This window comes from Poeciliopsis prolifica, unplaced genomic scaffold, assembly GCF_027474105.1.
Source record: "Poeciliopsis prolifica strain line A6 unplaced genomic scaffold, Auburn_PproV2 SCAFFOLD010, whole genome shotgun sequence".
In the NCBI taxonomy this organism is placed as follows: domain Eukaryota; kingdom Metazoa; phylum Chordata; class Actinopteri; order Cyprinodontiformes; family Poeciliidae; genus Poeciliopsis; species Poeciliopsis prolifica.
In genome coordinates this window covers 10,040,296-10,284,088 of record NW_026562385.1, presented here as the reverse complement: position 1 = coordinate 10,284,088, position 243,793 = coordinate 10,040,296, and the positions used below count along the sequence as shown (strand labels likewise).

General features: G+C 42.0%; 10 protein-coding genes across 27 annotated transcripts in view; 5 read left to right on the top strand and 5 right to left on the bottom strand.

The window, feature by feature from the left end:
• Window positions 1-3,973: 3,973 nt before the first annotated feature.
• Window positions 3,974-5,978, top strand: pde6hb (phosphodiesterase 6H, cGMP-specific, cone, gamma, paralog b). The gene is made up of 3 exons (XM_055035552.1): window positions 3,974-4,073; window positions 4,863-5,007; window positions 5,116-5,978. Exons 2-3 carry the CDS (start codon window positions 4,865-4,867, stop codon window positions 5,231-5,233), a joined length of 261 nt encoding a protein of 86 aa, XP_054891527.1. The 5' UTR covers window positions 3,974-4,073; window positions 4,863-4,864; the 3' UTR covers window positions 5,234-5,978.
• A 1,459-nt stretch (window positions 5,979-7,437) lies between these two features.
• Window positions 7,438-13,905, top strand: LOC129363400 (retinoic acid-induced protein 3). Of its 2 annotated transcripts, XM_055035518.1 has the most exons (4): window positions 7,438-7,873; window positions 8,963-10,132; window positions 12,844-12,899; window positions 12,990-13,905. In XM_055035518.1, the coding sequence occupies exons 2-4, from the start codon at window positions 9,028-9,030 to the stop codon at window positions 13,077-13,079; spliced, it is 1,251 nt and encodes a 416-aa protein (XP_054891493.1). In that variant the 5' UTR covers window positions 7,438-7,873; window positions 8,963-9,027; the 3' UTR covers window positions 13,080-13,905. The 2 variants fall into 2 exon arrangements, with proteins under 2 accessions (XP_054891493.1, XP_054891492.1); XM_055035517.1 differs by lacking the exon at window positions 7,438-7,873 and having other exon boundaries at window positions 8,944-10,132.
• A 1,642-nt stretch (window positions 13,906-15,547) lies between these two features.
• rbfox2 (RNA binding fox-1 homolog 2) lies at window positions 15,548-81,405 on the bottom strand. Of its 12 annotated transcripts, none has more exons than XM_055035505.1 (13): window positions 80,302-81,403; window positions 66,159-66,209; window positions 46,435-46,629; window positions 41,855-42,028; window positions 41,415-41,468; window positions 40,194-40,286; window positions 26,273-26,360; window positions 25,162-25,218; window positions 24,927-25,080; window positions 22,967-23,009; window positions 19,888-19,994; window positions 19,727-19,802; window positions 15,548-18,754 (listed from the first exon to the last, which is right to left on the bottom strand). In XM_055035505.1, the coding sequence occupies exons 1-13, from the start codon at window positions 80,545-80,547 to the stop codon at window positions 18,710-18,712; spliced, it is 1,383 nt and encodes a 460-aa protein (XP_054891480.1). In that variant the 5' UTR covers window positions 80,548-81,403; the 3' UTR covers window positions 15,548-18,709. The 12 variants fall into 12 exon arrangements, with proteins under 12 accessions (XP_054891480.1, XP_054891481.1, XP_054891475.1 ...); XM_055035506.1 differs by having other exon boundaries at window positions 25,162-25,215; XM_055035500.1 differs by having other exon boundaries at window positions 24,927-25,215; window positions 80,302-81,404.
• Window positions 81,406-86,936: 5,531 nt separating this feature from the next.
• On the top strand, window positions 86,937-95,991 carry zgc:65811 (uncharacterized protein LOC393524 homolog). Of its 3 annotated transcripts, none has more exons than XM_055035531.1 (9): window positions 86,937-87,027; window positions 87,230-87,372; window positions 89,031-89,136; window positions 89,229-89,326; window positions 90,187-90,261; window positions 90,336-90,437; window positions 90,538-90,633; window positions 92,954-93,037; window positions 94,961-95,991. In XM_055035531.1, exons 2-9 carry the CDS (start codon window positions 87,307-87,309, stop codon window positions 95,048-95,050), a joined length of 717 nt encoding a protein of 238 aa, XP_054891506.1. In that variant the 5' UTR covers window positions 86,937-87,027; window positions 87,230-87,306; the 3' UTR covers window positions 95,051-95,991. The 3 variants fall into 3 exon arrangements, with proteins under 3 accessions (XP_054891506.1, XP_054891504.1, XP_054891505.1); XM_055035529.1 differs by having other exon boundaries at window positions 93,347-95,991; XM_055035530.1 differs by having other exon boundaries at window positions 86,989-87,090; window positions 93,347-95,991.
• Window positions 95,992-97,035: 1,044 nt separating this feature from the next.
• On the top strand, window positions 97,036-102,414 carry LOC129363412 (CD9 antigen-like). Its single transcript, XM_055035533.1, has 8 exons — window positions 97,036-97,216; window positions 98,164-98,281; window positions 98,370-98,467; window positions 99,366-99,440; window positions 99,533-99,634; window positions 99,911-99,991; window positions 100,538-100,624; window positions 100,730-102,414. Exons 1-8 carry the CDS (start codon window positions 97,115-97,117, stop codon window positions 100,796-100,798), a joined length of 732 nt encoding a protein of 243 aa, XP_054891508.1. The 5' UTR covers window positions 97,036-97,114; the 3' UTR covers window positions 100,799-102,414.
• Window positions 102,415-102,449: 35 nt separating this feature from the next.
• Window positions 102,450-114,511, bottom strand: LOC129363380 (uncharacterized). Its single transcript, XM_055035466.1, has 13 exons — window positions 114,243-114,511; window positions 113,696-113,830; window positions 111,022-111,140; window positions 110,643-110,817; window positions 110,438-110,556; window positions 108,625-110,095; window positions 107,389-107,495; window positions 106,261-106,322; window positions 105,688-105,779; window positions 104,695-104,875; window positions 104,350-104,497; window positions 103,195-103,264; window positions 102,450-102,483 (listed from the first exon to the last, which is right to left on the bottom strand). The coding sequence occupies exons 1-13, from the start codon at window positions 114,412-114,414 to the stop codon at window positions 102,470-102,472; spliced, it is 2,865 nt and encodes a 954-aa protein (XP_054891441.1). The 5' UTR covers window positions 114,415-114,511; the 3' UTR covers window positions 102,450-102,469.
• An 8,923-nt stretch (window positions 114,512-123,434) lies between these two features.
• LOC129363420 (epithelial membrane protein 2-like) lies at window positions 123,435-127,781 on the top strand. Its single transcript, XM_055035544.1, has 5 exons — window positions 123,435-123,599; window positions 124,953-125,037; window positions 125,818-125,920; window positions 126,445-126,585; window positions 126,712-127,781. The coding sequence occupies exons 2-5, from the start codon at window positions 124,963-124,965 to the stop codon at window positions 126,867-126,869; spliced, it is 477 nt and encodes a 158-aa protein (XP_054891519.1). The 5' UTR covers window positions 123,435-123,599; window positions 124,953-124,962; the 3' UTR covers window positions 126,870-127,781.
• A 101-nt stretch (window positions 127,782-127,882) lies between these two features.
• On the bottom strand, window positions 127,883-136,079 carry LOC129363402 (germ cell-specific gene 1-like protein). Of its 2 annotated transcripts, XM_055035520.1 has the most exons (6): window positions 135,632-136,079; window positions 134,005-134,311; window positions 131,096-131,143; window positions 130,845-131,009; window positions 130,643-130,754; window positions 127,883-129,279 (listed from the first exon to the last, which is right to left on the bottom strand). In XM_055035520.1, the coding sequence occupies exons 2-6, from the start codon at window positions 134,297-134,299 to the stop codon at window positions 128,823-128,825; spliced, it is 1,077 nt and encodes a 358-aa protein (XP_054891495.1). In that variant the 5' UTR covers window positions 134,300-134,311; window positions 135,632-136,079; the 3' UTR covers window positions 127,883-128,822. The 2 variants fall into 2 exon arrangements, with proteins under 2 accessions (XP_054891495.1, XP_054891496.1); XM_055035521.1 differs by lacking the exon at window positions 135,632-136,079 and having other exon boundaries at window positions 134,005-134,553.
• A 1,614-nt stretch (window positions 136,080-137,693) lies between these two features.
• On the bottom strand, window positions 137,694-156,100 carry tcf20 (transcription factor 20). Of its 2 annotated transcripts, none has more exons than XM_055035451.1 (6): window positions 155,531-156,100; window positions 144,858-152,729; window positions 143,288-143,381; window positions 143,143-143,192; window positions 142,935-143,032; window positions 137,694-139,214 (listed from the first exon to the last, which is right to left on the bottom strand). In XM_055035451.1, exons 2-5 carry the CDS (start codon window positions 151,752-151,754, stop codon window positions 142,973-142,975), a joined length of 7,101 nt encoding a protein of 2,366 aa, XP_054891426.1. In that variant the 5' UTR covers window positions 151,755-152,729; window positions 155,531-156,100; the 3' UTR covers window positions 137,694-139,214; window positions 142,935-142,972. The 2 variants fall into 2 exon arrangements, with proteins under 2 accessions (XP_054891426.1, XP_054891425.1); XM_055035450.1 differs by having other exon boundaries at window positions 143,129-143,192; window positions 155,531-156,099.
• Window positions 156,101-167,642: 11,542 nt separating this feature from the next.
• The window catches only part of LOC129363377 (glutamate receptor ionotropic, NMDA 2B-like), a 159,217-nt gene continuing 83,066 nt past the window's right edge, over window positions 167,643-243,793 (bottom strand). For both annotated transcript variants that reach the window (XM_055035460.1, XM_055035459.1), the window contains exons 5-17: window positions 237,388-237,531; window positions 235,099-235,369; window positions 226,515-226,707; window positions 209,153-209,267; window positions 202,575-202,783; window positions 202,017-202,188; window positions 197,217-197,370; window positions 195,462-195,587; window positions 191,230-191,459; window positions 190,964-191,124; window positions 189,977-190,164; window positions 183,491-183,729; window positions 167,643-177,283 (exon numbers count right to left, since the gene is read on the bottom strand). In XM_055035460.1, the coding sequence (XP_054891435.1) occupies window positions 175,022-177,283; window positions 183,491-183,729; window positions 189,977-190,164; window positions 190,964-191,124; window positions 191,230-191,459; window positions 195,462-195,587; window positions 197,217-197,370; window positions 202,017-202,188; window positions 202,575-202,783; window positions 209,153-209,267; window positions 226,515-226,707; window positions 235,099-235,369; window positions 237,388-237,531 (4,464 nt within the window). In that variant the 3' untranslated portion in view covers window positions 167,643-175,021. The remainder of the gene's footprint in view (window positions 177,284-183,490; window positions 183,730-189,976; window positions 190,165-190,963; window positions 191,125-191,229; window positions 191,460-195,461; window positions 195,588-197,216; window positions 197,371-202,016; window positions 202,189-202,574; window positions 202,784-209,152; window positions 209,268-226,514; window positions 226,708-235,098; window positions 235,370-237,387; window positions 237,532-243,793) is intronic.

The following is a 243,793-nucleotide window of genomic DNA, read 5'->3' as shown; positions in this document are numbered from 1 at the left end:
ATTATTTAGCATTCTTTGGTATTTTGGTGCCATAATTTAACCCAATACCCAAATCCTACAGGCTAATAGTGGACTTACATGCCTGTTAATCAATAAACCAGAGCAAAACAGATATGTGGCCTCATTCATCAAAGTATTTAACCGTCCATTCATTTGTTTGCCTCTTTGATTTGAATATGTATCTTACATATATTTTAAATCTACCTACCCTGGCAGCACAGATGGAAATTAGCCACTAAATTTGGTACAATGCATCTCTTCTTGGTTCCCTGGCAGAAAAAAAAAAGAACAAAGATACTTTAAAACCGGCTCGTTTGTACGACCAACTATAGAAACGTGTGATAAGTTCAGCCGCTGTGTGTCCTGGTCAGAGGTGAGTGCTGCCGTCTTTAGAAACGTCTCTGCTGACTTTGGAAAGTGTTGCATTTTGAAAGTGGGCTGCGGTCGCGCTCCCTCAAGTAGAATGCACGACTTTGCTCTGGTTCACCAACATCTGAGTCCGAACTGAGCAAACCAGACAGTCTGAACTCTCTGCCTCCATTCATTCAGAGCAGACATGTTCCCAAAGACATGACCACATGACTAAATTTAGAGGAGGCTTTGGGTCATACAAACATATGCACTGATGCAATAGTTGCACGTTGATTGTGATGTTAAGGGGATAAAAAACTTACTTTGTAATTTTGACAGTTTAATTTCTTGACTATGGATAGTCAGGAGGACTATCTATAGTCATCATTTTGGACGATGCTGAAATGAGATCATCGTTTCAACACAAACATTGCCTTTTTAACTGCAGATGCCAACTTCTCCACTCACATTTAGACTGAGGGATTATTGGATTTAAAAAATTATGCGGAATAATACAGTTTTTTTTTTTTTGCCTTCTAATGTGTTAAAACCAACAAAACCCCGACTGCAGTTGAGCCCACAGCAACGTACGTTGGTTTATTCAAATCGTGACATTTTTCTTTCAAAGGGCATCTATCAGCACGCAGATATGCAGCCTCATGACACGCGTTGTCTTTAAAGTGCCCCCCTGCAGTGCATGGCGGGCGCTTTAGTCGAGGTAAAACCCATGAAAATTATAAGGTGCCATACTCGACTCATATTTATGTAAATCTGACAGGTTGGCTCATGCGACACGCGAAGCCAAACGTGGCAAAACCTCACAGCGGGTGCAGAGCGCCAGACTTGCATAATATTGTTGCTCCACTTCAACGTTTTAATACTGTCTCCTTTCCTTAATCGAATTAGTAGGAGACGTATTAAGACGTTTGCAGCAGGAGTCGCTAAAGTTGACACACTGACCTGTTAGAAGAAGACGGGGCCACTGGACGTCTTTACAGCAACTTTTAAACATGCTTGTGTGACTCAGTAGGTACGAAACAGAAGTAATTGAACTGCTGTCTGGACTCAAGTTTAAAAGTCTTTGCAAAGTTCCAGACGTTTCCAAACCAAGGCTGGAATACCATCAATTACAAAGATATGAAGAGGTTTATCAAGAAAAGTCGATTGTTCATAAGAACAAGTAAATCAAAACAGCCTTTATGAAAGTGGCCAACACCTCTACGTTCAGCCTCGATGGTGATAAAGTGGCTTAGCTCTGGTCGTGTCCTCCTTCTGAGTTCAGCACCAGCGCCGAGTGCCGGTCAGACCTCACCGGACCAGCGCAGGATATGATTAACCCCAATTCCACTCCAGTTTACAGAATGCAGATCAGCCCCGACAGGTCGTTACAGCATCCTTGTAAAACAACAGTCAGAGCAAACAGACGTTTATAAAATAGAGGCCAACAAAGGTTTTCATAGCAGTTGTTTAAACATCAAATCTCAATTATTTTATTGAGATTACGTGTGAAGAACTAACACAAAGCAACGGATGATTGTGAAGTAGGAGGAAATTTATACAAGATCTCCTCGTTTTTCACAAGTAGAGATCTGAAAGTTTGAATTTAGCTCTTCTGAGTCTTAGTCAAATCCTTTGCACATGTCTACCAGCTTTGCAAAGCTAGAGACTGAGATGTTTGCCCATTTTTCTTCATAAAGCTGCCAAAGCTTAAGGAGGCCATCTTTGACCATCAGAGTAAGAGTCTTGATTGACTCTCAGTTGGATTATGACTGAGACATGTTAGCATATGAAAATATGCTTTGATCCAAGCTGTCCTGTCAGGTGAATATTTGACCAAATCTAAAAATCTTCAGGTTCTCCTGACAGAACATTGGACTCATGAGTAAATAAAGGCAAGACATAATCTACCGACACGAAGCAGTTGAGTTTTAACAGCACACAATCAGAAATTACCTCTAACTTTTAATATATAAATATATATTTTACCTGTTTAAAAGAATGCATTTTGAAAAACAGTCAAGGTAGTATCCATACACAGAACTGAATTAGATTAAAGTAAACTAAATAAAAACTTACTATGTGTATTGTATTGGTGTTTCTAAATAATTATGGCATCCTACTAGTGGTTTTACCATTTATCAAAAAGGTTATGATTATCAGACGATTGTAAAAATCAGATAACTTCTTCTCCACTGAACACAAAGATCAGTTCTAAACTCTTCTGCAGTCGATGTTCTACGCTGAACCAAAACAAATAAGTAATCGTGTCATCTGCATAATGGTTGACTTTTGTTTCTGTTGCACACAAATAGACAACAAAGGAGCCAACACCAAAAATTCAAAGATGTTTCAGTTTCTAGGCAAGAAGTTTGACATCTTAAAATATTAAACCTCAACCCAAGTCAGGTTTTAAGCTGCATGATACAACAAGTGTTGCTTCCATGTGTGTGGGGCAGGCTTTCATAAACATGGGCAAATAACGCAGTCTACAGATAGTTTTTTATTTATTTATTGAAAGTTTTTATCTCTACTGGTGTTGATGGCTTATTTTATGCATTCATGTTGAACATAAAGTTTATTTTGCACACACGCTGTCCATGCAATCATCCAAGGTTGGGTTATTTTACAAAGTACAATCCCCGTCTCTGAAGCTTCACGTGATGCACCTGACAAAGAAATGAAAAGAAATTGCTACAAAATCACACCACACTTTTCAGAACCCCGTGTTATTTTTCCTGCACCGCTTTGATTTGGTTTGCCACTTAAAATGCCCAAAATACAGGTAAAACACTGGAGGTTTTGATGGGAATGTGAAAAATATTCTATTGTCAAAGTGAGTTTATGAATGTTGCTCATAAAGAGCAACAGAATTTGGCCAAAGCAGAACAATTAAACAGAATTAAGACTAAAATGAAAGAGGCAATTAACAAAAAAAGTAGATAAAATACCAAATCTATTTGGGTCTCATGTTCTGCTCCGTAATCTTTGTTTTCAGAACAAAAGTTCAGAAAACTTCTGAAAGGCACTGCAGGTTAAAGTGAGGCGCACTTATCAGAGTTGGTAAAACGTCTAGAAACGTCTCGCAAGTCCTAAGCCTCAGAATCAGATCAGGTCAGTCAATAATCGTTTCCAATCAAAACATTTAAATGTTTATCCAAAGATGAGACTTATGGAGCATCATTTATTTATTTATTTTTTAAGGATTCCTATTGAATTTTGTTGAAATTCCCAAGTTTTGATCCTGTTTTTCTCTGCCTGGTTGCTCCACAGTTGAACCCGCAGCCCAGCGCCTCGCATGTGTGAGCGCCGGCTCACATGGACGAGGAACGCGAGGGGTAGATTGTCTCCTCAGCAGGCGTGCGGGGGGTTTAGAGGAGTAAGCCGGATAAAAACCTTTCCAGGTTGATCTCTGACATTGTTTTCCAAGCGGCCAGCACTTCTTCTCCATGCAGGACGTCAGGGAGGGGCCTGGCCGGGCGAAGTCATGCAAACAAGGGCAGGGAGTGGGGGCGGACGGGGGCTGGAGGAGTAGAAGAAGATGCTGGGTTGCTCGAGAAATTTGGCTGACCTCTACCAGCGACCATGTGACTGGTAAGCAGAGGATGTGGGGATTAGGGCCGGAGGTATAAAAGCACAAAGCGGGCGATGCGTCTCAACGAAGTCGAGGAGAAAAACGAAGAAGCGGTGAACCAGAGTCTCCGTGGGACGCCTGCAAGCAACAGGTAGGAGCAGACGGGACTGACGCTCGCTTCGTTTCCCAGACTGATGTAGATCTGGAAAGAAAAATGTCCCAAAGTAGTCGGGGGGAAATGGCGACGGCAAAACTATGAAGCAAAGAGATGGAGCTAGGTTTACGGTTTTAACATTTGTCGCTTGAGAATCTTAAAAGTTTTGAACTACAGTGCCAGAGAAAAGAGAAAGAAAAGGAAGCTGCGTTTGGCTCAAAGTGACGCAGATTGACTTGAGCAGCGGCAGATGGCTGGTGGTTTGTCCCCACATCACTGAGCTTCCTTAACGAGATCTCTGCAGTATTCTGACGGAGATTCTCCACCGCTGTTTACTGATGCAGGTGGTGCTTCTGTTTGAGTTGAGTAACAAAATGAAACGGGGGGATGTTTTCACTCCCTAAAGTCTCAGCAGGCAGATAAAGGGGGTTAGAAAGTATCTGACGTTCTTTGTAGGTTCTAAGTGTCAAACTTCCTAAATGACGAAACGTCACACTGATGCCAAAGTTAGAAAACCGAAACGGGTTTTGGGTTCTGCAGGCAGGAGGTCGAGCTTGAAGAGCTAATAAGAAGGCTTGAGGTCATGAATGTGTGTTGCTTTCTGTTTTCACACTGAGAAGGACAATTAGTGGTTTGAGGATTGCACCTGGATTAGAGCTAATCCACCAGGTTAACCTAATCTGTAAAATCGGGCCTGATTGGCATTAAGAGTTTGATGGAAACAGGATTACAGCCGGGACAGCAGAAGCCAGAGGCTTAAAATGTCTCGGCTTTTGTCTTCCTCAGAAATGAACGCCAGTCCACCAGCAGGAAGTGCCCTGTCCCCCGGCGGAGCCGCGGGCCCCACCACTCCCAAGAAGGGCCCACCCAAGTTCAAGCAGAGGCAGACTCGCACGTTCAAGAGCAAGGCTCCCAAACCAGGCCAGAAGGGGTAAAGAAAAATTATTATTATTTTTTTATATCTAAAATGCATTTTTTTTAATCGGAAAAGAGACTCGTGAAAACAAATCTGACGCTTCACCTTTCTCGCCTTCGGCAGCTTCGGCGACGACATCCCAGGCATGGAGGGCCTCGGCACCGACATCACAGTGGTGTGCCCATGGGAGGCCTTCGGCGACATGGAGCTCAGCGACTTGGCCAAATACGGCATCATCTAAGCCTCCTGCCTTCCTGCCCCTCTGCCCCGTCCGCCTCTCTCCACCCGGCCGCCTCTCCGCCTCGGCTCGGCAGGCCGCCATAAGGCCGCCGGCCAACCCCCCTAACGCCCTCTCGTCTGACTACCTCATACTTTATTCCACTAAGTGGATTTTATTATTTTTATATCATTATTAATATATGATACTGTTTACAGTATATGTACTTGAAATGAGAAGACGAGAAAACCCCCCCAAGAACCTTTTCCCGTCCCAAAAGCCACATAGAGCAGTTTAAATCTCCCGCCTCTCTTCTCTCCTCCTTCGGCCTCCCCGCCCCTCCACACCCACGGCAACGGATGCAAGCCAAACGCGAGCTCGACACTAGCCCGTATTTAATGCTTCTAGCTCTGTGTTAAAATGTAAATAACGTCTGCTCGGAGTGAACCTTTGTACCTTCCTTTTGTACTTTCCTCCTCTTTCCCGTGGCGTGGCGTGCGAGTGCGTGCGTGTTCGCTTTGCTCCAACTGACCGAGGTTACCTTCAGCACCAAGGAGAGCGTGCAACATGCTGGAAGGGCCGACGCCACAGCGCACTTGGAGAATTAACTCCACCTCCCTTTCTTCCTGCCGCTGTCTGAACCCAGCTCCCTCTCAGAGAAAATAAAGACAGAATGTGCGTGTTTTGGGGGTTTTTTTCCCCTGTGTTCAGAAAATGTACTGTGAACTGGTTGTGTACTGATAGCTGCCAGTAAAGTGTATATTTTCAGCATCTGTGTCGGTCTCTGCTGTCGCTAAAGCCGATCTACTGAAAACATTGGGTACTAAGTTTCCAGGCCTTGTGTGAAACTGTATCTACCTGTGAAATCATCACTTAACTGTGGTTAACCACAAATACTCAGACGTGATTTCTATCAGGCCTCGAGAAACAAACAAGAATGATAACAGAACCTGTCCAATTACACGAGAAGGCTTCAAACATCTTAAAAGGAATCAAATATTCCCCTGATCTAAAGAAATTCAAGAAGAGATGAAGAAAACAGTCATTGAAATCTGTCATCTTAATCATCCTTTGGACATTTGTGAAGCTATTCTGTTCACTGATCTATGTGTCTTTTGGGGGAAAAAAAACTGAAAGCATTTCACGAGAAAAGAAAATTGTGCCGACAGCCAAACACGGCAGTGGCAGTGTGATGGGAGACTTGCAGTATTTGATGGAGCTATGATTTCTGCTCTTCCTACGGGAAAATGTCAGGACATCAATTTGTGACCTCATAAGCCAATGAAAACTTGGGTTCTGGAGAACAGCCAGTGATCCAAACCACACCAACCTCAAAAACAAGAAAAAAACTAAAACTTTGAAGTGACCGAATGAGTCTGGGGTTAAAGATGCACTCGCAACCAAAAACAACCAATCAAAGCCAGGCAAAGGGTCTCGGCTCCATCAATCAACCTAATGTACCTGCTGCTCAGTGTGCTAATGGCGGAGAAACAACTTACCAGAAGTTCAGACATTAGACCCAACTCGCTTGGATTCCTTGAGTTAGCTTTTTTTGACGATCCGAAACATTTAAGTGCTTTGGAGCGCATGACGTAAACATGCGTGGAGGCATGAATAACTCAATGATGCTCAGAGAACTGGAGCAAGACGCAGCGTTATCTGTGAACAGCTCATTTACAGAACATGAGCTGCATCTCACCGCTTTCCTCCTGCTGAAATCACCTGAACGGGCTGTTTTTGTAATGCACTAAATGACAGTCTTTGATCATAATGACCTGGTACAGTTCACGTTGCCCTGCAGAAGCTAGTCATTACGGCAGCCATGAGTAGGCGGATGTGGCCAGCGGCACCACTCGGTTACGCTGAGGCATTTAAAGGCAGCAGAGTTTGTGAAGGATCCATCGGTTCGCGGCTGACCGTCCGACAATGACATTCCCGTCAAGCAGCAGACGCTTCCCAGCTTGCCTAAGAGCTTTTCTGGCATTAGAGCTAAAGGGTGGCTTCGAACAGAGTTCAACACACCCTGAACGAACGAGCGCTGCGCTTGTCCAGGCATGAGCTGCGGTGTTTTGCAAGGACTCACGAGAGACAAAAGTCTAAAGGTGTTCTCTAGTCTTGCCGCAACTCTCCCCCAAGGCTAACGAACTGATTTCCAATGTTGTTGCCGTGATTCACCAGTAGCTCAGGCAACGGCCGTGTCCCGGTGACACTTGGGGGGGGGGGGGGGTGAGTCAGTCGGACTCGCCTTAAAGCCGTTCCTCACGACTCTGTGATTTTCACCCCTCCTGTGTTTGAACACTCAAGCCCAGACTCTCTGGTTAATCCGGATCGAGCGCCAGCGCCATCAGCAAATGGGATGCAAATTCTGATGGAGGTACGGAGGTGTGACTCCTGCAGCCGTCGCCGCTTCCAGGCGTGCGAGCCCCACCTGGACTCTGAGGGTGGGACCCGAGCGGGGCAGGTCAGAGAGGAAGGAACGAGTCTGGGTGCAGGTTTCTGTTTTCTGTTGCTGCGAAGGCAAAACAATCCAGCCTTCGAACGCATGACCTCACCACCTCCGTTTTACCTGGCGCTGGCAGTGACAGGAGCACATAGGGCAAGATAGGAGCTGCATGGCGACACACTGAGAAAACTCTACACCAAAGATTTTGAGAGGTCAAAAGGGTAAGTGTATTTTATTAGAAATTTGTCCAGACTTAAGCAGAAATCTTTTCCTACAATTTTAATACAAAACGCTTAAGGAGAGTTTTAGAATTTGACCGGAACGAGATGAAAGCATGGATCCATGAACATGTTGGTTTTTTGGGGGTTTTTTTTCTGCATACTAAGACATGCTTAAACTCTCAGCTACTCGACTACAACACCCAACAAATCACTGATAAAACTCCAGGGTTTCCTCAGAATTCAGTCAGAAGACCGAAACAGGGACCCAGTCAAGCTAAAATGTAAGATTTGGGCCGGATTAAATCTGCTTATGGGTCATTTCAGAATCTCCGACAGGCAAACAAAGGTTTCACTTTACAGGCTGAAGGAAGTGGTACTCACCTATCAGGACTGCTCATCTCTGACTGCTCTCCATTGTGACATGCAACAGAATATAAATCTCATGCGTGACAGACCGAATCGCATCAGACTTGATGGGTCAGCAATAAGATCTGAACAGGGGATCTTAAAAAGAGAAAAAGAGCATGAAAGGCAGGATCTGCGGATGAAACCTTCAGTTTATAACTGATTCTTACCACAGAATGTGCTCGGCTATGAAATTCAAGCGATGATAGAAGTGAAATATAGCGGGAGAATGGTATGGGCCCGAGAACTGAGGCTTGAGGCACTCCGGCCAAAAACTGCACCCAGGATGAGACACTCGCAGAGGTTCACCGATATGTAAAATCTGACACAATTCAGATGTCGTTCTTCAGATTAGAGAAGTGTGTTCCACAGTGTGAACAGAACTTTTGTGGAAGAAAGAAGGAAGAGCAGCTGAAGCAACAGGATCTTTTGGGTTCTGTACCGTTGGGATCTTTTGGAGGCTTTATTTTTTACTTCTGTCTCAATCTTGGCTCCGTACTGCATTTGTGATCTTGCAGCTCTAGTCTGGGCTCACTCACTGCTCTGCTTTGTCCTGGCATGTTCGCACACTCCCCGTTCCTGCACTGTGACTGAGAAACCTCTTTCTCCTCTGCTGTGCTGCAGACTCTGTTAACTCATGGTTTGGTATTGGACTCCGTGGTCTGATGTGCTTTTCTGTTGCAGGAACGAACCGCCACATCGAGAGAGAATTGATCAAGAAAGGCCGACTGTGGATTACTAAAACCATCATGGCTGTTTCTTATACGACGCATACGTCTCTCTTCCCACTTGTCTTCCTCGTCTGTGCCCCACTCGCATGCCAGTCCCAAAACACCACAATAAGCTCCATAACCACTCCCTCAAACATTACCTACCTGATGGGTGTGCGAGGCTGTGGAACCGGACTGAATCCAGAGTACAGGTACCTGTGTGACCGCCGGGCGGCATGGGGCATAGTCCTGGAGACCCTTGCCTCTGCAGGCTTCCTGTTGAGTATAGGTCTCTTTTTGGGCCTGCTGCTCTGGGCCTTGTGCACCTGCGTGTCTTCTCGGCACGGCCGCAGCGGCACAGTTGGGGGCTCAATACTCTCCGTGTCCATGTTCCTCCTGGCCACAGCTGGCATCTTCGCCATCACCTTCTCCTTCATCATCGGCCTCACCCCCCAGACCTGCCCCACCAGGGTCTTCCTCTTCGGGGTGCTCTTCGCGCTGGCCTTCTCCTGCCTGCTGGCTCGCTGCCTCGCAATGCTGGGCTTCGCTGCCGCTCGAGGCTGGGGGGAACCGGGCGTGGCCCTGGGGCTCTTTGCCGTCCAGGTCATCATCTCCACAGAGTGGCTTATCATCGTCCTGGTGCGGGACCAGAAACCCTGCCAGTACAGCCAAAAGGAGTTTGCCATGCTGCAGATCTACGTGCTGTGCCTCTTGCTGATCAGTCTGATTCTGTCCATGCAAATTCTGTGCCGCTCCTGCTTCACGTACAGCTACAGCTACACGGGACCCACCAACCAGCAGTGGAGGGCTCAGGCCGCGACCCTCTGCGTCACCCTGCTGCTCTCAGCCTGCATCTGGGTGGTGTGGATCGCCATGCTGACCAGGGGGAACCCCGAGGTGGACCGCCGGCCGGTCTGGGACGACCCGGTGCTGAGCATCGCCTTGGTCGCAAACGGCTGGGTGTTGGTGATCGGGCACGGCCTGTCCCAGGTCGCCTTCTTCTGCAGGGGGGAGGCCACAGCGCAGGAAGTTCCTCTAAACTTTGTAGGCTGGACCAGCCCCAGCGCCGACATCCCCGGACTGGGAAGCCAGAAGGAAGGAAAGGAAAACGGAAGCTTCGAGACGGACGGCGAGAACAAGAGAGGTGAGATGGAGACATGGTTAGAGTTGGTCTCTGCTCTCACTCTGTTCAGAAACCTGTTTGAAAATCTGATGTTACTGATGTAGCACAAACTAAACTTATTACATTTAGCAGATTAGGAAATGTATTAAATCTACCCGGATCCGTGCTGCATTCGTTATCCTGCAGCTTTAGTCTGGGCTCGCTCACCTCAGCAGTTTTTTTTTTTTTTTTTTTTTTTTTAGATGACCAATTACACATGAATTAAACACTGGCAATAAAGCAAAACACCATTTCAAGAAAATCCCCATTAGACTCACACATTTCTCCACCGTTTAGCAATGCGTCTTAATTCAATTAAACAATATCATCAAACAGTTTAAAGGCTCAAATAAACTGTTTGCCTTTAACAGTTTAGCACTTGCTGAGATGCTTGAGAATCTGTTATTGTCCAGGCAAAAAAACAACAACAACAAAAAAAAAATATTCAAACTTAACTCCAGGGCAGAGATTTCATGTCGGTGAAGCATATGAGACAGATGGCGTCTAGCTGAAGAAAAAGTGCACAGTATATTTTGCTGTAGAACAGAGGAGCTTAAAGTATAATATCTATTTACTAATTTATGGTCATATTAATGATTTAAACAAAAAAAAAGTTTATTTTAAAACACACAGACGTTTTCACACCCTTCAAACTTTGTCTCATTTCAATGACCAACTTCAGTGTATTTCACTGTGATGTACACAAATTATCACATGAATATGAAATGGAACATAATTTGAAACCTGTTTGAAAGGTTTCAAATTAAAGGTGTGTTCGGCCCCTCTTGACTGTGACGCCCAAAATAAAATCGAGTGCAAACAGTACAAACATCACACAAAATCCCAACGTTGCACATGAGGGCTTCAGATTCAAAGTGAGGAAAACGGTAAAAAGTTAAAAGGGTGTAATACTTTTTTTTTTTTTTTTTTTTTTTAATGTTTTACATTTTATATTCTTCTGTCTTGGCGTCTCAAGTATCAACAGATCTAACTGTCCAAGTTAGAGAAAACATATGGAACTGGTTCCTGATTGGATTTTCTTGTGTGAGTTGAATTAGAGAATCCCAAAAGTTTTCATTTGAAAAACGTAACATTTGAAACCAAATCTAGGCTGTTTTCTGACAATTTCTATATTTAACAAAGTCAACTTGCATGCTACAAAACCCCTAAGATCTGCTAATGGGCCCGTTTCCCCATATTCACACTCCTGACTTAAATAAGTGGGTCACTAACAGGCTTCTGTGGAAATCAATGTCAGGCGAAGGAGATGATATAGTCATTTAAATCAGTGGTACTGAACCGTGGAAAACGCAGAACGCCGACCCCGGCTGCAGATTGAAAGCTCAGGTCGCTGCACATTCACAACAAAGTTTTCTTAATTCGAGATATTTTATGTCTGCAGTCTCTGGGGGCCAGAACATAATTCGTTTACCTTCAGAGGTAGAACATGAACAAAGTTATTTTCTGGCCTGCAGGGAAGTTCTCACAAGGTCCTACATCAGTGTAGTAACCGAGCCCGCTTCAAACGTCTAACTTTGCAGTGATTCCCAACCCTTGTCCTCAAGCCAACATTGCTCTGCATGTTTCAGATGTTTCGCTGCCTTAACACACCCGAGTCGGACGACTGCAGATCAAGAAAAGCCTGTTAATCAGATGTGCTGAAGCAGAGAAGCACCTGAAACGTGCAGAGGCTGGGTTAGAGGTCGGGCTATGATGTCATCATCATTTGCCAATAATTGGTGTCAAATATTAGTCAACTGTGCAGAAATCTAAAGGATCAAAAAAAGCAAATTAATAGATTTAAAAAAAAAAATTAAATGCAAAACAACTATATAAATAAATATATAAATATTTTGGGGCCTGAGCACACAGCCCTGATGAACTTCTGCTAAAGTCTGACTCTGTGTAAACCTGAGGCAATGGGGTGATGACCATTTATTCTCTACAATGAGGATGAAAATCTGCAGAATGGAGATGTTTACCTTTTTTTTTTTTTTTAAGAAACTCCACAAACTTTTCCATACGAGCTCAAAATTTCTGATATTCTTGATTCTACATATTTTATTCCATTTACTTAAATGTTTTCCACCGGCGTTTTGATGATTTATCTCAGGCGATGAGCTCATAGTTTTGAAAGTCAGAAGGCCTCACTGCCATCACCTTAATCATCAGCTCTTTCCACAGATTCTCTCTCAAACTGTGTCAAAACTCTGGTTTGGAACAGACGGTCTGGGTCAACAGTCTCTTCTGACTGGTCCAAAAAAAAGTGAATCTATGTCCAGACCTGGTCAAATCAGTTCTCAGTCTTTTCCCTTCCAGATTCAGAGAGAATCTCCTCCCTGTGCTGAGCTGCTGCTGTGAATGATCATCATCCTCCTGCGAATGCAAATAGCCCCTTCTGTGGTTTCATTTATGGCGTTGGCTCGGATTTATAATATCCGGAACATATTACATAGGAAAATATCTGCCATGAAAAAGCAAAGAGCTTTTTTGTACTGGGAGACGCTGAATCTGAGTGTATGCGAGTGTTTATGGGCAATGTCTTCCTTGAGGAAACTGATTTTTCTGCTGATAAAAACTGCAAAGATTGAGCCTGGGCAGGTGAATGTGCCATCATTCTGCTCAGGTCGCACTGTGTACTGTGAACGCTGACCTGATTCTTCCCAAACTGCATCATGTCTCTCCCCCTTCAGGCAGGAGAGCTGAGCCAGCGCTGCGATCCCCCTACGAGTCAGGCTTCTCCATGACGGTAAAAAAAAAAAAAAACAACCCACTGAGACTTTCTACCTCAGCAATGCAATAAAACTTAATGAACACACCGCTTACCCGTGTCTTTCAGGAGATTGACCCCAACAAGGACTACACCATCCCTCGCCCTCAGACCACCAACTTCAATGAACCCTATGATGAATACTACGGAGAAGAATAAAGAGGCATCACGGCTCACCAGTGCACACGCAGGAAATCCGCCGCAAGACCAAAAGGACACGGACGTTTGAATGTGCGAATGTAAATATTGTTGGTGCTTTGTTTCATAAGATGAAATGCTTCCGTGAGTGAAATGGGAATCGGCTGTCTGACACGCCGAGCTCGGACGGAGAGCAGAGGGAGTGAGTCTCTGTGGTTATGTGCGGTCATGGTCTGTTCTGATCATAGATGTATATAAAAGCCCCTTTGTCACCCCGAGGTGACAAAGGAGGCGTGAAACCATCGCAACGAAAGTGCCAAGAGCTGCCGAGGAGAGCGGGTCATCAGAGAGGACAAAGGTCAGCGGATGAGATGAAAACGTTAGGTGGGACCTGAAAGACGAGGCGAGACGAGACAAAAAGGACGTCAGGACGGGACTGAGTGTGCTATCGGCAAGTTGCTTCCTCTCGTTGAGATTCAGTTCTGCTGTTCTGTGGTTGTTCCTGCACAAGGTAGCTCAAGTAGACGTGCACAGATTGCATTTTTAAAAAGCCTGACCTGTTGATACATCTTTTTCTTTCCTTTTTTTTTTGACTGAAAGTTGCCAAAGTCACTAACTTGACAACGGTGGGGTGGCTACTGTTTACTGGTGGATGAGATCGGTTTCACGTACGCCGTCCGTTTGGCAGATTCCCAAAATTCAGAAAATTGGGGAAGATTTCAGAGCTAAGTCCTGGAATTAATATTACACAGACGGATGTCTATCAATGAGTTGCAATTTCTATAGAAACTGGAGTAAACTGGAGTAAACAAAGGTGTATCAAACATTTTGTCAATAAAAAGTTCTTTTACAGAGGCTCAGTTTCTTGCACCATGATCTATCCAGACAGGCTCAAATGCAATCATCGAGAAGGTAATTCAGTTCAAGAAGTGAAAGCCGCTTAATGTCACTGAAACAGGCAGATTGACCTTACAGCTACTGAAAACAATTGAGTATTTCTCAGAAAATAACAAAGCACTGTAGTGTCACAGTTTGACCGCCAGATGGCGACATACGGGCATTCTAAGGAACAGGAGCTGCCATTAAGAGTGCAGTTATCACGTTCCCTGTCTCTTCCCTTCCAACTAAAGCAGCACACAGGATGATTTAAATTCAATAATCGCATTTTTTCCCTCCCCCTCCACTGAGAACCAATTTATGCCTAACCTCAACAAACCCAAATCCCTCTTCTTTATCAGGACGCTCTTCAATCTACTCTTCCAATTACCCCAACTTCCAATTATTCAGAAAGACACGTGCCATCAAATTGGCAATTGGCCTCTCGTGCATTAGAGCAATTAGCGAGTATGAGCTTTTTCCTGTCGCATCCAGCCCATTTGCTCCACATGCAATTAAAGCTGGCTCCAGCGGATTGTTTCCCCCTTGGCATCCACGAGGAAAAGTGTGGAGCCGCTTATCGCTCAGAGGATTTCGGGTCCCGGGGAGAACAAGGCCTCTGCAATCCATCAGTCATCTCGGCTGAAGCCAAAGACCTCCACCTCGTTTTCTGACAGAGAACCCAGAGACTAGACTCGAGTCAAAGTAGCACTAATCCAAGTGAAACTGGAGTAAACAAAGGTGTCATATTTTTGAACTGGGCAGACAAAATAGAATGAGGAATTTATGTAAACGTGAAACATAATCACAAAATAATTGCCAAATACTTCAGTTGTGATACTCCATATCAATATTACCCGGGCAAAAGTAAAAAAGTATAATAAAATGCAGCGTCGTAAAACTATCCCGAAAAAGTCCCTCCAGTAATTGGAGCCACTTGCTGCTCGCCTTTCGATGCTTTTTGGAAAGTTCCTGGCGCAGTTAAAAGCTTTCGAATCAGGTTACAGTTCCCTAAAAGCAAAACAAAAAATACTAGAAGTACAAGATTAAGTCAAATCATTCTTCCGTGACAAAACATGGCGTATTGTCCTGATATGAATTTAAGACTTTCTAACGTTACACCAACAACTGAAATGACCTGAAACATTCCTTTACGGTTTATTATGTTCCGGCCATCACAAAAATCTACGGATGCACCGATTGCTGTGTTCTGGCCGATCGTGATTTTGAACAAGTCTGACCTAGAGATATTAAGATTTTTTTTTTTTGTTTCCCCCTCTGAAAAGTTAAAGTTACTATAGTTACCTGAGCATATGCAGACACAACCTGGTGCTCTGTCAGTCAAATTTCTTGAGTCTCGGCAAAGCAAAGGGGGTCAGCGGTTAATTTTCAGACCTTTGTTGAGGGAGGTGAGATCGGCTTGACATACAAACATCGGGCCGGTCGACCAAAATGAAGGAAATCTGTGCCGAACACTCTGTAAAAATCGCAACATAGATTGACGTTTGCGATTGTGATGTGACGAGGTGCGACAAAAAAAAAACGGACTATTTCTGCAAGGCGACGCGAGAGACGAGCAAACCTGCAGGCGAGAGAAGACATGAAGACCAGCATAAAAACCAAACAGTTTATTATATACATTCAATAATAATGAAGAGAATAAACAAAAGGCAGACAAAAGGCTGGCAAAAATAAAACATCATGAGAAAATACACTTATTTACTTTCACTTATTTAAAAAAAATCACTTGGATAAATGAGCTTTTAAGAGCATGTGACATAGAAAAGAAACCTTCACATGCAATTCAAACCCATTTATTAACTGCTGTACAGACTCCCACTGAGCTGGCTGGCTGGATAGGAGAACTTTTGCTTCCTTCGCATCAATCCGTTTCATTTGTTTTTTGTTTTTTTTGACACTTTCCAAATACAATTTGCCCCAATTATCAGATATGAGAACAAGCAAACATCTCATGCACCCGTCGGCTGGGGATCTGGGGCGGGGGGATCCCTCCGCGTGCCAGAATCCGACCTCGGATGAGTCGGAGCCGAATTGAACTATTCATCCAAAACGACCGGACGTTCACCAGGACGACAGAGGCCCAGGCGAGAGATCCTCCCCGCCAGAGTAACGCGGAGCGCTCCTGTCGCCTCCCGTTGAGCCTCAAACACTTTCAGCCCGGACTTTCCGTAACGTTCCTCGTCAGTCACGTCGCGGCGCATCACGTCGCAAAAGCCCTCCCCACTTCGTGAGCCGTAAACACTCCCATCCTCCTCCAGCACTAGGATTTGAATTCATGCACAAATAATAATAATAATAATAAAAAAAAAAAAACAGAACAAAAAAAAAAAAAAACAAGACTGACACCTTTCCTCTCTCGCAAGAGCATGCATAGCAACACTTCTGATAATACTTGTAAGGAACAGAAAGTCAAAAAAAAATAAAATAAAGAGGTAATGCTCGTCAAGGAATACTCGTTGGACCTACTGCACACGGATTTCACAATCATACGAGAAAAACAGAAAACACGGCACATCACGCGTCGCGTTGGTACCAATCCTCCTCTGGAAGGCCGGCAGCGTCACATCCCCTGCGCTCCTTTTGACGCGTCTGCAGCGTGGAAACTACGTGCGACGTCGCCTCGTCGACGTGATGCCGCCACGCGCTTTGCGTGTGATATTTTGACTCGTACCCAACGTGGAAGAGTTGCGTACTTTATACGTTTGGGCGTCGAAGGGATGCGGCATGTTCAAACGTGGACGATCCTCCTGACGGTCCGCGTGCCGGCGCCGTCATTCTGTCAGCTGATGATCGACGGGCGCCGCTTCTCGCCGTCGCATCGTTCACGAAACGCGGACGGCATTGGACCCATTTCTACCTGCTCCGATTTCCTCCGTCTGCACATCTAACGCTGTGTTTGTGTTTGTTTTCCAACCCCCCACCCCTCCAAAAAAAAAACAAAACAACAAAAACAAAAACACCTCAATAAATTAAGGGTGAGAAGCAAATTCAAATCACGTCCACTGCAAATCTTTCAACGCTTTTGTCGTTTTTGCCTTGATGACGTTTCTCCCCTCACGAGGTACAGCTGCGAACCGCTGGGTAAAATATTGCAAAAGTAAAAGTCTTTAAAAAAACAACAGAAAAATAACAGAAGAAATACATCAGAACCAAAACAAACAAACAAACAAAAAAAGAAATTAGATGTGCTGTCTTTAAAAAAAAAGAAAGAAAGAAATCTTTGGAAAGGCAAATGATAGTGAGATTCGTAGAGGGAAGTGGTAAGTCAGTCGTTTGCATGACGCCTTCAGTCACCAGGAGTAAAAACCACAACATGATGAATTTTAAACTAAACTAGTTGATGAAATCCTATCTTTTTTCTCTGCTGTTTTTCCTACTTCATTATATTACTGTGATCTCTACATGCTGCTGGATTGGAACTGCAGTGTAAACAAAAAAAACAAAAAACAAAAAAACAACAACAACAAAAAAGAAAAAAAGAATGGAGGAAAGAAAAAAGAAGGAACAGAACTGAATTGTTTCCCTCGTAGCTGCTCCCGCTTTTCCTTTCTGTCCTGTCGCGTTCATGTCCGTCCAATCCGCTCGCTGCAGCTGGAATGTCTTGACGGTTTGGGACACAAACATGTACAGGGTCCGTTGTTTTTTGTTTTCTTCTCTTTTTTTCCTTTTTGACTGATTTGAAAGAAGCAAAAGTAAAGTATCAAGAGCGAGTGAGGCGCCGAACTTTCACAACGAACTGGAATCTACGTCCGCCGGAGAAAATAGTTACGTCCGCTCGAGTTGTAAACCAAACAACTGAGGTAATGCAGAAAAAAAACACATCTTTCCTTGTCACGTTCAAACGCATCGGAGGACTGATTATCTCGTCTTCTTGAGTTTTCTAGAGTATACTGGGTTGAAATGACAAAGATGAAGGCAGTGGGATATAGTTCGAAGCAGTGGTTTCCATCATTGAAATGAAGAAAAGAAAAATCCTATATCCTGAATCAAGTACTTGGTTTCATCCATTAGTTTTTTTTTTCTCCTCTCATTATTGTTTCAACTATTCAGCCGGAAAAGATGATTGCAGCAGATCTACGCTGTGCGTAGCTATAAATGTAGTGTTTAAAAACAGAGAGTACCTTTGCACATTAACGCTGTGGCAGTTCGGAGTCGCAGTTCAGTCCAACGTCGGGAGAGAGAAACGTTACGCTTGGTGCTGAATGGAGCTGCGGGTTTAAGTGGGTCGAGTTACAGGGCAGCTCGTGTGGAGAGACAAAAAAAAAAAAAAAAAAAAAAAAAGATTCGTAGTGTTTCAGAGGTCCCTCTCCGCCTGGGTCCCGTAGTTTTTTTTCTTTCTTAAAATGATCCCAAACGCTGCTCTGAAGTTCAAACCAGCGGCAGGCTCCAGCTTCATACGTGGGGGACCCTCGTCATAGCAGGTTTTTCTGATTTTTTTGTTGCGTTTTTGTTTTCCTGTCTTTTACCCCCCACTGGTTTCATGTCGGCGACAGAAAAAAAAAAATTACAGGCAGTTTGGTTTTGGTGATGTGGCAAAGACCACAAAAAAACCCAAAAAAAAAACAAAAAAAAAAGAGAGAGAAAAAAACAAAACTGGCAAAAAAAAAAAGTGAGAAGTGAGCTGTCACTATTATAGTCTGCCTGCAGATAAAATGGAGGGGAGGCTCCTGCCAAAAACACGGAGCTTCAGAGGGAGTTTTGGAGAGAAGTGGAATTCCTTGGATGGGATTGGGGTTTTTTTGTTTTTTGTGGCTTTAGTAAGGAGCAAACCTACTGTATCCCGCCCGGTATAAACTAGCCTGGAAGACAGAGGACAGACAAAAACAACAAAATTAGACCCTTATAGAAATGTCTACGTTTATTTGAATCTTTACAGGTTCCTGAAAATGGTCTTTTTCAAAGTTGCAGAGTTGTTACATGACTCGTTTAGAGTTTATTGTGGTAACGGGCTATTTTATAGTTTATAAAACAGACTATATTTATGTTTGAAATAATCTTGAGTTCTAGTTTAGTTCCAGCAGTAAAACCATATGAATGGCCAAAACTAATTTCAAAATGGTCTTCTGTTGTTTCATTTTTGAATAATATTATGTTGCTACAACCCTAGAGAACCAATTTACATGCTCTATGACGGCCTTAGTTGTTGCATTCATGATCCTGTCTTCTCTGCTGTCCATGTTTCATTTTGTTCCTGTGTGTCTCTTTGAAAAAAGACACGAGCAGAGAAAACGAGACATCCTTCATACACTTCAAAGTAAGAGCATGAATATAAACATCTAACTGTTTGAAGAAATCCTGACAGTAGATGAACAAAACCTGGACACAAATATCAAACTTTACTCAGCTGAAAGCTTACGAAACAACCAAGTAAACTGGCACTTTTGAATGAATCCTGAAAAATTTACTTTTGTTTTCAAAAATAGTAAAAGCTTGACGTAAAAATTTAGCTTAGCTATTAGCGTGTTAGCAGAAGTGCGCCCTCCACACCTGTCATCTATTAGTTAGGTATTGATCAACATTCCAGAGGATGTGCAGTGAAGCTGCTGTTTACAGCACAACCGTGCTAACCATGCTAATTGCTAACCTAAGAAGAAAATCTTATGTTATTTGTAGGACTGTCGGCTCACAGAGAACCACTCACAGCAGGACGGGAAACAAGAAAACCTTCTTAAAGAGCAATTTGTATTGGCAAATCCAAACTTTACAAAAGCTGGGTGCCAGAAAGTGGCAATAAATCTCAGATTTTCTCATTTTAGAGACGTGACTCTTACCATGGCTCCCACTCCGTAGGCAGCAGCAGCTGGAGTTAACGCGTGGTACGGATCTGTAGTGTATACCCGCCCATAACTAAATAATCAATGATAAAACAAAAGGTCAGAACGTTAACAATTTTCTATCTTCATCTGAGGATAAGCCAGTCATTCGGCCTCACCTGTCACTGTAGGCGGCAGCAGCGGCTGTTGCTCCGGTCACGGCAGCAGGCTGGGCGTAGCGATATGCGGCGGCAGCGGCGGCGGCGGCAGCGGCAGGATAGCCTCCCTGGAGACACACACACACATGCACACACACAACTAACTGGCATGGCTCCGAGGAGGAAACAGCTACTGTGAACAGGTGATATTATTTGCAAAAAAAAAGAAAAGAATTTTATCACATAAAAGCCTCATGGTATCCTAAAAATAACTAATATACATCTAAACTTAGGAAAGAAAAAAAACAACGAGCACAATGTGTCAGTGTGAGACAGAGGAAGAGACAGAGGACACTGGAGTGTCAGGATTACTGTATTACCACTAAAGGGAAGGAGGGAAAAGAGGTGGAAGACAGAATGTCCTGCTCAGGGAACAAAACTTAAACTCTGTGCGGAGGAGAAAAAGGACTCAAATGATTAAGAGAAAAATAATCTAATGGTGGCTCAACATGATGCTGATGATGATAATGAGGATCAGATTCATGTTACAAACTGTTCTGTCAGAGGGATTCAGGACAAATAAAGAGACAAAAGAAAAGATGAGAACAAAGTGAGGACACACTCACACAGGCCCAGACAGACAAAATCATCCCTCTGCACCGAGACTCCATGCATGACCCAGAATTACAATTCAGAGTTCAACAAGAAAAAAACAAAACAAAACAAACAACAACAGCAAACACCCCCACTGCATTTGAACCTGAGGTGAATGTGAGATCAGCAAAGCCGAAAAGAAACACCAGATCGTTCTCTAAGGCTCCTGTAGGGCAAAAAGCAGCAGCAGCAAGGGCAGGAGAGGGAGGGTGGGGTTATTAATGGGGGGGAGCGGGGCTCTCAAGGCGGGTGGAGGGAACAGGAGGAAGGGGGTGACAGCAATGTAGTAGGGCCGCATGCACCAGCTGATCAGCGCATGCTTGGCTTATTATCCTGGGAGGGGGTCAAGTCAGGCAGAACGCATGCTCTCCGCTTCAACCTGGAGGCAGAAGGCTTAAAGAGAATCTTGCTAGCTAAAATCGCTAAACCAAACCACAGAGCTCTAAATGGTTAAGTGGGAGTGGGGGGAAAAAACAAGAAAAAAATAATAAAATCGATGGCTGAGCTGTGTTTGTAACACGGTTATAATTGTTTTGGGGGAAGAAAAAAGAAAACAGTCAGCAGTTCTTGGTCACAGTTGTTGAACAGAGGCTGCAGTTTTGGATGCAGCATGAAAGGCGCCGGGAAAGCCCACGAGGAGTTAAATCAGGCAAATACTTGAGACCCAACTCTAAAAAAATGCTTGTATTTTAACCGTTTTAAACAACAAATGTGTATTATTATGCATTAACGCGCACAGCGGAAGCCGTCTTAGCACCGCCGCAGAAGCTACCATCTACAGTTTTCCTTATTTCCACTCTTGGGGGTTCGGCCAATCAGCGTTCAAGAAAATAAGTGCAGCTCCTGGATTTGGCTGCTTCGCAAATTCTTTTGTCAAGTAGCGTCATTGCAGATTTCAGATAAAGACCAATTTAGTCCGATACTCATATTTCGTCTGATATCGGACCGATTTCCAATATGAATATTGGATCAGGACGCTCCTGGCTCAAAGGTGCTGAAATGCTTTAGAAGAAGACTGAGGTGACAAAAATTGCACGTCAACAGTTTAGCTTGGGTTCGACCCGTTAGCACCGGTTCGGGCGTGTCCAAAGTGTGGCCCAGGGACCATTTGTGGCCCTTGAAATTACGTTGCTTGACCTCTTTATCGCAAGTCAAGAATAGTACAAATTTGGCCAACAAAATGAAACGGTTGAACCAAAAAATTTGGAAATTTCCCGTTTTTCCTTTTAATAAGGCAACAGTTGAAAGTCCTTTAATATTTTGGAACTTTAAGGCTATACTGCCTTCCTAAAAAATTTATTTATTGTTGAACAATTAGATTAAATTTTTTAAAAATAAATAAAATGAAATAAGTTGCCAGTTTGGACACCAATTATAATAAAACTAGTGATTTTTGTCCAAATAATTTTTTGTAATATGGATTTTTTTTTACTTTTACCATTGATTAAAAGGAACTCAAATAAAAATATTTGCAGTAAAATGTATGTGACAAAAACTGAGACCAGCACTGTAACTCTAATGCAGGTATGAAAAAAAACTACGACTGTAAATGAAGGGGAAAAAAAAAAAAAATCACGTTTTTGCCAATGGGAAGATCGAATAATTGCAATTTTATTTCCTGAACAGCCAACAGGTTCTCTTTTGAACAGCTTGTGACAAAGACTACAAGCAATATACATATATTTATATATATTTTTTTAGTAGTAGTAGAAGTTTAGTGAACAAACAAAAAGTTCCCCTTTTTCCACAAGTGGAAAGATTCAGTGAGTTAGTAGAAGAAAAATAAAAACAAGTAAAGCAAAACTCCAAAGCCTTTTTCTCAACAACTAAAAGACGACATGTTCCAGATCAGATCAGAGGATGATTCGTAAGATCAGAGGAGGTAGTAAAGTCAAACAATGCACACTGGAGGTTCGATGGTGAGGTGACCCTACCTGAGGCAATCTGGGACTAAGGACTGAGTCCTGTAACACTAGTCTATAGAGAGAACAGAAACAGCCGTTGTCAACCTGGATACGCACACACTCACACACACACACACTGATGCACACCGCAGCATCCGCCCACAAAGCAGCCTTTGTAGTGGTGTTTCAGATCCTCCTTACTATGATTAAGATGGTCTCTTTTTTTATTCTTAATCAGCTTGTTATTTTTAAACCCAGACAGATCTGTGTGCGTGTGTATGTGTTTGTCACTATTCTTTTTTACTGCAGATACCAAAAGCCCTCCAGCATGAAGTACCTTGCAAATTACTGACGCGTTTGAGCAGTTTCACCATCATACAGGCAGCTCTGTGCGGCGCACGGCTGAATGCACATGCAGAATCACCCCGAGAGGGAAAAGGAAAAGGAAAAAAAACAAAACGAAACGAAAACAACAGAGCAGACAGAAGGCCGTGAAGGCAGGGACAGAGATGACGTGTTGTTTCGGAAGTGAGTTTACTTACATATAAGTCTGCAGCTCCGTAAAACCCATCCTGATACACCACGCTGAGAGCAGGGGGAACGAGGAGGGGGGGGCGGACATGGCAGATGTACAGAGAGGACGAGGGAAGCGGAGTGGGAAGGTACAGGAGGGGAGGGTGTGGCGGAGTGGAGGGAGGGGCGCAAACGGAGTGGTGCACAGTCCCCAAAAAACCCCCCAAGGTGGATGAGGATCACAACACAGCATAAACAAAGAGAGGGAACAGAGAGGAGAAAAAACAGAGAAAAAAAAAGTGTTATTTCACACCCATGCAGCATGCAGAGGAAATACAACTTCCATTTAAGCTCCATGAGTGCAGCTGGAAACAATTGTACGTTTCACTCCTAGGGCAGGGCCGGCCCAAACATTGTTAGGGCCCTAAACGGGTTTTCATTTGAGGGCCCCATCAATGCCAACATGTCAACACCAAATAATTTAATATTCCTAAGCTACTCTATGTCTGTAACATACCTGTTATCATTAGCATAATGCCAGTGTTATCATGGCTATTAAAGCTGCAGCATGTAACTTTAATTTTTTTTTTAAACTTATTTGTTGATGTTATATCTTACCGTCACAGCATAATGATAAGAGATGATCTGAAAAAAAAAAATCTAGCTCCTCTACCTTCTTCCAGCACTAATCATAAAAATAACCAATCTGAGCCAAGAGGAGGGTCTTCGCACTTTCAATCATGTTTGCGCTCAAGTCAAATCAAAGTTCATTTCTGAAGCACATTTACGACTTGCTCAGATTTTTTTCCCACAGATTATATGTCTCGTGTGATTCTGTCACACTATGACAGTTTTTATATTTAATGAATATGAAAAAAAAACATGCTTGAGTAAAAGTTTCGTACTGCCGCTTTAATTTTAACCATGCAGGAGTAGCAACCAAAAAAAAAAAAAAAAAACATTGGCTTTTGAGATGCAGAGTAGTATTAAAGCATTCCACACTATTTTAATTATTTTTAAAGTAACATCAGCTCATAAATACCAAATTTACAGTAAGTTAACAAGTTTGATATTATCATATTTTCCCAACAGTAGCAGCAGCATCCAATAAACAGAAGAGATTCATGTAATTTATTTTTGGTACACCAACTATGCAACAATACAGACATTTTTCTATGCAGTTTATATTGTTGAATATTACTTTGAATGCATGTATGTTATCATGCTGGCTTGGTGTTATTTTGGCCCCTGTGGTAGTGTGGGGACTTAACTCACATCTGCCTGGGGCCAGCTCTGCTCCCGGGGCCAATATGTCAAGTTTAAGAATCTAAAATGTGATGGTAAAGAGCGACTGTTCCCCTGCGAGGAGAAATGCAATAAACTGCCTCTCTGATTGGGTCGTTTTATAGAGAATTACGCCTGGAGGTGGAGCCGGCGTGGAGAGGGTATTTCCTGCATCCTTCAATTTCCATATTCCCGAGTTTAATCATATCACAGCAAGTAGCAGCTAGGCCGTAAATCATTCAAATCTGCTTTGATCGCAGTGGAAATGCAGCAGCGGACCATCCCCCTACCCCCCACCGATTAGTCCTGTCATCACAGCACAACGACATGCACGGTACACAGAAAACAGACCCAGGCAAAACTGGTTCGTCTGTAGCTAAACCTGTGTACAAGGTGACTGCGTTTTGCATTATGTGTGTGCTTATGCAAATCTGCTGTCGGAGGGCGTCTGTTTATTCAAATCAACCCGCAGTGGTGTGGCGCAATCCAATCAGAGCGGAGCGCCGCGTTTCGGCTGCTTGCGAACAGACTGAAAAGAAGCTGAGGGTGACCACCGACTGAGCGTTTGAGTCAGACAGAGACCCGGGCGAGCAGATTTGTTCAAGCACCATACAAAGCTGACTAAGATTTTATTTCTGATGTCCCATGTTACTGCGCATATGACGTCAACAGCTGCTGTTGACTAAACAGGAAGATTTTCATTACCCAGGGTAGGCAGGGATGGCGGGCTGAGGCACGGCCGCCCTGACGGCGCTGTAAACGGGCCGGCCTCGGCCTCTGAGGTGAGCGCCGCGGAACGCCGCCGCCGCCGTCGTGGCTGCCGCTGCCGCCGCTGCGGTTGGGTAGGGAAACCCAGGGACTGGAAGGACATGACATGGGTTTGTTGAGATGAAGGTGAGAATGTCGCTGCGATCGTTTGGCAGACGGAGGACGCCCTTACCTGCGTAGATCTCTGGCCCATACACCGCTCCCACCATGGGACTTAGCTTCCACCCTGCTGATTGGTAACAGAGACAGGCAAAGGCAAGCAATAAAAGAAGCACTTTAAAAAACCTTTACATTCAATATATAGAAAATGTTTTCACTTTACAATTCGCCTAAGTACTCCAATGCACCACTTTTACTTTGCACTGTTTGTTTGGTGTTTATTACTGGAAACAGTGATTCACCACGGCTCTATTCCACCTGTGGTTAGCATACTCCCACATGTTAACATAGCAGATGTTACTAGCACCGTGGCTAATGTAGCAACAAGTGGTAAACTACTAAATTCTAACTCAGCAAAACCTGTTAACTGCTGTTAGCCAATAGGAAGGTTGCTAATGCTAGCTAGCATACTATCTACATTCAACACAAAATGTAGTGCTAGCTATTATAATAAAAATGATGTTAGTAGCATATTAGCTAATGGTGGCATATTACCTGATGATAGTATGCTAAATTTTACCATACTATCATTATGCTAGTGTTTAGCGCTAGTGATAGCGAGAAGGTCACTGTTAGCATGCTAGCTAGATAATTACCAATTGTTGCATAATGCTAAATTCCAGCACTGTAGAGAACATTAGCTACTATTAGCTAACATGCTATTAGAAATAAGTTATATATTGTGATTTAACCAGTTAATTGTGCTATTTTCTTCCATGTTGCTCTACTGACTCTTCAGTTTTAAAAATACCTCTAAAAAAAATTAAGAAGTGATCGGCTACAGTCGGCTGATGTGCTTTGATTTCAGTTTCTTCAGAGTATGACTTTTCTATACCCTATTTCTGCTCTTATATTTTTACAACTTTGTGCTCTTTGCCAAAGACTTCTGCTTACAGCATTTTCTGAAGAAATGCCTTTTAATATACAGTTTATGATGCAGTTTTTTTTTTTTCGATGAGAGCTTAACCCACTGCACAAATCGTTTTAATAAGATAGCATGTGTACGAGCGTGATTAAACATTTTGAAGGAAGCAGAGAGGACAAAGTGGAAATTTCAGTCCTACTGCCTCTCTCCCTTTGGGTTTTTTAGGTTCGGTGTTGGCGTGCGTCACTGCGGTTGTTACCATAGGGCAGCGTGCTGAGAGCCTCTCCATTAGGGTAAGGGCTGACGATTTTCTTGTTAGTCATCACCCTGGCGGTGGCATTATTCACCTGTGGGGGGAGGGGCGGAGGAGCAGACAGTCAAGCGCACAGACAACAGAGGAAGAGAAAATTAGCACACAAACTCAAAATTTAGGCCAAGGCTGATGTGTAGCTTGCTTATAACACTGTGGAGATAATTAACGTGCATATTGCTGATTATGATGCCTCCCTCTGACAATTTTATTTGCTGTCCTATTAAAAATGATTATATAGAGCATTTAGAGTGCAGGTTGATTTTCTTGTGTAAACATCTACTTTTCATGTTTAGCGATTTCACTCTGACGTTTGTTTTGAACCTTAATGATGCCATGAGGAACGTTTCTAAGGAAAACATTACAATATTTCTACTTAAACGGGAGGAATATCACAACTTGAGCAATATGGAGACACAATTTGTTTTTGTGAGTAGGCTGTTTGGAAATCTGACGGTTTTTGCCATCGGTGAAATCACCAAACCTATGATGGTTCCAGCAAACAGCAACAATTTTCTCGGTAGAAGTTTTACTGATGGAAGAAAACTCAAAGTTAGATATACGTGGAATCAGAGTAATCTGTGAAAGTATAAGAAGCTTCTGGAAAAGAAGCTGCATTCAATACAACTCTGCATTATGGCTGCTTAAAAAAAGAGAGAAAGAGTATGACTTTCAGCAGAAATGCTAAACATTGTATAGCTTATTTTCTCCTAATGTTTAGAGTTTTTAGCTTCTGTCAGCCATGGACAATTCTGGTTCTGCAAATGTTTATAATGTTTGTAAAACTAAGAGTTAAAAGATATGTATTCCATAAGAAACTAACAGAGGCTGAGGTATACAGACAGCGATGCTAATCAAGCTACTAGTTCTATACCCTAAAAAAACAAAAAAAAGCTAAAGACTCTGTGGTTCATTTTTGTCTCTTCCTCTAATTTGTAATTTTTATATGTGTAATTCTAGGCTAGAAAAAAAATGCTGCTAGTTATGGTTCTTAAATACAAGCTAGTTGTAATTTGTGTAAGTAGGTCAAAACATAAAAACTATAAACTGGGAATAGATCACATTACCTTTCAAATATAATGGCCCAAGTCATTTTGTGACCAAAAAAAAAAAAAAAAAAGTGGCAAAATATGACTTGGGCCTTTTTTTTTTAAGAAGGCGACGATAAAACATACATGCAGTTCAAAGAGCTGTAGAACATAATAAGCCAGTAATACTCTATTCTCTAACGTTTTAGATCCTGAACTGGACCTCATTGTTATCTAGTCTTCAGCATAAGCAATAAAAATAAATGAAATCTGCTTTATTACAGAATGAGAGCATTAGCGGTCAGGGGTTTGGTCCATAACCAATCTTTTTTTTTTTTTTTTTAAATTTGCCCACCTAGCAACATTAAAAGGTCAAGTTAAACACTGGCAAAGGCACTAAAAGTGAAGCCCTGTGTTTCAGACAACAGAAGAGTACTCCTGCCGTTTGGCTGGTTTAACATGAGACTTATGAGGTCGCCATTAAATTATCAAAAGAAACTTGAAATCTCTAGATGTCTGAGATCATGTCTGAGCAGGATTTTAGGAGTTATAATCTACCTCTGAAGACATTAAAACGTCACAGATGTGCAGTGAAACTACGCATCACCAGTGACGACTTGACTCTGTGTCTGTGTTTGAGGGTAAAAGTGGATGGAGGTTGTTAAGGTGATTTTCAGTCATGCAACATAAAGCAAGCTGTGCAGTGGAGTTTCTTTCAGTGGTTGGCTCTGGAGGGATGTGTGAGGTTGCGCAGCGAAGGAAACCCAGCTGTTTATATTTCAGCATGCGCAGACGAACAAAATGGGGCTCTTATTGATGGTGGTGTGTATGTTCTGTGCATGCTTCCTGCTTCTTTTTATAAGGTTTTCTATCAAAGATGGCTGATGATCTTTCTGGGCTTCAAAGGCTCACACTTTGGTCCCCTTGATGTTTCCTCGTCTTCCCTTTGATGAGCTTTAAGAGAGGGAGGCTGTGGCTCTCCATAATAAGCCGTCCTATCTAAGAGTGCGCTGCCCAAGTTGCGTCTTTAACTGCTTGGGAAGCCAAAGATTAACGACCTTTTGGCATAACTCAAAGAGAGGGTGTGCTAGCATGCAGTAAATGGAGGAGACAGATGGGGTTGAGGAATGAGCGCGTTGGAGCACACGCGCACACACCACTCTCCCATTCAGAGGGGGAACAAGTAAAGCCTCGGCTGCCGTTTGCACTGCCTCGCCTGGTGAGTCACGTTCTTCATGTGCAGAGCTTCATTCAGATGGAAATTAAGTTTGCCTCGTTTTTCCCCTCAAAGCAGTTGTCAAGGTCAGGGGCGAATAACTCAATTAGCCTAGCCTGGCTAGCTTGTCTCACACAGCGGTCCAGATGTTGCAGAATGGAAAGGGGAATCAAGAAATCCCTTCGAATGGGTTCGGACCACTTGTTTGGTCTATATGTGATCAGATGGCGCTACCAGTTCAGTTTAGTGGAGGAAAAATGGTGGGTCTGTATACGGCGCCTTGCAAAAGTATTCGCACCCTATTACACTCATTTTGTGACATTGCGACAACTACTATTTGTGATGTATTGTATCTGGATTTTATGTGACAGACCAACGGAACATAGTAAAACAAAAATGATGAATGGATATTAAAATTTCAGAAAAAAAAATCATCTGGAAAGTGTTGTGTACATTTGTATTCAGTCCATTTAAGGTGATACTCCTGAATAAAACCCACTGCAGCCAATTGTATGGAAGTAAATGGGGAGCAATGATGTTTGCCAAAATATATTTTTTTAAAGTAAACTAAAATAAAAAGCCGATTCAAAACAAAAACCCTGAAACTAAAGAAAAATAAAATCGGAAACTGAAAAAAAAAAACTTTGAATCTGAAAAGAAAACTCAAACTTCTATTTTTCAATACAAATTTTTTTTTCCACTTTGAATTTTTTTTTTCAACTTGAATTTTGTTTTTCAGTTTTAATTTTTAACTAATTTTATGGCACCACTGTAGCTCCGTACAATGGCTTTCAGACATCACCTTCTTTGACCGCAGTCCATCTGTTTGTGCTTTAATTTTAGAATAAATGCAGCAGCTGTTCAGTTAAAACTGACAAGACAGACTTTATACTTTATTGAAACTGATTAAATGACACTGTAGCTCCTACTGCACACATTTCTTCAAAGAGTTGTGGATGCTGATGGCTGTGGGTGGGAAATGTCCTTTACTTTTTCAGCTTGCTGAGCTTTTATTAGTCACTGGATCTGACGCCGTTGGTCTAAGAATGCACAGACTGCAGTTTTCTATCGGATCACCAATGTTTTATAAACCTGAACAGGTTATCAGACGTAATAAAAACAACTAAAACCAGTAAAATATACTTTGAAAACAATGTATAGTTTTTGCATCGTGATCTTGCGCTCCTTTGAGTTGGTCCATCACATAAAATCCCAGTGAAATGTATTGACGTTTGTGACTGAAGCAAAATCCAGTGACGTGTGAATACTGTCCCAAGGCACTGCATATGTACACGATGATAAGTGCATTTAGGTCATGCATAATCAATGAAATGGGATATGAACACATGCAAATCAACAGAGATCAATATGGAAGGCAAAGTGTTAATGATTTCAAAGACATTTATCCTTTCTCATCCCACTTTTGCCCTCCCAGTCCAGCCTGGCCGATAAATCCGGACAAAAAAAACAAACAAACAAAAAAAAAAAACAAATCACATTTCCATATGAAACCAAACTTGTGGGGTTTACGTACCTAAAAGAATAAATGCAGTTTTAAATAAAATACAAAAAGAGAGGGAGAGAAAGAGGGGGGTGCAAAAAACATTTGTTTGACAAAATTAATAATCATCTAAACAAAAAAAATTACACACAGCCATATACGGGCGCATCACATGACCCAGAGTGAGTTACAAACTAAATCAACCAAAAAAAAGGAAAAAAGAACAAAAAAATTATTCTTAGCCAATCAGCAAGCTTCGGATGCAGAATAGAGACCAATCAAAACAATCGGAGCACTCCCACGTCAAACACATAAGAGACAAAGATGAGACGGGAACGTTAGGGGTGAGGGATGCAGGTGAGAGGTAAAGAGACAGAGCCAGTCCGTATTCAGAAACAGGGAAACATAAAGATAAAAAAAAGAGGGAAAATAAGTTTACACAAGCAACACAAGAAAAAAAATTAAAATCAATAAATCACTGTTGAAAACGTATATATACCAAAGTGCATCATTCAAATAAAGCAATTACATTTGGTGACCATTCTCCTGAAAAAATCTCATCGTATGTGGTGGGTTGAGAAACAGAGCACCAAAGGATGGAGGGAAGAGAGAGACAGCGAGATACAGAGGGAGAGATAAAGGTAGCAGAGCTAGAAAGAAAGAGAGACAAAGATAAAGAGAGAGAGAGCAATTCTCATTCCCAAAAAAGGAGGAAAGTAAAAAAAACAAACAAACATGACACACTTTGCCAAGCATTAAAATTTTGTGTCACAAACTTAGGACCAGTACACTGTAACTACTACTACGACTACTAATACACAGACAATCCACTACAAGAAAACCAAACCAAAAAGAAAAGAAAATGGCAGCATAAGAAAGACCCAAAACAGCAAAGGTAAACCCCATATCGGTTTAGAGATGCATATGGTTAGAAAAAAAAGCAAAAACAAAACAATTTGCTTGATCGGGTGAGTGACCAGAAGTCAGTTGCACCAGCTCTTCATCCTCTGAATATTTTTTCAGGTTTAATAATCTGAGTTGCTTTAAATTAGTCCATTTTGGATCAAACCAAAAGGGAAGGTGTAACAACAAGAGAACCCAAGTAAAACCTGCTTTGTGACACGCTGTAAAGCTGTTGTCAGAATGTGAGCTAATCTAGCAAAGTTGTTGTAAGCTAACATAATGAGCCCTACGTTATAAGAACACCAAGCTACAAAAGTGCTAAAAATGCTGTGACCACTTTAAAATATTTGTGTGAAAGCATTTTCAGTAGCAGGTGCAAAAAAGAAACTGACATACAATGTGAATGATTTTTTTAAGCGATGCGAGAATACAGCATCTAGCTAACGCTAAAGTTGGGAAGCACCAAAACAATCAGTCTGAAATTAAATTCAGTTTGGTACTTGGTATAAAATAAAAACAATGCCAAAAAACATAATAATGACAGCTAAGCATGGAGAGAGTAGCACATCTGGCTAACCAGTAGCCACTAATGATGCTAACGTTAGCCTGGGTGCTTAATCAGAGGGCTATTTAAGAAGTTTTTTCACAAGTCTGAACAACTTTTGACCATATTTACTTCAAATGTTCTAATATGTAATAAACAACTTTACACTTCGTAAGCCTTTGCTATATGTGACTTTACACTTTTGAACAAACAACAACAAAAAAAAGCTTATGCCATTAATGCTTTTTTTGCATGAGAACCGATTCAGAACAAGACAGCCAAATATTTTTACATTTATAGATATGGACACAAATATCTCCTGGGATATTATTTACAAATTTTGAACAAAAAACTGTCGTCTGTAAAGGTTTTTAGCTTAATACTATTTAAAGCAATAAAAGGTCATTTACATTTTGTCTGAAAGTTTCGACAATCAATATTCAAAGATATTTGATGTAACTAAGCTCACTGTGAAAACAACTTTGCATTTGATAAAGCTGCTTCAGTTTGTTGATGAGTGTCTGGAACTAAAGCTCCTCTTAGTCTGCCGTCGGGCAAAACAGTGGATGACTTAGAAATGACTGGCAGCTAAAGAAAATTAATCTTTAGTGGAGCAACCCAGTAAAAAAAAAAAAAAAAAAAAAAAAGGTATGAACAAATTTATGAAAAACTGGTGCAACTCGCCCCAGATTAGGAGCATTCTAATTTAAATGTTCATACAAAGTGAAATTAAAATGATTAAAATTTACAGTGCCTCGCAAAAGTAGTCAGAACAAATGAAATATTCCACAAAATGCAACCTTAAAAACACGTTTTTTGGTCTTAATTTGCTGACTGTATTGTCAACATTTTTGCCATCATGTCTTTGCCACATACTCTTCATTTCATAACTTCACTCATTTTCCGACTACTGCACATGAAATCTAACACAAGCACAATAAAGTTTACGGTTCTCTTGCAAACCCCCCCCAAAAAAAACAAAAGTTCAAGAGGTTTGAATTCTTTTACCAGGCACTGTAGCTATTAAAAATTGTTCCTCTCGGTGAGATTTGTTGTACATTTATAAACTTCTACAAAAATATAATAGCAACAATAATAAAAAAAAAAAAGTCAGGCAGGGGCGTTACGGCCTCGTCTGCCAACGCGGTGCGCCAAGCGCCGCATCCGGCCTCATTTAAGGACATATGAGGAAAGCCTTTCCTTTATCAGCAGTGTGTCTAGAATCTCAAAGTCTCAACGGCTCCAATTGTGAAACGTTTGAAATATCTTTGCCCATAGCAAACAGGTCAGTTCAATATATATAAATATATATTTTAAAAAAAAAAGGAAGAAAAAAGGAAATAAGAGCAGCCTTATTTGCCCTGCAGCTTTGCATTCGCTGAAAGAAACTGTGGGCAGCAACAGGGAGCAAAGCTTCAGATCCTTTCTGATGGGGTTTCATTATACGAGAAGATGAATGCTGCACATATCGAGTCCAATGGAGAATTAATGTGTCATTGCATAGAAGGAGGTGATTACATTCAGTCATTCCCAGTGAGGTGTTAATGACGTAGTGTGAACAGGGTATTACACTTAGTTAAACATGTCATGTCCACCTGTCTGTGTGTATCTATATATATGTATATATATAGATATAGATATGTGTTGTGTTTATTCTTAAAGGGGCCAGACACAATAAAATAAAAAAAAAATCAAAAAACAAATAAATCACACGTGGCGATGTCATGGCGCTCACTCTAACTGCACTAGCCTGGAAAGATTACTGTCAAATGCCTCTTTTCAAGGGATCAGTTCAGTGATAGATGTTTGTACACAACTTACCGTTGCCGAGGAAACAGCGAGTGGTTACCGTGGAGACTGACAACAACACACAGAAGTCGTCAGGGAAACAGAAAAAATATAATAAATAAAGGAACAAATCATCCTAGGAATAAAAGAAACCTAGTTGTCCCCCTGATTGCCAACATTTGAAATAAAAAACAAACAAACAAACAAACAAAATTGAGAAGAAAACCTGACGGCAGCAGTGTCAGATTAGAGCAGACTGAGGGAGAGGAGGAGAGAGGAGAGAAAAGGAAGAGGGGAAGGTGGGGGGAAGGATGCTAACTCTCAACGCTCAAACCACCAGTCTGACCAGTAGCAGATCTGGTTCACTGGAGAAGGCCGTGTGGTAAATAACAGCCTAAACCACCTTTAAGACTGAGGCGCCATGCAAACGTATTCACACCCTTTCAGCTTTCATGGATTTTATGTGGCGAATAAACCAATAAAAAGTAGTGCACTTTTGTTGAGTGAAAGGAAAACGACACAGGATGTTAAAAACGTTTTTCACAAACACCTTCAAACTCTTTCACCCATATCTTTAAATCCAGTCCAGGGTTAGATTTCAGGGTGTCTGCGCTTCCTTCAAAAGTCCTAAATTCATGAAGCTAAAATCAAGGCCTTAAAAAGTCTTAAAGTTTTTAAAGAGAAGGTAAGTTGGCCTTAAATTTGTTAACCACAGGTCTTAAGTTTTGTCGTGGTTATGACACGACAAAATTATGTCACGGGAAACAAAAGTCCCAGTGACATGACTCTACACCAACAGCCTGAGCTGCCATGGCATGGCAAATGTCTAAAAAGAAGCTACAAACACTGGCTCCATACTTCGCCAGACTACTTCCAAATGGTTTTAGGGATTCTGGTTAACACTTGAACTTTCTTATAGTTGCTCCATTTCTAAATCAGGTATCCCTGGAGTACAACTTGTGGTCATTGCTCTGTATGTTTTTTTTTTTTTTTGAAGATGAAACAACCCCAAAAAAGCATGTTAAGTGAATTGTTTCAGCACAATTAGCCTCATGCTAATTCTTCAAATAAAATAAAATCTTGCTTTGAAATAGCAGTCATCCATGTAATCATTTTCCAGCCACTACTCTTTTTTTTTTGTGTGTGTAAATTTATAATGAATCCAAAGCTTTATAAAACACTATTTAGTGAAGCATGTTATTATTGATTGCAAGTTGAATCATTGTAAGTTTACAATCATTCAATAAGCAGCCCTAATATTAACCATCTTGGATCATAAAAAGTACGCTTATTGTTCCACTTCACAATTGTGCACTAGTTGTTGCCCCCGCCCTCAAATATGCATTTAGGTGGTTCGCAAGGTGTGAATATCTTTCATAAGGCGTTGTAAATTTGCAGCTGATTAAAACAAATGTTGTCCACCACAAAACAAGAACAGCCAAATTAGTTTGCCACTGTCAGTTTTAAGTGAGAGCACTTTTAGTTGGACGAGGAAACGATTCTCATTCTAGCCGTGAAGCTACGGCCCAAAGGGGAAAGTGTGTGTTGGGACACGGGGCTAAATTTACCGTCTTTTATCAGTCACCGTGAAGGCAGTTAAAAAAATATATATAAAAGAAGCTAAAAATAAAATATGGAAGTTGAGTTTGGCAAAGATAAGAGGAGAAAATTAATTTGAAAAGCTACATGTTAATGTCAGATCAAATTAAAATAAAAAAAGACAAACAAGACTGGCAAGAAGATCACAGAGGTTTATGTGAAAGAGACAGAATGAGTCAAAACAGAAAAAAGAGAGAAAGAGGGTTGAAGAGGACAAAGGTCGCACTCTTTTTTTCAAACTTTTCAACAATTTTACACATGTACAAATAATACAAAAATAAGTTCACACTTCAGTCATTTATCATTCCAGGACGAGGAGAAGAAAAAAAAAAAGTCATGCGGGAACAAAAATTTTGACTGGTCAGATTCAGATGGAGCTCATCTGCCAAACTGGGACAAAAGCAAGAGGTGCAGCGTACAAAAACACTCGGTCAAATTTTATTTAACGCGTCCCGTTCAGGAGTTTGGAATGCTTTGGGTTGGACCGGGTCCGCAGGGTCAGGCATGCACAATCGCTTCCAATCCACTTTCACCACAAGCATCCATGCAGTGAGGACCGACGGCTCGTATTCACTGACGCCCCGCAGCACAACCATCAGCTCGCATGCAGCACGACTTCTGCACGCACACAGAACTCAGCCTTTCCACCCTTTACTTCTATGATATCCGACTAAAACTCTGCGCCGCGGAGAAACCGTCACTTTCCTCAACACTCCGACAACAACAGATCGCCCACAAACAACTCGGCTTGGAACAGGAGCCGGTCACGTTCTCTCCTCTGGTAGTTACTTTTTTTCTATTTTTTTTTTCTCCTTCAATAATTTCCAAAACGAAACTGCTATTTTGGTTACTTACTGTCTAATAAGTGGTACAAAAACAAGTTCAACTACAATTACATTAAACTGATTGATACCTACAATATGTAGTGATTGCAGATTTCAGGCCGATGAGCGATCTTTAAAAAGAGCCTCAACATTTCAGATAGTTTTCTTTGTTTTTGTCTGAAATGTTGCTAAATATAGCAATGAAACTGATAAGTTGGCATCTGTGGGGTGACTTCTGTTAACAATGCGCATGTAGATGTGACTTGGTGGCTGGTTTTCAGATCTATGCAGAACTCCCAAAATTAAGAAAATCAAAGCCAATTTATTGGCGCACCCATAATGCAGAATGAAACACTAACGCAGCACCGCTTAGTAAAATATCTGGGTTTCCTTGAGCAAAAATGAATCATTTAAATGACCCAGCTGGATTCTCTACAGCTGGCCCACCTGGGAAAATCTTATTAATAATAACAATGCTGAACACTGGAGTTCCTCAGGGCTGTGTGATTGGTCCACTGCTGACCAGGTTATCATACTGACAGCACTAAAACTCTCCTGCTGATCCACATTAGAGGAGAACCTGACTGCTAAATCAGCGAATGATACCACAGAAGTGACGGAACCGATAAATCAATGTCCAGACACAAGGTTGTTTTATATATATTGGCAGCAGTTTTTGAACACAGATCAGCACTAAAATGATTCCTTTTATATTCTTGCACCTTTGTTATATGTTTTATTCAATTCCCATGATAATACTTTTCCGCTCCAAATTGTTCGTGATTTCAGAGAAACTCTCAAATGTATTTGTCTGCCGTTAGTCGAATTGATAATCTCACCAAGGATATATTTTCTCTACGATAACATAAGTGGTTCAGTAAAGCCCATACCTAGAGACGATGCTGTGAGGCCACATAAGAGTGAAATATGAGGAAAATCTGAAAAAATCATATATTCATAATTATCTTAGACAAGAAAAGAAAAGTAATGTGACTATCAATGGCTTATCCTTAGGTATACACATGATAACAGAAACAGCCATGGATGGGATGAGAGGAATGAACCGTGTTTGAGTGCATCCTATGAGACACTGAACCATGCTTTGTGTCTGTGTGTCTATATATATATATATATAAATAAAATTTCTGATGAGTATGATGTGATGGCAGAAAAGCAGGTAGTGAACTGTAGTTGGGCCACTTACATGGACACATTGGAAGCATACAGGAAACTGACTTCTTCAAAGCGCAGAGTTTTACCCCAGACAGAGAAAAGCACGTTATAACTTTGAACACAGCAAATCCATTTCTACTCTCATTTTCGTCGAGGCTACACATGCACAAAATGGGAAGCCACGACAAAAGCGCTTAGGCGACATCCACTGACATGCACCGAGTGATCGAGTGCGGCACTCCTTTCTAAGTCGTCAGGTTTGTTCAGCCTCTCTAAAAGGGTCTGAGGTCGTCTGGAGGCAACTGCGGTCATGCTGACTGAACAAAGGCACTGATAAAGACGCCTCATTGCTAAAACTAATCCGCCAGAACAAAACAAACATGCAAGGAAAACATCTGCGTCGACACTACGGGTTCCATTAGCGCACGGCTAGCCATGTTAAAACATGAACCATGCACACCAAGGCTTCTTCTGCTAACCGCATGCCAGTGGATAAATAGGACACAGAACTGGCAAAAGGCCACATATAGATACAGGGGCGCCATATAGGGAGGGAAAGTTATGACAATTCTAAGGGCCCCTGACCAACAGGGGGCCCTCCACAATTTTTCAAATATTTTTTGTTCATAGAAATAACAAAAAATGGGGCCCTTTCAATTACAAAATTAATTGTATTGTGTTTTCTAACTGTTTTTAGCAGTGAAAATGAAATGTAACCCCTCCCAGACCAAAAAGCAGACGTCTATATTTGCCCTTAACCCCCTGGATCTTCACAAAATGGTTCGTTGCAGCTTGGAACTTGACTGTGACGGTGTTCAGCAGCGATCAGTAGAAAACAAGAACGAGTGGCTGTTACTATGCTGCTAAGAAAAATAATAAAGTCATGTTTTCAAAAAATAGAGACAGAGAGAGAAAAAGGTAAAAGTGTCAATTTGTAACCCAGTTTTTCTCTGAGAGGTTGTGAGATTATCAACCATTTAGCATAGTTAGCTTGGCTGCAGACTGTTTGCCTCCATTTCTCTAGCATTAATGAATTCAGGAAAGAAATGACCAACATATTCATATATTGAACTTGTCCCTCGTACCTTTTCCTACTTAACAAAAGATGATTAAAAATTAATCTTTGTCATGGGGCCCAAGATTCCTGGCGGCGCCCCTGTATAGATATCACCATACAGTGTCTTGCAAAAGGATTCATACTGATTTATCTTTGCAAACTTTTTTTTAATTTTACGTCTTCAAATTTGAAAACATCAGATTTAAGTGAACGGGTGATTATTAAAAGGCATTTGATGTCATGTCAGCTCTAAACATTTTAAATGATGCTGAAAACTATTAAATTGAAAAATATAGAAAATGTCGGTTTAGAATTTTCCTTTGTTTTCATAAAAAAAAAAAACACATTTTTGCAAGCTTTTTTTTTTTTTTTTAGAAAATGTAATATTTTTCTTTATTCTAAATCCAAATGAGAAATAATTTTTTAAGGGGTGCACCGATCAGGCCTGAATCCCCAAATTTTGGACTGATATTTACTCAGGAAATCTATCTCATGAACCTCTGCAACGGTTTGAAAATCAACTACTATTCCCTATTTAAGAAAAACAAAAAAATGGTATCGGCATAAAATCTGAAAACTACAATGGGTGCAGTCATAATTTTTTGCCATATTTTATAGCAGTTATTTGTAAAATTTGCAAGGTACCCTTTTTGGGTTTTTTTAGATCAAGGAATAATTTTTACAACTAAAAAAGCAACAAAGGATCCTTTGGACTGAACTAAAGTTGCTGAGGTCACGCAACACTTTGCGTTGACCTTTCACATAGACTCAGAATAAGACACGGCGAATAGGTCCGAGTCCAATTGCAAGACACCGTAACTTGAGGCCTGCATTTCAGAGCTTCTGAACTGCAAGACAAATATCCCACTTGTTCCGTCCAAAACGCGCTTCAATTGTGACCGAATCTAAGTGAGAGGAAACGGAAAACAGAAAACGTCCGCAGTTTCTCTTCTCCCTCATGCTGCCGATCGCCCGGCAACGCTACAGACCATCACCATGGGACGCATGCGACGGGGCGACTGAGACACAAACACGCACACACTCTTTTCTTTTTTTGCAGATTTCATGCAGAACCCCACGGGTCAAACAAAAACAGTCCAACATGGGTGAGACTGATGCAGGTTGAAGTGGCTCCGGTGGCATCCGCTCTGCTTGCTGATTGGCTGAAGATGGAGAGGGAGGGGGCGGGGGAGAGGATAGATGGCGAGAGGAGGGGAGGGAATCATGTTGCACCGCAGGATGCAGGTGGCTGCCTCTCTTTCTCAACTGTACTGCAGCAGGAGTTTAAAAAAAAAAAAAGAAAAGAAAAAAAAAGCACCCAGCCTCATCCATCATGCAGGAAGTGAGTCGCACACGCCCACAAGGAGAGAGGGGTGTGAGTGTGTGTGTTTGGGGGGGCGAGGGGGTCCCCGTTGTAAGCCCATGCAGAAATCCCAGCTTAAAGTGGATCAAGTAAGATGGGCTGGGAAAAAAATCTCCTGATTAGGAAACCAAAATCTGCATTCAAACACTCAGCACATGCTTCAGTAAAACAGAAAACACGTAATTGTATCCAAACAAACCTAAAACGAAAAAAATAATAAACAACACACCCATTATAGCCACTGGAAAAGAAACCAGCGTTGCGTAACAGTGAGCATGCGAACGCCAGCATGCTGCTGCTACAATTACCCATTAGCACCAGAAAGAGAGAGAGAGACAGAGAGAGAGAGAGAGGTGAACCCAATGCCACGGAGGAGAAACAAAAGAGCATCCGACTGCAATCTGCCATGCATCATACTTTCACTTTCACCGGGCTCCTCTCTCATGCCCTCCGGTGGCAGCTACACAAACATCATTCCAGCTGCTGTATGGAAAACCGGAACCTCAGCGTGGCTAACGAGGGGAGCGTCGTCGGGAAAACGAAGCCAAGGAGGCCGACAGGTTGACGTGAAAACAAGGCATGCTTTTGCTCTCGTTCTTGCACCCCCACCCCAAAAAAAAAAAAAAAAAAAAAAAAAAAGAATTCCAGCACATTTAATTAAAAAAAAAAGAAAGAAAAAAAAGGGAAGGTGAGGTCTCTTTGGATTTCAAACAAACAGGAAACAGATTGCAGAGGGCTGGGGGAAGTAGGATACCAGTGGGCTGCATCAGAGCATGTCACATAAGGGATGATGGGATGGAGACAGAGAGGCAGAACTGATGGAGGAGCGGAGAGAGAAGATGAAGGAGAGAGAGAAAGAAAAAGAGGAAATTACCTCAATTTTACGGCCCTCCACCAGCGTGCCGTGGAGCTTTTCTCTGGCTTTCTCCGCGTCGGCGCTGTTTTCAAATGTCACAAAGCCGAAACCCTGCGGCACACAGCCAGGTTAGTGAGGATGAGGAAGGGAGAGGAAGGGCGACGGCAGAACGGACCGGGTCCGTTTTTCACTGCTGAAAAACCCCCATTTTATTGCCGTTTTTTTCTCTTTTCTGTTGTTTTACGGCTAAAGGGTCTCAAGGTTTAAAGCGCCCAAACTTTTTGTAACATGAGCCAAAATTGTCAACGAAAGAGAAGCAACACAATCATCTCAAATTTAAATCAAGAATCGATTTGAAAAAACATATTCCGAATGCCATCTCAACACCGTTATACTAAAGCCTGTGATTATAACTGCAACTTTTGCTTGCACACTTTTTCCTTCCACCAAACTTTCCTTCAGCGTTTGGCAACGCCTTCTTAAATCTGCCAACTCAGCAGTTTTTCTCGTGATTGTGTAGGCCATAACTTCATATTTTCCTCTCTGAAATGGATTATTGAAAAACATAACATCTGTTGACAATATCTTCAGTTTGAAGATATAGATGTAAACCAGGGGTGTCAAACTCCAGTCCTCGAGGGCCGGTGTCCTGCAATTTTTAGATGTGCCTCTGCTGCACCACACCTGAATAGAATAATTAGGTGATTAGCAAGGCTCTGGAGAACTGATCTACAGAAGGAGGACGTACTTAGCCATTTCATTCCTGTGTTTTGTACCTGTGGCACATCGAATAACTGCAGGGCAGTGGCCCTCGAAGACTGGAGTTTGACACTCCTGATGTAGATGCTCCACAAAGCACAATCAAACAGAAAGAAGCAGCTTTATTTTATCTGCGCACGTGTACACAGAGACTTTTTGACCGGAGTTCAAAGGTCAGGCAAAGGAACTATCGCTCGATGAGTCTCTCATTATTCTTGCAGCAGCAGTTTATTGTCGCCTTTCTGTTTTAAATAAAAGCAGGCAGATGATGCAACACATTTATTAAAAAAATTTTTGTGTGAATACTGCTGAAGTGTGTGTGGTTTTTTTTTTGTATTTATTTTTTTTAAATCATACAGTGAGAATCTCGGGAGAAAATCAAGTCTGTCAATCAGAGCTCCGGCTGCTTTTTGGCATCGCGTTCACATCAGAATTGATCTCACTCAAACAAAGACAAATCAGAAAAAAGAAACGACTCACCTTTGACCCCCTCTCATTGAAAATAATCTCTACATCCAGAATCTTCCCAAATTGCTGCAAAAACACCAGAAGGCAGAGTTCAGCAAATATAATTGAGCATAATTACACAGCAAAGCCTCTTTGAAGCCTGTTTGGAAGCAGGTGGCTTTCAGCGAGCGTACACTAGGGGTCACTATTACACCAAAGAAAATCTTCAGCATTAAACTTTTGTTTATCTGTTACTTGCTCTGTCCCATTTGCCTCCCCAGGATTTGCGACTCACACTAACACACTGACACAGTTAGAAGCTTGGCCCCTGGATGCATTAGCAGGACCCCCGTGGTCGCCTTCCCCCTTGACCCACTTTGAATCTTTTGCCCACTCAGAAAGCGGTCGTTTCGCCAGAGCGCTCCACCACGCGTCTAGACTGATTTATTGATCTTGTCCGGAGCGGTCCGTACCCCAAACATCTGCCTGAGGTCCGGGTCCCGGAAGCGGAAGGGGATGTTGGAGACGTGGAGGCGCTTGGGGGTCCCCTTGGCCTCCGCGGAGTCTCCCGTTGAGCCGCCCGCTCCCGTGCCTCCTGCAGAACATTGCGCACCCGCCTCGCCCTGAGACGTCTCCTCTGTCTTTCCCTGAAGAGGAATGAGACAGCGTTTTTTTATTTATTTATTTATTTTTTTAAATTGAGATTTAACTTGGAAAATTAACAAAAAGCAGAGAATGAAAGTGAAGTAGAAGGAAACCTTTACACAAACATGGAAATTCATTCCAAAATAGCTAGAATTGAGAAAGACTGGATGGACAGTGTCTGCAAACTCCAAACATTTCTGTCTTAAAGAAGCGGTATTACGTGTTCTCTAGCTACATAGCGTCATTTTACAGCACAATCAAGTAACTACATTAATTCAGTTGTTACAAAAATGCTGTGTTTAACAAAAATGGCTTAAAAAGAAATTTGACTTCCTAATTTAACATCTTGAAATTGGGCATTTGTCTCTTTAAAAAATCCTGCTCTTTCTGAAACTCTGCATTCAGGAAGTTATCACAACATGGCTGTTCAATTAACCCATTAAAGTCTTTTTTTGAAGCGTTTCACTGAGACTTATCTCCTATAACGAGCTCAGCTGATGCATAATTCCACCAGGTGTTTGCTAATTGCAGCTGGCTAGTCTGAAGGAGCTGAGTGGTGGAGTCGTGGAAGTTCGGAGCCTCGGAAAGTGCAGCTCTTGGGGAGGAGCTTCGTCCTTGAAGGCGGAGCTCGGTCCACCCAGGTGTTTTGCACAGGCAATCCTGAGGCAATCCTGATGGTTGCCTCAGGAGATTAAAGGATTTCTCAAACATGCATAAAAGAATCAAAGCAACACTCCAGGTGTGTTTTTGACGAGGGAATAAAGTCATACCATGACGTAAAGCTCAAAAGAGTCAATTTTATGCAAAACTGCCCCTTTAAGCACCTTTTTTTCTTTCTTTTTTTTTTTTTGGGTATTTGTCAGCCTCTAACAGGCATTTTACATTCTAAATAATCTTTTAACTTTATTAACTTGTTTCTTTTTACTTGAATCTGATCAGAGAAGCTAAATTAGTTAAATATTAGTGTGATGGTAAGAAAGGTCTGGGTCCCAAAATGACGACAAAGTATATTTCAATTCCAGTGGGCCATTTTTATTGAGATGCAAATTAAAACCTAAATTTTCCCCCCTAAACCTAATCCCTCTTTTTTATTCTTCCATTACAAATTGAGAGAGAACCATCTCATTTCCTGTCATTAAATTTTATAGGTGAATGAGGAATAGTTTTTCATCCAAATCTGCCAGTACCATTAATGCAATGATAGCTTTCTATGTCGGGCGAAACACGAACATTTTGTTCTCGCCCTGAACAAAGAGCCTTCTGCCACATGCTTCTCACATCCTCGACATGCCTGGTGGTGAAAATAAGTGGGACTTTCTTTCAGAAAAGGCCTTTCTTTATGGCACTTGTGCATAAAAAGAAAGATAATTAGCCGTTGTGTCGACAGTGAATCCCAGCAGCTCCTCCAGTGTCAACTCTGATACCTGCTGTCCTCACCCAGCTGACGGTGCTGTAATCTTTCCTTTGTGTCTTCAGTTGTTCTTTGGGCTTCATGATGATATTTGTAACAGGGCTGCACCGACCGTCTTCTGGCCGATCAGACTCGATATTTAAAGAGTCTGATTTTTTGTTTTGTTTTTGTTAAAAGTCTCTCAGTCAATTAGTTGATAACGGTGGGATGACGATTGTTCAGGTTTGTCACGGTAGAGCAAAAGGAAGACAGTGATTGATTTTCAGACTTTTGTGGCGGGAGGCAATATTGGTGGAAAATGTAGGTTTCTCATGTAAATATTCCGAAATCGCAGATTTCCCAAATTTTTTCTTACATTCTTTGAAATAAATGAGTTTTTTTTTTTTTTTAATAAGACGTAAAGGAAAATCTAAACCATGCCTTTTGGCTAATCGATCTGCCGATTTATTGCTGCACCTCTAGTCTCTGTAATGTTCTGAAACAAGACCTCTGATGCCTACAGACGTATTCAATTTCATATTCAGAACTACTTTATTGATCCCAAAGGGAAATGGCACGCAGGTCGATTTTATTACCTACATTTGGTGACTTCTGGCAGCAACTGACTGTACTGGATTTAATTTAGGGGCAACCGAGTAAAAGCGGTTGGATATGAATGCTCACCATTCACTATATAAAAATTTGAATGAATAAAAAAAAAAACAAAGAAGATGTGGAAACCTTTATAAATGAAATATATACTGGAGGTTTCTGACTGTAGTTCAGACGATGTGGAAAAACTCAGCAGAGTTCTGCATTTCTCTGAAGATCTCGTCCGACATGTCGAGAAACCGATAATCTTCACACCGCTGAGCATGAAAGCAGCGTTTATTTATGTAGTAAACAATTCTGACGCTGAAGCGCAGCACAAAGCGGAGCTGCTTTAGATCTTTATCTGTGCGTGTGTGTGTGCGTGTGTGTGCGTGTGTGTGTGCGCGTGTGCGTGTGTGTGTGTGCGCGTGTGTGTGTGTGCGCGTGTGTGTGCGTGTGTGTGCGTGCGTACGGGGTGAAAAGCAGTGTGCTGTGCTCCATAAACAAATTTCACAGAGCTCAAATTCAAAAGAAAAACGAATAAAAAAAGACAGCGAATGAATGCTGGCATCATGCAAACTGTGCATTTCTCAAATAAAAAGTGGTAGACAGCTTGACTTATTAAAATAGAAAAAATGATAATAACAATGACTTGAGAAAAATGGCTCGGCAGCGAAGCAGCACATCTGAGTTATTTGCTGATGTCGGCACATTAACCCTCCTGTTGTCCTCGGCTTATGTCGACCGAGGACAAGCCCTTAAAAAATATGTTTTTCAATTGCAGCTGCATACAGAAACTTTAATCTAACAGTCCTGCATCAGAACTATGGTGTGCACAACTCAGGGGGAAGTTTAGGCTCAAGCAATCCAAATGTGAACTTTACAAAAGAAATAAAATAACCAAACCCAGCCTCAGGTCAGACTGACCGGAAGACTAAGGAAATCACAGCTGGACAGGCAAACAGTATGGAATGGCATCATTGATCTCCGTAAAACTGATATCTTTTCAAATTTCCCCCCCTCCTGTTGCCCTCGGGTTGACATGACCCGAGGACAAGCCCTTATAAAACATTTTTTTAATTGCAACTGCATACAGAAACTTGAAATCTAACAGTCCTGAATCAGACCTACAGTGTTCACAACTCAGATGGAATTTTCTGCTGCAGCAATTCAAATGTGAACTTGACGAAAAAATAAGAACAACCTCCTCTTGTCTTCGGGTCAAAATGACCCGAAGACAAGAGGAGTTAATATGATGCTGAAACGCTGCTGATGTAACCTGAACCTGTTTCGCCATATTACTGTCATCTGCTGTCGGCTTCCTAAAAGCTAATTTATACCATTAAAGCCAAACTCGGCTCCAGCTGATGGGAAGGGTTATTAGATTTGAGCTTCTTTGGCAATAAAAATAAAACCCTCATTGCATGCCGCTGTAAGTAATTCGACTGTAATGCCATGAAATTTAATTCTCATTCATTTAACCTACACAGATTTTGGATAAAGTAACAAGCCCTGAACAAACAACTACCTATCCGATGGTGAAACACGGTGGCGGCGGCATCGTGCTGTGGGGGACGCTGAACATCCAGCCAGAGCGCCAACAGATCGAAGTGTATTCATGCACTAGAATGGCCCAGTCAAAGTCCAGATTTAAATCCAGCAGTTTAAAAAATCAAATATCCTTCCAGTCAAATACTCTAGACACTTTTTGACAAAACGTACTAAGGGATACTAAATTACATCCAAAATTTAAAAAAAAAAATAAAATATTATGAAAATGTCTTGGACTTTTTTTGTCACCCATGAAACAACTAGATTATTTTAGAAGTCAATTATTCTGACGACTGATCGATTAATCGGATGAAGAAATTGGCAAATTTGACAGATTTTTTATTTGGTCACTCCAGTCTTTTCAAGACAATATTAGAAACTGATTAAAAGATGAGCAATCTATTCCTTTTTTAAACAATAAAATGAACAATTTATTGCCTAAAATTCAAAAACATAGCATTCCTTTAGTGAATTCGAACTCAGTGAAGCTAAAACAGTGCTACTTGAGGAGTTCTGTGTAAAACATGTTTACAGACAAAAGTGCATTTATCTTAAATGCAAAATGTATATGTACGTATATTTGTACAGCTTTGGGTTAATTCATGCTCTGATCAAGTTTTTTCAGCCTACTCTTGTTAGTAATTAATCGATTACTATATTAGTTGACGATTATTTGAATAACCAATTAATCATGATTCAGCCGATGAATTGTCTCCGCCCTAATCTATATAATATACGAGTTTCAATGTCTCAAACTAGTGACAAAAGGTATTCAGCTCTTTCAAGGTGATAATAGTTTTGGGGGATGTACTTGTAAGGGGATTATGAAAACATTTCCTGTCCAATCTCACATATTATTAACGAAGGAGTCCTTACGTTGTTGTTGGCTGCAGTCGTGGCTCCATTAGCACCCGGTCCGACCTCCACTGCACTCTGGCCCGCGGCGGCAAATATGGCTCCCGGACCAAACTCCGTCCCCGGTAGGCCGTTTTGAGGAGGGGGTGGTGGGGGGAAGGTCGTAAAGGGCGGGGCTACTAAACCCTCCTGTCCTCCGGTTGAGTCCTGGGAGCCCTGAAGGATTAGGGAAGAGGGTGAGCGGGTAAGGAGGGAGATTGAGAGAAATTAACAATTATTCTCCGTTCACAGAGTATCGGCAAAAAGAGGAGGGGTAAAATTCTTGGCATCAAATTTCACACTCGCTCTCCGTCCCTTCCCTTTATTCCCTGTGAATATTCCCCTCCCCCACCCTGACTCTATACCTCCATATCTCTGACAGGCCTGTGTTTTCAGTCAGCCAACCATGAAATATTTACAGCAAACCCATCTATTATTAAGAGTCGTAAAATTTGATATAGTTTGAAATACAAAGATGTTTTCGGGGTGGATGGAGGTGAGGAGGGGGATAAAAAAAAAAAATCAAATGTATATCATAAAATACAGCGACGCATTAAGTGACGGTTTCAAAGCCGGCGCTGTGCTCTTGTGTCTGCGTTTTCCCGCTTGACTTTTAAAGCAGAAAATAACACTGCGGGCTAAATATACGTGTATCCTGTCAGCAGAGCTGGATCTGTATCTGCAGCTGGATGAGCTGCAGATTACAACAAAACCAATTTGCCAGCGTGTGGTGACTCTGCACCGCTGCTAGACGAAATCATTTTTCACACCCAAGGGCATCTCGGACCAAGCTGTATGAGAGACAGCTTTACAGGAAAGAAAGAAAAGGAAATGTTAATAGAGAACAAAACGAAGAGGGGAAAAAAGCATTTTAAACCAGAACCCCCCCAACCCCCCAAAAAAAATCTCTCTCTCTCTCTTATATATATATACATACACACATACATACATACATACATACATACATACATACATACATACATACATACATACATACATACATACATACATACATATATTTTTTCTTAAGAGTTAAGAGTCAACTTCGGGTTACACAATCATACCAGTAAAGAGCAACTTTAGGAGCAAACAGCCTTCACAGTACTCAGATATGAATTTTGATTATGAATTATGAATAAAATTTAAGACTCGCATCATGATAGAAATGTGCAAAAATAAAATTGCAAATAAATGAAAGGGACAAGTAGGAGAGCCAACAGCGAACACCAACATTGTCCAGCCAACTGGCGATCAATTTGCACTTACCCTGTGTAGATGTAAAATATCTAGCTAACTAGTTAGCTAGCCTAGCTTGCTAGCTAGCGAGAATATATTAGCCGCTGCTTACAGGTAGCAACAATTGCTGTGAGAGCAGAAAAGAAGTCTGAGCGTGACTCAAACTTTTGTGTGAAAAATCAAAGCTACATAGAATATACAAGATTAAGAAATCACAACAAAAACATAAGACCTGTGATTAACACAGATAAAAGTTCAACAATCTCTTTTACAACAGTGTCCTGACATTGCATGTAAGAGCACCTTTTTTTCTGCCACGAATTCAAGATATTTTGGGCTTCAGATTTAGATACATGAATCTAAATCTGAACATTTTATGGATGTTCAGAGACGGTGCATATTCCTAGAGGAATGCGTTTATATCGCACTCTACGTTATAAATAGAATCTTTGCTAACTAATCATAATAGTATATATACTATTCCCGAAGAGCCCGTGGTGATGTCGCGTGAACCAGCGACTGGCCCTCTGCCACGGGTTGTATCTGGGCTGGCTGACGCCCGGAGACACTGCGTCTCCAGACAGCCGTTTTAATTAGCCGGAGTAACTAAGATGCCGCAACGCGACTGGCCGGGCTCTCCCTCTAATCCTATAGCCTGACAGCTCGGCGCTCTGCTGCAGTGACGGGCGCTCTGGCAGTAAGCAGGCATCCAAGGCCAAAAGGCCCATCTGCAGCACAGACGGCTTCTGGGGCCTGAGCCCGACAGATAGGGGATGTCGCACAATCCGGACGAGCGCGAGATGGGAAGCGCCGGGGGGAGAAAAAAACCTGTGCTGCTGCATCTTATTGTACGTGTTTATTGTCACCAACCGATGGAAATGGAAACAATAAATCTGTTCAAAGAGATAAATACAAAAGTGATTCGCTGCCTGGGCTTCTGTGATTCCCTGGATGAGCGCACTTGTTAAGACATGCGAGCTCGTGAGCGTGCGGTAGCCTGTCTGAAGCCACCCAAAAGGGCGCGTCTTACAGGCACAGCCTCGCTCGGGGCTTCATTGCATACAGCACACAAAGTGCCGGGCAGAAGGAAGGAAAACAGGATGAATGAAATATTGAGTGGTGAAAAAAAGAAAAAAAAAGAGGAGGCTGAGTGCAGGGAGAGAAGACTTTATTGACCGCGATGCTGCAATCTAGACTCTGATTATCCACTTGCATCATGAGGCTGATTTAACAGCGTGGGGTTCATTTTCTACACCGCCTTAAAGAAGCATCAACACCCCTTTAACTTTTTCTCCCGCATTTTCTTCCCTCAGTCGTATTTTGTTGGCATTTTATGCCAAAATAGTTCAAATTAAGTCAAACTGGATGGAGAATGCCTCATTTTTTTTAAACTCTTGCAAAATGTGGTTCAGAACCACACTTTGACTGGGTCATCGTAACATGACTATATTTTGAATCAAATCATTTTGTTGGAGCTCTGGCTGTCCCGTTGGAGGGTCTCAAGTCTAATGGCCACTCTTACAGAAAGGCCAAATCTTAGGATTGCATAACTAATAGTAAGATTTTACCCTTGATTAAAATTGCTACAGTGTTGCGGAGTTAACTGAACCATGTGCCGTTATCTAAAGCAAAAAACACATAGCAATTATTATATCTGCTAATATTGCAGTTACGATCAGTGGTGGGTGCTCTTCTGCCAACACGGAGCTAACTTTCGGTATTGTCAACTTTCAAAAACAATCGACGCACTTAGAGTTCCCTAAATGAATTTTTCCGGAATAAGTTTTGGTTCTCGACCACTAACAATTCTTCAACTAGATAGACAAGCTCTTGTTTTGAAGTGGGAGAAGTCTGTTCCACTTCCTTTCTTTTTTCACCAATAATTTTACACCTAAAAAAAACAGTAGAGAACAACATGTAAACATTAATACAACATCTATTTGATTTGAAGTTAGCGCTTTAGCATTAGCTCAATTAGTGTAGCACTTTAGTGTTAGTGTAATTAAAGTTTAGAATTGGCGCTTTAACTAAGCTAACAGTGCCCGCCTCTGGCTACAATAATGTTGCAAACGACGTTAATTCCGACTATTTCATTTAAGACAAATGTAGAAAATCCTTAAGATTTTTTCAATAGTTTTGGGAGATTTATTTGAAAACAAAAACACACAATACTAGAGGACTAAACCAAAATATGAGAGTTGTGGAGCTGGAGATGAGATTGCTTCTTGGTGTTTTGCTCTTTATAGAGGAACATATTAAATCACAATGAGCTGATATTAGCCGCCTGAAAATCTTTACTGCAGTAACGAGCTGTGCTCCTTCAGTTTCCATGCCATGACTTTCCAAACAGCCGACTGTGTTGCTTCTGGCCAACAGAAATCAGACTGATTGTAGTGCGGCGGCCAGGAACAATCCGTTCCCTACAAATCCTTCTCTAGAATCTTCTTTTAAAAAGACTTTAGATGCAGAAATTGTTCGACTGAATATTGAAGAGCGTTTGAAACAGTGGCATGCCGTCGTAACCTGCAACTAACCCATACCTACTTGACACGTTCTCCCTCTAGGGGTATGGATCTCGGCAGCTCCTCCAGAGTTACCTGGGGATTCAATTACATACCGTTTTACCAAACAGGGATGGAAATTTATCGTTTATTGTGATAAATTCCATATTGTGATAACGATGATTGATCGTTGTCTCAATAAATTCCAAAGAATTACTTCTTTTTTTTCTTTTTAAATGGTCCGTTTCGTGTTTTGCTTTTTAAAAATTTTTCTACGATGTTTGTTCAGTGAGAGCATGTGCAGGGTAGTGATACTAATCACAATTTTTTATGCGATTGATGTATTAAAGATACAAATGGGAATGTTGAGCTGCATTTGTGTTTATGTGACTATGATGCAGTCACAGCTACTACCTAAAAGAAAGTAGTAATAAAAACAATTCTTATTATCACAATAATTGCGCAAAAAATGGCGTCAATAATTGCGCAAAATATGGCAATAAAATGGTAAGTTCATGTTGCCCATTTATTTAAGAATCAAAGTAAAGACGGCTGGATACAAATGCATTAAAAAAAGCATATTCTTGGTTTCACTTCATAATTATAGTTAAACAAAACTTTGTGTTGGTTTAATTGTAGAAATTTCAGAGAAAATGTAACACCAGAAATCTCTGTTGGCACCGTATCGTTGAGTCGCAGATTGTTTTTTTTATGCTAAAATATCTTAATCCCTCAACACCCAAAAATATAAACAAGCCTGATGATGTCATAATAATAATAACAATAATAATGAGACAGACTGAAATCAGCACAGCAGTTGCTGACTAAGGAGCTGCTCGCTTCCACATGGCACGATCATATGGTCCAACAGAGAGGGGGAGAAAATGGAAACAAGAAAAAAAGAAGTATGATGGGAATCATAAAAGTGAGGCCTAAGAGTGGGGCCATATAGGAAATGATGAGGAATTCCTTTTTGGAGTTATAGCTGGCCTGAAAACATCAACAACAAAAACGTTCCACTGTGAATTCTGACACTCTGAGATGTGATTTAAGCAGACGGCACGAAAATCAAGCTGAGCCGATGTGACAGAGAAGATCGCGTTGTCAGGCGAAAGGTTGTTTTCTGGCAACATGACACGGGCATAACAAAAAGTTTAAAAAAACCCAAAAAGAAACATTAAAAAAAAAAAATCAGAGGGGAAAGCGCATTCATTGAAGCACTCCAGTCATGCACACACAGAAATGCGCAGCAGCTGAGCTACCTGTGACACCATATGGCTTTCCGTACACACAGAGCGAGGCGAGGTGGGGGCGGGAGGCCTTCTCGCCTCCAACTCCAGCCTCCTAAAGCGCAGACAGAACTGTCAGCCATGTAGTGAAGCTGCTGAAGCTCATCAATCACAGTAATACATGATAATTAGACTAGTGGAACCGACTGCCGTCTGCAGAGAGAAAGCCGCTCTACTTATAGGTTCGGGTCCTGCGAACCGTCTCGTTTCTTTCTCTGCGGTTCCAGTAAGCGGCGTTTACCTCCATCGCCCATCTTCCTAACAAAACCCCCACTCCCCCCCTCCCCTCCCAGCCACCTCGACTCCCTTTGCTTGACGAAACCCAGGCGGTAATTTCTCCTGTAAACCACCAGCAGACACCATGACAGCTCACAGCTCTGTCTGCACCGCGATGTCCATCAAAGGACAGGCCACAGCCTATGACCTTATATGGTCGGGTACGTGTGGGCCTTTCCTCCCCACCATTTGTTCCATTCAAAATGAGCCAACTTTATTAATCAGATGTGTCTGTCAGTGTTTGGAAAAGCCATACATACCCTCTGAGGTATGTTGTGATTGAACCACAAACCACAGTGTATTGGGACAGACCAACGTCATGGAGTGAATATTTGTCAAAAGGAAGGAAAAGGTATGATTTTTAAAAAATTTGCTTTACACATAAAATAAATAAATACAAATTAGACAAGTGTGGTGTGCATTTACATCCACCTCTGATCTCATCTGAGCAGAAAGAAAGAGAGAAAGAATGAAAGGATGAAAGAATGAATTTGACAAAAGAAAGAAAGAAATCAAGAAAGAAACAGACAGGAAGAAAATACACTGAGTGAAAAAACAAGATCAAAAAGAAATAGAAAGAAAAGAACAAACAATTGAACAAATGAACCAAACTCAAGAACAAATGCAAAAGGAAAAAAATAATAAAAGGATTAACGAAAGAACAAATAAACAAGCAAACAAATGAAACAACAAACGAAAGGAAAAAAAGAAAGAAAATGGTCAAAAATCCGATCTGTATGCAGTGAGCAAATCTACGTCACTTGAAATATAATCATCCATTAAATCTTGAATCCAAGCGACTATTGCACACGTTGATGCTGCAATGACTAAATGACAAGAATCCAATTGGAAAACTTGAAGTCATGTTTACGTCTCATCTGATGATCATATCCTGTGGAGGATAAGGAAACATTTCATTCTCTGGATGTGCCAAACTGGTGGGCACCGAAAAAGAACTGCAGATTTTAAAATCTTCTCTTTTCCACTTCCTAACTTTTTCTTTTTATGTTAGTCTGCCATAAATCCAAATAAAGCACATTAAACTTTGTGGTAGTTTCCCAAAAAAATCCCATATTTTATGTCGTTTTACAGCAGCATGGCACAGATGGTATAATAAAGAATAAAATAAAACTTTCCTTACAATACACTGAACAATGAAAAGCCAAAAACGCAGAGTCAGGGTTCTGAGCCGCTTTACAGTACTTTTAGTCGCACACAGCGGCCCCCGCAGACCCGCATTTGTTCTCATTAAAACTGCTCATTTCAAGTCTTGTATTCTCCCACTGGCGACAACTAATAACTTCCTGGGACCCCCCCAGGAGTCCCGCAGATTCACATGGTCTCACACACAGGCTTCACAAAAGCCTCTGGGACTTTTTTTTTTTCTTTCTTTTTTTTAATTTAAGATTTCGTCAGAGCTCGAAAACCCGGCTGAAAGAAGCGCAAAGCTTACGTGTGAATCGGAGACGCTCTGCCGTGGCGTGTGAGACCGGAACCTCGTGACTCAAACAAGCCGGGCGCCATCGCTCGGCGCCCGGTTTGTCGGCCTGCTGAGCTCTGCGACACGCGGCTCATCGGTTATTGACAATTCTGATCATCGTCAGCGTCTGGGTCGTTATCATAATCAGAGGGACGGGGCTTTTCTTTATGCCACCCTGGGCAACGAAGCCTGAAAATTCAAGCTTGTGCCGATATTTAGATGATCCTGTTTCTGTCTTTACCTGTTACAGCTGAGTGTTTTTGTTAAATAGAATAATGTATTGAACAATTAGTCTAAGATATTCTAAAGTATAAAAAGGAAAGCTTAATATAAATTATTGGTAGATAAATTGAGAGTGGTCAGGCTTTATATATGAAGCTACCAAATTGTTTGGATGGACAGAAACGAGGTTGTCCAAATAAAAGAATAAGGTTAATATTAATTGATATATCAATTAGAGATGCGGCAATAAATCGACTCCAGTTTCCTTAACTTTGGCCAATACTTGTGTCAGAAACCAATCTTGTACACCAATCTTATTTGCCGCTACAAAGGTCTGAAAATGCGCAGTTATCAACTTAGCGACTTTGTAGCTTTTATTTAGTGACTTTTCAGACTTAAAAAAAAAAAGCAAACAGCATCAGTCAAAATTGGAATGGTTTCCACTTATATAATTTATTGATTTGTTTTTCCCTCTTTTCTCTTTCCTTTCTTTCTGCCAAAAACTAGACGACAAAAGACTTCAGTCTGGCGCTTCAGTCTAAACTAGGCCCTTTTTTGATGGACAATTGTGTCTACATACACTTAAAAATGCATTTCATTTGTTGATTCTGGTTTGTTTGTTTATTTCGGATATTGAGGACGTCTTCCAGTTCCAGTGTTAAATGCTAATCAGAATTTAAGTAAGTTAATTGAGCTTTGGGAATGTGTTATTGCATCATTATGCCATTACCATTATATTCCACAAAAATAGTCTCAAAACGACAATATTGTTTATCGCAGTAGCATCTGGGACAATTCATTATTTCAGAAAATCCGTCATTGTGACAGGCCTATAAACAACACATAAGTATTTAAAAATTATGAATTTATGTAGGGGTTAGGAGGGAGACAGCATGGAGCTGCAGATCAGGGTATGTCCTAAGTCATGAACGTCACTACCCATGAATGTATTGTAATTTACATTAGTAGAAGAAAGTTTTCTGCAGCAGATACCAACACTGGCTCCAGCCCGGCTGGCCCTGGTCGCTCCTTTCAGATGTTCCAGACGTGCTGCTGGGCCGTTCGGACACACCTCCGTGTTCCACATCAACGCGCGGTGCGAGGCGAGGTGACACGTGGAGGGACTTTCACACTTCACCTCCGACTGCACACAGTCGGAGGTGAGGTTAAGCCAGAGGTGGAGAGGTTTCACACACTACATTAGGCCAGCGGTGCAGACAGCTCTGCTTTAACTGGGACTTCCAGGGTCAGGCGGTACGAATACCATTAATCTCATCCTGTGACTCTGTCCGGTGTGGTAGGTAGATGATTTGGCTCGGCATTAAGTGCTCCTGATTAAATCTCTGACTAAACTGATTTGTCACTTTGACAAATGTGCAGAACAGCTGGCTCAGAAATCTAAATTTCCATGAGAGGGGTTATATTTCTTTATGTATTTTCTCATTTTCAAAAAGAAAAAGGCATGAGCTCAGAATGGAGGTATTTGGTCTACTTGTGATTTCTTCTTTTTTTTTTTTTTTAAAGCTCGGCACGTCCACGTTTAGATGGTCGCTGCCAATATATGGACATCCAGGGTCAGCCTTCAGAGCGGTGCTGTCTAATTCATGTGCTACCTGCAGTTTGTGTTTGCTGGCATCAGCCTGATATGTGCCGACAGCGGGGCAGGTAACCATTACAGCCCAGCAGGGACGGACGGCAGCACAAAGTTACATCCGCCGGTCTGATGAGACCAGAGAATGGCCGTGCATCCTTCATGTGAAGGATGCACATGACACAAAAGATAAATATGTGTGTGGAAGATACTTTCACAGCGGTCGGGCTTGAAATGTCTGAATGTTGTGTCACTTCAGTGTCAATTAGGAAAGACCAGCACAATGTTTTCAATATTTGCCAAAAGAAAGGAAGACACATGATTTTTAACCTGTTCCACAAATAAATCAATACAAAATAAATCCGGTGTGAATTTAAATGAACTCCTGGTTAATATTAATTAGTCAAAAGTTAATGTAACTTATATTCATTCTTACGTCTGAGAAGAAAGATGGAGAGAGCGAAAGAAAGAAGACAGAAAAAGAGAACGAAAGGAAGAAAAAGAGAGGGAGAGAGGATGGAAAGAGCACAGGAAGAAAAAAAGGTGGGACAGATGGACAGACGAATGGGTGGATGATAATGGAAGGAAAACAATGAATAAATTAAAGGACAGATTGACGACAAAGAAATTATGCATAAACACCACTGACGGACAGTAGGACAGACAGACAGAAGGATGGATGATGGATAAAGGGATAGATGTGTAGATGAACTGATGACAAACAGAAGTATGAATAGATACAAAAATGGCCGAATGGACAATCCTTGGACAATGCAATGAATTGGGAACAAAGTCTGGAAAGAAATATCATTTCACTCTCTGTCATCTTTGCATACTAATGCAGACAGGGAAAATACTTTTTCCAGACAAAGCAGGATACCAGAGTGAAGTCTGAAGGCTTCAACCTTTCTCATAAAAAGCAGTGAATCATGAAATGTTCTTTTATTTATTTATATTATTTATTTATTTATTTTATTAACGCAACTGGTAAAACTGCGACTTCAATCTTCCGCAGATAAGATTACTTCACGGTTACTTCTGTTCTCTAAATAACTCTGGTCGTCTCCAAACCTTCTGGAGACGAGCTGCCAAAAATAGAGGGAGAAAATTTGCAGAGAAGCGGCGTGGCTGGTGGAGTGTCACCTTCACAGTGCATTCCCACGCGGAGCTACCCACTCTACCCCTCATTATGAGGGCCATCCTCCATTTGCCGTCATTCTCGTCGGAGATGAATAATGTGTTTAGCTTAAAGCTGCACATGCTCGCAGGGATGTCGAAAAAACAAAACTGGAGAAACAAACAAGGGCAAAAGAAAATAGAGAGAAGAAAACTCTTCTGCAAGAGAGGCGTTTAAATTGCGAGGATAGACCAGTATCCTCGCAATTAGGATAGAGCGAGGATATCCTAATTCCTCGCATTAGTGTGCTGATGAATGTATAAAAATGCATCAGTGGTGTGTAAGGATGAAGAGGTGCTTGTTCAATACTTATGCAACACTCTATGTTTAGTATAGCTTTACAACTGAACGTCGACCTCCAACTGCAGGATCGCTGTGGAGCCGACGAGGCACTCGAGTCTGAACAAAAGTTCCAACAAAAACACACGCCGGCTCACACCGACTGACGTGATGTCAAGATTCAAATCCTTTTCCTGTCAGCTAATGCAACACAGCTGGGGTACACGAGCGACACCGCCACCCTTTGGTGTGGAAGCTGTTACTGTAGGAGCATTCACTGTCAACGGGACTTAGGAATGTCGGCAGGCTTTAGAAACCCTTAAGATTTAAGGTATGATCCAAAGTCCGCGAGGTACATCGATGTTTCCGGGTCACAAAAGCATTATTTGTGGGAAAATTAAAGTTTGTTACGTTTGGGTACGCAGATTAAGGTTCCACAAATCACAACTTGAGTTGTAAAGAAACTGTAATCAGTTTTAACTTTTGGTTTGTGTCATGGGTTTATGCTACATGTGTAACTCTAAGATGGTCCTGAAGTCTAAACAACAACTTGAATATGCGCCCTGGTTGTGGTTTTACTAATGAGTGAAAGATTTCATCAATTTTAAATGGTTTTTAATATTGAATAATGGTGCAGTTTTCTGATCTGTCACCCAGCTTTCAAAGTCTGCCGATTACGATCCCGGCCGATAAAGAGTTATTTTGTCTTAAATGTCGCTAAATATAGTGACAAAGTCATGAAGTTGGCAACATTTGGGGGATTTTTGTTAAATGCACATGTGCAGACCCGACCTGGTCTGTAGACCCCTGGATAAGATTGGTCACTTATTCAAATATCTGAAGATTGCAACCCCCTAAAAATAAAGGAAATTAAGTGATAATATCAAATAATCCAGAAGAAGATTGATTGGTGTACACATTTTTAGATTCTGGACTAAAGATGATCAAATACAACATAGACATACGCCAAACTGTGAAATAATCCTGCAGCTATTGTTGCTGGGAAGCTCAAAAGCAGACATCGACTTCAGCTCCGTTGGCATGTAAACTATCATCACAATAAGAGTCTCAATCACGCAGTTAAGCCAACAATTATTCATATTACCGGCTGATTTAGAACAAGCTTTTTTTCCGTTTCAACTTGGGCTTTGAAAAGTTTATTTTTGTTAAAGAAATTCTCTAGCCAGGATTGGCTGGGTCACTTCAATATGTTACAACAACTTCCATCGGATGAAATGTGTCGGTAATATTAAAAGATTACGTCAGACTTAGACTTTGCCAGGGTTACAGCATGAGTGGTTTTGGGTTTAACTGTCAAGCCAGTACATTTCCCTCTGGGTTTCTAGATAGCTGCTTGCCTTTCCCTCACTAGAGGAAGACACAAGTTGACAGCTCCAAGACAACACTTTGGGAAACAACTTTAAGATTGGAGAAAAATATCCTGGTGCTTTCACATGGCTAGATCTTGTCACAGCCTTAGCAAAACTCTTGTTTCACCAGCTCGCACGCAGTGTGACGTTTCTTTCTGTAGATTGAATTATTAATGACCAATGAGGGCAGGAAAGGCACAAAAAAGAGGAATCAGCTACTTTCCTGTAGCTGATTTGGCTGAAAATCGGGCTTAAATCAAAGATCGGTGTAAATGTTAGGGTAAAGTTCTTTAATAGTGGTTTTTCTGTGCACAGAAACAGCGCGCCTCAGTACCTGCCTCTCTCGATCCAGTGGACAGATGAAGTTTAAGCTGGTCGGACAGCTTGGATGACGACGGTAAAAAAAAAGAAAAATGCTGGACAAAACCTTCGCCTCTCCCCGACATGATGTGGCGCACACAAACACGAGCGTGCAAAACACAACGTGACACTGTGTGCAGTCAGCACAGAGAAAGCCTGCAGTACCCAAATGTAAACGTGCGTGTCAACACATGCGGTTTTCAGCTGTCGCTACCTCACGTCTGTGCGCATTCCCCTCTTCTACCATCTCCATGCGATCCCAACAGCCGCCCGCCCTCGGGCCCAGAGGAAACCACGAGTGGAGAGCGGGACGTGCTACAACAGGGCCAGAACACAGCTCTCATCCTCAGGCTGTCTCTCAGCTAAAGTAGCACAGACACACCCACCATATGCTGAGAACACCCCCAGTACGCAACATCGACTGCATTACAATCTGGTATTTTGAGTCGGTTTCAGTGCAATACAGTGTTTTTACCCCTGGCAGCTCAATGCAGATATGCAGTTCTTGCCCTCGTTTCGCCTCCACTGCAGTGACCCAGCACAAAAATGATTTATATTACAATAAAACCAGAAAAGACCAAACAAAAACAAGAACTTGGAACGCGTAATGAACAGGACGTGGGCAATTTTCACCTTGCTGAGAGGTGACACTCAAAAGTCCAATATTTTTCCAGTCACTGAATGCACCACACCAGCTGCTCGCATCACTCTTTAAGGTGGGACGCCATTTCTCAGGCAAGACGACTTCTTTTAAAATACGTTCTGGGGCCCTCAAAGCAGACAGCAAGAAACTTTATGTCTCAACATGCTACGACATGTTGGGGGTTCACTCTGGTTTTCAAGAGAATGAGAAAGATTGTGAGCAGCTCATAGGAAATCTGACTTAACTACAAAGCTGGTCAGTTTTATCCTTTTGATGCATCACAGAAGATGCTAGATTTGTTGTTTTTTGCATTACATACACAGAACACAGCTTCTTAATTTTAGCTAGCTATACTATGTCTGCCAACCGTGCTAATGGCTAAAATAAGTTGCTACAAACACGGTTAAGAAGATGTTTTAGCAATGCTAGGTGCAGTGCTACATGACATTGGCATTGGCAAAGCAGCCAATTCAGGAGTGTCGTTCAGTTTCCTTGGAGCTGATTAGCTGTATCTCCAAGAGCAGAGAAAGAAAGACTATATGTGGTAGCTTCTATGTTAGTGCTAAGATGGTTTCCACTCTGTGTGTTTAAAGTATATTTGGTGTTTTAAGAATTCAAATAAACATTTCTAAGTGTCTTTAGATGGAGGTTGTAAGTATTTTCAGAGTTAAGCTAATGGTCCTTGATCCTTGGGATCCACTGTGACCATTAATTCATTATTCTAAAGGTAAATTAGTCGCTGCTTTACTGTGACAAAGCATTCCAACATAAACGACCACTCAGCAAGAAAGCTATAAAAACATTTTGTTCCATTCAGATTTCTGCCAAAGTGATAGTTCTTAAAGAGAAATCTTAAACAGTTAAAACCTTCATAGGCAGGTCAATGCTTTACAAAAAAAAGTGTCACAAATTGGCTGCAAAATTCTGAACACTGCATCCTGAACTATAGCAAAACAAGCAAAGCAATCAGCAATAATCGGTTGCAGGGTGTTATACAAGGAGAGAACAGCAGAGCTGCAGGGACAAGCCCTGCTGTTGGTCTGAAACTCTGCCAACTATCTGACAGAGGCCTCACCTGGGCCAAGACACAGCAAAGCAGAGCGGGGCAGTACCATAAACAGTATAGCCAATTAGCTCAACACGAAGCCAAACCAAACTCAAGAGGAAATAACCGTTAGTGTCTCTGCCGCTCAGCCTTGCATCGACGGACACGTGCGCGAGGTAGTTTACAAAAACATGCTCTGCCGAAGGAGTGAACTTACCGGGAGCAGAGCTGGGTAGTACAGCCCCATCATCGTCTGATCTACAGGAACAACCGCTGACCAGTTCTCCACTATCCCGGCGCTTCCTCCCTCTCCTTCCCTTTGTGTCTCTTCTCCTCCTCCTCGTATTCCTCCACCTCTCCTGCGCCTGTGCCCCAGGACCATGAGCTGAAGATGGCTTCAGTCCACGTCTGTCTCACACGTTTAAATTCTCCCTAGTTCACTCTCCACCTCCCCTGCTCCCCCTTCGTCTTAAACCGGCGTCCCTTCTTCCCACTTCTCCGGCGCGCAAGCTCCGTCTGCCTGTCACTCTCAACCTCTCTTCTCCTCGTCTCGGCGGCCCGGCCGCTCTGATCCCCCTTGGGCCTTTCCGTCTCTCTCCTCCTGCCAGCCTGAGTCTCTTCTCTCCTCCTCTCTCCCTCTCCTCTTCGCTCCGAGGCTGTCATTCACATGCTCGCGTTACACGTCTTGCTGCTTCCCCCTTTTGCCTCCCTCTTGTTCCCGCCCCTCTTTTTTAAAAACTTTCCCTCCCTTTCCGTCTCAGTGCCTCCTATCCATCAAAGCATCCATCCCTGCATGCAGCCACCTAAACCCCCCGTCTCCGGATGGAGTCAGAACGCTGTTGTTGGTGCCTCTTCAAGCCTCTGCGGGGAGAAGAAACGGGAAAGGAAGAAGATGTCTTCCATCCACGCAGTGGCTGCCTGAGAGAACGGAATGCGACCCCCACTGCATTGCAGCTTTTTTTTTTTTGATGATGATGATGATGATTTATTTATTGCATGGCAGGCTGTCAGCTGCAAAAAAGCAGTGGTAGGTAGGCCAGAAGAGTAGCTAAGCTGCGTGGGTAGGCTCCTAGATCACCCTCTCTCTTCCTCTCTCCTGCAGCTGTCCAACTGAGCTCCAATTCCAGAACCTGGAGCTTCCAAGCTGAACGTGAATCTGTATTTCGCTGCATTGCGCCTTTATTTCACCCCCTTCTGGCTCTGTTCAGCCACTTTCCAGCGCTGCATTGTTAGGAGGTGCTTAATTTGCAGAGATGGGAGTGCAGTTCCTTGCGCTGCACTTTCATATGGGAGGGACTGAATTCTGCGGAGAGAGAAAAAAGAAAAAGAAAAAAAAAGCCCTGATGCCAAGCATTCAGGCATCTGCTGAGTCTGGCTAGAAACTGAGTCCGGAGGGATGAAAGGGAAGGGAAAGATACGTGGCGCGTGAGATGTAGAGGGGTTAATTTTTATTTTTTAAAAGTTAGCTGGCCTAGAGTGAGGATCCAGTGGATGAGAGCGAGCGATAACGGGATAGGGAGATAAGTGGATAAAGGGCTGGGTGGAGAAAAAGAGCGAGGGATGACGAGATTAGGGCTGTAAGTGAGAAGGATGAGAGGATGAACGGGGGGATGATCCTGGGATTAAGTCCACAGGCTGGACGCAGCAATAAACACATGCGTACAGTGTACATACAGATGTGCTTTGATTGGATTCAGGCTGGTGCACCTTGGCTGGCAAAACAAAGGCTGCAACCACCAGCCAATCAGAGCGAAGAACGCAAACAGTTCCCCATTACGGCTTTGGACTTTGTCCAAATATTTCAGATTCTCAAACCAATTAGGCTAAAAAGACAAAAAGTTAGTAGACACAAGGTGAAATTTTCTGATTAAGATTTAATAAAGATAAGGGGAAACGAGTTATTTGGACCAACTTGGTTCTGTGTGTAGAAGGAAGTGTCCGGACATTGGTGTGAGACCTTAGGCTAAAGCAGACTTGGGTTATGCAGTCAGACAACGATCAAAAAGCACACCTCAGAGTCAACTTCAAGAAAAACAAAACAAAGGTTTCTATGTGCCCCAGTCAAAGTCCGAGCTTAAATAAGAGCGAGACACTGTGATATGACCTTAAACCGACTTTGAAAATCCTCCAATACGGTTGGCATAAAATAATTCAGCAAAGAAAAGAGGGCCCAAATTCCTCCACAGTGCAAGTTACTACAAACATTTGAAAGCAGTTGCTTTTGCAACAGAAGCACAACCAGCTATCAGGTTCAGGGAGTATTTGTTTTATTATTACTCTTTTTAGCATTGGATCAGGTGAGTCTGGATAGTTTTGGTCCATTGAAAGCAGCCTTTTTTTAATGTATGCAGATTATCTTTAAAATTTGTCTTACAGGTGTCTAAAGCGAAAAATAGGGATTCGTGATGTAGCTGGACATTGGTGGAACAGTACGTTTTTGTTTGTTTTTTTACGTAGAGGTATTGGTCTGGTAAGTAAAAGTTGGTCGATATTAATAACTGATGTTTATTTCCGTTTTGTTACCGTTTAGGTCATGTGATAGTGATGCATCATGGGATAGCGGGGTGTTTAACTGAAGCTGAGAAGTGTGATTGTTTCCTCAGGGTAGGGAGATGTGTGTATATCAGCACATATTGGTTATCGACGGCAATACTAACATCGGGTATCGGCCAAGATTTTCACATCAAAACAAATCTCGAAGGGGGAAAATTTTGTGCACATAAACCTTACGACGTTGACCATTCTGGGGTCAAATCAACATACTTTTTGAAGCACTGCAACAGTAATGACTTCAAATCATAAAACATTGCAATGAGCCGCCTAAGTGAATGCATAACACGCAGAGAGGCAAGCAGCAGGGACCCACAGAAGCTTGTCACCGTTTAACACTGTGATATTGACACAGGCAGACCTGCAGGCAGTTCAAACAAGCATACATATTATAGGACAGGAGCTCGACGAAGACAAATGTACTGCCGCCGCCGCGCAAGAGGCCCAATCTTCCCAAGCTAGGCTCGGCTAACTCCATTTGCATGATAACCGGCAGCCAGCGTGCTCGGGGGTAGAATATATTAACAGGAGTTCCTTTCTAAATCATTTATAGCGCAATTCCAGAAGTGTGCGTTGGTTCTCAATGTTAAATGTGTCTAACGGAGTTCTGCATGCGCCTCGGATCGGCCGGGCTCGTCAGGCTGGGTGCTCGTTTCTTTAAGCAGATGAAGCTCCAGGTGCTTTGTTGGTGCGTTTTTAGCACTTTGCAACAAACCAAAAATGTGCTTTTGAGGTTTTATGTGACCAACATAATGTGTTTAATTATGAAGTGGAGGGAGAATGAGTCATGGTTTTTAAGGGTTTTTGGCAAAAAAATAAATAAAAGTCTGGAAAAATGTGGTGTGTGTTTTTATTCTGTGCCCTTCTGAGCTTGGACTTTGCAGAGCCTCGTTTTGAATCTGAAAGTCTCCTGGGGTTTGGCTCGATTAGATTGACACGTCTTTAGGTCAATTTGCAACTTTTTGGTTTTGGTCCAAGTCTGAATCAGTCAGACTTTTTGAAGGTTGTGACAAAAGTCGACTGGTTTCTTGCCAAATAGTGAGGTAAATGTGTTTACCTACATATTTTTATCTAATTATCTAAAGTTGCTACATTAAACACCGCAAGCACTTGCAAATGCAATTTTGTTAGCATATCGTCTCTCTCTCCCCTTTAATTAATGCATAATAAGCAGGTATTAATGATTTATAAAGTATTCATAGATCAATTCTCTATATACCAAGTATCAGCCATCTGCATGGCGAGTCTTTTTGTAAAGCGGTACCGTCTCATTTGCATTCCTATCAATTCTGAAAAAAAGCATTCCCACAGCCTGATGCTGCCACCACCATATTTGAGCAAAGGGATGGCGAGTTCATGCCACTGGTTGGACTTTATTTTATTTAGGGGAGTCAGCGTTAAGGAATTTTATTTCTAAACAATAAAAACCCACATTTTGGTTATAAAGTGACACAATATCAAAAGATTGAACAGCTTTGTAAAGCTCTACTTTAAATAACTCGCTTCTGTGTCTCTTCCAGCTCTGTCTCGTCGCCGTCCTTTTGTTCTCAACGCAACGTCAACTGAGCGTCCAACTAAAAATAACTGAACTGTTGGTCAGCGGGGAGAGGAACAAGGAATCTAAATAAAAATCAGCTTCTAAACCTCATGCTCCGACGCATTTTAGAACTGTATTTCTAAAAACAAAAATGAAAAGAAGAGGAAAAGAGAAGAGGATACTAAAGACAGAGCTGAGGTTTGGGAGGATCTTCCATCTTGTGTGGAGAAGGGGGATGTGGGGGGTGAGGGGGAGACGTACAGGCACACAGACCAATATCCCCCTCCTGTGGCACTGCCAGAGAGCTGCACATCCCAAACACAGACTGCAGACACACACACACAGACATGAGCACAAATACTCACATATTGCAGCACTCAAAACCACATTAGAATACCTAAACACACACACACACACACGCATCAGAGTCCTGAGACGGTTTGAGCCGCTGAGTGTGTGCTGCTGCTGGAAGGCAGATAACAAAATACTCGACTCCTCTTCCTCTCCTCTGCACACATAAGGCAGTGATTACCGAGAGCAATGCGCGTGGAGAGAAACAGAGAGGAAAAAAAACGAGTGAGAGGATGAGAGAGGAGCCGAGGAGTGAAAGGACGGGAACATCCGTGTGAAAAGCCCCCACCCCCGCCGCCTCCACCAGCACGAGTACGGAGCGCGGCTCCGAGCCGGCGATGGGATAATTTCACCCCACTTTCCAAGGTTCGAGTGTTTGAAAGGGAAGCTTAGTCATAAGCTGCTCCGCTTTCCATTCAGAGTTCGATGCTGGTTCCTAGTCGCAAACACCGTCGACGTAACGAGGCGCGTCTCCGATCTGGCAGGCGGGACAAACGAGGCGGGACGGCAGGGAGGAACGAAGACGTTTACTGATTTTCCAAAATGAAATTACTGAGTGAAATAAGACAAGGATAAGAGGCCAAAGTATTTTTTACACAGGACTTTAAACATGTGCTTTGTGAAAGTTTTAGATGTTAAAACTGACTATATGATTATGTAGAAATAAGATGAGGAAATAAAACATCCAGTTCATGATTTTATACATTTCCTGGAGACTTACAAACGTGTGGCTCAAGATCCGAAATCAAAATTTTCTGCTACAGAACAAAATTTATGTTTCCAGTAGTTATGGCAATTTGTAGTAAGAAAGTAGCACCAGATCATCACACCACCATGTTTGCCTGTCAATATGGGGATTTTTTGCTATTAGATTTACATCAAATATAACAGGATAAACACCTTCCTTGCAGTCTAGGGAATATTTTCCACAAAGAGCTTTTTAATGGCGGCTTGAATAAAATTTACGACCAAAAAAATATAAATACAGGAGGATGATTGGGGGATCCCGCTGTATGACAATCAATCGTAGCAAAAACGGCGACGTTTCTGGGGTCTGATTGTAGCGGCGTCTGATTGTAGCGGCGTCGTGCTTCCCGAACTGCATACGACTCGCTACAGTCTTAAATCCCAAAGAGCCTGGTTTTATTTATTCTTTTTATTTTTCTGCACAAAATGCACTTCGCTTCGTGCGAGTTGTCAACTGAAGTGGCAGCAGCGAAACCGAACGTCATCCAGCCAATAGACGATCAATTTGGGCTTATTCGTGGTAGATGGAAAAAAAACCTAGCAAGGGTAAATTGTCTGACAAAGTCCCACGAGAGAAAATAAACTACAAGATTAAATAATCCCGCTGCGACAAAATTTACAATCAGTCATCAACTTAGATTTTTTTAAATAAATTTTACGGGGCTTCATTTTAGCAAACAAATGTAATGTTGCTCTCCAGGTTGGGCCCTTTTTTTTATCCAATAATAGAATTCGTTTGATGATCTGAGCTGGGGGAAAAAAAAACAAAAACTGAATAAATCTGTTAACATACAAATACTTTTTTTTTTTTTTATAGTACCCCCCGAGTATAAACAGAGATGCACACATTTTTTCCAGCAACCTCGAGCATCCAATGACGAAGCAGTAAAAGCAAAACTGCAGTAGACGTGACGTCTGTTCTGCCTTTTTTTTTTTTTTCTTTTTCACAGCTTTCAAAGCAGCCGGATGATGAAACCGACAGCGCTCGACTGAGTCAAGGATTCTCGAAGTTTATTGTTGCTGAGATTTGCAAGCAAATAATCATCTCTTACCTGACTGTGAGGTGCGTATCCATGGAAACCGGGGTTTAAAGGCTCATTGTTCTGAAAAGAGACAACAGGAGGGATGAGAGCGGCGTTAAGTTGCTAGGCTTCTGCAAATGAGTGGAAAGCAGCGCGATGGAGCAAAACTTGAAATGTTCGCAAAAAATATATCTTTACCTGCACATTGTCCCATTTTTTTGGAGTAATCAACAACGGTCAGGGGAAATTCTGGCTCAATATTTGACCAGTTTTAATGAGGTCACCCAATTCTGATAAACAGAGTCCTTTAAAGTCAACAATTAAATAAACTATGCAGAGAAACAAACAAAAACGCTTAAACTCCAATTTCAAACAGCATCTTTCAATAAGGCCTTTCAATTCTAAATGATTCCAAACACACAACTATTCTGGTTTTGAAATGGGTAAACATCAAGTTTAAGGAAACTGATACATTTAAAAGCTAGCTAGCTTGCCTTCAATTGGTCAGCTAGGTAGAGAGAAGTTTGCGGTTTCCCTGCAACTGGCTGAAGGACATTCGTCCAAATGTTTCTGGAGGTCTATGCTTATGTTTGAGTGTGTATGCATTACTTTAGGAATAAATTGAAAAGTGTGCACCTTGTTCTTATTTTTAGTAAACATCAAGCTTGGCCGCTGTGAAATTATTCCACCCTAAAAAGGAACAAGAGGTTCTTTAAAACACTAAAAATTTATGTTAAGCACCATTCACACCCAAACTGAGTATCCAGCTCTGTACAGCAAGTCAACTTTCCCAAGAACCGTGATCCAGCCGATCCAACCAATCAGAAGCCACCGGCAGCGCTGGGTTCCCCGAAGACCCCCACACCCCGACTCAGAAACCCACTGTTGTGGTTAATTGCTCTATAATTACTTTTAATTAGATTATTTCTGTCTCTCTTGCTCTTTTTATTTTCCTACTCCGTGCCGTTTCTGACTCGGCCAGAGGATCCATTGTTTGCCTTGGCGCTACAGTCGGTTCGTTGGGGTCGGGGGTTTGGGTCTGGAACAATGGGGAAAGTTAACTAAATGATGATATTTTGACAGCGGTGAGAAGGAGAGGGAGGGTGAGAGAGAGATGACTCTGGGCCTACTGGTGCGTCTTGCAGAGAAAACACGACCGCCTGGTGAGTTTCATGTCTCTGCGCTCGCAGAGGAGCCGAGGCGCGAGTCTGGCTGAGCAAAGAGGAGGAGGGTGAGAGGGGAAGGCCTGGAAGGGTAACAGAAAGAAACACGGAACGTGTCTGAGAATAACTACACACCCCAGCGTTGGGTAAATTTAATCAGGAAATATTTGAAATCCATGAGCTTGCAGGCTGCGCTAACCAAAAAAAAAAAAAAAAAAAAACAACAGCAGATTCAGACTCCAAGGACTGTCAACAGAGTTAACCTCCTTGCCCCGACCTCGAGCTGCCCGCTGCGGGAATCACTTCCTAATTGCTTTCAGCCAGCCAATCAAGGCCAAGTGTATGAGAAGGAGGGCCGTGATGACACAAAGTTTATATAAACAGACGGAGAAAAGGCTATTAATCCAGAAGAGCTCTCTGTAAAACTGGGACTGGCAGAGACAGAGAGACTAATGGGAAACACAGATGTACAGACAGAGCTGGGTAGAGGAATTTGTACAGCACTGAGGCCCGCCGAGTCAAAGCTTTGTTTAACCCACGTTCGCTCCAATTAAACCTGAAAGTCTTTAAGGTTAGTTTTTTTTTAACCATCTTTGAACATGTAAAGATACACTTTTGACCATTCTTCTTCGTAAAAATAGCTGAAGTTCAGACGAGATGGCGAGTGTTGCAGATCTCATGGTGTTTCATAACAGACAGTCCGGTAGACTTGGTTCAACTGGGTCATTACAGACTTGTCGACACGGTATCAACTTCGCAGGCCACTCAGGTCTTTTGGTTCTGGTCCATCTCCAGAACCAGAACCAAACATGGAGAAGCTTGCTCAAACATTGACATCCTTAGAATCCAGGCTAGGAACCCATTTGTTTTAGAGATTCATTAGATTCAGAATAACTGGAACATTGATCAGTACATGTGATGTTTATTTGTTTGACGAGTTTGATGATGGAATTGAACAAAATGCAGCATCTATTGCTTGTTTCATAGTTGGTTACTGAGTGATACCTTACGGTGTAGAACACTTTGAACTGCCTCGTTGCTGAAATGTGCTACACAAACAAACTTGACTTTACCAAAATTTGAAACATTTGTTGCTTTTTCACCTGCTGCGGTTCACTTTCACACTGCCCCGTGTCAAATGTCCGATATTAGAAGTTGTAGGATTTCTCTTTTGTCTTTGGCAGAAAACCAAAAAGCAATTTCTCTTGCTAGTGCCAGATACACTCATGTTCGCTTTGGCTGCATTTACCCAAAATGCCCTGCACTGCAGTCTGTTTCCTGTTTGTAGCGTTCACATATGCATTCGAACTGCACCAGAGTACATTTGTACTTCGGTTTGTAGTGTTCAAGTGAAAGCTAAGTAGTGTCGTTGTAAATGCACCATTAGTTTCCATTGCAAATAAGTAGAAGGAGCGCATCCCTTCTACTTATTGGGAGTGGCTCCTTGTGTGAAGAGTAAAAAGTACCTGAATGTATATCTCACCAGATTTTTATTTCTCTACATTTCACAATTTTGGGCTACTTTCACAAAATCTCGACTAAATACTTTGGTCTGACAAAAAATTTTAGAAGGTTCAATTGTGCTGAATTCCACAGGGCACTGTAATGCTAACGCGTGGACCAATAAAGACGTGTGTGGACGTTGTGTGCTTGATGAAAGCCAAAGGAGAGTAGAAACAAGATGGTGTTGATAAAATGAGCCGCATTTGAAGGAAACAAACGAAAAAATAAACAAAAACTAACATTTGTTATACGAGCTGTAAACTCAGACAGTCAGAGAAGCGGGAGTTGGGGCCCGTCCTCCCTTTTCCCCGCCTGAAACAGCTCTCTCTTTGTCTTTTCCCTCCACTTCCCGTTTCATCTGGAACCAATTTCCCCCTCGTGCCTCGTCCCCAGGGGGAAAGCTCTCCTTCACAGGCTTGCATTGAGCTGAGGACGAACCGCTGGTGACGCAAGGCGCCGAGAACCTCGGATCTACGAATCCCGAGGCACGTTTTCCAGAGACACTCAAACATCTGCAGCGCTTCTTCTGCATTTACCCCCAATTAACTCCTTGCCGCTAACCAAAAGGCCCTGAATGCGTTTCCCTCGGTCAACGTGAGGGGGTTCGTTTGACGCACTGCTGATGAGAAGCGAGAGGAAACCTCGCCGCGCCGCAGAAAACGCCGGCCGAAACAATCCCAAACCATCAAATTGCAGAGTCTCTGGAGGCTCCACGGTGGAAAAAAGGAAAGAAAAAGGCAAAAAGAAGGGAGGGGTTTATGGAGGAAAGAAAAACACAAGGAGGGAGAGAAGGAGGGGTGGATGAGTTTAGCAACATCTGGAATCAATCTGCTGGTAGAAGAGGGGGGAGCAACAGAGGGAGGACGGCTGAGAACGAAAGAAAGGAGCAGATGAAAACAGACGAAGGAATGTGGGTGAAAAGACGGCCAAAGTAAAGAAAGGGGAGTAAAATATTACAACAAAAAAAAGAGCGAAACAGAGACAATGAGTCACAAGTAAAAAATGTCATGTGACTTATATTTTCTTAAAGGATGGGGGAAGGGGCCAGGGGTCTGTACTTGATCTCTGCCTTCTTTATTCACGTACACACACAGACAAACACACACACACATTATGCCTTTGATTCAAAGACTTTGAAGTATATTAAATAAGCACAGGCATTTTTTTTAGGATGGTAAAAAAAAAAAAAGCCTAAACTCTCATTTCTACAAACCATATGGCTTTAAACAATTTTTTTCCCTCGAACTTTTCGAAGGCGTTGGTTTCAGACTCCACTGGCAGAGATCAGAAGAAGGCACAGACAACCAGTCACACGCTTATGAACACGGCCGCCCACTCTCTTGGTCGGTCCCCGTCTCGACTCGACGCGAGGGCAAACCTGAAAGAGGACGCCTGGCTTTATTTATTTTCTTTATCTCCCGCCAGCTATTTTAGGAGGGAGAGAACGAAAAAAAAAAGTTCTCTGGGAGTAGCTGGAGCAAACTGCAAGCAGCGGGGTTGGACATGGAGGGAAGAAGGGAAGCGGGGGGAGAAAAAGGGAGCAGCGGTGGTGAAGGAAGGCGGAATGACATGAGGTCAACAGATGGTGAGAGAGAGGGAGGAGAGCGGGGTGGCGGAGGCAGGAGGGTGTAATTAGGCAGGCTGCTGCAGGCATCCGGAGGTACCAAACAGAACAGCCCACGGAGCGGAGCGAGACTCTTGCCACCCGAGGCTGCCTTCGTGGTGTTAGGAACGACGCCGGATCTAAGGAAGCCCCACCTGCTGCCGCTAACAGATACTCAGAGAAAAGACTCGAGTTTTCATTTGAGGCCAAGCTAAAACGTGCCGTCCATGTTGTTTCATGCATTCTGGAGTTTTTAACCCTTCAAGGAGGACTTCTTAGTGGTACAAAAACAAAGGCTGGTCATCATAATATGCAATATGCAGGAGAGTTAAGGGGCAGCAACCAAGAAAAGAAACAAAAGGAGAGCATTTCTGCTGAACAATCGAAGAAAATTAATTGAAAATGTGAGGATATTTATGAGTTTGAAACGTCAAAAAATTTGCTTGAAAACACTACAAGCTTTTACTGTAAATCTCAGAAATCTTCCAGAGTAAGATTTCTTAAAGTAAACTATTGTATGAAGCCTAAAATATCGTTCAGTAAGCCATGTTGGTACATTTCCAGTGACGGACGTTAACCTTAGACAGTAGCCTCGTAACAGGACTTTGATCCACTACCAAGTATCATCCCAAGCTAAGAACAAAAACAACACTGCCTCAGTCAACACCATGGTGCGGGGTTTCCCCCAATATATTATAAGCCTTGCGGGCCACCAGGCTAAGCATTGTTTATTTTAGATAGCATTTTTTTATATACCAGAGACCCTAAGAATAGATTAAGCTTGGCTTATAGTTGACATATTGAACTTGGGCACAAGGGATTGTGCACCAATTGCATCGACCCTGCACTTACCTCTGACTCTGTAACTTTTAGCATTTTTTTAACACAAAAACATTGCCAAGTGTGGACTGGTGGACTGCCCTAGCGCCCCTACCGACAGGCTTAGCAGGTTTTCTGGGGGGAAAAGTCTGTGGAGATCAACAAAAATGCAAGTGTTGTCTTTGGAGATATCAATGAGATTGCATCAGGCTAACTCAGAAACTTCTGAAATTTCTATTTCACAAACCTTCTTCAAGGTAAGCTTAAAATTGCCCGTTCTCTTTCCCATCAACTGAATTCGAACGAGAATTGCTATCAAAATTACGCTTCTGTGTAGATCTAACAGGAAAAGTTCAATCCCTGAACCCAGATGTTACAAACTTCAGCAAACGCAAAAGAAGAGAGTTTCAGATTTTAAGCTGCGTTTTTTTTTTTTTTCAAAAATAGTCTATGATATGCTTTCCCAACTCTCAACTATTGAGAGTTGGGAAAGCTGTATCTGAGAAATAGATCCCACCGGGAGTGCTCGGGCTAGATGTCAATCATACAACAAGAAATCTCAGTGACTCCACCTGACTACATATCATCAGACACATCATCCAAAGTCAACAAGCTACAACTGCAGAGAATCTTCCTCTACTGTACCCATCCAGAATAAGATTGAATTAGCATTAGTCCTAAAAGGAAATAAAGGCCAAATTTTTAAATTAATGCAATTTTGTTTTCTGGCAAAAGGAAGAATCTTGTAGAGTCGGTACGTCCATTGAGGCAATTTCATTCACCCTACGATATACATACACCATTTCACCAATGCTCAAAGCTATATGAAATCAAGGCATAGCCAGGTTTTAAAAAGTTTCAGCACGGTTTAACAAGCTACTTTTCTTGTTTTAAAGTCAAGCAATTAGGTCACGAGGTACAGCTTTTTGACTTGAAAAAACAATGGCATAAACAAGCCCAAAAGAACTAAAGTCTTCAAGTACTTGAGGATTATTTTCATGCCTCGGACCGGCCTTGAGAAAACAAAATGTATTCACAGAAGGAGACAGTCAGAGCCTCTCAGGTTGCTTTCTTTGAAGCTTCAGTTAATGCGTTTTCTAAGAGAGTGGGAGTCCTAGACATGACTGAACAACAGGATGTAGCTTTAGGGCACTTGCAGGATGGACTTATTGATGACTGTTTACTTCTCCGCTGCCTGTGTGGCCTGCGAAGAGCAGATCTTTGAACGCATCTGCAAACCGGTTCTCGTGAAAGCAGACTGCCTGTTTCTACAGGTATTGAATAAAAATGGAGCGCGACAGAAATCCGAGCCATTTTCATTTACATTCATTTATTTGTCTTTTTAATAAATAAAACTGAATGAAACCCATGTCGTGTCAGTCAAGTGTGAGTTTTGTTGCATAGTAACTAAAAGCAGATTTCCAGCAGAATATTTAAGAATGAAGTGTCAGTCTTGTTGAGCTGTCAATGAATAGCCCATTTTGCGCCATCAATAAACACTGCTCTCTAGTTCATCGAACAGTTTCCCACACATAACACAGTGACCTCCCACCTCTTCTCGGTGCTCACTTTGTCTCACCATTTGTCTCTTTTGCTCCAACAAAATAACAGGAAAAAAACTCAAGCTGTGTTTTTAAGGATAAGTTCATCTATTTCTGCAGCTCATTCCAGCTGTGCGAGAGAGCAACACTTTCAGGTGCTAACAGGAAGGATTAACAAATAGCAACATTGTTGTTTCCTTGTACTTTTACGTCTTTAATCTCAGTTATGTAAATTCATACAAGTCAGTGTGAAGGTAATTGTCTACGTTCTCTGGTTTTAGTAATGCTAGCTGTGCTATCAGCACTAATTATCCGAAATGAGATGCCCGTTTTAACTGGACACTCAAGACAAAAATGTCAACTCGATTATTTCGTCTTTATAGTAAACCCAGGAATCAGGCTAATAACTTTTTCAGCATTTATACTGGACGTGGCTTGTTTCCACCGTAGCCCATACTCTAATAGACTCTAGAGGAAAGCATAGAGCACCTATGGCAACCGGTGCAGAAAATTTGGCCAGCGTTGTTGCTGAAAAGAGATCATTGATCATGATGCCTGATGCGTGCACACACGCACGCAGCAGGCATAAATCAAGGCCATGAACAGCTCAAATCCACAAATATTTAAGATCCCCCTCTAAAAATGTGTAGAACTGCCAAGTTTAATAGTTCAAGGACCAAACACACCTAAAGACAACAGCTGGGCATTTATCATATTGTTTTTTGCAGGGCTATAATTGCTCTTACCCACAGTTCCCAACATACAGTTAGCTAAAAAAAGAAGTCATAGTCCATGTACTTGCTTTCAATGTTATCAGAACTGAACTACAAAATATGATAAAGCTTTAAATCCAAATAGCCTACTCCTTTTAAGTTGTATTAGTACGCACAGTGGAAACCAAAGATGCAAAAGTTTGCATCGATAGTCTTCCTTAGCACTGCTCTTGGAGAACAGCCAATCAGAACCAAGGAAAATAGATGGCATTACTAGATTGGATACAGACATACAAACGCCAGCCAATAGCATGCCAGGTAGCATTGCACTTCATGATTTCAACTTGCCAAGCAGCATTTTCTTTTTGATATTTTAGATGTGGTCTAGAAAATGAAATCTTTTCCACAGAAAACTATGCAAATCTGTGAACTCGTGACTAAATCCCTGTGAAAGTTGTGTAGTTTTTAAAACTGTATAGTTTTTAGCTGGAACCAGAACCAGCTAAAATTGGCATCCTGGCAGAGAAAAGCTTCAAAACAGCAGCAGTAATTCATGAAGCTCAGATTCTGGAGCATATCCAAAGTTTAAAGGTGCGTGGCAGCTTAAATCTTAAAGTTGCACTCTGAGGTTTTCACCGGTGTATTTTTGTATTTTATGTACTTCTCACAATCTCCTCTGATTAAAGGTGTTTTTGCATGACAGATTATGCATCAGTCGTGACACTCGGGCTGCAAAGACAAAGCAGCGGCAGTGCATCACAGATGACCCCCATGTAAGGGAAACACTAAATTGACATTTGGCTGTGTGGGTGGTTGGAGATGGGAGCACATGTGACAGTTTGGGGGCAGCCTTGGGGAGAAATGAGGGGGGGCAGGCTGTGACATGATGACCATAAAGGGAGGCTGAACTTGCAAGCGGCACGATAAGGATCATAACAGAGCGTTGTTTTACAGGAGCGAACGCAGACATGCTGAGCTATTCTTGTATTCATGCAAACTCTCCCTTTTCTCCTCCCTCTTTTTTTTTTTTAGATCTAATTCTTCCTCCACACTTTGGCAATACAACTGCTGCACTTATGTAAACAAAGCAGCAGCAAAGTGAGCTGAACGAAGAGAAGGGGAGAGAAAGAGAGACGATATGAGTTGAGCAACTTTTGTCTGGGCGAAATTTTTTTAGCTTATCGCTGCCGGTTCAAAAGTCAAGGGTGACTCCACTTCGCCGCGGCTCAAAGTTTAACAGCAATCATTAAACGGCGGCGGGGAACTTGAAGTCGGGCGGTGGCGGGACTGGATTTGACCTCCTGCAAGTCAAAACAGCACACTTTTAGCACACAATTAGCACAGCTACCACACCTCCAGTTGAACCCGGGGGTATGTTGAGCTTATGCTCCTCTAAGCGAAAAGGAAAAGCCAAAGAAAAAAAATAAATCAGCAGATTACCTTCCAATCGTTTCTAATAAAGTGGACAGACCTCTATTATTTTTAAGAGTTTTAATGTTCATTAAGAAAGGAAGAAAAAGTGTCTCAAATAGGAAGTTTTAGATCTTTTTTGAAGTGCCTACAAAAACAGACAGTAAATTGTCAATAATCTGCTCTAATTTTGATGTGGATTATGCAGCAGCAAACCAAATTAATGGAACACAATGAGGCACTGGGGTTAATTTATTGTTTAGTTTTTTAGAGGGAGAGAATCATGTAACAGAACTTCAAATTGTTCTAAAAACAAAATTGCGTAATTGTTCCTCCAATTCACACATGTAGTTCAGATACCAAGATGGCTGACTGGACATCCAGTGCAATAATCACCAGTGGTACACTTTACTTTATCAATAAAAACGTGGTGGCAGTTCCCCTTATTTTTACTGTTGGTTTTGTGTTTTCTTTTTCTCGTGATGTTAGAAAAGCTAAGGCGCTTTGGTCACCTTAGCTGGTTGTTGCTAAGCACTATATATATATATATATATATATATATATATATATATAATATATATATATATAATATATATATATATATATATATATATATATATATATATATAATATATATATATCAGGGAAGAACTGGAGAGGGCCTGGAAGGTGAAGACCACAGTGGTGCCTGTGGTCATCGGGGCCCTCGGGGCAGTAACCCCCAAACTGGAGCAATGGCTACCACAGATCCCAGGAACAACATCAGATATCTCAGTCCAGAAATATGCAGTCCTTGGCACAGCCAAGATACTGCAGGACCGTCAAGCTCCCAGGCCTCTGGTAGAGGACCCGAACTCAGAGGATAAGAACCACCCGCGGTGGGTCAGAAGGGAATTTATGTTTAAAAAAAATCAATAAAGCAATCACAGTTCTAACCATAGGGTGTTGAAATGTCCAATGAATTTTATTCACTTCCAATTTTTTTATTTTTTGCTTTTTTGTCAAGAAACATTGCAATGAAACTACTATGTATGATTTTTGTAGATTTTTTAACTGTTGGAATAAATACTAGCTTCATAGTTAATAAACTAACTACAAAGCTAATATACTGCATAGTTAGAGGTGCACAACATTAAAATGTGCAATCACAAAGGATCCTTTTGATGCAATTTTGAACATTTCGGTATCAGTCCGATAAATAACACCGATATTGAGGATCTTTCGCCCCATCTTATTGCCGTTTCTGCATGCATTTCAGAGGGAGTTGGTCATGTAGCATTTGTGCGGTCTTGTGGCAGCCATAGTGATGCAGCGCAGCATAGTGCTGAGTTTTTAACTGAAGCAAAGAAGCATATCGGCCCAAATTTCCTAGATCGGTGCATCCATAATATATATTTTATCACATCCAGTCATTCTAAACCCCATGGTATCAAATGTTTGGTCAGGCATCTGGAGGCTGTAGATGGGGATAATATTGCCTGTTTAGGCCTGAATTACTCAAACTTGTTGCTCTGGACTGGAGGTTAGGCTACTTTCAAAGGCAAAGCCTCCAAACAAAAATCATGATGCAAAACCTTCACATTCAAAACTTTACATTGCTTCATTTTTTAACCAAATGTTCTTTATTACACCTTTCAAAAGGGCTGTGTACATCTGTAATATTTTCACAAGAAATTGCTGTGATTAGGCCTGTCACAATAACAAATGCTGCTGGACGATACATTGTCCCGGAAGTAATTGCGACAAACGATAATTATTGTTGTTTTGAGACCAGTATCGAGTAATATTATTATGCTAATGGAAAAATAATAGTAATGCAAGAACACATTCTCAGAGATCAATAAACTTGAAAATGTAATGAAAACTTCATACTGGAGCAGGAAGACATTTTAATTATCCAAAATAAATTAGCAACAAATAAAATGAACGAACAAGTTTCTGTAAGCAAAATCATACTTGAGGAAAAAAAGGGCAAGTTACTTATTGACATCCACTTTTGGTAGAAGATAAAAATGGAAATCTGAGCTGGTTTTACTTTATCATGCAATTACTTGATCTACTGTTTCTGTTCTGACGGGCCGAGCCTCAACGATGTAGCGCTAAGGTAACTAAAACGTTCAGCTAATAGTAGGAAAGCTTCCATCCTGTGGGTCAAGTGCAGATTTTCCATGCCTGGCACTTAAACCGAAAAACTAAAGACTCCTTTATGGGCTAAAGTTTTGCTCAAAAAGCTACTTAAAAAAAAAAAAAAAAAACTGACATTCCACTCTCAACATCAAAAAGCTATAATATTCAACATTTTGCATTCCAAGCCCAGAGCGTAAATCCTAAACTGCACGCCGAGTAACCTTTAGCATTCGCTACCTAATATTACTCTGTCCAGCCCTCCGCTTCTTGCTTTGGCCCGTCACAGCGATCAGTCCGGCTAATGCCCTCGCCTAAATAAGCTTTGATCTCGTTAGCGCGACACAAAGCCTCTTTACTGCCAGCGATAGGACAAATCGGCTCTCTGGATCGGAGAGAGTGCGGCGCGCGTAGAGAGGGAGAGTTGGATGGGGGGTGGGGAGAACTGTAGTCCGTCCGCAGCACCGCCTCAAGGGTAAACATCAATACGGCCATCATGGAGCTGGATGGACTGAGAAATGGAAAGATAATCAAAAATGGAGGGGGAGGGGAGGAGGGGATAGCTCCACCTCATTGGTGGACTGAAAGGCCGCAAATCAGGAGTCAATTAGCAATCTGGAAATAAGCCTGAAGGGGGGAAGAGAGGGAGACAAATCAGAGGACACGCAGGAGGAAGAGGGGGGAACAAATGGAGGAGGCTGGATTCTCATTTATTATTACAGGCAGACTGGAAGGTCAGCAGTCTCAGTGGAGATCCTGCGGTGATCATCCACCTCGAGCTCGTCACCTCCGTATTGACTAGGATTGTGTGTCTCTAAAGTTTGTTGTTTTTTTTTTTTATCCTCTGTAAAGTGCTTCTCATTTTTATCTCCGGTTTTTCTTCTTTCTCCAGGCCTTTATTTGGTCCACCGATTCCCAAACACATCCCCGCGACTCTCCTTTCCCCTCCATATTTGGTGCATTTCGATCGCACACAACACTTTCCCTCTTCCTCTCAGCCCCCCCCCCGCCCCCCAACCCCGCGCCTCAGACTTTCATCCGTCTCTGAAACTTTATCCATCTACAGATCGTTCCGACCTTCGTCTGCGCAGGTTGTTCCATCATTCCATCATTCCTCCACTCATTCATTCTCCTTTGCTCTGCCTCAATGCGGTCCCAGTCTGATGTGACCAGAAACGCACAGATTCCCGTTTCAGACTGCTACCGATTTTTTTCGCCGTCCAACTGGCCGGCACCGACTCTTTTTGTTTTATTATTCTGAACACAATAACCCAGAAAAGTGAAAATATCTGAGCTTCAGGTTCAGTAATAGATGTGAATGAAATGAAATATTGAAAAAAATAAAAAAATTTGGGCTATATGGCTTACTAAAGTCAAACAAGTGCATTGAAGAACATCTTATCTTCTTGTAGTTCTCAGCTTTGATTCATTAAATTACTAAGAAAAAAATCTGATTTGTCATTTAGCCACCCATTGATCGAGGCAAAATTGACCGATTTGTTATGTGATCGGTGCATCTCTACATTGACGAGTTGGTTGTTTTGGGGGTTTTTTTTGTTGACATATTGGCTCAATTTAGATTTAGAATAAAACATATGTAAAATGTTGCAGAAGCTTTCAATAAGAGTAATTTAACCTTTATCTTTTTCTTCTCTTCATAAGAGAAAAATAAGACAAGGAGGCATTAAATGTTGAATTCATCAGGCTTTTTGTTCAGGTATCCAGTCTCTAATCAGCTGGCTAACTTCATTTTCCTTTTGGCCGATCACTGATCGGCCGATATTTATATGCAAATTCAAACTGATCTCCCAGTCGCCCCGCCGTTGCGCATCAAGCAAGTCTGCTGCCAAATTTAGCGACTTTTCCGACAAAGAAAATGGGAATTTTAGAGATCTGTGATCGGCCAGAAAACTGCCATCGGTTGGCTTCTCCAATCTTCTACATGTCATCTCTAGATTTTGGTTAATTTGACGTCTTTATTCTAATAAAAATCAAGAAAAAAAAATTATATATATATATATATATATATATATATATATATTTTCCATGCAACTGTGTGACATCTACTTTTCCAAACCTACGAATGTTTCCAGGCAGCCATATTTGTTAAGGCCAAGAATGTCACTGTTTCTCTCAAACAGCTGGCCAGCAGTGCGCAGCAGTGTAAACTCTCCAAATTCATCTGCACTCTTATTCAAAACCTCGCTTGCTGCTCTCGTGCTAAGGAACTTCTTCGGATTCGCTCACGAGGAGGTGACCTCTGACCTTCCGCTACTCTCGGCTTCGTTCCTTCGGCTCTAAAAACACAGCCCGTCCCCGTGACTACTGGATTAGAGCAAGAATGTCATGCGTAAAAATAAAATAGAAAGCATTTGAAAAAATTTGAAAATACATACGCCGCATTAGGCATTAGTACTGAATCGCAATAGATCCAGATCGAGCGAGCGAGAAGCGCATCCCAAAGCCCCCCTAGCTCACCACAGCCACAGATTATTCCAGCGAGGCGGCTGGCGCTCTGCTGTCTCAGCTGTGGAGTCATGCAAGCAGGGAAGACCCGTGTTAAGGAGACCCCCGGACCCCCCCCCCTCCACCACCCTGGAGCCCCGTTTCGCTCCTTCAAGCCTCCAGCAAAAAGACTCTGCTCTTTGTCTTTCGCTCGGGTTGACCCCTCCCCCAATCCTGTCTGTCTCTCCCTCTCTCTTAACACCTAGCCACGTTAAAGCAGGAGGTGATGGTGGGGCATCGGGGTGGGGACAGGGGAGGACCAAGTGATTAACTGCATTCCTATCAGGACCATCAGTCCAGGTGTTTATTGTCTTTGTGAGCAGAAAGAAAAATGTATGTACAGTGCCTTGCAACACGTGACAAAGCCTTGGGTGACTGTGAGGCAGGCATGATGAATGGCTCTGATCTTTGCTGGGCTGCTGTCTGTCATAGCAATGGAGCCTGGATCATATTACCTTTGTCTGGGTTTGCTCCCTCACTGGGCTCAGGATCTCAACAAAGAACATCTTAGCTGCTGCTCGCTAAAATGTGTCGCTTTCACACTTTCATTCTGCTGAAAGTGGGTTTTGTTGAATGATCACATTATTGATGAGACAGACTTGGCCTTTTTGAGGTACATATATATATATATATATATATATATATATATATATATATATATATATATATATTATATATATATATATATATATATAGTGTTGCTCAATAGATATTGCACAAAATTACAACAACAAAAAAAATTCATATAATAAAAAAAAATAGCTACAGATGTGAGTCTTTGTATTTACATACCTGTCCGACCTCACCGGAGCCGTCTATCCTCGGTCTCTTGCATTCCGCCCCGGTCAGGTCAGTCAGGGCAGCGGCGGTCTGAGCGTCCGGCTCCGGGTCTCCTCGCTTCATCCCCCGGACGACCGCGGCTCCGGCGGCCGCGTTCGGATGCGCTCCGCCGGCCGCCGTCTCGAGGTCCCGCTCGCGCTCCATCATTCCCCGGTTAACGGGCAGCATTATGGACGCAACGTCGGTCGACATTAACATTGGACGGGGGTGGGGGGACAGTCACTGATGAAGAGTCTGCTCCTCTTTTTGTCCTCCTGCTTCCTTTCCCCTTTTTATTCCTTTGTTTTCTCCTCCACAGCTTGATGTTCACGGAGAGCCTCGGACGGATAATATTGAACAGATTTTCATCAATATGGAAAAGCTCGCTCTGTTTATTGTCTAACTTGGCGTTGGTTATTACAGACAGACCATAATGGCCACATTAAAATCTTGTCCAAACAACAACAGAAAGACCAGCCTTTCTCATCGGAGAGGGGGTTAAAAGTGAAATGACGCCAGAAACTGTGACCTGTTTTAATAAAGATCACACGTCCGACTCTCGGCTGCCTGACAAGCTAATTAGCTAGCTACCGTTAGCTAGCTCGCTAGCATTACATTCCGCTAGCTCTCCCTATAAATGTGTCTCTAAGAGCACACTGTCGCTGCCAAGAATGGAAAACGTTGGAAATTAGCTGAGCGTAATACTACTCCGTATGCGCCGCCACTCGCTCCTCTCTGCTCTCCCCCTCCGCTGGATGTGCTTCTGCACTGAACTCCTCCGCGGGTCCTCTGAGCCTTCCCTGTCGCCTTTCGCAGGCTCCTTGTCCGCTCCCTCGCCGTGTTCTGCCGCGGACGGGGTCTTGGCGTGGCCGACCTGGCTCCCGACGGTTCACGGTCTCCTCTTGGTCTGAGTCCCCGGGGCTCGGAGAAACGCGGAGGGGCGAGACGCGGCGGTCCGCCGACCTGGGATCAGATTTCTCCGCCGACGCCGGGATAAGAGAGCGCGTACTGGCAGGAGAGACGGGCTGGTCTGAGGTCTGCGTTTTGTTTGTTCTTTCCCCCGAGTCTCCCTTCTCCTCCTTTTCCCCCTAAGCCTCCACCTCCCCTCCCACAGCTCCCTCCTCCTCCATGGTTGGTAGAAATTGTTATAGGGGGAAATATATATATTTTTTTTACATGAAACCCACAAAAACATGTTTAAAATAGAATAAGTAACATATTATATAATTTTTACATGCATCTATAAATAAGCTATCATTTTATATCGACAATAATATTGCTGTGGTTGAAGTATTATAAACTAGTCAATGTTTACTTTTTATTCTATTTAAGTAACATTAGAAATATACCTGAAATCACCTTTTTTTTCCCATCTACTCAAATTTAAAGTTTTTGACATAAATAAATAATTTATACATATTTTTTTCCACCACAGTCCATTTTGAAGTGAATATTTCATATGTGCTCGAATAAGAATATCAACCATGAATACGCACGTAAATTAGCCGCTGTGTCTGCTTTTTCAGACACAATTTGAAATCTTTCATATTTCCAGTTAATCCGACTGGTTCAGTGCTCCTTCAAATGTCGTATGCTTTTATTGTATGTTTAATTTTTCTAAGCTTATTATAAATAAATAAATGAACCACACAGGCCCCTTCTCTTTACCTTCAATTGTATTATTTACTTATTTTTTTTTGTGTATGTGTACTTAAGGTAACTTCAATCATATATACAATAAATAAAAAGCAAATAAGCCAGATTGATCAGTGACTTTTACTTCCACAGGATTAGTATACGTTTTAGACGTTTTTAATGTTCGTGCGCCCCCTGGTGGTGGTAAAATGACAATCTACCGAAATAAAACGATTTTACCCGAAAGGCTTTTCTGCCTTAGTCTGGCCATAAAGCCATTGATCCTGCCCGGGGAAAATAAAACAACTCTTGCCTTTTGTTTGACCACAGATAGTATTGTTCAGCCTTCAAACCGTTGATTTTATTGTGTTTTAGCCACTTTCTAATTCATTTAATTGCGTTCTTAAGGTCATTATTCACTTGTCGGACTCATTTGCACCCAGGTTTTTCACTCCCTGATTGTTGCTTTGAGTTGCTTCAATATGCACAGCTATGTGTTTATTTTTGAACAATAGCTTCTTCCTCGCCGAGTGATGTTTAAGGCCACAATCAGGACTTTTGAAAATGCGGATAGTAACTCTCCTAGCAGACTCAGTTGGTAGGATCTTCTCAAAGTTTTTTGAATTTGTTTTAGGGTCGATATTCACATTGTGCAACTAAACACATTAATACATCCCTTAATTTGTTATGGTAAAGTGAAAATGCACAAAAATCAAGGTAAACATTCAAGTAGGAATCTAAACAGAATCATGCCAGCTAAAGTTGCTAAGTTGACTACAGTAAAAATCAGCGCAAGCTTCAGGTGCACGAGTGTCTGAAATTGTTTTCAGGTCATTGGAGTAAAAATCTGGCTAAATTCATCAGCTTGAACCATTAGCAACACGACTAACGGTTGTATTCTTCACACTCTATATTAAAACCTCTCACATTTATGCTTATATCTATGAAAAGCAGTTGATCCTCTCAGTCATTTTGCCTCCTGTGATGTCATCAACTAAAGTAAACACCAAGCAAAGCAAAACGGGTTATTATTTCCTAAGTGCAATTTTTAAATAATACATTTTTGTTCAACCCAGCAGTGGAAATCTATAGCTCATCGCCCCGCTGTTTTTTTTTTTAATTTTTTTTATCACAACCATACATGTCTTAGCGAAAAACAAGGCAGCACTGCAGAGAATCTTTGAAAGAAAAATAAAACAGATAATTGTTATCTGTCATACTACTGTACATGAATTAAATTAATCTCTGATATTCGTTATGTGTTTGTCACAAACAACAGAACAAAGGAAAATAAACCAGGAAGAAAAAAATCTATAGACACAGTAAGGTGTCTTTAAATCAGTGGTTTTTTTTTTTTTTTATTGCAGACACTGTATAAACTAGAATCACTCTACAGGTCTTTATATAGGTATAGTGCATTTAATATGTAAATGTGTATAAATATTTAGAGACTAAAAGGATTTCTCACCAAATCCTTTACATTGCCTGAGATGTTTTTAACACATTTGCGCCCCTAGTGGAAGTAAAATCACAACATTCAAAAAGAAACTTCATTTTAGTTCTGGCAGTGCAACTTTGTGCCATTTGTCTTGCCAATATGTGCAACGTGGTTAGAAATAATGCTAAACAATGATAGACTGCTATGTTTGCACATGACAAATTACTTGACTCCAAAAGGCTAGCTGGTGAATCATTTGCCTTTCAGAAATCGCATCATTTTCTTGACATCTTTGTTTTGTTTAGTTGCCATTTAAATTTGATTTAATAAAGAGAACCAGTGAGTCCTTTTCACACAAGTGTGGAAGCCAAACAGAAGTGTGAAGAATCCCGTGTGGGGTCTCATTGTCTGAGTTTACTTGTCTTGCTTCACTGGCTTTTTCTGTCCGCCAGAAGTTGCATCTAGCAACAGGGTTGACAGATTCACCGGAAACTGCAGAAGTAATCGTTCTTTTGGAATCTCATTGTAAAAAAAACAACAACAACAAAAAAACACTTTGAAAAAGTTTTGTCAATTCAGTTATTACAGCTGAAATCTAGCGATCAGGCCCGAAATTAGAGTGAACCTCCAGAGCCTTGGAAGCAAGGCTGAAAAAAAAAAATTGAAAATAAGCACCCATTTTGAGTTTCCCAATTTTGATGGTCGCGTTTGACAGAATGTGATGTTTTGCTCTTGCTTCACAGCGTGACTCTCACATCGCCAGTCTGTCGCAAAGCAGAAATCCAGCCCTACTCTGAGATAAACTCCTTTCCTAAATTTACCTGTCGGATCGCAGTGAGTTCAAGCTTTTTTAACGTGTGAAGTTCCAGCTCTTCAACGTGACAGCCTGTATACATAGAAGAAACAGAGACTTCAGGGCCTCTTTTCTTTCCTCTGCAAGTCGCTCAGTCTGCCTCCTCCTCTAACCTGCTACCTGCTCCTCGTGCCACCCACTGAACCTGCAATGATGGATGGCTGAGGGGTCACATAACTCCACGCTGCAGCCACTTTTCCCTGACAAGGCCGGTGAGAGGCAGACGAAGCCATTACTCTCTCAGACCTCACAGGCTGAGAAACGGCACCGCTTCCTAAAAGATCCGTCACAAGGAGGAACGTCTGTTTCATGTGGTTGTGATGTATATTCACGCCCTGTGTGATGCGGCGCCTTGCAAATGTGTGTTTGATGGCTGCTCTTTTTCCACATTCTGTCATATGATAGCCGCTTACTTCAGTGTGTTTTAGACAGATTTTACACGTGACAAATGCAATGCTGTGTGGAGGACCATATGTTACACAATTAAAAATAAAAGCGGAGAAACGTCTGAAAACATCTTTCGTAAAGCAGCACTGGCAAGGGAAAGAAAACAGAAAAGAGATGAATGGGTTTGCTTTTTATGTTTTACAAATAAATATGCTTTTGTGTGCCACGTCCCACCCGAGTCAATAGTTTGAGCGACAAATTTCTGCACATCTGAGCACTCAAGTTGTTTCTGTACGTTCTGGTTTGGAAAAAATAACTTGCACTCTGCCAGCTTCATATGCTCAATTCTATCGAGGTCTGGACTTTGACTGGGCCATTGTAACATGCCAGTAAAACTTTAAACCGGCCGATTTATTATAGCTGTGGTTCCAAATGTTCACATATTTCCTCACTGGAAGATATAAAACCTTGCCCATGGCTTTATTCTTGCACAGCCTTTCATTGGTTTTCTTATGATTATTGTTGAAGAAAAGCCTCACTGCACCATGACGCTGCCACCGTCGTGTTATGCAACAGGTATGGTGTGCCTAGGTCTTCAGAGCATGTCCATCACCTCTGAAACAAACTCCCTGAAAACCCAAGATGTGTACAAACTGCTGTGTTTTGAATTCAAAATATATACATATCTTTTTTTTGAGCAGCTTAAGATTAAACAATCTGACCAATAAACATTTGGTTCTTTCATGCTTTGCATTCACTTTTCGCCTTGTGTATGAATGGAGCTATGCAAATAAGGGGGAATGTGTAGTGTTGCTTGACTGACTCAAACACTTTTCAGGTTTTTGATCTTGGCTGACATTTATTAGGATGCATTATTTATTGCTGTACAAGTGAGATTAATGTGAATTGTGGCAAACGGGCTTCGTGTCAACAATGGCTTTCGTCTTGCTTCCATGAAAGGAAAGGTTTGTGACGTGCTCAGCTGGTAGTTATCCAGTCGCTTGGATTCCCCCACATGAGCTCAGGTTCTCCACAGATCCTGCAGTTACCCACAGGCCTCTTTGGCTGCTTCTGATGAATTAAAACTCAGCCGGGGGTCTGCCAGCTTTTTTCTTCCTTCCGCCTCACAGTTATCCTCTACTTTGTGCACATATTGTAAAATGGCATTTAAAATGCACTGCAACAACAACAGCAAAAAAATGAAAATTCAAATGTTTTCTGCATGAAATAGTTTTACATTTGTTGTGGAAATCTCATGAGAATTGTTTCAGAGCTTTTTTTAAATTTAATTTAATTTTTTTTAATTTTTTTAATGTTTCCTAAAATGAAACATTTTAGGGTTAGGGCAGGGGTAGGGTTAGAGATTAGGGTAAGGGTAGAGGTAGGGTTCACCATTACTTGGTGAATTAATTCCCAGGTTTTTTCTAGTTCTCTGTTCACACAAGTTCTGTTAGTACGATGCAATTCACAACAAAGCCTCATTGGAGCTGCTATTTTTGGATTTTCTATAAATTTGACAATAGACAATCAGGTTTTAAAGATTATGTTTAAGTATGTTGGTCATTTACCACTGCTGTTGTGTTGTTTTTTTAAACAGTCTTATCTGACAAAAGCTTTGTTTTCAAGATCAGTTAAATATAATACCAATAGCAATATAATCAGTCGCATAAGACTACATGCCCAGTTTCTCTTCTAAGCCGATCTGTTCAGCTGAACTTTTTTGTGTCTTTTCAGATCTTGTTACACATTAATTTACTGACTGGATCCAAGTGGTTTTGGTTTTCTTTCCCAGTTTGGATTTCTTTCACTCAGAGATCAGCCTTATTTATCATTATGAATCATTTCTCTGCTGCTCTTCCTTCATTTGAGGTAATGGCGTGAAAGTGTAATCTTGGGTTGTATGAATGGGGGAGGTGAGAGATGGCAAAGTTGATTCCTTTTCATTTCGTTTCTTCTCTGTTGCCTTTGGAGCTTAAGAGCAAAATTAAAACGTGCTTCTGCATTTTCAAGCATTTCAAGGGTGATAACAACAACGACGTCGTTTTGTACCAAATCCTTAGACCCCAGTAATAATTTAACACCAGAGAAGTTGAAAGTCTATTGTCTTCTTGCAGTAACAATGTAAACAAAGGCGTCGTGACGCAGTCTTATTTCCTTAAGTTTCCTTTCCCCCCCTTTGATATCTTTCTCTGTGGGCAGCAACTCCCCTTCCTCCTGCTCATTGGGGCTTCGGGTCATCGGTCATCCCTTTCGACCAATCAGAGAACTGGAAGAGGCCAAGGAGGCGGGGCTTGCCGCACGTTGAGGTAAAGAAAATTTACACGCAGTTCAATCGGATGCTGTAGCGACAGGCGCGTGCTGCTTAATCAAATCCCAGCTGAAAAAGGTATTTAAATCCTTTGAAGCTATTTTTCTTGTATCCGTGTTTTCCGGAACGACAACTGTGCTGGTAGTTCATATTTTCCCTGTTAAATATTTAACGTTAAAAAAATATTTATACATTTATGACGACGTTTGCTGACTTTGAGTCGCACAGACATGGACTTAACGCGGTTGTTTTTTTTCCTCTATCTTCTCCACCCGAACAGGCTCGTGCTGCCGGAGGAGCTCCATCGTTCCCATTTGTTTCTCCTTAGACTTCAGAAGTGCGCAGTTTGACATCATCATGGCTGTCGACGGATGTGGACTCGTGTGCAAATACATTCTCATCCTTTTCAACATCGTCTTTGCTGTAAGTGAATTTAATTTCAAAGCTACCACTAAAAAGGTGGCGTATTAAGTAAGGTGTGAGTAATTCGGAGCCACGCGGAGCGGAAGTGGGCGCTCCTGTAAAGCCCGCAGGTCTCAGCTACGTTTCTGATGTTTCGTTTCTCTAGAAATGACTATGCTCTCTTTCGAGTGTTGCCTTCAAGTATTAGAAAGGGCTCATCCCCAGCCTGTACTTGGGTCCAATTTTCCCGTTTGGTTGCCTTTAAGGGTGTTTACATGCTGATTTTTCTTCAGTTGGTTTATCAGATCCAGATCGGTCCCTGCCACACCGAGAACAGAAACTTATCTTACCACAAGTAACTGCTTGTGGTAAGATAAGAATAATTACGAGTGGAAGTTTTTGTATTTTACAGTTTGCTTGTGTGAAGATGCAATCTTTCCACAAACAGTCATTTATCTGTCCTTTTATGATTTTTTTTCCCCTGTTCTTGTATTTTGTGTGCGATTCAAAACAACTTTTATTATTAACATTAATAACTAATACTGCAGTAACGACGTATCTGGCAGTCTCTTCTTTCTGCAAAAGTCAGTGTATATGCATTATCACAGACCAGTTAACCTAACAAATATGGGGTTCCATTTATGTCCAAAAATTCGTATGCATCACCTACATTTAGATGCAACATTGACATATCCATAAAGCACTAAGTCCATAGACATCTACTAAAGACAAATAGCAACATCATAGACCAACAACCTCTACACATGACTTCTACTTATTTTTGACATAAATGGAAACCCATAAATCTACATCTTTTTGGACTGCAAGTAGAAATGTTGAGTATTTGGAGAGAACCTTTGTGGATGCAAAGAGACAAAATCCTAGACTGGGATCCCAACCTGAGGCTCTATGCACTGTGTACCTTCTCAAATAAATCAAAGACAGTAGCTGTGCTCAAAATAAAAGTTGCTTTTGTTTTTCCAAATTAAAAGCTGTGTGTTTAAATTTGCTCCAGACCATATTTAGGTTATTCATACTGAAAGGAATTAGATTTATGTCACTTGAGGGCTGGGCGATTATGGCTTGGCGATCAGGATATATTGAGCAGTTCCTCTTGGTGATGATAAATGGACAATAACACTAACCCCCCTCTAATGGACTTTAAAACTACAGGGTCTCCAAATAAATTAGGAAAATGTGTATTTTTAGTTTTTAAGGGTTATTGAATGAATAAACACAACTCAACAAGCTTAGAAGTATAAAATAACTTTCCTGTAAACACAACCACCACCGTGTCAACATTTGAAATTTCCTCCATTTACTGTTCATGGGCTGGAGTAGCATGACCACAGACTGTACACATAATGTCCCTTTAATGTTTTAAAGGGTAGTCTACCTATTATAACCAGCCAAAAATGACTTCTCATTTGTTTTAAACACCAAAATACAGACATGGGCTTCCTACAAAAGCCCATGTTCCTGAGCATCTATCTATGTTTGTGATATCGCACAGATTGATACCACACTGACAGTTGTCATTTAGTTTTTGTAGGGCTCTACTTTGTGTGGAGAGTTTTGCAGCTGCGGCTGCTTTTTGTTATTCTTCATGCAACCGCAGGTACATTTGCTCGGATGGTGTTACCACTTGTGACCTGGTTTCGCTTCCTCTTTCATGGCAGGTGGTTGGGTTGGCGTTTTTGGGCCTCGGCTTGTGGCTCAGATTCGGTGAGAACACCAGAGGGATCTTTGATATCGACGCGCTCAACTCCAGCGCTTTCGTCATAGGTTTGTTGCAAACGCAAAAGCCGTTGGTAGGATAGCAGGTTGGTTTCAGATTACGTCTTATGGCAAACTGTTCCTGTTTTCGGCTCCGTCAGGTGTGACCGTACTGATCATTCTTGGTGCAATCATGCTGATTGTGGTGGTATTCGGAGACTACGGCGCCTGCAATGAGAAAAAATGTGCCCTGCAAGTGGTAAGGCAATGCACACACAAACACACACGTCTGTAAAAATACACAGACGTGTACTTTTATCTGGTTGTAACCAAACCTGTCGCAATAAGCAGCTGTTTGCATGATAAATTCAATGGATCTTGGCTATTAATATCAGGGCAATCTTGTTCACAAAGACATAATCCATTTTATTAATGGTTATGGTTCTGTGCGGGTTTATTTCTGCTTTATATGTATTTTATTGGTGACTGTGTTTTCTTTTCTGTCTTTAAAATCTCATCCAGGTCCAGTGTTAAATTAGAAAAATTAAAGTTTATTGTTCCTCAAGTTGGCAAACCTGCATTATGATGCCATAATTAATGCACTCCTTGAAAATAGTCTTAAAACAATTATATTACAATTTATTGCACTAACACTGGAACAATACAGCATCCAGCAACACATTAAATAATGTCTGTAGTCGTAGCTCAGAGGTGATGGCGATGAATCAAAACGCCAGAGAATGATAAAAAAAAACATTTTTTTTTTGAAAAAGCATTTTGTCACGTTTTTTTTTTTTCAAAAGGTGTTATGCAAATTAAGTATTATCACTTAGGTAGTGTTTGGATTTTTGTCATTAAATTACACTGCGCATAAAAACAAAAAGTTATAATGAAATGTGTGGCTTATTTCTGGAATGCTGTCTTTTAGACATGCAGTCCTTTTGGCTCCGACTTAAAGAGAAAACAATGTTTCCAACGTTATTCTGTAGCTTCTTTCGAAACAATCCAAAAAGCTGATTTTATTGCAAATGAACTGAACTCTTTTCAATCCCGTTTTGTTGTTTTGCTGCAGAATGACTCACAGTAACTCCATTAATCTACGTCTTCTTGTCCCTCCAGTTCTCCATCCTGCTCTTCTTTCTGGCTGTGGCTGAGTTCGTCATCGGAGGACTTGCTTATTCCAACAGCGACATGGTAAAAGCCACAGCCATCTGTCCCAAACCAAAACATCCTGATTGTAATTGTGTTTTTGGGTTTTCCTTCCCAAGGTTGGAGAGAAACTAGGAGAGTTTTATATTACTTTATATTCCCTCTATGTGAAAAGCCCAGATCCAGCAATTGGTGTCACACTCACATTCATCCACAACTCGGTATGTGTGCACCATTTTCTTGCTTTAACATAAAAAACTTGTGCATTGATATGTTCATTTTTCTTAGTGCTCTTACTGACTTCCACTTCCTGTGCTTCAGCTGCACTGCTGTGGGATGACTGGAGTCTCACTGGTTGAGATAGTGAAGCAGACCTGTCCTAAACCAGGCGGTTTTATGGAGCACATCGTAATGCCTGTAAGTGGCTTTCTTACCGTAGGAATTTTTTTATGATTATGATCACCTTTTGTCCGGTGAAACACGGTGCATGAATCTACTTCAACACAGATGAGAGGAGCTTATCAAAGGCTCACCTCCACTGGAATAGTGTAGCTTCAAACGTGTTTGTCTATTGCCACGGCCCAGTCAAAGTCCATGTCTAAATTCTACTGAGAGTGTGTGGTGAGATCCAATCAGACTGAGATTGCGATATTTGGTTTCTAGAAATGCAAAGCTGATAGAGGATTACACCAAAAGATCTGAAGCAGGAGTTGCAGTGAAAATTATTCTCTAGCCAGCATTGGGTCTGGCACATAAAATCCTAATGAAATACATCTGGACAAAATGTGAAAAGTTTACATTCAAATGCCTTCCAAGGGACTGCATCACTCTGACTATAGATATAGACTGTAGCTTGTTTAAACGGAGTAGTAGTGTTTTTGTATTTGCTGTCGCAAGAAAATGAGGAAGTAAAGCTAGGAGAAACAAGATTTGTCATTTTGTAATCTGAGGAAACAGGAAGTTTGTAATGACAAATGAAATTCGCAGACATGCTGTTCATCTGAAAAAAAAGAAAGAAAACATTTATTGGCCCTTTCACCACCACAGGAAGCGTCTTGCACTTGACACTGATCGGCTGAGGCTTTAAGTGTGAAATGATGGCAAACATAGATGTTAGTTTCTGGGTTGTTCTAGGATGCTTTGCACCACAAGTACCAAAGTCATTTTTGTTTTGGGCCAAATCAAGATCACGAAGGCTCTTAAAGGGCCAGTTGTGCAAGAAAGTTCACCAACTGCTAAAATATTCTTAAAATTAAATAATATTATTGAACATCTTTTCAGTCCCTCCAGGATTTAATGACTCTTTTTGTGGGTTTTTATTTTGAAATAAAAAGTGTTTGTGGTTCTTATTTATGACAGTAAATTAAACTTTTTATTACTCAGTGTTTAGATCATGGACTATAATCTGACATGAAGGCTGAGGCATCTGTTTATTCCGAGCCCCCAGGAGGCTTTGCGTGATTTATGGGCGCGACTGCCATTTGTTTACATGTTAGCAACTCGCTAACCGGTTTTCCACAGAGGTTTTAGGCTATAAAATATGTAGGAAGTCCAAATATCACAGTTTACAATATTGTTTTACCGCTACCTACAGCTAATGCGGGGAGGGATGGCGACTTGAAGAAACAGCCGCATATAACTCACACTAGCAGAGTTAGCTACTTCACAGACTCAGTGGATGCAGATGCGGGTTTTCTTCCCTTCGCTTTCTGTCCACACAATGAAACGAGGAGACATGAAGCATTTTGGGTTCTCTGTTCAAATTTTGAATTTCTAGCCAAATTCTTTTTGTTTCCTGGTGGGCGATGAAAACCACCGCTTTTGTTTTGGGAGCACGTTCAAGACACACTCGCTGCAGCCACAACCTAAACTTGTTAATCACACATTAGCAGATGAATGTGTGATTCTGTTCGTTTCTAGTCCAGCGGGGAGATTCTCCAGATCACGGTCTGGAGAGCAGCAGCTGCAGTCGTTTCTCCGCGACACTCTGCAACAAAAAACCTCCAGCTTCTGGTTGTGATGGACTAAATAAACGCAGACATTTTATTTTGTCTTATGAAAAATGTTGCTGGCCCAAACATAGTGATAAAGACTCAGATTATGAACTTTTTTTTTTTTTTTAAATGCAAGCAAAAAATCAAATTCACATCACACCAGGCTGATGTTATGTAGTTCTGGTGTTTTCCACTGTCGGTGCAGAACGGCAGCTCAGATCTCCGAACAGCTTCTCGTCTCTATTATCAGCGCCGCTAATTGACGGTCATTCCGTTACAAAACGTAATCATTGTGTTCCTGTTGCTCCCCGTGATTAAACTCACAATTACCATCCTCTGTACTGAGCAGCTCTCTAACAGCAGACAGTGTGTCCATAAACAAGTTGAACTAAATATTGTATTGTAACCAAAAAGAGAGATTTAACTTCTATCATGAATATAGATTAGCAAAAAAAAAAAAACCCTAAACATTACAGTGAAATACTGCTACTTCTCTACTAAGGTATATTTGGTATTTGAAGCATTAAAACAGGAAGTTATAAATGAGCTTTTAGCCATTCCTTCAAGTGTTCACAGGTTTTAGCTGTTCATAGGTGGCTGTGGTCCCTGATTCAGAGCTGAGATGCTTGTAGAGGTGGAAGTCGTGGAAAACCAGCTGGTTTCCTGCTGGTGGATTCGCTCTGTAAACTCTGGGTCGGGTGTTAGACCCTCAGGCGCTCACAGTGTCCTCTGTCCTCCTCCAGAACTGTCCCATTACCATCGTCACGGTCTTCGACAGCCGGGCGCCGCTGGTGATGGGCGTCTTCGTCGGAACTGGAGCTCTTCTGGTAGGAAACCTCTGCATAGTTGTGTTTGCTTCAAAGCAGTCTAAAAAGATCCAATTCAAATGTTCACACTAACAAAACGTCTCGTTCCGTAATCCCTTCCTAATTTGACGCTTTAGTGAAGTGAAACCTAGATTATGATTGTAGATCTGAAGGTGCAGATTTAATTAAATAAGGACAGCCCTAAACAAGTTTGTGTTTTGCTCACGTTTTTTAAGTTTGACCATCTTTCTCTCCTCCCCCTCCCACCTTTTTGTTTGTCATTTTATTTCATTTTCTGTCCATCATTTCTTCCATCGTTGCTTCCAAAAGATCGTAGCGCTGATTTGCAGCGGAGTGCTCAGTTCACAGATCCGCCAGGCCTCCTCATCTCCTCAGTACATTATCCTGAGCTCCAGCACCCCCTCCCCGGTTGCCCCTCAGCCGTACCCCCAGCATGTCACCGCCTCCAACAACTCCTTCCCCGACCAGGACCCCGTCGTCTTCACGTCCCTCTCTGTGGTCAACATCCCTGTGGCTCAGGCTTAGGAAGCTTCTCGACAGATTCCGTTCTCGGTTTTTGTGTTGTTCCACAGCATCTTGACCTGACAAACCCGTTTGCTTCACTCGGCATGATCACGCTTGAGCTTCATACCTTTCAGAAGGAAAAAAAAAATCCCCTCCTCATATCTAATCTGCACTTTTGGGAAGATCATTCTCCAAGAAATTGGGACAAGCAACTGTTCAGACGCAATCGGCGGGTTTCTATGGGTCAGAAGTTTACATACACCCAGCATGGACTTGAATCTCATGACAAATTAAGACTTTAAAACTGATGGTAAGACTGTGACAGGATGTGCATAACACTGACATGCCAGTGTCATAAATATGACGCCTGTCATGAACATGAATTAGTCTTTATAGAAATGTTGACGACTGTTATCATGAAGTGTCATTTTTAATGCAAAGTTGGCACTTTTAATGGACTTTCAAAGCAACTTTGCATTGAAAGTGTCATTATTTACTGAATGACACTTCATGACAACAGTCATCAACATTCATAAAGACTAATTCATGTTCATGACAGGCGTCATATTTATGACAGTGGCATGTCATGCACTGTCCCATCACATAAAGTGTTACTGAACTAGCTAATGTTATTTTTCAGGAATGGCTACAACATAGAACTTCTGTATTGTTTCAAAACAATGACTGATCAATTGCAACTTGTTTGAATTATAAGAGATATTTCAGGATCAAAATTACTTAAGCTTTGTCCATTAAGTATGAGAGGGCAAAAGGTCAACATTAAGATACTGTTGAACGTTTGTGAAGTAAAAAGATACATTTTGTGCCAGGAGATCTGAGCCATTTCTGATGAGAAAAGTTGTCAAAATATTCAGATCGATTCACTGCTACGTTCATGGCTGTGACGACAGACTGGATGTAAACTTCTGACCAGAACCGGGTTTGTCACGTGAAAACGAATGATTTCTGTTCCACTAATTGGAGTGACACTCACCGTTAATTCTCCAGCTCAACCTTGTTCTCACTTTCTCCACTCTTAACAGACGTTGATGCAACAGGGTTGGATTTTTGTCCTTCAAATGTTTCATTCGACAAACTCATTATCTGATTTCACGAATGCTTTTTTTCTATGTGTGTGTGTGTGTGTGCCGTGGGGTTTGTGTGTCAATCTTCCGGGTGGCTGATTTAAATTTGTGAGAACATGGTAGAGGTGTTTTTAAGCATGATTGTTGGAGCCTGGCACAAAGTCCATCCTGAACGATCAGATCTCCGTTAGCCGCTTTGAATGTTCGCCGACCTGGGGACCGATCCGTTACCCCATTCGGCGTTTAGGTTGGACGTTACTGCCAGGTGTGCACGGGGGTGGTCTCTCTCCCCTTCGCTGTTCTTTACTTCCCTCCTTCTTTGTCTGCATGACAGATCACTGCCCTGGTCTGCGCCACTATCCTCCTGCAACAGCTCAAGAAAGTGCAACAGAACATCACCGCTTACTATTCGTCAGTGTATTAAGTCGTCTTCAGTGACCATCGCTGGAAAGTCAGCCAGCAGATCAGTGTTTACAGCCTTTTCCAATGTGTGTGTGTGTGTACGTGTGTGAACTACTGACTGCAGTTCCAGTTGGGCGGCTGCTGAAAACGTTGTCGTATACCACTAGACGAACCAACTTGAGAAACACAGGTACACCAGACCAGCAGACACCTGAGCGAAAATGAATCCGACAACGCCAAACACAACTCGATGATTTACCTGCAAACGTTAGTAGCCAAACCGCACTGAGCCTTTTTTAACAAACAGAACCGCATGCAGCCTCGATACGCGTTAGCTCTCTTCTTTTCTGTTCTGTGATTACAACTTTTTCTGCGTTTTAGTGAGATAGCTTTGGCTCGCTCGTTGTTGGAACACTGGTGAACATCACTGTCAGCAATGTGAAAAGGAGAAAAAAGGGATAATGAGGAGCTTTGATTGTATTTAGGTCCAATTATAGATTTGAAACCTTTAAGCACATCTTTTGTTTTCGTTTGTTTCTTTCCATGTCTGATCACGCTTGAAATTGTATTAGATTTGTTCACTTTTTTAAACATTTTCATATATATTTGCAGATTTTAAGGTAAAGAAAAACTTTTTTTGTTGTTTCTAACTACTTTTCATTTTGTTCTTTAAGAGCCACGGCAGTAGCCAGGAAGTTGAGTACCAAATAATAATAAAAAAAAAACCTTACAACGTTTAAATGGAGTCTTTTAAAGCTGTAATTTAAAACTGTTGCCTTGGTATAAATTACTATATTGTGGGGGCAAAGAGACAGAATTTAAGTAATATGTTTAAAAGCTGAATGCCTTATTTTTCTTCAGATTTTATCATGTAGTCCTGACTACTGCATTGTATTGTGTTAGTGAAATATTCTCTGTAGGAGTTGTGGCTTTGCATGTTTCCATAAAAATAACAGAAACAAATTGCATGTGTGAATGTGTCGTTATTTCCTTTTCACCGAACTGCCCAGTCCTGAAAAAGCAAATGGAAATAGTTGCACGTCATCATTAAGTGGAAACGATGCTCTTCAGCTAAATTCTCATACAGCGATACCTTTCAAAGTATCTGTGGAAAAAAATAAATATTTGGCTCTGGACCGAAAAAAGGACTAACTTGCAGTGGCAACTGCCTGAGTTGCCTGGAGAAACAACTGCTTGACAAAACAAAATGCGTTTTTATGAATAAATAATTTAATGGGGTTCAATGGCGTCTACTATTTCACAGGAAACTTCTTGTTGTTAAATCTTCTCACTTTCCTGTTGGTAGTCATTTTATTGGTCTCATATGATGTTGATATGTTTTGATTGGCTGCGAGCCACAACAATTAACATTTAGAAATAACACATTCCTCAACTGTAAATCTGCAGATATTCATGGATCTGTGTCGAATTAGTCTGATGAAACAAAACTAAATCGGTGATTATTTACCGAAGCAACTGATGATTTTTTTATTTATATCAGTGTCTTATAATATCCATTGTATTTCTGTGAAAGGATTAATGAATATAAACGTTGCAGAGGATAAGCTATGGAGTTAAATTTGTTTTACGATTATTCAATAAAAAAATATATCAAAGTGGTCAAAACTTTCGGAATTGTTACAAATTTATTGCTTCAGACAAAAAAATATAGACAGACAAAAAAATATATATACAGGCTATAGGTGAAAAAAAATTGTTTAAAGCTTTTTGAATTGTAATTAATTTTTTAAAACAAAAAAGTTATTTAAAAATCTTTTTTCATTATTAAAATCACTCATTTTTGCTAGATTTTTTTTTAAATTACATAATTTAACTCCATATGAACATATTTGAGCATCACTGCTCGATGCTCCCGCACGTCCTGAAGCCACGCCTCCTGGCCAATGAGAAGCCCGGGTTGCAGCGGAGGGGCGGAGCCTCCGCATGCCTGGTAGAAATGAGCCCAGTGTGATTGGACAGTTCAGCCTGTCGCTCCTAACAGCTGAATGAGCGGCTCCACATCAACGACAGCAACTCAATAACTGCTCGCTTAGGTTGAATTATTTTTTATTTCTACATTTTGACAATGAAGCCGTCGCCAGAAAACAGCTTTCAAATCGCCGTCACTATGGACAGATGCGGCGTCATGTGCAAATACATGCTCCTCGTTTTCAACATCATCCTGACGGTAAGGCTGGATTATTTAAACTTCTCTAGAAATAAAAGGCTTAAAGGTGTGAAACATCACAGCTCGAGTTACACAGAATAATAGAGAAATAAATCAAAACGTGAATTTATTAAAGTAATTTGATCCGATTTACTTAACAGTGATGTTTAAATACAGGCTGAAAAAAAAGTAATAAAATTTCAGTATTTTGTTACTCGTTTGTACGTTATGATACATTTTTATTTCAGATATTTCACCAGAAAAAACAAAAGTAAAAGTTTAATATTTTTATTTTTTAACAAGTTTGGTTAGTGTCTGAAAAAGCATGACAAAGTTTGACTTGTATAATCATATATATACAAACATAATAAGTACATAAACATTTACACACAATCAACAGCGCTTTAATTACAGGCTAAATTCATCTTAATGTTCATTCCTGTTATTGCGATTCAGCATACAGTAAAATATTTTAAGCCTTTTCTCATTTTAATGGTTTGCAGGTAATTGAATACCTCAAAAAAAAAAACAAAAACAAAAAAAAAAACCTTATTCCAGACTTAACATTGATGTCTTATTAAATTGAAACAGGCACAAAGGCTTCCTGGTCGGTCTGGTTAGTGGACTATACAAGGTTAATTTGCATCTCATTTTAAAGCCAGAGTTTTTATTACTTACCTTCACATTACTATGCTTGGTTGTACAACTGTGTGAGCAACCAGCTTCCTTGGTGATGATCTTTGTGTGTCGGCACCATTCTGAATTTAAAATGAAATTATTCTCAAACAGTTTTGGGATTCCCCCATCTACATCTTTGTATTGCTTAAAACGTATCTTTCTGGATAAACACACGTTTTACTTTATAAGCTGTATTACTGTCAGAGAGTCAATGACAGTCAATCTGTTGATGGTCTAACATCTTGATGCACCCGAGCTAAGAGATTTCAACGTCTTCTCTCCGTTTGTAGGTTTTGGGGTTCGCGTCTTTAGTGTTTGGCCTGTGGCTGAATTTCCAAAACAACAGCAGAGACATGTTCAGCGTAAACGAGGACAACAAAAGCATGGACTCAAACGTCTTTCGCATAGGTCAGTAAGTGAACGAGTTGAAACCGTAAAGCCTCAAAAGCTCTTTTTGCGTTGGACTAGCGTCACTTCCTGTTTTCTACCTCACCAGTCGTCTACATCCTGGTGATCCTTGGCTCGGTGATGGTGGCTTTGGGGATTTTTGGAGAGTATGCTGCCTGCAACGACAGTAAAATTGCTCTCCAAGTGGTGAGATTTCTTATTTTTATTATCGCCAATATTCGGTCTGAAGGGTAAACTCTTACTGAATCAGAGAGAAATCTTATTTTCTAAAACATAAACCTATCTACTTCACTTAGGAGTTAAGTAATTAATCACCATTTCCTAGTAAAATTAAGATTGACTTTATTTAGCAATTAAACTAAAACAAAAAAATCTGTCCAATTTTAAGAGAAACCCCAAAGGAAATGAGACCGAAGTATAATTAACATTAAAAGACGATGTGGATGAAATCGGTGAAAACTAAAACTGGAGTTATATTGTGTGTTTCTAAAACTGAAAGGTTTACGTCAACAGTCGGCAAATTACGGCACAGCATGATGTGCAGGGCGGTGCTTGTGCCAAATGGGAGAAAACGAAACAGTTGTTCAACAGCTGAATGTATATTTCTGAAACTGTATATACCCAAATGTTGAGTATTTTCACCTGATCGATGAAAACATAAATCTCCACCTAAAGCCAAAGTAAGAAAATAACAAAAGCTACTACTATAAAATAAACCTCCAAGAATCCACTCAAATGCACAATGAAGTGGAGTGGATACAGGGAGGCAGGCCTGCTCGTCCCACATCAGTGTCTGACCTCAGAAATGGGCTCCTGAAAGAACAGGCTGGCTGGGGAGCCATGAGATCAACAAATTTTCATAACCTCAGACTAAAGGAGTGGACGGTTCGTCTTCTGCTCGGTTCAATGTCATGGTGGAGGCCTCACTCCTCCAGTCTTGGTCAGAAAGTGTTAAGTACTAACAGAGGACTCGACTGACTCCAACTGTTTACCATTTTTCCAGTCAAATTTGATGCTTTCACAGGCTAATTTTTAAACCATATAATTTTCTGACTCGTCATTTTATCCTTTCATTTCTCTTCAGTTCTGCGTCTTCCTCTTCCTCCTGGCTGCAGCTGCAATCGCCGTAGGAGCGCTTGCTTATAGCAGCAAGGACACGGTAAGCAGGAAAAGAAAAAAACATCAGACGCTTTCAGATGTTGGCAAAGATTCGATACTTCTTGTTCTAATCGTTGTATTTAAACCGATAAGGTTGGAAAGAAGTTTGGAGAGTTGTACAGCGACATACATAAACTCTACGAGAAGAACAAAGACGAAACGGTGGCTGCTACTCTCAGAGTCGTCCATGATTTGGTAAGCACTCACTGCAACGGCAGAAAAACCCAAACGGTCATTTAATCACATTTATTTAGCATTTTCCTTTTGATTTCAGTCGACCTGAACTGGTTGCATCTGTCGCTTAACGACCGCAACCTTTGGGTTTCAAGAACTCAAAGAATAAATATCTAAACTGTGGAAGGGAGAAGATCAAACTTAAGGAACGTGTTTGAGAGTTGTGAAAGGTCAAATACAGCGAACAAATCAGTTGAATACATTTTGATCTCGTTTTCCTCCACCTCTCCTCAACAGCTCCAGTGCTGCGGATCGGCCGGAGTCCATTTGACCGAGTTGGTTAAGAAGACTTGCCCAAAGGCGAGGCCTGGCAATCTGGTATGTTTCATCAAAGTAATCCATCGTGCTTGGTCCAGACGGACCTTCATCACCAGTGCAACTAATCCAGAGATCAAGGCAAAGAAAACCACAATTGGTTTCTACTTCTGTTTGAAAATACAGAAGTATTGGGCAGAATAGTCATGATAAATTTAGCTGGACGATAAATTGTCACAAGTTACTGTGGTAAATGGTGACATTGTTGTTTTGAGACCATTTGTGAAAGACAAAAACAGGCCGTTTGACCCAACGTGGCTTAAATAAAGCATTTCTGTAAATTACAGAAAGCAGATGAGATTTGTAGGGAAGCGAAAGTTTCCACAGCTCTGAATAGCCCATTCAAAAGATTTCATGTTGATTTGAGAAACATTTTTAACCCCACATTGGTGGAAGTGAAAATGTTTACCATAATATCATTTCCGACCACGGGAGGAAGTGGGCGAGAAACCTGAGGAAGACCCCCGCATCGGCTGGGAGACCTCAGAGCACCTCGTTCTGGAAACTCCTGAATTAAAAACGTAAAGCGTTCCATCTTCTCCTTTTCAGCCGAAATGCCAAGAGAGCATCGAACGTTTCATTGACCAAAGTGCTCCGTTGGTGACTGCCGCCTTCGTTGGAACCGGAGCTCTTTTGGTAGGCAAATTCTGCCCCTTTGTTTAGGGAAAAACATTTCGCCTGGGACACAGCCATGAATAGTCGACTGTTTGACTCATGCAAAAGTAAAACTTGTGTTCACAGATCACACAAGTCGTCTGCGCCGCCCTGTTCAGTTCAAAGATTCAGCGGGGCTGTGAAGAGAGCTTGTAGTTTTCATCTTTACGGGACAATCCTCCGACTGGCTTCTGTAATTGTGCAGCGAGATGGAAACCTAAGAGTCGACATGAACATCCTCCCACCGCCTATTGCCGCTGTAATGCTGCAGTTTCCTGAATCACAAGGCTGCAGTGAAGGCAGCTTCAGGACGTCCTGCAAATGCGTCCAACAGAGGTCCACCGACTTTTAAGGCTCGCACTACAGAATCATGACGCCAAGACGAGAAACGCTGGCAGCGCTTGTGATAAGGGCCAAAAACGAAGTAGTTTCTGATCGAGAAACGCCAAGAAAAGACCGACGACCTGCTAAAGTATAAGGACGGAGAGTCGAGAGCTGGTGCAGACTTCCTGTTGAATGCATCAGATTTTTGGTAAAATAAAAAAAAAGTTTAGAAATTTTGCCATAGATAAAATGGGTGGATTAAAAAAAAAGAAAAAAAAGATTCTACTTTAGGATCAACTTCTTCCAGCCAAGTCTGGGAAAGATCCAGTGGAAGTAACAAATCCCAAGAACAGAGAAGGTTCAGGACTGTTCCAGAGTCGCCTTCTGGAGTTCTCAATACTTTGTGTTCATTTAAAATATAAAGTTCACCAGTTTGCCCTCTACATTCTATCATACATCAGTATGTCATTATTATTGTCCTCTTAGGGAAGTTTCCTTGCAGCAAGGTCAGAGGAAAGGAAAAAAACATTGGCAAAACAGTTAAAAGTTTATGTACAAATATCAATAAAAACCCAATTAGGACAGTGTCTTTTTGTAGAAGTTTTTAAAAAGGCTTCTACTAAATCAGGTCATCTAAAGCCTGTAACTTTGTTGGCTACTTTTACAATTTGATCCTGTTCTCGTCTCTGAAACCGCCAACCCAGGTGACTAAAGCGAGAACGGATCCAGAGTTACAGACATGGGTCATCCATTTGGAGCTGTAGTCTCTAAAAAAACGATCCAAAAACTGTTCATATAAATGTCAGCATGGGAGCATGTGGTTCTCCCTACACTGTGGCTCAACAGGCAGAAATTAAAACTGTAATTTGAAGTAATCAGCCGATTTCAGAACATGATCCGAGCCGTTTGGCTGCAACTGCAAAGCCTGAAAACTGTAAAGTCTTTGTGAACTGAAAGTTTTCATTGTGTAAATGTGCAAACAAATGTAGTGGCGTGTTGATGCTGGAACAAAGGAACCACTGTGGCATGCCGTTATTAGAATCGGGGCGGAGAACTCATCTGTTTAAAAGCATTTTTACTTTGAACGTCCCATCATTTTACGCCAACTTTTATGAGTCAATTATGTTGCTTTGTTTCTTAGAGATGACCTTTGTGTGACCTGAGAGGCACATTTAAAATAAAATGTATTTTTGTTGATATGTAAATGTTGCAAACAAACTTCAAACGTTTCAATAACTTGTAATAAGTGAGGGTATTTCTATGTACACACCTTGTTCCTACACTAAACTTTTTAAAAGTGCAAGGAGCCCCTAAGCTTTTCATAAAAATTATATTTTACGTTTTACTTTTGTTTCAAGGGTAACACGACTGTCAAGGAAAGTTGAATTATGTCCAGATTTGGTTGTTTTCTGCCCCCTCAAAACAGAGAATTTGTACACATTTTTTGATAAAACACAGAAATAAGTCAAATGTGTAAAAGTGTCTTTATTTCATCCAGTTACATCAAGTGTTGAAACCTGCAAAAACAAAAAAACAATCTGAATATATGAAAACTAAAAATCAAAACACTTTCATGTCGGAGCTTTTTCAGAAGACGTGTTTGAGGAAGCGATTTAAAACGTATAGTGTGAGTCACACTATAAATAAATGTATCCTTTATTTATGAAGGACAAATAAATAAAGTTTAGTTTCAACTGGGATGACGACACATGCAGACCAGAATATAAGGACCGACCAAGAATAAGAGCTGGCACGAAAATATAAATCTTCATAAAAGGAAACAAACGATCAAACCCTGCAGGTTGAGACGTCACTGTGTGCAACAACCTTTGACCTTGTGAGACACACTGAAGGACCAGACTACATGAAGGTCCTCAAAGTTGGAGCTACCGTAATTTCTGAAATACAAGTAGTTTTCTTTTTGCTGAGGCAAACCAAAAGATTAGATGGTCATTTCCGTTTCATTTCTTGGCACCAGGAGTTAAGAAATATTTAACTAGTAAAAAAAGTCAGAATTAACTTTTTAAAATGATGCGCAAGCAAATTTCAGCTGGTTAAACTTCCAGGAGTAAAACGAAACGTATCTAGGAATGTTGTAATCGGCAGGGAAAAATATGTTTTATGTTTTTTAATGATTGTAAAAAGAGTCATTAAACAAAAGCTTTTGTAAGGAAGGATCTTTAAGGATCTTTATAGATTAAACCTGAAGCTATAACTTCATCTCTTACCGTTGCTGCAGCTCACTCCACAGTCACCATAAACAGTTGAGCACAGTTCTGTGTGGCACAGGAAGTAAACCTGATGGGAGAAAAAAAAACAAACAAACAAAACTTTCCATTATGATCTTCTCATGGTGTTGTAACATAATCAAAGACCTGCCTTACACACCACCACAGTAAGACTTTACAAATATTCTCCGTGACCTGAACAGTTTGCTGTGACTTGATCAGAGCAGATTTGGAAAATGTCACCACAGCAGCAGCAGGTTGCCCTGATCATATGCAACAGTTTCCACCATGAGCAGCATTAGTGGATCCAGGATTTCGATAGAGCGCCACACTGAGCATGCAAGCCTGCGTCCACAGCAACAGTGAGGCAAAGCTGACCTGGTTGCGCCCAACACAGGCTTGTGCATGAGGTTTACCCTGCTGCAGATGCACCGATTAGATGGATCTCATCTCAACTTTCACTGAAATTTCTGCCTAACGAGCAGAAGTTCAAAGGGCAACAACCTTGAGTCATTTTTCATAAAAGAAACAGTGATTTTCTCTGAGTCACTCAAAACCTACAAAAGCAATAAAAATCCTACAGGATTTGGTACAGATGCAACTATATTGAACCAAAGTAAGAGTTTTTGGAATCATAATGTTTATACATTAAGGCTCATCATCACAATATGGACTTTGTTCTTCAGGGTCAAAATTAACAAGTGTGGTCAATGTAGCAAAATGTAATCTTTGAAAACAACAACTTACTAATTTCTGTTTAGTTGTCTGTAGCAAACGTCTTAGCATTTAAGAGGATTAGCATAACCAACTAGCCATTTTCTAGAAGTTTTTTTTTACACCTTTTGTTGAGTGTGTGTTTCAAACACCCATCTCTTGATCATGTGAAAAGTGTTCATTACAAAATAGTCATTTTGATTCAGCTGAAAAATCATAGTGCAAAACTTTAATGAAAAACTTGAGTTTTTTGGAAATCGTTTCCAGTAAGCGAGTTTATCTTCATCATTTCAAGCATCGCAGTTCTGTGATTAATGATTAATTGGTGTTAGTGGCTCCACTCAGCCACTAACACCAAACTGGTTGATTTCCGTCTTAGCAGCACAGTCTAGCTCTGGTGTGGACGAGGCCCAGAAGAAGAGGAGCCGGTTCTGTTCCTACCTCCGGGTCCTCCGGTGCAGCTGGGCCCTCAGGAGCCCTGTAGGTGTAGCCTGCTGGAGGCAGGGAGGGGAAGCTGGAAACTTTAATCCTCCAGATGTGCCGAGGGTCCGGGGAAGGAAGCAGCTGCGACGCACTCTGGCTGCTGCAGCTGAACACAGAGCCACCATTAACGTTCCAGACGAGCCCTTTGTTATTCTGCAGGATGTTAAACAAGTACGCACAGCCGCAACCCATTCCTGATCTAGCTAAAATAGGAGGCCTTCATGGTTTGGAGCAGGGCTTTCTAATGTGCAGAACCAACCGCAGCCCACAAAGGAGAACGTTCAGCATGTGGGAACACCGTACCGCTCATAAAACGGCACCCAGTAAACACGCGGGGTCAAAGTGTAAGCCAGGCAGGAGTGGAGCAGGAGCAGCAGGGTGGGGTCTGCAGGCTGCAGCAGGCTGAGCTCCACATGGACAGATTCACCCTGCAAGAGGCTGAGGGACAGCTGAGCGTCCGGGTGGAAGCTGGAGAAGGATTCATCTGAGACACAGAGGGAGAGGCTTAAGAGACGCACTAGGCTTCCATGTTATGTACTTGATTCTGGTTATGATCCATTCGTCATACAGCTCAGAAATATGAGGAAATGCAAAATGTAAAAAACAAAACAAATTATTGGCATATTGGTTGCAAAAACAAAGTTGTTGGGTTTAATAACAAAGTGGGATATCATGAACCAACTAATAAATCTTTTATTCAAAATACTTGAACATTTAAAGATAAAAACACTGGAGATGGTATGTACAGCACTAAATGTTTTCCTTCTGGAATTCAGACATGAAGTTAAGAGTAAATATAATTTACAAGGCTTGATAACATGCTAAAGAGAAAAAATTACATTTAGATGCATTTCAGTTATTGGTGTGAAACTGGAATGAATGAATTTTTTGATGAGCTTAATATGTAAAATTATAAAAGGCTTTTACACCGTCATGTCATGTGTATGTAACAATATATGTAACAAACATTCATATTTAAGTGCAATTCATGTGTATATCGATGGTAAATATCTTTCATTATTCACTTGGTCTATGATTGGGTAGCCTATTCATTGTTTTTGGTAAATTATTGGTTTGTAAAATAGATTTTTTATTTAGTTTTCTTTATGGAATGCAAATTTACTAAAATAAAAAGCTAATCTGAAAATCCCAACTCTACCTCAGGTATTAAAATGCTACCTCAGCAATGTGAGAACAGCAAAAGATTGTGTGATTTTTATTACAAAGCAAAACAGTCAAGATGTGCATGAGCAGTGATGGGACTTTTCATGAGTCAGACAAAAGTGGAGGCCTCACCGGTTGCTATCCTCAGAACGACAGCAGGCGGCGGCTCAGCGGACGGCCTGGCCTCACCTGGATCAGAGGGGGCGCCGCATCCCACCGTCAACCTGCAGGAGGACAAAGTTCACCAGGGAGAAAACGTCTGGTCACATGCTAATGCTTTAGCTAACGTCATCCTACGTCACAGTGACAAAATTAACAAATGCAAACCTTTAGGTTTCCATAATGTGTGCCTGCAGCCGTCTATTAAGGAAAGAGCAGTAAGACGATCCTTTCCAAATGAAATCGTTTCATTTTTCTTTTTGTATTACACCATATTATGCTTTTCTTCCCACCAAGTGTAATGAGATTACATATTAGACTGCACCTGTTTTTCCTGGCTTGGAATAAATAATAAAGCCATTTTTATGTCATCAGAAGTTTCTCCCACGAAGCATTCCAGCAGGATGTGGTCAAAATATGCAACAGTAAAGGATTATTTGCTATGCAAAAAGAAACCTAAAGCAACCTGACTGAAGGAAAAGGTGATATTCCTCAGAACAGAATCAACTATTCAACCCAAGATGCACTTAGAGAGCAACTGCTAACCTTACAGGGAAGAAACCTCTGTCCGTTAGGAGACCGTGACGGACCATCCTCTGACCAGGCATCTAAAAAAAGAGCAAAAAAAATAAGTAAAATATTTCATCATGTGTCTGGTGTCAAGTTTGGGCTCAGATGGGAAATCAGTTTTAAAGTTTGAGGCTGAATCTCTAAGACACAAAATTCCAGTTTCCCAGCCCATCCTGTGGTCAATGCACCTGAAATTAGACCAACATGAAAATGGTTGTTTATTTCTAAAGGTAAACTCAGATTAATGAGATTTTTCCTTTCTTGTATTTTACCCATTTCAGTTCCTCTGGAGAGGCTCAATACAAGGAAAGCAACCATGTGAAGCACAGACTCCACCTACTGTGCGATTCAGGCTTATTTAATTTACTTTAACCGTTTGAGTTGTATATTAAAAACAAAGCGATCATTTCGTACATGGGTTTTCAAGCCAGGCTAATTTGCAAACCCAGTCCTTGACTGGAATTTTATTTTTAAATTACAAGATTCCCATCAAATATACAGAATCCTTGTCACGCAACATTCATGACAATACATCGAGAACTAATTCTCCACAACAAAGTAGTGCGGTTTAAACCAGTGTTCACATTTGTTTAGCCATTGTTTAACCTGGAAATAAATAAAAAAATCTAACATTTTCATTTCTGGTGGTCAAGTTCAGTGTCCCCTATTGCTTGTGCACATTTCCTGAACCACACTTTTTCCTTCCACTCAATTTAACCTGCATGGACAAAGCACTCTGAACCACCGTCTTCTTCAATGCTGACTTATTGTAGCATCCCTCCCTTACTCCCATTATCCAGCTGTATAGGGGACAAATGCCAAGTCAGCATTCTTCTCTGATTGCATAAGCCAGACATTTTTCTTTTATTAATCCTGTTTTACTGCTCGTACGCAATACTGATTTTCATCAACTCCAAGCTACCCATCTACGCCAACAGATGGGCGTAGATGGGTACTGAAGCTCCGCCTCAGAGGTTCAGTTCCCTCCAGACTAGCAGCAGCAGCAATTAAAAACCTGGTGGAGCTGCAGGTCTGCTAATTTTTAAAAAAAATCAAAATTAGCAATTTATGAATGAATTCAAGATCAACAGAAGTGTTTCTTACATGTTTGCAGCCGTCTAGGGGAGCAACGTAGACGTCTGGATCTGCGGAAAGCTTCTGCAGCATGCAGGGAGCCTTCCTGTCCTCAGAGGAGGGAGAAGGTAGGGTGGCTGAGGGATTCAACAAAGAGTCAGGCACAACAAAGAGACAAAAAAAAAGCAGCCCCACCAGGCCATCTGTTGACTCCAATACACAGAAAGGTCATACCTGTGACGTAGCTTAGCGTGGCGCCTCAAAGTACAGACTAATTACAAATTAACTTCAGCATTTGTGTTTGAAACAACCCTCGATCTAACTCAGCGTTTGGTTTCTAGGACAAGTACCAACAAGTTTTTTTTGTTTTTTTAATTTCAAAGACAGAGGTGAACTGTGTGAACGGAGGCCAAAAGCAGTAAATCTGTGAAACGGGTCCAAGGCAGCAGGGTGGAGCGGGAGGTTTGGATTAGTCATCCTCTGATCACATATGGAAGGGGAAGGAAAGGGCGAATGGAAACAGGAATGATTTTACTCGATTCATTTTGTCTGCTTTGATAAAAACATCCTCATAAATCCTTACGGGACGAGTAACAGCTACATATGATGCCTTAACGCTTCAGGACAAACATGTTCACATGGTCAAATTTTTATGTTTTTGGACAGACTTTTTTGTTTAGCTTTATATTCTCTCATTGAAAACATACCTGAGCGCTGTTTTGATCCATTTATACAGGTTTCAGAAATCCTTTCATTTTCCATGGCGACTGTTCAGGGTTGCTCATAAACTGCACCGCTCATTTGCCCAACGCTCCGCCTCAGAGCTTCAGTTCCCTCCAGACTAGCAGCAGCAGCAATTAATTTCAAAGCATCATATGACCTTTTTATTTTATGTGCATCTTCACACCAATAAAACTTGAAAAGGCTGTTCCCCTCCTGACCTGTGGCGGCGCTGAACCAAGTACTGAGCAAAATGACACAAAAACGTCTGAACATGAGCACAACTTACTTCTTCACAAAATGTAAACTGGAGAGGAGTGAGATTTTAGTGGTTGCAGGATTTCTCTTACATGCACCAGAGTTCACGTCAACCGAACCAAGACCGAGAAAACACTTCCTGTTTGCATGCATGGTGCACTTCCTGATTCAGTCAAACTGATTCCTCAGCACATCTCTGCAGAATGCTACTGCTACAAAATAAAAAAAAACAAAAACCCCCAAGAATTTTAAGCATAAAAACAAACAACTCCTAATGAAATCATTTACCTCTCACGTAGTCACTCAGCTTCTTATTAAACCCACTGCGGTGCCAAGCAATATAGTTTGCATAAGCTGGATTGAAGGTGCTGGAACGACGGTCCTCAGAAGAATGAGGAAACCTCTGCAGGTCACTGTAATCCACATTTGGGGAAAGCAGAGGTGTAGAGTCTTTACCTCCTGGAAGATGGAGCTGCTGGTCGTATCTGATCAGCTGAGGCAGGTAGTAGTGATAGTAATCATCGTAGGGGAACATCAGTCTGCTGGGAATGTGGTACCCTGGTTCAGAGGGTCGAGGTTCGGGTTGATATCTTAAGTGGGAAGGTTGTTGTACTGACAAGGATTCTGGCAAAGCTTGACCCAGATGGCTGTAGACGCCACGCAACGCTTCTGGTGTGTAATACTTCAGGTAGTAGTTATAGTACGGATGATAGTAGTACTTGTCGGGATCTGCGTTATATGTGAATCCTGGAGTGGGGAACACTGGTCTGTCAGGAGGAGCTGCGATGGGATCTGGAGACACGAAGATTGAATGTTTGTCTTTGTCTTGTAGCTTTGGTTTTGAACTGGGCTGAAAATCGGATTTCTCCTTCTCTGGCTCAGGGTTAATACTCTGCGTTTCAGGATTTAAGGGTACTAAAGACATGTTTGTTTTTGCAGTCCAATCTGGATGGAAAAGCCCCAGTCTCTTCCTGTCACCCTTTGCAACATGTGGGTAGTAATAGTAGAAAGGAAACGGATGAGTAAAGTAAGGCGCATGAACTGCTGTCACTGCAGGTGAAGAAATCCGGGTCGGTCCCTCTTTCAGACTCTCAAACTGCTCGGATGGAGGTTGATGGTTCGGAGAATCGGAAGAGGTTTGTGATCCAGGAAGACCCGGACCTGAGCCCTGAGGTGTGCCAGGAACAGGGAACTTTGGATGATGGTAGTCGTGGTAATGGGAGCTAAAATCACGGCTGTGATGGTGGAAATGAGGAGCTGCCACCTGAACCGGCAGGGCTGTAGGGGAGAAACTATCCGTTGAGACATCCAAGAGAGGAGCTTCTCGATTCTGCTTTTGGTCGTTATGCAATGAACCCAAACTAGCCAACTTTTCTTCAGATGAAAGAGGCTTTTGGGTACCAAAGTTTTTATGTGCATCTTTAAGAGACAGAAAGTAAAGGTCTTGAGAGTTCAGCTGGGAACTAAAGTCAGCCATCGGAGCCACAGAAAGAGGAGGAGGACTCTGGCTGTCCTGTTCTTCATTTTCAGAGTAACTACGGTGATATGTTGGGTGAGGATGATAAGGTGGAGCCAAGTAGAAAGGCGGCATAAACAGTAAATGCCTGAAGGAGTCAAGCTTTGGTTTTGGCAGCTTTCTGGTGAAATCAGGGGGGCTGTCAGCCAGAGGCCGATGGGCAGCTGACACTTCTCCAAAAGCAGGACAAGCCAACATGAAAATGTCCTCTCCTAATTTAAGCAGAAGTGTGTTTTTTCCATTCTGAAAGAGAATTTATTGCAGATTAAAAAATAAAGAAGGTTCAGTTTTGTCACAAAGCAACAATTATTCCTGCTACTGCCAAATTACCACAGTAAAGTAATTAATACTTTGAGTTTTGATATTATGCATCATTCTGTAAATACTTTTTGGATACATTTCAAAATTAAATACTGCCACCTCCAGGTGGGAGCTAGTCACTTAAATCCAATGCTTCACTATTGTTGTAGAAAGTTTGCATTTAAATGATGGCATCTGTTGATTTTTGTCATCAAGAATTTGCAAAAAAACTGGAGAGACTGACTGCTAAACTCTGTTTTTTTTTATTTAATTTTTTTATTTTACCTTTACTGTTACACCACAAGTGAGGAATGGCACGGCGACGACCGTCTCTGCAGCCAGTCTGGTCACAGTATAACCACACTGTTCAGCCAACAGCCCCAGAGGAGTCCATTCACCCTGAACTGCAGTGGGGCAGACGGGTAACCTGATATTATCATGAAAGATGATGCCGTCTGTGAGCGCTTCCTGATTCTTAAAGGAACAGTACCGTTTATATGAGGGTTCTCCACAGCAGACGATCCTCTCAGTTTCACCGTCATGCCGTTGGGGGAGCAGCAGAGCGAGGACGGCCCCTCGCCTTGAAGGCGGAGCTGGGAGACCGGGCAGGAGACCTTGACGGGAATCCCCCTCCACAGCAGAGGCAACACATAGCCGCCATCGTCCTGACAGGAAGCAGCATTTTAATAATATGTCCAAAAACAGGATTTCACACTCATTTGAGAAGAATTAGCAGTTAATGAATCAGAGAAAGACTCCAGCCCCTCAGTCATTTCTGCTAAAAACAGTGAAGTCAAAGTTTTGGTTTAATAACTCTAAAATACATGGGATGATGTGATTCATGTAGGAATTAAAAAACAAGAGCACACCTCTCGAACGATGTGGCAGGCGTCATACTGAGCCATCAGAGTGAGGTCTTTCCAGGAGCTTCGAATGGAGTAGCCACACTGCTGAGGCAGATGGAGCAGGGGCATCGACGAGCCGTTCACTGCAACATAATTCAAATTAATGAAGACAAACTCTCACGTTTTTTGCAGGGGTCCCCAAAGTGGGTCTTCGAGGGCCCGCACCCTGCATGTTGTAGTTTTGTCCCTGATTTTAACGCACATGAATCAAACGATGGCTCGTTAGAGGCCTAAGAAGAACATCAACATGCTGAAAAGGTTGCCCCTACCACCAAGGAGAGAAATAAAACAGGCAGGATGTCGGCCCTCCAGGACCCACTTCGGGGCCCCTGGTTTTTCTGGATGTCTTTCAGTCAGCTGTTGACTCAAACATTTTCAAAATGGTTACAGAAGCATCATCATGGTAAAATTGATACATTTTGTTAGAAAGGGGACCAACTGTGGCAAAACATTTAAAATATGAAACAAAAAACAAACATTACCCTAAAACAACACAGCTTGCAACCAAATGGATGAACCATTCCTCTCAATAACTGCTCAACCACAATAAAGTCCTCAGCTTGTCATTGTAGCCCTTTATATAGATCCATCCCAGTGCCACGTCATCTTACTACATGGGTTGTGTTCATGTTCATCTCACAAGGACCTGGATCCAGAATCAGAAGTGCACTGATGCATAAACATTTAAATAAAACAAAATAAATTCAAAGAATCACAAATGTGCAGTACCGACTCATCTTGATCCCTTTCATAGATTGTGGTGAATGACAACATAAGGCCTGCAGACTGATTGTTATAGTTAAAGCAATCAAGAAAAACTACAATCCAAGCGCGTTTGGTTAAACTCAACTTTCTAGTTACTAATTTGATTTCCAAAACTGGAAATGTGATCCTTCACGTAGCCAGGAAATACTTTTTAAGAACTCATTTGGCTCACAAAGCAGGTACAAGCAACAACTCTATCCAAATGCAATAAATTAGAGATAATGCAAGTCTAAGCTTCATCTTAACAGCTGTTGCGCCCTTCGGCTACACGAAAGTCTTTCTAAAAGCTGCAAGCGGTTATCACAAAATCAATGGCGACAACAAATCAAACAGCAATGAAGAGCAGGGTGTTTTACTGGTGTACCAGTATGTTTGGACACTATATTTTCACTTTGCAAAAAGCAAAGTGAATCTATTTCATTCCAAGTTAAGATCTAGACAGCATTAAGCAGAGGTCAAACCTTGTATACAATTAATATAAGACTTTTGTTTGAAACAAATAAAGGCCTTAATATCCCTGCTTAACTTAATTTTTTTACTTGATGCTCAACTTGCACTGGCAGAAAGGCAATAAACCAGAGAAAATAATCAAACATTTGTGAGATAGGAACATTTTAGTCTTCTGCGGCTCAATTTCACTTCAGAGGTCACCAACGTCCTGCTGCGGCAGAGCCCGGTGAATAAAGGTCATCTCCAGGAAGTTGTGGCGGTAGTTTAGCTGTGGATTTATTCCTGCTAATGTTAATGTTTGGCATCAAATATCCTGGTAACGAAATCTGGAAAAACGACATTTCTGCCACAAAGTTTAAAGAAAAGCTATCTTGAAACTGATATTTGTAACAATTTGTCAGCCCTTTATAGAAATAATCCACCTTAATGCCTGAATGGTTTAGCCATACAGAAAGATGAGATTAAACAGGCATTTTCACCTCATTTTTAACCAACAAAACCCTTTCAGATCTTCAGGAAGCTTGGAATATTACTCTACTTTAATAGGAACAGCAGAGGTCAGGTTATGCTGCCCCCAGTGGCGGCTCCTTCCTTACCACATCATACGTTTGTTCATTTCCATCAAAATCGGTGAACTAAATTTATCAAAATACTGAAATATCTCTAAAGAGGCCCCTATGGAGGATTTTTTGTTGTTTTTTTTTTGCATTCCTTGCAACAATGTACTGATCAGTTCATAATTTCAGACTGAAAAACTTTCTTACGGTGGCCATTGTACTTTCTGCTATAAGGGTTTTACGTTAATATCGCATGAAATCTATTTTTCTTTAGGACAGAAATGCAAACCAAACCAAAAATAAACAAACTTTTCACAAGTAAGAAAGAAAGATAAAAAATACATCCAAACTATTTGGGCTATTTCTGAGTGATCATCACTGGGTAATGAGCAATCTGAGTTTTGATTGCGTCTCTTTTGTGTTGGTCTGAATGGTTTAAAGAGATGCTTCCATATGCAGTTCAATCTCAGCTCTACAGACAGACAGTGAATGAATTGAGTTTCAATTTTTTGGATCAAAGAGTTAATAATAAACACTGAGGCTCTTGAAATGTGTATGAAATGTAAATTAACATTTTTACACAAAATAGCTCATTAATAAGGAATGCTAAACTTATTGCAAGGGAACGGAAAAGGAAAATGTTTCCCCGTAGATCTGATGCTTGTTTGTGACTTTTTTTTAAATTAATATTAGTGCCTGGATACAATGAGAAATATTTATCTGCACAGCTTTCCATATGAGCAGACATAATGCCGCAGCTCTCAAACAGTTTTTCCTCAACATCTCCTCTGTCCAACTCGACTTCTAGTGGAAAAATTAAACGGAACCCATTAAAGATGAGGGGTTGGGTGAAGATCGAGCCTCACCTTGGTCCAGCAGCAGCTGTATGGCTCGTTTCCTCCTCACAGTCAGTGTCATGGCGTCGTCTCCACACTCCACTGACGGCTTCAGCTTCCGCCAGCTCTCAGAGCCGCCAGCATGCTGACCGGCTCCGCTCTGGACTGGGATACGCAAAACACGGAAACTGATTAAAGCAAAAATGTATACTTTCAGCACTGTCAGAAACCCGTATTTAAACGCCCAATCCTGAATTTAATTCTTCAGTGAATGTTCCATTGATGTCTCATGTTAATGGTGCATTTCCAAGGATTACACTTCAGTGCCACAAACAAGCCAAACAAACCGACTCATTAGGTGTTTTTAGAAACATTGCATGTTTGTGAGAAGTTTTCTTATGGAAAACCTCAGTTTTGATGTGCACACAGCTTAAAACCCTCAGTTTACAGCAAACAGTTTGAGACAGGCCCTTGTGTGAGCAGGGCCCCAATATGGCTGTAGCCCAGGGGGCCCTACCCTTCTACATCCGGCCCTGCTGATTAAAAATAAATAAATAAACGTCGCATATATTCTCACCGTGTCGGGGGTTTCCCTCCAGCTGACCGGGGACGGAAAACGTCCCGGGGACGACGCGCCTCACGGCTCCACTGCTGCAGTTCCCGTCCAGAACCTCGAGAGAAGCGAACGGCCTCTCTCCCTCCGTCTGCCAGCGTTTGTAGCGGGCTGCGAAACGTGAAGACGACGCCATCTTGGCTCCAGTTCCCCGCTTTGACCGGACATGATGAAGAGCCGGACCAGAGGTTGGCTGGACCTCCGCGCGCTCACACCGGGCTAATGAAGACAGGTTTAGAGTCAATAAGGTGTAGAAAAGTGGAACACCCAAGCAGTACATCTCCAGTTTCAAATTCATTGCAGATACGATTTTTTTTTGTCTTCCTCTTTGCTCCAACTCACCAGGACCGAGTGAAGAGCAGCTGTTTGATTTGTAGACATCCTGCTAACACACCTTCTCACTAATTGGCACAAATTAATTGCGCATGCGCGCTAGGCTCTGGGCTAGCGCGCATGACGTAACGAAGAGGCGGATGTATTTAATTAATTCAGCAGAATCACATAGATTCTCCACACACAGTGACACAGTTTATGTCCATTTTGCTTATTGTGGCTCCCAATGGCTAAAATTGTCAAATTCAGTTTCTCAGATAATTAGAGGATTACATGATATTAATACAAATAAATACATCTAAGCTTGCAGTGTGTTTTCTTAAGACTCCTGGCATAAGAAGGATAAGCTGCCAAAGGCCATTACTAAAGAAGTTGGCTGTTCCTAGATGGCTGCGTCCAAACACAAAGTTGAGCGTTGGAGGAAAAATGGTTTTAAATGGCACTTTTATAACGTCATAAATCTCAAAGCAGCATTCATAACATTTGACAACTTTATTACTCCCATAGACTCAGACTGGCATCTTAAAGAGCTATTTAATTGCAAAGGAGTAAAACAACAATCTACACTGCTGTATTGCCAACATTGCATCCAGAAACTTTGGTACATTCGATATTTTTTATAGAGCAACACTAAAAGATGCATACGTGATTTTCAGAACTTTTTTTTTTTTAGAAACAATCTCAAAAGCGTGGCGGAAATGTAGTTATTTTAACCAATAATTGTTTTTCTGTCTGGGTTAAAAATAAAATATAAAAATGTTTTATTGCTTTTTTATATCTCAATATTTATTGGATCGGTTAGAAAATGTTGGTTATTTCCAGCTCCCTTTGTGCTGCCCTACATGACCTCCTCACCGAACAGCTTCCTCCACTAGAGGGCGACAGTGCGCCACATTAGATTACTGACATGACGACAGTGAAGGGATTCTAATCAACTGACCTTTGCCCTTTATATAAATAATTCCCGTGACTTTTCAGACAGAGCCAGTAAATTCTTCCCAAAAACTCCGCAGAGAACGTTTAGCTTTTATTTCACTGCTTACACATAAAATGCAATTCTAACTCGCAACCATTATCATAAATTTCATCTTACAACTTCTTCATTCAGTTTTTTTTTTTTTTTAACGATGTGAAGGACCAGAATAATAAGTGACACCGTCCTGGTATGCATGTCCGTCTTCACGAGCTCCCTTCGCTCTGCCAGATGAAACACGCAGGCGCCCGGTCACTATAGTCGAATTCTTCTCAGCGTCGCTTTTGAAACAGAACCTCTGAAACAGAAGAGGCGGGCGGCCGATCCGTTGATGAAGGGCGCGGTGGCGGGATGACTCATGTTTGGAGTTGCCTAGCTACGGACGGGAGTTGTTTTCTTTTGGCTCGGAGTGTGAGGACGGCGTGTGTGTGTGTGTGTGTGTGTGTCTGGTTTTCATTGAGAGAGGAAGGCTTTGTGTGTGTGTGTGAGAGAGAGCTGGATGAAATAGAAATAAAAAAAAAAGGAATGGGTGTCACTGTACTGGGAGCAGCAGGAAGCAGAAATGCTTTGCAACGACAGGAAGTGATGTCATGAGGAAGGCAGTGGAGTAAGATGCTGTGATTTGAAGGGGAAAAAAATGTCCAAGTGACTGAAACCTCTGCAGTTTGTGATCGTGGAAACATGCTAGCTCGGCTAAACGCACGAGGAAACAGTTGTTGAGAGAAAACTGTGGCTCAGATGATATTTAACCTTTAGCAAATCGCTAGAAATGTCTACTGTACAATAAAAGTAGTTTCCACTTTACAAATGCGTAAAACTGAGCCCTGGCAGGTTTTATTAGTCGCTTGCCTGGCATGCTCTCTTCGTTTGGCTCTAAGCCGGTATTTACTCGTTTCATTTCACTCATAAACGGAGTAGAAAAAGTAAGAGTAGAAAATATCTAAGCACATTTTCCATCACAGAGCATCCAGACACAATGCTCGGAAAAAGTGAGAAAGTTTTATTTTAGCTCTTTTGTTACATTTAAATGGTCCAGATCATCAAACTGGGGAGAAATATTGGTCACCAGTTTAAATATGGCAGCACTTCACTTTTATTCTTAAAAAAACAAACAAACAAAACAAAAAAAACACAAGTATTTTAGTGTTTACTAAGAAACCAGCATCTTATGGTTCTCATTTCAGGATCTAACCTGACTGCACTATATTAAGAATCTCCTTAAACCCGTCATCAACCCACACACTCCGTCACTCCATCCCTTGATGCGACTAGAAGCCCTTTTATTTTAGGTGATAAACCTTTAAGAAAGACTTGGTGATCTGCTGTTACCTTCACAGGCATGAGCTCATTAGAGGTGTGGGGGGGGGGAAAGGCTGCTTCGCCGCGCGGGTTGTGCCGTGCAGGTCCAGCGGTTAGCAGTGTGTTTGTACCTGCACCGGAGCCACAGCTCAATAATCCCCGGCTGGTTGGGAGTGAGAAATGACTCCCTTCCTGTTGAGCAGCGTGAGGCGTAGAATGCGAAAATATGCATCCATTGTCTAGGAATAGGAAGCTGGTAAGAACCGCACTGCTAAGCAACGGAAACAAAGAAAATAAGGAATGGAAACTGTGAAGTTTGTGTTTTTCTTCGATATCTATGGTGACTTGTCCAGAGAAGATAAAGCTGATATGGTGGATTTTTTTCTTTTTTAAAGTGACCACATAGAAAATAAATAAAGTATAGTAAATAAAATAGGATGTGCATTTGCATTCAGCATTTGTCTTAAACCCCTAAAAAATATCTGAAGTAATTATAAAATACAACAATCCTAAACATCCAGCCAGAACTACAGTGGAATAGTTCAGATCACATTATAGTAAAATGTTAGAATGGCCCAGTCAAAGCCCAGAACTGAAAGGAGATCTGTTAGTAAGAAGTCAGAATAAGTCTGTGGGATACACAAAAGATGTTAACTACATTTCTTTCACGAAATAGACTCTGTTCTGCCCATCTTTAGCTCTCTGGTTTAGGACTCTGTCACTTTTATGCAAATGAGCTGCTCCTGGCGACGGCCCGGAACTGTTCACCAACATGTTACACATGTGAAAAGAACCTTAAACTAATGAGCAACTGTGCAACCCTGAAGTTACATGTTGTTCCTTCCAGTCCGTAATAAAAACCAGCTGACCAAACGCACTCGTGTTCTGGTGTCGAAGTGGGCGGAGCTCTGTTTGGGTTGCTAGGCGAGGGGCACGCCCCGCTGATTGTGATGTCAGTATTAAGAGATTTCTGACACCGAATAACAGTAAACTGTTACTAGAAAACACATGGATGAGTTTTTAAAAATTCTTATAGCACTTGGACTATTTCTCAAAGAAGTGGAGACAGTTGTGCTCCTCAGTCTCACTGGGGCTGAATGCAAATGCACGCCACACTTTTCAGATTGCTATGTTGTTGTTTTGTTGTAATCACGCACTGTTTTGTGTCTACGTGACAAGAAATCCATGAAATACAGTAGTTCACAGATAAAGAGATAAAAGTTGAAAAAAAACTAAGGTATTTTTCTTTTTTTTAAAGATGTTTGTGAACCATCAAGACGTTTATCAGCCTGGTGACGCCATGAGGAAAAAGCCTGATGTTTTTGTTTTTTTTAGTTGCTCAACAGCCTCAGGTCAGGTGGGAGTTGCAACACTAACTCTTACCTTCCCTCCTTTTGTGTGATCTGCCTCATTCAGAGAAGTATTTCACCTACAATCCCTCCTCCCTGTAAGTCCTGTAAATGAGCCTGAGGGCTGTTTTCTTTAAAAAAAAAAAAAAAGTGAAGAAATCTCAGGGCAGGGTACGACGTTGTGCAAAACGGCAGAGGAATGAGACGGCCGACCACAGACTGCGATTGTGCAAAAAGAGAGAAGGCCAGCAGAGACTTGGCGGCGGTCGGGGCGGCTTCTGTCTTTTGTTTTGAAATTCTGCAGACTCCTCTCTTACACACCTTTCCTTTTGGGGGGTGAAGGGGATTTGGGCACCACTCAACCACACGGAGCGGAGCGCTGTGTTTGTTTCACATCAAATGACTCACACGTCTCAGGATGATTTAACAGTGAGACAAACAGACGGCCGCTAATTTGCTAATGCGTGACTCAGCTGACTCCACGGCATGACAGTGGAGTCCTTGTTCGAAAGCGGCCACCTCTTAAGTCACTGTGTAAAATAAAGTAAAAATGTTAAAGTGCCAAAGTGCGGGGTAGGTTGTTGTTTGAAAAGCAAATCCAGCTCTCTGACGGCGGGTTTAAAACCAAACCTGGTCCTTCCACCCGGCGAGGAGAAGTCATTTTTAACGCAGCTGCTGTCAGCTGGGACAGCATACAAAGCCTTGGCAAAGTTTCCACACCTCTATCCCACATTCTGTCACTTTGCAACCACAAAAAAAAAAAAAATATATATATATACATCTGTGTTGTTGTTTTATGCGGTTGACCGACACGATTTATGCCTTTTAATTTGTTTTTTGCAAATAGGGATCTGATAAGTACGGCGTGCCTTTGTATTCTGCAACTCCTTCTGAAAATCTGCAGCAAGGCTCGAAAGCCGAGAATAAAAACCTGTGGCATTTTAAATCACAAAAAGGGCGTCAATTCAGTTGTTGTAAGAAAATCACATGCAATGAAAAGTGATAATTCCTTTAACGCTATTCTAAACGCCATGCTAAATCCAAAATGTTTCATTTTAATTGCTTTATTTTTCAGTGATTTACTATAACTTTACTACTATTTACTATAGTCGGTTTAGACTTTGTGGGGTGTGCTGTGGTGGCGCAGCGGTTTGCACGCCCCACGTTTGGAGGCCTCAGTCCTTGACGCAGACGTCACGGGTTCGACTCCTAGTCCCGGCGACCTTTGCCTCGTGTCTTCCCCCCGTCTCCTCGCCCTCTTTCCTGTCTGCCTACTGTCGAAAATACGAGCCAAAACAAAGACTTGTGGCTTTGTAAAAAAAAAAATAATAAAAATGCAATATTTCAAGTTAGTCTGGCATAAAATAGCCATTAAATACAATGAAGTTGTGAGATAAAGTGAGTTCAGGGGGTTATAACAGTCAAACTTCATCACCGCTCTGGTTTTTCAGGTAACTGATCCACAGGCCTCTCCTATTGGGTCTTCCTCCAGGGCTTTCACAGGCACGTGATTGGTCCGATTCTTCTGTTGGGATTTTAAAGACATGTTGTGACCAAACTCCTTCCCCGCTTTCTTTGCCGTGGCGTGGCTCAACATCCAATAGGTTTCCACTCTAAAAAAGAAAAAAAAAAAAGCGAAAGAAACTAAATCGTAGCTGACTGATGTGTGACTCATGGCGTTTCCTCTTCTTAAAATAAACTAAGATTTGAAGAAAAGCTAAAACGGAACATTCTTTACTTCGTTTTTTTGTTGTTGTTGCCGTTCCGCAGGCATTTCCCTTTGGGTTTTTTTTTTTTTTTTTTACTATTCAGACGCTCTCTGCGCATACTGTTTGCTGCAGGGAGTGGCGCATTTCTCCTTCAGTGAACGATGCTAACCTTGCCTCATCTCACCTGCAGGGTGGGGTAGCCCACACCCAGAACGCGAGCAGGTCCAACCGCATTCTGGTCTATCCTCTTTATCCTCAATCCTCCGCCACCCGTCTCACATCGCATCCTGGAAGCGGTTTGGGTCTCAGGATGCCTCACTGCATAGTTATTTGGTTATTTTTCTCCTCCCGGCCTCCCCCTCCCCCCCAACTCCATCTTGAGTCACGTTGCGAAGTGGGACGCGTGTTATTTCCATGCATCAGAGGCCGGGTTACTCATCTCGGTTTGGTGTGTTTGTCTGAGGTTTTCCAGGCCCCGCATCTTCAAAATTACCTCCCATAAAACGAAGCTGGCATGTTGAAAGGACTGTTTGAAGGTGTGGCGTCTGGAATACAGAATGATCCGTTCCAGTTCGTGTCACTCCTACTTTGTTATGTAATCACTCTCAAGGCTTCCGCATTTTGACCTCCGACCCGGTCAGAATGCAGCCACACGGGCAGCCGTCTGAAGTCTGAACCGGCTGCGTGTTTTCTCCTGACCCAAGGGTCCAGTTGGTGGAATATTCCCCTCACGATGAGCTCAGACTCTCAGTGTGTCCCAAGTTTTAAAAAAAATTCTTTTTCAGATGTTTTGCATATGAAAATTAACAAACTGTTCCTGATGCGCGTGCCGCCGCAGCCCACTTCTCATTGAACTCGGAGTTACCTACAAACTGGATTTAAACTTGCAGTTTCCATTCAAGGCGCCTCCAGGCCGAACTGTGTGTTACGCCTCCATCGCTGAGTTGACGTTTCCGGCCCAAACCGGCACAGATCTTTAAGAAGTGCGCTGTAAAATATCCGAAGGTGGATTTAGTTTGAGAATGAAGGTTGGAGATGAAAGTAAAGTCAATGGGATAATTGTTCTGAATTAAAAGTTCATCAAAAATGATTCAGCAAAAAACAATTAGTCTAAACGTTGTTTTGGTTCTGTTGTGTGTTTGTTTTTGGTTCTGATGGTGCATTAATCTTCAAATGTGGGTCACCGTGATATATTTCTGCATTATTCTGACTTACCTTTTCGAGTTAAGATTGATTATTGATTGTAAGTTGGAAGAAAAATGTCTAAAATGCATTTTGTTAAATTTTAGTTAGATTGAACCACATCTGCCTTGATGACACACAAGAGGCGGGTCGATTTAACACACATCCATCTCACTCACAGCACAAGATACAAACACATGACGCAAAGCACTCTGGGAAATAGTTCCCACTCCCTCATTCAGTTTTTTTTTTTTTTAATGCCGACTTAAAAACCTGAGCTTGCTCAACTTTTGGAGGTATGGCAAAATGAAGAAAAAGTGAACACAACTTACAGCTGTAAGTTTGTCTTTCAAAAGTCACAGAATTGAGTTCAGAATCTAAAACCTGCAATATTTTTTTGACTTAAACATTAGAAGTTAGTAAACACAACTACATGTTCTCACAGTGTAATTTATCATCATTTTTTGTTGGGACTTAATTAAAACTAAAGAGCTTGAGTTCATTTAACTGAAAGACAGACGTTTCCAAGTCTTTCTAAAGATTTGCATAAAAATTTAGGTCTGGACTTTGACTAGACCATTCTAACACATGAGTAGCATTTTGGTCTGATGGAAGGAAAACCACCAACAGGATCGTCAGAAATTTATCTCCATCTACCTTCCTATCTACTACCAACCAGACCTGTCAGTCCCTGCTGAAGAAGTGTGTTCCCACAGCATGATACTGCCATCGCTTTGTGTTTGCAGTGAGAGTTTTGAGTTCTGTTCTCCCTATTTGGGCCAAAACCTACCAGAGAACCTCCAACTTCTTCCCCGTCTTTTGCAAAGATTTGTGGGTAGAAAGAATGGTGGGAGGTAAATGTTTTGCCCTCCTCGGTTGAGTCGGATTTGAAACGCAGGAATCTGCTCACGACGCTGCAGGCTGACAATGAACAAGGAGATGTTTGTTTTTATTACTTTTCCGTTTGACTTTTTTTTTTGAATGAACAGAAGGTTTACTGCAGTTCAAGGAGTTTCCCCCTCAGTGTTCTGTTTCTTGCAAAAGTACAACCACAAATTTCTGGGATTTTTTTTTCTTTTACCAATACAAAGTGCCATCGCACATCTACAGAGTTGAACGTTTCGACTGTTCAGATTTGGAAAATGTCTCCGGGTCACTTGGACTTCCTGGAGAACATCTGTTGACATCCATATTCCAGTTTTGCTCTACATTCCCAATTACATTTAAGCCTGAAACTGGTCGGCCGGTTCTAAAACACAAATATTCCCTTTTTCAAACCCAGGATTCTCAAAAGAACTTATTGATTGGACTCGGGCTGCCTTTTCATGACACAAGAATTTCTGGTATCGACTGCGTTCAATGTAGATATGAATTCAAGAACAACATTGTGACAGTCGACATTAGACAGGAAACAAGTGCTGGTAGCTGCTTATTGCTACGTCCCAGTCTCTCAAAATACCCAACTTAGATCTGGGAAGCTCAGCCGTGCTCCAGTTGGATGTTTAGGGAACCACAAGTCCGCAAATGCTCGACACCACCTCTAAAAAACGCTGAGAAATGCCTCGTTATGCCGATGATGACACGCCTCCAGAGTACAAATGAGACACCAAATAAACTACAGCCTCGCCTTACTTTTGTAGTTCACTGTAAACTAAACGGTACAACGCGTCTCAGAGGCAAAATGACAATCTGTCACCGCGCTCATTTGGAGGCACATCGCTGAGAATTAAACGGTGACCATGACTAATAACAACTGATGTCACAGCCGTGCGAAATGTCTCCCAACCTCTCCACCCTTTGCATACCGTCGTGTTCCTCCTCTGTTTTCACTTAGGCAACGACTTGCACCCGTTTGCCCCCCTGCCCCCACTTGCCACCAGAGACATGCCTTCGTCCTGAAACACCCTGGGAAAACGTTGTACGTCGGGAGGAAGAAGCTGCACGGGTCATCGTTTGCATGCCTAAATATACACGTGCGTTTCGCCCGTGGCAACGACATTGTGATTATGCTTAGCTGGTTGGCAGTCTGTCGCCATGGCAGCGTGCGTCCAGTTTTAGGAGTTCCCCCCTCAACATGGCCGGTGAGTCACCAGCGGCCCTCATGAGAGTAAAGTCAACATCTTCAGCTGATTGGCAAAGGCATGAGAATGAACACAAAGATGGGAAAAAATTACTACCATGGGTTTGTGTGTGTGTGTGTGTGTGTGTGTGAGTGTATGTGTGTGTGTGTGTGTGTGTGTGAGTAAGAGAGAGAAAGAGAGAGAGTGACATATTGGCAGAACAGACAGGAGAAGGAGGCAGAGATTGTGTGAAAGGCAAACAAGAGGCTTGTCTGGGTGTGGACGTAAAAGGGGGCTGGGTGTAAGTGGGCGTAGGAGTTGTTTCTTATGTTTGTGCATTTAGACTCGCAGCTTGGAATTAGGATCATTGACAGCAGGAGGAAAAGGACGTGGAAGAGACACGCAGCCGTCTAACAGTAAGTCAGAGTTTATCCCCGGCGCTTCTCAGGGCCCCGGCCGAGTCCAGGAGGGCAAAACATTTGATGATGTTTTCTTCTAAAGGTTTGCTTTTGGATGCTTTAATTCAAATTCAGAGAAAGATACTCGCTTGTCCACCTCAGCCTGAGCCTGTTTTTGATTTCCCACTCTGTTACTCTTTCATTGCTGGCTTAACTTTCCAGGCACGGTGGGATGAACTGAAATTTGGCTCGAAAACGTGGGTGAATTTGAACAATTTAAATTTCCAACTTCTAAAATTGCAAATTAGATTTTATTTATTCTTTTTTTTTTTTTTTCTTCCGGGATAGGAAACTCAGCAGCACATGGAGGCCAGACGTTAAAGTCCCTCCAGCAACATTTGACAAGTTTGGCCTTTTTGAGTGAAAGTTGGAAGAACCGAATATTCCTCATTAAACTTTCTGAAAATAAACAGTTGGATCTTTTTTCTTTTTTTTTTAATCTCAGCTCGATTTTATAATTTGTTTAATTTCTCAAAATATTTTTTTATTGTTTTTAAGCTTCTGAGCGCTTTAAGCTGAAACGGCACAGGTAGCTCAAAAAAAAAAAAAAAAGTGAATCTCGTGGTTTCCCGCGGTGAAACGGACGGCGGAAAAGTCAAAACGATGCCCAGGTTCTGGTTACATGTCTGCCAGCTCCATCCCCCCTGCCTTCAGGAGGTTTTCCTATTTTTTCTGGTGACTGATGCAGAATGTGTTTTTTTTTTTTTTTTTGGGAGGGCCCAACCCTTGACCGCTCCTTTACCGAACCGGCACATTCCAAGAACCTCTGATGTCTCCCACCCCAGCGTGGCTCCGGATTTAACCCAAACGCGGCTCGTGTGCACACGAGGCTCTTTACGGGCGACTAAAACTGTAATTACAGTTTTACAGCAAAAGCATGAAGCAGTTTGTAAAATGGCTTCTGCGGTTTTTAGTCCTTTTCCTTTTTGGGGGGGCAGGCAGGGCTGCATTGTGTTAGAGTGTGGAGGGATCAGCATCTTGGTGAGAGAACTGGGCGTGTACTCCACAGTTATTTCAGGGAGTGGCAGGTATCCTTCAAGCATTAGACAAGCCCATACTCATCCACCCACCAGGAAGTCTTCCAGGCCTTCCCTGCCAACAGTTTCTGTGTTTACCGACCCCCCCTCCACCTCTTCCCCCAGCAGAACCTCGTCGACAGACATCAACCTGAGTTTGGTTGACGAGAACCCACCGGCTCGCTCTGAAAAACCCACGTTAGAAATCGAGTAGAAACCTTTTAGAGTGAGTGTGTCGACGTCTACAATCACTGTCAACTTCAAAACTCTGTTTTCTTTCTGTTCGTCCCCGCAGGAAGGTCAACATGCTGGTTCTCATCGCTCTCTCGGTTCTTCACATCGCAGCCATCATCCTGCTGCTGGTGGCGACCATCGACAATGTAAGTGGAGGCTCCGTGTTGCCTCGACAGGAAATCGCGTCACGCAGGTTTGCTCAGCCGTAGCTCGTCACAAAGATCGCTCAAGAGGAGTCGCTCAGCGAAACCAAATGCATTCAATAGCTTTCCCATAACGGAGAATTAGACGCAAAAAGAAAAATATATGAATTCGGGAACTGACTGTCTGACAAGACAACGCCGATTCCCAGATGTCCATCCGTGACATCTGCCACGCCCCTCCTGAGCATCATGCTGGGATTGAAGGGAGGGTCTTCGTTTTGGCTTCCAAAATGTGTTTTGCCAGTAGGGGGCGATAACGTTGCAATTAGCATAATCAAGCACATGAGATAGATGGGGGAGTGAGGTGTATAAATGATGTTATATTATCGTTGTGACTTTTTAAATTATTCTTGTAGTTATCTCAGGATTTCCACATGCTTCAGCACATTGTAAAGCGCTTTTAAAAATATCTGATTTGAGATACAAACGTAGCAGATGATATATGTTTTGCTAAATATCCAGGTTAATATGATTGGAGTCTTAAATCCAGATTTGTCTGAAGCTGAGCTAACAGCTTGTTCAAAGGTGGGCGGGGCCTGAAGTTAACTTCTAGCATCTCAAAACAACTTAAGGTCTCTAAGTCTGTTCTCCTGTGTGTCGTCTCTCCGGACTTTCATTCCTTTTCCTGTCAGTGTTTCACTCTGACTCCTCCATTAATGTAATGGAGTAACAAAAGGGGTTGTGTCAAAGGATTGGATTTGATTTCGCTGCTCTTCCCTCCAGGCCTGGTGGGTGACTTCTAACACGAGCACCGATGTGTGGGGCCAGTGGGTGTTGACAGGCAACAAGTGGAACTTGACCGATCTCCCAAGCTACTATCCACAAAGTAAGCATCACCTGCTCACCCAAAAACACTGATGAGTTTCACCTCGATTCCCAACCGGGCATCATCACTTTGCTCACACGAGTTCCACGTGTTGATTTTTTTTTTTTTATGTATCTCAACTGGATTTGTTCATCTATTCTTTAAAGTGTAAAATACTCGACTGATCAAATTAGCGATGCTTGGATATTGTTTTTAAAACAGAGAGATGGAATCAAAAGAAACATTTATCCTGTTTGAAAAAACACAAAACACCAGCACCATTAGTGCTACAATTAGGATAATCCTCCATTGATTGAACTTGCAAAGTGTAAATATACATACTTATATATATTTTATAGATTTGGGACAAAAGAAGGGAATCAACCTGAAAATTTTATACATGTTTCTAATAAATTAATTAATAAATTAAGAAATAAATGTTTTTTTTTTTTTTTTTTAATAAAAATCATCTGTGATGATGTCACACGCCTGTCCTTATTTGAGCCCTGGCTGATGTCTGTTGCTCTCTCTGGCTCCCCCTGCAGACTACCTCCACGCAGTGCAGGCCACCACCGTGCTCGCCTGCATTTTCTCCATCATCGGCCTCTTCGTGTTCATCGCTCAGCTCTTCACGCTCCCGAAGGGGAACAGGTTCACCATCTCTGGCGTCTTTCAAGCCCTCGCCTGTAAGTCACGCTTGGAAAGAGCATTTCTGTAACGCTTCCCGACGGGTTTGAGACGTCACCGTCCTTTTCTTTTTCTTTTTCCCCTCTCCACCCTCCCCCTCCCTCCTTCACCGTCCTCCTCCTCAGGCCTGTTCATCATGATCGCAGCATCCATCTACACGGACCGTTTCCACTTCGACCAGCACAACCTCGGCAACTACGGCCACAGCTTCATCCTGGCGTGGATCGCCTTCGGCTTGACGTTCATCTCCTCCATCGTTTACTTTGTGCTACGCAAGAAGTAGCGTGGAACAAGTTGGACACTGGATCACACTCCACATTGTTTGTTTTTTTGTTTGGAAAAGATCTACTCCTCCAGCTACAATCCTGTTTGTTTTCTTTGTTCCTTTATTAAATTTAAGCTGCTAGTGTAAACACAACAGACCTGTGGATATTTTTCACATACACTTAACGTTTGACAGAGTCCTGCCTTCCGACGGTTCCTTCGACTAATGAAGCAGGAGTCGAACTCGGCCGTATCCCAGTGTGTTTTCAGCCCGGAGTCGGGCTGGCTTTCTTCAGGGCATCTAATGATACGTTCTTTTGTTTTTGTCGTTCAAGCTGAACAGAGAAATCCTTCAGGTTTAAGATCAATTCGAACTTAATGATTAGTTTGTCGTCGCGCAAGTCACTATTTTCAAAGAGATCATAAAGCGTTCGACTGGCAGCAGTATAACGATGATCAATAAATATTCAAGTACAGTTTTTTTATGTACTTTTACATTTATGAATATGTATGCTGCAGTAGATTTTTTAAAAAAGGGTATTTTGTTATTTTCTTTGATGTTTTTGCATTACTTTATTGTTAGTTTATCAATTTTTTTCCGTCTTCTCTAATAAAAGACGTTCTCTAACTTTATAATGCTGAACTAATATGATCCAAAAGGCCTTAGATTAATTTATGCTCCTCTAAAAACATTATAGATATTGGAATAAAAGATATTTGTAATTATAGGAGAGACTAAATTTGAGAAAAATCCAAATTTTGTGCAGAAACACGGTTAAAATCTTCCCACAAAAGCAACCCGAAGCCTGAGACACGATGTGTAAATAGGATTTCTTCCCAGCAAAGCTCCGTGTGTCTGATGTTGTTTATTTTTGCTACATGAATGATCATAACAGTGATTTTTTTGAAATAATAAAACTTTTCATTTTCATTCAGTGGTGACTTGTCGTTTATTTCCTTCCCCAGCGACGCTGTAGACGGACGTCGACTGGTGGAGTTCAGTGATTTTGACCCAAAAGTGAAACAAACAAACAGGATCGACGGTTCACACCAAGACATTCGTCTGAGTTCAAACAGAGACGAGGTCATTCGTTCTGTGTTTAGACAGGCGGCCCTTATTTCAGGACGAATGAAGCTGAAAATGAAGCTGGGAAGAAAAGGGGAAAAAATCCAAAAAATTTTCAAAGAACTAAACTTTAGAAGTTGATTGGAGAGAGGAAACGTGAAGAAAATGATTGTCTAAAATCTCAAATTCTGCAAGGTAACTTACTATTTTATTGTATTGATATGGCATTAATTACACTTCAGCATATAACAAAGGATTGCTTTCATCTGAGTCCTCACTGATGATGACTGGATGTTGAAAGAAAATGGATAAATGTGGAAAACCGCGGGACAAAAATATGTCCAGAAAAGTTATTTTTGAGATATTTTTCTTTTAAATCAAATTTGTAATAGAAGTGGACGGTTACATTTTGCAGTTTCGTTGTATTTTCCAGTCTGCACCTTCAACACTTCATAAGCAGTTACATAAAAATGATAAATAAAAAAAAAGAATCTAAATTTTCTGGTTGTTTCAAACTTTACAATTGTATGCTTATTGCAAATCAATTATGTTTAACTGCACAGATGTAAATTTTTGATCGATATTTTTACAGGGAGACCGAATTTACTTTCACGTGGATTCTAAAGGGTTGAAAGAATAGCAGCTGATTTTATTCAGGTTCGCTGTGTCAGACTTTTTTCCTTCCACTCAATTTTCCATCAAAATCCTTGGACAGAGTGCTCAGTGAACAGAAAGGTTGCTGTTGAGTTAATGGCTGTTTCCTGGTCAACTCTGTAGTCTTCAACCAAAACCTAACCTACCATCCTTGTTAAACACAAGTCTTTTTTGGCCAAAAGTGTTGAAATGTGATGCGTTTCACAAGTTATTGACGATACTCTGATTTGCCGAGATGCACTTTTGCAGAGTTCAAAGCGGGCTGTAATCCTCGTCCCGATCGAAGGGATGCTCCGCGCGTCCCGGAAGCATCCTGTGAACGGAGATGGAAGGCGAGAGAGACGGGGAGGACAGGGAGAGGCGGTGGAACGGGGACGCGGGTGCCGGGCGGTGCGGGGGAGGAGGGAAGGAGTCCGAGTGAGTCAGGGGAAGTGAGTGGGAGTGGGTGAGCCTCGGCGAAGCGGGCGGCGGAGGCTCGTAGTAGGGAGACAGGTGGGAGATCACGGGGGCAGGCAGAGGGGCGGACAGGGTGACGGGCAGGTTTGGGGGGGTGTAGTGGGGAGCGGGTGGCAGGAGGCCCATGAAGTTAAAGCTGCAGGGGTTGAGGCTGGAGCTACTCCTGGGCCCCACCATCAGGACCTTCTTGGTGTAGTTGTTCAGGGTGGAGACGCCCGCCGCCATGCACACGGTGAAGGCTAGCCACACCAAACTGATAGAGACAAGAACAAGAGGCACGCTGTTCAGGACGGTTTCTGAGTCTGCTTCAATCGGGCTTAAAGAGTGAGCAAAAACAGCTAAATCACAGCAGGAGTTTTCTCTTTTGTTCTTTGGTTTGGTTTATTTGCCGTTTGGTCACCAGAGCTACCATTGGTTAACCCCAAAAGTGATAGAAGGAGTCCTTTAGGGCTTGCTTGTTTGCAGGGACGTCTGAAATAACAGGCAGGTACCAAGTGACCCAAAACCCTAACCCTACCGGAACCCCACTAAAACTTGGGTGCGAGAGGAATTCAGGGAGGCTATGGAGATCGACATTTGCTTGTCCCAAGGCAAGCGACTCCAACGGGACGCAGGATGTGTTTAGTTTGGGAACACTGACTCCTCAGATTGTTGACTGGTAGAACAAGTTCTTTCAAATATCCTTAATCTGAATAGACATGATTAGACATGGTCATGGGAGCAGGGAAGGAGCACAGAGGTTGTTAGAAAGTTCCCCAAGGACAGTGTGGCAGGAGTGGATGACTTCTGTCCTGGGGAGCTGAAGGATGGTATTATCACTGCTGGCCCATGGAGGACTGTAACCAAATGTCAGGAGTGGTAAATGCCCCCCTCTGGATTGGGAGACTGTTTTGTTGCCTCAACAAAACAACCCAAATATCTAGAGCTCTCAAGTGATGGTTGGCCTTATTTGGGATAAAACTCCTAAAAATATTCCATTTAGGTTGTTTGGGTGTCTATTCGAGAATTCCCAGTTATGTCCTTCCGAAAGGAGAAACCCCAATTCAGTGGAGGAATTTTACATGCCATCTGGTCAGACAACAATTAGCAATCCTCCTAAACTGGAGACTATTATGAAAGAGATAGTAATATATGCCTATTAGCTAGCTAACTAGATAGAGAGTGATGGGAAAGGGATATATAGTCGGTTCTCCTTCTAGAGCTGATAACTAGCTAGCTAGTTAGATAGGTGTGGTAAATAAAAAAAACTGCGATAAGTCTTGGATTTGATTTAGCCTTCCTATAAAAGGGGAAAATACTTTTTTTTTATATAAATTAATTGAAACAGAAGTGACCCACTACAATATTTGGGATAGTAAGTATGCCTGCAGCTTTGACAAAAACATGAACTAAAATAAATTAATAAGTGATGACAAGTTCATTCTTATTTCAAAGTTGAAATATGAACATTATTTCAGAATATTAGGACAAGCCTGTTTTACTATTGCTTTACTTTTCCACAAACTGTCACGATTAATATGATATTCATACGGCTTGAGCTTCAGCGCATGTTGAAGCACATTTTAAAGTGGGCCTTTAAAATGTTCCGATTAAACAGAAAGGTCCAACAAACTCACTAGAATGCCCAGGAGTAGCCGTAGCTGTGAGGTTTAAAGTCTTCTGGTCCCATTGAAACCGTGGTCTGAAACACCTGCATGAACATCATGTGACCCACCATCCCAAGAAGACCTGCAAAGCACGAAACACCCCCCACAAAAATCAACGGCTTCAGTTCGAACCAGCAGCCCACACGTAGATCTGAGGGGGCAACAGCTGTACCTCCCAAGACCGTGAAGACCGCCGCAAAGGCGTTGAGCATCTGGCCCCAGCGCAGCGTGGAGGGAAACCAGGCCGTGATGCACAGCTGGGCGGACAGCAGTAGGCAGCTGACCAGCAGCAGGCCGACGTACATGAACTCCAACGTGAGACACAGCCAAATCATTGCTGCAGAGGAAGAAACGGGAGGCTGAGAGCTGGAAGAACAAACATGTGTGTCAGACAATCGTCCAGCAGGAGGAGGGAGAATTTACCTTCCTCTGATTCGGGAGTCAAACTGTAAAACCATCGACATTTCTCCTCTAAAAGGACAAGAAGAAAAGGGGGTTACAAAATAAACTCACAAATCTGTATGGACAGAAAACGTAATAAACATCCAAAGCCCCCACATTAAACGCCAAGAATTACATCAGAAACCTTCGTTTTTTCTTCTAGAGGAAACATCAAGTTTAATTAAACACATCCATCAACTATTATGTGGCAAGGCCGTTTGGATAAAGCCTTTCTAATGCCGGGCATAACCTGATGAGGGATTATAGGATTTGTTTGGTGTAAATCTGCTAGGATGGCAGCGGAAAGAAAAATATTAGCTGCACCAAAAGCCGAAACACAGGCTAGTGGGGATTTGTTTATTTCCTACGATGTTAATAACGATCATTTAAATTTCACCAAAATATCAACCAGAAAGCAATTATTGCTCTCAGAAGAATCTTGATTGGCTGCAAGCGCATCAACAGAGAGCAGCAGCAGCAGCAGCGTCTTTCCCTCTCAGTTTTTAGTTAAGCTTCTTTGCGGCTTGATTGCCAAACTGTTTAAATGATCGCTCCAATAATCTGCCTCCAAACTCACAAAAGGATGAGTCTTAAAGACGCAGGTGCAACTAAGGATGGCAGGAAAAAAATCAAGACCACACGAACGACATGTAGAGTTGGAAGATGGAACAGACCAGATGCCATTTTGTGCTGTCAGACATCTGTGTTTTTTTCCCCACTTTCAAACACAAATGTCAACGTAACTTATGCCCCAAAGCAAAATAAGGTCGTTCTGATTTGAAGTGGAGAAAAACCCAACATTAGAGATGTGGCTAATATCTCTAAATCCAATCCAGAACAACCAATCGCTTCCAATCAATAAAAAAGCATAACTGAGTCTGCTCTGATTGGTGGTTTTTCCACTGGGAGCATTTCGTCATACGACGATCGTGACGTTGGGAGGAGATAGAAATGCTCAAAGTTTTCACAGATGACCTGTGAAAACTCGAAACTGTGAAAATGTCAGTTTGAAACTAGACAGTCTAGCCAAGAAAGCCTTAGAGTTATGAAAACAAGTTACTCCAGCACATCCAGCACACCGAATCCCGGACGTACACTTTAGGTTTTTGCATTTGGACTTCTTGTCCTCTCGTTGCTCCTGCTGTGGAGGAGTTAAGAGGCTGATGGTTCAACTCCCCACATCGTTCCTGCTCGGTTCGTCTAATCAGCTGCAAACGAGACGATGATAACTCGGCCCGTGTTTGTGAATCCTGTTAACCTTTGGCCTCCCAGGCTTTTAATCCATAATTGAGTCGTACCGTTGAAGTCTAAATCTCCGTGAGCAGAACTCGCCGTGGTGATAATCCTCTTTGGGCCGAGAGCACAGCGCCGCAGGCTCACAGTCACACATCTACGCGAGAGCCAAGGAGATCCTGGCTCATCCAAACTACCGTCCTGTGGCCCTGCTTCTTACTGGGACCAGTAGCGGTTTTGCTCCATGAAGTCCAATTAGCATTTCCAGTCAACAGCATGTTACTGTAATCCCTCATGATAAGATTCATTTAATATTCTAAGAGTCACATGTAAAAACAAAAATGGATTAGCGTCTTTAGATTTCTCACTTAGAAATCCGTTGTTCTTTCATTTATTCGTTTTCTGCAGCCGATGAAATCCCTGTCAGAGTTTCTAGCGACATTTTCAGGCTTTTGCATCAAACAACAAGAAAAACAAAGAAAAGAAGCAATGTTGTCCTTTTACATCCAGTCATTGATTTCCTACACAATCCTTCTCAATTCTAGCTTCTTGTCGGTACTCCACCTGGTTTTCTCCAATTGAACTGGATTTCTTTGGTAGAATTTCAACGGGTCCAATCAGCGAACAGAAGGAGAGTTCGTGAAAGGTGACGTTGGTTTCCGGTACAAACTAACCAAAAATCGTTCAGTGCGTTTTGGCCACCCTTCCAAAAAGATTTAGCCGACATCAACAGCCGCCTTGTTCGGCTCCCCGCTCCTCTCTTCGCCTGAGGATTGTTGTTCAGAATGCAGGCAATTTCCTATAAGCTTCTTAGCATGGGACCGACTCGTTACATTTGCCAGGGGCAAACGTTGGAAATTGGGTAAAGAAAACGACCTTCAGCAGGGAGCAAGGGTAGAAGTAGGGACTGGTAAGAGCTATCAACCTATCAGATTTATTTATTTCCAATTTGATACGTCCACAGACAAGGTAGGGATTTCTAAAGGAGCACACCAGACTGGACGAAATTAACGTCCATCACTTGACATTATTTTGTATTTTTAAAATATTGGTGTCTTTCTTCTCTTGCATTGGACATTCCTTTGCTTTTTTAAAATTTCACGAGCTTCCTGTTGTAACGCAACATCAGTAGACATTGATATAATGACGCCGTTAGCAATAGCCAGTTTGACATTAGTGGCGTCTCCATTTCTCTCAACAGAGAACATCCGGTCACTTTTCAAAATAAGAGCATCAACATAAGTCACTCTAACGGCAGTGATTTTTCTTAGACGTTTATAAGTAGGGTGGCTAAATGTTAATATCTTTCATCACATTAAAAAACAAAATTGGCTTTTGTTACTAAAATAACATGAAACTGACAGTTAAAATAAAAAAAAGTTTCATATTAAAGTATATATAATTAAAACAATATATCTCACCCTAACTGGCCTTGAGACAAAGAAATTGTACCTTTGACTTCATATTTTCTTGTTCAGTTTTTTTTAAGCAGTCACTGCGGATGGTTTCTGGACGTTTCTGCTGCTGGAACCAGCCAGTCCTCTTTCTTTAGGACTTTACTTTTGATTCTGCAGAGAGCATCGTCTCCTCGTTTTATTAAATTTTTTTTTTTTTTTCCCCCCTTTCGGGTTCAACTGATAACCCCCTCGCTCTCTCACCCCATTCGTCCACGTAGATGTTCTCCTCGCAGATGATGAACAGGCCGGTGTGAAAGTTCGGGAAGACGAAGCGGTCGTCGCCCGTCTCCCAGAAGAACTGGATGTTGGAGGTGTTGGACACGCCCGGCACGGGGATGCACCGCGTGAACTTGGTGGCCGTGCAGAGAGGCTTGGGCACCTTCTGCTGACCCGAGCACCAGAAGGAAGAGGTGAGGGCCACGGTGCTCAGCAGGAGGGACACCACCGTCTGGAAGAAGGACAGGGAGGGGGAGCGCACTCTCTTGACGAAGGCCATGGTGGGAGGAGGCTGGCGGAGGGAAACGAGAGTTAAAACATTTTTTAGTCTTTGTTCGAAAAGCTTTGTTGGGACGACAGACACGTTCTCTAAATGCAACAGTTTAGTGCAAGTGGATTCTGTGTAATATCCTCCTAAAACTTCTCTGTGCTTTGTTGTGATTTTTATGACAGACCAGTACAAAATGGAGGACAGGAAAGGAGAAAGGCTGGAGGTTCACCTTCGACCCTGAACAGCCAGGTCTGCAGTGGAACATAGTGAGTGAGCTGCATCTCATTTTCGATGTCGAGCACGGACTATTTTCAAAATGTAGATTCAGAAAAAAAAAAAAAAAAACGAAAAAAGAACTTTATTGCTTTTCTTTTAATGTTGCAAAAGTGCGAGAACCTCGTTATGTTTCAACTCTGCAACGAGCTGCAGAATTCCCTTTCTACAATGACCTAACATTGTTTCTTTCAAATATGGCATTTTCTAAATGACTCATATTCACACCAAAGTCATTTTCGCCTTTTCATAATTACAAAAAAAAAAAAATTAAATTCCTTCTTTCACCACGGATTTGGATCAAAGCATGTCTGAGAGTCCGGCCCGATCGAGAATCTGTGGCAAGACATGAAAATTGATCTTCACTCCAATCTGAGTTTGAAAAAGAAAATACATAAAATGTAAACATTTCTGGTCAGAAAGATGTATTCCTTCCCTTTAATGGAAAAGTTTAAACATTTTTGAAAGAAATAAGTTTTTCTTGAATCTAAAAATTCAATTCTAGCAACAGATATTGATAAAAGTGTCTATTTTGTTTTGAAGCGTCTTGTATCTTTTGTGTCTCTTCACCTTGTCCAGCTGGAGCGAAGGCAAAACCCGCTCTTAATGCTGCAAAGGTCGTTGACCCCTGCTCTGGGCTGTGCACAGAAAAACATTTGCAAGACATTAGCCGGTCTTCAAAGTACTGATTCAGAGGCACTGAATACAACTACACATCACACTGTCAAGGCTTTTTTTATTTCTTTTTGCTGATAAAAAAAAAAAAAAAAACTTCAAACGATGCAGAAATTTCAGCCCCACTTCCCAAAGTCGTCCCGTTTGTGCTGGTCGGTCACAAAAAGTCCCAATAAAATCCACAGAAGTTGCAAAGCCCTGCGAATGAATTCTCCAAAACGCCAATCGTCACCAACTTTTGCAAACAAACTGAAACCCACACAGCCCTGAAAAAAGACGCGTCACGCTAACTGGGGAGGTAATCTGCCATCGCCATGGAAACCATCCGGGGGACGGACGCATCCGAGCGCCCCGAGTCCCGCTGCACGTTGGACACAAAGGAAGGGTTCTTACCTGCTGTGCGTCTTCCCTCGGCCTCTCGGAGAGAAAAAGTGGAAAAGAAGCGACGGATCCCCACTCCCACTCTGCTCCACTGATGACGGGAGGATTTTGGTCACCACAGTGACCTCTACGGGGGATGTGTGACGGTCACTCCCGACACAAGCAGGAGTGTATCTCTCAATCACTCACACACACACACACGCACGCACGCACGCACACACACACTCGCCTTTAATCCAGCCGTATAAATAAATCCAAAACAGGCAGCTCAGGTCCATCTGTTTCAATTTCATTCCTAGACTCATCTTGATCCATTTCATTCCCCTCCATCCCCCAATCTCCAGCCAGGGCTTTTCAGCCTGCACAAGCAATGTCGGCTTGATTTAACCTCGACACCAAAGCTACACACACAACTTTCAATTTGGAGAGAGAAACTGTGCACTGAAGAGCAGTAGGACCTTTGGAGAGAGAAGTTTGGATACTGACAGCATTCATACAAAATTCATTTATTAAGACCTGATGGGTGCAAAGCACTGAACTGTATGTACAACTCCATTAAACGGTGTTAGCGCCCCCTACGAGTTTCTATTTTGTTACATTTTAACATTTCAGACTAACTGTAAATTTCTGCCACAAAACTCCAACGTTTTGAGATCAATCTATGAAATTTTCTAGAAAATAAATATATATATATATATATTTCCGAGCTTGGAAAATATAAATTTCGCTAGAAAACCCCCCCTCATTTTTGAAAATACTCAATTAGTTGAAGATTTTTGAAACTTTTTTTTTTTATACAATGGCCCAAATATGCTGTTGTAGATTTCAAAGAACCTGTGTGAATTTAAAAAGTATTCAAATCCATGCATTAAGGCTGCGGCGTCCGAAGTGCTGCCCGGGAGAAACGCAACAAAGTGGCAACTGGCAAAGTCTATTGTCCCCTCAATCTGAACCCTGTGCTTTGGTCAAGTGAGGTCAAAGTTCATGATAATTCTGGTGGAGGACGTATGATTCCATGGATGTTTTTCCTCAAAACGACTTATGAAACTTTAGTGGAGAGCTTGGCGCCCCCGACTCCTCGTAAAATGAGATTTCCATCAAATGGATTCTACTAGAAACGGAAAGCGTGGTCTTCCAGAAGATGTGAAACGCCCGTCAAACTAAAACATTATTACTTACATAAATATTCTTATGTTGTCTGTCTCGAGGCACAAAATCTGCAATTATGATTGCAGAATTTTTTTTTTTTTAAATCACAAAAAACCCAATTGTGAATCCTGAAGGGATCAGATGGAGAATATTTCATTTTAAGAAGTACTTATCGACTGCAGAGATGGCTTTTTGTTGTTGTTTTATCAGGTTTTTTTTTGCAGGTTTCAAATCCATGAAACCTGCATTCTGGCACAACCGGCCTTTGAGTTTGAAATTGGCCGAAAAATGAGAAATGAAACAAGTTTGAGACCTTCGACCTAAAACAAACCAATAAAGAAAAAGGTCCACCAGTCAGCAGCGTGATCTAATAAAAACTTACAGAAGACCTGCAGCCGGCACAAAGTATTAACTAATCAGATTAAAAGCAGCTTAATCTGAATTATACGAATCACATAAAACAAGTATTATAGTCTGTAACAAAAACAACAAACAAAACAAAACAAAAAAAAAGGAAAACACGGCTTTTCTGCTGCATCAGCCATGTTGTCCTTGTAGTATTGTTTCCGGGTTGTTTGCATCGTCCTGCCAGTCTGGGAAACAATAAAACGAGCGTTAAACTTAAGCCCCATTAAGGCTTCTGGAACCCAACGATTGTTTTCTTGCTTTGAACAAATCTGTCAGGCAGGGCTGTTTAATGATTGCCTGAAAGCTGCGGTGAATGCCCGTCCCGGGCTTGCCGCAACAGGTTTTAGACTCAGTGGTGCGTTTTGTCAGATCTTCTATGGAGGGTGTAACCCTGTGAAACGGACCCTCCCTGTCAGCTGGAAACGTTGAAAGACACGGAGGGGGAAAAAAAAATAAAAAAATAGAGAGAGAGAGAGAGAAAAGCCGCGCAAATCTGATGAAGAAGGCTGAAACAAAGTTGAAGCATTTTTAAGTGTATTCATAATTCATATACATATTGACAGGTTTCTAATACAGCATGGTTTTGATAGTGTCACTGTCTTTCAGTTTGACCTTTTTTTTTTCCTCGTTTGTTTGTTTTGTACAAGAATAACAATAAAAAGTAATAAGGACAACACCATGTATGACTCACTTTGAAATCTGATGGCAATGGATTTTGCGTCTTTCAGCTTCATTCGCCGCTGCGTCGCCGAAGTGGGAAACCTCTCTCGAAAGTACTTGGTTCAGAGTCACTTTGGCCGGGACAGAAACGGCCGGCCACGGGGCAACGCGCGTCCAGAAACCTTGGCTCGGCCGCAAACGTTTCGCCAGCGTGCGAGAGAAAAGCTCCCCGCTTGTCCTTCATGTGTCCTCGGCAAACGAGCCTCAGTCCATAGTGTCGCCTCGTCCTCTTACAAGTCTCTCTCTCTCTCTTTGCACATTATGAACGTTCTGCTCTTGAAAAATAAGACTGTCCATCTGATTTTTTTTTTTTTTTTTCTCTTTTTAATGAATACTATCTGTACCGTAAAAACCCCTGTGATGAAAAATAAGAACACTTTTCAAAAAGGACCAAAAAAATGGAATCAAAGACCCAGATCTCGGCATTTTCCCCTCCCAACCCACCCACCCTCGCACGCGCACACTCATCGCTCGCTCATTCACAACTTGGGTAATTTTTTTGTTGTTGTTTTTTTCTTTTTCTTAAAGGCAACAGATGTCCATTCTCCAAGGCAATAATGTCTTTGTGGCAAACTCGACCCTGACATTCCAGACATCAGACGCTCCGGCTCTTTCCTTCTCCAGGAAAAGCAACAGAAAAGTATAAAAAAATAAAAAATTCCAACTCAGGTGTTGATTGAATATAAAGCGGCATACATCCATTTCATTGTCATAAGTAAATGCTGACGAGAATACAAAATAATGAGGATTAAAGTAATAACTGCGATCATCCTAATACCATAACATAAAAACACTAAACAGGTAAAATGACACCAACTCTCCCAGATCATCTTTGTTTTTGTTTTTTTCCGTTTGTTTGGGTTTCGACACCCAACTTGCTCCCGCTACATCTCTTCAAAGCAAACAAGAAGACAAAAGAGTAAATGACGATGCAGAAAATGATAAGCAAGAGTTTTAACACTTTGGGTCGTCTGGAAAATCAAAGCGAGCCTAGAGAAGAAGCTTGTCTCTTTTTGTTCTTTACAGCGGAATCCCTCCGTCAGTCTCCACGTCTCATTTCGTTCCGCTTCGATCGCTGTAGTTTGTCGTGTATTTTTTAACGGTTGTGTTTTGTTCTTTTTCCTCAGATGAGTTCCTCTGTGAGTAAAGAGCGATGATTCTGGTAAAAATGGTTTGTTTTCTTCCGTTGTCGTGTACATGTAAGTGATGCTGATTCAGTTTGAGAAATTGTACATTCCCTTTAGTCGTTCTCCTCGACGAATCCCTCTCTGGTCTCTTCACAGCTCCCCCCACACCGAGGCCTACTGTCCAAGGTACCCTGTGAAGAGAGACAATAATTAGCAATCGAAATGCTTCTATGCAGCGGCTTCCAAAAGTATTCACGCACGTGCTACAAAAACAAAGCTGAACATATTTTATTGGGAACTTGAGTAAACGACGGCTGTGGCAGCTGAAAGTGAGTTGGAAGCTCATTAACAGCCTGCCTCAAATTGGTGTGAAGCATGATGTCATCTGCATACACTGTGATCCAAATTGTTATGCAAATTGGATTTAAGTGTCATAAAGATGAGATTTTTTGTTGTGCTACTTAATTTATAGATGGTATTGTGTGTCACTATAATTAATTTCAGGGACCTGGTTGATTAGTTTATCTGGTGAGCTAAATTAAAGGAAATCCACTTGCTGCGGTGGCGCAGGGGGTTAGCACGCCCCACGTTTGGAGGCCTTACTTTGACCTCAGCAAAGTATATGGACTTTCTGACTGATCTTTTTCTTTCATGGTTCAAAAAGAAGAGCCGTACCTTCAGCAGCAAAATCACCTTCATGTATGTCTGTTAAGATGCTTTTGATTTTAGTACATACGACCATTTAATGCTGCACATTCAAATAATGACCGTTTGCAGTTCTTTATGATCCATAAAATGTTTAGAAAATCTGCTGTGCATAATAATTTGATTTTTGAAAAAAAAATATTGTTCTCATGGGAAGCTTTGTTCAGTAAAATATGATTTAAACTGTAATAGTTCATGACTTGAAAATTATCCTGACCATAATTTGCATCGACCATTTAAGAAAATCTGAGAAAATATCACTTGCATAATAAATTGGGACACGGTGTGTAGTTTTATTTGATTGTACATTTTCAGAACCTCAGCATGAACTAAACCCAAATAAACCATCAGTTGAAACAAACAGTGCTCTTAGTAATAAGTGTCCAAATGAGTCCATGGAATAGAACTATCGCTCTTGGAACAAAAATTAAAATACTACTAATAATAAAAATAACTTGATTTCTACTTTATTCAGAAAGACACATTTAGCTGTTTGATCCATAGACAGGCAGATGAAATCTCAAAGTAGTGTAAAAAGAAAATATCTCAACTATTTTAAACAAAATTTACTTCTTTTTTTTAAGGTTGTGGATGGGGAGCACATAGAAAAAAAAAAAAAAAAGGTTGGGAAACACTTGTTGAGCTCAAAGAAAATTCAGGTTGATGTTAAAAGTGGAACAGCTAAAATCCACCCATGAATCCAACCGGGACCCACGGCATGACTGTAAAATAAAATTGATCTTCGTTAGATGTTTTCCACTGAACCTAACGGAGCTTGAGATCTACACCAAGAGGAACAGGCAAACGTTTCCCTCTTTAGAAAGCTGAGCGATACAACCGGCTGCCTTGAGGGAGCTGAATAGTGACGCTCACCAAAAGCTTCACTCTGTGTTGGTCTATTACCTATAATCAGAACTCACTCAGGTTTGTGGCTGTTACATGATGTGAAAACACTCAAGAGAGGAATGATTCAGGGGTAAAACGGAAAGAAACGGAAAGGGATACGCCCCGACGACAAAGCCTGAGCTGCACATCGCCTTGATAAAACTTACGCAAACAGACAGAAATATGAGCTGTACTGTATGTGGACTGGTTTCCATGGAGACTGGTTGGTTTGAATGTGAGGGGGAGGAAGTGACAGCGAGCGACAGGAGCACCGTTACAAAGGTGAGGGGAGCAGGAGGATGAGTAACAGTGTGGCTCGTGCAGCAATGAGCTAAATGAAAGTTTGGGAGGATGAGGTTTGAACGAGACGCACAGATCCACTTTTTTCACTTCCGATATCAATACAGATATCTGAGGTTCAATATCGGCTGAAACCAATCCGATACAGTTCTGAATTGACTGGAGAAATCTCCTGAATGTACTAATTTATTTGCTAACTCTGCACCAGTGCAGCACATTTAAATACACCAATTGCTTCATAAGTTTAGTCAAACATGTAAAAACAAAAGAACCTTAATTTGCTCAGTCAGTCCAATTAGGAGCAGAGCAACCAATGTAAAATGAATAAAGAAACTGATAAACTGGCTGAATACCTTGATCGAACATTCAGACAATAAACTGCAACAAATCAACAGGTTTGCCTTGGTGCATTGTCACCAATCTAGAATTTGTTTCAATATCGGCCCAATAACAACAGTGCTCAGTGCATCTCCAGTATGAACCAGAAAAGATCATGAAAATAATCGTCATCAATGAGGAAATACTACCATATTTCTTGGCACCCTGGAAAAAGATGTATTTGAAGCCTTTAAAGAAAAAAAAACTCTCTCTCTTTTCCAACAAATGTGGAAGCCTGCTGTGTGCTTTAACCCCCTGACGTGTGAAAACTTACGATTTTATGATAAGTTTCACTCAGATCAGATTTCCCGGCGTTTTGAAGAGAAACAGGCCAACGACATCAGAAATCTTCCACCATCCTCAACACTAGGCATGAAGTGATTGCCATATTTTGGGATTGTTTATTAAAAATCTCAATTACCAAACCACAGAGTTCCACTCGAACTCCCCATGTTTATGTTGCTGACGGAAAAGGATTTTTTCCTTGTTGTACTCATCGATCGTTGCTGTGGTGATGTGGTGACTCTGAGATGCCACTCGCTGTTGCAGCTCAGCAAGCTTTGGAGGTTTCTTTGACTGCCTTACATTCCTCACTCTGCATGGCGATGAGATAAACATCCAAGTGGTCGCTGGTTAAAGGAATGAGTCGCGTCATGTCTGTACCCCAGAGCAACAGGGAGTCATGGGTTCCTAATCAGAAGTTACATCATTTTAAAGGGGTTGTTACACATAACAAATGTGGGGAACAAGCATTTCTGAACTTTGGCTTTTCTTCTCCGTTGAATGAATGTATTCAGATTAAAGGTTGGATGAAAGCAATAAACTGTTTTGTTCTTGTTTTGTTTTTTCAGACTGAGGAAGGTGACTTTTTTTTTTTCTTTTTTTACTTTCCAAGTTTCAGGAAGAATAATTGTTTCCTCGGGTTTCTGTCTTTCTGTCATATGACCCTACTGTGACTGTCACAAAGGCTAGTTAACGTTCTAAGGTCGTGGTTCTGCACACACAGTCACAAACTCCAACTGACACACTTATAGTCCACAAAACTCACCAAAAACTTTCCTGCTAAAATCCAAAACGTCACTGCGCTCTTCCCGTTTCCAAAACTCTCTCCAGAGCCCCTCTCTCACCACGTTTGTCGCTACCGTGCCATCACACTGACAAAAACTTTTTTATTGTTTGCTTTAGAAATGTGGTGCATTTGAGGAAATCGAAAAAAATTGGTGTCATATTGCATTCACACACTTCCTGATCGCAAAGCAAAATTATGCCAAAACTGACTAATCATAAATCTGGTTTTATTTGGAAGTAAATGAAAAACAAAACCAATATAAAAACACTACTTTAATAAAGTTTAAAGTCTGTGCTGTCCAACCAAGTTGAAATGAACACTCAGCATGCTGCCAATTTGGTTACAGTAGGCATTTGAAAGCGTCATGTCACGCCCGGACACCGACCTTACAGGACAAAGCTGCACCTTCAAGTAAATCATGCAAAAATTTCAGAAAACAGAAAATTGATCATTTTAAAAACTACTTATTGGAGATGAATAGTTTTCTGCTTGGGTTTATATCTGAGCCAAGTTCTGCCTCCCAATAAAAAAAAAATAATTAAATAAATCTGAAACCAAGTTAGTGTTGACTTACAGCTCCCCAAATCCGGCTCTTCCTTCTCCCAGCTTCCCTCAGCCTCTCTCTGACTGCTCCACATACACTGGCTTGGCTGGCCGGATGCTCTGGGTAAACTGGATTAATGGGGGAAAAGAAAATGTTATGTCAGTTTTCCATGTGTGGGAATATTCTAATAAACGGATTAGTGAACAAGGCAAAGAAAAACGAACCTCTCCTTCTTTACCTTGTGCTTCGGACACCTCAGCGAGAAGTTATCTTCATTCAGAGAACAGTCTGAGTAAAAGACAAAGGGATGCCGAAAATGAATTGGGGGAAATAATAGTGCCTAAGGAAACAACAGACTGGCTGTATTTCATGCACCTCCTCACCTGCTTCAATAGCACACAGGTAGTGGTAGCGGAGAGTGCAGCCTTTACTGTAGCAGCCCAGCGTCGAGCCAACCATCTCGCAGAACGAGCAGCTCTGGTGAATAAACGGTCATGTTAAAACTGGCAGGTCAACAACAGTTTTCAATAAAGCTCAGACTAGATATAAACATGCTTTATTACTTTTCCAGCCTGAAGTTTTGACATTTTCCATTAGTTCTAAATAGGGGCGCACCGATTGCAGTTTTATGGCCGATCCCAATCTTTAAAACGTTTGATTTGCCAATACCATTCTTTTTGTTTTGTTTGAAAAGTTGCTAAATATAGTGGCACAGAGGGGTGACTATTATTAACCATCCGGGTCCATCGGTCAGCCCTCTCTACAGAGGACAGTGGCTGATTTTCAGACATTCGAGGAAGTAGCAAAGATTGATAGATAAGATCGATTTCACATGAAAAATTGGTTGATTGCCAAACCACCAAAATTAAGGAAATCGGGGCCACTTCATTGGCCAGACAATTTATCGGTGCATCCCTAATTCTATTAACATTGTCAGAGTAAAAAACATTTACCATAGCTGAGGTTTATGATATGCAAATGTCCCAAGTCTTCTACAACAAATCTGCTCTATTTTAACACCTATAACAGTTATAGAAGCAAGCAGTGTTTTTTATGTATAGTAGTAAAAAATAAAAAGAAAAGTTTCAGCCATTTTTCTTGCAGTGTCTGGAGAGAATTTCTAAACGAAAAACATATATGTCTCACTAGGTTGTAAAAGTATCTCTCCTAATTATTTAATATTGATTGCAGTAGCAAACCTCTCTCATGGACTTTTCAAGTTTTCTTTGCTTCTCTTAACGAGTTTTTATATAATCTACATCGGATCGTGGATTTATTTTTTAGAATAGGCTAAAGTAATACAATGAAAACGATTACAGGAATTCACACCAAAAAATACAGATTCTTTAAACTACTGTTTGTAAATTGATTCTTTTATTTTTTTTGTTTGTTTTTGTTAACACACACATTTAAATATATATAAATATATATTTATAAAAAATCTGTGTCACTGCTTTGTTTATTTGGAATTTAAAATATATTAAATATATATATATATATATATATATATATATATATATATATATATATATATATATATATATATATATATGTTTCAAATGATCGAGAGGCCAAAAATGCAGTAAAATAAAATCCAATATTGACCCCATCTTCAAAAGCAAAACGACTGTCTTCCCAGCCCCAACAGAGGAGATGATGATGTTTGGACATAACATCATCTTGGACATCTTGGACAACTTGGACATAAACCCACCTTTCAAGAGGCAAAAATGAAGAGAAAAAAATACACAAAATACACAAATTTAGATACAAGTTTGACTAAAATATTAGTGTATATTTTATTTTGTTTGTTTTATCCCTTGTCTACCTGATGATGTGATTTTTATGAAGCATTTTGGTCACTTGAGATTGTTGTAAATGTGCCATAAGTAAACTCTGACTTGACTTCACTAAAAGCATCCTGTGAAAAGGACAAATACAGCTGATACTCACAGTTTCTCTGGCTCCATCTAGTGCCTCCTGCAGGCCGTACAGTCTCCCATTGACGATGTACACTCCACTTGTCCACACTATACATCCTTCATGCACCCACAGCTCCTCTGGGTCCATGGGCATCTGTGGCAGCTGTGCGAGTTGTGCCAAGGGCCCCAGGGAGTCCAAGGCAGGCGGAGGGGGCTGAAAAGGCAGGGAAGCCTTACTGTTGGATGGAACCATCCGAGGGGAGTCCTCGCTGGACTTGTGTCGCCTTTTAAAGCGGGGATGTGAGGTCAGCTTCCTGTGCTGAGGTCGCTGCTGAGTGTCGTCTGTCAGCTGCTGCGGCTGCAGCTTCTGTGCCTGTTGCTGCTGCTGGTCGCCTTCGAGGTCTGGCTCTCTTTTAAGCTCAGGGATAGGTCGCAGATCGGGGCTTTTCTCCCAGGTCACAGGTGTTTTGTTGCTGAGCTTTCCGGGCATAAACATCATCATCTCCTCTGTTGGGTCTGGGAAGGCAGTTCTCTCTGCTGGATTTGAGCAGAAATTGTCGCTCTCAGATGAGGGCCTGTTGAACTGAGCGAGCTGTGTTGGTGTGACTTGAAGTGTACTCAAAGCGTTCGTGTCTAAATTTGGTCCGGTTTTGTTTGGGCCTGTAGAGGGCTGACACTGTCTGATCTGGGGCTGGTTCTTGGGGAGTTTTGCAGCGTATTCAGCCGGATAGTATGGCCCGTAGAGATCTCCAAGATGTTTGTAGTTTGCCCATTTCTGGCACAGGCAGCATAGCAGGCGCCCGGAGTGATTGGTCTCTGTGATCACGGACCCTGTAACGACATAGCCAGATGAAGGAAGTGCTTTGCCCGACTGAAGTGTGGTTTCCACCTCATCCGTCTCCTTTTTTTCCAACTCTCTGTCTCTCCGAGATAACTGGGAGGAAAGCGCTGAGGTCAGGAGCGAATCAATTCCAACACCTCCTGGTTTTCCTCCCGCTGCACTGCGCTCTCCTTTCATTTTGTCGTCCTCGGCGTTAACAATAGTGCACACAGCTCCGATCTCAGGTACTTTTTTCTCCACATGGATGTGAGGAATAAACAGGCCTTTTCTATTTGGATCTGGGCAACCTCTGTTTGTGCTGAAACTCACAGTTGCTCCCAAAGGTGCATCTGGCTCGTCTTTAGATACGGGTGGTGCCGCAGGTACCGGTGCTCTCCTCCTCCTCCTTTGCCGCCCCCTCGCCTCCAGCGCCTCACTGTCGACTTTCACACCTCTGCGTCTGCGTCGCACCTGTTTCGCCTCAATCTCTGGCTGCGTGTCCTCACTCTCGACGTCAACTTTCACCACTTGGGTCAGAACAGGGGGGGGTATTGTGGGAGGGTTTGTGTTTTCTGACAGAGTGGGTAGGGTAGGGGTTGATGTGCTGCTGCTGGGAGTTTGTGTTGCTGGTGGGGTGGAGGCAAGCGCTGGGGCTGGAGGGGGTGGAGTGGTTGGAACTGGAGGAACACTTAGAGCTGTGCTCTGTGGCTGGATTTGAGCCTGGGCCTGCACTGGGACTTGGGTCTGAGCCCGTTTTTGCTTATTCACGCTTCCAACGGGCCTGCCCTTCTTCTTGCCAGATGGGAAATAGCCCTTGGGCACAACATTCTCCAACAGCTTTGAGTCTGTCGGCGACAGACAGGACCTTCCAGAGGACATCTGATGTTGTCTGTTCAGCATGTGGCCTTGGTGCGGCGGGGTGGTCCCATAGTAGTCACTGCTAGGGTAATCCTCAAATCCCATGCCAGATTCTTGGAGTTTCTGTCGAAGGAGGTTCGCAGCAGACTGCTCTCCCCTTCGAGTCTCAAGCTGCTGGTATGTGTTTGTAAAATGCTGAATGTCCGACAGGGCAGATGAAGACGGAGGCGGAGAACCCTGGACCGGGCGGGGAAGAGGTGGGGGAGGAGGTAATGGGCCAAGCAAAGCAAAGTCTTCCTTATCACCTGATGCAGACGCCACGGTGGCCCCTAAACCGAAGTCAAAGTCTTGCTGCTTGACTTGAGATGATTGATGGGATTCACATGGGAAGGAAGATGTGGGTAAAGGCCCAGTTTCATCAACTCCTCTAAATGGAATCATGTTGTTTAATGAGTGACTTTCATCCATGTAACTATCCTCCCCTCTTGCAACCCTAGGGAAATGTGCCAAGTCCTGATCCTGTGACTCATTAAAAGCTGGGATGTCTGAGTGCAAGAAACCGGGGTAATGATTTGACTCATCATCGGTAGGACCTGCTGGCTTTTTAATATTTGGAGTAATTTTCTGTACAATTGCCTCCAGTTTCAAGCCTCGTCCTTTTCTGGCAGCCAAAACCTTGGTGTTACCACCTGAAGGAGACAGCGGTTGTAGGAAGCTGTTCTCACCTGGCTGTGGGGAGGAGAGCCGAGGACATGGCACCTCTGTGGTGGATGAGTCATCGTCGTTGTGATGGCTGGGCTCAGACTGAGCTCCAGGGGAGTGATGAGAGTTTGTAGCGGCTCTCTGCTGAGGTGCGTCCTGGAGCAGTCTTTTTGCAGGAATGGGAGATATGAAAGAGCGAACCCTTCTTCTCAAAATCAGGGGATTTGTGTCTCCGGAACCTCCGGTTTTTGTCGGACGCGGTGGCTGAGTGGTGTTTGTGTCTAAAGGAGGCTTAGAGGAGATGGATGGGGGAGGTGGACAGGTGTGTTTGGCCTCCTCTGTAGCTCCTCTGGATACTTCGGATTTGGCAGCATTGTGGCTGTGAGTCAGTTGTGTCGGAACGTGACTGTGTGAAGCTACAGGAGGAGGGCCAGAAAGAGGAGGAGGAGGTTGGGCTCTAAAGTAGGCGTCTCCCTCCATCATTCGAGCGCCCTCTCTCCCAGAATGTGTAGACTCCCATATTTTCACATCATAGTAAGGATTTTGATGATGCACTGACTGAGTTTTGCTTGTGTGTTCAACTTGCATGTCAGGTGGTGGGATCAATCGCTGTCTCTGCTCTGACTGGTTAGCCTTGTGTCTCCCAGGAGAAGATCCATGCTGCATCATCATCATCTCCTTTGGAGGCCGGTTTATGGCTTTTACCCATTCACTCATGTCGTGAGGAGGGTGAGGGGGGCCACGTGCGTGCGGATACATTTGAAGTTTACTGGTGGATTGAGACTGAGGAGGTAAATGGTGAAAGGGATGGTGAGGGGGAAAATGCAGATTACTCCGTGGCATCACATTGTCTTCCCTTGTGTCTCCATATCGGAAGGGAAATGTACCACTGCTGCCAGATGAAAGATCGACTCCATGAAGATATGAGTGATGCCTTGTTGGTGAGGTTAAAGCAGTCATGCTCACAGGGTGAGAGGGCATGGGGGTTATATCGACGGTGCCACGCCTGTAGGGGTCAGGACTCACCCCACTTGTCAAATGAGGAGGCTTAGAATGATACTCTGCCTCAGACTGACTGCCATTATTCTCATTTTGTGAATTTCCAGACTCTTTGGGCACCATTTCCATTTTCACTTGTTTTTCTAAAACCTCCTTTTTACTGAGATCACTTGGTGCCGCCGGAGAAGAAAATGGTTGTTGGATCACCGAGGCTGCACTCTGACTTTTGTCCCGTTCCTTTTCTTTCCCCTCCTCCCTTTCCCTCTCTGGTGTGCTTCGTCGGTTCGGCGACACGTCGCAGATGACGGATCGTCGTTCTGACGGGGCTAATGTGGATCCTGATTTCTGGGGCTCGGTTTGAGAAGTGAGAGTTAACGGTTCTGGCTCTTGCAAAAGGAGCTCTTGTACGTTAGATAATGTTTTTCTCTGCAGCATAGAGTAGTCAGATAAGTTGATGTGTTTAGCTGGTGGCTGCTGGGAATCTGCAGTCTGTGCTAAATGGCTCTGGGACACACCCATGTCAGGTTTTTCAGCATTTTGAAGAATCTTAGCATTGGAAACCTCTGACTTTACTAAGGATTGAGTATTTGTGGCAAAATCCGGATCACTTCCATGTTTCTGATTTGCGGTCTTTCCAATTTGTGCTGAGTAAGACAAAGCCTCAGTGATGTCAAGTGAATGTCTCGATGGAAACTGTTGTGGGGCTTGATGACGTGCAGGGAACGTCTGCTCTGGTCTACCATAGCGTCTGTCTAAATTGTAACCCTGAAGAACTTCTTGTAGGAGACTCGGGAATTGCTGCATCTGTGAGTTCTCATCCTGAGCTTTAGACCCCACCCCGTGACCTCTCTTCACTAGCATCTCGACCCCAGAACTGGACCCATCTTTTGGATGCACATGACTATAACCGACCTGGGAGTGCTGGTACCCCAAAAATCTGGGGTTTGTTTCCATTACAGACCCTGTGCCAGCCCTCACTCTGTTTTTCATCGACAAATCTGAGCCACATGTTGATTCTGGGTAGCTGTATTTATGCGAAGCAGTCTGGGGAGGATTCGGAGACCTCCCACTGTTTGACTTTTGATGATGGGACGAATACAGACTAAGATCTACACCTTCCTCCCCATTATGACTGCTTGCTTCTTTTAAATAAGAGACTGACATTCTCTCTTCCACACAGTTGTCCTGGGGATGCTTACTTTTGTCAGTGTGACTTGAAACAATCACACCAACGCTACTGACGTTTTGCTGTTCCTCTAATGCCTGTTTTTCTTCCTCCTTGTTACTGTGCGACTTGGACTCTGACTGCAACATGCTTTTCTTTTCCTGGCCATTTTTTGTACTCACTCCTCCATCTTGTTGCATTTGGCTGCTGACCTTCTGTGTTTTCTCAGCTGCTGCTTCACTTTCCTTTTTAATTTCCCCACCTCTATGGTCATTATATGCCAAACCAGTTTCTGGGACACAATTCTGTGTTGTGGCAGGAGGAATATTGGAGGAGGAAAAGGAGGAAACTGGTGGTGCTGAATGTAAAGTTAGACTACCTTCAGAGGATGGAGATGCTGCTGATGAAGAAATGTTAGTTTCTTTTGTTTTAGTTTCTGCTGCTTCTTTTGACTGTGATTCGGGGACGAGTATTTTAACATTACATGCCTGTCCAGGTTGCGTATGGGTTGGATTATAGCTCGTAACTTCAGACCCAGTGCTCGCACCACTCACCTGCCTTGCTCTCCCCTGCTCCCCTTCAGCCAGCTGCTCCTCTCGCTCCACTTTGGTCCCAGACGGCGCTCCGACGGGCAGCAGAGTTGAGTCTTCCTCTGCCCCGTCACCAGCTCTGAGGTCTTTGACTGTGCTGCCACTCGAGGCTGCACTTAAATTCCGGCTCCTGGGTTGCGATGGGGCCACACAGTGCGCCGCGTGTGGCGCTTGGCCGCCGTCTCTCTTCTTGTGCGAGAACACCGTGTCAGTGAGGAGCATGTGCTGAACTGTATTCGGTAAATTGGCTACTTGGGAGCTCAAGGCATTGAGACTGTTAAGGCCGGCATCCTGCATTCTGTCAAGAGAGGAAGTGGAATAAACAGAGGAGCCTTCCTCTCGGGATCCCTGGCTCATTTTATTTCGACCCACTGGAGGTAGGCTGCTCCCCCCAACCGCACTCAAGCTATGAGCTTTGTGGCTGCCACTGCTGCCACAACTACTGATGCTGCTATTCGAGTTGGGCGTGGGACTCAACTGAGGTGCGGTCTGCAGTAGCCTGCTGTGGCCATGGCCACTACGGGCGCTCAACATGGGAGGGCCGTGATTTGAGGCATTCCCAAGTGCCTCGGAGACCCCCATTAGAGGGGAAGGAGAAGAGCTACAGCTGGGGGAATGAACTGCAGAGGCAGCAGGGGAGGGGTTTGATATCGGGCTAAAGTTTTGGTTCATTTGAGTTTGCTGCGCATTAGAATGCATAGGGGATTTGGCTATTTCTTGGGAGGATGGCTGAGCTATACTTGGGTTGGAGGCTTGATGATGTTTTGCAAAAATGGCGCCTGCAGACGGACCCTGGTGAGGCATTTTCAGAGAACCGTCATAACCAACCCCCAAACTGTGCTGCGAGTTTCTGTGCTGTAGTGTGGCTTGCTTATGGAGTGAATGAGACGGTGGGAGATATCCGGAATAATTTGAAGCTGGATAGCTCTGCTGAACATTCTCCACAGGGCCCACGTTATTAGCAGTGCCTGTACTAGACACTGAATTGGAGCTAGTGTTGACATTTGGGGAACTGTTGACTTTAGGATCAAAGCTGCTGTTCGCAGCTCCATCCAGATATCTCTGCGGAGGTGGGCTGTACATTCCAGATGACCCTGTGGATGCTCCCCCCTGTGGAGAGTAATGGTACTGTGGGGTCATCCTGTGCCCGGAGTGTGGGTAGCTTCTTTGCTGCTGTGTCTGGTGGACAGGAGGAAAGCTCTGCCCATGTTGGCGCTGTTGCATTTGAGAGCCTGGAACTGACTGCATCATAGGGTTTTGATTCATATTGTACTGATGGGAAGGAGAGAAGGGCCCAGCAGCACCCCTTGAACCAGCGCTAGAGCCATAATCAACTGGGTATGGCGACATCAGGCCTGATGATGTAGCAGAACTGGATCCAGGATGTCGATACTGGTGAGGTATATGTCCATCGATACCGGGGTACCCAAAACTTCCCCCATAGCCCATCCCTCCTCTCCTATGTCTGTCTTTTCCACTCATTGAAAAATAAAACTCCATAGCCTCCTTCCTGTAGGGGTTGTTATTGTTACCGGCATGGACATTACCCTGTGTTGGCGGAGGCTCCAAAGCTTCTCTGTTCCTCACGCCGTACGCAAGCATGTGGCTTGCTTGGCTCGGGTGGTGGTGGCCTCTGTGAATGCTCTGCTGCTGCATCCCGACATAATCTTCCATCATCCTCGGAGAGATCTGGGGCTCCACTGGCTGAGGGGGATACGGCGGTCCGCCCACGCTCCTCCCGCTGAATCCTGGCGGGATTGAGGGTGGAGCCGGGCTGTTGGAGAAATTCTGCATTTTTTTCCCCCCGAATTCAGATTTAAAAAAGGAAAAAATCTGTGACTGTAAATAGAAGGGAATGCTTCAGACTGAACAACTGGCAGGCTTATGGCAGTAACCATGAAGAGAGTCAACAGCCTGGCCGGAAAACAAGTGAAGGTAAAACCTATACATTTATATCACAGATGTCGAAACCTCCTCCTCTGGGGTTATTTGCGGAACTCTTGGTAGTTTTATCAGTGGCCAGTGAAGCTCCAAAACCCCAAAAAACAGTTCATACTCAGCGTGACTGTTGATTGTTTGTTAGTCTCCAAGGTTTTCAGGGGATATGCATAGATGCATTAGTTTATTTCCAAAAAGTGAAATTTGTTTGGCACAGCAAAAGAAATATCATGCACTTCCACATGGCCAGCAGGGATTTTCTTCATACGGATAAACTCCACAGACGTTCCAATCCACAAGTAAAAATTCAAAACTTCCAAAACAAAAGTCTCAAAAGACACACGGAAGTTGCTCTGTTGCAGTGATCCTTTAGCTCCTTCTTGTGTGTGACTTTCTGTGGATTTGACTCACACCTGTGTGACACAAAACCCACCCGGGGAGAATCAAGAAGTCTAAACAGTGATCCTCATTAATTATTCCAAAAAGCAAAGTCTCCATGGATAGTCTGGTCAGCTGGTGGGTGCCAGATGAAATTATTTTTGCACTCATTTGGCCGATCGATGCATTTGGTCCCTTCTGCGGTGCTCTCTTTTTTTTTGTCTTGTTTCTTTTCCCCCCTGTGTTCAGACTTCTCTCCGTGCTCTCCCGGCCGCCTTCAGCATTCAATTTGCTGTTCTTTGTCAACCGTCATTTAACTTCAAATAGTTCCACGGCAACAGTTTTCCAAAACAGGGTAATCCATTTATTCCACTTCAGATTCCATCAATTCCAGATTGGGTTATCTGTAAATCCGCACCCAATACGGCATTCACGTTTCCATCAGATGTTGGCCTGGAAAACAAATGAAAAAAGAAACGTCAAATGAATAAGGAAGTGTAACATTCTTTAATTGTCAATTAAACAGAACTTGAGGAAGATTCTAATATGCATCATAAAACAAGAGATTCTAGTCATCACTTTGATCATTTTTATCCGATTCAGATTTTTGGACTTTGTTGAGATCTGACCTGCTAATTCTGATCCATAACACGTAAGAAAAGGTGTTGTTAGTTTACTGATAGAGGTTTGCTATTGTAATTCAACAGAAAACGTGTGAATTCAATAATTAGCCCCATTTTTGCATAACAACATCCATCCCAGACCTTTATCTGACATGTAACATCAATCACCCAATCACAGCCAATTGTTTAGGGAATTTCAGCCAATTACAATTGCTGGCCAAAAGGTTTGAGAGTCTCCAAAAGTATCAATAATGCATTTAATAAACTATTTATTTATATGAATATTTTATGGCTTTTTTAGCCTGCTTGCATCTTGGGATGTTTATTTTATTGCTGAAACTGTGTCTATTTAATATAAACAATCAAATGCACCTAAGATGCTGCAACTACATTGGCGTATAATTTCAGCTCAATAACAGGACGCGGTGTTTACTGAAGCAACACTGATATGAGTATTACCACATGGCACTTATATTACCCATTCAAGTCATCACTGGATTTTAATTTAATATCAGCACTGCACTAAGTTCCTGCTCGTATTTTAATATGCACTGCGAGAGCGTCGCATCTGTCCTTGCTTTAACAATATATGCACTCGCCGTCTCCTGTGGCCTATAGCAAACAGATTTGTTGGAAGGGAAAAAATATATAAAAGCTGGGGATTCATTTTAGCCGACAGAGTAACACATCCACGACACTTGCTCTTATTATGTAAACAAATAACCTTGTGAGAGATCAGAGGCAAACAAAGGTCCTTTTCGCAAGACTAATACTGGGACTTGTTTTGGGAGATAGCTGAAGGCAGGATGGGGGTCAGCATCTTTAATTGCCGTTTGTGAGAACAGGCCTCTTTATCCGTCTTTATCTGTTTCAGTTGCATTGTAAAAGTGTTAGTAGTCCCTCAAAACAACTGCGTGTGGCTTCTGAAACAAAGGCCACCCTGTAATGTGTGTGCCGCTGAATGCAAAGCATGTGGTAAAACAGGGCCAGAAAGGGCTGCAAGCCCAATCAATCAATCAATCAATCAATCAATCAATCAATCAAAGAGGCGCTGCTGTGACTTGGACCACTTCGTTTTGATTGTGTTTGATTTTAGTCCCTAAATCTGAAGGACAGCAGTTCTGGAGGAGTTATTCATTGATCACAACATCCAGGGTTTGCATTAATTTGTTCAAACCCCATGTTAAAACTACACAGCTTTTCAAACTTACTCACTTCATTTTGGGCAAAACCTTAAAAAAAACGAACTGGCATATGACTGATGGCTGTATGGCTGTATGGATGGATGGCTGTATGGCTGTATGGATGGATGGATGGATGGATGGATGGATGGATGGATGGATGGACTGATGAGTGAAGGGATGACCGATGAACAGAAGGACGGATGGATAAAAAAAAAACTGGACAGAACTGATGGGTGGATGTTTATAATCTATATAAAAAATGGTTGAGAAACAAGTTGATGGATGTCAAACTAACAGGTAAATGACAGCAGGACAAACTCGAATTGATGGTCAAAAACCCCCAATGTATAGACGTGTGGATATTGAACAGGGGATAAATAACAAACATATGGGTGTGGGTGGATGATCAACTGAAAAAAGGGGAGAATTGTTTGATGATGAAGGAAGGATGACAAAATCAAGTACACTTCTCAGAACAATCTACTTTTGTACCTTTATGTCTCAAATAAGGCAACAAACTGTCCATTTTTGTCCATTGTCTGTTCCTGTTTTTTCCCCAAAATTTCAAGAATTGGATAACAATCCTTGTTTCCCCTTTCTGTTTGGGAACCCTAAACATCTGGTTGTGTGCTACCAGGCAGCATCATTTCCAACCCACAAAAAAACAAAACAAAACAAAAAAGCAGCAATAAATAAATAAAAAACCTCTCTCTCAGTGCAGCCTGTCAGCCAGTCAATCAGTCATCAGCAGAGCTGCCTAATTGATGCAAGCAGACGCAGTGTTATTGCAGAGAATGAGCCAGCGTTAGCTCTGGTTTTGTTGGTAAAGGTTTGTCATACTGCCATCAATACCACATTGGGGGGCTTCTTGCGCTGCAGATGTAGCAGCTCCACATTAGCCGGCAGCAAAGAATACGCATTACAATTAGCTTTGTGGTGCTGCTGCTGCCTCTTTTAGCCTCGTCAGGTTAGCCCTAGCTAAAACACCTCAGATATCCCCAATTAAATATGCGAAGCTAGCCACGTAAACTGTGAGCTAGCTAAGACGGACCCACTCGATAGCATCCGTGGGTCGGACTGTTTGTGTTTATGGCGTTATCACCAGGCCACCGCACACAGGCGTGCAGTTAAAGCAGGCTAAAAAGGAGCAGCTACTGAGGAGAGGTGATTAGGTGCAGATGTGACTCCCTCGGAAATCACCAGAGCCTCTCGGTAAACGGGTTAGCTAGCAGCAGAAATAACGTCTCCAACAGGAGACCTGCCGTGACTTACTGCGCTACAAAAAAAACAACAACAACAACAACAACAAAAAACAAACCGCCGTCTCGCAGTCTGACTCTTTTTTTTCTTCTTCGTCCTCCCTGCTAAATAAACACAGCGAACATTCCCGGGAGGGGAAGGCAAGTCAGCCGGAGAGACGGGGCTAGCTAGCGCTCTGGAGGCATACCTGGAACCGCAGCAACACAAGGCCCCTCGAAGAGTGAAAGGCTGTTTTGTGACAATCCCGCTGCTGTGGCAGGAAACCCCAGCCTCGAGTGGACCGCTCCGCCGCTTCCCCCCCACCCCCAAAACCCTCAGCCTTCCGAGCCCAGACTGCCCCGAACCAAGCGGCGGCGGCGAAGTCGGGGGCCCCGTCACGACACCCACAACCCGGGCCTTTCCTCCTCCGTCTTCTTCTTCTCCTCCTCCTTTTTCCTTTTGTCCTTACACCTCCAGAAATGATGAGAGCGGAGCACAATCGGGGAGCCTGTGGGTCCCGTAACCAGCGAGGTCCACACACCCCCGCCCCCTCCCCTCTCTTGTTCCCCTCTCTCTCTCCTCCTCACACGCCGCCGAGGAGCCTCCGCCGAGCTCCAGCCAAAACCAAACGCATCGCCTTCTCTCCCCTCCAGCCTCCGATCCAGACGCGCTTTCCCGTCACTGGAAATGCTCTCCTCATTCCTCCATTGGCGGCTACAGATTATTCGCTTTCCTGTGTTTTTTTTCTTCAATCTTCTTCTTCTTCTTCTTGCAAACAGAAAGACCGCCTTGAAAATGCACACACACTCATATTCCTGCACACAGACTCATATTCCTGCACGCACACACACACACCCCTCTCTCCATCACCTCCCCTCCTCCTGTGAAGCTTTGGCTCTTTCATTGATCTTGGCGTATTTCTGCCACAAAATCTAAAGATTATATCAGTGCTTACAGATGTGTTTTTTTTTTCTTTTTGCATAAGCTTGTTGCCTCCTCTGCTTCTTTGTACATTTTTCATGTCAAGTGAAAGTGAATTAGCCCGATGAAGGCACCGGGGTACAAAGGCGACATGGAGTCAGGGCCGAAAGCAGCAGAAGCAGGTTATGTCTGCAATGAGCAGGACAACAGATGGATGAACGTTTTGCGAGGGGGGGGGAAATGCCGGTTTGAGGGTTTTAAAGATGGCAAACAAAAAAACAATGAAATCGAACAGGACAACAAAAAGAAAAAAGGAATAGATTTCCGCCAACACATTTCACATGGGAAGCTAACAGAAGAAGAAAGCGAGAATATGTCGATGGCATCACAAGAGAATGGAGGGGATTCGGCTGATGCTTGTAAATATTGTAGCAGATGAGACAGATTTCAACAGCTCGAAAGCTTTCGGGTCTCATTAGAGATGACCCCGACTGACCCAGAGTTTGGCTCTGATGGCCCACAAGCAGAGAGATACTGAGTATAATTGACTGCAACCGTTGACCGACTGGTCTCAAGTCCAAAAATTCAATAAAGAATGAATTTACACAGCAGGATTTAACAAAATACAACATAGCAAAAAGGGGAAAAAAAGCACCTGGGCCATCAGCCGATTATCACACAAATCCTGCTCAAGGCTCCAGAACATATTTGTTAAACGCCGTGAGCGCTCCAGGTCAGAAACAACCAATCAGAGCCAGGATTAAGGTCTTCGTTGACGTGCTAATGTCAGAGAAACAACTTAGCATCGACGGCTATGCTAATTAGCCTTAGCACCCAATGCAGGCCAGGGTGGCGTGCGATCAAGTTGTAGTCACCACGTAGAAAAGGGAGAGTGGATTTTTTTTTTTAATGTAGCAAGGCAGTAGCTTTAGGTTTGCAAACCTCATTTACATCAGAGGACGTAAAACGTTTGTTTACTCAAATCGAAGGAAACTTCAAGCCCATTCCCACTGCGGAGGTGCGACAATCGGGAGCCTTTCTCCTGCATGCTTGAATTTATTGTGTTGTCTCTAGCCGGGCTTATCTGCACTCGCACAGGGGCCGCGAGCGAGGCGCAGTCTCCAGCCAGCGTAACGCTGTGCGCTATGGCCCCCCCCCAATCCGCGGCGCTGCACTTTTAACACACCGCAGTGTGTCACGCACGCAGCCTCTTACAGCCGCGACACGCGTCCATAGCCTACGTGGCACCGGCATACGGAGGAAAGGCGGGCTCCATCTTTTTTTTTCTTTTCCCTTCACAAACAGTTTGGCGCCCGCCGTCCGCATTCAGCCAAAACGCCCAACCCGTCAATCACGGCCTAACATCTTCCCGGTTCCCGACCAACAGTTCAATACGTTTCATTCCCTTGCAGACGCACGTCTATTTCCATCATAGTTGCCATGGCAACTGCATCACAGCGCCTTAACGGAGGGTAATTTTCAGGCTGCATTTTATTGTTCGTTGACGATTTCACGCGGGCTTCCTTTCCCCTCGTTGTCGGCGCGAGCAACAATGTGGTGGCCACAACAGCAGCAGTAAATAAAGAAGTAAATACTTTTATTTTTTTTAAAAAAAGAAAGGAAAAATGTAGACCGGAGGGAGCAGAGGGGGCAAGATGAAGAGGGCCGCGGCACTCAGGGCAGCCAGGCCTGTCCAATCAACGGGAACGCCTGCTGAGCAACACTCAGGCTCTCTCCCTCGCAGGCAAGGTCAGAAAATCTTCCACAGAGGAGGCTCGACGCGCACCCATGTGGAAACAGAAAAGCAGCCAGTTCAGAGTACAAGACCATAAGGTTTAAAACATCCAGCGGATATAAAAAGCCAGAAATTGTGATCTGAAAACTTGCGCCTTGGCTCTGTGGGTTGGTTGGTGCCAGCGACTGTTGCGCCTATCGAACAGAGGATACGGAATAAACGCGTGGCACCTCCACAATCAGTGTGTGGACATCAGCGTCCGGGTAAAAAACAACAACAACAACAACACAAAAAGCCGCTGTCTCTCTGCACCAATTTCTCACAATCTTCAGAAAGATCTGAGCTCAAGAGAGAAAAGGAAAGAGAATCTCTCCACAAGTTCAGACCAAGCCCATCGTCTCGAACCGAAAGCTTTATGACTGTTGTCATACAGAGGGTTCGGCGGAGTAAAAGGTCGTTAAATTGCACGTCGCTCAATCAACGGAACAGGTGATGAAATCCCAGCTGGAGCGCAGCACCAAGCACCCGTGGAGATGGAACAAAGGCTAAGTGGCTGCACTTTGTGCTCAACCTGAATGCAATCTGGTTTTCCTGCGTCACTCCAACGGTGAAGTGCGATGCTGCTCAGAGAGGTGGTCGTTTTCCTCACCGCTGCTGATTGCTGATGTTTTTGGAAACTCAAGTCACCCAGTCTGTCGGGGAATAAGAGCACTGCAAAACAAACCAAGTCATGGTTCGTTTTGCATGGTTTGTCGTTGGATCCAACGACACGATCTCATTGGATCATGTCGTTGGATCCAAATGAGAAAGTTCAAAGAGACGTTGCAAAATCACATCACTTTAAGAGCTAATAAATGTCAGGCTGGAAGATACATTTTTCTAAAGCACTACTTCTATTGGCATGTGAACATTTGCTCATATAAAGTAGTTTTACTTTTTAAACCTGATTTCTTCTTCACAACAGCGGATATCAGTACATGAAATGATCAGACCACTCACAGATGATGATTTTGTCTCACTATTTAACGCAAATCGTTTTATAGGGGCATTTTGAAACTTTTAATAGCCAAGCAAATCAATTAAACGTGCAATATTTTTCATGAAAAGAACAAAGCAGCTTGATTTTATTTTATCTTTTACTTTTTTTTTTCTTTTCTTTCCACATGAATGTAGAATCAACACGGAACAAAGCAGAAAATCTTCTCAACCAAGACCGGACATGGCTTCCACTTTCTTTGAAGATGCAGTTTACTCAAGTTTTATCTTTTGATAAGTTTGGCTTTGAGTAAAAGTCACTGCACGGATTTGGTCCTGTTTAATGTGAAGCTAAAGCGAAGAAAGAAAGAAAAAAAAAAGCCTAATATTTTTAATTTTAAAAGATTTTAACTTCTCCGGAAAAACTTGACCCTAAAATATTTTAGTGGCTGGCCCAGATTTGTACAGCCGTTCAGTTGCAGTCGAGGGCCACAACTGGCCCCCGGGGGCCGCCCTTCAGACCATCCGGTGTTAGTGGGTGAGCTGTAAACGTTTGGCTGAATACGAGCATCTTGTTGGCAGGAGCTGAGCAAGTTGGATGGGTACCAAATTCTAATTTCTGAACCGGATGATCTCCAAAACTGCAACTCTGGTTTGGTCTTCCAGGCCTGCAGTGGAAAACGTAAAAAAAAAGGAAAAATGAACTACAAGGATGTGCTGTCGAGGGTCGCTGAAGCCCTGGATTCGTTAGTGACCAAACGGGTGAGAAAAGGGCGATGCGGATCAACACGTTGCTGGACAAGTAGTCATAAAGTTGTGCCGAATTGGAGTGTGTGTTTGACTCCTCAAACACACACTCCACACCTCGCAGCCTCAGACAACAGCAGCACTCTGACCTGTTCACGGTTTGAACTGAAAGCTGCACCAAGCCGCAGTTTTTCAGACGACCACCAGGAGGCAGCTTCACCCTGTGAACAGCCAGGGGAAATGTGTTGCTGCTGCTCACAACCCATTGGCCTTGTGATGTAGCATTACACTGAGCAAGATGACAAACAACCCTCCTAAAACGTAGTTGGAAAGCTGCTCTATCGGTGCCTTTGAAGCTATGCTTTGTGCAATTTTTGGTTGTTTTTTTTTTTTTTTTTGCCATCTTTCATTCTTCTTCCTCTGGAGCGCCTCACGGACTCACAATTAGTGTGGCGTGGACATCAGGCGTCATGTTGGCGTAAAGAGCGCCGCTTTGATGCTGAATTACTGTAAACAGTTGTCTGAGGCAGCGGTGAGATGAGGTGCGGAGGCGAATGTTATGGAGGTGCGTTGACCCCCACAGCAGTCTTGGTGAAACTGCTCGAGATCAAAGAACATAATGGTGCTCAGATGAAATGGCCTGGCTTCAGGAAGTCTCTCACTGTGTCTTGAACAGAGGTTGATGATGCAAAGATGGATCCTTCTCAGAGGAACATGACACACACACACGCACACACACACACGCCGGTCCTCTCTCTCCCAGGTCCAGTCAAGCAAGTTGATTCCTCACAATCACAGCCGTCGAAAGATCCCTGAAGCGCACACAGACACACACGCACTTACCTCTGTCTGATCATTTGTGTGCTCACCAAAAAGATGAGGGCTGCTTTAAGGCATTAAACTGAAGCAGAGCTCCGTCAGTAGCAAGCAGAGACCAGAAGAGAGCGCTCTCTCCTAATGTCCGTCACAGCGCTCCCCTCACACTGAGGCCTGCTGTCACACTCTGCCCGTCTCCTAGCAACCTCCTACCCCTACCTCCAGTCACTACGGATACCAGGAGAGATGGATGGAGGAGGGGAGGGTCTCAGACTTGTGAAAGAGGAGGAGGAGGACGATGGGCTGACTTGGCATCCCGACCGGCGGATGTGATTGGATGGGAACCTCAGTAGCGAGTTGGCGCATCGGTTTAATGGGGAGGATGGTGGCGGGGATCAAGTTTTTCAGTGGGTCACGATGGGAGTCAGCGATTCCAGATGACGTGAAGTGCAGGAGAGCGATTGCCTGGATTTAAGCCAGCTTGTCTTGAGGGTCCCCTTCGTCTCCACACCTCCTTCCTGTTGTCTCTTCTGCTCAACCACAGAGTCCTGCCTGTAAAATTTGACGGCGCCATCATCATCATCATCTCTGTTCTGCCCTTGTGACACATGACGGGCCTCCGTTCTTTACGACTTCGCTCCTCCTTGGAGGTGCGTACTTCATCCCCAACCTCAAGGTTTGATAGATGGTTCACACGGGGAGTGCAGCTGTTTGTGCAGAGACAAAAATCTGCAAAATGTCAGATGAAACATCAGACAGATGTCATACATAGTGCGTTGCAGTTGTGCCAAGCAGGAAGATGGAATGTAAGGAAAGTGATACAGGATATAATTATCCAGTGCAACCCACCGTCTGTAGACGCCACCTGATCAGTAAACAGAGACCAGGAAGACGTTCACTTTCAAAAGTCACAAAGGAGACACACTTTCCACACAAATTTTCACAAGGTTTATCACACTCCTCGTGCTGAGCTCACTGAAACGGTCATGTTGGGGAATTTGGTCCTCATTCTACATCTAACTTAAGAACTGACTGAACTGCGGTACTTTCTACTTGTGAATATTGTAAAAAATAATTCAATGATGGACTTGAAATTGAACTATAACCTTTCCCAAAATGGAGGTCAGACACAGTTGCATGTTGAAGGTGATTACTGATGTCTTGTGGAAGCAGCAAATTTATATGGAAGCTCATCACTGCCTTCATCTCTTCATCGTTTCCCACAGGTTCGGGTTCTTTAAAGTTTATTTCTTTTCCACTCAATTCCTTAGAATGTTTGTTTTTAGAATAATGGGTTGTTTGTTGGTAATGATGGTGAAATACTCAACTGTGAGTCACTACTAAAAAGAGCTTCTGGCTGGGAGGATCGGCTGGTGTTTCCACACATAACCAATAAGGCACTAAAGCCTGATTGATGTGGAAGATTGACGAACCTTTTTACCAAGTTTGACACAAAGAAAGAGTCGAGTTTCTGCTTGTTTTTCTTCAACGGCGATGAACAACTTGACTGGGTTTTCCTCCCAGTACCGTTTGCTGAAATGAAGTCCATCCTTCTTTCTTCTTAATTATGGTCCCGATTAGCCACCTGACTCTCTCAAAATCACCTTGAAATCCACTTTACGTTGGAATCTGGATAAATCGCAGACTTGACGAAACGTGGAGAAACTACAAGCGGCGTGAAGACCTCAGCATGTCTGTGTGTTGTGTTTTGCACTCAGGTTCTTAGCACGATTTAAAACGTAGCGGTGACTCGTGATGTGGTGTAAATATGGAACATATCACAGGGACAGAACCCCATAATAATAATAATAATAATAATAATAATAATAATAATAATAATAATAATAATAACAATGATAAAATATGCAGTGCAGAGTCGCTCTTCTAAAAGCGCATTCAGTTCCACAGAGTGCCACCAAAGCCCAACACCTGGTGAGCCAGAGATGAATGAACGAGGAGGAGAGGATGTGAACGTTCTGTGTTTATCCATGTGTGTGTGTGTGTGTGTGTGTGTGAGAGAGTGTGTTCACAACAGAGCAAACGCTGGCTGCTGTTGCCAAGGCGACCCGCTCTCTTCCCTCTCCTCTTTAACCCTTTCTCCCCATCACTGCCATTTCTTTTTTTGTCCGCCTTGTGCGTGTTTAGCGTCGCGCGCCGACCTCTTGACTTCTTGATGTTCCGTCGCGCCCTTATCTTCATCTTGATCACTCATCGCCGTCATGTCGGCGGCAGTTCGTGCCGAGCCGCGTCGAGCATCAGGGAAGTCTTTGTTTCACTCCAGATGGTGATGATTCCGGAAACTTGAAGACGTAGAGGAACTTCTTTTTTTTAATTATTTTTAATTTTTGTTTTTTTCCCACTGCTCCTATGAAGGGAAGCAATTAGCAAACTTGAAGCGGGAACAGAACTTGGGGGAAATTGCTGATTTGGAAATTTTACAAAATGGATGAAAGCCAAATGATCATTGCTTCATGCATTTGTTCCAATGTCCTTAGAAGTGGTGCCACTCACTGTTAGTCACTTTCAAACATAAAATTACGTTTGAAACTGTGTTTTACAAATGATTCGTCCTTATTTATGATTACATTTTATTCTGATATGAAAAACCTTGGAATTGCAAAACATATTTCAAAATGTCTTCGTCTTCTTTCCTCAACCAGAATTCTGACAATTTGAAAAAACTGTTTTGTTTTGAAAGTAAAGGCAATTCCTACAGTTTAAGATACAAAAAACTCGAGCTAAAATAGATAAGCTCCTCTGCCATCTGCAGAAATGCACTGCTCTGTCAAAAACAACCAATAAAAGCCAGAAGGCAGGTCTTAGTGCTGTCAATCACACCTGTGTACACGCTGTGACATTATTTCCCTTCCTCTCTGCTAAGCTACAGCTGGTTCACCACACCGGATCCTTTTATGAATGCTAAAGCTAGCTGGCACGGCCACAGATAAACAGTTTTCCTTAATGTTAAGTTGTTTCCTGGCCATTAGCACATTAAGCAACAAGTATTTAGGATCAATATATAAAGCAAAAATACAGATGTTGATGTGTTTTTTTTTATCATAAAGTCTGATCTATTTTTCAATTATTTTTGCAAATATATAAAAAAATCTTTTATTAAAATTGACTGTCAGTTCAGCTCGGTTTCATCTTGTTTCGATCCGATTGGCGTTTGCGTCGGATCTTCGGCTCGGGTGGTTCTCATCAAATCATGCTGTCATCCTGATGCATCAGTCTTCCCATATGCTCGCCGTCGTTATTGATACCGTGCCGTTGATTTATTTATTTTTTTTAACTTCGCCCCATATGCCGTTGTGCAGTCCAGGTGCTGTTCTGAAACGAGCGCCTGATGTCGCTTCGCGAGGAGCACGATGCGTGGTAATCGCAGCTTTCGGCCAAAATGAAGCTTAAGCAATGCTTGGCTCACCATCTGCAGGACATATGCGCTCAATCAGCAGGTGTCAAACACGGAGAACCCGACTGCAGTTTGTTTAAACCCAAGAATCGAGTTAGATTTACGGTTAGGGGTTACGGTTAGGGGTTACGGTTAGGGTTAGGGGTTACGGTTAGGGTTAGGGTTAGGGGTTACGGTTAGGGTTCCTGTTCTGCCTTTTACATGTTTTACTTTATATTACCTCAGCTTGAAATGCATCGTCGACATAGAAATGTCACTGTAGAAGCCTATGGACTCTAAGCTCTCTGCAGCCTTAGATCTTGTTCTCTATTTTTTGACATATCTTGTTGCTAGGTAACTGTTAATAGTTGATGTTCAGAGGAGATAAAAATGAAAAACACAGTTGAGGAAGTACAGGAAAAATGTAAGAAAGAGCAACAAAGTGAAAGATAATACGCAACAGTAGCAGCATTTTGCTAAAAGCTCCTCTAAGGACTTACAATGAAACGACGGTTCTCTTTTCTACCGTCCTCTTCCTCCAGACGACAGTGAACTCTTCGTCATAACTCTCAGGGCCCCTCCTGCTTTTAGTACCGTCCCCATCATCCCAATAACTCAGGCTGATGAGCGATACAAGGACTTCTTAGCTCAAGAGCCGAGAGGAAGAGTAGTGTAGGAAGAGGAGGGATGGATGCTGGGAAGCATCCGTTTGGTTGGTGTTTCAGCAGATTTCCAGTGAAAGGAGTCCTTGTGTTGTTGAAACAGGGTAACCAAGTTCTGATCTTCATGTTCTCCGCCCCCTAGTTTGACAGTACCAACACCCGTGTTGTCATTTACCTTTCTTCAGGAAATAATCTCCAATATTTCATTATGTGTCCAGGCCTGCCTTCCATCCAAAAGCAAAGGAACAAGACGCTGCCAAAGACTGAAAACTGAGTGAAACATTCAAGTTTTAGATTAGCCAATGTTATTCCTTCAATAAATAGAAGCCCTGCTCCATTTATTGAAGGAAGAAATAACACGTAATGTTAAGACGTTATGTAAAAGTGTACCACCCACTTTTGCAATTATTCTTCTCCCAGAAAACTTTTATAATTATTCTTCTCCCAGAAAAAAATCAACCTTTAATACAAAGATGTTCTGTTCAGCCTGGAATATTTGAACGTTAAAGTGCAAAATTTGATACGACCTGAGGAATCTCTCTGGATTACCCAGAGTTCAGAGCTCTCTGTTCTCCATAGCTCACTCTGCGTTTTGTTCAACTGGATTTGGATTTAGGACCTGAGATGCCCCTTGTGAATTACTTTGTTTAATATCAGAATAAGCTGACTTGGGTGAGAAAATAATTTAATCAATTCACATGCCAGGGGTGCATGAATAGCCCATTTACAGCATCTCAATCTTAGATTTGAACTTTGTCAATTCAGAACTTTAAGCTTTTTCTTAATTATCATTTTTATTAGATGTGTTGATTCAGGATAGCTTTTTAGTGCCTGTACAGATAAACTTGGATCAAAACTATATAAAACATACCCATGGTGCAAATGACGGAGCAATATGTTAGTTTGTTAAAATATGGTTCTTGTGCGCCCCATCGTCTGATGCCACCCTGGGAAATTGCCTATATCAATTCAAGTCTAAAGTACAGGTTGTTTCTCCCATTTTGCTAAGGCCTTTGAGTTGGATCATAATATTTAACATTTTTCTGACATGCCGCGTCCAACAGGGCTAACTGCTAATCTAAGGTAAACTGTCCGGGGGCTGATTTGTTTTTTAAAGAAACATCCTTAACTAGGAGGGAAACCACGAATAGCTGGGATGGTGCAGCCCTGTGGCTCTTTAGAGGCAGCAGATTTTAGGATTGGTTGATTTTAAAAGAAAGATCAGTAATAATAACATAAAAACGTATGAACAAACTGTTTTAGCTGGGTTTAAAGCGGAGTGAAAACTTTATAAACGATGGGGGGGGGGAAGCCAGGAGAGCTTCAGAAACACAGACTGATTTAAAAACATCATAACTCACGGGGTAATGTCTGTCTTTCTCCCCACGCGGTACCCAACCTGCCTTTGACCGATTGCAAACGTGGGCAGTGGAGACTGAACAGGAAAAGGAGCGATTAATATTTTATCACTGTACCTGGCAAAGTAAATGTTGAGTCCCAGCCACTGATAAACAGACCCATCAAGGCCCAGCAGACACAACGTACTCAGTTTGATGTAACTGAGGGGTTGTAAAAAAAAACCTTAATGCATCTTTGAGTCAGTCTGGATGAGATGCTCGACTAAATGCCAGGACGTCGCTTCAACAACCCGCATCGCTCCGCTCAGCACAGGACGGGGAAGCAAGTCTGCATTTATAGGGTGAATCATCTTGCCAAACCACTGCGTTAAACTGAAGTTTATCCTTTATTTCTGGTTTTAAGGACAATTACGCCTTCGTCTCCAATCATTAGCACCCAAGATGATTTCCTTGGGGACATTTTGTCCGTCTACTCGTTTAGAGAATGTCCTGAATAATATTCATGTGTGTGAAAAGCTCATATTGGTAGGAGTGCCAAGTGGACGACAAATGGCCGTCTTTGTTAAATGTAGTCGGGACTTTGCTTCACTTTTCTTCACCATCATTGGACCTAAATCCACTGTAGTCAGGAAATGATGAAGGTTTTCCTCGTAGCTCAGACGCCCAAAAGATCCAAGCATGCGCCTCACTTTTTTCATCTATACTTTAAGAAATCTGAAAAACGTGCATCACCTTGTGCAGTGCAATACAACTCTTATATATGTATAAAAAGTAGCTTTTTATAATTGTATTTAAATGTCACCATGTCGTGGCGATATGAGACAGAAGATCTGTGAAAAGATCGAGATCCTCAAAGAACTGCCAGTCCTGTGAAGAAACGCAAGTCAAAAAGAGCCAATCAGGAGGAGCGTTTTAGCGTAAACTTCCTGTTCACTATACTGACGGCAGATAAACTTGTTTTTTTTTACTTCTTTAACATGTTTGTAGAAAAGATTAAAATGACAAAGAAGAAGAAAAGTAAACTGTTTATCCACCATCATTGGTGGCCATGCTAACTAGCTTTAGCAGGCTTTTGTTGTGGTGAACCAGCTGCAGCAAAGAAAAAGGGAGAAGTTTGAAGGATAAAGGATTGTGAGCAGCATGTATATGAGATTGATTGACAGCTTTAAGACCTGCCTCCTGGCTCTGATTGGTTGTTTCCAGTTCGCACTGAAATAAAGCGGAGGAGATAAAATCGTTTTTCACAGATAACACGTCTCAAGAACAAATATGTACTTTTTTTTTTTTTACAAAATAAATAAAAGCCAAACTTTGACGTTTTGAGAGAGGGTTGTTGTCGTACCGGCTAAGGGTGCCAGAACCCGGAGGAGCTGGAGGGCCTCAGATGAGCTCGAGCGGAGCGCCAGCAGCAGTGTGGGTCACGGAGGGGGACAGGCCCCGACCACAGCCGCCCCTCCGCACCGTCACCATATGGCTGCGGTTTCTCGGGCGGCCCTCTCCAGTCGTGTTCTGCTCCTGCAGGAAGTCCTGCGGGCCTGGAGCGGCAGAGCGCCAACCTGTGTGTGGCAGCATCACACACAGGTTGTGTGTGCTGCTCACACAAAGCACAAAGACGCCTGATGAAAGACATTATGAATCATTTCAAATGACATGCAGAGTCAAACAAGTGAAGGGATTTAAAAAAAAAGAAACAAACAAGAAAAAACTCACTGCCATCCATCTGAAACTTATACTTTTATTATTAATACTCAACACTTCATTTTGTTCATCATGTACAAAGAGAAAGAATAGTCTTATTTCAGCACTTATAATGGTAGATATCGGCATTATCCTTATTAGAAGTACCTTAATGATGCTTTTGTTTTTTTTCCTTTTTTGCAATTTTGTCATGACATGGTTAAATTTGCTATTGAGAATACGTCAATCATTTTTAATACAAAAAAGGTGAAGGTAAATACTTTCCCCCCCAGTATTTGGTATATACAGAACCTATACAATTAGCTGTTTTTGTGTTTTTTTTTTCTGCTGTAAAAATTTTGGCATTATTTCAAAGAAAACGGCCAAGAAAAAGAGAAAACGACGGCCAGGAGCAAATGTTCTGTGTATGATGATGACACTACTCGTATGTTACCCTTCCGCCAGCCGCGGTCACTGTGGTCGAGTGACGCGGTCTCGGTGGGTTTCGGCGACTTCGTCTCGCTTTGGGAAAAGCATTGCGTTGCAACCCCTTATGCGACACCGAGGAAACACCTCAGGAACGACAGCGGGTGAAGATGGAAAACGGGAATATTGAACAGAACTGTACACAGTTGAGTAGAAAATTTGATGTGCATCAATATGAAGCAGTATCAAGAGATAGTACACATACAGCACATTGAAAAGTATCCCGACCCCTTAAACTCTAACACATTTTGGGGTTTTATGTGATAAATCGACACAAAGCCAGGTATAATTGTCAAAGTGGAAGGGAATTTATATATAGTTAAAAAAAAAAAAAACTTCCCAAAAATAAATGTGGTATAAATTTGAATTCAGACCCCTTTTCTTTGATCCCCCTAAAAAAAAATAACACAATCACTTAACTTCAAATGAAAACCAGTAGCATCCCCAGAGTGTAATTTGATCCCATCTCTGAAAAAATAAGAGAAATTATTTTATTTAGGGGTGTCAGAGTAGATGTGGCTCAAAGCAGTTATGTCAACATTTCAGATCTTTACTTCTAAAAGAAAATTCTTTACACTTTGCTGCATTCAACCACGTTTCCTTTGACACGCTTAAATAAAAACAGAAAAAAAACCTTTTATTTGAGGAAATGTTTGAAAACCATTTTCCTCTTCGATATGCCGCAATAAACAAAAAGTAATCAGACGTAGATATTGAATAGAGGCGAAAACTATGGATGATTTTTCTTAGAAATTTGGCAGATCCCCAATTCAACTTCAACTCGCTCTATCAGATAAAATCCCAGTAAAAGGTATTGCAGTTTCATGCGACAAAGTTTAAGAGCCACGGATTCTTCTGCAAGGCACAGTATACCCAGACAAACACACACGGACGTCTGTAACTAAAACATGAAGGGGAACAGAAAAAATGTTTTCAGTGAACAGAGAGAAACTGATGAGAGTGCGAACTGCTGAGTTACATAAAGGTTCAGAACAATCAGTTCTGTAATATCACAGTTGAATTCTTCCTGTCTGCATGGGATGAAATCACATGACTGACTCATTTTTTTGTTGTCATTATTATTTCTGTTTTCAAATAAACACAAGCAGTTTCAAAGTCGGGAAAGTGAATGTCACCAGACACCCGTTTTTTTTTTCTCCCCTTGTTCCGGTCTTTGTTCCTGATAGAAAGGGGAAAAAAAACATCTTTCATACGCGTGTCACAGCCACTACTACTTCTTCTTCGTGTGTCAACACTGGGGAAAGAGGGGACACAGTGTTTTGCCCTTCGCCACCCAAATGCGATGCGACATGCTCTTTTGCAAAAAAAGGAGACTGGGCCCAATTTGGCCTTAAGGGGGAATAAAGACTCCTGACAAGCCCGAGTTAATCTGCTTCACCTGAGCTGTAGGGGTGAAAATCTCATGTTTTAACAGTATCAGGTACACCTCAACAGAGTTAGCTAGCCCTAGCTAACCACCCTGACGTTAGCTAGCCCTAGCTTACTACCTTGACGTTAGCTAGGACTAGCTAATCACCCTGATATTAGCTAGCACTAACTAATCACCCTGACTTTAACTAGCACAAGCTAACCACCTTTATGTTAGCTAGCCCTATCTAACCACCCTGACGTTAGCTAGGACGAGCTAATCACCTTAATGTTAGCTAGCCCTAGCTTACCACCCTGACGTTAGCTAGGACTAGCTAATCACCCTGATATTAGCTAGCACTAACTAATCACCCTGACTTTAACTAGCACAAGCTAACCACCTTTATGTCTGCTAGCCCTATCTAACCACCCTGACGTTAGCTAGGACAAGCTAACCACCTTTATGTTAGCTAGCCCTATTTAACCACCTTTATGTTAGCTAGCCCTATTTCACCACCCTGATGTTAGCTAGCCCTACCTTACCACCCTGACGTTAGCTAGGACTAGCTAACTACCCTGACATTAGCTAGCACAAGCTAACCACCTTTATGTTAGCTAGCTCTAGCTAACCACCCTAACATTAGCTAGGACTAGCTAATCACCCTGACTTTAACTAGCACAAGTTAACCACCTTAATGTTAGCTAGCCCTAGCTAACCACCCTAACATTAGCTAGGACTAGCTAACCACCCTGACAGTAACTAGCCCTACCTAACTACCCTGCTCTTGTAAAACAAGAGCTGATAAATTAGCATATTTAGAGTACAATATGAACATTGTTTGGTTGTGCTGTTTATTGCAAATGACTTGAATTATTTCAGTGCCTTGCAGAGGGGGGAGAAAATGGACCGCTAACAGAGTTTATGTGCACACTGATACATTTTTCACTTTTCAATCAACCCCGTGGACACGAAAGCAGTTAGAGAGAAAAGAAGAAAGAAAGAAAGAAAAAACAACAGTGGAGAGATGAATTTCTTCTCTCGGGGTGTTGGAGAAGATTACACAGACTTATTGGAATTAGAGCCACACAAAATAAGGAGGAGAAAAATCATCTCCGAATGCATGGCGTCCCACATGCACCCGCTGCAAATTAATGAAGCCGTTTCTCTCTCTCTAATGCAGAGGATCACACAAAAGAGCTGAGACACATCAATAAAAAGACCTGAGATAAGTAAATAAATCAAAATGGATAAAATGAACGAGAATACGAAACATTTTAGGGCTGTTAGGCTGTCAAGTAACACAGTTTAGCAACGCGAGTTTAAATAAAGGAGCGGGGGGAAAGCCTGCACAAAATGAGACACGACGGAACAAATGTTTCACCTTTTAATAAGGGGTTGCACAAATGCATTTCAGCCGCACTCTGATGGAGATGAATCTGCACTTCGGCTTGGGTTGGTTTCTCCACAATATTTCACCGAAACTCTCAGCAACATCAACATTGGAAAAACGTCCGGTGTGCCTAAGTGTGTGTGTGTAATCTTCCATTACCACAGTGATGTCTATCCCAAACAAAGAGAGGGAGCAGGATAGGCCGGGCCGATGATGGCTCTAAATTCTGTGTGCAATTACCGTTTAGAGCCCAAGTCCCCAAAAAAATGGGCAACAAGAAACACAAACGCCTCAGAAACCTTTGAACGAGAATGGCTGCTTCGAAACGAAGGGTCACAAGACACTGCTGCCTCTATATGCAAATATCACCTCTGTATACATGTAATATCGTATCATAAATGTTTAGATAATTGAATCTATGCCGAGAAGCATGGAGAAAGAGCTTATCTTAAAAAGATAGAGTCTAACACAATCCAAGGGAAACTTAACATAGACTCCTAAAACTAAGCTTTCCCTTTTTAATCACTAAACGTCTACACCTACAGTAAATTATCCTCAGTTTGCAACAATTTAGAGAAAATAATAATAATTAAAAAAATTCTGAACTCTTAACATAATCCGTATTGGTAAAACTATTATAATCAAGTAAACATGAGATTTAAAGAAAAAGATAAAAAGGTTCAATTATATCACTTATGATTAGTAATATTTGTGTCTTATTCTATATTTTGCATATTTTTATTCTTTTTTTTTGTTGATTTTATGAGTTTTTATCACAGCTTTATTTCTTAAATTGTAAAACATACTGAAAGTTACATCCTGTCTGTCTGTTTTACTGTACAAAGTGAAAAGATTCTTAAATATATATTTATTTACACAAAAAAGATCGAACGTACTAATGCTGACACTGATGCCCAAATCGACGTCTCTCATGTTCCTAAAGGGGCAGTTCTGGGTTTTTGAAGCGAGGCTCTGTAAAGTTAGCACTGGCTGTGACAGAAAAACGTCGTGTTGCAGTCGCTTTATAGAAAGGCTAAGAAATGGTCGGATTTGAGCCAGAAATATGTCCAGAAAACGTTCCAATGAATAAAACAAAACACTATATTAGCAGATCTAACCTGTTTATTATTAGCAGCGAGTCTTCCGCTAATTAAAGGCTGATATTATTTTGGTTTATCAAAAGAAATGTATGTCACAGCTGTCTAACGCGGATGAAATAAACACATTTTATGTTTGCAAAATAGACGTATGCTGGGGCAAACTGTGTGGCGTCCCATTTAGGGATAAGGTATATTAATATGCTCTGTCATCAACTTTTTTCTGTCTGACCATCTTGGGCTTAACATGTAACGCTCTATAAATGGTCTAAGTGCGCCCCCTAGAGGCTAAACAATCCCAAGCTGAAATAATCAAAAAGTAGGTCAGACTGCCCATGTGTTGGAGCCGCTCCAAGTATTTAGCATGAGTGAATTTTCCAAGCAAACAGAGCCTTTGCATGGTGTCGCGTGAAATTAAGTAATGTTATCACCGGATCGTTGCCGTGGCATTTTTGTAGCACCTACTATTCATGTTGTAGCTAATGCCTATGATTTTTCCGTATGCTGAAAATAGGCGATGCACTCTGGCTTAACTAGTGATGGAGCTGGCAGCTGTACCGTCGAATCTGCAGGAAGACTTTTGTTGAAACTGCCGTGTGTCTGACGTGTCACACCTTCTTCCCTGTTCTACTTAACTCGCTGCGATAACGGATCTTTCTTGTGCAGCTAAAGAAGCTACTCTTGATAACATCACAGAGCCTCACTTCAAAAATCCTAACTGGCCATTAATTTCTGCGTTAAACCCTTCTTCCGCCTTGCTGAGTTTGGGTCACCTGAACTTCCAAAATGTGTATAAAAATTCCAGAGATCCCAAGTTATTTATTAGGAGTGTCTTGGGGTGTGTGTGTGGGAGGGAGGGTGCATCTGATTTAAGGCTAACTCGATCAGTCTCAGTGTTATCCGAGGAGTTAGGGAGTAGAGGCTGTTGAAGTAATGAATATTTAACAGCGTGATTAGGGGGAAAGAAAGCACTTACTGTTGAATAATGGTCTGCTTCTCTTCAAACGCACAAACACACATATCAACCTATTGCATGAGTGCTTTTATATTGGGGTGTGACATAATTACAAAAAATCATTTGACACACAGTCCGGTAGGTCCTCTCTGTGGCCAGTACTCCTGTGTGATAACTCTCAGCCCTTGAACTTGTGACACCAACCAATCATAGATCGGACCTTCAAATAACTAATAGAAGCCTCTGAAGTCTGTACATGATGAGTCATCAACTTGGGGTGAGGGATCATAAGGCATGTCTACTGAGTGCCTGAACCTACACTGAGTAAAATGTCCTGTGCAATAAATGAGGCCTCTTTAGCTAAAGACTATCTACAACAGTCGGAGTAAAAAAGAAAAACAATCTTTTGCAAAGCAGCTGCCTTCCCGGTGCCAAGCCAGTTCCTCAACCCTGCCTTTTATACCAGCTTCTTCTACAACTTTATTGTAGCAGGTCTGCATAAGTGACAGTGCATAATGTTGGTTTTACACAATGTCCGAGCGAAGCTTTCTGTGCGAACCTTCCAGACTGTTGGTGTGATGTGAAGGAGTGCTAGCAAGAACCAAGTGACAGGTGTTGTGCAGGATGGATAAAACAGGTGGTCTATAGGCTTCCGTTGCTATGAACTGAGACACATCAGCTTATTAGTAACAGTGGGACATCCTGATTACGTCTGGTTCATAAAACACCATTCATACCTGACATATGAAATATTTTTACGAAGGTATAAAAGATCTCAAAACAGCGTCTTGTATGGAAACCATCATCATCAGCAGCCCGCTGTCGAATTTCTGCAGCGGGTTTGGCTCATATGTGACGGCAACACGGGGCAGCCTGAATGAGCGCTGGTCTGTTCTGGTGCAGCTGTGTGTGAACTGGAGGACACTTCCACTGGAGACCTTTAAGGCACGTCCTTCCTCTCAGTAGCTTCTGGTGAAAACGTTGTTCTTCACAGTAACACGAGTTCAGACTGACAAAAAAAAAAAACTGAAGAGAAACAAAAGAAACTGTGTGTGTTTTGAAGCATGTGCGTGCTTGATTATTAGGAATGTCTTAAAATATCAAGAATTTCCCAACTCCAAATGTGTCTTTGAAATCCTGGAGCACATACACGAATGGTCATGGAGTAAAATATTCTACAGAAAACAGAAGAAAACACAGGAGTAAAAGACTCAGTCTTTCTGGCTTGTTGGTCGAACCAAGAACAATCTTCCTGGCATCACCAGGAGCAAATGGAACACAACCACTACAGATATTTAGAGAATAGTCAAATACTATACCAACAGAATATAAAACAAAAGGTCTGGTCTCACAAGCAGAGTTACCATAAACAGCATGAATGTCTTTGTTATTCACAACGTTATTGTTGTTCGTGTACCCTGTTTTTCTATAAGAATATCTTATTATCATTCATGATTGTATTTCTCATCAGCAAACAGCTCTTGAGGTGTCAAAGATACGGAGGAGAAGTTGGGACGGAGAAGAAGAGGAGTGGGTAAGGGTTCAGGGAGAGATGTCCAAGACAGGCTGTGTTGTGGCTCTCGCTTATGTGACGACGTCTAATCTCTAAATTGTCACAGGGGTACATGGGCAGGTCTCTCCCGTAGCCACTCTTGCTGTGGTTCCTCACAAGCACCCAACAGGAGCCCTCAAACTGTGGCCCCTGTAGAAAACTAAAACAAGGTGATGCTTTGTCAAGATATCAATTACGCACAGTGACTTCTAGCACACCAGTGGCTATGAGGATGGAACTTGTTGAAGTGTAGGGCTTTTGTGAGATTAAAGACAATGTTGATTGATTGTATGTGGATGTAAAAGTAGAATAGCTTTGGCCATTTTAAGAGAGGTTTAGCATCCTTAACCCCCTAAGGATGTCCTGATATTTTATTCCCATCTTCATTCTCTATCTTGTACAACAGTCTCTACCTGTTTTGCCTTTGCCACTCATTTGACCCCTCTTTAAGTCATCTTTGTGCCACCATGATCTTAAGCTGCTTTGTGTCCATTTAGTTCTAAGAAATACCCCTGATCTCCAAACACTTTGAACCTCTGATGCGCTCCTCCTTCTTCCTCTTTGTCTCTTACACGTCAGACTCAATGCTAGAGAGTTTCTCGTACACATGGCCATTGCTTCCATTGAAGGGACGTGGGGGTCCGACTGCCAACATAGACCCGTGATGGTTCATCCCACCAAGACTGAGCTCTTTTGGGAACCGGGGGGGCACATTGGACATCCCCCCAGCTGTGGCAGATGCTGGCAGATATGACGTTGCACTCAATTGACTCCTGAAGTCACCTCTGCTGTTTTGGGGAAGTTGTTGTTGCTGCTGCTGCTGTTGCTTTGTCAGGTAATATTGTTTGGCTCCATGCATCAGACACTGGTCATCACCAAAGGTGGGTATAAAGGGGTTTTGGTTTACCCTGTCAGGGTAAAGAGATTTGGATAAAGAGAATGCTGCCCCACCTCCACCTTCCATCAAAGATCTGTCTCTCATGTCTCTCTCTCCAATGGAGCGGCGGTGGAGGCCCTCACCTCCTCTGAACAGTCCAAATGGGGAACCAGAGCTTTTTTGGCTCTCACCTCCATAAAACAATGGGTCTCTGTCCCTTTCCCTTTCTGAGCCCCCATGGCGTTCAAATATGTGTGCAAAGGGGCTGTTTTCTTCCATGTAGCGTTCTTTCTCTTTCAAACTAACACTCCTTGGTGGGGGCAGCATTCCTCCCATCCCAGGTCCACCCATGCCTCCCCCTAAGCCTCCCATTAGACTTCCCATTCCACCTGATTCTTCTTTCTGGAGGTCAACAAATGTGTCGTATGAATGTTGACGCCTTAGCTGCTTCCCAAATCCTCCACTCTTTCTCCTCTGCTGGGCCTGAGATTGAGCCTGAGGACCTGCGGTCATACCTCCCACTCCTCCCCCGCCTTTCCCTCCCCCCATTTGTTCCAAGGGGTGGTTATTGTCCTCACTGATATCGTAAAGGTTTCCTGTCTTTTTACAACCCTCACAACGCATGCAGGTTGCAGAGCTCGGGCGGCTGCCACCAGCTGAGGACCCACAGCCCATGCCACTTGAATACCCACCACCTCCTCCATGAATGGACATCTGCTTGCCCCCACTAGCTCGACAGTTCCTGCACTCCCATTCTCCCCCTGTCAATCCAGACCCTGGCCCACCCTTTGAGTCAGACTTCTTGGGTTTGCTTTTCAGAAAGTCTTCAACTGGCACCAAGGAGGTGCATGTTGGCACTCCTCCATCTCTGTTTCCAGGACCCTCTGTCAAGTCCACATGCTCCCACTGAGGGACCCCCTCTTTGGGACGAAACTGGTCAAGATAAAAGTCCCGAACACTCTCCTTTTCCCTGAAGAGGTAAGAGTTCCCATTGCCGTTTCCTCCTCCACCCCCTCGCTTGCGTTCAGAGGGCAATAGTGGCGGGGAGGCAGAGCGTTGGCTGTGGTAGTGGTGGTGGCTGATGTGGTAGGGTTTCCTCCTATAACCCAGCTCAATTTCGTCCAGTTCCCGTCTGGACTTTGCAGAGGCCGGCCTCTTTTTTAAGCTGTCTCGGTACTGTTTGCGCTTCTTGGCATTACCCTCCAAGTTTCCGTATGTTACAGTGTGTGTGGAAATGTCTGAAACATCTGAGCGTATATTTCCATCATCGTCTCCTCTCCCCCCACAGTAGCTAGGTCCCGGAATGTAAGTGGAGCTTGAGGCACCACCTTTAAAGGAGAACTTCCCATAGACATCAGGCAGTCCTCCCTTGAAGCTCTGGCCTGAGGGAGGAGTCTGTCCAGACAACAGGTCAAACTTGCTCATGTTCCTGTGGGTCAGAGCTGAGCAAGGTTGGGTGGTGAAAATAGGAGCCACTCCCCCACCCAGGCTGTCACAGTCAAACATGCCACCCTCCAGAGAACTAGCACTGCCCAAACTGTGGGGTCTGTTGGGAGGAGGACCAGTGAGCCCTGGGGTTGAACCATGGTGGTGTAGATAGTGATCCTGGTATAAATTGCTGTCCTTGAGATGAAGGTTCCCAAACGTCCTCTCCACTTCATTGATGTAATCACTAAACATGTTGTCTTCAGGCATGTAAGGAGGTTTGCAGTCTGAATGGCCAGCCAAGCTGCGGCGATGCTCCGAGATGTCATAAACAGAAGAGTCTCGACGGATGAAGTCCAGGGCGCTGTGCGGCGAGCCGTTCACCCCCGACAGGGAGGCCATATTCTTGGCAGTGCGTAGGAGGCGCATGATGTTTGAATGGGTGTTGTTCATGGTGGCTGATGGGGAGTTCAACGCAGAGCTGCTCTTCTCTTCGATTTGGACCCCATGTATGCAGCTGTATATTCCCTGTAGAAAAGAGATACGGAGAAGGAGAAGCATTGTCAGTGCTGCACTTTAATGGTAAATGGCCTGTTCTTGTATAGTGCTTTATCAAGTCCAGAAGACCTAAAAGGACTTCACACTACTTTCAGTCATTCACCCATTCAATGGATAATAGCCACAGTAACCCTGGGGCAGTCTGACAGAGGCAAGATACCGCCGGACACTTTGACCATCACCAGCAGTGAGCTGTCCAAGGATATAACGACAGAGGCGGATGGAGCTGGGATTGAACCACCAACTCACCGATTGACAATTCTTGCACAGCTATGATACAGTGCTTCTGGCCACCATTTGCATAATCAAAATTTTTGCATGTACAGTGTCTTGCAAAAGTATCTTCGCTGGATTAGGTCTGGACTTTGACTGGATCATTCTGAAACATAAACACTCTGTATTTTCAAGGTCTGGAATATGAACCTCAAGCCCAATATTGAGTCTTTAGAGGCCCCTAAAAAGGTTTTCTTCCAGCACTGCCCCGTTAGCACCAACCTAAATCTGAAAAGTAAATACATGTATGAAATAATTGTAATCGTCTGCCTACTTTGGTTCAGATCTTCTGTTTTTTCAAACAGGAGTATGCTTCTTTAATTAGCACTCCAGTTATTCCTTAGACACATAGCTGAGGATAACACAAACGTTAAGTGGCTATTTCTTAAAGTACCAGCAGCACTTAAAGAAATATTTCAAGACTGGTGCTGAAAAAATAAATATGTCAGGCAATAAAAGTTTGCTTATCAACCTAATAAATAAACATTAATTATTCCTTCTACGTTTTATTAGAGTATATTTAAAAAGAAAAAGCTTACACCAAAATGCAACCTGACAAATGCTTAGAGTGTAGAGGACAAAAAGTTAGAACAGTCGTATATTGTTAAATAGTGTAGAAATATCCTGTTAAATGCAGATTCTATAAATGAATCTGCATTTAACAGGATAAGGGAGAAAATCAAAACGTTTCGCAGCCGCGAACGTTTCACAGCACGTTCGCGGCTGTGAAACAGAGTGCAATTGATCAACCCTGGAGAGAGAACGGACGATAGGTGATTGATACGGGCGGAGGGATTATAAAACCCTTTCAGATCCACTGGTCAATACCTTCAATCAATGTAATTAGAATCCAGCTCAGCTATTTCCTCTGGCAGTTATTAAAAACCTCAGTTTCACAAGCCTCTTGGCGCCGCTGGCAGCAGCACAATTCCTACTGTAAGACAAGGGCCACACTTAGGGGTGGGGAGGACAAGCCGAGCCCCTCAGAGACAGAAAGACAAACGGCTCCATTTGCATTCAGTGATGTACGATACAATATTCAGATAAAAATGGATGTTGAGCTGAGGGCAAACCAGGCGTGACAGATGAGAACCTCAAAGGAGCAGATCAATCGCTAAGACTGATCCTTCACAGGAGGTTGCTCTGGATAATGTAGCGGCAACTGGCCAAAACTCGGTGGATCTGCGGGATCAGAAATCTTTGACTGTTTGGCGTCTTCTCCGCGAGACCCTCTCAGTTCTTCCACAGTTCCCACATTTCTGGTGATCGGACTGCTGCAACGGCGCGGAAAAGGCTTTGATCTAATATTTATTTCACAAGCAGTGGTATTGCTGTAATTTCACTGTGTTAATAGAAAGAGTTGTTGGGTAAGTAGGTGACGCTGAAGGCACTTGGACGATCCAGGAGGAGAAAGACAAAAACAAACCCGTTCACCTGGTTTGATGATACTTTGGGGGTTTTCCACACAGAAGCATCTCGTCCTGGTTACTGAATTTGTCCCAAAAAATAAAAAATAGTTCTCAAAATGTACTTTCTGGTCACTTTAACTTTTTCACATTTTGTTACTCTAACAAGAGTTACTAAAAACAAAAATGAAATTGGCCTCATTTTCGAACATAAACTTGTTTCCTCAACATTGAACAATGACATCCATGAATAATTTTATTCGACCTATTTTTACTGTTTTTGCTTCCAGCAGTTTTTTAGTTTAAGGGGCGAGTTAGACAGCATTAGTGGCCATCTGAACAAGCTGCAGAGATCCACAGGTGGGGGAATCGGTCAACAAGACGACGATTAGTCGAACACAGACCGATTTCTAAAGAAAGACACGAAGATGGTTTTCTGGTCAGATGAGACAAAAATGTAACTTTTTAACTCGCATGCAAATCTCCATGCGGAGAGAATCTAACATTTCACATCAGTCAGGATGCCCTAAAGTGGAAAACATGTTGGTGGCAGCCTCATGTCGAACAGGGGTTTTCTCAGCAAGGAAGTGGATGAGAGTTGATGAGGATTTAGATAAATACGAGACAATCACTGCAAAAAACCCCCACTAAATAGCTTTTAATGCGAACATCTCAGTACATTTGAAATAAGACAAGACTAACTTACAAGTAACTTTCCAGCAAGATACAGAAACTTGTTTTAAGGAAATACTTTGTAAATCTTGGTTTTTAAAAAAGTTCCACTGGCACATTATCTCACTCATCATGAGACAATATTCCAATGTTCTGAGTAAAATAATCTGCCAGTGGAACTACAACTTTTCCATCAACATTAAAGACTTAAAACAAACTCCTATATCTCTAACTTAAAGTTACCTTTACGTTGGTTTGGTCTTATTTCAACTCCAGGAACTACACCAAAAATACTTGGTAAGACTTTGTGCTTTTGCAGTGCAGCAGAAAACAGTGTAGAAGTAATTAAAAAGCAAAACCTTCATAACCTTCATACTAAAGCACAGATTTACCTTCCAGTAGAACAATGATCCCGAACACACAGAATGAGAAGAAACAGTTAAGATGAAACAATAATTATGTGTTAGAATGGTCCAGTCAAAGTCCCAATCCTGTTGAGAATTAGTGGCAAAACTTGAAAACTGAACATCCAGTCCATACTTACCAAGACTGAAAAAAATAAAAATAAAAAATAGCAGTGAACTACTGTGTGTCACACGAAATCAAATCAAATTCCTGTTTGGGGCAGGAACACGATGGGATGACAATAAATTAAGACCTTTACCTCACCACAACTCTCCTTCCATAACAGATAAAGAACACCATCAGCTCTCCGAACACGGACGTCACAGAAAACGTTTTAAGCGATCAGGCTGATAGATGGCAACGAAACTGCAGATCGTGTATCGCCTCCTAATTTATCACGGTCCAAACGTTGCGCATGTGTACGCTGCGGCGCGCAAATGAACTTCCAAATCATTTGCAGGGAGAGCTGTGCAGAGGGCAGCGATTAAAACCGCCGATACGTTTACAGTTCTGAAGTCATCAGAGGCGTTTTAAATCAATACGACTCATTTGTCTGAGTGTTTTCAGGTGGGACCTGAAGGACCAGGCGAGTCTGAGGAGAGCCGCTCACAAGGCCTTGCAGAGGGAGGGAAGACTAAAGGGCGACCGCGTGACTCACGCCAACCGCGACGGATATCGTTTCTCACGGCGCCGGGCCTAAATGTTAATTGCGGCAATAGTAATAAGCTTTATTAGATGAGGCTATAAAATGAAAGAAAACAGAATCTGTCTGAGGAGCAGAACAAGAGAGAGAGGAAAAGAAAGAAGGAAGAAATGGCTGCTGTTGAGGAGACAAAGTAAATGAGACATGGACGATGTGACGCTTTGGACGTCGGGTTGTGCTGAGATGATAGAGAGTCATAACTCCTGTTGATGTTTTCCTGCCCAGTGCTCTAAATGCAAATCACTTCTTTCTATGAGTGTTTGCCCAGAATATTTTATCATATTGAATCATCTCACTGTAGTCGTGGACACGCGCGGCTCATTCATTTTGCCAGGCTGCGGTAAGGACGGGCCTAATTTCTGCCATTAAGGACGATCGCTGAATGTTACACAAAGCTTAATTGGTATCTGTTCCAGCCACCCATACAAATTGTAATGATGCAATAACAATAATAATAGAAAAGGAAAGAAAAAAAAACCATAAGTGAGCGGCTTGGCTTTGAAAATGAGAAGTCAAATGGCGTTTGAGAGGCAAATGGAAATCGGGGGCTGCTCCACATTTTTCATAAAAAAAATTCAATACTTTTCCAGATTCGGCTAACCTGGATCCCCGGTAACTTTACGATTGTTTTAAAATATAAATGACCAAATACTCGCTGTGGATTTATGACTAATACATCTGCTATAAGAAGCCTCAAAGTATGGAAGAGAGACTGAAGGAACCAAGGACATCCAAATGGACAGAAAGATGGAATAACACAAGGAGGCAATGGAGGGAAGACACATGGAAAGAGAGAAGCAAAACATAGAAACAAGAAAAAATGGAAGGTATGGAAAAATGGAGGATTCAACACTGAAAGGGAAAAAGGAAAAAAGTATGGATGCAAGGAAGGAAGGAAGGAAAGAATGAAAGAATCAACTTCAGAAGTAAATAAAGAGCAACGGACAAAAGAACAAAACCAGGGAGGTTAAAGAAGCATGTAATCAAGAAGGAAGGAAGGAATCATAGACATCAGGGAGGTATAGAAGGAGGAGGGAACATAAAGGATAAGTAGGTAAGAACAGAGACAAATAGGCTTTAAAGAACAGACATACAATACAAGGAAGGACAGAAGTGAGGACAACATTTTGTCAGCTAATAGTCTGAAAGTACAAATATTTTTTCATTTCAGACCAAAAAAAAAAAAAAAACAATAGTGAAGCTCTGTATTATTCCAGAGGGGCACTGGTAAACAGACACGGTTACACATAAACACACATCAACAAACTAAAACGACCATTATGGAGACAGTAATGAAAGCTGGGCACTCAAGCATGATCAGAGAACATGGAGACGATTTTAGCTTTGCTTTCTGGCTGCACAGCTCCGTCAAGGTAACGGCACACCGAATGGAGAGAGAAACAGAGAGAGGAGAGCAGAGAGAGAGAGCAGAGAGAGAGAGAGAGAGAGCAGCAACATGTGGCTCCTCTGCTGTAAATTAGCCACGTGGTTCAGCCTGCACAGGTTCACCTTCAGAGGCATGCAGTGAATTTCACCACAGCCAAGTCAAAACAATTGGGATGCAAATCCAACACCTCGAGGTGACTTTGGTCTCCCGGGACGCGGTAATCTACCCTCGCTGGTTCAGAGGCTGTTTTTTTTTCTCTTCTTCCTTGAGTGAATTATTGATTTCAGCTCAGCATTTTGTAAATGTTTACCTCATGGGCTCCAGGAACGCCTATGAATCACAACAAAAACTAAAGAGGAGAGCTTGTTGTTGTTTTCTGTAAGCGACGAAGGGGAACGTCTGCCAACCTGTGGCCGTCAGAAAATGGAAAATAAATACAGTAACTTAAAAAAAAAACATTTAATCCATTTGTACTTTTATACATTTGGTAGCTGTAAAGGGAAAGGATACAAGTTTGTAAAAGGTAAAAAATAAAAAATTGTATTGAATGTATAACAACTTTTTCTCAGTGGTATGTCGGTGTACAGACTGAAACTGTTATCATTTCAGATTGAACAGAGTATCTGTGAACATCAATTTTCAAGGATTTGCAAAGGTTTTTAACCGGATTTAAGCTGCACTTTGACTAGGCCACGCAATCATATGGATACGCCTTGACCCTTCCTAATAAGGATCAGTGGAACAAATTCAGGAATTATTTGTTACAGGAAGTAGATGGTTGAAAAAATACTTTTGAATTCAAAGTTTAATGTTTCAATATGATGCTACCAGTGTCTTTAGTGCAAGATATTTAATATGTCAGGACATGAAGACCACCCAACTCGTCTGGACCATCTTACACTGTAAAAAAGGGAAAAAAAAGTACATTTCTACAGTAAATTGCCGGCTGCTGTTGTTGCCAGAACTCCATCATAAAATCTGAGGTAAAACATTTCTTTCTTTCTCTTTTTCCTTCTCTCTTTCAGCGTTAGATGGCACCGTCATTGTTGGCTTTGTGGTTAAAAATGGTGCTGTAGTCGATGCTTTACTGTAATAGAAAATTTAACTTACAGGAAAAATAGTGACTATAAAATGTGCATTAATTTATTAGTGGAAACTTGACGTCAAATCAAACAGTTTTAAATTGCTTTGTATCTTACGACTTTTTCCTGTCACAATTTTACAGTTTATGGCCGTTAAATGTGCAGATTTTATTTATTTTAAATTTTTTTTTACAGTGCAGTCCTCGCTCCCTCTCGGCCCCCCAACACCTTTCCCCTCTGTCTCCTCACCCTGCTGACGCTGAAGACGAAGCCGGGCTGGCCGGAGCAGACGCCCATGAAGCAGAAGCGCAGCTGCCAGTAGAACCAGTGCTCGCAGATGAAGGTGATGAGGGAGAGAGCCATGGCGGCGCCCAGCATGTAGAAGACCCCGGCCATGTTGTCCACGTCCAGCTGGCTGGACATCACCTCGTTCTTCTCGTGGTGGCAGATCCCCGTCAGCCACAGGGACTCCAGCTCCTCCATCTCACCTGGAGGAGGGGGAATGACATTGCAGAGAGGGAATATTAGGGGAAGGACGGAGGCAAGGAGAAGGTGAGGACTGCAACAGATGGTATGACGGGGGAAGGAAGCTGGGAGAGATGGATGAGGAGGGGGGGGAAGAAAGAGAGGCATAAGGAGTTGATGGCGCACTAAAACAGACAATGGAGGCGAACAGTGAAAGGTTGGGAAGTGGTGGGAATGGACATTAAAAACACAGCTGAGAGGACGGGCGTGACGTCGCAAAGAGTTGGCGTGGGACGGCGAAATGATGACGCAGCAGATGAAACGAGGGTTCAATGAACGGTTGGAGGGGCAGCGGCCAGCAGAAACACACACAGGCGCACGTCGATGACATCAAACGTTTCGGTCCCAGCATATGCTCACAGGTGCGTGTGACGGCGCTCTGTCAGCTCGCGGTCCCGTTTGTGGGTCACCTTCTGTTTCATCACAAGCTGCTCTCAATCAGAGCAGAGAGAGGCATGGCGAGAATCGCTTAATTAATCATACAGTCAGCGGCGGCGGCTGCACCGTCAGGAGAAAGCAGAGATACGGAAAACGCACGGCACACCTCCTCTGTGGAGCCGTCGACGAACTAGACAATTAGAGATTACTTTTTCTCACTTTGAAAGTGTAATTATGTGTGACAGTATGAAATTTCCTGATAATCTCTTCACAACACGGCTGCGCATTTCCATCTCTGTAGAAGACGATGGAAAAATTTAACAGTTCCTGAATGACAAAAAAAAAAAAAATGCATGCATCTCTTTCTCAGGGTTTCCTGCTTTTAAGTAGAGCTGTAGTCGAGATGCAGGAAGTACAAAAAGGAAGCTGTGCATCTTGTAAATGAAGAGACTAGATCCCTGCGGGAAGCAGAGGCAAACAGGAAGTTTGGTGATATGGTGTGAAAACCTCCCACTCTCTTTCACCGATAAAACCTAAGAGATGTTTTGAACAGCAGGACAAAAGGTGAATCAAGTGAGGTAGTTTCTCTGAATGCAGAGATTTAACTGGGATAATGGGCAGTGGCAGGAATACAGGGAAAAACTTTAGCCTTTCAAGAGAGAGAGTTGGCAACCCTGATTCGTTGGTGTAACACAATTTTGTAGCAAAGGATTTCATGACATTATAAAGGTAAACTAGTCTGTCTTGTGTATCGAAATAAGAAAGTAAGTAGTTCTCGACCTGCTCTGATAGTAAGAGCGGTTCTCCAAATGCAATTTATTTGTGGGAATACCAAGACGAGCTACCAATGTGGAAGTCAGTATCTGATTTGTACCGTAATTTCCGCACTACGAGCCGCTACTTTGAACACTGCGATGTGACTAATGTAGAAATTTAGACGGAAAAGGCTGGGGTGATCAGGAGGATGGCACAAGTTGAAGGACAAATTTACCACCAGATGCAGACTGCCATCAGTCTCTTTTTGTTAAATTCTGAGACTGATCAAACTTGAACTAGATGAATAAATACACCGAAGATTCAAAGCTTCAGACTAAGCCTGCTGCAATAAATCAATTAATCGCGTGACAAATTAAAATGCACTCTGTAATTTCCATTTGCGCAACTGTTCATTTCTCTTGCGTCTGTCTATCTTTCTACCAAAGTCTGGATGACAAAAGTCTTCAGTCTGGTCCATTGGTCTCCACAAGCTCTTTTTTTAAAGGCAATTCTGTTCACAGAGACGTCATAGTTCATCTCATTCATTGTTCATTTGATTCATTAAATGTCTTCCAGGTCCAGTGTTAAATGTTCGTTACAAATTAAAGTTTATTGATCTTTGACGTGTACTTGCATTATTATTCCACTACCTTTTCATCACTTCAAAATGGTCTCAAAACAACAATATTATCATTTACCGCAATATCATTTGGGATGATGTATCGTCCAGTAGAATTTGTTGTCGTTGGCCTATTTCAACCTGATCAAACCTTTTTCCGATGAGAACGTAAAGAGCATCTTCAACAATAATTCGGGGTATTAGAATCACTTCAGATCTGGACAAGCACAATGAAAACACTCATAGAACAGGTTAAACTTTTTTGAGATCTTCTGATGTTATGCAGCAAGTCTTGGTTGATGAGAAAAAGGTCAAGCCACGTGAAAACTTTCTATTTTATAGAAAAAAACTGGAATTAAATGTGTAGTTTCCGTTTTTGTAGGACAGCTCTTGTATATAAATTTTGCTCCCGTCTGCGTCAAACAACCCGCACACTCCCTCCACAGTGAACCACGGGGCTTTCCGCGTGAGCCGGATCCCTTTCTAGGCCACGAGGAGCCGAGTGGACGGCGAGGCGTGGCAAAGTGACATTGAAATCCTCAGAGGTTGTGAGATGGGGGCCACTCGGTTCCTGCAGTGGCACGGGACGGAGGGGGGAGCGTTGCAGCGAGCCGACCCACATTCACGTACAAACATACACGAGCGACTCTAAAAGTTGGGACGAATGTAGCTAGATCAGAAACTGTTGGTACTGGTGATCGATAAGTAAAGAGTTGATGAATGGAGAACACTCATTAGACTCTTTGGATGTGGGCTGGCAGAAATCAACATCTCCCTTAAACACGCAGGATCTCGACACTTTCTCACTCGTTTCACACGCATCGGCTCATTTTCAGAGGGCTGACCCACATTCACATGTGCGCGCCTTCACACATGCGCTCTCACACAGCGCCCAGAGTCGAGATACCCCAGGAGCTACGCTGGCGCCCCTAACTGGGACACAATGAAGCGGGGCTCCCGGACGGCCCTCGTTGCAGGAGGCTCACAATGTGCTGGAGCGCGTCCAGCCGAGTTGGCTCCGAGACGCGAGAAAACCTCCGGACACATTAAACTCCTCTTACATTTTCCGTTCCGCGTTTAATTGCGTATCAAGAAGGGTCAGCCTGATGACACAGCGGGTGCAGCTGCTGAGTCTGGCATGGGTTGGCTTTCAGTACGACAAGGTTTGAAAGATGTTTCAAATCAACTTGGATGAGCAGTTTAACGTGAAAATTGACTTATTTGACCTTTACATCATGTACAGGTCGAATACATGATGTTTTTGACCTGTTATTCCCTCATCAAAAACGTACCAGGAGTTTTGTTTTGGTTCTTTCATGCATGTTTGAGAAATCCTTTAATCTCCATGGCAACCATTCCACTGTCCAAAACTCCAGGTTGGACCACGCTCCACCTTCTGGACGCAGTTCCTCCTTGGACCTACAGTTTCCATCTCTCCCCTTGACTCCCCCTCCCACTCAGTTCCTTCAGACTAGCCAGCAGCAATTAGCAACCACCTGGTGGAGCTGCGCATCAGCTGAATTCATTATTCGAGCTGCTTCTCAGTGCAATACTGGTAAAAATGTTGAAGGGTTAATAGAGGTTGTGATGACTTCCTGTAGGAGGAACTTCAGAAAGAGCAGGAGTTTCTTAAAGACACAGAGGCCCAATTTCAAGATGTTTAACTGCAAAGTCAAATTTATTGTAAGTCATACAGCATTTTTATAATTACTTGATCATGCTGTAAAATGACTCTATTTGCCTGGAAAACACATAATACTGCCATTTAAGAATGTCTGTCTGACCATTCCTGCTGTTTAAACTCTTTTTAATGAGATGTCAGAAAAGGCAACAGATTAAACAGAGTTTTCTCCGACTTGTAGATGGATGCAATGCTGCCCTGCCCCCACCTGTAGCTGCGAAAAACCGGTCATCAGCTGAAAGAAGAGCACCCAAGATTTTTAGGAACATAGCGGTTGAGCGAACCGACAGGGAGACTGATACTCCCAGTGAGTGTTGTTGAAGGAAACGGTGAGTCAGATCACAAGCTTTCTCAACAATGGTGTTGAGGAATACAGCAAGGAAGCATCAGCTGTTTCCTATGCAGATAAGTTAACCTCTGAGGAAGCAAAATACCAAACCAGTATTAATATTCTCAAGACAAAATACTTTAAAATGTCTTCTTCTTTTTATTTCGAGGCAAACTATGTTTAAATCAGTATATCATGCCCCTTTGACGGCGTTTTAAAAACATATAAAGTAGAAGGTTCTGGTTTAAATAAATTTAAACCAACATTCGTGTGTGCTTACTGAGGAGGCTTGTTTTTGAGCTAATACTGGCTTCTGGGAAACGCAGACTGGGAGAACTGGTTCACCTGTTGACCCACAAATTCTATTACATGTAAAGAGCCATTATTATAAAACGTTTGTTGAAATTTAATCAATGAAAAGCAGAAAAATGCCAACTATTTGGCCTAATTAGCACAGGAAAACAAGAAAGATGGTTGAGAATGTTATTAAACAAATGATTTAAACTTAAACATACCATAGTAACAGATAAAATACCTACATGTGCAGTAATATTTTTCTAGCACTTTGTGGCACAGACCTTCTGTATAAAAATGATTAGCTGTACTCTACCGCTTCAATCTGTACAAAGAGCGACATTCAGACGACATTTAATCGCCACTTGTAGACACCCAATAATGCTCAAGACGGAGCTGGAATAAAGCAGCGTTTCAAAAGCAGAAACCCTGGAGAGTTTGGGCAAAGTCTTACGAAAGCCAAGCGCGATCATAAAGCCGAGGATCCCCACGGCGGAGCTAAACCACAGGTTGCATTGAAGCTCGGTCTTATCTTTCCTTGTCTGAATCTACTTTACATTTAAGTCGCAAAGCTAATCAGAGACCAGTTCCTTAGTAAAGCCAGATTTCTTTTCTCAAACGTGCTAATCAGATGGATAACAGCTTAAAACACGATAACTCATTGCCCTGGAAATGCCGCTGTTGCACCCATAAGGCACTGTACTTCATACAAATACAGCAGCAAATTCAGAAAAGGAGACCAAAAATACAGAGAAAATAAACAGCTTTATGTATCTGTCCCTTACTGTCACTTGAAGACAAAAGGCAACAGTAATGGCAAAATAAAGCTTCCACGTCCCCATTTAAAAATGTAGGATTCTTAGTTTTGTCATCAGATATATATTTCTGGAAATGTTGGAGAAATCCCCCTCCCATGAGCGCCACAGCTCTGGTATCTCAGGGTCTGCATAGACATCACTGCTGCAGAAACAAAGCAGCTATGAGGCAAATAATCCAGCGGTGGCCCAATAATGACATCACTTAATCTCACTCTGCCTCCTCGGACGGTTGAAACTGTATAAACAGTATTAAAAATGATGCCCATACTTTCAAGACAGGACTCCATATTCTATAAATGTAATTTATGCCCTTATGTTCAGACTCAACTAACAAGGGCTTTTCAAAATGGCAGCATGTATGTCACAATAGAAAACAGTGTGACAGCAGCTTTGCACTTGTTAACAAAACTTTTAGTTTTTCACCACTGTGATATTTTGAGTTTTCAGGTGTTTTTGCTTGACAAACAGAAACAGAGCTATTTTTGTGCCTCTTCCAGATGGGATATTGTCTTAGATCCGATATTTTCTCTGATTCTTTCATCAGAGATTGACAGCTGTAAGGCTCCTGACTTCAAACAGTCACCATGTCCTTTTAGAGCTGAGCTCGGTTCAGCTAAATGGATCAAAATCAGTTTAATGAAATGTGAACTTATTTGGAGGCAGCATTTCGATCACACTGGCAAAAGCTAAATGTAGAAGGATCCAATGTTGTTGCTTTAAAAGTCATTTTTTTGTCAACCCGAATATTGCCTGTATGTCTTCTGCTGAAGACCTCTGCTACTTTCTGCCATCTACCTCCTTCGACTTCTTTTAAATCTGATTAATAAAATTATTAGATGAGTAGAAGGTCGCTTACACATGCAATGGTTAGCATGGAGCAGAGGAACAGCACTGCGTGGTTCATTATTGTTCTGCTTTTTGCATTTTTCTTTGCAAGAACACCATTAAAATGATCTTCTTAGAGACTTTAAACAACTTTTTTGTTGATGTTTGCAGATTTATCCCTAGAATAGATTTCCAGCCAACTTTTCAATATGCTCTTTTTCCAATTTCCTCCTCCATCATGCTTTACTTCAGCAGCGTCTTCATGTCCCCAGCTACAAGAAATTCCCCTTACGAGGACAGCGTCATCAGCAGATAAGTTGGTTTCATCCTTTCCCCCTCGCGTCAAGATCGTTGAGAATTTGCTATCAGTTAAAATACGGTCACATATCTGATGCATTCACATGCTGCTGAACCGCTAATCACATCGGTGCAGCCTTCCTGCGAGATGGAGTCGCAGGCAGAGCGCCATCCATGAATAAAAATGGCGCAGAAAACGGCGGGTCGTGCTCACCGTCGCCAAAAAGCTGCAGGATGGCCAGGTCCACGTGTCTCTTCCACCCAGACTCCTTCTGGATGGCGATGCCGTATCCCGTGGTGGCGAAGATGTAGCCGCTGCCAATGGTCACCAGCTTGCAGCCCTCATCCCTGCCGGCCATGTAGTTCAGGACGGCGGCGTCATAAATGAAGGCATCCAGTTTGCTGAGGAAGGAGGGGAAAGACGAAGAGAACGGCAGGGAGAGAGACAGATAGGTTGCAATTAATTAGCACTTAGTAGTCAGACGGCTACAGCTACAACACTCCAATTAACCTGCTAAATAGCACTAAGCCGCCGATAAGAGTAATAGACTTTCACTTGCTTTTGCCAGTGGCTGAGGCTGGCACGCAGGCTGGCGAAAAGGAACGCGAGGAGGAAACTGAAGAGGGGGAGTGAAGGTATTATTAAGGTCATATTACAGTCCTATTCATGTTTAGATGCAGTAACAAAGAAAATGATTTTTCTTTTGTCATTTCTACTATTTGGCAATGAGCTTCTTGTTTCTTTCACAGAGAGTTCTCAAAAAAACTAATACATGTCAATTCAGCACCATTCGGTAATTATTTCCATTGCATCATTATGCTGTAAGTACAGTCTGGCCTCATCCAGTTCTTTTCTGTATATCCATATATTTTACTGCGGTAAAAAAAAATTGCTGCTTGATTGATTTGCTTTTTAGAAAAATGCTCAACAATGGGTTTTGAATAAGACGCACCAAAATACGTGGAAGGTTAAGAAACAGCTTCGCGACAACCTAAACCTCAAACTGTCACAAAGACAGTTTCCTCTCCTGCTTTAAAAAAAAAAAAAAAGATTAATCAAAAGTCTCATAGCTTACGCGATTCATTGGAACTTCAAATTAATGTTGAACAAAAACTTCTGGGAGAACTGGCCTGATCTCTGCTGGGAACAATGCTTTTCAGTCTGGTTGTAAACATGTCTGAACCATGTTGGGGTCTTTACCCGGCCTTCAGACTCTGCAGAGCTTCGTTGACGTTCCTCTGATGGAACGCCGTCATGTAGGTGTGCATCTCTGGATAGTTGTTCCTGATGTTCCTCTCTGTGCTCCCGTTCGGGACCGTGCCAAACCGGAATGGAGGAGAGAAGTCATTGGGACTCTGGAACTAATTACAGGAAAAGAAATGTAAAAAAAAAAAACCTTCACAGCTTTTTTTTTTTTTTAAAGTGATAGGACGGGACCGCTCCGGGCTAGAAACCCTCAACCTCACCTTCTTGTCCGAGAGACCCGTGACTTGATCCACATATTCCTCTTGGATCATGAAAGCAGCCAGGTTGGCAGTGTACGAGGCCAGGAAAATGACAGCGAAGAAGGCCCACACTGACACCATAATTTTACTGGTGGTGCCTTTGGGGTTCTGGACTGGCACGGAGTTGTTGAAGACGAGACCCCAAAGCAGCCAGATGGCCTTACCGATGGTGAAAGACGGGCCGTGAGGCTCTGAAAGAAACAGGCCAGGAGTGTTAAAAAAAAAAGAAACATTTTGATGACTTTCTGAACCAGTGGATTACAAAATAATTTACAATTGCTTTTGTTTTCATTTTGCTATGTTACAATTTAAAAATTAATGTTTTTTAGTGGGGGAGAGGGGAATGAAAAGGTTGTGGGGCCTTTCATTTTTTGTTGAAACTCACATTATCCAGCAAACTCTTTACTATGATTCACATAAATACATTTCTTCAGAACTCTACTAAGTTTGAAAACGACTCCACCCAAATGATCAAACATTAAAAGTGATATTTGTGGAAGGAAATTGTATTATTTGATTACCTTCCGGCAGAATAATGACCCTTAAATGGCAGAGAGCGACAGCAAAAGGTTTCAATCCATCCAGTTAGAGTGGCCTAGTCAAAGTTCAGACCATAATCTAAATGAAAACGTGTTGAAATCTGGAAATTACATTTGGGATTACAGGTGAGCATTTATCATATTGTTTGTCGTGCTAAATTTTCTCTCATGATAAGATTGTGATTTATTGTTGATGCAGTAAATTCAAATTAATATTTTTTTTAAACCATAAAACTGTCAGTTTTGTCTGGATTATTTTCTTACAATTTTCTCCACTATTAGTACAACAATGGTGCATCAGTGCATTTCAATAAATTTTAAAACATTAAATGCCGTTACCTTGGGTGTTTTAGTGATACAAAACAATTATCACTAAAAGAACAACAAATAAATCCTTATTATTGTCACTTATCATTTTCACAATATACTAACACAAAATGTGGTGATAAAACTTTTAAGTCCATATCACCGACCTCTGCTTCAGGTTCCTCCCATTCGATTTTGTGAAGAAGAAAAAAAATGTGGGAAATTACAGGGGGGGAAAAAAGCAGAAAACTTGCATCTGCACTTTTCAGTATTTATTTTAAAATAAGAAATGAAACGAAAATGTTTCATTCAGACTTGTCACATAAAATCCAACAAATCCATCAGACTTTGTGGCTGCACCATGACAAACAAATGACGCTTTCTCATCGCTTCGCTTCATTCATAGAAGAAACTTAGACACAAATCAGACCTTAATGAAATTGTTCAGTTTGTCTGTGAGCTGCTGTTATGCTGCAGTAAGCGATCGCTGTGTTGCTGTGTTTTACGTTTGTGTGGGTGTGTGCGAGTGTGTATTTTGTTGCAAAGTCGTTTTTTTGTTTTGTTTTTTGTTCTTGGACAATCTGACTTCATACGGCGCCAAACGTTCCTCTGTTAAGGCTGCCAGCCGGAGAGCTGCCTAAACGCACCCAGCAAAGTCTTTACAACTCGCCGATGTACTAATTGATACATTATTGCGTCAAGTCCTTTGACAGCAAACTTCGATCTGCACTCTTCATGACACCAAACTCCCACGACGCAACGAGAGACACACACACACACAAAACACAAGGAGTCCTAGGAAAGAGAACAGGGCTGTGGGGAGAAGTTCATCTTCTCCAGCAGATGATGAAGGATGAGAAGGATAAAAAAAAAAGATAACCACTGTCTATATATAGACACATCAGAGATAGACTAGAGGGAGATTGATTTTCCTCTTCTTTTTTTTTTTTTTGTCTCTCATCTGTTCAGATGGTAAGATCTAAGACGAAACTCGCCTCATGGTGTCATGATTTTCTTTGTTTTTTTCTTTTTTCGGGGGGAAATATGGAAATTTATGCAAATGGCCGGTCTAGTGTGAAGGGAAGCAGCGGCAGAGTTCTGCTGAAACCTGTGTTTAGATCCAGCTCCATATGATGAAAAGAGAGCAGAGCGATGAGGAGGAGAAGGAGAAGGAGGAGGAAGAGGAGGAGGATGTAGGAATAAAGGCATTGGGTCAGTGAGAACGGCTGGTTTGCGTGCGGGGGCAGTGTGTTTCTGTGCCTGTCAGTCTTTGTGTGCGGCTAACACACACACACACACACACACGCACGCACACACGCACACACACACACAGTTTGCATTTGTGTTGTTGCAGAGAAGAGGAGCATCATCTGCGAAGCATCTGTACTATCGCTGGGAAAAAATGGCTCGTTGGAGCATTACTCATCTAAACCTTGTTTAATGGAGCAATTTCATTTTCTCTGCATTCACTCCAAATTCCTGTTTTTTTTTTGTTTTTTTTAATATTTTCCTCCCCCTACTGTAAAAGTTGACTGACATCTTGAGTTAAATGTTAGCATGTCTGTTTGTTTTCTAGGAAACTTGCAAAACCCCAGAAAGGACTGGGAAACCAAACAGTTAATCTCTGCAGATGCCTAAAATCTGCTTTTTACCTCAGTTCTCCTGAGTTCACACTTTTTACTTCAATCACAGCTGCAGGTCATTTGAGGTACATCTCTGCAAGTCTTACACGTCTACATAATATTTGAGCCTCTTTTCTTCTTCAAGCTCAGTCTGAGTGAACAGGGAGTGTCCGTGAACGTCAGTTTTAACATCTTGTCACAGATTTCTCAATTGGATTACGTCTAGACCAGAGGTCTGTACGCTCCACCATCCAAAGAGACTATTTTTACCTTCTCTCCTGCTAAATACATTTTGCCTGGAGCCACAAAGTCTACACAACCCTTTTGAATAAAGCAAGCTTATTAAGTTTTTAAAATTTCCATTACTAGAGCTGAACAATATTCTCAAAACTGATATAGCTACATTATTTCAGGAGAAAATCATGAAAACGATGCGATGGAATTGACATCGCATCGTTTTCATGATGTTAATGTCTTTGTAGTAATCAGGGGTGAAGAGGTATTTATGTAAAAAAATAGCAGGGAAGAGAGAAAAGAGGGAAGTAGGTCAGTCACGCTAGCTTGACTTTGACAACTACAACATGTAGATGTGCTGCAGAATTCGACGTGTTTTGTTTCAGTACAAAAAATTAAAAATTGGCCAACACACCAACTCTAACAGATCATCAGTACAGCAGGTGCTTAAATTAGCTAATCAACCACTGGTGTGGTAGCTATTAGCTAATAGTAGCGGTAGCTAATGTGCCACAGTGATCACTTCTTTATAATCACAACATAAAAACCATGCCTGAAAACATAATAATGTAACAGACTGCATGGTCTGTTCGATGTGTGGGAAATGTTCACGTTTTTCGGTGTTGGATCCTGATGCATCAGTGGCGTTGTCGCCAGTTGCTGTGGTAGAGAGTCTGTGAGTAACGTAGCAGACCCAGAGCGAGAATGTGAGTGGATGTTCTTCTGCGTTACTTTCCCCTTTGCTAAATTAATATCACCTACGTCTCCAGGTTTCATTTAGTTAATGGAGTTGTTCTACTGCGACAGCGCAGCTACGGATGGGAGGTAAAAGAATCGTCTTTTTGCCCAACATGAAAAACATGCAACATGTCTGTAGAAATCGCTTGTCAGTAAAAATAACTCGTTTCTTTGCTCAACTTTATTCCGCCCTGTACATCCCCCAAACAGACAGACAGACAGAGAACTCCGAAGAAGAGCACAAAACAATAACATATGCTCCTTGCATAACAGTGCCCCTAGTGGGTGGACATGTAATACAAACAAAACAAAGGAGTAACATTGGCCATGTGTAATTCCATTTAGTTTGCATTATTCAATGTTACTTGAAATACATGTATATGCATATATTTTTTCTCCTGTTAGGTTAGTGCTCTTGGGGACCCCCTGGTGGTGTGGAGGCCTTTAACCATGCCTTGGGCCGGCTATGGTTTTGTGTGCGTTTGTTTGTTTGTAATACCTTGTGGAGACCTTTTTTCTGACATACTACGTTGTAGGGACCTACTGCTCCTGAAACGCTGTTTTTGGGTCAGGGGTTACATTTAGGACTAAGGTGTGAATTGAGTTTTGGCTAGGGTTAGGTATGTAATGGTTAGGGTTAGGTATAGGGTAAGGTTTAGGCTGTAGAAATGAATGGAAGTCAATGTAAAGTCCCCACCAAGACCGCCATACAAACTTATGTGTGTATGCACGCATGTGTGTTGGGAACTCTCACCTCTGCCATCAGCCAGACAGCGGTTGTAGCCCACAGGGCTGATGTACTCGAACACGAACACAGCCACTGCTGACACCAGCAGCAGCATCACGAACATCATCACCCACACATCTGCACTAAAGGGTTCTGAAAGGGTGCAGAGGATGAGGACAATGAATGAAGAAGACGAGGAATTGATAAAAGAAGGAAGCATGGTTGGAAAGAGATGCAGCAGAAAGAATATTTCAGAAAGGAGTCGTAAGGAGGCGGGAGGTGGTGAAGAAAGGAGGAACATCAGGAGGGAGGAAGAGTTTCCCTTGAGCAAGGGCAGCAGAGAGAAAGAGAAAATGAAGCGCGAGAGAGAGAGAGAGATGCAAATGTAGGATGTCATATTGAAAAGAGGAAGGGAGCGTCAGAGAAATTGAGTAGGAGTGGGAAACATAAGAGGGCAAAGAGAAAGAGAGAGAAAGAGAAAATATAAGCAGTTAGCAGAATTATGCAGCTTAGAACACCTTGTCAGGGAAAGTTTACTAAAACTTATTTTAATGCATTTCCACCTGCTAAATCACTTTTAATTCCTTCAGTTTAGGAAGGAGGAGAAGTAAACAAAAACACTTGGATCTCACTAAAACAGCTGCTAAACTCACTCAAGAGAACAACGTCTAATTAAAAGAGCCTTTTTGTTCTGAATGAACCAAAGAGCGGTCCGAAGACTTCATCAAAGATAATGGAACCAAACCAGCCGGATGGGCCACTCAAACCAAACATGGAGACGCAGCATTCAGTTTCTACACACCACAAATCTGGAACAAACATCCAGAAAACTGCAAAGCACCTGAAACACTGAGCTCCTTTAAATCAGGGCTAAAGGCTCAGCTGTGTAGCACGGCCCTTGAATCACAATAAATGAAACGCTGACCAGCATATTTGATGTGTATTGATTATTTTGATGATGGCGGTTGACAAAATGCAATTTTTGCTGGTGGTTTTGTGATTTTCTGACTTTTTTTTTTTACATTTTTTTAAGGAAAGCACTTTGAACTGCCTTGTTGCTGAAATGTCCAATACAAATAAACTTCACTGATTGATTGATCGATTGCTTAATTGAGAGTAGCTGTGATCTAGTTATGCCTGAATGCCGAATTTGGTAAGTTCATAGACTGTAAAGGGGGTAACATGGATATAAGCTATAGTAAGTGCTAACTATTTGATAATGTAGAGAAGCAATGATGTGCTGTGTACTCATCAGTTACCACACCTCACTAAGTGATTGAATACTTTTTTTTTTGATAATTTCCAGGAAGCCAGGTATGATGGTCAAATGAATCTCATCTAACTTGAACAAAACATCTAAAATTGCTGCCCAACAAGTACAAAGTTGGGAAGCAATTGCTGTTGCCTTCTTGGATAAAAAAAGTTGCTTTTATATTTGTTTTTGCACATCGGTAACAACCTTTCCATATCCTGCATCTAATTTGAGCATCAGTTGCACATCCTGGTTGTTGATGCCCAGTGCGGCGCATGTTTCTGATGTGTCCATCCACCAATCGAGCCTTTTCAAACGGTACAATTACTTGTGCAGCATGTCACCGAGCTCTGCATACGCCTGGTAATGAACCACTTATTTGATTCAGGTGGGCTGAACCAGGAAAACATGAAACATTCAGGACACCGGCCCTCAAGGACCGACACTGGACACCTCTGCTCTACATTTACGCAATGACTGGAGGAGTTTTATTCATCTTTTAAAGATGGCGGCTGATCATTGCTACTCACCTAGAAATGCGGAAGGTGAAACGGTGCCGTTACTGCGGGAAACCATGACGCTAATTCCGGTTTCGATGAAGGGAACAGAAAAATCGATGACCTCTGACCTCTCCTCGTTGATGGTTAGGGATCCGACAGCCATGTGGGCATTTTTTAACACAACCTGGGCAAGAGAAAGAAAACGGCATCCATTGCTTAAGCACACATTGGAAATGAATCCACTACTAGAGCAGTATTAAGTCAAGAAACGCAGTAAATGAAAGAAAAATCACTTCAGCTGGGAATCTTAAGAGTTCCTGACGGGAAGTGATCTGAACGTGTTAGACTGGCCTAGTCCAAGTCTCAACCTGTGTCTGATCAACAATCTGTTCTAACCTCAAAATCTGGAGCTTGTTGCCAGATATAAATTGTCAAAATACCAATGGAGAAATGAACAAACCTGGTCAGTAACTAAAAGGGGCTTTAACTGCTGGAATACCAGTAAGATTTTCCAATCGATTATTGACAAATGGTATAAGAAATTTTTTGTTATGCCATGAAGACAAAAAAATGAAATGAAACTTGACTTTTGCCCCTTTTTTCCCTTTGCGGGTCTCGTTATACAATGACTCGTGTGAGGATGTTCAGCCTCATGGCTTTACGGTGGGACGAAGCGATTACGTCTTTGAAAGCAGATGGCCGGCATCTTTAAGGCCCAAGCACAGCAGGACTTCACAAACACAATCTCTTGCCATTAACACACATTTGAAGGGTCCCTCTGAACAGATTGGGGAACTTCAACCTATGGTAGTTCTTTCAGTGAACCAAACTGATACATTTTCATCACCATTGATGTGCAGCCCTTTACAATAGGGACATGTCTGTCGTTTTCTTTATGTGTGACACTTTACATCGATTCTGATGAGTTTGTTTCCGCAATGCCGGCTTGATTCTTCAAAGTTCATGTGAGTAGGACATCGCCGACTTGTTTGCATTGCCTCATAAATCATCAGAGATTTCTCTTCTCTTTGCTACTTTATGATGAAACCGTCTTGTAAACGTGATTACAGATAGTTTTCTTTTTCCCAACATGAACTTGCATTCGGCCAATAGGTGATGAAATTACTGTTGAAATGAAGACGATAGAAAGAGGGCGTAATGGCACACTTCAGCAAAAACAGGAACAAAAGTTAATACATGGAAAGTGCGGCCTAAAACTGGAGACACTGGAGACAAAGATGCAGTATGGCGTGTAGCGACAGGAGGCAAAACTACTTTCCTCGCAGAGCTCTAGAGTGGACACTTGTGATTGCTCACCAGGCCACAGAAAGAGGGAGAAAGCCAGAAGGAGAGAGGAAGAAAGTGGGTTACCACAGTGGGTCATGGCTGCTGGAAATAGCCGGTTCAGTGCCTCTCACTACCTGCCTAACTCCCTTCAGTTCTCCTGCACAGGTGGTATATTTAGACCCAAATTTCATAGCCTTAAAGCATTGGGGTAAAGTGGGACGAGATTGTCTCCCTGAGTTAATAAGGTGTGCGTGTGTGTATGTGTGTGAGTTTGAGACTGTGTGAGTCAAAGCTCTACTGTGCTCTTCAACACTCTGCACTTCCGTGTGAGTCATAAAGGGAAAAAGAGAAAGAGACGTGAGAGAAGCTTTGTTAATCTACCTGTGAAGTGGACCTTTTCAGGCAGGGGAAATGCGACACGTCTGCCTCGCAGATTATCTGCCGTTCCGTTGTTTGTGTGCATTTGTAAGTTTTTCAGTCAGATTTATTCAGAGTATGCAAGTATGGATCTAAATGTGCATCGGAGCCGGCGTGTGTGCGCCTGAGTGCGCGAACATCTCCCTGGGGAGGCGAACGAGTGGAATCAGCAGTGTGCTCACTTCCCCTCTCGCCATTCGCTTTCTCCATCTCCCTCCTACGACTTGTTCTCTCCGTGTTATGAAAGTGACCCATGTGGGTGTTATTGAGAATGATTGAGCGAGGATCTGTGTGCGTTTGTGTGCCTCGGTTTGTGTGCGCGCGTATTGACCAGTGTCTTCTGCGACTCTCTCAGCGAGGCGAAATTCAAAGTGTATTGTCTTTAATATTGCAGGTTTGGAGCACGAGTCGGTGCGGCTCATGAACACAGATTCTTGCTGCCACAACAAAGCCAGGAAACGGCGTGGGGCCTCTCAAAGCATTTGATGATTTCCTCTTTTTAAAATTTGTTTTTCATCTTTTGAAGTCTGACGAGTGGTAAAAGTGGTAAATTGCGAGCTCTGCTCAGCATCTCTGTGTCAGTCAGTCTATAAATCAGCCCATTGACAGTTTGACACAGACTCTTGTTTTGCCAACGTTGAAAGAGTAGGTAGACAGAAATATGTTGTCAACACCATAAAACGTGTTTATTAATAACAAATCTGAAAGTCTTTACCCAGTGATTCAGGGATTCGTAGAAAGCATGTCATGAAGGAATTTATTGTCCAATTTTCCTAAACTGTGAAGTATCAAAACAAGACAATAAGGATCAAGTATATAATAATAATATTCCACAAATGTGGCAATGCTCTGGCTGGATATCACTCCACTTTTCTTGGCAGTTCATATAAAAAGGACCATTTCAGAATCATGATCTAAAGCAGCTTTATTTGTTATAAAACCGGTTTTGTTTTTCAACAATCAGACCCAAATTGTCTAAAGCTTTGGCTCAGTCCACCTTTATTTTACCATAATCGCTGCAGCTGCAGACTTAACTGGTAGCTGCAGGTTCTGGGTTGTTTCGGTCCATTTTAGTTGCAAGGCTAGTATATAATTGCTTTAGATTTATACACAGATGTTCTACATGTGTACTGATTTAAAAGAACACTGCATCTGTGTGACGTGTTTGTCTGAAAAATTAGGTATATATCGTAACATGTCTTTAGTTTTATATATATGTAGCTAGCTGCATCTATAGCTACACAGCTAGCTAGATAGTTATCTACATAGATAGCTACACAGCGAGCTCCCTAGCCATTGGCAATCTATAGAGCTAGAGAGCTAGCTATCGAGCTAGCTACATAGAAATCTAGCTAGATAACTACATAGCTAGCTTACTAGCTAGATAGCTATATAACTAATTAACTAGTAGATAACTACATAGCTAGATTATTGAAATGGTAACTAGCCAGCTACACTAATAGGTAGATAAACAGATAATAGAGAGAAATTTCTCTTGAGTCTTACTCTCCTCTTTCTTTAATCTTTTATAAATGTTTTCGTCTGTGGGCGTGTATGTGTCTGTGAGTTAGAGAGGTTCTTGAACGCAGCTCTTTGTCTTCCGTAATGACTGCTCCTCTGTGTGACAGGACACATTACAGTGCTTTTAGCCTGGCTGACAGAGTTTATTTCAGGTGACCACATTTACAGCTCCGTACCCACTAAAGATGCTGGCAGGGTGACAATAATGGCTCTACGTGAGACATTAAATTGGTCGGTTTTAATGTAAATTGAATGAAAATAGTTCTGGTGGGGTTGGGGTAGACGCATGATGTCCGTGACTTCTGAAGGTCTTTCGCGTCAACGTTCAGACGTTGAGCCACTCAGCATGTTTCCAACAGATGACCTTTAGGGTACAATCGATTGGCTTACCGCTTCCCTCATTAACAAAACGCCATGATCAGTCAACAGAAACACAGCTGGCACCTACAGACTTAAGTGTGAAAACTGACAGTAACCTTGTCATGGGTCCAATGGCCATTAGAAATGTTGTCAACACCAAAGCGATTGGTTTTGGCAGACTGAAAGCAAGATGACGTAATACGCATAAGAGGTAGTTTGGCAAGGGCCAAGGTTTTTGATCCAAAAACCCCAAAATCTGAATGTAACTAAAAATATAGCTATAACATTTTAAATAAGGGATAGACTCTGTTCAGGTAGTTAATGAAGTATTTTATTTTCCTTGAGGACTTTCATTTAGCCCTCCTTAATTCCTCAAGAGTAAGGGAAGTTAATCCGGTACTGTCAAGTAGTGGAGACTGAAACATTCTTAAAGACAGAAAGGTCACCTTAACACTTGCCAGCAGAATTAAAGTGCAATTCTTCTATATGTTCTCCGCCTGACAAGTGACATTTGAAGACATTTTTTCAAATACTTGGCAGAAATAAACTTTGGACTGGACTGAAAAATGATTCACATACTGGGCATAGAGTTTTGGGATTAGGTCAATGACAGATCCAAATATACAAAAATGTATTTAGTCTTGACAGAAACCCAACCAAATACAGAGCAATTGCTTAAACATAAATTTGAAGAAGAGTCACAAAATCGCTTTAAATCAAGGGCACTAATGGAAAACAGCTGAAGTTTGGACTCAAATGACGACTACATTTCCTGCCCTCTGCATCATTTGTTGTTTTCACAATTATTTACTGACTAAAACTGACTTCAGGTCTCTGTGTACCGAAGGCTGTTTGGTAATGGAGCATTTTCCGTGCTGACCTCAAACACTTCATAGCTCTCTCCCCCCCCGTCTTCACTTGACATGGAGCCAAATACAGCACAGCAGCGCACACTCTGATTGCTCAGGTTCTCACAACACCATAAACCTCAGTAATGTCATTAACAGTGTCACAAACAGTGAATCAGGTGCAATCTTCATTGGCAAGTTTCGCACGACAAATGATAAATGACACGGCAGTACAATTTTCAGGGATACGACAGACTTGGATTTGTTGACCTGCGAAATCTGTCGGATCTGCGCTGTTTAAACACTGGAAGTGGAAAGCCAGAGCAACAACAAGCAGAGTAAACAGAAATAAGCGACAGGGAGGGGGGTTATAAAACGTACAGACGTTTCCCCTCACCTCTCCCACCATGCCGTTCCAGGTCCCGTTGATCTTTTTGCCATGCTTCCCGTTCGTGACCAGGTACAGGTCGTACGTAAACTTGACCGACTTGGCGATCTTCTTCAGGATGTCGATGCAGAAGCCCTTACAGCAACGCTTGATGTAGATCCCCGTCTCCTTGGTCTGATTGCTGCATAAACAGAGAGATAAACAGTGTTTAATCCAAAATGTGCATCTGTCTGAATTGGCTATTTCACTCGTGAATGCTGTTTAGAGTTTCTGGCTTTGCCATTCTCACACTGTTGAAGTGTGAAATTATTCTACCTCCGGTGCTGTAAAGCAACCGCGAGAAACCTCCATAATTGACTCGGCTGCCAGTTTTTGTTTTTCTTTTTTGTTGTGGATGTCGATTTTGCTACGGTCAGTTTCAGCTACTGTGACAGATGGGCTGGGGACGAAGAACAAAAAACCAAAACGCAACAACCTCTGGCAACATGTGTGAAGATAAATACGTCGCGCTTTGTTAATCTCGACTCTGTTAAACATGATTTGGTGTGTCTTGGATCACAGACTCACAGCGCTTTGATCTGTTTTCTGCAGGGGACGGTATTCCTCATGCAGGTCCCACTCAGCGGGTCCACGTCTTCCACAATGACAAACGGAGCCTCTTCCAGCGTCACGATGGACAGGTGGTCGTCTTCCCTGGTTGCCGCGCCTCCATACAGCTCGTAGCGAGGCCACACGTGGTACTTCATGGACAAGGAGCCGTTCTCCCATTTACCCACCTGCAGAGACGTGCAGAAAACAAACTCAACAGATGTCCTTCAAGACATCTGTTTTTCTCACAGATTGCCATCCAAAGGCATTCAGTATTATGTATATAGTTCTATTTTGTAGCACATTTAACCATCTTACCTTCAGTTTTTATAAAATTGCTACATACATCAAAGGTAGTTTAAAAAAATGTTGACTTTGCAATTTAGCACTTTGAAATTGGGCCTCTGTCTCTTTAAGAAGCTCCTGCTTTATCAGGAACATTCCTCTATTAACCCTTCAACAAAGTTTTTTTTTACCCCTGTTTCACTGAGACGTAGCTCGTTTGATCACCTCAGTAGACTCCCAGATGAGCTCTGTCAAAAAGGCAGTGTTTGCCTACACCGCTCTTTTTCTGCGCCCAGTATGGCTGCCGCGGGTGATTAAAGGATTTCCTCATCATCCATGAACAATTTGTCACTTTTTAGGGAATTTTTTGGTGGTTAATGACAGCACTGGAGTTTGCTTATTGTTGTTAAAGTAAAAGAGATGAAAACAAATGCAAAAAAACGCTTTTAAAACATTTAATTTTGTAGAAAACCCTCACATCATTTTCAGTTCTGCTTTTATGTTGGCCTATAACGACTGTGGTTCTGAAATGCGGCATGACTACCTTTATATGAAACTGTAAGTAAAACACAGATGAAACATTTATTATTTTGTTATTGTTGTTTTATAGTTTTAAGTGTTCCCCCTCCGGCTCTGCCCTGGACGATTGTCCTTATAAGCATTGAACGCCTCACCTGGCAGGAATCAAAGTTAAAAATGAAATCAGATCGCATTTCACACTACAGTAGCTTCAGTCTATAAAAAAATAACGACTGCTCTGCAGCTACAAATAGTTTGGAGGCATATCATCAAAGAGGAATATGGAGTATGCATGCCTTATAGCAAAAACATCTTCACCCAGTTGGGATTTTAAAGCCTCATGTTGAGCGTCCTGCATTTTATTGCAGGTGGGCCATCTGCCCGTGTAATACACAGGTTAGATCAGGTGAAAAGAATCTGAAGAATGGCATCTCATCCTCACTGAAAGTTGGCAAAACGAGATGAAAAAAAGTTTTCTTAACCCGGCAGCTTAGACCAACAATGTGGTGCGTCTGGTTGCCTTGCGGTGCCGGGTCACATTCTCCCGTTGAATAATTGACATGATTGACCAAACGGGAACAATAGACCGTATCTGATTCAAGCGGGCGAAGTGAAGAGGCCAAATCAATGAAAAGGAGACAAAGATGGCGGGTTAAGCCGGGGAAATGATAACCGGATCACCACAACGGTGACGAGTGGAACAAAAAAAAGAAGAAAACGAAGATAATGAAAAGTTAGAAAAGAAAAAAGAGGAAATCAAAGACAATGAAGTAAACATGTCCACAGGCATTCAAGTTGAAAATGCAATTCTGAAAATTATTGTGCCGAAGCGCAGGTGCATGTCAAAAATTAGAATATCATCAAAAAGTTAATTCAATTCAGTCAGTCGATTAAAGAAGTGAAACTCGTATTTTGTAAAGATTCATTACACACACATTAACTTATATAATAACCCACAAAGGAAGGATTTTAATACAAAAATGTCTGAGTGCTGAGTGCAACATATCTAGTATAAGTTGCTTTAACAGTGACCTTCAGGTAATCAGCCTTATTTAGTTTGGTGTCTCTCATCTTGGTCCTGACAGTGCCTGATGGATTCTGTGTGAGGTTCTGGTCTGATCATTAAAGCAGGCGTTGGTGTCTTTGTGAGTACAGGCAGATGCCAAGTCCTGCTGGAAAATTTATTCAGCATCTCCATTAAGCCTGTCAGCAGAGAGAAGCGTGAGTCCTTTGGATTACGGACCAAATGAACCGCAGCAAAGCAACACCGGCAGATGACAAGACTTCTGAGATCGTCACTGGGTGAGTTTACACTGATCATGAAATTATCCAAATCGAAAGTACGAAAAGAAATTTGATTGACGGAAACAAGCCAATTTGGAAGAAAAAACAAAACAAAACTTGGGTTTCACGCTAAAAAGTTGTTGCGCTAGACTGAGGTGATTATTTAGTGACGTCAAAAAAGATTTTGTAAAAATTTTATAAAGCTGAAATAAAAACAATTTTTCACACCACGAGTCACACGGTTAACAGTTGGATGTTACTACTGGTGAAAACGACAAAGAAGATGACAGGAAGCAGTAGGAGGACGATAATTTGTTTGTGTTTTTTTCGGACAAGGTGCAGCTGAGCTCTCAGAGCATCGCACGGTTCATAAAAAGTTCATAAAACTCTTCTGCAAAATCACTGACTACAATTTCCCCAAATTGCACATGCAGCTGCTCCAAATTAGTAGGAGCTTGTTGCTCCAACAGCCGATGTTTCCTCTGACTGGCTGATAGATCATTATCCCTGGCGCCACAACTGAGTTATGAATGAATGTCATGTAACTGTTTACATCTGTCGCTGCCATGACTTTTAATTACTTATCATGTGAACAGGCTTATTTACATGGGACTACAAGTGTGAAATTGTGTTATTTAGACAAAAATGCAGAAAAGGATTTTAATGGAAACAGCTATGCACTGTGGAAACTTCAGACTGGACGTCAAGCAACTTTTTCCAAAGCACTTTTTACTTCCTCTCAACCCAGTTCTTACATTTTGATCTGAAAACTATAACGAAGCAACTTTCAAATGACAAATTCATCGAGATGCTCCTGTCGTTGAGTGATTGTGCTTGCATCCAAACATGCTGCGTAAATGCGTTGTTTAAATATGGAGAGGAGAAGAGAGGAGCAGGAGAGGGAGGGGCAGGACTGGGACTGGTAGTAGAGAATGAGAACAAGGTTAACCAGAAGGACGAGCCGGATGCAGAGGACAGGGCAGAATTTAGATCACGAAAACAAAACAAAAAACAGGAAGATTTCAAGCAAACAAGCTGTAAAAACAGATATTTCTGCTGAATAAAAAGGGGAATCTGAAGTAAATGAGGGTGGTTAGAGAGTTTACTTGGAACTCGTTCAAATGCAAAATGCTGGATCTTGAGTAGAAGGGTGTCCAGCTGTATGTCTGGAGGGCCCTCCAGACCCTGGAGCTCTACTCCACTCAACAAGCATCACCAATTAGTCAATTTCCCCACAATGCCACTCTGGAAAAAAAAAAAAAAAAAAGCAACCTACCTGGACATGCCAGTCCCCTTTCATGAAGGGGATTGAAGTAGAAACGGATCAGACAATTCGCCACAGCTTAATCCCAAGAGCAGGGAACTGTGGTCAAGTGTGTAAAGTCCAGTTTGCAGACTCATTAAACATGGAAATGTGTTCAAACACATCGCTCTCTCCTGGGGGGGAGGATACAACACAAACTTGGCAACGCAGCCTGGAAAGGATGAGGCCGAGGCTGTGTGTCCCTGGAGCACAACGCAGCTCCTTTTTTTTTTTTTTTTTTTTTCCTGTCTGGACCGAAACGTGTGAGAAACGAGAGGGAGGGACGGGAAGCGGACGTTACCGCACCACTTTGAAGAGGGGGGGCGGAGGGAAGAAGGAGCCGGAGGTCGTCGGAGACGGGGGTTGGGGGTGGGCGGGGGGGAGAGCCGAGAAAATTTGGAAATCAAGTTGGGAATTAAACATGAGCGATAAAGCAGGGAGGTTGAGGTGGAGGAGAAGAGGGAGACCAGGGGGGAACGACTCACCTTGTTCTCTGATCAGAGGACAGAATATAGATTAGAGAGGCAGAAGACGGAGAGATGTACGGAGAATAGAAAGCAGTGGGGGGGAGAGAGAGGTGAGGGAGTCAGACGGCGCGGGATCATCTCCAACACAGATGCGTGCTGACTCGGCAGGTGGCGGCCGGCGACAGGTTCATTTTGGGCGGCTTGAATTATCGATGCCATATGTACACCGCTGGCTTCTCTGCTCCGCCGTACTCCGTCGCTTTTTATTCTGTTTATATCATATCATAAAACGGATTTTTAAAGCCGGGATTTGTTCAAAACAAGCTGAATCAGCACATAAAGTCTACCTGAAGTGTTTTTTTTTTTCCTTATAGTATCCCACTTTTTCGGTTCAAAGGCCTCCATGCTTATGAACAATAGATGCTCTGTTTAGTCCGCTTCCTCCTGTATCTATAGCTGCCGCTGTGCTAAGGAGGGGGAAGGGGGGTGTCTATAATAGCTCGAGAGGCGGGCGGCGCACTCCGGACGGACTACCAGTCAATCACAGGGTCGACTTGAAAAGACAGGCAATTATCGGCAGGCACATCCACACCTACGGGAATTCTGAAGTCGGCAATTAAGCCTAACCTGCAAGTCTTTGTGCTGCGGGAGGGAAAATGGAGTCTGCAGAGATAACCCACGCACACTCGGGGAAATTATGCACGCTTCACACAGAAGTACCACACAGCGAGCCTGCAGGTTCTAACCCCGAGGACGCGGAACATATGTTGTGGAGCCGAGTCTCAGAGTCTCTACGAATGGACTGAAGTTCAGCAGATAGGAATGTTGTTGTTTTTTTATGCTCATGAAAAGCTTTCAAGTCGACACTCCAGACTTTTTCCAAGTGTTTGTGAACTGCATCCAAAAAAGGGAGCTTCACTGTAACACATAGTGGAATTTGATCAGATACAGATACAGCTGCTATATCTGCGTAGTTTATGTCCAGGTTTACAGTTTCACATTTTACTCTTTCATGTTTTGCCCTTAGAAAGGTGTTCTGAAAATGATTCGAATCACTTTGAAAAACAATTATCTAATATGCAGTGTCATGTTAGTACTATTGTTACAATTATAATTGGTATCTTATGTGATACACCAGCTCAATTCCAAAGTGCTAAGAAAATGCCAGATGTTGTGACATTTAAAAGAACAAAAACAAAATGTTAAATGTGTGTTAATTTACACATTGAAGAGTCGACATCCATCCATCCATCCATCCATCCATCCATCATCCATCCATCCATCCATCCATCCATCCATCCATCCATCCATCCATCCATCCATCCATCCATCCATCCATCCATCCATCCATCCATCCATCCATCCATCCATCCATCCATCCATCCATCCATCCATCCATCCATCCATCCATCCATCCATGGCAGTCATTGGAACCAATTGTCTATTATGTATAACCATTTATTTCATGGTACATTTAATCAATAAATTAGTGATAAATTTATTTTTGACCCGTCTGACTCCGTCTCGCTCCCCACCAGCTTAAACTTAGTACTGAAAAGTATTTAATTTTCAATGAAGATCCTCAAGTGGATTTAGGTTTAGACTTTGACTTCATTTGAAGTGTTTATCACTCTAACCAGTGCTGAAGAAAAGCTTACCCACAGCATGACGCCACAACCACCATGTGTTACCATGGGATTGCTCTATGGTAAACTTTTTAATGTTTTCTCTCTCCAGTTGGTTTATTCCTCACACTCATCCACAAAGCTCATATGTCTGTCGTGAATTACAAATCCACAGCACACATTTCTGACATGTATTTGAAAAACAATTCAATAAAAAGGTATTGACCAGAATATGGTCAGAATCAGTATCAATACTTGAAAATTTATGATTTTCATAACACTTTATTCCCCTTGAAATGATAAACTGGTTAAAAAAAAAAAAAAAAAGACTGTCAGTCACGATGGGTAGAACTGCAGCAAGAGATGGTTCTGAAAATAAATCTCCAACATACTCTTTAGATTTTTCTTTGTAAAAACCGATAATGTTGCATCATTTTCTTTACACTTTATGATCGTAAATTACCTTGTGTTGCTTTACCACATCAAATCAAAAAAAAAAACAACAACAACAAAAACCTAAATGGGTCTTGTTCTTGTAACATGACAAATGTCAGAAAAAAATAAAATAAAGTCACCTAAAAGTAACGTGAACGACTGGACTTTGCAGGCTGTGGCAACCTGATTCTGCTTCTTCAAAAAAGTGACACTATTTTATAGTAAAATAAAGTTACAGTTAAACTAGACATGCTGGCGCCTGAAACAGCAGCATTAAACAGTTGAATATTTACTTTTACATCCGCAGTCTCTGCACATCCGAAGTCAGAGGCTTCTGCTGAATTGAGTGGCTCAAAGGCACCTTCGCCGAGTTGATGATATCTAATCAGAGCAGCGCTTCAGACGCCTAACGTCGTTTAAATGCTTAAACGGTAAAAATCCGACAATAGGTCCACAGGGAGACGGATACCGAGACCTCCCCCCCGATCCGCCTGTTGGGTAAGCCAACAATTAGCTTCGAGTGTAGCTTAAAATAAAAAATAAAAAAAATGGATGGATGGAACAGGTACAGCTCTTCCTCCAGATATTTGAAAATGACAAACAGACAACCAGTCGCTGCCACGTCTTGCTCCGACTTACCCGGTCCCACTGTCTCTCTTTGTTGAGCAGAATAATGACAAGCTTGGGGTGCATCTGGTACCCATCTTCGCTGAACGACAGATTGCGCCCCTCAAATGTCACATTCATCAGGTACCTGCAGAGAGAAACAAGGCGGAGAGGGACAGAGCGTCACTTGCTGAAAAACATTGTTGTCAGCGCCAATTTACATATGTCCTACATTTACAATAGATGTCTAAGTATATCATGTTGAATGGTGTGGTTGCTTTTAAACAGTGAAGAGTCTTTTTTTTTTGACATCTTATAGGTCTTTGCTCAAAAACGTCATTTAGACAATGTCAAACAATTTTCTTCTCATTTTTATTTCTCTTTCAATTCCATACTTCTACAAAATTAACATGTATATTCCAGGTTCATGGCCACTGCTCTGAATAATCTATAAGAACTGGTCCAATCTGATAGGCAATGGCTTCACACAATTTATATGACTCTTAAAAGTTACCAATCATCTTCTCAACGTTGCAAAACCCTCGACTCCTCACCGCCCTCATCTCAGTTACAAAATCTCCCACACCATCATCACTGAACCATCAGCTGACAAAACCATGGTCTGGTCATATTGTCTGTGGTCTTACTCATATGGTCCAACTAAAATAATTTAGTAAAACCACTTAGTATTTCCCACTCTCTTTTGGTGTACCCCAAGGCTCTGTGCTTGGACCTCATCATTACTTGGCCCGATCTGCACAGTTTTCCATAAATGATATTTATGGGGATGTGGGCAACACCCGTCCGTGTCCATTAAGGGTGTTCGCCATGGCAAATTTAATAAATGAAGAAAACAATAGGTTCCATCAGTATGCAGATACAGAATTATATTTCTTTCTAACTCTTGAATATCTTCAGTCAGTTCTTGATTGCATATAGGGCATGACGCATCTTTTTTTAAATTAAAGAAATGTAGATACTTCTCCTCAAAGGTCTGAAAAATCAGCCAGGAGCTTAGAACTGAAAAGTATTTAAATAAAACTTTAAGCTTTATTTGACATTTTGAAAATATATTTATCTAATGGAAGCAGGCCAATTAAAAAAACAAACAAAAAACAAACAAACATGTTTTTTGATCAAAAGTTTGGGTGCTAATAAGGTAGCTTTTTGTCCTAATTTATTTCACAACACTGCAATAAAATCACTTTTTTCGCATCGTGAGTCACGTGATCAACAAGTGGACATTACTAGTGGCGGAAACAGGAGTAGCAGGAAGCAGACGACAAGAAGTGATTGGAAGATGATGGCGCGGCTTGTTTTTTTAATGACTTAAAAATCACTTTAATGGTGAAAAAAACCTCATTTGTGTGTAATTTTAATCTGCGTTTCTTATTTAATGGAAACATGGCAATTGCAAAACTGTTTGATACAGAACAACAGGAAACTAGCATTGACCAAACTGGGGACCTAAATACTGTCCAGGGAGTCATTTGTGCAAGAACCGCTACTGTTTGTTATTGTGTGACTTTTTAGATGGTTTGAAGACGTCTCACTTGATTTTCATTTTAATACTGGCCTTACAGTGCGACTCTTAGGAATTGCTACAGGTAGAAAAAGAGAGCAGTGCAATGAATGTCATTATTTTACGAACGCTGCATTCTATACTCGTCATCTAAAGTGACGGAGCGGCAATTTCGACAGAGCAAACATTTACCGACAGGGCCGGTGGACGACGCCGCGCCTGTGGAGACAAAGCATCTCGCATTTTGGCGTGTGCGTATCTGGGTTTGTAAAGGAAAATAAGAAAACCTTATTGCTTCTGCCAAACCAGATCGCTTGATCCGTCTTGGGAGTGAACGCTGCGCCTCGCTGGCAACCTCCCGGTGATTACGGTTACCGTGTGTGTAGGAGTGTGTGCAGAGAAAACCAAGAATTTTCATGTCAGGTGAAATCTTCTCTTTCACACAAACACACACACACACACACGCACGCAAAACATCTTAACGCTTTCAATCGCTCGCTCTGCCATCTCCTCCTCACTTTCCCTGTGACTGTTTCCATGGTAACCTTGCATCAAAACCATGCACAAGTTACATATGATGATATGCAAAAAAAAAAAAAAAAAAGATAAAGAGCAAAACGAGTGGACGTGACTTTAAAGTGATTATTTGTAATGCTAATCGGTCCGTCTGTAACTCGGGTGTCTCGTACGATGCGTCTCTGTAATTTGACTTCCTGTATTAAATATTGATATTTTCCAATAGGCTCTTATGATCTGAATCTTCCCATCTCATGCAGCCCCATGTGCCCGGCTGAGAGCCCCCGTCCTGTAGAGTCCTGGCACCGGTACAAAGTGCACAGAATCTGCTGCATAAATCATAAGCCATTTACAAAATGACTCGACATCATGGCAGCTTTAATCTTTACTGGGGGGGAAAGAGAGAAACAGAAACAAGCGATACATTCATTCAGGCCCTACATTTAAGCCTGTGTGTGTGTGTGTGTGTGTGTGTGTGTGTGTGTGTGTGTGTGTGTGTGTGTGTGTGTGTGTGTGTGTGTGTGTACATCTCCGACAGCAGTGAAACACAAGCATAAATGTGTTGCCATGGCACCCACAACCACTGTGATTTCTGAGCCAATATGTGGCCGTTGCTGTGGCAACGGTAATCTCGCAGAGGGTGGGAACGAGACGAAGTGAGAGGGGGGGGGGGGCATGGGGGATGGGGGGGGGGGGGGGAGGGTTGGGGGGGAGTGGGCGGTGCTTACTGCTGCACTGCAATGCACTAGAGGTGGGAATTATGGGCTGAAAGTTTTATTATGACGTTTTGTTGTTCTATTGTGAAACCATAAAAGTGACAATAAAAACTATTGATTAGGTCTTTTTAGGTGACTGTGTGGCTGTGACTGCATCATAGACCCACAAACACAGATATCGCTCCTGAAAAACATTCCTCTTTGCTTCTTTAGGACACCAGTCGCATAAAGACGTGTGACTCGTATCGCCAAACTGCACACACTACATACTTTCAACTGTATTGACATTTATTGTGGAGAAAATCCTGAAAATGCAGACACATTTGGGGGTTTTTTTAAGCGTCATTCATTTTAATTTAGTGATGCTTATTACATTGTTATGATGAAATATTTAGTGTGATACATAATAAACACACCTCATCCGCTTCTCGTTGTGTGACCAGGTGCGTCGTCTTAACAAAATTTTGCTGGACGACAAAATTGACGCAAATATGACTGCAATAACGATGACAGACCATTTTCAAGTAATGTAATGGCAAATTCATAATAACGCAAGAGCACATTAAGATCAATAAACTTTAAGCTCTAATGAACATTCAACACTGGAACTGGAAGACATTTTAAGTATCAAAAATACATTAAAAACAACAGAAACAACACAGAAAATGAATTATGAAGTTCTTCAAAACAAGGACCTAGTTGAGACCAACGACTGAAGACTTTTATCATCCAGTTTTGGTAGAACGAGAGACAGAAAAAGAAGAAAACAATAAATCATACAAATGGAAATCAATGAGTTTGTTTTAGTTTTTGGTGTGTTTAATTTATTGTTTATAGCGACATGCCAGCGTGTGGCTACAGACTTGACAGTAAAGCACGACCTGAGCAGAGGGACTTAAACAAAGCCAGACCTGGACAGCATGTTGAACTTCACCAGAAGAAACGCAGACAGAAAGATCCAGCGAAAGGATTCCTACCGCCTTCTTTTGTCTGAGATCACTGCCAATCATGTGTTCACGTTATGTGCAAAAAAGACAATAAGAGGAAGCCACACGTCCCCCCCAGCAACCAGACCTGGTGTTTTCAGAGCGCGTCTCGGCTGTGCCGTCCCCACCTGGCTGGCTCAAAGCCAGCGTCAATTCATCCCCAAAAGTTCTTGAGCAAAACTCGCACAAAAACAAAACAAAAAAACAAACAAAAAGTTAAGAACTCGTCGGACTGCGAGAGCAACGCAGACGTTTCCCGCGTGGGCCTGACACAGATAGGTTTCAGCACATGTTCTGCCGTGAATAATGGAGGAGTCGCGTGAAATATTGATAAGTCAGTTTTAATAAATTAACCGCAGCATCAATTAGTCATGAATTACACTCCTTAGCAATTATTGTAGTATTGGATTTGCAAAAAGTGGGGGGAAGGGGGAATAATAAAGTCCAACGTGAAGGATGATTAAAATTACCCATATGGTGTTGTGGCATATTGTGCAGTGTACACACATGGGGTGTACAGTGTGAATGGGAGACGAGGTGCGACGTTGTTTCGTGTGTGAACGGGGTTGTACTCTCAAGTGTGCACACAGACTTGATGCATAAACACTCTAAAAACACAGTTTAACTTGGGAGCTGAGTGACGGATAATTCACATTTCCTCACATGTTGAACTTTTCCATGTTTATGTCATCTTGCCACCACAAGCTTCAAAAGTATTTGTTAGGATTTAATGCGAAAGAGCCACAGAAAGTAGTGCGTAATCAAAAGGGTAAATTTACATGTAAAAATCTGAAAAGTGTGGCTTGCATTTTGCACTCCTCTGAGGTAACGGGGCTCCTTCTGAAAGCGATTTGTGTTGAACTTTCACCAGCTGTGCTCAGGTTTTTACCCATTATTTACAAAATAACTCAAGCTCAGTCCGATTGTTACATCCCAAATAATCAGGGTTTAGGATTTGACATAAACCCTCAATTGGGTCTAGATCTGTGCTTTGACTGGGCCATTCTGACGTATGAAAATGTCCTGCTGGAATTCAAACGTCTCTCTGCCCGGTGTTTCACTCCATCCATCTTCCCACCAACACTGATCGTGTTTATTGTCCTTGATTTTAAAAAAAGAAGAAAAGAAAGCATCCCAACAGCATGATGCTGCCGCCTCCAACTTGAAACAACAACTCTGCGACTTTTCCATAAAGAAGAGACTTGAATCTTTGCGATTTCTGGATTCAGCTTGTTGCATTTTACTTCATTTGGGGGCTTCAGTCTAAAGGAGGATGAAAACAAATGCATGCCGCACTTTTCAGATTTTTTGCCGGCAAACGCTCTAAAAACCATTCAGCGTTTTTCTTACATTTTAAGGTTAACCTGAAATCCAAATGAAATAAAACATTTTATGGCATGATGTAAAAAATCTGGTATAAACACTATACTGTGAGGCATTAGTCATGGCTCCATTCACAATCAAAAACAAAACCCTACTTCTATTTTGTTTGGTTCACAATTTTAACAGGTAGAGCCAAAGACGACAGAGCAGCTACTAGAACCGAGACACATGGCTTTGATTTGATTTATTTTTGGAAAATGATGCGTCGTGCTAAATTAAAATTCATTACGGCGACAAACTACCCGAAAACGGGACCTCTTAAAGTGATTGGGTTAACATCCTTGAAAAGAGGAGACAACCTGAGGCACTGCTTGTCTTTTTAAACTCCTATTTCAGAGTATTTTGGAACGAAACCTGCCTAACATATGCACAGGAAAACAAATGAGGAACCTTTTTAAGCCCGCAGCAGAGACAACTAAATAATGCAGCTCAGAAAAAGTAGGGCTGTGCAAGAAAATGACTTTTTTTTTTAGACAAACAGAGCTTGTTTAAACAAAGTTTTCAAACTGTATTACGCCCTGTAAAGAAAGCTGACTGGAGATTTATTTTTTATTTTTTGGTGGTATGGACTTTTTCTCTATGCTCCATGGGAATTGAACATACTGCCTTCAAAATTCAGCTAACTAGTAAACAGAGTCCACCTGCGTGTAATTTAGTCTGAGTGTAAATACAGATGTTCTGTAAGGACTACGGAGGAAAAACAAATCAAACCAGAATCGGTCCGTCCCTGGAGAAAACCCGCTCAGCAAAATACTTGGAGACATTCCATTTTTGATTTTTACATGTCCTCTGTGGTCTGACCTGGCTGCCGCAAACTAAGTGGTCTTTTGTAAATAACTGCTCAATTTACATAAACAAATATTTTCACAGACACCTTCGTTTGGTGACCGTGAGAGCACATTAGTGTGCAGGAAGGCCAAGAATCTTGTTATTTTATGGAAGCAAAGAACTTTAGGAGAAAGGCAATAGCAGGTGGCATAAATTAGACTCAAAACCAGTTTCTAAAGTGGTTTAAAGGCTTCTTATTAAAGGCTTCTGGAAGTTTTTTTATTGATATTTTCTGACTGAAGCAGTTTTTGCAGTATGTTCCTACGACTTCTCTCAGATTACGTTAATATAACTTGTGCAAAACCATGCCTTTAAGGCCAAGGTTTGCGGTGTGTACAGTTGGACCAAATAGCTACACTATGACAAACTAGATCAACAGATCAGGAAAGAGATTAAGAAATGAATAGCGAGGACGAGAGAAGTAGCTCTGCTATGCTAGCTTGACTTTGACAACCTTAACATGTGGATGTCCGGTGGAATTCTGTGTGTTTGGGTTCAGTTAAAAAATAAAACAAAGGTGACTTAAACACATCGACTCAGTGGAGCAGGGGTTTAAATGAGCTAATCAACCACGGCTCTGTTTTTAATTAGATAATAGGAGCAGTAGCTAATCTACCACAGCGATCACTTAATAATCGCAAAATAAACATCAAGTCAAAAAACATGAAGCTGCAGCTGAATGTTCTGTTCTTTGTTTGGGAAAATTATTGTTATTATGACTATTATTATTATTACTTCCATTACTATTATTTAAAAAAAAAACAACAACAATAACAACAACAATATATTATATTATTACTATTACTGTTACTAGGTTTCAAGTATTCAAGGATTTTTTATAGTCATACAACCTTGAGAGTTTGTGGTACAAAATTTGTACTCGGGTCCCAGAAAAAGAAATTCACTACACTAAAAAATTAAATTCATAAATAATAAAATAAAATCAATAAATAAACAGGTGAAAAATAAAGTAAATGAAGTGATATATGTGTAGTTATGTGTCTGTGTGTAAATAAGCTCTGAGGAGAAGCTGCATTTGGTGCAGCTTGAGTTCAGCAGTCTGACAGCTGAAGGGAAGAAACTGTTCGTCAGCCTGGTGGGTTTTGCTCTGGATGCTTCTCAGCCTCCTGCCTGAGGGGAGTGGCCGGACCCCCCTGTGTGCAGGATGGGTGGAGTCCTTCATGATGAGGAGCGCCCGCCTCCTGCATCATGCTGTGGAGAGGTCTGAGGTGGTGGGAATAGGTGGCTTCCTTGCCTTCAAGCTGGGCCAATGCGCCGGCTCGCCTCCCCCTCTTCTGTGTCCGGGCACAACATTTCCTATTGACCATTGCTCCTTGCACCCTGCCGCGCCAGTCCGTTGGTCTGAGGAGCCACTGTCCCCCAAGTGCGGATTTCAGCTTCGGTGATAAATCAACAGCCGAATTGTCTCCATTGGCCATCAGTTCGTACCTCAGGTTGTACTTGAAGTTGTTGCTGAACTCTTTTCAAAAGCAGCCTCACAGATGTTAAAATACGGCTCAATCACTAATGCTAATAATTGTAATTGTTATTGATATAAATAATTATTATGAAAATAATCTTAATTAATATACGAAAGAACTTCCCCAACCGGGGAAGCCGGCTTCTGAGAACAATCATTTTGATCCTTCCTCAGAATCCTCAGCCGGGGAAGTCTTGCTTCCCCGGCTTCCCAGCCCGGGAAGTAACCGGCTTTGCAGCCTGGGAAGTAGCCGGCTTCCCAGCCCGGGAAGTAGCCGGCTTTGCAGCCCGGGAAGTAACCGGCTTTGCAGCCTGGGAAGTAGCCGGCTTCCCAGCCCGGGAAGTAGCCGGCTTTGCAGCCCGGGGGAGGCTCCCCTAGAGCTTCCCCCGGCTGATCAAAAAGATTGTTCTCAGAGAAGCAAACTTCCCAGCCGGGGAACCTGGCTTCTCAGCCGGGGAACGTTCAAAGAGAAAAGAATCGAAAAGATCGAACTCAGAGACAGTTCTCTTGTCCTGAGAGCGACTTCTCTCTGAATCACTACCAGGAAATAGGTGCCACAAACCTTATTCATTCCGGTGGTCACATATCCATCGCCAAAACCCAGGGGAAAAATAATGCTAACTAATATCTCTGCCATACTAACAATTCTTGCAAGACACAGTGTTGAAGTTCGAAGAGCTGCTCAGATGTGAACTGATGTTTTGAAATGCAAGCATTCATAACTTCAGAAGTTCTTTGGTCTATTTATGTCACAGGTGAGGACACAGCGACAATGAGGTCACTGAAGTTCTTAGGCTTCTGCTCATTGTTATGGAAATGATTGGATCAGTTATGCATAACCTAAACTACTGTATTAATCTTTTGCAACAGCATCACCAAATAATTTGAGGTGGAAGTGAAGGACGGGAGTATTGAACAGAGCGAAGAATAGTTTTTCAAAGTTGTTATATATCTATATATCTATGTATCGATTGATAGTTGAAATCCATGAATACTTGAGCCCCCTCTAAAACAACTATGACCACCAAATACACTTTAATAATTAGCTCGTTAATTTGCGGGAATAAGTCATTCACAACAAACAAATAGGACAAATATATTTCATTAACCTTTTAACAAACAAATGGCTGCTACAGTGATAATTAGTATATCAAATTAAATTAATTGTCTAATTTTTTTTTTTAATAGTTTGGTGCTCTTTGGCATCTTGCTTTGAACTCAGGCTTTTCCTCTATCAAACATGCCATTTATTTTTGTTTCTCATTCAGAGAGACTTTCTCCAAAATAACAAGCTTTTTCTTTCCTCCGCTGTTGAAAACCCAGTGCAGCATCTGGTTTGAGGCGATTCCTCTGGATCCTGCTGGAGATGTGCTGTTATCTTAACAGTGCTCTTCGGCTCCTCCCATCAGTCTGCGGTTTCTCATACTGAGGTCCTCACACCAAATCTCAGACCCAGCATGACTGATACCTGCTGGCCACCAACTGGTGAGTCCGTCGTGAAATCAACATACTGGAGCTAAGACTAACATCGAAGGGTCACATCGTCAATATAGTTAATGTCTTTCACTCAGTGAGAGATTTCATGAAATTAAAGAACTTTCAGTAATATTATAATCTATGTATTATGTACAGTGCTTTCTGTACAAAAAAACCTGATTTCCCAAAAAACGGGATGAAAATGCTGATATTATTTAATCATTTCCAATAATGCTGAAATTTATTGCGAAGATATAGAAACATCACACACACGCGCACACGGTAGGACGTCTGGGAAACCAGAAAAGTCAAATCAAAGAGCCTTTTAAATTGAAAACACACAGAGGTGAGATCATAAAGTGTAAAGACAGCTTTACTTTACTGACCAGTTAATAATAATAATAATAATAATAACAATAATAATAGCTTTTTTAATTAGCTTATATATATGTAGGTATCTGTGAGGTAGTGTTTTTTTCTTCAAGGTTGACCCGCACCCGGAACAGTGACATTTACTCCCCAAAAAGGAAAGCTGTGTTAGTGGGATGTTACCAGTGGAAGGACAACCAGGGGGCCGTTACTCAGGAGCTCCAGGGAATCTGTCTCACCATTAGTGCCAGAGTTTGCGGTGTACAATTCCCTGTCTGTGTCACCACCAAATGAGTCCAGCCAGACCAACACAGACTCGAGTAAGCATTTCATCACAAACTCTTTTCCCACCTTTGATAACAGTTTTCTCTCTCTCAGCTTCATCAGAACTGGAGATTATTTTGTTTGCCTGGGCGTCTAACTGCTGAGTGGATAAGACTCGCACAACATGGTATCGATGAAGCCTCTATATACACCCTTTCCCGAGCGAGACACCTCCAGGTAACGCTCAGGTTAATGATGGACTGGAAACCGGCATTCACCCAATTGCTATGGAATTTGTTGGAGAACTAACGGGGATTTTTTTGTTGCCAGTCGCAGCCACTCTCAAAGGAAACGTTTGTCCAGATTTTACAAGCTCTTTCAGGCTCTAACGAAAACAACGGTCAGCTCTGAGTTCTCAACCGTGTCTGACGCGTTCTGAGCAGAATCTCAGCGCAGTGGTGAAAGGGACGGGACAATCAACCCCATTGGCCGATGGAATATCAGACCACACCAGCCGCTGGTTGCCCATTCCATCAGTAAAAACAATCATTAAAGGCCTATTTCACAGTTTTTAAAGATTTTTAGCACTTTTTGATGTATATTTCTGAGTAAAACAAAACATAAAACCTATTTATACTTTTTAATCTTGTAAAAAAAAGACATTAAATTAACATCATTAACTTTTTCTTTTGTTTTTAACACTGCGTTATAATGACCTTTTGGACAAACTGGTGGCTATGATGTCTTTGACTCAACTGTCTGACTTACAGAACAAATTTCCCCAGTCAGGTTAGTTTGTTCAAAGACAGTGCGATCGTCATCTGTACCGTCTTGTAAAGTCAAGTCAAAGTCTGTGGTTCCACAAATTTCTGTCGCTTGTCCAAAGCAAACCTCCCCAGCCGGGTCAGTTTGTTCTTTGGGAACGGATGAAAATTTGTTCCAGAAGAAATCATCCTGAGAGCCATTTTCCTCTGAGTCGTTTCCAGGAAAGAAATGGTCACACGCTTTCTTCATTCCTGTGGTGACTGGGTATCCAAGCCCAAAACGGATTGGGAAAACAAAAGAGACTCACGTTTTTGAAATGCTAAACATCCTTATGAGACACAAAATCGAATCTCAAAGAACGGTTTGGATCCTAACTGAGGTATTGAGATTAGAGCGTTCAATTTAAACAACAAACAGAGACGCAGAGTGAAAAGGTAGAGGTGGGTTTGAGTTGATCACCTGTCCAGGTTCTTCAGGTAATTTCTGAACATTTAATAATCGAGAAAATTGAACTAATAAAGTCATTCGTTTACTGGTATACACCATTCACAGCAAATATCAAACAGGACAAATAGATTTCATAAAGTATTAAAACAACTGGCTCTTACAGAGATTATTATGTGAAATTAAATCAATTGGAAGAAACTGCATTAGGGTTTCCATCAATTTAATATGTGCTATCACTGACTATTTTCACATATAAAATATGTTTGTGTCATGTGGCACATCTTAGCCAGCTGCTGAGAGAAAAATTACATCTTGGCCTCATAAAGTTTGGGCATCGCTGATCTATAGTTTTTCTTATCTCTGCTCTTCAGGGTTCAGCCAATCAGTGACAAGGGGAGTGAATGGCACTTCCAGATTGGCTGCTTTACAAACACTAGTATCATTGCATAGCAAACTAATAGGATTATTAAATGGAGTCGACATCTGAAGTCCTCCATCCATGCTCAAAAAAGTAGATTTTAAAATTCAGTTGGTAAAAATTTCTGATTTTTTTAGATGAGTAAAATTGAATAATAGCTGGGATTCAACAAAATAACACGTTCACCTATGATTTAATCAAGGCACGTGTCAAACCAGGAAGACGCAGGTTATCGATGAGTAAGAGTTTTATTATTCATGAATGGATTGCACAACAGGACTGAGAGCCAGCTGCCAGCTGTACAAAAGGTAAAACTGATCTGTTGATGATTATATGAGAAATTACAGAGGAAGAGAAGTGTCTTTTGAACATGTCTATATTGGAGGAAACGATAGAGTGAAGGACATTTAGGGACAGACAGATTAAAGTATTAAAGTTCAGATAATAAAAGACATGAGGATGGATGATAGGGGGAAAAGAAGACAGGAAAAAAAAGACAAGCTTTCTTGACCTAGTTCCAATTATACTCCTCAACTCCCCAAAAAAGAAATGCCACCTTTCAAACTCCTCCCACTGATCTGCTCCATAAAAACACAGCCAAATGTTCTGATCCAGACTCAGACATGGGGGGAAAACAAAAAAGCCAAGACAAACAAACGCACAAAGACATCTGAGGAAACAGAGGCGCACACTCATCCCTCTGCTCCGCCGGGTCAACATGCTGCCTCGGAGCGATCTGCACCCACAAACACACACAGACACACAGACACACACACACACACACGCACACGCACACACACACACACACACACACACACACACACACACACGCACACACACACACACACACACACACACGCACACACGCGCACACACAGATGCTCCGCTGAAAGCTTACCGGGGGCCACGCGAGTTCAAACCCGTCCACAGAGCTTAAAAGCTCTTGACGCCTTTCCAACTCCGAGCTCATCTGGAACCTGTCCACGCCTGGCAAGGTCAGGGCCGCCGTTGTCACACTCACGATTCTCGTGCTGTTGTGTATTGCTCACAAGTGATTTCCGCCACCATCTTTTTCTGTCTCTGCGAGCTTTCGCCTTCGTTTTTCTTCTTCTTTGCTGCTATCTTCTTTTGTCAGGTGGGTGCTGTGGCGTTAGCTGGAATGTCACGGCGCTGGCTACGAAGGACTTCATTTACTTAGTGCCGTCATATGTCCTTCTCTTGTAAATGCTGAGCAAGGCAGAGAGCGCGCCATCGGTGTAAGTCGACCAGATGACAAAAACCACTCGGCAGATCGTTCAACGTAACTGGGTGAGGATTACAAATCCAGAGCATCGATAACTCCATGAACATATTCAATCAAGTCATAATCCAAATGGGAAACGAATGTAAAGCCATGCAAAATCTTAGTGACTTGAGCTTATTATGAAAAGGCTTAAAATAAATGTAGCTTTTATTGCTGCAGCACAATCACTGAAACAAACAGATAAAAGCTAAAAGGGAGTTAATTTCTGTCAAAAAACTCTAGATTTTTTTAACATATTTGCAAGAAAAAAATCTGGACAACCTGATAATTATTCAAGATTAAAGGCATAAGTTTACAATATGAACTTCGATGTTCTTTGACAATGTGAAATCAAACATGTACATGAAAAACTGATGATGAAATTACACACTTGTGACAAAAAAATGCTTAGGTCCTTTACATTAGGACTGAAGTGGTAACTTTAGGAAATAAACATCAGGATATGAAAGTGTCAGCGGTACATCAGGGCTCTTTTATTGTATCAGAACGACATTTCACCAGTAAGGCCTTGGACGGGGAAAGGTGAAGAAGAAGACTGAAGAAGAAGCTTCAACAAGCTGGGTGTACCATGTATGCACCCAGATGCATATCTCCTCTGGCTACTGCTAATGACAATAAAGAAAATATAAAAACACATTTCCAGAGCTCCCAGTTGGAGAAGTGCAGCATCATGAGATCATAAAGTCTCCATAGCAGCCACCAGCATCTACAGGCCTACTGATTGTAGAGTTTGCCAAACTCTTCTTCAGATTGTGTTGTGTGAATGGAGAATCGGTGACTACAAGCCACAACACAAATCAGAATCTAGAAACATTAAAAGAACATACCTACCCTAAAAACTAAATACAGAATACCAAATGTGACAAAACCAGAACCAATCAAAACACCGAGCTAAAGTTCAAACCTTTGTCACTCTTTGCTTTATGGATTCAGACTTTCTGTGAGAGATTATGGTGCTGCAGCAAAAGATTAATATACATTTAGGTCTTTTTACGCATTCTTCATCAGGGAAATCATTAAATGTGACAGACAATATATGAATTATTCTCCACATTATAAGCTGCATATTACATGTAGAAACAGAACCAGGTCAAACAGACGGTTAATTTTAATTTAGAGGTTTCAATGAAACAGGAGGGCTTAAGATCTTCTCCAAACTGAAGGTGACCAACAACTGTGTCTTTCTAAGACGAGTAACCAATGAGTGTGGAAAATTCATAGCACCATTAGAAAGAGACGTCCATGTGTTTTTAAAGGTGTCCTGCTATTGCTAAGCTGGAGCATTTAGCAATAAAAGTGTGAAAACAAAATATTCACAGCACCCTGTTTTCTGTTTTTCTTGCATTTTGTCCCACTTTAGTGTATTATATGTTATGTGATAGAGCTACACAAAGTAATGCATAACTTTCATTAGCAAAGAAATAGAAGAAAGTCATAAAAAAAAAAGTTTTGGATCTTAGTGTAATGTTTTCAGAGTGGTTTAGTGGTGCACAAATGACAACGCTTTCCCTTTTATTAAAAAGAAATCACAAAAGAGAGGAGCTCTTAATATAAACATAAGTGACAGGTCTGAAATTCCTAAAAAAATAATGTAAGGGAACTATTTTATTCACCAATGATGCCATCATGATGAATAACTAAAGCAACATTGACATAAATGTGTAACATATTTCTCACAAATACCCTGCATATCTAGTCACTCTCTCCTCATCTGTTGTTTTGATTCTCTGAGGCTGTTTTCATACCAGGTAGTCCGGTGGACTCGGTTGGATTGGGGACCAAAACTGGCTGCACCAAGAACTCCAGAAGGAAATGACACAAAAACCTCTGAAGAAGACACCGAGTATGTCAGATTATTTCTATTTTGTCTCTGGTAAAAGACCGTGAGCTATTTGTCCCACTATAGCGAGACTCACGCGTTTGTTTTGGTTGTATTTACCCAGAGTGCCTTGCATTATAGTCAACTTCCTCCTTTTGGGGAGGTTTCCGGTCCACTTGATGTTCACATATACATTGAACAGAACCGAAATATAGGTTTTCTGGCAGAATACAGTTTGCTTTTGTGTTCTGCATCAGAGTCCAATTCACACCTCCCCAAACGAACCAGACTTCTTCCAAGCCAAACAAAATGGACTCAGCTGTGAACTGTCCAGGAAGTGGAGCATCCTTCCAGCCAACTAAGCGCTTCATTCAGTTCAGAGCAGATTAACTCTTAGCCAATTGCTAATCTCCTGATTGAACACTTGAAGACAAAGGTTATCACCAAACAAATGTAGTTAAGGCAGCGAGAGGCGAAGGATCTCAGTAGCACTCGCAACTAATTTAATCAACTACACAGCTAAGTTGATTATAAAACTGCAGGTCTGAAGTGCAGACAATGGCCAGGGAGGAGCAGGGCAGTGCAGACGAGAGGAAAATCACCAGGAGGAGAGAAAGAGAGGAGAGGGGTTGTGAGCACCAATTCACAGAGGTGAGCATAGAAAGCGGAATAGATGAAAACAGACGTGCCACCAGAGAAGAAGAAAAGAGAATACCGTGGGGGCAAGGCAGACAAAGGCAAACAGGAACGGGGTTAGGATAAGGTTGAACAGAGCACGGAGCGGCGCAGGAGAGTTGAACAAAGCAGTTCAGGCACACACAAATAGAGTAGGGGAATAATATTCCAGGGGCAGCAGCAGCTGCCATGAACTACACTACTGGCTCGAAGCAATAAGTAGAAGTGAAACAAGAGCAAAAGCCTCAGAAAGGAGTAAAGCGCAGACTGGGACTGAAGTGATATCAGAGGAGTACACGGCTAAGCTCTGAGGCCTTGGTGAGGGCTGCTGGGGTTCACATGCAATCAGCCACGGAGGTGAGTGGTACTGTATGTGTTTCGGCTGATGCCAAAGTGGGATGTTAGAGTGTGATTATAAAAATAAAAAAAAGAGGTGTTTTTGTATTAACTTAAGCTTCTGGTGAGAAGCTAACACCAGGATGGCGGAAAATGTTGTGCACAAAGTGTTTCTAAGCCTTCTAAGCAAATCATCAGAATATGAAAATAAACTATATATCTTCTAGCTATACGGAGACTAGCTCCTAGCTTGCAGTGCTAGTGGATATACAGACGGCCTAATGGCAACAATCCTAAACATACAACCAAATCCAAAAAGGAATATTTTAGATTAAAGTCATTTAAAGTCAACGGATTAAATCTGACTGTGGAAAAGTGCCAAACCGTAACCATCCATTCTCAAAGCAGATCAAGGTTTTTTGGTGGAGGCTTACCCCCAAAGCGTTGCAGCTGTAACTGCAGCAAAAACTGTTTCTAAGCGTTATACAAGAGCAGAACTCTTGTCAGATCTTTTTCTACAAACTTATCAGAAAACATACATTTCTTTTCTCCCGATTCATATTATGCACTGCTTTGTGGTGCTCTGACAAAATTGAAGTGTTTTTCATAAGGAATATCTAAAAGTGAAAATGGAAAAGGCACAGGGGTCTAAAATTATTTTACAGTGTGTGTGTGTGTGTGTGTGGGGGTGTGTGTGTGTGTGTGTGTGTGTGTGTGTGTGGGGTGTGTGTGTGTGTGTGTGTGTGTGTGTGTGTGTGTGTGTGTGTGTGTGTGTGTGTGTGTGCGTGTGTGTGTGTGTGTGTGTGCGTGTGTGTGTGTGCGTGTGTGTGTGTGTGTGTGTCCCTTCAGCTCCATTTCAAAGCAGCATTGTTAGAAGACACGAGCAGGAAGCCGGTTTTGTCACAACAGCAACCCGAGCGCTGTCCTCACTGAATCACTGACAACCTCTTCAGTAAACAGGCCTCAGACGGCGCTGCTCCTCCTGCACAGACAGACACACCTGTTTGGTCCTGACAGCCTGCTCCTCTGCATCAAACCCCCACGCTGTGAGTGAGCCGACGTGGACGGCGGCAGGAAGGTGAGGCTGCTCCTGAAAGCACTCTCCGGCGCACAACGCGACAGGGGACGGCGTTCTCCAACTGGAACGCCACTGAAACCAATTAGGCGGAGCGCGGCGCGGCCGGTCGCACACTTCGAGAGCGGTTCAAGAGGCCTGCTGCTGAAACGGAGGGCTGAAGGGACGGGCTTACGTTTCAGAGGGATAACAAGGGGATCTGATCTCTGTGTAGGGAAGGTGAGGGATTGCCGTTCAGGAGTGCGGGGCACCATCTGTGTTCTTTTGCAAATATGCTGATCTACACCAGACTGAGACGCTGAATCACCTGAATGTGTCCTTATATAAAACAGCTATATGTGGCATTTTCCCTTTAGTTATTCAATGCCATATTAATCTGTGTTAATTTAAAGGAAAGTGAATGCTTAAAACTTTAAAGTATCTAATGTTTGTCCCCCCAGCACCAGTCTTGCATTCAATTAAATTTTAAGATAACAAATATGCGATGATTGGCTGAAAGTTAAGGGAAAAGGGAAGTTTTTCAACCCAAAAAGATCATTTTTTAAGATCTCAAAACTATAGTATGCAACTTTTACTGCAAATATATCTTTTTACATATTTGCTGAAACTGACACTATGTTGTAATATTATTGTATGAAACAGACAATTTGAAAAAAAAGGAAATATGTTCAAAAATTGCCATTAAAAATCATATTTTTAAAATTTTTTAAGTTCAAAATTAAAGTTATTTGCTGTCTGATGGCAGCCTGACAAAATAGGAGCAATAAAAATGCTTTGACTAGATATGTCTGGTAGATTAAAGACCTTGTTGAATGTATGTAAACGCAACAGGCTTGGACTTGGTTTCTGTGAATTCCTGTCGCTAAAGGTCTCAGCATTAGGGAAAAAAGATTCTTGACCTGGTGATCCCCAAATTAAACTTTACCCTGATGTGTGGAACATTGCTCCATAATTGATCCAATTGGACGTCTTCCCTTTAGAAAGTCTTAGTACGGTTTGCTATGTCCTCCGTCTTACCTGAGGACTTCATTGGGGTTGCCTGAGATTGGGGTCTTCTTTTCCGGCGCTCCATGGCATTCAGATTTCAGCAGGGTGTGAGGTCCGCGGTCCATCATCATGGTGGACGTCGCCATGGTGATGATCGCCACGCCGTCCCGAACACGGGCCTCCAGACCATAGTCCCACTCGTCGTAGGATACGGAGAGCAGACCTGCGACGACGAGGTGAGATACGTATGCCGTGAATAAGTGTTTTCCATTTTGTTTTTTCTCTTTTGTGAGATTTAAATGTTAAGCTTATCAAACATTGTCAATATTGAAAGATAACCCAATAAACCTGCCATCTGCCTCCTCTTATTAAATCTCAATTTAACCTAGGTGACATCACTAGCTATGCTCGCAGGCGATTACTGTCAGAACAGCAGAACAAATAAATCAGTAAAAAAGCAACCTGTTTCACAACGCCAGGCTATAAATTAAGGAAGATACGAGTCAGCCGATTCTTCTCCAGGCAATTTATAAGAAGAATGAGGACAGGTCAGCCTTGTTCAATGCAGAGAATTAAAAGTCCGACTCAGTTTCGCCCGATACAATTTACGTGTCATCAAGATTAGTGGGTTAGTCCATAACATGACATAACTAGTTTTCCTGTCCTAAATCGGTACATTATTTAGGCATTACATATCAGTTGGGATTATTCCCACACTGTTCTGAACAATGTGCTTCTCATTCTCCCTTGTACTTTGTAGTTTAACACTCCTAAAAATGGTTGTAAAAAGGAATAATGGAGGAAGGTTGTTGTGAGGCTTCCTGAAGGCGTAGTGTCTGAAAGAGCAGGAGCTTCTTAAAGGGACAAAGGCACAATTTCAAGGCATCAAATTGCAACGTCAAATTTCTTTTGAGTCATATTTGACATTGTTCGCTTTTTTGAACCTAGTGAATGTTACTTGATTGGGCTATAAAATGATGGTATAAACGACTTTGGCCTTATTTTTACTAAAGTCGTGGGTTGCGTTTTGTAGGGCTCGTTTTTGAACGTTGCTCATTTGGGCTTGGATATATGAAGAGACACACAATCAGCCCCATAATTTGTCTGACATCCAGTTAGTGTTAATCCGACTCTCCCCATTTCCTCTTGCCTTTTTTTTAAACCCCAGCTTCAAGACTTTAAAAACATGTACTTTCATTTATGTTTCAGTGTGTTTATTTTTCTCAAAGCCCATCCCTGAGGGTGACCTTGAGGAAACTCATTCTTCATTACATTGTTTTGTAACCAAGTGTTTAAACCGTTCAACATAATTGTCTGAAGCTCTGGGAATTGCTCCCTGTTTTTCTGTAAAGCTGGGGTCACAGCCGGCACTTCGATTTTGCTCGTTATCCTATTTTGGAACCATATTAATCTGAGACGAATGAAGAAAAAGGGAGCAGACTAAAGTATGATGAGTGTTGATTTATTTTGAAAATCATCCAATCGTGCGTCTAATGAACAGCTGTCATTTCAGATTAAAATCTATATTTTTCATTCAGAATGTAATTAACTAATGACAAAGCATCAGCACTAAGAGATGAGACACAGTGTGTGTTACCTTGTGCAAAAATGTTTTATCTCTTTTAATGACAAACTGGTGTCATGATTTCATCTCGTTTTGGATATAATCACTCTCCTCAAACCGGACTTACGACAAGTCCGATTCCGCCATGATGCTCTACTTTACCTAAAGCTTTATTTGACATTTCGTTGGGTTTATTTCAAATGTATTGGAGGCATATACACAGAAGGAGGAAGGTGTTTTTAGCCAACCAATGCTAAAGCTAGCCCAAAGCACAAGATTTTGGTATTATACTATGTACAACACATAGGGGCGCTGACCTAGAGAAGCCACCAAAGCAAAGGCGGAAAATCATTCTTAGTTGATTTTTTTCTTTTCACTTGAGTCGTGTTGTCTGATGACAGGGAGCTAAAAGTGAAGAGGCACAGAATAAAGCTTTGGGGGCAGAAAATAAATTGGTTAACAGAAAGTAGGTTAAGTTATTTCAGTAAATATTCACATTAGCTTAGATTACTAGCAAAATGGCAAGTCACTGTTGTTTTGCAACTGTGTGCTGCAGCTTACAGATGTGGATGGGTGATATTATAATGTGTCAGCATACACGACCCAAAGTATGTAGCCGATCCATGCTAATGGACAGCAGAGAAAGGAGGTTATCTATGTCGATGACTAGCTTAGCAAAAGGGTAGGGTTAGGGTTCAGGTGCTTCTTATACATATAATTCAAACTATTCCCTGCTGAGTGAAAGATGCACAGCTAATCTCAACATGTTACTTTGATAGAGCGACAACCCTTTAAATCTTTGCCTGTCATTTAGGACGTGGAAATATTCACACAAGCAAACAAGAAAATCTGTTCATGTTTGTTTGTATAGAAGGTTTGAACAAGGCAGTTCCAAGTATTTCATATGATAAAAACATGAAAAATATTAATACTGTGCAAAATTATTAGCCAAATCAATAGTTCTTTTAATCCGTGTGCATCTAGAAAAAACAAAATTCAGCAACCAGGAGGCTTTACACAATACAAAGCTGTATTATTGTAGTGCACTGAATTACTCTAGTTTCCTAGCAACTATTCATAACATTTTGCCTCAAAGTGGAGTGCCATTTAAGAAAGCCAGTGACTAAAGAGCAAATTGTTTACCTCAAATTCATTTTAATTAAAAATGCACATTTCTGCCAGCTGTCCATTTCGGTACGTTAAAAATCATCTGGATTTCTGTCGCCGTTCTGGTCTTCGGCCCGGTTCATCCCGCCATCCATCGCTCCGTCTTCCACTGAGCCCCGTCCTTTCCCTGTGTCTTTCAGTTGATCTGCGTCGATCTGACAGTGTATGACCACATGTCAGCCAGTCCACTACCATGTCAGTGGGCATAAATAGACAGGCGGCCTGGCAACCTGCCCTCCTCACGGGGCCTTAGCGCTGACAGCTCCGGCCCTTCAGGACCACATCTAAAAATCTCACAGTCTTGACACTTTCTTCACACGCTCCCATAGCTTGTTCCTTTTTTTTTTTTTTTTTAACACAAAGTCACTGGTTGTATCTTATGGAAAGGAAGCGGTGGGAATGTGTGTAAGTGACGTGTGCTCTGAGGTGGGTTCCTCTGCACCTTGGGAACGTGCCGCCTGATGCATATGGATTCATTCCTCTTTCAGGGCTTGTTGAAATGTCATAACACGGCCACGTAAACGGGTGACGTGTAAGCTCAACGCCACCACATCTGAAATGTTCCACCAGTTAGAAAAAGCGACTGCTGATTAAAATCTGGATCTTCCTGTAATATGCTCACTGGGAAACTCTAAAAATAAACATCTTTTATTGCAGCTTTTCAAAAAAGCAATTTTTCGTTCACATACATTTATGTTCTTGTGAGGGGGGAAAAAAATTCCCTCCAAGAAGAAGTAAGAAAATATTTGTTGTCACAAAACTCTGATCTTTGCCTAACTTTAGCTTAAATTAACAAGTCATGTTTTTTTTTGTTTGTTTGCTTCCTAATATGGTGGTCTATTTCATTTAGCAACTCCTCAAAATGGGAAAGTTAAGGGAACATGCACTCAGGTAAGGCAGAAGTGTGTTTTGAACTTCATGAAACAGGAAGTGACTTCAGAAACGCAGCCTATATTTTCTCATTTCTACAGTCAGAGGAATTAAACTCTCCAGATTTTTTGAGGTTAGTTTCACAGCAGATTACTTTGTATTAATTGTTGTACCAAGGCCAGAATTAAAGTTGTACTGTATTATCCTTTACGATCGTGTTTACAAAGGCCAAACTTTATTTCAGAAGAAGTTCATTGCTATGAGTCCTGCATGTGCAGTGGCTTGCAAAACTATTGATACCCCTTTAACTTTTCATGCTTTGTCACATTACAACCACAAACGTAAAAATATTACTATGTGAAAGACCAACACCATATCTTAATAGCCCAGCTGTGCTCTGAATGTCTCCACAGATTTTTCCCTGACCTCTCTAGACTGAAACCAAAGCGAAATACACAATCTATGTAACACCAGTAGCGACGATTTTGGAACTTTATGGAAAAATAACATGTTTGCAGTGAAGATCTGAATGATTTGTAAGCACTGTGTGAACATAGCAACTAGCTATCCATTAGCAAAAACAATGCTAAAAGGCCTAGTTAAAGAGTTTTTTTTTTTTAACTTTATGACAAAGTCTGGTTTGCATTTATTGGTTTAAATTTCAAATCTAGAATTCTTAGCTCGATAGCTTATTTATGTCAGTAACGAGGACAATTTGACTTACTATGCTAGCACATATGAGTAGAAGCAAAAAGATAAATGTGAACAGAATGAACAAGGAGCAGGCTGGAGTAAGACAGAAACCTTACAGAAATGACAAAAAATACAATAAAATGAAGAAAGTGGAAATGCTAATTTTGACAGAGCAGCAAGCTGCTTCTGCAGAGCACGACGTAGCGAAGGCATCACTGGAATTACTCCTGAGGTTTGGAAGCACTTCATCACACACCGTGCAAATTATTAAGCGTACCAACCAAGCAAATTATCCCCACAGCCAGCATGCACCTTCTGCTGAACTCTGAACCACAAATCATCAGTGGCATGCTACGCCACAGTGTCGTCTCACCCAATGTTTGTTTAGAGCTCGGTGCACTTGACTGCCCCTGAAGGCATCATGTGGCTCCTTTAATGTTCAAGTTGAGAGAAGAGATAAAAGCTTGCTGAATGAATTGACGGGGCAAATATTATGTGTCCTCTTTTATTACAGAGGAATTGGTTTGCTGGGCGAAGAGGACTATTATCTTTTTTTATGACAATGTTTTTGGAAGAGAATTGGTTTTTGTCTGGATATGAGCGTTTCTCCACTTCAGCAGGTTTTTCAGCGTCTTCTACACAATGATTCTCCAACCTGTTATCGCAGCTACTACCAAAGTAAGTACAAAGTTTTGACTATCTTTTGAACTTTTTGAAGCAGCTGCACAAGACAAGAAAAATAAAAGATATTTTATACATTGGCAGTCCATGTTTTGTTGAATGATGCAGTTTAATTGCTGCATGTGCTCCAGCTGTACCCACAAGTTCAAATTTTCAGGTTGGAAATTGGAAAAGTCAAAAAAAAAAAAAAATCGAAGAATTCCACCAAACTAAAACTCAAAATCCAATATGGCCGCCTTACATGTAACCTTAGTGAAAGTCAAACTGAAAAAAGTTTTTTTTAAAAAGTTTCATTGGACATCTAGTTTCTGGTTCAGTCTTTCACACTCAGTGACTATGCTGCCAGAAAGTTTAAGCGTACAAAAGGAAGGCAGTGGCTTGTATTGCTAACAGTGGCTAGCCTGATACTGAAAACCAACAGCCATTGTTCTTGGACCATTGGTGTCGTTTCCATCAATGTTGATTTCTTTGGATCTATCATCCAAACAATTAATACATACTTTGCTTCTGAATACCCCTAAAGGCATACCACAGTTTAAGAATCATGACTCTAATGCAAACCGTGCATTAAATGTTATTGTTTCCACACAGGTCAATATGGACGGTTCCTTCGGTCAGAAAGAGGAGCATGGCAAATTACATTATTATATACATTATTGGATTAATGTATACAACCTAATTGTATACATCTTCACTTTTTTTCCATCTTTCCGAGGTCCCACCACTTTGAGAAAGACCACTCAAAAAGACTTGTGGTATTGACTAGAGGGGAGTGAATACAAACGTAATTGAAAACCATTTATCATTTCTCTCCCATGTCACAATTAAACACTACTTCTATCACCTGAAAGCCCCACTGAAAGATATTTATATGTGTGGCTGTGACAAAATGTGGAAAACTTTAAGCAATGTCAACACAGTTGCCTGGCACCCGCAATAGCAGGGCCATCTACAACCTGGCTTATGTTTCAGCATATTTCATTCACTGTGAATTATACGCTTTCCTCTCCATTTGATGCTGTTCAAAATCCGGGCCTGCTTCGACTAACGTGTTCTGGCACATTCTGTACCTTATTCATCACGCATAAAACGAGTGGTTGACATTTTGCCTACTATTTGTCATTACGTCCCATTTGATTTATGCCATGATAATTCAGCTTCAACAACGACAAAAAAAAACAACAAGGTTTGCGTGTGCAACCACTCCACAGTTCCACTTAGCAATCAGTCAGGCTGTACACAAACAACACAATTATCTCTTTGGCCGCATAAATCAAGCGGAAAGTCATTATGTGATTTAAATAACCAATACGGTGATGGATCAAACTTCACAAAGTGAATCTCTCATTTGGCGCGTCAAGTCACCGTTTTGGCTCCCCAGGCTGACATGAAAACACACTCGGTCCTGGCCTGTTTGGTGCCGGGGGCCAACATGCATCGTTTAGATTACAATGTAACGTCACCGACACACTTAAAGTCTCTTTCTAATATTTAATTGGAAAAAATGTGGGAGAAAGAGTAATACTAGAAACACATAGCAAGGCACAAATACATACCATGCAATGAAAAGTAAAATAAGTGAAACTGATTCACTGCATCATTAGTCAAACATTAATATAATTACGTGTATCACAAATGCATTTTGATCAAGACACAAATTTCATTGCATGACTGTCAATTAATATCTAAAGTTGTTTTTAAGGACAGTTCAATCTATAATACTTCAAGAAACAAGTCAATTTTGATAACTATTGTAAAAAAACGTTCTACTATTTGTGAAATAATTACTTTTCAAAGAAGAAACAGGCAAAAGATTTTACTGCAAAAATGTGGCAGCTGATGCCGCCCTGGAGGTGGAGTCGCCCAGGGCGTCTGCCCACTGTACACACTCACTGATACTAAGCAACACACTGGGCTGCGTTATTTTTCGCCTGGTGCTCTAAAAGGCTCAATCTTTGACAACAACGTCCAAAAGTGCAGTAGAGGTAAGAAGTTTCCCCCTGAAACTGCTGAGGACAGGCAGTGGTTTAATCCTCACTGTAAGTCAAACACCAACAAGCTCTTCATGTGCGCACATCCACCCTGCGAGGGGAGCAGGCAGAAATAAAGCGACGTTCTGATGGCGGGAACGGCAGCTCCAGACCCAACACTGAGAGATTTGGCTTCCCACTGGGATCTGGCCTTCCTCAAACAGCCTGTCCACCTCAGAGTGCTGCAACTTGTGTTACATTTGGCAGCCTGACAGCTGTGCCCGACAGACCGCGCGTGCAGGTTGAGTGCTTAATACGCCCCAACTCAGAAGTCACTTGGGTTGACCTTCAAAGGTTAGAGCGACTCCGGCGAAGATGTGGGCGGAGACGAAGACGAAGAGGCTCCTAACTTATCATTACAAAAGGTCGCTTTGTTTCTTCACTTTTCTTTTTATCTGAGGAAAGGTCCCCAACATCCAGACTTAAAATCTACAGTGAAGAAATCAGTTCTCAGCAGACCGGAAGGGAGAGAATGACGACTTTAAGTAGATCAAATCAGCTCCTTTTCATTGGACACAGAAGCACGTCGAGTTCGGTCAACAACTGGTTTTGAAAGCCGGTTTCTTTTAATTTCATCATGTCATAAAATGGAACAGACCACTCTTTCTTAACTAATGGGCCCCAACTAAAAAGTGGGCCGCGGTTCACTCAACTTGATTAATTTAGATTATGGCTGCAGAACGGATGAGGAGGGAATGTTTCCTAAGTCTTCTCATACAAGGTGATGATCTCAAACTAAAATAAAAAGCTATCGTCAAGGATTAGGGATACAAGCTGTTGACTATCTAAAGATGATTTCTCTCATCAACTAATGGTTAATTGATAAGCGTCCGTTTTCTCAAAAGTTGAACTTTCTCTTGTATTAAGAGGGCCAACTGTCTTTCTACAACATAAAGGGATCATTTTTTTATAATATGCCTAATGGCCCCTTCCCACGCCGTTTCAACATTATTTTGGGTGAGCTGTATTAAACACTGACTGAATAAACAGGAAAAAAAATAGAAGACTAAAAGAATAAAACATGTGAAACATGTGAACAGAGAAATGTTGACAGTATCTGCTTGAAGGGATGTTAAAACTTTGCTTCATGAATTGAGACAGCTCTCAAAAATCAACCGCTTATGTTTTCCATCATGACACTTTTCGGTCATCATAGCACATCTTCATAGCACTTCATAGCACATCTGGAATTTTTGGTTGAGAAGTTGATGCTGCTCCACACACAAATCGGAGGAACGAGTGCGATGAGGTTTAAACTTAGGCAGCTTGTCATGTGTTTATATTTATAAACAGAGCCACATAACGTGCATTTCCCATCCCAGACTGAACTCTGCCTGCACCGTTTCTCTTTTCCGTTCTGGTAAGGTCCCGCCATCTTTGTTTTAGCATCAACTGGCTGTGTTTCAGAGTGACCAATGGCGCCCTCTACTGGATGGCAGCTAAACTACAACAATGAAAAAGGTCGAAGAGAACGCCATCACTTAATCAATTGGAACAAATTTTAGTCTAATAACCATTTATAGGTAATAATGCCAGCTAATTATTTGCGTCCCTAAATAGGATAGAATTGTGTTAAATTCACAAAAAAGAAGCCTTTTTTTTTGCCTACCTGTGGGAAACTCTGCAGGCACTACGTCAGTGTCTCCAGCAACCAGCGAAGGGACGATCCAGGTGTAACCGTAGCCAGTGATACCTACGGAGTGGGCCACCTCGAAGATGGTGTTGGCCTCCTCTTTTGTGCAGTAGAGAAGAATCACTGGACTCTGTAGTTTCTTCAGCTGGTTCTGGATCTTTGAATCGCCGTCGTCCACGGACATGTCAAGCAGCAGAACTTCCTCCATCTCCCAGCCGACGAAGCTGTTCTCGATGGTGTTTCGGATCTGAGACGGACGTGGAGAACAAAGACGGGTTATGAGAAAGAGCTTCATTAACATCCGAATCCAGTACGTATGGTGGCCAGTGTTACGCCACCATATGTACAGATTAAAATTCATTTGTTTGCATTTTAATTCAAACATGGTTATAACACAACGCAGTCAAATTATGTTGCTGCTAAATCATCTGAGGAAATGTGACTCCAGGTTCAGCCTGAGGAAAAAGAAAATTCCAAATGTGACATCATCAAACTTTTGTGAGTTTTAAAATTCAGGTTGTGAAAAAAAAATCTTTCACATTATTGGCACCAATATGATTCCTGAACCACTCAGTCTCCTCAGAACAGTCAAAGCTGAATTTAACTTGAACGCTGGTCAAAAATATTTGTTTTGCACTTTAAGTTAATTTGACAGAAGTTATTTTCTACTTATATGAAACCCACACCAAAGTCTGAAGTTAAATCAGACCAAACGTCTCTCATTTTAGCTTAGTTAGGATCACCAAAATTATTTCTATTTCCTAAATGCAACAAGAGTGAGATTTCATTATTAACACCTTCAAAAATGAGAATGATTACTATCTCTTTAAGGAGTGAGAGAAAGCTCAGAAGAAAAGTTTCATCTGATTGAACTGTGTGGGGGAAAAAAATTTGTTTTTTGATTTTGCGTTTGTAAGCGTCTTCTTACTTTGAGACGTCATTTCGGAAATGCCTCATTTTTAAACAGGTGGATTTATTGCATGTCAACACTTTGAAGCCACATTAAGAAATGTGCTAGATGCATTAAGAAAGTGAGAAATGATGCTAATTCAATTTCTAAATGGGAAACATGAGGGTTGAAAAGTTTTCCAGGTGACAATCACATAAGACCAGCTGACAGGCGCCAAGCAAACATCTGGCTGCTTTAAAAAAAAATTATTTTTAAAGAAAATCTAGGAATACGTCGCTGAGGCTTCAGCCTTTTTCACATGTTGTCACAGAACAAACAACATTTTGTATAAATAATAAAACCAAAGTAGCGCTTCATTGCAAAGTGGAAGGAAGAAAATCAATAGTTTTTGGTCGACCAACATTTTTCTTCCATTTTCTATAATCTACTCAGTCTGCTGTAAGGAAATATGGTTATAATAAACTCCAATAAATAATATCTGCCAGCAGAATCTCCCTGGGGGTTTTCTTCAGTTTGATAAGGTGTTTTAATTCACCAGATTTCATTTGAGTGAGCCGGACCAGATCAGAGCCGAAATAAACAGCCTTTATTATGATTACATGCAGTGACATTATAATCCACATAAAATTTTAGGACTTTTATAATCATCCATATTTAATGAAAAGACATTTATGTGCCGCAAATACAAAATGACAAGTTTTAGGTTCAAAATGAGATCTGAAAAGGGACAAAAGTACCCCAAACCAAAATGGAGTGTTATTTTTGTTTTATTAATTAAATAATATTTTACTGTCCCTCCAGAATTTTTGAATTTTTTTCTGTGATTCTTTTTTGCGGTCAAAATTGCAGATATTTTGGTGCTACTTTAGAAATATTTGTAAGGAATCTTGCAATATTTGCACTTATATATATTGTAAAATGTGACTTTTTTTGTTACTCACCATATGGATCACAAACTGAAGCAAGCAAGAATGAGGAAAATGTGTCGTAAAAGTAATACTGCCACCTGCAGGTGGGAATTAGTCACCTAAACCCAATGGTTTTGACCGTATTTGGGGACATTTTTCAATAAACTCAAAGTTAGCTCACAAATGGCTTGAAAAAATGAGAGGATCGGTTTATTTGCCGTAAATTTCCAAGGAATCGGGAAAAATCAGCGATTGGTTGAAGTAATTTAGCAATTGGAATATAAAAGGCCGCAGAAAAAGTTAAGACAGACCAAATTTGACCACTGGTCCCCGAGTTTGACATGTGTGACATATCGTCTTGATAAAATACTTTGAAGCTCATTATATATTAGACAAAGCAATAAAAAGATGAAGGGGGTGTTAATACGGTACATTCATGATCCTTACCTTGGTGACGAAGTCCTGGTAACCGGGGTAGTACGTTGTGACGATGGAGAAGATGTACCAGTCGTACTCCTCCATGATGTTCAGGATGACAGAAGCCTGCTGCTCGATGGAGGGGCCAAACTGAAAGAACATGGAGTTGTCATCCTGGCAATAAACAGAAAGACAGAGTGTAAACGGTTACGCAACGCCGTACGGCACCGGCCTGGACTTTAATTTAGCTGGCATTGCACACAGAGGGAAAAGGCCATGACTTAAAGGACAGTGGCGGGTTTTGTAACATTATTGGTGCGGTTTATGAAAGGACATTAATTTAGCCGCCTTTCTTCTCTGGCTCACTGAGGAGAGTGACAAGAGGACTCCTGCGGACTTGTAATGATACCGGTCATGATTTTCATCAGTTCCCTTTTGCACGCCTTTAATGAGTTTGTGGCTGGAACAAATTCTGTGGACTCAAAGCTGCTGTCTTTAATCTTATCAGCTGCTTTCATCAGTGTGTTTCATTACAACCAACAAACCGATTTCAGTGTAGTCTGTTTAATGTTAGATTAGGTAATATATTAGAAATCGCACACGTCGAGTGAGCGATTTTACTTCACCCAAATATCCTCCAGCTGGGAAAAAAGATGCGAGCTTCGAGAAAGTGAATGAGCAAACATGGCAGAAACTGCAAACGAAATTCAAAACGTTCACAGGCCGCATGCCCTCGCCCAGGAAGTGTTAAATCTCAGTTTGACAGATAGGGAACATGCACCAAATAAATAAGCGGTGTCACCTAACAGACTCTTTAGCAAACATTTCTTAAACACTTCTTTTCAAGCCTGCGTGTTGCGATCGGCGTTGGCACCAGATCGCTGAGCCAGACAGAAGAAGAGGAGGAGGTGAGAACTACTAGTCTAGACGCCGTCCTGCAGTTCTGCATCATCAGGTTGCTATTGTGTAAGTGAGTCACTGTGTTAAGAGTCAAACTCATGTGTACTCCATGTACAGTAGTATGTTCATTCTCCTGGAGAGCCATGCTGCAAACGGGCCAATTCATATAAATGAGTTATTTATTGTTTTGTGCATTCGAATGAGGCATAAAACAATATGCCTTTGATTCTTTTAGAATCAAATGCTCAATGCGAACTGCAGCGACTGAGTCAGCTGTCGCTGCAGTTCCCCTCCTGAGCAGTAGGCACCACTAGAGAGCAACGCGTCACTGGCTGAATAAAGAAGAGTCGTGCATGAAGTGCATTCTTTATAAATAAATGCTTCAGATTTACGTTAAAAGTAAAAAAGAAAAGAAAAAAAAAGTGAAACATTAACCCAAATGTCCTCTAGCCAAGAAAAAGAGGTGCGGTTTATGAAAGTAACTGAGTCAGAAGGTCATTTTTCTCCACAGCCACCAAAGCAGAGTTTTGCTCCAGAGTTATGAAGCAACTACATTTTTGAATAAAAGATAAGAAACGACCCAGTTCTGAGAGATGAGGGCATAACCCAGTTCATGCCCCACATGTAACACTGTTAGCTGCCAAACCACTGAGGTAAGGATGGGTCTTGTTTGTGAGCACAAAGTTTCCCAGCAAATAAAAAAAGCTTTGTCTTCTGAAGTCTTTTAAACCTCTGTGTCTCACATTATTGTCCTCTCCAAATATTCCTCTATTTTTCTCAGTGTCTGAGCCAAATGACTGACTTTCCTTCCAATCACCACATATGGAGCTGGAAGAGAACTAAGTATAAATGGACACAGGAATTAAATGCTTTGGCAAACATTTGATTTGAGCTGGAAGCTTTTCTCTCACAACTTGAAAATGAATGTTACTATCTGGATCTACAAGCGCCAATAAAATGATAAAGAAAAGGTTGTAAAAATGATCATGTGTGCCCTTCAAACAATTTTTTTCATGTATTTAATGGTTTATGTACAAACATGGTGAATTAAAAATACAACATCCGCTAATCTGGGTTTTAAATTATTCAAATCTAACCTCAAGAGCAAATTCCACCGAAACTGAATAAGTATGTGGAAAAAAAACGAAGCACAACCGCCAATAGTTCACACTCCCAATTTAACAACGAGCACTTCAAACATGGAATTTGGTCATTTTTACAGACTGTAAGTGATTTAAAGTGTTTCTAAAATGACATTAGCCTGCTTTGCTCTTTAAGCTACATGGAATAAGCCTTATCTGAGGAAGTAATCACTGTTTGATTATAGTGAAGAAATGGTGAGGGTTATCTAAAACAGGTTTTGTCAGGGTTCTTCATAACATATTTCCACTTTCAAAGCTCTGACGCATCTCTCTAACCTAGACCTCCCTGATCACAGAGGCAGATTTACATCGACTCTTATCAGGGCTTTAGCAACGACTTGACATATTTCATTCAATTTAGTTTCAAGTCAGGTAGTTTAAACGTTTAAACAAGAATACGCAGTCTCATAATAAGGTGATTGTGTTTTATCTGGCAGCTTGCTTCACTGGCAGCTTTCTTAAGATGAAGGTATAATGACACACAAGCACTGACCTTGCATCATCTTCCCATTTTCACTTCAGTGCAACCCTCCGTTTCTCTCCGTTCATCCTCTTTTTTCCTCCCCCACCCCTCGTTCCTCATCCATCTCTATCTCTTTTCCCGCTCTGCCGTACCCATTAATGCCACTGGATTCACGGCCAGGGCACACTTATAATTGAATTTCCAGACTTGCGCCGTGTGCTCGCGTCCCCCCTCCTTTATCCTCCGCGGAGCGGCCTCGCCTTGCCGATTCCCCTGGGTTCCTCTCGCCGTATCTCTCTTCATAAGAGCGGCATTAAAGCGCCGCCTAACACACTGAGACCAGAGGTCTGAGGAATTTTTATTAGCCTGGAAAGGAGCGCACGCTACGAGAAGAGCCGCAAAAACAGAAAACTGGAAGGAGGAAAGGAAGGAAGGAGAGGAGAATATAAGGACTGACCACAGAAAGAAGGAAAGAAAAAGGGTAAAAGTATACCACAGAAAATAACAAATACGGATAAGTAAAACAGAAAGGACAGGGACGCAGGAAGGGAAGGACAAGAGCAAGTATATCAGGAAGGAAAGAAGGACAGAAAGAAGGAAGGAGGAAAAAAGGAAGGAAGGGGAGATAGGAAGAAAAGAAGAGAAGAAGGATTGAAGAATGGAAAGAAGGATAGAGGCAAATAGTAAAGAAGGAAGATGAGGTCATTCACAAGTGAGGAAGGACACAATCAAGGGAAGGAAGGATCAAATGAATGCATCAGGAAGGACGCTGGGAAAGAAGTGGTGGACATGGAAGAAAATACACAAGGGAGGAAGGAGGGAAGGATACAAGGTGAAGGAGGAACATGAGCAAGGAGGGAGGAGGGAACCCAAGAATGAAAGAAATGACAAAATGAAGTATGTACTGTAAGGGAGGAAATAATGAAGGAAACAAGGAAGCATAAAAGGGAGTAAAAAAAGCATATGAAGGGAAAACGGAAGAGCAAAGGAAGTTCACAAAGTTGACAGAACGAATGGGAGGAAGGACACGACATTTAAACAGTGTAACAGGAAATAAATACCAGTACTTTTTATTAATCTTCCTTTCCCAAACGCATCCAGGAAAAAACCGAAATCAATTCCAGTCTTTCCTCCAAACTGCACAGGAGCCCCGAGGACGAGGCTGTGAGTCAGTCGACTGAAATCAAGTCCTGCACAACGCTGCTCTTCATTTACAGCTACACCAATTAGGCTTTGGCCACATTATCACCTCTGCTGGCACAAAGTGATCGATTAGTGAGTATTAAAACTCCCAGAGGGGCACAAAGGCCAGAGAGCCGCCCGGCCAGACGCAGGAAGCCGGCCAGGACGGCTTTGATCGGGCCGCCTCCTGACGTCAGCGCTGGCTACTGTACACGGAAAACAATATGCTGCTGCGCCACATGATGCGGAAGAGTGGATGCTCGGTGGAAGCAATAAAAAGAGAGAGAGGAAATAAATGAAAGCAAGAATAAAAAGATAGAAATGTTCAAAAAAAAATAAAGGGGGTGGGGGGGTTTAGGGGGAGCAGAGATGTGAAGCCTCCAGAGGGACAGGAGCAGAGGACAATGTGGTGACAATGGGATGAATGGAGGAGGGAGAGGGGGCCGAGCAGGCAGATGGCTGTGGGCCTGCATGGAGCGGGACGAGCAGCAGGGAGACAGGAGTCGCTCGAGGAAATGTGTGTGTGTGTGTGTGTGTGTGTGTGCGTGTGCGTGTGTGTGTGTCAGGCAGTCGGCCAGGCGTTTACACAGAGAGGGAAGGCGACTTAGCCCGAGCCACCCGACCGCGGAGGACAGCCGCTGTCAGACAGGGAACGACAGAAGTGGGACGCGGGTGTCCTCCTCTGTGGGAAAACCTGCTCGGTGCTCCGGGACAGAAAGGTTTCCGTGTCTCCACTGATCCACGTGCGAGCTTAATAATCATTAATGCAAGTGTGTTTTCATTCATAATTCACAATTTTGTGTCAGACGCCACGTTTATTGACATGGGTGAAGTTGCCGTCAAACGTTTGTGCTGCAAAGGTTGTCATTGGTGCCGCTATTTTTTTAAAGATAATAATCAATGTTTCCAGGGTTGATCAAACAAAATCAAACTGAATATGGTGTTAATCAACTGAGCTGAGTTTGTGCAGCAAAGATTTTGGTTTCTGCCGTTATTAAGATTATAAACATTATAATGTTTATAACGTTATAATGTTTAAGGCAAGTTGATGTGACCAGACATCAACTTGCCCTCCGCAACATTAACAAAATCAATAAAATTGATGGCAGCATGTTTGACGACGTCGTAACACTTCATATCTTTGAAATGATAGCCGCACATACAAACATAGCAAAAATGTTTGACACCGATTTTGTTTAATTTGAAGAATGTGGCGGAGGGGGGCGGGCAACTTCACTCGGGCAGTTTGGTGTGTGTGTGTGTGTGTGTGTGTGTGTGTGTGTGTGTGTGTGTGTATGTGGTGTGTGTGTGTGTGTGTGTGGTGTGTGTGTGTGTGTGTGTGTGTGTGTGTGTGTGTGTGTGTGTGTGTGTGGGTGAGGAGGGGAGTAGTTCATGGTTGATGGGCCATGGTGCGCTGTAGTTGCTGTCTCTGCCCCAGAGCCTTCAAATGAGCGCACTCACACACTCCTGAAGCACTTATTCGACTTGAAGGCTAGTGAAAGTCGATAGCTCAGGTATTTCAATTACACACACAGGGGCACATCACTGGCTATGAAAGAACCAGATTGGCTGCTGCGCTCTTCCTCTAAATTATGCATAAAAAAAAAAAAACACACACAAAAAAAAGACACACCCGCGCTCACATTTGAGCGGTCTCAAACTCAGACATCTGCACTCAGGCATCAGGTTGAGCCTCAGCAGAAGCCCGTATAACGAGCTTCTGCTGAGCTCGTTATACGGGCTACTTCTCAATGAAACGCACGTAAAAACGTTGATAAAGGGTTAAAAGAAGATCGATGCTGTGATGACTTTCTGAAGGCGGAGTTTCAGGGAGAGCAGACATTTCTTAAAGAGACAGACACCCAATTATAAGGTGTTAAATTACAAAGTCATATTTGATATTTAATAACTCGAGTTACTTGACTGTGCTTTAAAATGGCAACGTGTGCCTGGAAGACACTTCATAATGCCCCTTTAAAATGTGTCATGCATCAGTGTACTGTGATACCCCTAAAGAAAGGAATTAATGTGCTGAAATGTTTCATGCACTAAATGCTCTCTGGAGAGCTAATGGAGCACGCTTCAATCCATCATCTGAAAAGGACAGCAATACGGTAAACCCACCAATATACGTCATACCAGACCAGGCAAGGGGACCGTCACCCAGCAAAGCCGCCAAAAAGGCCCCGTTAACTCTGGAGGAGCTGCAGAGATCCACAACTCTGCCCTTGTCAATGCGCCAACATTACAAAATGCTACCAAACCCCCCAATGGATGGATGAAGACTAGCGCAGACGAAGCCAAGGCTGCCTCAAGTACTAAAAAAGGGATTACGTTCTGGAGGTGCACACACATGGTTGTTTTTTTTTTGTTGTTGTTTTTTTCCGCCCCCTGTAAGAGAAAACCAGATAGAAACAGAGATAATAAATAAATAAATAAATAAAAATTTAAAGTAAGCCAATGGAGTCTGTCGCTGGGAGGGTTTCTGGCAATGCATATTTCTGTCCTGCCTATCAAGGATGCTTTGAACTTCAGCATGGGGGGGTGTTGCTATTGACTGCTGCTACACGGAAAGAGAGACAAGATGGAGGGATGATAAAAGAGAGTGCTGGAGTGGGAGGCGAGGAGAGAAGGAACAGCTGGGCCTTCGCTTCGACATATATGAACTGGAAAGACGGCGGGAAGGAGCCACAGGCATTCACCGGCAGAACGGCAGCATCAAAATGATGCGAACACACGATAAAGCCGC

What these genes read in the sequence shown, in the direction of transcription:
- pde6hb (XM_055035552.1), top strand. Translation starts at nt 4,865, where the DNA reads ATGAACGCCAGTCCACCAGCAGGAAGTGCCCTGTCCCCCGGCGGAGCC. An exon ending in CCCAAACCAGGCCAGAAGGG is followed by an intron (nt 5,008 to 5,115) that starts GTAAAGAAAAAT and finishes CGCCTTCGGCAG; the next exon opens with CTTCGGCGACGACATCCCAG.
- LOC129363400 (XM_055035517.1), top strand. Translation starts at nt 8,944, where the DNA reads ATGTGCTTTTCTGTTGCAGGAACGAACCGCCACATCGAGAGAGAATTG. An exon ending in GGACGGCGAGAACAAGAGAG is followed by an intron (nt 10,133 to 12,843) that starts GTGAGATGGAGA and finishes CTCCCCCTTCAG; the next exon opens with GCAGGAGAGCTGAGCCAGCG. An exon ending in AGTCAGGCTTCTCCATGACG is followed by an intron (nt 12,900 to 12,989) that starts GTAAAAAAAAAA and finishes CGTGTCTTTCAG; the next exon opens with GAGATTGACCCCAACAAGGA.
- rbfox2 (XM_055035499.1), bottom strand. Translation starts at nt 80,547, where the DNA reads ATGTTAATGTCGACCGACGTTGCGTCCATAATGCTGCCCGTTAACCGG. An exon ending in ACCTCAGGCAGATGTTTGGG is followed by an intron (nt 41,469 to 41,854) that starts GTACGGACCGCT and finishes GTGTTTTTGCAG; the next exon opens with CAATTTGGGAAGATTCTGGA. An exon ending in TGGAGGGCCGTAAAATTGAG is followed by an intron (nt 26,361 to 40,193) that starts GTAATTTCCTCT and finishes CTCCCCCCACAG; the next exon opens with GTGAATAATGCCACCGCCAG.
- zgc:65811 (XM_055035529.1), top strand. Translation starts at nt 87,307, where the DNA reads ATGGCTGTCGACGGATGTGGACTCGTGTGCAAATACATTCTCATCCTT. An exon ending in CTCCAGCGCTTTCGTCATAG is followed by an intron (nt 89,137 to 89,228) that starts GTTTGTTGCAAA and finishes CGGCTCCGTCAG; the next exon opens with GTGTGACCGTACTGATCATT. An exon ending in TCGGAACTGGAGCTCTTCTG is followed by an intron (nt 93,038 to 93,346) that starts GTAGGAAACCTC and finishes TGCTTCCAAAAG; the next exon opens with ATCGTAGCGCTGATTTGCAG.
- LOC129363412 (XM_055035533.1), top strand. Translation starts at nt 97,115, where the DNA reads ATGAAGCCGTCGCCAGAAAACAGCTTTCAAATCGCCGTCACTATGGAC. An exon ending in TTTTCAACATCATCCTGACG is followed by an intron (nt 97,217 to 98,163) that starts GTAAGGCTGGAT and finishes CTCCGTTTGTAG; the next exon opens with GTTTTGGGGTTCGCGTCTTT. An exon ending in TTGGAACCGGAGCTCTTTTG is followed by an intron (nt 100,625 to 100,729) that starts GTAGGCAAATTC and finishes TTGTGTTCACAG; the next exon opens with ATCACACAAGTCGTCTGCGC.
- LOC129363380 (XM_055035466.1), bottom strand. Translation starts at nt 114,414, where the DNA reads ATGGCGTCGTCTTCACGTTTCGCAGCCCGCTACAAACGCTGGCAGACG. An exon ending in GGAGGGAAACCCCCGACACG is followed by an intron (nt 113,831 to 114,242) that starts GTGAGAATATAT and finishes TGCGTATCCCAG; the next exon opens with TCCAGAGCGGAGCCGGTCAG. An exon ending in CTTGTGGTGTAACAGTAAAG is followed by an intron (nt 110,096 to 110,437) that starts GTAAAATAAAAA and finishes ATTCTCTTTCAG; the next exon opens with AATGGAAAAAACACACTTCT.
- LOC129363420 (XM_055035544.1), top strand. Translation starts at nt 124,963, where the DNA reads ATGCTGGTTCTCATCGCTCTCTCGGTTCTTCACATCGCAGCCATCATC. An exon ending in TGGTGGCGACCATCGACAAT is followed by an intron (nt 125,038 to 125,817) that starts GTAAGTGGAGGC and finishes TCTTCCCTCCAG; the next exon opens with GCCTGGTGGGTGACTTCTAA. An exon ending in CGTCTTTCAAGCCCTCGCCT is followed by an intron (nt 126,586 to 126,711) that starts GTAAGTCACGCT and finishes CCTCCTCCTCAG; the next exon opens with GCCTGTTCATCATGATCGCA.
- LOC129363402 (XM_055035520.1), bottom strand. Translation starts at nt 134,299, where the DNA reads ATGGCCTTCGTCAAGAGAGTGCGCTCCCCCTCCCTGTCCTTCTTCCAG. An exon ending in CATCTACGTGGACGAATGGG is followed by an intron (nt 131,144 to 134,004) that starts GTGAGAGAGCGA and finishes TTGTCCTTTTAG; the next exon opens with AGGAGAAATGTCGATGGTTT. An exon ending in GACTCCCGAATCAGAGGAAG is followed by an intron (nt 131,010 to 131,095) that starts GTAAATTCTCCC and finishes CTTCCTCTGCAG; the next exon opens with CAATGATTTGGCTGTGTCTC.
- tcf20 (XM_055035450.1), bottom strand. Translation starts at nt 151,754, where the DNA reads ATGCAGAATTTCTCCAACAGCCCGGCTCCACCCTCAATCCCGCCAGGA. An exon ending in CCTGTGTGCTATTGAAGCAG is followed by an intron (nt 143,193 to 143,287) that starts GTGAGGAGGTGC and finishes TCTTTTACTCAG; the next exon opens with ACTGTTCTCTGAATGAAGAT. An exon ending in CACAAGGTAAAGAAGGAGAG is followed by an intron (nt 143,033 to 143,128) that starts GTTCGTTTTTCT and finishes CCATTAATCCAG; the next exon opens with TTTACCCAGAGCATCCGGCC.